Source organism: Eubalaena glacialis, chromosome 2, assembly GCF_028564815.1.
Source record: "Eubalaena glacialis isolate mEubGla1 chromosome 2, mEubGla1.1.hap2.+ XY, whole genome shotgun sequence".
NCBI classification, from domain to species: Eukaryota; Metazoa; Chordata; class Mammalia; order Artiodactyla; family Balaenidae; genus Eubalaena; species Eubalaena glacialis.
In genome coordinates this window covers 109329017-109594245 of record NC_083717.1, presented here as the reverse complement: position 1 = coordinate 109594245, position 265229 = coordinate 109329017, and the positions used below count along the sequence as shown (strand labels likewise).

At 42.8% G+C, this 265229-nt stretch overlaps 5 protein-coding genes, 1 non-coding gene and 2 pseudogenes across 20 annotated transcripts; 4 read left to right on the top strand and 4 right to left on the bottom strand.

The window, feature by feature from the left end:
* Nucleotides 1-7898: 7898 nt before the first annotated feature.
* ITPKA (inositol-trisphosphate 3-kinase A) lies at nucleotides 7899-16474 on the top strand. Its single transcript, XM_061182233.1, has 7 exons — nucleotides 7899-8455; nucleotides 14323-14419; nucleotides 14502-14718; nucleotides 14859-15063; nucleotides 15310-15411; nucleotides 15710-15781; nucleotides 15885-16474. The coding sequence occupies exons 1-7, from the start codon at nucleotides 7967-7969 to the stop codon at nucleotides 16086-16088; spliced, it is 1386 nt and encodes a 461-aa protein (XP_061038216.1). The 5' UTR covers nucleotides 7899-7966; the 3' UTR covers nucleotides 16089-16474.
* A 115-nt stretch (nucleotides 16475-16589) lies between these two features.
* LTK (leukocyte receptor tyrosine kinase) lies at nucleotides 16590-24818 on the bottom strand. Its single transcript, XM_061180473.1, is given in 26 exon segments — nucleotides 16590-17028; nucleotides 17030-17131; nucleotides 17133-17191; nucleotides 17293-17312; nucleotides 17315-17382; nucleotides 17458-17590; nucleotides 17689-17789; nucleotides 17892-17984; nucleotides 18123-18224; nucleotides 18320-18434; nucleotides 18612-18699; nucleotides 18836-18948; nucleotides 19461-19550; nucleotides 19553-19630; nucleotides 19892-19986; nucleotides 20407-20522; nucleotides 20524-20567; nucleotides 20961-21059; nucleotides 21983-22138; nucleotides 22216-22404; nucleotides 22626-22749; nucleotides 22896-23046; nucleotides 23656-23716; nucleotides 23719-23817; nucleotides 23915-24058; nucleotides 24633-24818. Coding segments are annotated over 26 exon segments (2589 nt in total). The 5' UTR covers nucleotides 24637-24818; the 3' UTR covers nucleotides 16590-16883.
* A 1728-nt stretch (nucleotides 24819-26546) lies between these two features.
* On the bottom strand, nucleotides 26547-42766 carry RPAP1 (RNA polymerase II associated protein 1). 4 transcript variants are annotated; one of them, XM_061180471.1, is made up of 25 exons: nucleotides 42710-42766; nucleotides 41667-41924; nucleotides 41220-41368; nucleotides 40848-40937; nucleotides 40273-40393; nucleotides 39442-39663; nucleotides 37979-38158; nucleotides 36845-36960; nucleotides 36461-36559; nucleotides 35255-35356; nucleotides 34868-35035; nucleotides 34431-34613; nucleotides 34170-34304; nucleotides 33900-34070; nucleotides 33251-33408; nucleotides 32659-32817; nucleotides 32305-32506; nucleotides 31768-31877; nucleotides 31290-31485; nucleotides 30942-31094; nucleotides 30574-30716; nucleotides 29229-29985; nucleotides 27361-27537; nucleotides 27165-27224; nucleotides 26547-27057 (listed from the first exon to the last, which is right to left on the bottom strand). In XM_061180471.1, the coding sequence occupies exons 2-25, from the start codon at nucleotides 41845-41847 to the stop codon at nucleotides 26908-26910; spliced, it is 4182 nt and encodes a 1393-aa protein (XP_061036454.1). In that variant the 5' UTR covers nucleotides 41848-41924; nucleotides 42710-42766; the 3' UTR covers nucleotides 26547-26907. The 4 variants fall into 4 exon arrangements, with proteins under 4 accessions (XP_061036454.1, XP_061036453.1, XP_061036455.1 ...); XM_061180470.1 differs by having other exon boundaries at nucleotides 42405-42737; XM_061180472.1 differs by having other exon boundaries at nucleotides 42580-42737.
* TRNAG-CCC (transfer RNA glycine (anticodon CCC)) lies at nucleotides 36152-36224 on the top strand. The gene has a single exon. It is a non-coding gene; the product is annotated as a tRNA-Gly (tRNA).
* A 7193-nt stretch (nucleotides 42767-49959) lies between the features above and the next one.
* TYRO3 (TYRO3 protein tyrosine kinase) lies at nucleotides 49960-68066 on the top strand. The gene is made up of 19 exons (XM_061180467.1): nucleotides 49960-50312; nucleotides 52034-52217; nucleotides 52446-52546; nucleotides 53321-53491; nucleotides 54950-55036; nucleotides 55808-55923; nucleotides 58701-58878; nucleotides 59585-59730; nucleotides 60256-60400; nucleotides 60793-60922; nucleotides 61002-61102; nucleotides 61386-61481; nucleotides 61823-61903; nucleotides 62315-62407; nucleotides 62835-62956; nucleotides 63358-63467; nucleotides 63658-63817; nucleotides 64015-64151; nucleotides 66564-68066. The coding sequence occupies exons 1-19, from the start codon at nucleotides 50165-50167 to the stop codon at nucleotides 66952-66954; spliced, it is 2697 nt and encodes an 898-aa protein (XP_061036450.1). The 5' UTR covers nucleotides 49960-50164; the 3' UTR covers nucleotides 66955-68066.
* A 37737-nt stretch (nucleotides 68067-105803) lies between these two features.
* Nucleotides 105804-264332, top strand: MGA (MAX dimerization protein MGA). Of its 12 annotated transcripts, none has more exons than XM_061180455.1 (24): nucleotides 105804-105853; nucleotides 177000-178130; nucleotides 204268-205216; nucleotides 206065-206143; nucleotides 206263-206358; nucleotides 213258-213389; nucleotides 213606-213710; nucleotides 215109-215767; nucleotides 216936-217284; nucleotides 233936-234162; nucleotides 235410-235586; nucleotides 236200-236272; nucleotides 237583-238100; nucleotides 240351-240648; nucleotides 242087-242713; nucleotides 245998-246288; nucleotides 246470-247980; nucleotides 250941-251071; nucleotides 253827-253878; nucleotides 256247-256453; nucleotides 257654-257765; nucleotides 258049-258282; nucleotides 259417-259593; nucleotides 260480-264332. In XM_061180455.1, exons 2-24 carry the CDS (start codon nucleotides 177067-177069, stop codon nucleotides 261754-261756), a joined length of 9345 nt encoding a protein of 3114 aa, XP_061036438.1. In that variant the 5' UTR covers nucleotides 105804-105853; nucleotides 177000-177066; the 3' UTR covers nucleotides 261757-264332. The 12 variants fall into 12 exon arrangements, with proteins under 12 accessions (XP_061036438.1, XP_061036439.1, XP_061036441.1 ...); XM_061180456.1 differs by lacking the exon at nucleotides 105804-105853 and adding an exon at nucleotides 106093-106145; XM_061180458.1 differs by lacking the exon at nucleotides 105804-105853 and adding an exon at nucleotides 170080-170179 and having other exon boundaries at nucleotides 240498-240648.
* Nucleotides 123431-124098, bottom strand: LOC133085264 (large ribosomal subunit protein uL1-like; annotated as a pseudogene).
* Nucleotides 129261-139348, bottom strand: LOC133084657 (N-terminal kinase-like protein; annotated as a pseudogene).
* Nucleotides 264333-265229: the final 897 nt, after the last annotated feature.

Here is a 265229-nt window from a genome sequence, read left to right as displayed (position 1 = left end):
TGTATAGGTCTGTTTGTCTTGCTTCTGACAGGTGCAGGGAAAGTCTACTGCCTGCAACTTCCCTTTGAAAAGAATGCTTTTTTCTTTGTTTCTGTGAAGTCCTGACCTGTCACTCAAACTGTACAGATACTTGTAAATAAACTTTATGCCCTGTTTTAACAAGGGAATCAGATTTAGTCCAAGGACTGCATCCTGAGTGGCAACTCTCAAAGTCATGCTTTAAAAGTCCAAGAGAGTCTCTCTTTGACTTGGTTTCTCTCCTTCCCCTACTCTTAGCCCTGCACCCCCAAAGTGAAAGTGGCTATTGTCAAGCCACCTGGTTCCCCAGAAGCCTCTCTGAGACAGTAGTTGTCTAGAGCCAAGGCAACCTCCAACTGGCCTGGTTTACTTCCTACTTTGGAAGATATAATATCACCAAGCTTTAACAGAACTAGGTGGGCCCCTGATACACTGCCTAACACTAGTGAGAGTCTGGTCCTTCCAGCTTTCAGTTGGCTAAGCCACAATTCCTTTGTTAACCTGTTTTCAGCCTGTCATGAGTGTGAAGGGGGAGCCCAGGGGCTGTGAGTGTGGCTATGGTGGAAATACTGATACCCTTTCCTCACGGCCCAAGCTGGGGAGATCTGTAAGGCTCACCGCCAACACTGCATGAGGCTGTGTCTCAAACCTTTCTGACCATGTGTTAGCTAGGAAGCAAGATCCTGGATCAACTCTCCTTTAGAGATGGGAAGGTGGAGGTGACAATCACAATGGTACAAGGCCAGTTCCAAGCCTGCCTTTGGTGTTGGGAGAGGTGGGTCCCTGGGGCTCACCCAGCAACTGCGTCTCATGAGGTTTTCTTAAACTCCCTATCACTCCAGCCGCCTGATTTTTGTTTATTTATTTATTTATTTAATTTATTTATTTTGGGCTGCGTTGGGTCTTCATTGCGGTGCGTGGGCTTCTCATTGTGGTGCCTTCTCTTGTCGCAGAGCACGGGCTCTAGGCGTGAGGGCTTCAATGGTTGTGGCTCGCGGGCTCTAGAGCGCAGGCTCAGTAGTTGTGGTGCACAGGCTTAGCTGCTCCGCGGCATGTGGGATCTTCCCGGACCAGGACTTGAACCCATGTCCCCTGCATTGGCAGGAGGATTCTTAACCACTGCACCAGCAGGGAAGTCCCCAGCCGCCTGATTTTTGGAAGAAGTGGGCTCCCTGGGAGCCTAGAGAGCAGGGATTCTGAGCAGAGGACAGCCTAGTCCAGTTATCTCCCAGGGTTCCCTGCTGTGAGGCAGCCACTTCCTGTGACTGCCTCAGGTGGAGGGGTGTAAAGGCAAGAGGGGTGCAGGGTCCATCGACTTTTTCTGGAGTTGGGGGAGCAAAGGAGCCGACTTTCCTTGGGTGTCCTGGGTAGTGGTGTCCAGGAATGGGGAAGCCATGGACCTCCAGCTCAGATTTTTTTTGCGTGACTTCCCTGACCAAAGGGGCAGCTGAACTGCCTTGGGGAGGAGAGTGTCAGAGGGTTGGAGGGAACAGCAGCACTAAGGCGGGGGGGTGGGGGGCAGAGGGGCAGCCTGCCTTCTCTGTAAGTTTCCCCAGGCCAGCCCCAGTGCCAGAGTTTCTTGGTCCTGAATAGGGGCTTAGCCAGTGGAGCACAGGCACGTCTAGGGCTTCCAGACTATGCCCTGGACCGGAGGGAGGGCCTAAAAGCCACAAGGCAAGCGGGCTCAGTGCAGGGTTCATATCCCAGCTCTGCCACTTAACTACCTAGGGCTGAGCTGGTTAACTCTTCTGAGCCCAAGTTCCCCATCTGTAATATAAGATCTGTCAGGAGCCTGTTAAAGTGTTCCTTTCCTCAATAAGGGTTCGATAAATGCTGTTGTCAGTGAGAGTAGAGGCCACTGGGCCTCGCAGGAGAGACTGTTGGGGCAGAGTGGCAGGGGTTGGGATGCAAGGGGCAGTGTGGTGAAATAGGGGTGGGAAGTCACAGGAGAACAGCCCGAGTGCTGGCAGAGGGCATGACTTGGCCCAGAGACTCCCGGCAGCCTCCACCTTGGGGGTCAAGAAACTCAGTCTCCACATCGAGGTTCCAGTGGGTGCTGGGGCTGGCCTGGAGAACCGTCCAGAGAAAGACAGCTGCCTTTTGGTCCAAACTTGCTGCTGCTATTCTCTCCAGCCCCCAACACACTCCCTCTTTACTGATGGTCAGTCTGAAAGCATCCTCCCACTCCCAGCCCTCAGTGGCTCTGAAGGCCTCCACCTCACCACTGCCCCAGCGGGCTCAGAAAGATTGAGGCCTGATCTCCCCACCACCACGGAGAGTAATCAAAACATTAAAAACAGTACCAAACCTGAAAATAAGTGTAAAGAAGTCCAACCAAGTTCTGATCTGTTTCATAATGACTGACTACCTTGATAACTGTCTTCAGAGTATCACTTTTTTTCTCTCTCTCTCTTTTAGCTGTCAATGACCCTGCTTTGCTAAGTTCATGTGGAGACCACATCTTGCTCAGCCATAAACACATTCACCTCTCCTGGAATGCACTGGTCTATCTCCACCGATTTTTCCCTGGAGAACTCCTCTTCACACTTCAGCGCTCAAAGGTCACCTCCTCCAGGAAGCCTTCCCTGATTGCCCCTTCCCACTCGGGTTTGGGAACGCCTAGGCTTCCCCTAGGGCGGCACCCACCACGCTGCACTGTTGTTATCTGTGAGTCTCCACCCCCATCCTGGAAGCTACTAGTGTCCTCCTCCGCCTGGCACTTAGTTAACGCCCAATAAACGTGGTGAAGGGAAGGGGGGCGGGGCAAGCCGACGTCCCTCCCGACCCTCTGCGTTCTGGGGCTTCTGATGCCACCTCTCCCCTCCATCGTGTTCCCAGACCGCAGCGCAAGCGGGAATGAGACCCGGCGGTGCGGACGCCGCTTGCAGTAGAAGCCCAAGCTGTTCGTCCTATGGGTTCGACCCGAGGCCTCGAGAATAGCAGCTGTGGCAGATGGGAGCTATCCCCTCACCCGGGGCCGGTGTGTCACGGCCCCGACCAGCCAACAGCCTCGGCCTCCGTTCGCCCACTGGAGTCCCAGCGACCTTGGAGTCCGGGTCCGAGCGCCGCGCGGGGCAGAGACCCCGCCGCCTGCACGTGCGCGCGCTCGCGGCTCTGCGTGTAGACCCCTGCCGGGCGCGCGTCCCAGCGGCTTCCCACAGTTGGGAGCAGCGGCCTCAGCTCGCAGGCGCGCTCCTGGCGCGTGGCGTGGGGCCCCCCTGCGGCCAGTGCCGAGGCGGAGTGGGCATCTGCTCCACGGACCCGGGGCGTGCGCGTAGCTTCCCGGTGGCTCCTGGATCCACCCAGCCACCGGAGGCTTTGTGGGCTCGGTCTCCGCTCACCCGGGGTGGAGGTCACGCTGGCAGGCAGAGATCACAAATGGAATTAGGGGATGCGCCCACCCCCCGCGGTTACAAGACTCCAGAGGTGCCCTGGTAGGGACGTGGGGGACGGAGGACGACTGCATCCCGAACGTTCTTAGAGCAATCGCCTCGACACTGGGGGCCGCGTCCCGCGTCCCTGACCTCAGACGCTACCAATCCCCTCTGCCTCCACTTGGCCACTGGGAGAGATTCTGCGGGTTCTGAGTTTTAGGGAGAGGGAGGAGGGAGAACCACAGGAACACAGGCTCCTGGGAGGGATGGGAAACCTTGTTTCTGAAGTGTGTCAGGAGAGAAAATGTTCTTATTGAACATACACAGGCGTGGTGACACATTTTGTTCGTTTTAGAGGAGAGTGATTCAGATGGTGGCGGGTCAGTGAACGCTGCTAGATCCCAAGTCCTGCTAAACTGTCAGAAGATATTCCCAGGATATTACCACAAATTCTATCAATTATGGAGTCAGAGATTGTGTGGGGAGGAGGAGAAACCCGGAGGCAAGGAAAAGGGTCTTGGGTTGTCAAATGAAGACAGCTGTTCACTTTTCTTTCCAGGAGGAAAGAGACCTCCAGTTCTTCCCCATCTGCAAGTTTTCATTGGGCCCTGGCTCTGGGAAGCCCTCCAGCATTCTCTCTACCGTGCCCTGGTCAGAGAAGGGCAACAGACTGACCAGGGTTGGGGAATGGTTTGCATGAAGCAGCTGAAAGACCAAGGTCTCACTGAAAGTCCCTTGGAAACAGTAAATACAGCCATTTATCATCCTGGGAGTTGTTTTCTGTTGGGTCCTTTCTCGCTTCCTTCCATCGGAAGACAATGTAAAATGATGTACCACCACTCCTGGTAAGGAGCTACTCATTGCTGTATCCCTTTCACCTAGCACAATGCCTGGTTCATAGCAGCTGCTCAGTGGAAGTTTGTTTGCTCTGTAAATGATGAATGAGTCATAGGTAGTGTCACAGAATATTGGAATCCTGGGGTCAGAAAGTCCCTTGGAGGACACTAAACTAAGCACCACAGAGCATGTCTGGGAGTTGTTGACTAGAATGAGACCCTGTACCACCTGGTCTAAAGGAGCATATGCCGCCCCTCTGCCTCCCTAACGTGCGCGCACACACACACACACACACACACGCACACACACACACACCCCATAGAGGCTCGGCTCTCTCTGGAGAGGCTTTCAAATCCCCTCAAAACAACAGGTGGGGAACTTCCCTGGTGGTCCAGTGGGTAAGACTCCACGCTCCCAATGCAGGGGGCCTGGGCTCGATCCCTGGTCAGGGAACTAGATACTGCATGCCGCAACTAAGAGTCCGCATGCCGCAACTAAGAAGCCCAAGCCTGCATGCTGCAACTAAAGACCCCACATGCTGCAACTAAGACACGGCACAGCCAAAATAAATAAATATTAAAAAAAAAAAAAACAACAAAAAACAGGTGGCCCATTCATCCTCTCTCCCCTAGGTGAGAGGCCCTGCCTCGGGGTCTTGGGAAGCAGAAACTGGCATAGAGATGGTGAATGGTGACCTTGCTCCTGCCCCTGGGGCCACTGGTGCTGCCCTGTGGGTTGCGTAGAGGAGGAACAAAGCTAAATGAGGCAGGCTAGGGAATAAAACCAGAAGCACCTCACCTCACACACCCCATTCTTTAGGCAGCCCCTTCCCCAGCTTTTGTGCCCCAGGGTTGTTACCCCCAGGAGGGATGTAGCCCTCATGCCTGATAAGTCCTGAAGGACATGGAGAGGGGTGAAGACTCAGACACCCCAGGATGCAGGCCTCTAGGGTTCAGGAGGATCCCTGAACTGAGAGGCCACAAGAAGAAGAAAGATCAGTTCTCTCCTCAGACACATAGCTGACCTTGCGGATAAGACACAGGGACTCCCATGGCCCATCTCAGATCAGCCACCTAATGACCATCAAAACTGTGAAACATTCTTCTTTGCCCTCATACCTCCATTTTTTGCAGCACACAAGAGGCCATTCCTCCACCTAGGTAGTAGTCAGCCTGATTTTTCCACCCCCCTCTAGTCACATCCATCTACTCAGCTTCAAGGACTGGGAAAACTGGGGCACAAAAACAGGATTTCAGGATTTGAAAGGTCATTCCTGGCTCACCTAAGAGGACATGAGAACCCTTTGACCTTGTCCCACAGCTATATTGGGACCCCTAAACCCTGCCCCCTTATGCTTTCTGCCTGTGGTAGGTGGAGGCAGACTCTGCCTTCACTGGATAAGGAACTAGGGACTGAACTACAGGTTGTTAATTTAAGAAACTGAGCATAGCACAGGAATAGAAGTTAGGATACACTCTGGCTTTTCCACCAACTAGCTGTGTGGCCTTGCACAAGTGCCTTAACCTCCTTGGTTGAGTCACTTAACCCCTTTGTTACTTCTGCTGTACTGTGAGGATGATAGAGGCATCTAAAAGTACTTCCCACTCTAAAATCTATGAAATTAACTCTCATTTCAATATGCAGTTCCCAGGTTTGCCCTTATCTTCCCAGTGAGGAACACCTGGGCAGGTGTGGCAAAGACCTCTTCTTTGGTTGCTGGCCTTGGACAAGGGCCTAATACAAGAAGAAAAAGGAATTGCCCTGAGTTTTCTTGTGGCGGCCAGATTGACACCAGCTCCCAGCCTGCTCATGCCTCCAACATTGCCCATCCATTGACTGGCACACAGGTGTGAAGTACATGTTCCCTCCTCTTGCTTCTCTTCCCACCTTTCCAGTTCTGACAGGTCCTTGCTGACTCTCTCCACCCTGGATTTGCCCCCAGTCTCCTCTCTGAGGGCAGTATCTTCCCAGCTCCCACCATTAAGCAGGGTAGCTCTGAAGGAGGGAGAGAAGTGAGAGCAAGAGACATGGGTGTTCCTGGGCCTTCAAACCCTTGAGTACACCCCTCACCCAAACACCCAGGCTCCTGCAGACCTCTGTGTCCCAGAGAAATAGCCATGTGTCTTCCCAGGTTCTCCACAGAGGACTTATGTATTAAGACTCCTGTATTTCCTTCTTTCTCTCACTCCTTCATTCCTTCAGTTTCTCCCCCTTCCTCCCCCTCCCACTTTTTCTTCCACACTTTTACCTTCTTCATCAATTCCCCCCCCAGGGATCTTCTCCTTTCTTCTTTGCTGAAGGCTCCCACTGTCTCTCTGAACCCTCCTTTTCTCTCCTCCTGGGCCATCCTTGAATTCTGGCTGAAGGGAGATAACGAAAGGAAAGCTCCTCCTTTTGGCCTTCATCAGCTTAGAGGCCATCCTTCTGAGGGCAGTCTCCCCAGAGGTCCCCCAATAACCCCTAGGCACCGGGCACCTGATGAGGGATTCTCACTCATGGCATTTGGGGGAAAACAGGACATGCTGTGAAATGCTGACTTCTACACAAAGCAGCCTTTGCAGCTCAGCTGACGGCTAACATGCGAAGTGACCAAAGACCCGCCACTATGATGCCACTGCTGAGAACGTTGCAGTGTATGAGATCCTTCACCACCATTAGCACCCTCTTCCCAGTTTCACAGCCACGACTCAGGTGAGGTCAGGTGAGGTTTTCCTACATTTACAAGTAAGAAAATGGAACTTAGAAAGGTGAAGAGACTGCCTATAATCACATCTGGGGTGTGGTGAACCTGAGGCTGGCTCTTTCTACCACTCACACTAAAATTATTCTAACGTTTTAGAGATATCGCATTTTTCATTTTATTCTCACAACAGTCCTGTGAGGTGAACAGCAACCCTGCCAAGGAGAATCAGCAGTTCGAAGGAGGTGAAATGACTTGCTTACATCCCCACAGCAGACTCCAAGCCCCGAACTCCAAAAGGAAAGGAGGAAGAAGGGCTCAGCCCTCGCCAGCCAGCAGCCAGGGATGCTGCCCAGGTCTCCGCCAGGAAAACCTGGAGAGATCCGGGTCCCGCCCCCTGACCTTGTACTCTGCCAGCCGGGAAGTGGGGAGCTGGAGGGGTAGGGAGGGGGAGAAGCCTCAGCTCGTTCCCAAGACAGAGTCCCCACTTGGGCACATGCCCTGGGGTGAGGCTTCTTTGGGAAGCCGAAGGCCTTGAACTCTGTGCCGAAGGGGCCCCGGGCGGAGAAAAGCCCCGGAGACCCGGAAGCCTTAGCCCAGGATGGGTGGAACGCGGAAAGGAGCCCGAGGGACTGGGTGCGAGAGCAAGAGCTGGATCAGCTCCTCCCCTGCGGGGTCGGGGCCCTTGGAGTTGCCAGGAGGAATCTCCCGGGGAGGCGGCACTGCATGGGGCGGAGCAGCCCCTCCGGTCTTCTCGAGAGTGGGCACTGAGAGGCCGCGAGGGCCAGGCCCGGGTTTTGTGTGTTTCCAGGAGGTCTGGGCTTCCCGGCCACCCGGAGGAGCGACAGGGAGCCTTCCCGTCCGGGCAGGAGCCCAAGGAGGCCCGCTCTTTCTCTGAAAGTGAAAGGAGTGGGCGGGGGGCGCGGCCGAGGCGGGGCCCAGGCGAGCGGCCGCGCAGGCTCCGCCTCGGGGCAGTCTCAAGCCTGGGGCGCCGAGCGGCTCCAGTACCCGCCGCGCCGCGGGCTGGTGGGCTCCCCGGCGGCTCTGTTGCTGGGAAATGACCCTGCCCGGGGGCCCGACGGGCATGGCGCGACCGGGAGGCGCGGGGCCCTGCAGCCCCGGGCTGGAGCGGGCCCCGCGCCGGAGTGTCGGGGAGCTGCGCCTGCTTTTCGAGGCGCGCTGCGCCGCGGTCGCTGCCGCCGCCGCCGCAGGGGAGCCCCGGGCCCGCGGGGCCAAGCGGCGGGGGGGACAGATCCCCAACGGGCTTCCGCGGGCTCCCCCTGCCCCGGTGATCCCGCAGCTGACTGTGACGGCCGAGGAGCCGGACGTGCCCCCGGCCAGCCCCGGGCCGCCCAAGCCGGAGGGTGGCTGGCTCCCGGCCGTGGGCTCGTCGCACCTGCAGCAGCCGCGCCGCCTCTCCACCTCGTCGCTCTCCTCCACTGGCTCCTCGTCGCTGCCCGAGGACTCGGAGGACGATCTTCTGAGCGACAGCGAGAGCCGGAGCCGCGGCAACGTGCAGCTGGAAACGAGCGAGGACGTGGGTCAGGTACTGGCCGCGGGGGCGGGGCCAGCGCGGGGCGCGGGGGCTGCGCGCGGGGACCTGCTTTGAGCTCTCTGCGGACCAACTCCTGCCCTAAGCTCCCTCCCCGGCGGGTCCGATTCTCACTCTTTAGGAGGGCATTGGGGGTCTAAGGGAGGCGCCGGGCCGACCCCTCACCTTTACAGTGGTCACCCCGGTTCCACAGGCGAGTCGCGGCCCGGGCCCTGGGGCGTCTAAGAGAGTAAGGAGGAGTCTGCGACCGGCCACGGGGAGCGGGGAGGGGGCGGGGGGGGAGCGTGACTTGCTGGCTGAGAGATGGTTGGAGGGATCGGAGGGGCTTAGCGTTGCCCCACGAACTCTCGGAGAGTGGGGTCAACGAGTCTCCCTCTCTGCCTCCCCCTTTCCCGCGCCGCGGCCCCACCCCCGCCGTTGCCACGGTTTCCCTCTCCTGAGTGGGAGTGGAGCCGCGCTCCAGGCTCTGCTCGCTAGCCGCCGCCGTCTGCTCCCGGCGCCCGCACCAGGCGTGGACGCAGGGAAGGGAGGGGCGCGGGACTGGGAGCTCTGGCAGGGGGCGGAACGCAGCCCTCCTCCGCTTTACTTCTCCTAATTCTGGCCCGGGAGAAGGTAAACTGAGGCCGAAAGGGTGGGACCAGCCTGCTGATCTCCGCCTTTGGTAGCCTGGATGTTCCGGGGCCAGGTTTGACCCTCGGATAACCCAGGCTAGGGTGCGGTGAAGTCATTCCCGGTGCCTGCCCCTCCCGCTTGTGCCGCGCCCAGGATAGCCGTCTTGTCCCCCTGGTTTTAACCAAGGCCAAATACTTCAAATAACTATCCGCGGTCAACGCGAAGGAGTTGCTCTAGATACACGTTATGCAAGTGTCCCTGGAGTGGAGGGAGAGGCGAAGGGCGCCCCGCAGGCTCTGGTGGCTCGGGGCCTGCCCAGAAGGGCGGTGAGAGCGGCGGACGCGCGCCGGGGTTGCCGGGGCCTGCTGAACCTGGGCTCCCCCCGCGCTCGGATTGGACGAGGCGCGGGAGTCACTGTAATGACTTGCCGTGGCTCCGTGACTCAGTTACCCCTGAGACTTACATTACCCAGAGGGCGGCGTGGTTTGTGACACAAGAGGAAGAAGGGAAAATTCTCATAGAGCAGGAACACAGTCCGCCACCAGGTGTAGGGTGCGGGGAGTCCCTCTCTCCTCCCCCGGCGTAAGGGTACGCCTGATCCCCGATCATTCCTGGTGCAACCCTGGCGCCTGAAAGGAGGCGGGTGCCGCCCAGTGGTTTCTAAGGCGGTGATGTGGGGCAGTGAGAGGACTCCTCCCTCCCCACCTCTGAAAACCCGGAGCAGTAGCTGTGGGCCCACCGCTCCCCCGCTCAAATCTCTGACAGCTGAGAGGCGGGCGCTGGAGGAAGGGAGCCACGAGGGAAGCCCCCAGCTTCGCTTTTCCTCGCAAAGGCGGAGGAGGTCCCGCGGCCCAGGACCGTGCACAACGTAGACAGGCCAGCCTGGGTCAAGACTCCGGGGACCAGTCGCAGCTATGCCTGGGCGTCTTCGGCCGGCCTCTCCCACTCTGGGCCTCGCTGTCACCCGGCGCGGCAGGAGCTGGAGCAGATGGCCGTTGAGAGCCCTTCCAGCTCCAAGGCGGCGAGTCCCAGGCCTTCCCAACCCCCAGCACGCCGGGGCCTCCCCGAAGGCAAACAGCCGAGGCAGCGGCAGATAAGCCAGGGGCTGTTGACAGAGGCCGCCTGCGTCTGCTTGGAGGGCCCGGCTCGGACTTTGCCTCGCGGCCAGGCCGGGAGGGGCACAGTGCGCCCGCCCAGGCTGCCTTTAGGGCTTCCCCAGGTAGGAAGCAGAGCCCATCGGCTGGCTGACCGTGAAGGATGCACCTGGAAGAAGGGTGCTGAGGCAGTGCTCGGCAGCTCCCAGCTCGCCAGCCTCTTACAACTCAGGCCTGGGTGGACAACGGGAAGAGAGGGGAGCCTCTGCCCGGCTTGTACATCCTTCACTTCTCTTCCTAGGAGCCACGCACAGTCTTCCCAGAGCCTGGAGCTGGGCTCCCCGCAAGGTAGTTGGGACTGGGCAGCCTGCCTCCCTCCTGGGTCCTTTCCTATGGTAGAGGGAAGAGTCATGGGCAGGGAAAACCATACAGGCCAGGAGAGGAGTTGGGGCCCTATCCCCAAGGGTGGCTGGCATGACTGTATTCTTAGGCCTTGTCTGCCTCTTAAAACAATTTTGGGGTGTTGCTCTAGCAGAAGAGAGGGTGTTTGACTCTTGTTCGTTTGGTTCTCTTCTCTCAGTGCTCCAGGATGGGTAAGGAGACCTGGATTCGATCCTGTCCTGGACCCAGAACTCCCACACTTCACTTATCACTAATTATAGAGCAGAATTTAGGTTAACAGCCTTCCTTTTTAAAAAGCAAATGCCCCTGGGAGGGTGAAGTCGTGGGTCACTTATACCTTAGTGCAAATCATCTTATAAATTTAAACGGATTGTTCTCATCACCACCGCCACCAGGAGTGCTTATTTGATAGAGTATTGGGAACATGGCGAGGGGGTTGGGTGGTAGAGAGCTTTAGCCAGAGTCTGGATGGCTGGAGGTAGGGAGTAGAAGTCAGGAAGGCTGGGGATGAATACCAAAGACGAAGCAAAGGATCTGTTCTGGCAGAAGATACACTGAATATCTGGTGTGATATGAGAAGGAGGAGTCCTCAGGGCTTCCAAATAGAGCTCAGACAAAGGAGGGTCTGAGGCTAGTATCCAGCTAAGCCCTGCCCAGAGAGAGATGCTCCCTGTCCAGCTCCATGAGTGAGGAATTATCAGAGGGTCCTCCTGTGACTTCATCAAAGACTCTTTCACATGGTCAGCTCTCCTGAGCTTTTTGTCCCAAGATGTCTGGGTAGCCTCTTGCTGTGAGTGGCTTTCCCAGACTTCTGTGGTGGAATAGACTGTGCCAAGAGGATGGAGTTTTAGCCCTCTTTTCAGCTAGATTTCACTCTGTAACATAATAAATCTGCTTTCTGATATTCATACAATAAAAGCCTTACCTGCTCAAAAATATATTCCCTGCTGTTGTTCATGTGCCCAAATCCCCGCCCACCCACCAAAGAACGATTCTCCAAGAACCTTTTTGGATACATGCATCTTTATATGCATTATGTTCCCTGGGGGAGGTAGCTCCCTAAGATGGAAGACGACAGAGTTCCATGATACTTGCATCAACTCCTTCCATGTTTGACCATATGCATTACTGGCAGAAGAACTAAATCCTGTCATTACCAACCAACCTCAAGAGGTGGCTGAGAGGGCTGAGATGGCATTACGGGTGTGAAAGCCCTTTGTAACCCACATGGCTGGGACCAGCCTTAGTCTCTGCTGCTCTTGGCTGATAATGATCCTCACAAAACTGGGGTGGAGAGAGTGGAGAGATGACCCCATGTTACCTCAGCTTGGGAGCAAATCAATGCTATGTTATCACACATCAATCAAGTGTCAGTAGCCCAGGACTGCAGCTACTAAATCCTCTTCTACCAGGCACACCTTCCACCTTCCAGCCTCACTCACTGCTCCCACATGATCCCAGAAGAAAGGATGATGCCGTTCTCCCATCTCACCTAACCCAAGGCTGGTTCCGTCTTCTACTATGGTGGCTACAGAACTAGATGTACCCTCTGATGAAGTCCATTCTGGTCCCACTGTCCCCCAAATTCTGCCAGTAAGTCCCTAAAGCTGCCCGAAGCCCCACCATTAAACCCGTCCCTTTGGATGAAGCAAAAGTGTCCAGCCAACAGAGAGGGGTCCCCAGACAGATCTCAGTGTTTCCTCAGTGATTAAAACATACCACCTTGTGGCTGCAAATTGCTTCATCTTGTACAAAACTCTTTCTCCTGCAGGGTCCCCTTTGACCCCTAAAGGGAGTCTGGGTGGTAGCATGGATTTTGGAACCTGCTGGGGCAATTGATGCATGAGGAGGGGGTTGAACTGGAGCTTAAGGCAGAGACTGGGGGCTGGGAGCAGGGATGGAGGGGATGTTAACTCGCTGAACTTTGATTGCCTTCTGTAAAATGGCAATAATTACCACCTCATGCGCTTGCTGTGCATGTGCAGCAGCATAATGAATCTCAAACTGAGTGTGGGGGAAGAGGGTATAGGATGGTGCCACTCAATACACACAGCACATACATCTTCCTGGAATTTTATTTGAGGATTCGGAGGTGGGAGAGTTTTATAATAAAACTTGGATTTATTATGCAGCATAATGCAAACCTTGTATGTATTAAAGAGTAAAAAAGGGAGTTTTGAAAGAGATGTCATGCTTCTAGTGGGCTGCTTCTGGCTACACCCCCAGATCCCTGGGGATTGGACAAGTGATCACACCCTAGTGTGCCATGTAGGGACTTCAGTAGAAAAACAGGAGCAACGCTGTCTGATGGAGATGAGAAGTGCCTGGCATGCAGTAGGCGGTCAGTAAATGGTGGCTCGTGTTATGGCAACAGCTAGGTCCAGAGGAAACAGGCTCACACAGATGAAACTCTCTCTTGGGTTCACTCAGCTAGAAAGTGACAGAGCCAGGACTGGAACCAACTCCGGACTCCCCATCCAGTGCTCTGTCACTAACTTCCATCTCCTCCCCATGGAAAGGGGTTTTATGGTCATCAGCCTCCCCTGCTTAGGCCAGCATGCCAGTTCTCCCTCTCCCTGTTAGAACACTCTCTGGTCAGGGAAGCTGGATTCCTGGGTTCCACCCTTGTGGAGGCACACATGTTTAACTCCTCTAAAAGGCAGGCACCCTGGGAGGAGGCAGCAGGCACACTGTTTGGATGAGCAAACCTCTGCACTTCAGTGGGTAGACACAGGACTGATGAGTTTGGGGTGGGAAGAGGAAAGGTCCAGAGTATGAGATACTCTCAGGACTGGGTGAAGGCTAGACACAATGGTCAAGAGGCAAAAGGTACACCAAAATCTACATTTCCCTCCCAATTTCATCTAAGATGACAGACCCTCAGCTCTGTATCCCATTTTCAAAGCCCAGGTTTCTGGGTCCAGATCAGGACTAAGGGTGCCCTGGGCCTTGTCAACTGGCTAGGAGTGAGATGCATCCAGGGATAGCAAGAGGGCCTTGGGGAGCCCCAAGCCACTCTTTCTCCAGGCCCTACCAGGCTGGCCTCCCTGCCCTGGGCCTATGTAATGGTTTGTTTCCATGTCTGTCTTTCTCCTTAAATGAGAGGAACCAATGGTCCCAAGTAAATGAAACAATAATCCAGATTTGTCCAGCTACTGCTTCATGCCAAGGAATGGGTTGGGGGTGGGGGCATCTGTCACACTCAAGCCTCATTTACTACTCACAACAACCCAGCAAGAGTGGTTATTTCCCCATTTTACAGATGAAGAAACTGAGCTCAGAGGCTTCTCAGGCCCCAGAATATCCGGAGGCATTGGTAGAAATGCAAATTTTTGGTCCCACCCCAGACTGCTCAGAATTTCCCTGTGGTAGACCTGAAAATCTGCATTTTTTAAACAAGAGTGACCATCATGTGATTCTCATGCTCACAAAAGTCCTAAAACCTCGACAGAGCAGTTTAGTAACCTGTCCATGCAGCTTTGGAGCAGCAGAACTGGGGTGCAAACGTGAGCTTTCTGACGCTGAGCCCAGGGCTCTTTTCAGCACACTGAAGAGCTGGATGTCTGTCACCTCCATGTGCTTGTCTCAGGGTCCGCCACACAGGCTCACAATAAACTTTCCCTGAGCGAATGAATGATTGACTCATCAGGCCCTAGCTGCTTATTGTAAGGTTGGGCGGGGCGAGACCATGTACCAGAGGAAAGAGGGCTTATGCAGACGCTAACTTACAGACCGGGACCGTGTCGCTTTCAGAAAAGCCACTGGCAGAAGATCCGGACCATGGTGAATCTGCCCGTCATGAGCCCTTTCAAGAAGCGCTACGCCTGGGTGCAGCTGGCGGGGCACACGGGTGAGCACGGGGCAGGCGCGGGGGAGGTGGGTGGAGGCGGGGAGGAAGGGACTAGGCAGCACTAACTAGCGCCTGCCCGCAGGGAGTTTCAAGGCGGCGGGCACCAGCGGGCTGATTCTGAAGCGTAGCTCAGAGCCCGAGCGCTACTGCCTGGCACGGCTCATGGCGGACGCGCTGCGCGGCTGCGTGCCCGCCTTCCACGGCGTGGTGGAGCGCGATGGCGAGAGCTACCTGCAGTTGCAGGACCTGCTCGACGGCTTCGATGGGCCCTGCGTACTTGACTGCAAGATGGGCGTCAGGTACGCGTGCCCTACCGGGCAGGTGGGAACCTGTAAAGGGCCCGGGGCGGGGACAAGCACTCTACGCGTGCCCAAGGCCGTGCTTTACAGGGTCCGGGTGTGCGCCCGCTCAAGCCCCGCCGCTGCCTGCGCCTCCGTAGGACTTACCTGGAAGAGGAGCTGACCAAAGCCCGCGAGCGGCCCAAGCTGCGGAAGGACATGTACAAGAAGATGCTGGCCGTAGACCCTGCAGCACCCACCGAGGAGGAGCACGCGCAGCGCGCGGTCACTAAGCCGCGCTACATGCAGTGGCGAGAAGGCATCAGCTCCAGTACCACGCTCGGCTTCCGCATCGAGGGCCTTAAGGTGAGCCACGCCCGCTTCGCTTTGCACCTCCCGGGCCCTTCCCCCACCCCACCCCCCCGGCCCCACTCTGCGATGTCTGTCCTCCATGTTGACCTCCCACCCCGACAGTCCCCGGAAGAGGCAACCTCTGGCGGCAGTCTCGCTGTCCCTGGCATTCAACGTCCCGGGAGGTACCGCTGCTCTGGCCTGATCCTCTCCTCTCGGGCGGGCACGGGGCCCCTGACAATTTCTGCCCACCTCTTACAGAAAGCCGACGGCTCCTGCAGCACAGACTTCAAGACCACGCGAAGCCGGGAGCAGGTGATTCGCGTCTTCGAGGAGTTTGTGCAAGGGGATGCCGAAGTGCTGGTGAGCGCGGGATCCCAGAACCCTGAGGTGTTGGGGAGCCTGATACCTAGGGGTGTCCCCAGGTCAGGTCAATTTATGTAGCACCCTACCCTATGTGACCCCCATCATAGCATTTATCGCATTGTGTTGTAATTGCTTTACATTCCTTCCCTTCTGGGCTGCGCGCCACGTGGGGGCCTGTGCCTTCCTCACCACGGTATTTGCCAAGCCAAGCACGCATCATGGCGCTCCTCATATTCGCAGAGGTTCAACTGGTATTTAGTTAATTTGTTCTCCTCTCCTACTCTACCCTCTCCAGAGGAGGTATCTGAACCGCCTGCAGCAGATCCGGGACACACTGGAGGTCTCTGAGTTCTTTAGGAAGCACGAGGTAAGAGGGGTGGGCTCAGGTACCGGGTCTGTGGTCTGTGAGGGAACAGGGTGGAGGGCTTCTCCGGATTAGAGCCGTAGCCTGACGGTGTGGGACTCGGCAGGTGATCGGCAGCTCGCTCCTCTTCGTGCATGATCACTGCCACCGCGCCGGCGTATGGCTCATCGACTTCGGCAAGACCACGCCCCTCCCCGACGGCCAGACCCTGGACCACCGGCGGCCCTGGGAGGAGGGCAACCGAGAGGACGGCTACTTGCTGGGGCTGGACAATCTCATTGGCATCCTTGCCAGCCTGGCTGAGAGATGAGGCTGGGCCCCTGTCTCCGCGGACCGGAGGGTCTGACAGAAGGACCTGCGCCTGCATCCCCGCCATGCATGCAGGCAGAGACTGAAACCCCGCGGTGCGGGGCGGTTCATACGGTCCTATAGGGCCAGGTGCCGACCACTACGGGACACACTGCACGCGCAGGGCCTGGGCCCCATAAAAGCCCCAGTGTTCCCAGAGCCGATGACACTAATTTACCGGGCGAGGGAGTAGAAGTGGGATGAGTGGCTTCTTCTTCAGCCCAGCTCTTCTGAGGGGGCTCCATACCTCTCCAGAGAAGCCAGATAATGAACTTTATTTCACAGGTACTAGATCTATTGGTCTGACCTCCCACACTACAATGGACTCCCTTTCCCAATAAAACTCAAAGACACCAGCTTTGACTCAGGCCTCATCCCCTCCCTCCTCTGGTCCCTTCTTTCTCAGTTCCCTGGCATCCCTCACATCCATTCAGATCACTGGAGGATATGAGAAGAGCTCTTTATTAGAGGTATCTGTAGTGTTGGGGGCTGCCCAGATGGAGGACGCTAGTGGGGTAAAGGCAATCTAGAGAAGGCTTCCTGCAGGAGGCAATTTCAATTCCCCACCTACACCTGGGAGTTGGGGGAGTATCCTCTGGTCCCAAATATCAAAGGCTGGGAGTGGCCAGACTCTTGCCCAGGAGGCCTGAGACTGGTTTCCAGGATGGAGGGTCCATGGTGCCAGGCCAGCCCTAAGACAGGCCCAGACATACAGCACAGACTGTGGGGGACAGAGGCTACTTGGAACATAAGCCACCTAGAAGCCTGGGGAGGAGTGCAGGGAGGAACTGCTACCCTCAGTGCCAGAGTCCTCACCCTCAGGGCCCTTTGGGACCCAGGAACCATAGGTGGGATTCCAAAGGTTCTGAGGTTGGAGACCCCTGGATTTGGAGGGCTTGAGGCCAGGGGCCAAGGAGGCTCCCTCCCCAGCTCTTCAAGCTCCCCGGACTTGGTTCTTGGGTCTGTGGACATCTTAGGCCCCCCAAAGATAGGCTCCCCAGCCCCTTCCTCCTCCAGGATGGGTCCCAGTTCCACCGGAAGGGGTGAATTCAGCACATCAGGGTTCTGTAATGGGAGGGTAGGGGAGCAGGGGGCCACAGTGTTGTTTTATGGCTTCCCTCCTGACCCCCAAGTCCAGGGTGGTCGGGACAGGTCAGGGGGCACACCTGAGTGCGGTATTGAAGACCTCCAAGATGCTGGCAAAACTAGGGTGAAGTTCAAGCTGATGCTGCCAGCACTGGGTAATGATATGGTACCTGGGGAGAGGCAGGAGTTCATGCCAACCCATGGCTGTGAAAGACCTCCCTCCTGAGGCAACACTCCATACTCACACAGGCCTTGGACAGCCCCTGAGAGGGTCCATCCATCCCCCTCAGATGACAAAGTCCAGCACCTCCTGATCGGTGGGCCAAGGGTAGGGCATGTAGTCCAGTGAGATCTCCCAGAGCAGCACTCCAAAAGACCTGCATCACAAGTGGGAGGAACTAAGTGAAGCCCATCAGGCACAGCTTCCCTTTCCCTCACATGAGGTGGCCCAAGGCAGGGGAGGGCGTGTTATCAACAGGAGTCTGTCTTGGATGTGAAGATGCCCTCCAGGAAGGCCTCTGGAGGCATCTACTTGACAGGCAGCCGAACTTGGCTCCCCTTGCGTTAATAGCTGGCCCTACATGAGGGAGGAGAGGAGTGATGAATCGTTTAAATGGCCCAAAGGTGCTGGTAAACTCTCTTGGAGCATCAGCCTTCTCCACATCCCCAGGTCCTACACCTGTAGACAGTGCTTGCCATCCCGAAGTCCCCAGTCTTGGCCATTTGGCTGGGTCTGGTGCAGCTCGTCAGGCAGTTCCTGGCAGCAATGTCCCTGCAGAGTCAGGTAAAAAATTCACTGCCAGAACTGAGAAACTCCAGCCTTGATCTTTTCCTTAAAAGTTATGTGGAAGTGCTATTCCTTGGGGTAGGAGTTGGGCTCGGGGTCCCCAGAGCCAGGATCACTTCCAACCTGTGGATGAAGTGATTTTCCTCCAGGTAGTGGCAACCCTGGGCTATGTCCCAAGCCAGCTGGAGAAGGTCTTGCATGGCCAAAGGTGATGGCTGGCCCTGGGTCAGGCAGAAGGCGCATCAGACCACGCAGGTTTGGGGACACATGAACAGGGTCTTCAGAGGGGCCTGGAGGGCTGGGAGAAGGGTCTCATCAGCTGTGGCCGCCTATGCCTCAGGAAACTCTTCATGTCCCCTCCAGACATCAACTCCAGCAGAATTAGGCCAGGGGCAGCCTGGATGCTAAGTCCCATGCAGCGCAGTGTTCTGATGGCTGACCTTGTTGAGCCAGTGGTGCACATATCCCATCACCAGCAGGGAGAGAAACCATGCCCTAGGCTCCACAGACTGGAGTGAACCTCTGTGTCTCTAGAATTGCTACCTCTCAGCCCCAGGGTGAAGAGAGGCTATTTGTGCAGGCAGTTCTGGGTGCCTTCCTCCCATCTTCCACGCCTGCCCCTGGCCCCAGGTGTACCTGATGATAGTGTCTCCATGAGGAAATCCAGCTGGTCCTGTTGAGAGCAGAGTTCTGGCAGAGTCTCGGGAGGAAGAGGGCAGAGCTCCTGAGCGCCCTGGACACTTCAGGAAGGCAGGTTGACCCTAGCTCCAGCTATTGTTCTTTCCTCCCTGGACCCTTCTTTCCTACTGTCAGCTGGAAGCCCCACCCCCTCTCACCTTGACAGTCACCTGCAGGGGGCTGGGGTCCCCAGGAAGGCCAATCACCAGTCCCTCATAGACCTCTCCAAAGGCACCATGGCCCAGGGCTCTGCAGGAAGACAGGTTGGAAGTGAGTGGGTGACTGGGTCTGGGGAGGGTCCTCGAGGGTCCCCCTTGTCCCCGATTGCCCTCCATACGCCCAGCTGGCCCTCTCTGAGGGTCTGAGCTCTCCGCATCACGGCATGTCCCCAAGTACAAACCCTGCAAGGGTGACGGTGACTAGGCCAGAGCCAGGGCAGAAGAGAGGGCAGGTGTGGGGTAAGGGGGTGGGGTGGGAGTCTGTGCTAAGGCTTCCCTTAGGTCCTTGCATACACCCTGGGGCGGAAGCAACCCTTGCTCCAAAGGAATCATATCCTAAGGTCCCTACCATCCCAGAACTGGGGATGACAGCTGACTTTGGAAAGGTTACTTTCCCTTTAGGAGCTTCTCTGACCTTCATCTTCTCTACACAAGGGGTTTGGATGAGACATTCTCTGGGATCCATAATTCACCACAACAGGGAGCAGGATGGAGGGTGGAGATTCAGAGTGCACAGGTTCTCAGAAGGAGGGGGAGGACGCAGCTGAGCAGAGTGACATTTACTGGGAAACCTCCGTAAGCCCTGGGGGCAGAGGCCAGGACTGGGCTGGGCCCAGCCCCACCTGGAAGTAGTAGGGGTTGGGGGTTGTCCGATGGTAGAGGTGAACTTGCTCAGCTGGAGCTCAGGGCCTGGCAGCCTCATCCACCACAGGCCCTGCCACTTCTTATGGTTCACTGAGGGTGAGAGGAAAAACAGCACACTCTCTACCTGGCCATCAGGCCCGCCCTGACTTGCCCCCTTCCCAGGACACCTCTCCAGATGCCCATGTTGTCCTCAGGCCTCCCCGGCTGCTTCTACTCTTAGAACCCCAGAGGAGTCCACCACAGCTCTGCTGGGAGTAGAGGTCTTGAAATCAGCCATGTCTGCCCCTGGTACCCCACAGAAGCCCATCAGTTCAGTGGAGAAATCAGCCATGCTTGCTGGATGCTCCGTACCCAGAATCAGGACCCCACACACCATAGGGAGTCTCAGTGTCAAGATCAACATCACAGCCACCATCAGAATCAAAGGGTCTGAGGGGTGGGCAGGTCTAGAGAGAAAGACACATCTCCAGTGGGAAACGCCTCTCTGTCCCTCTACCCCAAGTTTTACCCATGCCTCAAGACTCAGCTCAAGTGTTAACTTTTCCATGATGCTTTCCCCACTTATCCTAAATGAATGCAGCCTCTCCCTCCTGAGAACCCCTAAAATACTTTACACCTCCCATGGCAATTGTCACTATGAGATATATCTAGATATAAATGTAGATGTATATCTAGAGATAGTGATAGATATCTCCCCTCACACACTAGACCACTAGACTATGTGCTCCTTGAAGGCAAAGATGCACCTCCAATTCCCTGCCCAACACCCAACATGGTACCTGGCACACAGCAGGCATCCTTCCCGTGCCCTACTGCTCCCCCCAGCCCATGGCCCCAGGAGTCCAGACCTCGGACACAGGCAGGACATACCCATGCAGGTGATGTTATCTGCAGCCAGCTCCATGCCCTCTGCGCACATGCATCTGGCCAACTGGAGCTCTGCCTGCCATTAGCAGATTTTCAAAAGGCAATGACCGACCACGATTGAGGTATAATTGAATCTCCACCTCTCCATGGCTCTCCACGACTATGAGTAAAAGAACTCATATTGTGGGGTGAGCATGGGGGGCATACGTACTTTTTCCAGCCTCATGGTTAATTTTAGCCCTGGACTTCGGAGCAAGGAGCAGTGCCAGGCATCTAGGGTGGGTGGGAGAGCTTGGGGGACTTCTGTCAAGCCTGTATGCTTCCTCTTCTGGGATCCTTGAGCTTGCAGGTAGTTGAAGAGAATTCATAGCAAGAGATATTTGACAAGCAGACCAGAATGCCCCATACTGGCATTACAACTGACAGCCCAGTTCCCAAGTATTCCTGTGCTGTGCAAGAACAGGTAGTTCACAGTGCAGAGTTGGTGGCTCAGATGGGAGGGATTGAGGAAAAGGGCTAGGCTAGCTGAAAGGTGGGGGATAGGGGCCAACACCTGGCAGAGGCTGCAAGTAGAGCTCTCTGTTGGGGTGTATGAAGGATACCCCATCTTCCCCATCAGCCCAGAGGATGTCAGTCTCTGAGGTATCGCCCCCTGGAAATTGAAAGAGAGGGTTTGGCTGCAAAATGGGGGATTAAGGGGCACACAGCTGCCTCACAGCTGGGAAGCTGGCTTATGAACAGTGGGGAAGCTGGAGTCTCCCAGTGGAAACCCCAGTGTGGCCTTCTCTACACTCACATTACAGTACAGGTGCTGCCAGCTTGCATGTAGGAGCTGAGGGGCCAGAGAAGTGGGAAAGGAGTAATCAGCTGGAATCTGAAGGCCTGGTTCACGATGGTTGGGATGGCTCCTTGTCTGCCTGAACCTCTCTAATCTCATGTCCTCAGCTATCAAATGGAAGAGGCCCAACCCACATATTCCACTTCTGTGATAATGGAGATGATGCGTATAAAGTACTTATGAACAGTACAGCCCAGACAGACACAAAGGCTCTGTTTCTTTATAGCAGTGGTTTCCAAACTCTGGAGTGTATTAGAATCACCTAGAGGACTGACTAAAACACAGATAGTGGGACCCTCCCCTAAAGTCTCTGATTCAGTAGGTTGAAGGGGGCTGAGAATTTGCATTTCTAACAACTTCTTAGGTGGTGCTGATGCTACTGGCTCAGGGACCACACTTTGAGAACTGCTGACTTAAACTATCCCTGCCTTTCTGCCTCCCTGCTCAGCCTGCTAACTCAGCCAGCTGTAAGTTCCTGGGACTGCTGCAGATCGAGGACGGGACTTGTGATGACAAAGGTCCTGAATGTAAAAGAAAATCGAGGGAGTCCTATCTGCACGTGTGATTTGCAACTTATCTGACCTCCTTTTCTAACAGCTATTACCTACTCCGACCTGGAGCGTAGCTCAACACCTTTCCTAACTCAACTATCTCCCGAGGGACTAGGTCTGTTCTAAGGCTCTAACCTCACTTCACTCTCGGGGCTGCCAAGGTGCCCTCCCCAAAAGTTCACCTACCCGGGTGGCCGCCGCCGTCTCCCCTGAAGCCGCCGGCTGAGGCCCAGCCAAGCGTAGCCCAGGCCTCCCTGCAGCCCTGGCCACCCTTCGCCCCCTCCCGCGGTGAGCGGCCGGCCGGCGGAGAGGGGGCCCGCGACGTCCAGCCGTCCCCTCCATCTGCAGAGAGACCGCGGGACGGACGGCCGCGGGGAGGAGGAGCACGGCCTCCTCCCCGCCGCAGCCCGCGCCCTCACCCGCCGCCCCGCCTCTCCCGCTGCTTCCCGGCGCTGCCGAGCGGTTCTGCAGTTTTTCGGGGGTGGCGTGAGTCCGGCCTCGGTCCTGCCGCCTCAGGTACGCCCGACCGCCTCCTCCGGCTGCCACCAGCAGCGGCTCCAGCTCGCGGGCGCGCAGCTACGCGGCAGCAGCGTTCCGGGGCGCGCCCTCTAGCCGTCGAGCGACGACGACCCGGGCGCTGGGTGAGGGCCCCCGCCCCGGGGACTAGAGTAAGCGAAGGGGCTCCCAGCCAGGCCCAGGGCTCTGGGGACGCCAAGGAGCTCGTGTGCGTGCGCGCCCGCGGGAAGGTTTGCCACCTCAACGCTGAGCGCTGGAGGCGGGCGCGGCTCGCGCCGAGGCAAGCAAGTATCCGAAAGACGGCGGTGGCAACCCCCATCCGCTCCGACTCCTGCCCAGCTCCGCGACCCCGGAACCCCTCTGATCCCCTCCGTCGCCGCGTGCTCCTCAGCGGCCAGAGACTCTCCGAGGCAGAACGAGCTGGCTCTCCTGGCTCCCTGGCGGGCGCCCGGGACGGAATCAGCGGGGGTCCGGGACCCTCCCCTCTCAGTGCTGAGGTCTTAACCCCAGGTGCGCCCTCTCCTTCCACCCAGCCCTCGCCCTGGGGCGCTTGAGCCGTCCCCCTCTCACTGGCTCCGCTTACCCTCGGACAGGCGTCCTCTCCCTGCTGCCCTACGAGGATGTAAGGCAGCTCCCCGCGACCAAAGGGGAAAACGACGGAGAGGAAGACTCCAGGCGCCGGTGACAGGTGGTTCTTGGCACCTTTGCCGCCCGCGGCTCCATAGGCTGAGATCCTGCGGAAAGCAGGTGCTGAGTCCCCGGCCCTTGACCATCGGTCCTCGGGCCGCCCGCCCAGGGCAGAGATTACTGACAGAGGCAGCTTCAGAAGTTCTTATCTGAAGGACTTGGAGGACGTAGTCGATTTTGAAGGAATGGGGAGACTAGGTATGCACACCATAAAATTAGATTTTACATTTTTTTTTTTTTTGGCCGCATCGCGCGGCTTGTGGTTTCTTAGTTCCTCAATCTGGGATTGAACCCGGGCCCCCAGCAGTGGAAGCACAGAGTCCTAACCACTGGACCGGCAGGAAATTCCCTATATTTTACACTTACTTCGCAAGGCTTAATGGAGATGGAGGGAAGCTCAAGCCACCCTTGGTGGCAGCCGCTGGTTAGGGACACTCCACTTGGCAGGAACAGGCTCCTGGGTACGGCTAATTTGGTGGCGACTATTGCCACCTTTCCCTGGGTTCCGCTGGAAGAAGGGACAAAGCCACCCTGGCCGCTTGTCACTGCGGAATACCCCAAGACGCAAAATGGTGCGTACGTAGCCTTGGTTCCCCTGACCACAGAACCTCAGATTCGCAGGTCACCACCCTCGTCTATTCCTGCTCCGCACTTACAGATACTGGCCGGCGCCCCGCGCCCACAACTGCACGCCTTTCAGAGGCCCGGCGGCCCCACTGTCATCACCACACTGCTGCCGGTGTAGTCCCGGCCACACTGTGTGGGCCCGCGTCAGCTGCTGGCCCTGCAGGTGGAGAACAGCCAATGCCCCTCCAGGCCTGGGAACAGGGAGGGAGGAAAGGGTCAAGAGCACCTGCCCCGGCCTGAGGGTCTGCCATGGTGAGTGGAGAAGGGAGGAAGGAGCTAGGAGCTCACCTGGGGGAATTAGGGGAGAGGCTGGCTCAAAGCGGCTAGGCGGTGTGGTGATGTTCAGGTCCCAGGGGCTTGGAACTGGCAGGGGCAAGGGCGAGGATGGGGGAAAAGGTGCCTGGGACCCCAAGCTGGAGCAGAGAATGGCACCTGAAAGGTGACAGGGCAACAGCAGGGTTGGGAGAGGGCACAGAGGTTAACGGGATGGAAGATGAAGAGAAGGCTGCCCTAGCCTCTCACAGCCACACCCCTACTCCCACCCAGTCAGGGCACACCAGCACCTGGAAGCCGGCCCCAAGACAACTCAGGTCGACGAAGGCAGGGCTGGGGGAGTGGGGTGGAAAGGGTGGTGGTGCCCGCTTTTGTCTCTGCAAGTTTTTCCCCTGGAGAGCCCTTCCTAGTGGATGCCTTGGGCACCGAGCTGAGCTCGGTCCTGCAGGTCCCCCGTCTTTTCTCAACTTACCTTGGTGGTTCTGCCCTGAGGCGGTGCTGATGAGACCTTAGGGCCTGTCCCTCCTTCCCCAGCCGATATCTGGATCCTAAGATTCAGGCACCCCTGCAATTCTCTGCCTGCACTCCCCACACACTGACCCAGGAGCTTTGGCTGCAAGGGTTCAAGGCCTCTGCAGGAGCCACTTGGGACCCCTTCTGTCTCGACTGTGGTCCCCAAGCCTAGGAAGGTGCCTCTAACATGATGGTTCCCTGACTGCCAAAAGGCACTTACCCATGGCTCTGAGCCACAGCAGCAGCCGGCTGAGCAGACTGGCCCACTGCAGCCAGAGTTGCAGAGTCAGACCTTGCGACTTCAGCCCAGACTGCCGCTTATAGGAGTGTCCAGTCGCTCGCTGGAGACCGCTGGGTCCTAAAGCCGGCCTGGCCACTCCCACCTCAGACCCCAGGATGCGAAGGATCTCAGGGTTCACCTCGAACAATTCCGTTGCCTGCGTCAACTCTGTGCACAACTTCTTACTGTGATTTTGGTGATTTGATGTCAGAAGACCAGAGTGCTAGTATTAGCATCCCTAGTCAATTGGTTTTGGTGAAGAAATCACAACAGCTCTGAGACAGTTTCTCTATCACCTGCAGAACCATAGGAAGGGAAGTTTCTCTGTAAACCACAAAGCACCCGACAACTGAGAGGGCCACACAGCCGTCAGGTGGTTTTGTGTCTTCCTCATTCTTTTGCTCAAAATACCAATTTTAGTGGCTGAGGCCTGCTTAATATAAAACACTGAAAAAAAGAAGTTATAGTAGTTAGCTACTTGGTAAAGTCTCTGAGTGTAGAGTGCCGGGTGTAGACACAACAGCGATTTTTTTAGAAGTTTGGTACCCATGCCTTATTTAAGTCTCACTATGAGGTCACAGAATTTACTTTGCAAGGTCCCTGTAAATCAATAGTTCCCCAAGTGCGGTTGGTTCTGGACGGCAGCAGTACCTGGGGACTGGCTAAATGCAAATTCTTGGGTTTCACCCTAGACCTACTGAATCAGAAACACTGGTGGTAGGGCCCAGTGATCTGTTTTAACTCACTGTCCAGGTGATTTTTTGCACATACGTTTGAGAGCTATTGCTGTTTTGCAGATACAGGAGTTGCTGAGTGAAGCGTATTGTATGATTCTGTGTTCAGCAGCTCCGTTTATGGCGAGTGGTTTCTTTACCTACTGACAGCACACTGCACTCACCCTGACCTATAAACACAATGATGGTAAGTAATTCCACACAGCAAATGACACTGTAAGAAAGCTTAGTGTTGGAATTCAGGCAAAAGAACCTAGAAACTACCAAAAGAAAGAAAGAAACCAATGAATCAGAGTTTATGCTTTGATCCACTCCTCCCCAGCCTTTGCCTATCACCAATAAAGTCCACAGTGGAAGGGGTGTTATAGAACAGCACTATAGACAACGTTTTCACTCCACCTCTCCTCCCGGCCCCCGCCACAGTCCCACCACCAAATTCATACATTGAAACGGAATCCCCAAATTGAGGGTATTTGGAGGTGGGGCCTTTGGGAAGTGATTAAGTCATGAGGGTTCCACCTTCATGGGTGAAATGGGATTAGTGCCCGTATAAAAAGAGGCCCCAGAGAACTCCCTTGCCTCTTCTGCCATGGGAGAGCTGCCTATGAACCAGGAAGCAGGCCTTCACTAGATACCAAATCTGCCAGCACCTTGATCTTGGACTTCCCAGTCTCTAGAACTGTGAGAAATAAATGTCTGTTGTTCAAAAGCCACCCAGCCTGTGGTATTCTGTTATAGCAACCCAAACAGATTTAAGATAGACAGCTACTGCACCAGTCTGATTTTTGGCTTCTTGTCTCATGATTGCAGTTGATGGAAATAGGGGACCATAAGGAGACAAGATGCTAACCTCATTTAGCACACCTACACTCCAAGTGGACTGCTGAGAGAGTCCTTCTAGAAGCACCCCCCATTCCCAAGAGCACTGCCCTGGCCTGGCTTCACTCCAGAACTGGGACCCACATTTTTGTTGTCCCAGATGTGGACTCAGTTTTCACCTCCCATTCACGATTCCTCCCCCGATGTCTCTCACAGTAGTCCTGCTTCCCCCAGAGATAACCCATTCCTCGATACCAATCCTGAACTAGTACATCTGAAATCAGTCCAAATCAAATTCCCAGAAGATACAAAAATTCTTTATTTCAATGCTCAGCTCCAGTATTCATATACCCTGGCCTGGGGTGGGGAGAGGAAGAGGTGTAGTTAGTTTGTCTTGTCCCCAAGAAGGGGTATATAGCTAAGTCACCCCTCACTCCCAGCACAGACCCTCAGAAGCCCCAGATCCTGAGCTCCAGATATCAGGACATAAGGGTAGGCTCACCAATCTCCAAAAAAGCTCAAAGAGCTTGCTCCTAGGAAGGCAAGACTTCTGCTCTATTGTTTCCTGCACACTCTTAGGACACAAAGCCCTTCTCTCTGGCCAGGCATCTGTTGGTGAACCCCAGGAGAATGTATCCATCTCTTCCTCTGCAGCAGCTATACTAGGTCTCTGAAACCCCATTTTGGAGCACCCCTGAGATCAGTTTCTGGAGGTACTGCTGACGCAGAGAGGGCAACTGGGGATACAGCTCAAAACCCTCTGGAAGGGCAGAATTAGGAAGCTTATAGTGGAGAAGGTGCTGCCGAAGACCCTGCAGAGAAGGAAGAAACTTTATGAAGTGGGTAGTGAGATCCTGTTGAGATCTCTGTTCCCCAAGACCCTCCATTCTCCCACCCTCCAAGATGTACCCCGCCCTACCTCATCTGCCAGCAGCCAAGTTTTCTGCAACATGCTCCTGCGGGCAGCCTTTACCTCATCCTAGAGGCAGAAGAGGGAGAGGTGGCAGCAGGCCACGGGCCTATCACTCGCCTGGCCTGGCCCTCACCTCCTCCCCAGCTGGCTCAGTTCAACTGCAGGTTCCTTCCCTTCCTCTGGAGATGGGGACGTAACTTACCAAGCTCTTTGGGTCCTGGCAGAAGATGAAGCTGTTGACATGAGCCACGGCCACAGCATAGAGCACAGGGCACCAGCGTGATTGGAGCGCACCAGTAACCAGAGCCCGGAAGTAGAGCTGAAGGAGGGCCAGGTTGTCTTCAGGAGGCGCTGTGTAGTTTTCCAGGGACACAGGCAACTGTGACAGGGGAAATGAGACAAGCTGAGGGTCAGGGTGGAATGTGTATCACTGGACAACAGGGTGGATGGTTGATGGTCACATGAAACAAATCATGAGGGCAGAGATCCGGTCCTAGACAGACATCCATCCCTGTCTATCACAAGGATCAAGGTTAAAGACTAAAGAGCTCGAAAGCAGCGGAAACTGGGAAACTGAGAAGCAGCTGTGAATTTCTACTGCTACTACTACTTGCTTAATCTACTTAAAACTTTCAAAATGTCATGTTCAGCTGCTCAATTCTATTACCAAACCTTTCAAAAGTTTATGTTCTTTGGAATAGTAATTCTGTTTCTAAAAAAATTATTCTTAATTCCATGCAGAAATGATTATGAGTTTATGTCCAATGGTGTTTATCACAGTGTTACTTAAAATAGCAAAAAATCAGAAACAACTTTCATGCCCACTAAGGGGTTCTGATAAAATAAACTGGGACGCACCTGCACGATGGATTATGATATAATAATAAAAAAATTGATTTCTTAGATTATTTAATGATGTGAGAAATGCTTACTACCTAACATTCAATGAAGAAAACATTATGCAGTGATCCCAATTTTATAAAAATATATATGCACAGGGACTTCCCTGGCGATCCAGTGGTTAGGACTCGTGTTCCCAATGCAGTGGGCACGGGTTTGATCTCTGGTCAGGGAACTAAGATCCCACATGCTGCGAGGTGCAGCCAAAAAAAAAAAGACTAAAAAAAGGTAAATCAAAATAATTACTACTGGGCAGTGGGATTATGGATAACTGTAAAGTTCTTTTTTTTTCCTTAATCTATTCTTTTTTTGGCCACACCACGTGGCATGTGGGATCTTAGTTCCCTGACCAGGGATTGAACCCGGGCCCTTGGCAGTGATAGCGTGCAGTCCTAACCACTGGACCCCCCAGGGAATTCCCTGTAACGTTCTTTTTAATTCTTAAAAATATTTTATATTTTTTTTAGTTTTTTATACAAAATATACATTTATATCTTACATACGTATATTAAAATGTTTATATTTCAAGCTTACCAAAATAAGTTATAATGAAAATAAAAAAACAAATCTTAAAAAAATTAGTAACTCTTTACAGCTTACAAGTTTAACTCCTTAGCCTGATATCTGAGGCCCTCTAAGACTTTATTAGCTTTGTTTCCAACAAGTTCCCAAGCTGATATCTGTCATAGACTCCTTCCTCTTCCCATCCTGTCATATTCCTTCCTGCCTCTGAGCTTTATGCTGTTCCACTAGGTACATTCTTTCTCCTTAACAATCCAAATTCTACCCAATTTTCCATGCCCAGATCAATCCCCACTTCTTCCACAAAGGCTTCTCCTCGTGGGAAGCCCACTTTGATCTTTCCCTTCTCTGAATCCTGACTTAACACCTAGAATCTGAATACCTGAGGACTATGTTGGTTTTAGTACATCTCTCATCTAGACTATAGCACCTCATGAGCAAGGAGCTGTGCCTTTTTAATAATAATGAACACCTACTGTATGCCAGACACCACAGTAAACCCTTTTCACGTATTCTCTTAATCTCCTCAAAGCCTCCAAGAGGTAAGATAAGGAACCTGAGGCCCTCCAAAGCTCCCCGCGGCTCAGGACTGCCTCCAAGGCCCAGGACAGGATGCCCATGGTGGGCCCTGCTGGGCTGAGAAAGTACCTGGGTCAGAGGCAGGCCCAGAGCTCGCAAGGCTCCCACGTGCTCCCCAAAGAGGGCAAGGCGCAAGGTGACGCTGAACCGACGCTGCAGGGGGAGGAGAACCAGAGCCCCAAAGAGGTGGTCCCCAAAAGACACAGCCTCAAAATGCTCCAGGAAGTTGGCATAGAGATCCGGGAAAGACGTCAGGCCAGGAAGTGGGCAATCCAGGTTGAGGTTTGGTAGGACTTCAGGCTGGCAGAGCCGGGCCAGGAGGGCTGCCACCAGACGTTGTACTGGGGTCTCCCGGAACAATTCACTGTCCACCAAGAACACACACATGAGCCGTGCCAGGCGGGCAGCAGGAGGCACAGCCCGGAGGGCCTGGGGGCGCCAGCTCTCCAGGACTAGCACCCACTGCAGGGCCCGCATGGCTGTGCCCACAGTGTCAGCAGGAGGGAGCCCCGAGGGGCTGTCTGAGGCCCGGTGGTAGAGCTGAATCAATGGCAGGAAAGGCCAGTCAGTGGGCAGCAGGGGCTCCTTAGCCACAGGGAGCAGCAGGGCTGGGACTCGCTGGAGCTCCCCTCGGTGCAAGGCTTGAGAGGCTAGCAGGCTGGCCCGGGCCAGTGAGCAGTGGGTCAGGTAGCAGCTGCGGATGCTGGGGAGGTCCTGGCAGGCCTGAGCTAGCAGAGTCCCTCGCCCACACCCAAGGTCCCCGCCGCTCCCTAAGGACAGCCGGTCAGAGAAGTCGGCTGCCTCCGGACCCCCTGATGCTCTTTCCCTGTAACAGAACCCAAAAGCCAAAAATGAGGGCTAGAACCCACAAGGCCATGCCAGCTCTCCAGGGCTTCCCAGAGGCTCCTAGGTCCAATCCTGCTCCTCCCTGTTCCCCTAATAACCTTCCATGTAGTGTGTATAGCATTTAAGAGGACGGGCACTAGAGCCAGTTACCTAGGTGCAAGTTTACAGAACTTCTCTGTGCCTCACTTTCCTCAGAGTAAAGTGGAGATAATAATGATAATAATACACATCTCATGGTACAGGTAAAACAATTAAAATAGAGACAAACGGTTAAGGGAGTACCGGACAAGGAGTAAGCACTGGGTAACTGTTAGCTATTATAAGCGTACAGCTAGTTTATAACCATTTTTCAGCCATACAGTCACAGAAGTCTCATAATAATACTCTAGCATATTATCCTCATCCTCACTTTACTAATGAGGAAATGGAAACTCAGACAGGTTAAGCGTAATCCATGGAAGAAAGAGAATGAAACCCAGGTCTCCTGGCCCCAAATTCAGGGCTGCTCTGTCAACCACCACAGCAGCCTCTCAAAGGGCTCAGTTGATGCCGCCAACCCTGGACTTACGGGAGGAACTCCAGCCGGAACACACAGCTCAGCAGTAGCTCATGGGCGAGGTGCTCGCTTCCGGGCAGCAGCCGGCTCAGCAGGGCCAAGGCCATGCCGTGATAGAGGGCAGCACTGGTGGCTGACACTGGCTGGAGTGTCGCCTGTGGACATAAAAGGGGGAAGAGGGAGGAGCAGGCAGAGGGGGTGAGGGGGGACAAAGCAAAGAGAAGTGAGGAAGAGAATATATGCTGATGGGCACAGGACCTGGGCATGTCTGCAGGCAAGTAGAACCGCATGGCCTGCCAGAAGCAGCACAAGCTCCAGAGAAGCAGGATGGGGATAATGGGGGGGGAGTGGACAGAGGGATGGGGGTTGGGGGCACCCACCGCTCTCTGGGCCAGGGCGAGTGCCAGGTACTGCAGGTGATACTCATGGTGCAGGGCCCACGTGGAGAAGGGTGTGAGGTGTGGAGCAGCCACAGGAGCCACACATTGGAGGAAGTAGTTCTGCAGTCCTGGGGCAGCCAATACGGCAGCCAGCTGAGGAAAAGCAAGCTTCAGATTCACAAGGTGACTTTGATGCCCCCTAGGGCTCCCCAGCTGCCCCTTCCCCAGCTAAACTCAGAGAAATGGGTGCTGGCAGAAGAGGCCTCTCTTCCCCAAGGGGCGCCCTTCCCCTTTCTGACTCCTGCCATCTTGGTCCCCTGCCCCCCTAACCAGGCACCCAGCGCTCACCTGGCCACACAGCCCCTTGTGGATCAAGCCCAGGGTGTTGAAAAGAGAGAGGAGGGCTGTGAGGAATGGGAAGGGGGAGGCTGAGCCAGCCAGACTGAGAGGAGGGTGGCCTCCTGCGCAGCCCAGTGACACGAGGCTGGAGAGAGCTTCAGGGGCCGGAGCACAGGACTGTGGGTTGCAGAGAGGGGAGCAGCACCTGGAAACAGAATGGAGACACTGAGGGGGGCTCTAGCCTGACATGTGCCGGGCTGGAAACAGCTGCTTGGTCTGCGACCAAGGCTAGCAGAAACGTGGCCGTGCGGACAGTGCCCACGTTCCCTGGAGCCCCCAGTCGCTGCCTGCTAGGGATTTAGGTTTCCCTCAGGCTGGGGGGTTCCAGCTGGGATGGACCAGGGAGCCAGGCGCAGGAACCCCACAAGGAGCGAAACTGCCACCTCCCCGCCCCACCACCGGCTCCACAACCGCACGCAGTACACACCCCAGCGAACCCCACAGTCTGCCCAGAGCGGGCTGGCTCAGCAGGGGCAGCAGCAGCTCCTCCGACAGGCGCTCCGTGTCCTGAAGCCAATCCCCTGGGCACAAGCCTGGCTGGAAGACCAAGACACTCACTGAGCTGGTGGCCCAGGACCCCCCTTCTCCTGGACCCCGTGTACCCAGGCCAAGCCCATGACTCCAAGTGGCCAATAGTCAGTGTTTAGAGGCTTCTGCCTTCTGCCCCTTCTAGAGGCAGAGAAGACCCTGAGGTTGCTCTGGCACCCACTGTCTAGGGTCTTGAGAGAGCATAAAGGCTCCAGGGAGGCTGAGCGGCTGTTTGGGGTTCTATGGTCCCTATCAACACGACTCCTTGGAAGCTCCACTGGACGTGGAGGTGGAAAGAGGAAGAAAGGTAGGAGGGAAAAGGTGGAAATGGGGAGGGAGGTACGGAGAGGTGGAGACAGAGGGAGAACAAGGGTGGAATGCTAAGATGAAGGCAGGGCACCCAGGGCAGCGTGGAAGGCAGGCAGGCAACACTCACCTGCTGGCTCCAGGCCTGGTAGTAAGCGTCCAGGAAGAGCAGGCAGGCAGTGGGCACTGGGCCAAGGGCACTCCACATCTCAGGTCTGGGCAGCAACTTCAAGGTCTGTCTTAGACAAGGCTCCACGAGAGGCTGGAGCCCAGACACCTGCGTCCAAGTGACTGAGGAAGGAGTGGCCGACAGACTGGCCTCAGCAGAGTCACTACAGGAGAGCCACAACGGGCCACAGTGAGGATCTGGCTGCCTGGACCCCCCTCTAAGCTCTGGCCGCCCTCTCCCTGTGGAGGAGCACTCCCACCGGTCCCAGAGCTCCCGAAAGGACGTCACCGCCAGCAGCTCAGGGCTAGAGCCTACCTTCTGGGCTCAGGGGTGGTGCTACCGGCTGCTAGGGTCAGCTGGGTGAGGACGGTGAGCAGTGAGGCTGTCCTCTGCAGAGCCAGGGGCTGAGGGGAGGGGCTGCTGAGCTCCTTCGGCACAGCCTGCAGGGCTCGCGTCAGCACAGGGTACAGCTCCCTGGTAAGCGGGGAGAAGGACCGCCCTTCAGTGTGAGAAGGGAGATGGAAACAGAAGACACAAAGCAAGGCTCGGCCCCGGGCATCTGCAGTCTGGCTGAGGAGGAGCAGGAGGGAGGCCCAGGGCTGGGGACTCTGGGAAGGTTTCAAGAAGGAAGGCTGGGGGCTGAAGGGAAGGAGGTAGCCCCTCAAGGCTTCCACCACAAGAGGGAATTTAAATCTGATTTCACCAAGATACCAAGCTGGGGTGCACACAATGTGGTTAACCCAGCTTTGTTCCACTCTCCCCTGGCTACTGACTCCCAAGTTTTCTTCCTTTCTCCCAGAATCACCTCTTTCTCATACTCAGCCTCCCTCCGAGCTTGAACCTTGAGCAAGGCCAGAGTGCAGAGCTGGAGGGGTCTGTGAGGGAGCCTACCCTTGTCTCTCCTCACCTGTAAAGGTCACCGCCCTGGCCGTAGGAGGCTGCCACGGCCCACAGACGGAAGGCCTCAGTGCTCAGTGTCTCGGCTTCCTCTGGGGGCAAGGCCAGATCCTGGGGAGCCTCAGCTATAAAGCGGCACAGGCGACTCCGGAGATCAAAGCCACTCAGCTGGGGTTGGGCAGAGAGTCTGGGGATCAGGATCAGCTCGGAGTCCGAAGTTCCAAGCCTCAGGTTCTCTCACTACAGAGACTGGCTCAACTCATCCCTGCTGAGACCCCTCTGGTGCCAGAGGGTCATAGTTCTGGGCTAGGGCGAAACTATCTCATCCATCCCTCCCTTCCTCTCTCCTTCCCTCCTTCTTTTTAGCGAGCACTTGCTGGGCACCTTGGCTATGCCTATTTGTATGTGGCCCTTCTGGCCTGGGTCCAGGGAACAGGGAACCTTCCTTTCACATAATGAGAGCAGAGCAGGCCTACAGGATACACTAGGCTCCAGGTGACTAGGTTCCTGCCTGGGGGTTTCTGTTCCATTTCTAGGCAACTGGAACAGATACAAAGAGAAAGATGGCATGACTGGGCCACCCAGAGTGCAGGGGCTATGCTTAGCCCCCAACCCAGCCCTGTCTCAAGCCCCCATCCCTTGCCCTGTGTTCTGCTTACCAGCCGGGCAGCAATATTCCTACCAGCCGAGGCCAGGATACGAAGAAGTTTCATGGCAGGAGCACAGGGCACTCTGTGTAGACTGAGGGTAGGCCTCACCCCCATAGGGGACCAGCTGGTGGGCAGGAACTCTTGAATCACAGTCTCTATCAGCCGAGGGCACTCTAGGACCTGTGCAGGCCAGGAGGAAAAGGGAGGTCGGGAGGCTGAGGGTCAAGACCAGGCCTAGCTAGGCTCTTTGCCCAGTCCCTGCCTCCTTCTCTTTCTCACCCTTGTGGCTGACTCCAGGGAATGCCGGGCCAGGCGGATGAGCACAGCCAGGATGTCAAGGACCACAGAAGGTCCTGGGCAGGTCACCTCCAGCAAGTAGCGTAGCCGAGGCAGCAGGTTGGTGGCCAGGAGCCCCTGAGGATCAGAGACACAAACCCACTACCAAATGCAACTGGGCCCCAGGCCTTGATGACCCCTCCTGCCCAACATGTGCTGGCCCTGGAGGTCATGGGACCAGTGCAGCTGCCCCAGCACTTTTACCTTGATGACGTCGTGTCGGGCCAGGTCAGATGGAGGCCGGTTTCCTTCCTCCGGGCTCTTCCTTTTTGCCTTTTCTGCTGGGGGCTCTTCATCCTCATCCTCGTCCTCCTTGTCCTCCTGGCTGGGCATCAGAGGGAACACCAAAGCTCCATGGTACCAAGAGAAGGTGCTATCGAGGAGCTCCTGCCAGAGGAAAGAGTGTGAAGGTGGGAAGAGGAAGAAGGGATCAGGCCAGAAAGCGGGTCCAGAAGTAGAGGGCAAAAGCCACGCACAAAGGACAGAGAGGCAAGGCTCCTAGGTTTTGGGGCCTTTAGAAGGCGGTGACACAGCCACCCCATTCTGTGCCCTGCCTGGCAAAGCCTCATCAACGAGGGCAGGCCCAGCAGGAGGCGTAGGGACCCTAATGCCTTGAAGCCTCATTCCTATGCCTGTTGTACCTCATCTCCAGGAGCCACCAGCAGAGCCCGAAGAGCCCGGACGGCAGCTGCGATGACCCCATCCACTCTGTCATCCAGAGAGAAGCGCAGCAGGAAGAGGAAACCAGCATCCAAAAGGAGGCGCAAGACACTGCCCACTAGCCGGTCCCCAAACTCGCCAGCCTGGGCCTTGAGGGCAGGAGGATAAAACCTTGCTGAATACGCTGAAGTTACAGAGTCTCTGTCCTAAACCCTTCACTTGTCCAGCTAGGACCCTGGGTTTGTCCTGTTCTCAGTGTGACCCACAGGCAGCTGGTGTATGGGCCAGTGAGTCAGAGTGAAACAGGCAGGAGGTGGGAAAGTCTAAGGGGAGGGGGGCAGGCAGGACGAGGCCAACAGTCCACTCACCCTGCCGATGACCTGGGCCAACACATGCAGCGCTAGTGCTCTCTGCTGGGACACCTGGCTGCGCGTCAGGTGGAACAGCTCCTGAAGGGAGTACCCTGCTCTCTGGAACAGGGACAAGAAGTCGGAAGGAGCCAAGACACAGGGCAGCACCCACCAACAAATACGTGGCAACCCCTATCTGCCATGCACTGAGTCAGGTGTCAAGGTGAAGACAAAGAAAAGTAAGTGATGTCTCTTGCCTCTGCTCTCCGTGGAGCTTCAAACTGGTAAAGGAAGTAAGACTGGCGCACAAGTAACCATAGCATAAGGCAGTTTGGGAGGAATGTAGTAATCGGTGTTTAATTTGCAACCAGAGAACAGGAGAGAGAGAGAAGGGGCACCTGGAAAAGTGATGTGGTCTCAGTGGGTGGGTAGAGCTCTGATGGCCCGGCATGGAGCAGAGGGGAAAGGCGTTCCCTGGAGGGGGCCTCAGGAACTGAGCCCTGGACGTCCTTGAGCACAGCGGGTATGTGGGGAGGAGGCAACAGAATGTGCAGCAGAAATGAGGGACGCAGAGCTGTGAGGTCAGCAGGGGCAGATGGTGGAAGGCTGTTCTGTCGTGCTGAGGAGCCAAGACCTTATTCTGGGAGAATTCCCTGAGCGAGGAAACTTTCTGAGGCAAGGGACAGCCTGAGCTGGGCCAGGGGAAATCACTACGGCAGCCCCGTGGGGGAGCGAGCGAATGGCATGACGGAGTGAGTGGAACATGGCGACTGAACAGACCAGAGGGATCAAGGCTCTGATCGAGGAAGCACTGCGGGGAGGTGACAAACAGAATTGGCAAGTTCTGGCGGCTGACTGGAATGTGAGGGAACAAGGAGAAAGATTTCAAGCCTAACAACTGAAAGGACAGGGACTTCCCTGATGGTCCAGTGGTTAAGACTCTGCGCTCCCAATGCAGGGGGCCCAGGTTCGATCCCTGGTCAGGGAACTAGATCCCCCATGCGGCAATAAAGATCCCGCATGCCACAAGGAAGACCGGTGCAACCAAACAAATAAACTAATACATAAATATTAAAAAAAAACAAAACTGAAAAGACAGCAAGGCCGTGAACTGGAATAGGGCGCACAGAAGGGCCAAGGCAGCTGAGCAGCGGTCCTTCTCCACATGGTTGTTAAAAGCACTTGCTGAGAGCTGCCCAGTACTCCCTGGACCCCACGCCTCACCTCCGCCTCCTCTCCATGGTGGTGTAGGCCCAGATGGGTGGGAAGGTCCACGCTGGGGGCCAGCAGCTCTCCCTGAAGACTGAATCGGGCCTGCATCCTCTAATGGGTACAGAACGAGAACTATGGGCTGGGGGCACCAGCAACTTCCCCACACCCATTCCTCACCTGTAATCCCAGGCCTCTCAGGACGTAGGGCCTGACTCTACCTCTGACCGGAAGTGGGGCTCCTCTGGCCTTAGAGGCCAGGCAGGAGGAGGGGGTGAGCACTAGGAGAGATGTTTCTCCAGCTTGGGGGAAGAGAAAAGCCTAAGTTCTGGGTGCAAGACAGCAGCCCCACTCACTGTCACCCCACCTTGCCCTTGTAGGCCAGCTGGCCCTCCTCACCTCCTGAGTCTGCTGCCGTTGGAGTGGAGGCAGGTCTTGGGTCCAATGGAGCTTCTCCAGCTCCACAGTGTCCATGTGCAGCCATTCTTTCTGGGGAGTCACGGGCAGTGCCAGAGCTGGGGAGATGGAAGCAGAGTAGTATTCCCTAAGGGGCTCAGCTCACTGATCCACTGGGGTCCCAGCCATCATCCAGAAGCTGCCACATCCACCTCTGCCCAAGGGTCTGGCAGCCTCTGCCTTCAGCTATGACTAATGGCACGGCCCAGGGGCTGGAATGCCTGATATGGCAGAACACACCCCGTCCTGGGCTCTAGCCCCTTTCTGACCCCAAAGATTTGTTGGGAGAGGAAAGAGGAAGCGGAGGAGATAAGGAAGAGAAGAGAGAGGAAGCAGAGGAGGAAGGGAGGACCACACACAGCAGGGAAACCACAGTTCTCCACTCTCTAGTACCGACCTTCTAAAGGAGCAGGGGAGTGGGGACAATGAGGAGGGGGCAGCTATACCTCAGCAGAGCAAGATACAGAAACACACACCTGCAATATCCTCCTCCTTCCTCACCCCACCCAACCCCCATCCAACCTGCTCAACTAGCCTAGAGCTCATCCAGGGGCAGGAGGTTCCTGGCTCTTCTAATTCAATTCTTCTTTCGTTAATCACTAATAAAATCATCCAGCTCCTGGAAGATGAGTGCTCCCACTGGCCTCTCTGCTTCAGGTCTGGCATGTTCACAAGACCTGCGTCAGACCCTTCCTCTCCCACCACCCTGACATTATCCTCCCAACACTGAGAGCAGAGGCAGAAAGAACTGTGGGATGGATGGAGCCAGAGCTGGGGCAGCTACTGCAAAGGCAGGGGGCAGATGGTCTGGAGGGGGAGGGGTCCATTCAGCCATCACATTGTGCTGTCTCTTACCAGGGAAGGGGGAGAAGGAGCAGTAACAGGACAGGAAAACAGGAAGCACGTGCAGGAAGAAGATAAGCATCAGCAAATGAAGACTGATTTCAAGCCAATAATGAAGATTAACGTTAGACGTTCAAGGACAGGGGAGATTCTCTCTCTTCCCATCTGCCAGGCCTAGGAGAAGGAATACTTTCCTCTACTTTTGTTCCCCAGAAGTCCCCTCCTCCTCCAAACCTGGGGCTCCTGGCTCCAGCTCATCTTCCTGCCTGGGCTCACTGGCAGAAGTTGGCATGATGGGCTCCTCTCCAGTGACCTCAGCAGAGTGACCTCCTGGCCTCTGCTCCCCTGTGGCCTTCTCTTCTGCCTGCTCACAGGTGCAGCTGTGAGATCTCAAGAAGGCAACCAAGCTGGGATCTAGAAGAGAGCGTGTAGGGGAGAATGGGTGGGGGCAGATCCTCCCCAGCCTCTATACACCTGAAACCTGCTTAATACTGCCTGTCTGTGGGTGCCAAGGCCAAGACAAGCCACTTCCCAGCCCTGGCCTGAGCCCCCTGGGCTCTCTTGCAGCCTCGATGACCCATATCTGTCACTGGGACCTGCCTGCCCACCTATCCCTCCACTCTTCACAGTCCCCTGGTCCAGGCCAGTCTGCCCATCCCTGTGCTTGGCTTCAGGTCAGAGGCCCAAAGTAAGTGGCTGTGGAATAAATGAATCAATGTTGATGAGGGCCAAAAAGAAGGCATTTAGGGGAATAGTTTCTCACTTTCAACTATTTTATTTATTTATTTATGCACAAATATTCACTAAAAACCTAATATATGGGGACTTCCCTGGTGGCGCAGTGGTTAAAAATCTACCTGCCAACGCAGGGGACACAGGTTCAAGCCCTGGTCTGGGAAGATCCCACATGCCGCAGAGCAACTAAGCCCGTGTGCCACAACTACTGAGCCTGCGCTCTAGAGCCCGCGAGCCACAACTACTGAGCCCGTGTGCCACAACTACTGAAGCCTGTGCGCCTAGAGCCCATGCTCTGCAACAAGAGAAGCCTCTGCAATGAGAAGCCCGCGCACCACAACAAAGAGTGATGCACCCACTCGCTGCAACTAGAGAACGCCCGTGTGCAACAATGAAGACCCAGAGCAGCAAAAAAAACAAAAAAACAAACAAACAAAAAAAACCCCAAAACTAATATATTGTATGCTCTATATAAGTGCTAGATACATAGTTTGGAACAGATTGACTTGGCACTACTGTTTTGGTGAACAGAAACTAGGAGGGAGGTGTAGTATAGCACAGCATCACATAATAGAGTACCCTGTAGTTGTACTAGAGTACAGCCAAAATACAGTGTATACTACACTACAGTAGTACAGGATACATGGTATAATGGTTAAGAACACAGCCCATGAGACCAAGTAGACCTGGGTTTATATCTCATTGGTGTTCATTAACAGGATGTGGTACCAGGCTGTGTGACCTGAGGGAGAATTTCTTACAGTTTTGAGCCTCAGTTTTTTTTGTTTTTGTTTTTATCTTTTCATAAATAAATGAGGTTAGTACCACTGACCTCACAGGAACAGTTTGAGGACAAAATGAAATGTGTTAAAGTACTCTGCCTGGCACTCACAGTGAGCCTTCCTCAATAAATGACAGTCCCTTCCTAGCCCAGTCTTGGCAGGAAAGGCTGGTACCCGTACCAAGCTGAGCCAGTAACCGCTGCTGTTCCTGCAGGATCTCCTCCGGAGCCATGGCTTGCAGTCTCGCTACGTTCTCCTCATGGATGGTCTGGGCTTCCTGCTCAGCCTCCTGGCTCTTGAGCCCCTTCCCTGAAACCAGATGGGGTCCCTGGAAGCTGTAGCTGTTCCATGGAAGCTGGCTGCCCTGCTCCGTAGGTGTGAGTGCCTCACAGGCTGCAGCACCTGGAAGAAGGATACAATCAGTTTCATTGCCTCACCCCAACTGGGCCTTCTGTCCCTCTTCTCTAATCCCATTAGCTCTGGAGACAGATGGAAGCCTCCGAGTTTTCCCAGGCACAGAGTGGAGATGCCCCTGGGTTTGGCACAGGACTCCAGGGCATCCTGGGGCTGGGTTGGGGTGATGACCTCTCTACTCATTTTTCCCCTTGGACTTAGAAGTTTCCCTCAGAAACATCCCACTTTCTGACTCTTCTCTTGGATGTCTAGGCAGCCGTCTGCCTCCAGGGGCCTGCCCCCAGTTCTTCTGCTAGTAATTTGCATCATTAAAAGAATCTTGGCCTACATCTTTATTTTACAGTCTCTACCAGACACTTCTATCCCCTTCCTTTCTCCTACAGTCAAGTAATGACCTGCCTTCTCCCTGCACCTAAGACCCAGATATGGACCCAAGCTGCCCATACTCAATACTCTAAGTGGAGATATGGGATGGCTCCTCTTTAGATGGCTCAAATGCACTTCAGATTTGAGGCAGGGAAGATGTATATCCAAAGATGACTCTACAAATGTGTATTACAAAAAGGCTGAGCCCAAACCTCTTCAAACCCTGCTCACCCTCTGGTGGGTCCAAGGTAGATGCAACTTCTCCAACTGGTCGGACCTTGGCTTCAGATGCTCTCCTTGCTGCAATTTCCTGGGCAAAGATACTTCTCTTACCAGATGTTGCTGGCTTCCCCTATGGGGCAAAAAGAAAACCCAGGTGACTGATGCTCATTACCCCATTCTCTTCTCAACCTCTTTATACCAAGGTCACTGGAACAAAGAGATACAAGAGACTTGCTTAATCTCCAAGGGTCACAACCCTAGTCCTCAGAAAAAGCAGGGCTCTATAGAAGCATAGGTTTTGAAGTATGACAGACTTGGGTTGGATTTCTGGCTCTTCTATCTATTAGATGTGTGGTGTTGCAAAAGTTAACAGTTTCCTTATCTGAAAAATAGAGATAATGATACCTATATTACATGGCTGTTATAAGGATTAAATGAAGTAATGCATATAAAGTGCTTAGTGTGGTGCTGTTTTAACAATGGAATTGCTTATCATTATTAAGATTATCTACCTGGGGAATATGCACTATGATGCTCACATGACTGTCCTCCCCTAAACATCATCTGAGGTCACCTCTGCCTACCTGTCTCCCCTGTGAGCGATGGAATACAGGAGGGAAAGCAACGCCACAGGGCACAGGCAGATTCACAGCCACTGAACTTGTATCTCGTTCCTGCAGCAACAAAGTACAAAGCAGTGAAGATACAGAGATTTCCCCAGGCTGGACCCTATCCTACTAGCCTCAGTTCTATATGACTAGAACCTCACCCTACGGAGTCATGAACCCATCTTGCTTCTTAAGTCACAGTGATTCTAAACCAGCCCCCAACCTGACTGTAGGGGGATAAAGTCCCATCTTTCTGAATCACTCTCTGCTCAGTAAGGCTCCCCACCCACACTCAACATCCTTTCTACCCTTGGATGCCTTGCCCCACTCAACCAGGGTGAGACGCACAATAATCTTAGTCAAGACAGCAGTGATGTGCTTATCATGCCTGTTCAGCCTCTCTTCAGGGTCCTCATGTTCAGGCAGGGGATGGCCGGGGCTGGGCCTGGCTCTCTTTGGGGGAGCAGGAACCAAAGCTGGGGGCAAATCTGGGAGATCTGAGAAAGAAAAAAACCCAGATGTGAGGTTACTCATATCTTCCCAGGAAGAGACTGAGGGCTAGGGGAAAGCCAAAGAAAGAAAGGCAGCTGCTGTGCAGCACTGGCTCAAGCTGTGTCATCTTGGGCAAGGTATTTAACCTCTTTGAGCCTGTTTCTTCATATGTAAAATGGGGCTGCAGCAACAGAGGTTACACAGTTCTGAAATAATGACGGGGAACCCAGCCACATCAGGAAGAGGGAGAGACCCTGAAGTTGTACCGCTCTCCTTTTCAACCTCATACCCACAGCCACTCACTGTCCAGCATCACCACATCCCGATGATCCTGCAGTGGAGGCCGGTCCGGGTTAGCATCACCACCACTCCTACTTCCTTTCTTCACCAGTTGTACTGCTGGGGCTGCACCAGCTGCAAGAAACTGACTCTGGAAGTGCAGCAGGTCCACCTCAGACTCCCCTGGCTTTGGTCTCGACAGCATCTTGACACTCCAGCTGCCTCCCTAGTGGGACTCGTTCCAGCACTGCTTCAGTGTAGGGAATTCACTCTCATTCACCCCTAGAAGCAGTAAAGATGATGGGCCCTCTGCAACTGAACCCTGATTCTCTTTTTTGTGCATCAGAAAAGGCTCCTTTTCCCTGGGTTCGGTGGACTCATTCCTCCTCATTCATACCTTATTGCCATTCCCTCCTTACTTAGCGCTCCCTGATGTCACTAGCCCAGCAACAATATTTACTGCCACCTTAGATTGTTTACAATCTGTGGATGGTAAAAACTTTCAGGAACAACCATAGGGGACCTAAGGAAAATGTCATTAGGAGCCAGGCGGATAAATGTGTCATACCGGGGAGTGGTGATTCGGTATCAAACTGGTGGGAACATGCCTGGCCGAAAAGTATTCAAATTATTAAAAACCTTGGGCTATAAAAGATCAATATATTAAAATCATTTGTATTTCTATACACTATTAAACAACAATCAGAAAACGAAATTAAGAAAACAATTCTATTTACAATAGCATCGAAAAGAATAAAATACTTAGGAATAAATTTCACCAAAGCATTTCAAGACTTATATTCTGTCGGGCCCCACAACGGCCCCTAGGGCTCTACGGTCGCGGGCGCTCCTAGGCCACCCGCGTCAACGAAGAGAAATCACGGAGTCTCAGCCTATGCTGCCCGCGGATGGAGGGCCGTGCCCAGGATCTCCGCACCGACGAGGCCGCGGCCGCTCCTGGACAGATCAAAGACACTGGGGCAGACTCCGACAAAGAACTGGATACCCTGTACCAGAGCCCTCCGCCGGGATCTCCTGTAGTCCGTCCCGCTAGCCCAGCCACCTACTTGGCCTACGACCCCCTGGACACCGCCATCTTGCCCCGCTGGGGCCGGACTTCCGCCGCCACCAGTTCTGAGCTTCCGCCCCGCAGCCCGGCCCCGCCTCTTCAGGTCCTGGCTCCGCCCACTCTTGGGAGGGGTTTGCTCTTTCGGTGTTCAGGACTCGTGAGCTTGAAGGTATTACGCTTGCCGCGTCCCACCGCAGCGCGTAAGATCTGGGCGGACTCTCTGTACACATACAACACCCGTGACAGAGGCAAAGGGTTCCTCAGACGCCCTTCCGCACTCACCAGCCCGGATAACCACATCCTACACTCTCAAGCTCAAGGACAGCACATAGAAACCTGCATACACTCGACTGTGACCTCCCCAGTGTGATTATGGGCGAGCAAGAAAATGACCAGGAAAAAGGAAAGGTGAAGCCCAAGGAAAGAAACACTGCAGGAATGGTGATAGTGAGGAGAGGAGAAAACAGCCTCATTGCCTGCAAGGTGATTCACTTCATGAGCATCCTGCCTTTGTTCGTGCCAATGTCTCTTTTTCCTTCCATCCCACCCCAGTCTTTTTCTTCCTTTAAGGCCTGGTTGGAATCAGCTCTAAACTTTTGCCAACTGGGCCTACTCACCGAACTTTCCTTGGAATCTTCCATCTGCACCACTTGTGTGCCATGTTGGGAACATACTGCCCACTATCAACTGTCTCCAGTTACCTTTTCATAAGTACGTACCCTGTTCCCTTGTATAGACTGTGAGTTCCTTGGGGGCATCAGGCCTTCTTTTTTGCATCCGTAATGCTCAGCACCCAGCATATTGCCATGAACATAGGACCTTAGTAAATCATTGCTTGATTGAAGGCCGTCTTAGGGCAGCCAATGTTAGTCCAGGAGTTCTCAAACTTTAGCAGGCATCAGAAACACCTGGAGGGCTTGTTAAACCAGATTTCTGGGCCTCACCTGAGTTTCTGATTCAGTAGGTCTCCAATAGGACCCAAGAATTTGCATTTCTAACAACTTTCTAAGTATTCTACAGAATCCTTCTTTAGTTCTCTTGGTTTCAAGTGCAGCAGTAAATTTCAGCTACTAGGATTTAGTCAATCTTGGGAGTCCAAATTGTACTGGCTGTTCAGAAGTTATGGTGAATGAGGTAGGGAAATTGGATCCAAAAATGCAGGAAGAATGTAGAAAATCACTGTTTGCAACCACTAATCAAATAATCGCTCCAGACAATAATCATCAATAACTGATAAAGCTATTAGGTAAAAGGTTGATGAGAACTTTGTATGGATGGATCAGGTGGTCAACTTTTTAACCTACTGATGAATCTTAACATCACTAAAAGTGGGGCCACTGGACATAATGTGCCCCCTTATGTGATGCCACTGAAAGTACAAAACATGTCCTAGGAAGCCTTCATGCCAAAAAGTTGAAGCTGAATCTAGTCAGGCATCTAGATCTAACTATCATCTCTAACTACATTAAGAGATTATCAATTAAACATGTGGTCCTTGTTTGTATCCTGATTCAAACTCATAAAATGACGTTTTTTGAGACTGTTTGGGAAAACTGAACACAAACTGAGTTTTATATGATATTAAGTATTTTTAAAAGATTTTATTGTGTATGGGGAGTTCCCTGGTGGTCTAGTGGTTAGAATTCGGTGCTGTCACGGCCCAGGTTCAATCCCTGGTTGGGGAACTGAGATCCCGCAAGGCAAGTGGCACGGCCAAATAAATAAATAAATAAAATGTGTTTTAAAAAAAAAATGGGGCTTCCCTGGTGGTGCAGTGGTTAAGAATCCGCCTGCCAATGCAGGGAACACGGGTTCGAGCCCTGGTCTGGGAAGATCCCACATGCCACAGAGCAACAAAGCCCGTGCGCCACAACTACTGGGCCTGCGCTCTAGAGCCCGTGAGCCGCGACTACTGAAGCCCGCGTGCCTAGAGCCCATGCTCCGCAACAAGAGAAGCCACCGCAATGAGAAGCCGGCGCACCGCAATGAAGAGTAGCCCCCTCTCGCCCCAACTAGAGAAAAGCCCACGCGCAGCAACGAAGACCCAGCGCAGCCAAAAAAAAAAAAAAAAAAAATGTATTGGGTATGGATGTGGTTCTTTTTGAAAAATAAACTTTTTTAAAAAAATAATTAATTTATTTATTTTTGGCTGCATTGGGTCTTTGTTGCTGCGTGTGGGCTTTCTCTAGTTGCGGCGAGTGGGGCTCCTCTTCATTGGGGTGCGCGGGGGCTACTCTTCATTGGGGTGCGCGGGCTTCTCGTTGCGGTGGCTTCTCTTGTTGCAGAGCACGGGCTCTAGGCGCGCGGGCTTCAGTAGTAGTGGCTCACGGGCTCTAGAGTGCAGGCTCAGTAGTTGTGGTGCATGGGCTTACTTGCTCCATGGCATGTGGGATCTTCCCGGACCAGGGCTCGAACCAGTGTTCGCTGCATTGGCAGGAGGATTCTTAACCACTGCATCACTAGGGAAGTGCCAAATAAACTTTATTTTAGAATAGCTTTAGATTTACAGAAGAATTGCAAAGAAAGAAAGCTTCCATTTACCCCAAACACAGTTTCCCCTGTTACTAGCATCTAACATTAATATGGTACATTTGTTGGAATTGAAAAACCAATATTGACATACTATTACTACTAAACTCCATACTTTATTCAGATTTCCTCAGATTTTCCCTAAGGTCCTTTTCCTGTTCCATCCAGCATACCACATTACATTTAGTTATCATGACTCCCTAGGCGCCTTTGGCTGTGATAGCTTCGTAGACTTTTTTTATTTTGATGGCTTGGACAGTTTAGAGTAGTACTGGTAGGGTATTTTGAAGAATGTCCCTCCACTGGGATTTGTCTGATGAGTTTCTCATGATTAGACTGGGGTTATGGGTTTTAGGTCCTCCCCCTCCTTTTTTTTTTTAGTATTTATTTATTTGGCTGCACCGAGTCTTAGTTGCAGCACGTGGGATCTTTGTTGCAGCATGCGGGATCTAGTTCCCTGACCAGGGATTGAACCCGGGCCCCCTGCATTGGGAGTGTGGAGTCTTAACCACTGGACCACCAGGGAAGTTCCAGGTCCTCCCCCTCCTTGAGGCTGGAGTATCTACATAAATTATTTGTAATTCTGCATGGGAGATTTGTCTATGTTCTCCATGAATTAACTTACTAATTTATAATATACTTTTTAATTATTAATAAATTATAACTTATACACTCATATATATTTATATTTGACCCTTTGATAAACCCCATCATTTTCTGTGTGTGTGTGGGTTTTTTTGGCCACACCACGTGGCTTGTGGGATTTTGGTTCCCCCACCAGAGACTGAACCCAGGGCCTTGGCAGTGAGAGCGAGGAGTCCTAACCACTGGACCTCCGGTCCTAGAATCAGCCATTTCTCCAAGGACCCTTGGTTCTTTTTATTGGAAAATGGTATTAGAAACCAAGATTTGGGTGCTAGGTATACTCATTGCCACTGGGGTGTCTTGCTTTTTGGCCCTCCTCAACTGACAAAGGAAATACATGTGTATACTGTTATACATACACATATCTATAATTATTTCTGTATGTAAGCATCTGAATATATGGATGAGTTTTTTTTAAGTCTGTTACAGATACACAGTGTAATATTTACAGCTGAAATTAATTATATGGCTAAGATTTGCTTTTAAAAACTCCAGCAAAAGAACAAAAAAAAAAAATTGGGGATAATACAACACAACTGTCTAAGATAATCATTGAAGCAGAATGATGGGTACATTTGGGAGTCATTATACTCTTCTGTCTACTTGTGTGTATGTTTAAAATATTCCATAATAAAAAAGTTTTTAGAAAGTAGCCTAAATTGCCATGTTGCTATTAAAGTGGGTCAAAAAGAGCACTACAGACAGCCAGATATGTGGCATTCACACACAGATATATTTTTTCTCTCAGGGCCACCCCTAGGTGAAATTTTGAAGAGGACAACTGTTTTTCTTCCACACGTTTGGACCCATCTGCTGTTTCAGAAACCCCAAGCTTATTGCTCTCTTCCTACTTCCTAAATCTGCTTTTGGGGAAAAACCTGATCATTTGAAAATCCCCCTTTCAGAGTGTGGTCTTTCCTAGGAACTTACTTTCTGCTTCATCATCAACTGGGCAAGGAGTGACATTGTTTCTGGCTTAGGGATTTCAGGCAAGGGGTGTTTGGCAGGTACAGCAATAGTTCCCAGCACCCCTGACATCACACCTGTAACGTAGTTTTGCTCCAAGCCCCAAAGTCATAGATTCCCTGCATTCTCTAAGGTGATGAGGAACACAGTCTGTGGTCTGCCCCATTCCTTAAAGGGAACTTCCCAACTCTTACCTCTTTAACCAGTAGTTGGGAAAGAATATAGCCTTGGTCACAGGGCCGGTGAGACTGCCATGACCCCATAACTCACGTTGGTTCCCCACCACTCCCTGAGGTGGGGACAGGAGGTGGAGTCCTAACTCTGAGAAAGCTGAAGCAGCTACTTCCTGAGACTGCTGGAAGTTGCCATCAAGGTGTTCTGCTGCTATGGGCAGGTGGTTCTTATTTCCAGTTTTGTCTTTGTCTTCTCTGGCTCCTTGGCCTCCTTGGACAGTCGTGGATTATAAAAGGCAGAGAGTGGGCAAATACTTATTTCACACGAGTAGGGTGATGCCAAGGCCCAACCTAGCTCCACCCATAATAAGGGGCTGCTGCTGGCCCTTCCTCTCCCCTGGGAGAGATCATAACTGGCTCTGCTTCTGTTCTGAGGACAGGAACTCCTAGGACATCTGCTCATACGTTAGGTCAAATACATTTCCTGTTGATTTGATTAGTTTCCTTCCAAGCAATGCATTTACAAAAGGAAGGGAGATTTTTGCAGGCATGTATTTGCAAAGGCAGCCAACCTCCTCCAGTCACACACACACATCTTCTCCCCATCCACCCACAAAGCGTCAGTCACATTTAGAGTTTGCACAAATGCACACCCTCCCTCATACATCACAATGCACACCCTCTCACCCACCTACACACCTCTTCCACAAAATCACACCTGCTCTCATACCCTTAAAGTATGTTCCTTTACTGTGCCCAGAGAGAGAGAGAAAGACGGGGGAGATGGGTAAGAAGAGTGGGTTGTGAGGGCTCAGGAAGGCAAACACTCTGTGTAGGAGCTGGAAAGTCAGAAGACCAGGACCCCACAGTCCTCTCTACCCTGCAAGTAGAAATACTAAGAATCGCGAGGGGTTCAGAAGCAGGGGTAGAGGAGGCAGGCACTCAGGGTGCCAGGCCCCACATGGACAATATGCTGCCCCAGGGTGAGAGTGATGTGCCTCAGCCCTGCAGCTGAGGTAGGAAGTTTGTCAAGGCTGTGAGTGGAGAATGCAGAGGTATTCATGATATGTTCCAGAAGCCCATTTTGCCTGGTAGCAAAGGATGGTCCTTGGGCTGGGATTCTCATCAGAGTTCAGGAAATGGGTTTGGGGGGGAGGGTTGGGATAAGGGGTGAAAAGGAAGTGAAACGCTGGGTTTGGACTCTGGGTTCAACACCTTCTAGGAGGGGTCTTTCCAGTGTCAGCCAGAGTCAACAATTTCCTTTCACTGGAAACTTGAAGTCCCCTCCAGAGAGGAGAGGTGGGGGAGAGGACCTTGAGAAATGACAAGTGCTCAAGTTCAGGACTGCAGCAGCCGCACTGCCGCAGTAGCCATGGCCCCGGTGAGTCTGGCTTCAGCCCCAGACTGTTGTCTGCCTGCCCTGATCCGACTCAGCCTGAGCTCAGACGCTGTGGATTCTGGAATGGAGCAAGGCTTTTCCTTTAGGAAAGAGTCCTGAAGCTGACCCACAGTGCCTCAGAAAATTGCCTGAGCTCTCAGTGAAACGGAGGCTCAGGCCCCTGCCATCCAACTCTGACAGCGCTTCTCCCTGTGATGCCGCCTGGGGGCACCCCCAGCTGGGTCTGAGGCTGCCGCCCCGCACTTCTACTGTTGTTATCATTAGTATAATTAATAAACAAGCACTGATGGGGCCAAGAGGAAGAAGAGGCAGGCCCCTGCTGCTCAGAAGGAGAATCCCTGAAAAGATCCAATGAGGCTGCAGGGAAGTGGAAGGTGGGTTGGAGGGGGCACTGAGTGGCTTGTCCCTCCTCCCCAACCAGGACTTCTGGGAAGGGCCCTTTGGAGTAGGCTCCTGGGGACAGTAAAGGCAAGGGAAAGAGGAGGGGAACATTTGGTAGACTGGATTTGGAACTAGCTCTTTCTCTGCCTGACAGGATGTCTGTGGGCACGGCCATCCCCTTGATTACTGGTTGTGGGGCAGGCCAAGCGCTGAGGCAATTATTCATTCATTTAACAGGCATCTGTCTACTTACTTATGGCGTGCCTACTGTGTGCAAGGTGGTCTACTAATAATAGCTAATGTTTATTGGATATTGTGAAGACACAGCCAACTTTCACACCACATCCTGGGGCAAGGAGGCAAGAAGCAGAGGAAGCAACTAGGGAGGATGACAGCCCCAAAAGATATGGGCCATTGGGCTTTGACCTATGTAGTGTAGCAGTGGGGATAGCAGATAAAACCTGAGGATTACCAAGATCTCAGAAAACTCAAGACCCAAGGCCCAAGGTCTTGGAGACAAAGGGGTGGGAAATGGAGTATGAAGATGGGGAATTTGGGCAAAAGGCTCATGAAAGAGGCAGGAAGGTGTGCTAGTATATCCTGTGGCGGGAGCACTGAGTCACGACAATTTCAGGGGGCCTCATGGTTGGGAGTATCTAGGGAATACTTTCTGTGTTGAGAGGAGGGTGCTAGGTTCTCTGATCAGTCTGGACAAAAGTTGGGGTGTGGTAGAGGCTTCTAGCAAGGTTTGGAGGGAAGGATCTGGAGTGTTGGGTTTGAAAAGATGCTGGAGTCCTTAGGGAAAGGAGGGGCGCGGCTGGGGTGCCCGTGCAGGGGACCGAGCCAGATCCTCGGATCCGGCCTTGGGGTAGCTGGGGCAGGGGGTGCCGGCCGGGGCTGCGGAGGTCTGCGGGGCGAGGTCGGCCGGAGGCCGGGCCGGCAGCGGCCGGGCTGGCGCTCGGAGCGAGCCGCCCGGGGCTCCGCGGGGGGGCGGTACGAGCTCCGGCTGCCGGCGGGCGGGCCGGGGAGGAGGCGGCGGCTCCGAGAAGAACATGAATCAGCGGCGGCGGCGACGGCGGCGACGGCTATGGAAGGAGCGTGGTGGCCCAAGAGCGGCCCTGGGACCCCGCGCGGCTGACAGCCGCCGCGGCGACTCGCAGTGGGTGCGGGTCTCGGAGTGCGGGCCGCAGCGCCGCCCCCCGGGCCGGCCCCCGCCCCTCCCTCGGCCCTCCTCCCTCCTCCTCCTCCACTCCCTCCTCCTCCTCCACTCCCTCCTCCTCCTCCACTCCCTCCTCCTCCTCCACTCCCTCCTCCCTGGTCGCTCGCGGGCCGGGCCCGGCATGGTGCGGGGTCGCCGCCGATGGCGCTGAGGCGGAGCATGGGGCGGTCGGGGCTCCCGCCGCTGCCGCTGCCGCCGCTGCCGCCGCCGCCGCCGCCGCCGCCGTCGCCGCTGCTGCTGCTGCTGGCGGGTCTGACCGCTCTGCTGCTCCCCGAGCCCGCGGCCGCAGGTAGGGGCTGGCCCGGGGGGCGGCGGAAAGCAGGGGGCTGCGGAAGGGCGCGGCCGGGGTCGGAGCCCGGGGACGGCAGCCGAGCGAGCCCCGGGCCTGGGTGGGCCGGAGAATTGGGCGGGGGGCTCCAAGCTGGAAGGCCGAGGCTCGGGCGGGGGGAGGGGGCTCAGCGGTGCGTTCGCCGCGGGATCTCGGGTCGCGGCCCCCACCCCCAACTTTCTCGCGTCCGGGCTCATCTGGCGGGGTTGTAAGGGACGGGGCGGGGCTGCGGGCCGAGTGGTCAGCGGGGGGTGTTTGGGATTGGGGTTTCCCGCCTCGACGTTCCTAGCTGTTTGCTCTCCCCTCCCAGTCCTGGGGACCACATCTGCCCGCCCCACACACGAAGGTCCCACTCTGAAGCCACAGGAGCTGGGACTGAGCACCCACCGGCACCCCTACATTATGTAGGTACAGGGGCTTCGAGAGTGCCCAGTCACAGAAAACACCTGGGCGTACTCTAGTCCCGGTGCCTTCTCTGAGCTTCCTGAAACTAGCCGTGTTGGAGAGGATGGTCTGGGGCAGGGTTGTTGGTCTTTGCTCAGCCTTGTGTTCCCACATAGCCATAAGGCATTTGCCAATGGCAGGAGTGCTTCTTGCAGCACCGGTATCCCCAAGTTCACACTACACACCCCTGGGACTTCTGGGCATGTATGGGGTGTAAGGCTACCCCTCCTTGCCCTGTGACTGGTCCTGAGAGGGTGAAGGGAGTAGGAAGAGACACAGGGCAGAGCAGCAGCCACCCAGCAGGCACCTTCTTTTCAGACAGCACTCCCTGCCATATCAGCATCTCAGGGAAGGAAAGGGAAGGGAAAGAGTGACAAGTATTTCCAAGCGGAAGAGTGTATGTATCTTAGGATCAGAGCGATCAGGATTTGCCTAGCATCACACAGCAAAGGGCAGGAAGAAGCAGAACTGGATTTCAGCTATGTTGATAGTTCACCTGCCGCTCTCTGAGGGTGTGTGTGAGTGTGTGTGTGTATGTGTTCAGAGGGTAGTGCCCCTGTTGGTGTGAGAGTAGCTCAGGGGTTTCGGGCTCCCTGTTCAGGGCCTCTCCCCTCCCTTCTACCTCCTACCTTCCTAGCGCCTGCCCCTGCACCCATTCAGGTATTAATAGAGCGGCCGGCTGCCAGGAAGGCTGCCATGTGTTTTCTGACGTGGTTTTGCAGCCATATGTTCTCCACTTCAGGGAGCACCCCCTCCTTCCCTTCCTCAGCCTGCTTACATTTGCCGGGGTAGGGTGCAGGGGGATGCCAGCAGCAGTGCAGGGCCTGGGCTGACACCTAGGGTGGCTGTTGCACTGATTGGGTGCAGCAGTGATTCCCAGGGCAGTACCTACCCCAGGTGTATGAAAGCGCCCCACTGTTGCAGCCTGGCTTGCTTTCCTTTTGGTAGTTGGGCCTGACTTAACATTGCCCAGCAGGGAGGTACAGGGAAGAAGTCACTTCCTTATAGCTGGGAGGAACTTGGCAGTGGCAGAAATGGTGCCTGGAGAGCTTGTCATGCTCCTTCCCCCAGCCCGGGTCCAGGCTACCTTCCCTCCCACACTGTCCTGCCTCTGCTTCCTTGGCCATTGGCTGAGAGCCCCTTGACACAGAAGCTAGGTTCTGGAATAGGATGGGGGATATTTCTAGAGACAGGGTCCCTCTCAAGCAGAATGACACATTCTCCTTCCCACCTCTCAGGCCTGAAGCTCATGGGAGCCCCAGTGAAGCTGACGGTGTCTCAGGGGCAGCCGGTGAAGCTCAACTGCAGCGTGGAGGGGATGGAGGAGCCTGAGATACAGTGGGTGAAGGATGGGGCTGTGGTCCAGAGCGTCGATCAGGTGTACATCCCAGTCAGTGAGCAGCACTGGATTGGCTTCCTCAGGTGCAGGACTGTGGGGGAAGGTGTGGGATGCCAGCCTGGGGACACGTTGTGCTCTTTCCACACAACGTGTTTGGGAGCTGGGGGCAATGCTGATGCCCAGAGGTCTGTGGTTTTTTTATTCGGCAACCTGTGGAGACTTCCAGAAGTGGGGACAGGCTGAACCCATTGAATCTGCCCAGCAGAGCTGCCCCCCTTGACCCTGGGAGACCTGGTGTCCTGTTTCCACAGCCTGAAGTCAGTGGAGCGCTCTGATGCGGGCCGGTACTGGTGCCAGGTGGAGGATGGGGGCGAAACCGAGACCTCCCAGCCAGTGTGGCTCACGGTAGAAGGTGAGGAGGCAGAGCCACGTGGGCGTGTTGGCCTGGAGCAGATGCTGTCTGCTAGTGACCACCCTATGCCCAAGAAGTCTCAGTGGAAGCTGGGCTGCCCCACTGCCCTCTGGGACCTGATTGCGCCAGACTCCAGGCCCAGCACAGCCATGGAAGACCATACCCACTGGAGTCTGGGTATTTGAGAGCCAAAGGGGCAACTAAGACCCATAATCTATGGGGTGCAGTTAAGTTTCAGTTGTCTGACAAACAAGACTCAAGCACCCATCTGGGGCTGGACCGTGTTCTGCCAAGTGGCCAGGCCAGGAGGGGGAGGGATGGGGGAGGGGAGGAAGGATCCGCAGCTGCAGGAGCTCAAAGCTGTTCAACCCCGGAAAACAAAGTGACTAAGAAAGTAACAAAGGGCTCTGAACGGGATCTGGGGCCTGCCAGCAGAACTCTGCTAAAGCTCCCGCCCACTCCCCCTCCCTTACTGCCCCTCCTCCAGCTCCCCACTCTCTGCCTCTTCCCTTGCTGTGAGAAGGGCTGTTAGAGCAGGTCTGAAAAGGGAGAATCTGTCAGGCCCAAGGGTACAGCATAAAGGATATCCCTAAGGGGGCCAAAGCAGAGAAGCTTCCCCCCTCAAGCTAGATGCCTGTTCTGCAGTTGACCCAATCATAAGGGCCCGTGGGACCTTCCGCATAGAGGGCTTCAGATGGTAGCAGACTTGTGGCTTGGGCAGTCGGAAGCTGAGAGGTGGCAAGGCTCACTCCCCACCCGCCTTTTTCCCCCTAGGTGTGCCATTTTTCACTGTGGAGCCAAAAGATCTGGCAGTGCCACCCAATGCCCCTTTCCAACTGTTTTGTGAGGCCGTGGGTCCCCCAGAACCTGTTACCATTGTCTGGTGGAGAGGAGGCACGAAGGTTGGGGGACCTGCTCCCTCTCCTTCCGTTTTAAATGTAACAGGTGAGCAGCCTCAGGAGGGGCTTTGAGCAGGGGTGGTGAGGCTGGCAGAGTTCAAATCTGCTTAAATCACTGAGCCCGCGGTCATGAGTGTCCAGAGTGCCTGGGTACGTGAGCTGCACCCACCATTACTAAGCTCATTAGTCAGGTGTGCTGGGCTGGCCGGGTGGGCTGATTAGTGGTGATCCTGCTATGTGTGCCTAAGGAGATGCTGGAGCCTCTTTCCTTCGTTCACAGCAGTCTAGGCCGTGCACAGCTGGCCGTGGGAGATGAATGTGTGGGACCAGGGGCACCTATCCCCCCCACCCCTCCCAAGGGAAGAAGCCAGGAACCAGCCCATGCAGAGCTAAGAGGAGTGTCTGGCAGACTTGCCTAGAAGTAAAGAGTTTCAAGCTGCAGAGTGGGGGATGGCAGGGGGAAGGAAAATGGGGAGGGGGAAGCCAGCACAAAGATACAGGGGCCTCCTCTTCTAATGGCCTTTTCCAGAAATCTCCAAACCTTTCCCAAACAACTGTATCTGTCCATACCGCCACACAGTTAGACCAGAAGCAGCCACGCCTGCGCATCCACCTGGACCCCAAGATCCTCAGGCACATACCTTACACACTTGTGAGACTTGCTAATCTGTGAAACAAAGTTAATGTTTCTGGTCAAGGCTTGAACTGGCCGAAAAAGATGGGAGTCTGAGCTTAGTCTCATGTACTGTAAGGTGGGAGGGACGGACTCTGATCTGCCAAGTCCCTTAGGAATACGCATCTTCAAAGGAGGTGGACTGCAGGATCTGATGGAAGCGAGGGCAGGTCCTGTTCAGGAGGCGCTGGGTTGGAGCAGATGAGAAGGGAGGTTGGATTCAGTTCTCTCCAGTTGTGCGCGGTTGGGACCCTCAGGCAGCCAGCTTGAGAGTAAGCACTCACTGAACTCCCACTCCACACAGCACACTGTGTAGGCACCACGGGAGATCAAGGGAATACAAAGGAAATAGAAGCCATCAGTCCAGCCCCCCAGGAATTAGTATAACTGGGGAGACAAGACACATGCATAAGGAACAGAGAACTATTGAAAGGCAGCGACTCTGCAAATAGAACAATGATATGGCACAGAGCAAATAGAGAAGGGCCCTGGAATGTGCAATAAAGGAGCGACCAGAAAAGGGAGGCAGCTTTGTACTGTCCGAGGGAGATGGGATTGTGGTGGGAGGGGCAGTATAACATTTCTCAGGTGCTTTACTGTGTGCCGTGCACTTTACATATGTTGCATCAGTTGGTTCTCACAATTCTCCCATTTGGGAGATGAGAAAACAGAGCCCCAGCCCTGGGATTTATATCCAGGCCCACACTGTGGAACCTTTCCTTTGGCTGGATATTGTAGGATATTCAGACCCAGAGCCTGACTATCCCCAATCCCAGACTGAGTGGGACTTCATGCTGGGGGGTGGTGCTGACTGAGGTTTTCTGGCCCCAGGGGTGACCCAGAGCACTGTGTTCTCCTGTGAAGCCCACAACGTAAAAGGCCTGGCCTCTTCTCGCCCAGCCACTGTTCGTCTTCAAGGTAGGAGGACCCTGGGAGGTGAGGGGCGGTAAGGCAGGGGCGTTCTCAGCAGGCTGTGGGTGAAGTTAGAATCGTTTGGTGTTCCAGCTCGCCTGGGTCCTGCTGGGATCTGAGGGATGAGGGGTTAATTGGCATGGCTCCATTCCTAGTGGGAGCACCTGAGACCCTGCCATGGCTGAGATGAGAATAGAAACCTGACGTCACAGTAGATTTCCCATCACGAAGCAGAGTCCTTGGGAGGGAAGGAGGGAGGGAGCCAGCAGGAGATGGTCAAGGCTCAGGCCCAATCTTGCTTCTGCCAGCCCCTGTCGAGGGAATGGGGGTGGGGAAAACAGCCTAGCAGGATGATAGAGGAGACCCAAAGGGCTGCTGTGCACAGCGGGCAGGGTGGAAAGGGGGAGAGAGCCGGTGTGTGCGGGAATGGGCTGTGGCTGCAGAGTCAGCTGCCTCTCACTGGTATCTCCCAAGGCCGAGGTGCCGTGCTCCCCCCCCCCACACACACACATTATCTTACCCTATTCCTTGGTCAGACAGGGCCTCCGATTCAGGGAGCAGTAACCTCTCTCCACAGCCTAGGCACTGTCCCGGGTATGAGCAGCTGTTCGCTGCCAGTTGCTTGACTTGTGTATTACTGTGGTCCTGGGAGTGCTGAGTAGCCATCTTAAGTTTTTTTGGGGGGGAACCCTAGGGAGGAACTCAAGGCTCAACTCCCATGCTTTCTCCCTCTTTTTCTATCCTTCCTGGGCACTGACTCTAAGTCCCCATCCACAGCACTGCCTGCAGCCCCCTTCAACATCACAGTGACGAAGCTCTCCAGCAGCAATGCTAGTGTGGCCTGGACGCCAGGTGCCGATGGCCAAGCCCTGCTCCAATCCTGTACGGTCCAGGTAGGCTGAGAGGGCGGACAGGCTCTCCTGGCAGTGCTCCTTCTGGCTGCCTCGGTGGCACTTTGTTGACAGTGGTATCACGTTTACCTAGTCTTGCCCATGGGGCTTGGTCTCCAGCTCTATTCAGGTGACATTCCCTTACCAGGAACAGCCCTGGCCACTGCCCCTTATCATAGGGTGCTCTAGCAATCAAGTGACGGCAGATCGGCTCAACCCGTGCATTCTTCAGGCTGGAAAACAGATGACTAGAGCAGATTGGGGATACCTGGAAGAGTTTTTCTTATGTGGGTGAAAACCCAAACCTTTGACTTATCTGATACCTGCATTCTTGTGCCCCAACCTCTGACCCATGCCAAAGAGAACAGGGGGACCAGAAGAGATCCTAGGCCCCAGAGAGTGGGAAAGCTGGGTAAGATGATACTAAAAATGAGGCAATTCAGGCTTGTTCATTTTTGTCTGTTCACTCAAAAGTTATTTAATGAGCACCTTTGACATGGTTCTAGGCAGTTCTCTTGGGCAACAAAGGCCCCTGCTCTCGGCTCCACCCTTTAGAGGACCCCACTCTGGCCCTCCTTTGGTTGCACCCCTTGCCCCTGGGCAGGGAATCCATAGGGCCAAGGGAACACGCCCATCCAGCTCACCAGGACACACCCCTCTCCCCTTAACCTGAGTCTGCTTCTGGGGCCTATATGGGCCTCTCCCTGGTCCATCCTCCGAAGGATGGATCATGCTAAGGTATGTGCACCTCTAAGCTCAAAGGGCAGTGGGTATGCAGGCAGCACTGTCCACAGCCATGCACGTGATGTCCCTCATGTTGCAGACCTTTGGCTGGAGGCTGGCTCTTCTTGTGCCACCACATTCTGGCTTGGGACTCCAAGGATTTGGAGAATTATAAATGCAAACCCGATCTTCCAGGTTGTTTTGTAGCTTTGTTTGTCAGTACATTAAGATAGAAAATATTTTACTTAATAGTCTGTTCGCTGATTTTTAACGTTTAAATATTTAATCATATGGTACACTGGATCTCCATTTGTACTCTTGCCCTGGGTCCCCAAAATGTAAGGAGCAGGCCTGGTTCATGGTGCCCTTAGGCTCCCAGTTACTTTGCTCTGAGAGTTTGCATTGGCATGTAAACAGTTACAAAAAGTGGTATCCATTCTAACATAATTATGCATCAAACACAAAGGGGCATGGATTTTCTCGAGTATTTGAGAAAGGCTTTCACACAGAGAGTGGTATTTGCGTTGAATCTTAAAGGATGAGTTGGACTTTGCTAGGAAGGTTATTCTCAGCAAAGGGAACAGCGTTTGCAAAGACATGGAGGCGTGGAACCTGGTGTGGCGGCGGGTGGGAAGGGGTGGGTTGCAAGTGTCTGCTGATAGACTTTTTTAATTGAAGTATAGTTGATTTACAATGTTGTGTTAATTTCTGCTGTATAGCAAAGTGACTCAGTTATATATATTTTTTCATATTCTTTTCTATTATGATTTATCACAGGATGCTGAATATAGTTCTCTGTGCTATACAGTAGGATTTTGTTGTTTATCCATCCTATTTAATACAAGTTTGCATCTGCTAATCCCAAACTCCCAATCCTTCCCTCCTCCTCCGCCCTCCCCCCTTGGCAACCACAAGTCTGTTCACTGTCTGTGAATCTGTTTCTGTTTCGTAGGTATGTTCATTTGTGTCATATTTTAGATTCCACATATAAATGATATCATATGGTATTTGTCTTTCTCTTCCTGACTTACTTCGTTTAGTATGATAATCTCTAGGTCCATCCATGTTGCTGCAAATGGCATTATTTCATTCTTTTTTATGGCTGAGTAATATTCCATTGTGTATATATGTACCACATCTTTTTTATCCATTCATCTGTCAGTGGACACTTAGGTTGTTTCCATGTCTTGGCTATTCTGCTGATAGATTTGAAGAGGCATTAACTCAAGTCCCCCAACCATCCCCCTACCTGTCCCATCTTGCATCTCATCTCACATGCCTAAGAAACCTCCCTGCCTTACATCATTAATTTCCTTTATTTTTTTAAAAATTTATTTATTTATTTTTGGCTGCATTGGGTCTTCGTTGCTGCGCGGGGGTTTTCTCTAGTTGTGGCGAGCGGGGGCTACTCTTTGTTGTGGTGCGCGGGCTTCTCATTGTGGTGGCTTGTCTTGTTGCGGAGCACAGACTCTAGGTGCGTGGGCTTCAGTAGTTGTGGCACGCGGGCTCAGTAGTGTGGCACGCGGGCTCAGTAGTGTGGCACGCGGGCTCTAGGGCACAGGCTCAGTAGTTGTGGCTCATGGGCTTAGCTGCTCTGTGGCATGTGGGATCTTCCCGGAGCAGGGCTTGAACCCGTGTCCCCTGCATTGGCAGGCGGATTCTTAACCACTGTGCCACCAGGGAAGCCCTAATTTTCTTTTTTTTAAATAAATTTTATTTATTTATTTTTGGCTGTGTTGGGTCTTTGTTGCTGCACATGGGCTTTCTCCAGTTGTGGTGAGCAGGGGCTACTGTTCATTGCGGTGCGCAGGCTTCTCATTGTGGTGGCTTCTCTTGTTGTGGAGCATGGGCTCTAGGGCGTGCAGGCTCAGTAGTTGTGGCACGCGGGCTCTAGAGCACAGGCTCAGTAGTTGTGGCTCACGGGCTTAGTTGCTCTGCGGCATGTGGGATCTTCCGGGACCAGGGATCGAACCCATGTCCCCTGCATTGGCAGGCAGATTCTTAACCACTGCGCCACCAGAGAAGTCCCACATAATTAATTTTCTGTTTTTATGTAGGTGACTCAGGCCCCAGGAGGCTGGGAGGTCCTGGCTGTTGTGGTCCCTGTGCCACCTTTTACCTGCCTGCTCCGGGACCTGGCGCCTGCCACCAACTATAGCCTCAGGGTTCGCTGTGCCAATGCCTTGGGGCCTTCTCCATATGCTGACTGGGTGCCCTTTCGGACAAAGGGTCTAGGTAAGGGACTTACAGAGCAGAGTACCTGGGCATGGATGAATGGGGCCGGGGGCTGGGGTAGTAGGGGTAGTGTTGGCTCCAGTTCTGAATGGCATTGATTGAGAGAGGGCTACCTGAGAGGGAGGATCATGCATCAGTCAGCAAACACTTTACTGAGGGCCTGCTGCTACCTGGAGATAAATCCAGTCCCCCTCCCATTCAGCTCTAGTTCTAGTGGGTGGGGCAGACAAGCAAAGTGGGAAAGATCAGATAATATGGTGGTGAAGAGTGCCCCAGGGTGCTCCAGGAATACCCCCATACAGAGATCTGAGGTCTGAATGATAAGGAAAGAGCCATATTTGGGGGAAATCACTGCAGGAAGAGGGCACAAAGTACAATGACCCTATGGCACAAACTTGCTTGGAGTTCCTAGCAATTGCAAGGAGGCTGGCAGGGTTGTGAGAGGAGAGTGAAGGATGTTGCTGAGGCTGTAACCAAGATGATGAAGAGCAATACCCTGCCTAACTGGGATGGTACGGGTCCTGCCATTGCCCACCCGTACTCCCCAGGATGATGGGTGAGAGCAGTCAGAACTGGGAAGCAGACTCTTCCCCCACGTGTTGTTCTCTGAGCTATTTGGTTCTTTGGAGTTGGTTCCAAAGGCCTGCATGGGACAGTGGTGGTGGGTAGGGCAGGGCTCTTAGCAACCTTCTTTTTTTGGGAACAGCCCCAGCCAGTGCTCCCCAGAACCTCCATGCCATCCACACAGACTCAGGCCTCATCCTGGAGTGGGAAGAAGTGATCCCTGAAGGTCTTTTAGAAGGCCCTCTGGGACCCTATAAACTGTCCTGGGTTCAAGACAACGGAACCCAGGTAAGGAAAGCTTCTGCTTACTACTAGAGTTGGCCCTCAGGGCTCTGAGGCCTTCTGAGCTTCAGAATGGCTGTCCTTGGTGAGCCTGGGGGCCTTGGTGGGCCTGTTTCCATCCCAGGGAGTCTACCCCTCCCGCCCTCCCCTGCAGGCTGCACTCTCATTGGATTATGTCTCCTGTTAAGATTGCCTCCTCCAGTGTCCACTTTGAAAGGAAAGCAGGAAGAACATTCCCGCACAAACTGGGGGAGGACACAGATAAAGCCTTCTTATCCTCCCCCACCCCCCAGTTCCCGCCCATCCCCCACGTCTGCATTCTCAGACTGAGCCTTGTTTGTGTTCAGGAGAGGCCTCTGCAGCCTGTAGCAGGAATGTGATGACTCCCAGCAGGTTGTGTTCCTGCAGCCCCTGAACCCGCAGTGTCCCTAGCCTCCCATGTTCCTAGCGAGACCTTTTTCTGACTTCAGGCCCCAGCTGGAGGCCTTTTACTCAGGCTCAGTGTGCGATGGGGGTTTTTCCTGGCTGCAGGGTGAGCTGACAGTGGAGGGGACCAGGGCCAACCTGACGGGCTGGGATCCCCAGAAGGACCTGATTGTGCGTGTGTGTGTCTCCAGTGCAGTTGGCTGTGGGCCCTGGAGTCAGCCGCTGGTGGTCTCTTCTCATGACCATGCAGGTAAGACCTGCAAGACTTGTAAGGGGAAAGGGGCAGGGGATGGAGGCTTTCAAGGGCAACCTGCACTGATGGGAGGAGGCTGACAGTGCCTCCCCTCTTAATAGGCCCAAAGACTCAGAGTCAAGCACTTGAGGCCAGGGTTGTATCTCATTCTCCCCCTGCCCTACAACTAGCATAGAAATCCCTGGTCGTGCTGTAGGTCCCAACAGTCAGGGCCTGTCACTGACAGAGTAGGAACTCTTGGGTCTTCCTTTGGAGCCTCTTTCCACTCTGGACCCTTACTGAGTGAGAGGAGCCTCTTGACCAGGCCAGATGGCCATCACTGGAAAATTCTAAAGGGCCTCCTTGGAGTCAGGCTAGCTCGTGCTGCTTACTGCCCCTGTCTCCCACAGGCCAGCAGCGTGCTCCCCACAGCCGCACATCCTGGGTGCCTGTGGTCCTGGGTGTGCTGACAGCCCTGGTGACGGCTGCTGCCCTGGCCCTCATCCTGCTTCGAAAGAGACGGAAGGAGACACGGTTTGGGTAAGGGGGGACACAGAGGGAGAGGCAGGTGGTAACTGAAGACCTTGGAGCTGACTCCAAGTCCTGGGTTTCCCTTTAGGCAAGCCTTTGACAGTGTCATGGCCCGGGGGGAGCCGGCAGTTCATTTCCGGGCAGCACGATCCTTCAATCGGGAAAGGCCCGAGCGCATCGAGGCCACACGTGAGTGAGTGGTGGGGAGCCATAGGAGGAAAAAATGGGCTATCTTGGACCCCTATCTGCATTCCTCTTACTAATTTGACCAATAGGTCTGAACCTTGATGAGTCCTAAGCCGTGGAAAAGACACAGACCTATCCTCATGGAAATCGCCGGCCCAGCTGTGGGAGAGCTCATCTAAGCTCATCTCTGCTTTGAGGGTGGAGTCTGGGGTGCAGGAGGCAGGCTGGGTTTTGGATCTGGAACCAGAGAGGTCCCTCCCCTTTCTCACCACCCGCCTCCCCACAGTGGACAGCTTGGGCATCAGTGATGAGCTGAAGGACAAACTGGAGGATGTGCTCATCCCAGAGCAGCAGTTCACCCTGGGCCGGATGTTGGGCAAAGGTGTGTGAGGCTGTGCAGGGATTGGCATGAGTTGCCATGTCCCGGTGTGTTTGGTTGCTCCCGTCACTCTGAGGGTGTGGATTTAGGTCAGCTCCTATGAACAGCATATGCTTGTAGACTCCTGGGTTTGGGATGTTTGGGGGAATGGAGGCTGGGGACGAGGAGGGCTGAGGTGTCATCACACCCAGCCCAGCATACTTTGCTTTGCTATGAACGAGGGAGCCTCTTTCAATGGCCCCAGAGCCTAATGATTTTGTATCCCTATGAGGGGTCCCCTGGGAGGGCGCTGGGTTGGGGACAGGAGGCCAAGGGGACTTACCATCATTTGGATCGGTTCCTAGGAGAGTTTGGTTCAGTGAGGGAGGCCCAGTTGAAGCAGGAGGATGGCTCCTTTGTGAAAGTGGCTGTAAAGATGCTGAAAGGTGAGTGGAGAATATTACTATAGTGGAGTGAGGGCGTCACTTGGGAGGGTGAAAGGGGTGGCTGATCCTGAAGCAGGCTCTGCTAGGCCCCTAGACTTTGCAAGACAAGTTAGCACTAAGTGGGATGCTGTCTGTACCATGTCAATAATTCACAGGCATAAACCCACACTCATTGGTGCCCCAGCCTTTGTCCCCTGCTGGCAACAGTGTCTGTCCTCTGGTTTCACTGGGGGTGATTAAAGCTGTGGTTGGTTGAGCCGTTTGACTCTCCAAACCAAAGGGAAGGCATGAGCAAGTGGAGAAATTGTTGGATAGCACCAGCCCGTGGGAGTTTCTCCTGCTCATGGCCGGACTGTTTCCTGGGCCCACTGGGGGCACATTTTCCTCATTCCCTCCCTCCTTTCCTCCCAGCTGACATAATTGCCTCAAGCGACATTGAAGAGTTCCTCAGGGAAGCGGCTTGCATGAAGGAGTTTGACCACCCACATGTGGCCAAGCTTGTTGGTGAGCCCCTTCTTGGGGGAGGTAAATGTAAAATAGGGCTAAAACTATGCTCCCCCAAGGTGCGAGGGCAGTCTGTGGGAGAGAAGTTCGGACTTCGCCTGGTAAGTAAGCAGACACCAAAAGAGCAAGGAGCGGCCTGGCTGAAATCTGATCAGACTCTAGGTAAGGAGTTCAGTTTGCAGACCCTGTTCCATGAAGGCTGCTCATATAAACAGAGGAGGAGGAAGAGGGGACAGAGAAGATGCTCCAGAGATTGGGGGGGCAGCCAGAGTCCCTCCTGGGTAGTCACCAGGCCAGTGTGGAACTTAATGAGGAAAGAGGTAGCAGAACCAGGGCTAGAGGTAGAACCCAGCAGGTGGGGTCTCATACAGATGCCTGAATTGTCCCTTGACCTTTATGTGCCCCACTGACTCTCCCTTGTCCCCAGGGGTGAGCCTCCGGAGCAGGGCCAAAGGCCGTCTCCCCATCCCCATGGTCATCCTGCCTTTCATGAAGCACGGGGACCTGCACGCCTTCCTGCTCGCCTCCCGGATTGGGGAGAACCCCTTTGTGAGTGCCTGGGATGGGAGCAGCCAGGAGTTGGAAAGGGACAAAGACCCTGGGAGAGAGGTTGGCTTGGTGGATAGGGCCAATTGAGTTGGTTGGGAGAAGGTGGGCTCCAAGTTTGACTTTTTTTGCTAACAGGCTTCCTTCTTCACAAATCCCTGCTGGGAATTTAGGCTGGGCAAGGCCCCTTCCTGAGAGAAGAGTCCCGTGGAGCCCTAGACTGGGGGAGTCTTGACTTTTGGGTGCTCTCCCTCAGATTTGCCAAAGGTTCCTTGCACTGGGAAGCCCCTTCATCCCCTTCCTTTCAGTGATTCTGAGGACAGTCTTTAGGCTTTCTGGCCAGGGAATCCAATTCATCCTGCCCTGGCTGGGTCTAGCCTGAGCTCGCCCTGTCTGCCCACCAGAACCTGCCCCTGCAGACCCTGGTTCGGTTCATGGTGGACATTGCCTGTGGCATGGAGTACCTGAGCTCCCGGAACTTTATCCACCGAGACCTGGCTGCTCGGAACTGCATGTATGTGAATTCTGGAGGGCTCGGGATTGGGAGGCGGGAAGCAGTGCCAGGAAGAGCTAGCTAATGGTCAGCTCCCACCTGGGACAGTATCTGCTACGTGAGGGGACGGCTTGAGAACAAAGATGCCCTGGATTTAGTAAGGCTGCCAGCCTGGCGGAAGGCTGACCCCATCCTCCGACACCCCTCACAGGCTGGCAGAAGACATGACGGTGTGCGTGGCCGACTTTGGACTCTCCCGGAAGATCTATAGTGGGGACTACTATCGTCAGGGCTGTGCCTCCAAACTGCCCGTCAAGTGGCTGGCCCTGGAGAGCCTGGCTGACAACTTGTATACTGTGCACAGTGACGTGGTGAGCAGGGTGGCACAGTGAGATTTGACAGTAACACAGTAGTGTGGACTAGTGCGTGGGTGGACTTTTAGCGCTGCTCTCTGGGCTTTGGCTGCCCCATTATGAGGCCCTGGAGCCCCAAGATATGCTTGCCTCGGGACTCTGCCTGGCTCAGGAAGCCTAGTGACATCTCCCCTCCAACCTCGATTCTGTCCCAGTGGGCCTTCGGGGTGACCATGTGGGAGATCATGACTCGTGGGCAGACGCCGTATGCTGGCATTGAGAACGCTGAGATTTACAACTACCTCATCGGCGGGAACCGCCTGAAACAGCCTCCGGAGTGTATGGAGGACGTGTGAGTGCCCCAGGAAGGGGATTCTGGGAGGAAACAGGTATTTGGGGTTTCAGCTCATGGCTGCCACAACAGCTGCTGGCCCATTGGGAGCTCCGATCCGCAACTGAACTTTTCTTTTTTTTCTTTTTTTTGTGGAAATGTCCTCGTCATTAGAGGGAAGTCTGACCTCTACCCCAAACTCCCTCTTCATCTACTGCTCCTATTTTCTTTCTCTCCCCCTTTATACCATCCCATGTTTCTTGCTCCAGCCTTTTCCTATCACTCTGTTTTCTCCAGTTTCCAGGGAGAACCAGGAATCCCACCCAAGGGCAGAAGGTGCAGGGTTGAGCAACAGTGCAGGTTTCCCCGTCACCTCTTCCCCACCCCCACTCCTTCCCTGAGGCTGAGCTCTCCTTCCCCCTCAGGGAGTGCTGCACAGGGGCAGGAAAAAAACTGCAGCTCCATCACATTCCTTGCTCGACAGGGAGGGGGCGATGGGGGCGGGAGGTTGGGTTCCTTTCTTGTCTTGGCCTCCTCTCTGAGGGAGTGGAGAGACCTAAGATAACAAACTGAGATCCTAGGAGAAGGGTACTGCCTCCTCTCCTTTCTGGAAGCCTGGAGCCCTTGGGAGTGGGGCAGGGTAGTGATACACTCACTGCACAGGGGAGAGTCATGAGCCCCTTGTGACTAGAAGACAGTATCACTAACATTAGCTGGGTTCTTTACAGGCATTATTTCAGGTAATCCTCCTCTAACCCTATGAGGAAAAGACTATTATTATTCCCATTTTGTAGATGAGGAACTAGGATTAAAGAGGTTAAGTAACATGACCCAGGTCACACAGCGATTAAGTGAATGGGTTGGGACTTGAATCTAGATCGGTGTGATTTTAGAATGTGCCTATTAACCATGAACTCGACTATGATTTGTCTATTCTAGTATTATTCTCCCACCGCATGCAAGCCAGAGTTTCCCTGGGCCTCCGGAGGACCTTTTCACTAGGACAAGTCCTAGTGAGGGAGGGAGTCCACAAACCTATTTCCTGCTCTGGGGTTGGACCTCCAGAGGTCCAAGAATGGAGACAGGCAGAGGAAGGCTCAGCCTGAATGGGGGGGTCCTCTTTCTCTAGGGCAGTGGGTTTGAAGTGCCCTGAGGTTGGACTGTGGGAGAGAGGGCAATTTGAGTGCATGAACCAGGCCCGATGTCTCAGCAGAGCTTGGGGCATGTCGGGGGCAGGAAGGTCAGGTCTCCCGGTGGCTGCAGCCTGCCTGGGCCTCTGGAGCCACAGAGGTTCTGCTGGGCAGTGGGGACCAGGCCCTGGCTTAGTGTCATCTGGGGCTGGAGTTAGTGTTGTCAATAGAGGGTGGGCAGGCGCTGGCCTCCCACCAGGCAGCCTGGTGGACAGGCGCCAGTTGGCTCCCGGCACGGCCTTGACAGTGTATCCCAGCCTGGCCACATACCCATGGCCTGGACCATTCCCACGACCTATTCAGTGTCTGGCATGATTCCCCCCATCATTGGAGGCCCCTGTTAGGAGGGCTGGAGTGGGGGGAGTGTTTGGGGCTTTTATCGTGGGCACAGGCAAGAAAGTCAGGCATTTGCTATGACTAGATCTGGTCTCAACCCTTTCCTGTTATTTATTTACTTATTTTTCCTCAGCATGAGGCATTCCCTGGGAACAGGGATAAGACCTCAGGGAATCTGCAAAGCTCCTGAAATTGTACGTAAAAAGTGTCCCTGCCAGGGGAAGAGGGCTGGAAGCTTTTCTCAGATTCTCGAAGGTGAGAATCCTCATGAACAATGAGGATTTAAGACCCCCTGAACGGGTGAGGATTTAGGACAAAGGGTGGATTCCCAAATCCCCCCCGTAAAATAACCCTGACTCCAGGCTGTGTTCCACAAGACAAAAACACTCCTACTACCCCTTCCCAAAATAGCGTAAGAGGGACCCTGGACCCAACCCACCTAGCTTCATCACTTTCTACCTGTGTGACCTTAGTCAAGGTTCTTAACCTCTCTGTGCCTCAGTTTGAACATTGGTAAAATAGGGATCACTTATTTCACAGTATTGCGAGAATTAATAATAAATGTAAAATGCTTAGAAGAGTGCCAGATACATAGTAAGCCCTATACATTAGAGTGTTCAATTACATTTTATTTTCTTTTTCTTTCTTTTTTTTTTTTAAATTTTTTTTAATTTTTGGCTGCGCTGCTCGGATTGTGGGATCTCAATTCCCTGACCAGGGATTGAAGCGGGGCCACGGCAGCGAAAGCCCGGAATCCTAACCACTAGGCCACCAGAGAACTCCCTCAATCACATTTTTCTAAATCCTGGTTTCATATGATTAAAGGGCCTCTGCTTTTGAGAGAAGGACCCTCCTTCCCCTTTCTCTGGCTCCTCACGACCTCCCCTCACCCTTCTCTCTGCCCCAGGTATGAGCTCATGTACCAGTGCTGGAGCGCCGACCCCAAGCAGCGCCCGAGCTTCACATGTCTGCGAATGGAGCTGGAGAATGTCCTGGGCCGCCTGTCTGTGCTCTCCGCCAGCCAGGACCCCTTGTATATCAACCTTGAGGGAGCCCAGGAGTCTGCCGAGGGAGGCAACCTGGAGCTGCCTGGCGGGGACCCGGCCAGCAGCGGGGCTGGGGATGGCAGTGGCCCGGGGGCCGTGGGGGGCACCCCCAGTGACTGTCGGTACATCCTCAGCCCCGGGGGGCTGGCTGAGCGGCCTGGGCAGGAGGAGCAGCAGCCAGACAGCCCCGTCAGTGAGTCCCAGAGGCTGCTGCTGCTGCAGCAAGGGCTACTACCCCACAGTAGCTGTTAGGCCACAGGCAGAGGGCATCTGGGGCCATGCGGCTGGCTCTGCTGGCCACTGTGCTGGCTGACTAAGCCCTGTCTGACCCCAGCCCAGGCAGCGAGGTGTGGAGGCTCCTGTGGTAGTCCTCCCAAGCTGTGCTGGAAGGCGGGACTGACCAAATCACCCAATCCCAGTTCTTCCTGCAACCACTCTGTGGCCGACCTGGCATCAGTTCAGGCCTTGGCTGGGTGGAGGTGGGCCAGGCCTGGTTGTCTAAACCCAGGCAGCTGGCAGAGGGGGGGTGGTTATGTTTCCATGGTTACCATGGGTGCGGAGAGGAGTTGGGCGAGGGTAGATCCAACCTTGTGGGCCCCTACTCTCCCAGCTGAGCTGCCCCTGCTGCTTTAGTGCATGCATTGAGGCGTCTCTGGCCTGGGGGCCCATCTGTGCCTGTGCTTGGGGTTTAAATGCCCAGGTTTGCCCCTCCTCCCAAAGAGATGCCCTTGTATTATTCCCCTTTAGGTGAGAATTGGTAAGGGATTGGTACAGTCGGGTCCCAAGCCCTGTAGCCGGAGGCAATGGGACACTCAGGGCTGAATCTTCGTCACCTTCCTGGTTACCCACCCTGTCTAGGCCAGGAGTAAAGTGCAGCTGACCAGGTCACAGCAAGGCATGCTGAATTACACAGGCTACCATTTGCCTAGCTTCTAAAGGCAATGCACTGAGCCCAGCTAGAGGAAGGGGTGCTGTAAGGCTTGCCCAGGAAGGAGTGAGGCCAGAGAGGAGTCCAGGAGCCCCTCTTCGAGCCCTCCCGCAGTCTGTCTGACCATGCTACCAAATCCCAAAATATCCTAAGACTAACAAAGGCAGCTGTGTCTGAGCCCAATCCTTCCACGCAGTGTCCTTTAGTCCCATCTTTCCCTCTAACTGGAGACCCTCTTCTGTCCCAAGTCTCCAGAGATGGAGAGAAAGTAGGCCTGATGGCTGGTGTGGCTGAGGGGGAGTTACTGGAGCCTGGACCCCAGCCCTGGGTGGGGGAGCCTCTGGGAGTGCATGGGGCAGGCCCTTGCTGTTAGGGACTTTTCCAAGCCGTTAGATGCTGTTTAAAAACAGAAATAAATTGAAGACTAAAGACCCAAGGCTTTGTCTCTTAAATGTTTACTTTTTTCCCAGATCACAAAAATGAAGCATCTCTGCATAGAGAAAAGTTTGGAAAGACATATGCCAGAATATTCACAGCTGTTATCTACCTGATGTGATTAAGGGAACTTTTTTTCCTTTGTGTTTTCTAAGTTTTCTGCATTGAGCACAAAGTGCTTTTGTAATTACACAAGGTCCCAAAGAATCTTATAGTAAAATTAATACATAGTCATAGATGATTAGGAAAATGCAGAAAGTCATTTTAAAAATGCCAAATACCTGTAATCCTACCACCATTGACCTTTTGAAAATGCACGTGTTTTGAAAAAGTTCTTTATCTTGGAACAAAGTCAAAGAGACTACTTTGGCTGCCTCCTAACCCTCTATCAGACTATTGGGTGTGGAGACAGCTCTCACCTTCACAATGTTACCTGGAGCCAGGAAACTGGGAATAAGTGGGCAAAAAGAATGGTGAGCCTCTTGAGGATTTGAAATAAGAGTATGAAGTTAGCTTTCAAGTATTTCCATCTGAAAACTTTAGAAGCTTTTAGAGCAAGCTTATGGGAACAAGACGCAGGAGGCATGAGAAACCACCACTCTCTGTGTTGAGGAGTGTGGGAAGACTGGGAGGGACACAGGTATTGCCCTGCTGGCTGAGGGCAGTGGAATGGGGTGGGTTCTTCTGAAAGCAAATATCCTGAGAAACCTGTTGCTGGCACTCCAGATTCTCGTTCCCACGTGGATCATGAGACCTGAAGTAACTTCCAGGGAAGTGGCTTTCAGAATCTTTCCTGCTTGTGATTAGCTTTAACCGCAAGTAATCATTATTTGTGAGGTAGTGTTTGGGAATTATTGACTTGAAAGTCCTGTACTCTTAAATAATTGTCTGCTATTTTTTCTTTTTTCTTTTTTTAAATATTTATTTATTTATTTGGCTGCACCGGGTCTTAGTTGTGGCATGCAGGATCTTTGTTGCCACGTGCAGGATCTGCAGGATCTTCAGGATCTTTGTTGAGGCACGCGGGATCTTTTAGTCGTGGCATGTGGGATCTAGTTCCCTGGCCAGGGATTGAACCCGTGCCCCCTGCATTGGGAATGCAGAGTCTTAACCAGTGGACCACCAGGGAAGTCCCTAATTGTCTGCTCTTAATGGGCTCCTGCTATTATGTGCCAGGCATGGTGCCTAGTGCTTCAAGTATATTATCTCATTTAATACAGGGAATATTCCTATAAAGTGGGAATATAATTATCCTCCAAAAGGACAGAAATGCAGAGTAAGTAACTTGTCTAAGGTTATGTAGCTAATGAATTGTTGATCCAGGCTTGAAACCCACTAAGTAAGAGAGCAGAGCCTGTGCAACTCTCCTACCACTCCAGAGAGCACCTTAAAGTTTCATTGCGAACATGTCATCTTTTGGGTGAATGCTTGTCAATAGTAGGCACCTTTAAAAATGCACAGGAGTTCCAATAAGTGTGTGTGTGACAAAGTAATCTATTTAAATCGGAGATACCTATCAGTAATTAAATCGGTTTAAGTAATTTTTCAGCTCAGTCTCTTTTCCCCACGCACATTGAACCTTGGCACCTCCAACAGTCAAGGGGCTTGAGGTAGGTGATAATAGTGGAATTTTTAAAAACTTTCTTATGGAAGTATAAAACACATACAAAAAAGTATACCAATCAGAAGTGTACAGTTCTTAAGAATTTTCACAAACAGTTTCAAATAACCAGTAACCAGGTCAAGAAACAGAATATTACCAGCACTCCAGAAGCAACTCTTGGGCCCTGCCCCATCTCTGCCCCCTCTCTCCTCTCCAGAGGTAACCTCTATCCTGACTTCAAACACCATGGATTGGTGTAGTTTGTTTTGAAGTTCATATAAATAGAATCATATAGGTTGGATTATTTTGTGTTTGCCTTCTTTCACTCAGCAATGTTTTCCAGAATCATCAAGCTGTTGTGAGACCCAAGTTCACGTGCCCAATGCACAGTGAGGCCAAACAAACCCAAATGAAGTTTGGAGCAGAGAAAGGTTTACTGCAAGGACCCACCAAGGAGAACAGGCAGCTCATGCTCAAAAAGGCCGAACTCCCCAATAGTTTTGGGGGAAGAATTTTGTTTGTTTGTTGTTTGTTTCTGTTTGTTTGTTTGGCTGTGCCCGCAAGGCTTGTGGGATCTTAGCTCCCCAACCAGGGATCAAACCCGTGCCCCCTGCAGTGGAAGCATGGAGTCCTAACCACTGGATTGCCAGGGAATTCCCAAGGGAAGAGTTTTTATAGACAGAATTTGTGGGGGAGGGCTGCAGGGTGTGTGACCTTCCTTTGATTGGTTGGTGGTGAGGTAACAGGGTGGTGTTCTGATTCTAACCAGTCTGGGTCCACATGCTCTGCCTGAAGTTACCATCCTCCACATGGGTGGAGGCCTTAGTTCCTGTAGAAGGGCTCGGAGATTTGTATCAGTTATGTATATCCCTTGAGAAGGAGCCAGGTACCTGCCCCATTGTTTCTTGACTGCCTTTCTTTGTTTCTGCATTCCCTCATTCCCCTAATTAGTAACTGCTTGAATCTGCCCTTTGGAGTTCAGGGAAGGCCTAGGAGGCTGAAGCCTTTTTCCTGCAAACCAGAAATGGGGGACACAAAAAGGCTTTTGTACACAGGAGTGACCCCACAGGGTCCTGCTCGGTTTCAGAGCCACAACAATTTTGAGAGGTGGGGGTCAAAGAGAAGAGACGAGTAGAACAGTGTTTTTGTTTTGTTTTGTATTTCTTTGTTTTTTATTATGTCCGCTGGCTCAGTGCTCCTCGTTCCTCAAACAAGATGCCACAGTCAAATTACCTGAGAATCTTGTTGAAAATAAAGATTCTGATTCGGTAGGTGTGGGGTGGGACCTGAGATTCTGCGTTTCTAACAAGTTCCAAGGTGATGCTGATGTTGCTGGCCTGAGGACCACACTTTGAGGTGCAAGCACTATGCTGCATCAATAATTTGAAAGTGTGCAGCAGTGTTTGAAAAATCATTCAATGACTGCAATATATAATTTCAGCATAATAACACTAATGGAAAAGATTGGAACATAATTTAATTTCTATGTCTTATAAAATTTGATTTCTTTTTCTTTATGTGTTTCTGATTGATACTCTTCTACTTTAAAAAAATTAATTTATCTTTTCAAATAGATGTCAAATATACACGGTTAAAAAATTTAACAGGTATACAAAGGTAGACAGTGAAAATAAGTTGCCTTGCTGCTGGCCCCTCAGTTCCTCTCTCCAGAGGTAAGCAGAGTTACTGATTAATTGTGAAATTTTCAAGGGATATTTTACCCATATACTTATTTTTCTTTTACACAAATAGTAGGTAATTGTACATGCCGTTATGCCTCTTGTTCTTTTTATTAACAGTATGTGTGTAAGTAAACAGCTAATGGTATATATTCCGGATATTTTTCTAAGTTCTTTCGGTATTTTAATTCATTTAAACGTCACAACAACCCTGTGCAGTAGGTACAATTATTGTTTCAAGTTTATAGATGTAATTCAAATCTAATATACCCTACAAGCCTCTACATTTGAAGGTTTTTCCCTAGCTGTACATATGCATCTGTTTCCCATACTTTGTTATTACGAAGAGTGCTACAGTGAATTTTTGGGCCATATCGCTTCATACTTATGAATATAGCTATAGGAAAATTCCTAAAAGAGAAATTGCTGAGTCAAAGGAATGTGTGTTTAAAATTTTGGTCAGTATTGCCAAATTGCCTCCCATAGGCGAGTTTTGCATATCTGGTAAGTGAGAAAGGCATTTCATTGTAACTTTGGTTTGTATGTCTCTTATTATGAGTGAGGTATCTTTTCATATCTTTAAGAGCCATTTTGATTTTCTTTACTGTGAACTGTCATATAATTTTTTTTAATTAAAATTTTTTTACTGAAGTATAGTTGATTTACAATGCTGTGTTAGTTTCTGCTGTACAGCAAAGTGAGTCAGTTATGCATATACATATATCCACTCTTTTTTAGATTCTATTCCCATATAGGTCATTACAAAGTATTGAATTGAGTTCCCTGTGCTATACAGTAGCTTCTTATTAGTTATCTATTTTATATATAGTAGTGTGTATATGTCAATCTCAATCTCCCAATTTATCCCTCCCCCCGTCATGTACTTTTTTACCAAGTTGTTGGTCTCTTGTTACTAATTCATAAGTGCTCTTTTTTCTTTTTTGGCTGCACCGTACAGCTTGTGGGTTCTTAGTTCCCTGACCAGGGATTGAACCCGGGCCCTCCGCAATGAGAGCATGGAGTCCTAACCACTGGACTGCCAGGGAATTCCCCATAATTGCTCTTTTTTTTAATTGTAAATTTATTTATATTTTATTTATTTATTTTTGGCTGTGTTGGGTCTTCATTGCTGCACGTGGGCTTTCTCTAGTTGTGGTGAGCGGGCGCTACTCTTCATTGCGGTGCGCGGGCTTCTCATTGCAGTGGATTCTCTTGTTGCAGAGCACGAGCTCTAGGCGCGTGGGCTTCAGTAGTTGCGGCACGCGGGCTCAGTAGTTGTGGCACACAGGCTTAGTTGCTCCACGGCATGTGGGATCTTCCCGGACCAGGGATCGAACCCGTGTCCCCTGCATTGGCAGGAGGATTCTTAACCACTGTGCCACCAGGGAAGTCCCTGCTCATTTTATATTAAGAAAATTACTCTTTTGGGGCTTCCTGGTGGCGCAGTGGTTGAGAATCCGCCTGCCAATGCAGGGAACACGGGTTCGATCCCTCGTCCGGGAAGATCCCACATGCCGTGGAGCAACTAAGCCCGTGCGCCACAACTACTGAGCCTGTGCTCTAGAGCCTGTGAGCCACAACTACTGAGCCCGTGTGCCGCAACTACTGAAGCCCACGCGCCTAGAGCCCGTGCTCCGCAACAAGAGAAGCCACCGCAATGAGAAGCCCGTGCACTGCAACGAAGAGTAGCCCCGCTCGCCTCAACTAGAGAAAGCCCGTGCGCAGCAGCGAAGACCCAACACAGCCAAAAATAAATAAATAAAATAAATAAATTTTAAAAAAGAAAATTATTCTTTTGTCTGTGATACGTAGTGTATATGGTGTTTTTTATTGTTGTCGTTTGAATGTGTCTGTGTATGCATGTGTATGTGTGCGGCTTCTGGCTTTTGTGTTATACTACTTAGAAAGGACTTTCCTACTCCAAGATTATTTTTAAAAACGTATGTTTTCTTCTAGTGCTTTTTTTAAAAAATTTATTTATTTTATTTATTTATCTTTGGCTGCGTTGGGTCTTCGTTGCGGTGCGTGGGCTTCTCATTGCGGTGGCTTCTCTTGTTGCAGAGCACAGGCTCTAGGTGCACGGGATTCAGTAGTTGTGGCACACGGGCTTCAGTAGTTGTGGCACACGGGCTTCAGTAGTTGTGGCACACAGGCTTAGTTGCTCCACGGCATGTGGTATCTTCCCGGACCAGGGCTCGAACCCGTGTCCCCTGCACTGGCAGGTGGATTCTTAACCACTGCACCACCAGGGAAGTCCCGCTTCTAAAGTTTATTTTTCATTGTTTTGAGTCATCTAAAATATATTTTGGAATAGGAAGTGAGATATAGATCCAAATTAATTTTCTTCCAGATGGCTATTCATTGCCCCAAAATCACATATTGAACAATCTATGTTTGCTGAACATTTCTTCAATAATCTTCTCTGTATTTCTATGTATTACTTCCTTGGTCATATACTACATTCACAAATGTATTTGGGTTTATTTCTAGACTTTTTATCCCATTTTCCAGTACCACCACTACAGTATTTGAATTACTGTAAGTGAGGAATGTAGTTTTCCTACATGTTCCTCTTACATTTTTTGCAATGTCCCCCCCAGGGTTTAAGGAACACCATCATAGGGCATGGCATGCCTGCAGTCTAAGGAAGGAATGCCGGTCTCCCAAGGCTTTACAGAACAGTGATTTGTCCATGATGTCACCAAGCAAGGAAGAACTCAATCAGGATCAGAACCCAGGGATCTACCTAGTTTTTCCTTCTCTCCAGTGCCCCACTGTGGGAGGGGAGAGGTGGCAGAGAGGCTGGGTCAACTTTTCAGTCACCGTCCACAACTAACAAGTCTTTAAGTCCTGTTGATTTCAATCTCCTAGTTTCTTTTATTTATTTATTTATTTATTTATTTTTGGCCAGGCTGGGAGGCACGTGGGATCTTAGTTCCCCAACCAGGGATCAAACCCGTGCTCCATGCAGTGGAAATGCGGAGTCCTAACCACTGGACCACCAGGGAATTCCCCTCCTAGTTTCTTTATAATGGGTTCTTCCTGCCATCAGTATCCTCAAACCTCCCCTGTCCCCCAGACTAATACAACAGCTCTGAAAGCTCCCTGACCTCTCCCAACCCCGACCAGATTATAAAGCCTCCTCCTCCAGCACCTGGGGAATTCATCTTCAGGGCTCTAATTCCCCTTTTATATTATAATAATTAGCTGTGATTCCCCCCACCCTACCCCCAGTTTTGTGACCACAGGGACCTTGTCTGCTTTATTCATTACAGAACCTCCCCCCCAACACCACACACACATTTGTACACAGTAGGCACTCAATAAATATTCATTAAATGATGTGGGAATAAGGGGAATAAGGGGAAAGGGAAATGTATATGTAACTGGAGGATTTGGTGGATGATAAAGTTATTAACCAGTGCCTAGGGCAGACACAGAGGGGAAAATTCTAACCTCAGGTTTTTTCTTTTTGGGTCATGCCAAGCTGCTTGTGGGATCTTAGTTCCCCTGCCAGGGACCAAACCTGCGCCCCCTGCATTGGAAGCATGGAGACTTTTTTTTCTTTTAAATTTATTTATTTTATTTATTTATTTTTAGCTGCATTGGGTCTTTGTTGCCGAGCGTGGGCTTTCTCTAGTTGCGGCGAGCAGGGTTACTCTTTGCTGCCGTGCGTGGGCTTCTCATTGCTGTGGCTTCTCTTGTTGCAGAGCACGGCCTCTAGGCGCACAGGCTTCAGTAGTTGTGGCGCTCGGGCTTAGTTACTCCGCAGCATGTGGGATCTTCCCGGGCCAGGGCTCAAACCTGTGACCCCTGCATTGGCAGGCGGATTCTTAACCACTGCGCCACCAGGGAAGTCCTGGGAAGCGTGGAGCCTTAATCACTGGACCACCAGTTAAGTCCTAACCTCAGTTTTCTAAGAATGTAAAGACAGAATGTGAAAACAATATTTATTTCACAAGCCCTTTTGAGGAGTAACTAAAACAGTATCTAAGTGTCTAGAAAAGTACCTGGCAATTGGCTGAAGTTCAGTTACTTTTAGGCACGACTGCTCTCTTTTCCCCCACAATCCTTCAGTTTTTCCCTGGGATAAAGCAAAGGAGAGAAGCTGTTTGGGCTCTGCCTAAGACACAGAGGTGGAGGAGGCCCCTGTATCGTTAAAAGGGAAGTAGGAATTTTACATTTCTGTCCTTGAGAACCCAAAAGGCCCCCAGTCGGAGGGCTGTGCCTGAACTTTGAGCAAAGTTCACGCTATTGCCGCAGGCGCCTTTCTGCCCACCGGCTCCGACAAGGGGAGCGTCGGGAGGAGTAGGGGCCAGGGCCGGGCGGCTGTGCCCTTAGAGGCTCCAGCACGCGGGGCCGGGGCTAGAGCGGCCTAGCCGGCGGGCTCGGCTGGCCCACCAGGGAGCCGGGCCGCGCGCGGGGTCGCACGCAATTCGCTCTGCCCAAGCCCCGGCAGAGGCCTCTCGGCGGCCGGCAGGGAAAAGCTCCCGCAGAGCGGCGGGACACAAGCCCCTTTGTCCGCGGCCTGGAGGGGCCCCAGCTGCAGGCCCAGGAGCCGAGCGCGGCTGCGGTGGCCGGAGTGAGCGCTCCCCCGCCCGGAGGTCAACGGTTGGGTGCTCCCATCACGCAGAGAACATTCCACCGTCTCTGAAGGCCTGCGTCTGGGAATAACATTTTTTGTTAAAGCTGTCTTAAGTTTGTCCTCTCCGGCGGTAAAATTTAACTCAACAAGGATTGACTTGGCCGCAAAGAATATAAGAGAACTGTGAGCACAGTTCTTTTTCGCCCAAGGAGGTCGTGCTTTGGGAGACAAGGAAAGCGTTACGAAGCCGGTCGAGAACGAGCTAAGGAGAGCGGGGACGCTAGAGCAGGGCAGAGGAGGAGAGAGCTAGGTGGGCGGAGCCATCCCAGCAGAGTGGAGGCCCAGGGTGTCCCAACCGGGTGGCTGGAGGTGTGGGGATGCCACACGGAAACAAGGTCTGCAAATGCTTACTGGGAAAAATGTAACTGGAGACTCCCAGGAGATTGCTAGAGCCTGTGGACAAGAAATACTGGCTGCCACTTCAGTAAACTACAAAGGTTGCCCACTATCAAGCCATTAGCCACTGGAGCCTCTGCTCCTAACCCCCAGGGTGCACCTGGAGGGGAATTCAGGAGGGAGAAAAACAGGATGCTGGCCCTAGATAGTTAAGGTGCATATCAAAGGAATAATTTCAATGAGCCCAGATTCTTGCATCTTCCTGTACCTAGAAAAGTGCTAAAATCATTAACTTTAGAGGTCTGTTTTTTTGTGATTAGCAGTGATTTTTGATGTTCGGCTACTTGTAGTTTTTCAGCAAAGACTCCTATATATCGTGGCTGCTCCCTTACGTCTTTGGTAAGTTCCTCAGAGCTATATGAGAGGAGAGGCCGTCTCCCAGGCTATAGTCCACAGTAAAATCCCCGAATTCAACATAACTTGCACTCTTAGGTTGTGTGTTTTTTTTCTTTCGACAAGCCCCAAACCATAACCCAATTCAACAAACAATTTTTCAATATATTTTTAAAGATTGGTAGTAGTCTTTTATTAAAATGAAATGTTATATTATGTAAAACATAAACATACCATGTAAAATGGATGAAAATAACAAATGTCATCCTCAAAACATTTAAATCTTCATTTGTTAGGAAATGCTTTCTTGTTTGTGACCTAGAGGTACCTTGGTCCAACTACTGAAATTTACAAATGAGAAAAAAAGGAGAGCCAGAATCATTTGTTACTTGCTCAGACTTTTATGGTAAATTACAGCATGTATTTCTACCAGCACTATCTCTCATTACTCTCAGTTGCAAACTTGGGATGAGAAAAGTGTTAAACCTTATGGAAATAGGGGTTTGCAATGCATCAGTAGTGTCTTCTAGAAATACATTGAATTTTATTGGAACTGTGCTGCCTTCTTCTAATTCTATTATTTCTTTTAATCAGATCATGGGTCCTTTTTTGATAGCTGGAAACTATTTCAAACTATAATCATTGTTTCTAACACTCTGTTCAAGCATTTACTCCAGACTAGGCATTCTTCTTATACCTTTGTAAACTTTATTATTATTATTATTATTTTATAAAGAGCTCATGCAGCTCAATATTTATTTATTTATTTATTTATTTATTTATTTATTTATTTATTTATTTATTTATTTATTTATTTATTTATTTATTTATTTATTTATTTATTTATTTATTTATTTATTTATTTATTTATTTATTTATTTATTTATTTATTTATTTATTTATTTATTTATGGCTGTGTTGGGTCTTCGTTTCTGTGCGTGGGCTTTCTCCAGTTGCGACAAGCGGGGGCCACTCTTCATCGCGGTGCGCGGGCCTCTCACTATCGCGGCCTCTCTTGTTGCGGAGCACAGGCTCCAGACGCGCAGGCTCAGTAATTGTGGCTCACGGGCCTAGTTGCTCCGCGGCATGTGGGATCTTCCCAGACCAGGGCTCGAACCCGTGTCCCCTGCATTAGCAGGCAGATTCTCAACCACTGCGCCACCAGGGAAGTCCAACTGTATTATTTTTAATCCTCAAACTATAATATGTCCTAGCTTATTTAATAAACACAACAGTTTACTTTGGTTTTTAAAGAGCTTTACATTATTAACGTATTTAATATTCTTAACAATGGTTTGGGCTGGAGACTCTTATCCCCATTTTTCCCAATGAGGCACAGAAAAGTTAAGTAACTTTCACATGCCCTTGACCACAAATCTATGCTGTGAGAATTATCCCCATACTATCTATGAAGAAAATGAAGGCGAAAATAATCCCTCAATATTTTTTAAATTAGAAAATATTTCTAACACTCAGGAAAGTATTGAGACAAATACAAAGCTGGGTGTGTGTCCATCACCCAGCTCTAAAAGAAAATAAATCTCAAACTTTTTCCATATTTGACTTTTTTTTTTTTTTTTTTTGACTTTTTTTTTAAAGAAATAAAACATTACAGATACCGTTGAAGCCCTATCCCCACCCCCATGTACTACTTCCTGATCCCATTCCCCTTTCTCCTTCCTCTCCCCAGATATCCGTTATTTGAAATTGGTACTGTATTTATCCTCCCCCCTGCATGTTTTATACTTTCATTACATTTGCATATCCATTAACAAAATATAAGTACATAAGATTTATTTTTTTAAGACATCCATTTTGATGTGTAGGTCTAGTTCATTCATATAAACTGCTGTACCTTTTTCCATTGTATGAACACAACACAATTCTTCCGTTCTCTGTTGATGGACAATTAGTTTCTACTTTTTTGTTCAATAATTTGAATGTTGCAATGAACATTCTTTTCAAAAAAATTTTTTTTAATTTTTAATTTTTTAAAATTCATTTTTATTGGAGTATGGTTGCTTTACAACGTTGTGTTAGTTTCTGCTGTACAGCAAAGTGAGTCAGTTATACATATACATATTTCCCCTCTTTTTTAGACTTCCTTCCCATTTAGGTCACCACAGAGCACTGAGTAGAGTTCCCTGTACTATACAGTAGGTCCTCATTAGTTATCTATTTTATACATAGTAGTGTATATGTGTCAATCCTAATGTCCCAATTCATCCCACCCCCTCTTCCCCCCTTGGTATCCATAAGTTTGTTTTCTACATCTGTGTCTGTATTTCTGCTTTGCAAGTAAGTTCATCTGTACCATTTTTCTAGATTCCACATATAAGCGGTGTTATATGATATTTGTTTTCCTCTTTCTGAATTAACTTCACTCTGTATGACAGTCTCTAGGTCTATCCACATCTCTTCAAATGGTACTGTTTCGTTCCTTTTATGGCTGAGTAATATTCCATTGTATATATGTACCACATCTTCTTTATCCATTCCTCTGTTGATGGACACTTAGGTTGCTTCCATGTCCTGGCTATTGTAAATAGTGCTGTGATGAACATCGGGGTGCATGGATCATTTTTTTAATATTTATTTTATTTATTTATTTATTTTGGCTGCGCCAGGTCTTCGTTGCAGTGCGCAGGATCTTTGTTGCAGCTTGCGGAATCTTCAGTTGTGGCATGGGGCCCATAGTTGCAGCATGCGGGCTCCTTAGTTGTGGCATGCGGGCTCTAGTTCCCTGACCAGGGATTGAACCTGGGCGCCCTGCATTGGGAGTGTGGAGTCTTACCCACTGGACTACCAGGGAAGTCCCGTATCTTTCTGAATTATGGTTTTCTCTGCAATGAACATTCTTGCTTAGGTCTGTCTCTTACATGCACAGGAAAATTTCAAGCTGGGTCTTAGGAATCTCCAACTCTGCTAGATATTGCCAAGCTCTCTCTCAAAGTGGCTGTAAAACTAACATTTTTCCCAGCAGTGACTGAGAGTTCCCATTGCTCCACATTCCCAATAGTACTTAAAAAAATTTTTTTAACAATCTGATGGGTGTAAAATTATACCTCATTTTTAAAAAATAAATTTATTTATTTTATTTTTGGCTGCGTTGGGTCTTTGTTGCTGTGCGTGGGCTTTCTCTAGTTGTGGCGAGCGGGGGCCACTCTTCATTGCAGTGCGCGTGCTTCTCATTGCGGTGGCTTCTCTTGTTGCAGAGCACAGACTCTAGGCGCGCGGGCTTCAGTAGTTGTGGCACACGGGCTCAGTAGTTGTGGCTCACAGGCTCTAGAGTGCAGGCTCAGTAGTTGTGGTACACAGGCTTAGTTGCTCCACGGCATCTTCCCAGACCAGGGATCTTCCCAGACCAGGGCTCGAACCCGTGTCCCCTGCAATGGCAGGTGGATTCTTAATCACCACACCACCAGGGAAGCCCGATATCTCATTTTTGTTTTAATTTATATTTCATCAATTACTAGTGAGCATAATTTCAAATATTTATGGGACACTGTGTTTTTCTTTAATTGTCTACAGCAAACTGTCTTTTCCTGGTTGCAACTTATCTTTTGTACAGAAGTTTGTCTGTTTTTGCACAGAAGTTTAAAATTTTAATCTAGTCAAATGTATTAATATTTTACTTTATAGCTTTTTTTTAAGAGGATTTAAAAAATTATTTTATTTTATTATTTGGCTGCGTCAGGTCTCAGTTGTGGCACGTGGGATCTTCGTTGTGGCATGTGGGATCTTTTGTTGCAGCGTGCGGGCTCTTCATTGTGGCACGCAGGCTTCTCTAGTTGCTGCATGTGGGCTTCTCTATAGTTGTGGTGCACGGGCTCCAGAGTGCGTGGGCTCAGTAGTTGTGGTGTGTGGGCTCTCTAGTTGGGGCACACGGGCTCAGTAGTTACGGTGTGCTGGCTTAGTTGCCCCGCAGTATGTGGGATCTTAGTTCCCCGACCAGGGATTGAACCTGCATCCCCTGCTTTGGGAGGAGGATTCTTAACCACTGGACCACCAGGGAAGTCCCAACTTTATATCTTTTTGTGACTTGTTTAAGAAATGATTTCCTACCCCCAAAGTTGTATAGATATTCTCCTACATATTCTTTGTAAAGTTTTAAAGATATTCTTTTTAAATCAAGGTCTTTATCTGGAATTATATTTGTATATGGTATAAGGTAATTTATTTTTTCCTCCTATGCATATCTAATTATCTAGGCACCATTTATTGACCAGACAAGGACAGTTCAATTAAAAAAAAAAAAAAAAGGACAAACCATAACTATAGCCTGGGGATGGGTCAGTAAAGAGAGTTGGAGAGAGCCCAGAAAACGAGAAGTGGTTCCCAGGGCCCACTCAGGTCCAGTCTGGGCTCAGGTGCTCTGCCTAGATGGTGCTGCTGGCTGTGACCAATCCCAGGCATCAGAGGGGGATTTAGAAGAATCAGACTGGAGTTTCCCACCACTATGGCATTTCTGGCCCTTGCCAATCCCAGCCACTGGAGGAGGGCACATTACAGCATGGGACTCCCTGGCAGGTGCAGGGCCTGGGGCAGGGAGCTGCCTTGGCATGTCTAAGAGCAATACTAACATTATGGCTTTTTCCAACCATTTTCCCTAGAGCTGATAGCTTCATAGGACTGTCTTCCAAGTTTTCACAGGGAAGAGTTTTTCCAGAAATTCTGACATGTCACCAAATATCCAGCCCACAAAATCTGTTTCTTTTTCATAGGCTGCTTTACCAGTAAGCCGAAACCCTGTATTTTAGGTTCTTGTTATGGTAGCAACTCCACTTCCATGTAGCAATTTTTATAGTATTAGAATACAGGGTAAATTGATATAACAAAGAGAATACAGAACACAATGGCTCAAACAAAATAGTTTCTTTTGCTCTCATCCAACTATCTAGAGGTGAAAAGTCTAAGGCTAGTAGGTAGCTCTTTTCCAGAAGCTTATTTAGTGATCCCGGTTCCTTCCATCTCGTTGTCCCACATTTTCCTAAGGGGTTGTCCTCTTACGTAGAGTCAAAGCTGGGTTACTCACACACTACATTCTAGCTGCCAGTCTTTATGTCTGTGTCTCTCTGTTTCTTTTTTTTAGTTATCTGAAACTCTTTTTTTGGTTGATTTCTCAGAAATAACTCATAGAACTCTCAGGATGAACAGTAGTCTCTGAGTGTTTGCAATATTCCTAACAGTTTCTCTACAGCCTTTATACTTGAAGATCAGTTTGGCTGGATACAAAATCTGTGTTCACATTTTCTGTCTTTGACTGTCTTAAATGTTACTCCATTGCTTTCTGGATAAAGCAAAACGATATAACAATACAATTTTTTTCTCTTGGTCTTTTTTTGCCTGATCCCACACAAGTCTTATAGCTGATAGGATTTATTCTTGCCTGCCTGAATTGTGGGTTCAGAGGAATGCTTTGCCACCTAGGTTTGTGGAGATGTTACCCATGGGTCTTTGCTTTACTACCCCAGTGGCACTTTGCTGCTTTTGTAGTCTTCCTCTACTTCACTAATTTCACCATATATTGTTTTCATTATCATCCAACCCTAAATCTTTTATTATTTATATAAAATGTCCTTTATAACCCAAGTAAGCTATCTCTCTGGCAGCTGTCAGGGACTATGTTTGTCAGTCTCATTCCTCTAGTGGAGAAACTGTCCCAAGCCCTGGCTTCAAGCACTAAGCCTGACTCTAGCCCCTGACCCAGACTGGATCATTTTTTCCCCCAAGTGCCTGGCTGCCACCCCTGATTTCTACTAGGATTCTTGCAGCCTTGAGGCTTCAGTCCTGCTCTTGACTTTGTGTTTCTATTTAGTTCAGAGCCACAGAGATGATAATCTTATTTTTGAGCTCAGCACTATCGTTTTGGTGTTTTCTTTTAATGTTTTATCTATCCCTGCTGTGTATTTTGAGCAGAGGGAGTGCCTAAAGAGTGAACTCACAGAGCCATCTTGACTCAAAGTATCTCAAAAAACAGTTTTGAATGCACCGTGCACAATGAACTGACAAGGCACTATGAGGTTACAAAAATGAGTAAGAAGGACTCCCACTCTCAGAGAGATTAGAATCTAGTGAAAGAAGGTGATCTGTAACATACCACCATTAAGAAAGACTGAAAACCACTCTGTTGGAAGTGGTCAGTAGAGCTATGTCACCCACAAGAAGAGGCAAGGACTTGTGAGTGAAGGGGACAAGGAAGGCTTCTCAGAGGAAGTAGCTTTGAAATGAATCCTTTAGGGATGTTGTAATGGGAGTGTATATGTTGGTTCGGTGACCTCATCCTTAGAACTGGGGCACAGGGTGCGTTGGTGGACTGTGGCGGATGTGCTGAAAGAAGATCCTGGAGGTTAGTGCACAGGCCATGGAGTTCACACGGACTCAGCTCCAATCACGGTTTTGCTGTTGCCTAGAGGCATGAGCCTGGGCCATTCACTTTATCTCTCTGAGCTATAGAAAGGGAATAGAGTGTCCCCTGCCTCACAGGGCTGTTGTGAGGATAATTGGTGGTAATATATATATAAAGTCATAGTAAACTCTCAAAAAGCGGTAGCCACAACTATTAGGTTATGGGGGGCCTTAATGTCAAGCTTTAACTTTTTAAAAGCTTTGTTGAGGTATGATTTACAATAACAAACTGAGCATTTTGACTGCCACTCACTGGTCCTACTTCTGCTCTCTGGAGCAGCCTCTGAAATATTACTCAGACTGCGCTAGCCTCTGTGGTAGGCAGAGTAATGGCTCCTCAAAAATGTCTATTTCTTAATCCCAAGAACCTGTGAATATGCTAGCTTGCATGGCAAAGGGGAATTCAGGTTGCAGATGGGATTAAGTTTGCTAATCCACTGGCCTGGAGATGGGGATATTATCCTGGATTATCTGTCGGGCTCAGTGTGATCAAGAGAGTCCTTATGAGTGGAAGAGGGAGGCAGAAGGGGGAAAATCAGAGATGGTGTGAGAAGGACTCCTTGTCCATTGCTGGACATGGCTTTGAAGATGAAAGGGGCCATGAGCCAAGGAATGTGGGCAGCCTCTAGAAACTGGAAAAAACAGAAATTGGATTCCCTCCTGGAGCCTCCAGGAAAACAGCCCGGCCAACACCTTGATTTTAGCCCAGTGAGACCTACTTTGAACTTCTGACATCCAGAACCATAAGATAACAAATGTATGTTGTTTTAAACCACTAAATTTGCTCTAATTTGTTACAGCAGAAATAGAGAACTAATACAGTCTTGAATAAATACTTGTTGACTAACTGAATTAATAAATCAAGAACAAGTCTACTACCTTTTTCATATAATAATCCTTCTAATTTTGGAGGAGAGAAGATTTAGTTTGGATCATGTTTTCTCCCTGTAAGGTTCTTACATCTTAACATGAAATTCCTGGGGTGGCACTAAAGTGATTTTGAGGTTGACTGAAGAGTGCTATAGACTGAAGGTTTGTATCCCCCCAAAATTCATACGTTGAAATCCCCAATATGAGGTACTGGAAGGTGTGTCCTTTGGGAAGTGATTTGGTCATGAGAGTGGAACCGTTGTGAACGAGATTAGTGCCCTTATAAAAGAGACCCTAGAGAGCTCCCTTGATCCTTCTTCCATGTGAGGATGCAGCAAGAAGACAGCTGTCTGTGAACCAAGAAGTGAGCCCTCACCAGATACCAAATCTGCTGGCGCTTTGATCTTGGTCTCCCAGCCTCCAGAATTGCGAGAAATAAATTTCTGTTGTGTATAAGCCACCCAGTCTATGATACTCCGTTAGAGCAGCCCAAGTGGATTAAGACAAAGAGTTTGAGATCATTCCAGATTGGATGCACCATTGATATGGTAATTTTTTTAAACTACATTCCTTTTGCTACCACTCTAGGTGGACCAGCAGAAGGCATGCTGACCCCCACAAATCAGCAGCCTTTCTTTCTTTTCCCTCCAGGTGACTTCTAGAGCAGCGGTTCTCACAGAGGCAGAGAGAGGAACATACCAGAGTCAGTTGGGAAACTTTACAAACTATAAACGCCCACAACACCTTCCTTTCTTGCCTACCCAGGGGAATCTGCTATGCTTTTTCCCCACCCTCCAGCCCCTTGAGAATCACTGTCTGAAAGCAAATGCTATGTGAGCAGAAGGGAGAAGTATACACATGGGGGATACACAAAGGGGATTCTTCTGAATTAAAAGAGCTTGTTCTTAGAGCTTGTTCTCTTATCCTTTGACTATGTTCAAGCTGTTGACCTTTTTCCATGGACAGAGCTTTCCCAGAGCATGCAGAAGCCCCAGAAAGACTGAGTTTCTTCCCTTCTGTTTTTTCTGTGTCACCTCCAGTCCTGGGAAGACCAGGTTCTACTACTGGGGTTGCCAGGATCAGGACTTCCTTTCCTGGACCCTGTATGTAACTCCTCTGGCTTGAAATATTCTGTCTGCAACCCCTCCGGTAGATCCTAGTTCTGTTAAAACAAAAACAAAAACAGAGACCAAACAACCCCCAAACCTCTAGATGATCTTTAGGTTTCTTCTTAGCTCTGTGATTTTGGGTTTGTGCTGCCTCCACCATGTTCTCCAGCCAAATTCCTAGAGTAATTTCGTGGATGAAGAAGTCATTTCTCTACTGGATTGTTCTAACCCAGTCTGCAGCTTATTTTCTCCAGAAAGTCCTGCTGTCAGTATGGCTGCCGTTTTGCCCATGCCCTGACTATGTAATTTGCCTTTAGGGATCCCAGATTCTTCTACTCTCATTATCAGTTGGGTAAGAAAACTCTTCTTCCCATTTGTCTTTTAGATTCTCTTTCTCTCAAATGCTCTGGCACGTCTTTTTTTTTTTTAAATTTATTTATTTTTTTAAATTTATTTTTGGCTGCATTGGGTCTTCATTGCTGTGCGCAGGCTTTCTCTAGTTGTGCGGGCGGGGGCTACTCTTTGTTGCAGTGCGCGGGCTTCTCATTGTGGTGGCTTCTCGTTGCGGAGCACGGGCTCTAGGCACGCGGGCTTCAGTAGTTGTGGCACGTGGGCTCAGTAGTTGTGGCTTGCGGGCTCTAGAGCGCAGGCTCAGTAGTTGTGGTGCATGGGCTTAGTTGCTCCGCGGCATGTGGGATCTTCCCGGACTGGGGCTTGAACCCGTGTCCCCTGCATTGGCAGGCGGATTCTTAACCACTGCGCCACCAAGGAAGCCCAACTCTGGCACTTCTTCTGCTCCAACCCTAAGGCTGGAGACTCAGGGCTGGCTTATGGCTCCTGCTCCTGCTCCTGCTCGTTCACTGCTGCAACCCCTTTTCTTAGCTGCAAATGTCCACTCAGATTGCGGTGAGGAAGGGGAAAATGGGCTCCATAAAGGACACATTGTTACCTTTTATAATGCTATTTATTTGGCTGCGTCGGGTCTTAGTTGTGGCACACAGGATCTTTAGTTGCAGCATGCGGGATCTAGTTCCCTGACCAGGGATCGAACCCCAGCCCCCTGCATTGAGAGTGCGGAGTCTTAGCCACTGGACCACCAGGGAAGTCCCTATAATACTATTTTAAAACAAAAGTTAAAGCAGAATATAATCGGCTCCCAGCACCAGCAGGAGCACCTTTCTCCACAAGGAGAGGATGTCTGCATGTGCTCATGTCCGTTGTGCTAGACTCAGGACAGCATTTTGGCGCCATGCAGGATTACAAATGTGTGGATGATGTGTTCAGCCCCATGCTATCCCTCCCTGAGGTCCTGGGGTGTAGAGGAGCTTCTCCTGAAACTTATGTCTTTCCGGCAGGAAGCTTCTGGTCTGTCCCCTTCCCCACTCCAAGGAGTGGCTTATGTCTCTCCCAGTCTTCAGGCCCGCCCTCACGTTCCTTCCGTCAGCACCATCTGAGGCAGCTCCTGACTATGCCCAGGGTTTCACGACCCTTGGGTGAGACCACATGGGACTCCCTGTAGATTTAGGTCACATTCCACCTATCAGAGGTCCCAGATTCAACCTGATTCCAGAGTCCATAAACAGCAATTCAACATTTCTAGGGGCTTAAAATCAATTCTGCCACTTTATCGTTGGGCCAGAGATTTTTCTAGGACCATCTGGACTCCCTGGAGTTGCTGCCAATGGGACAGCAGGGAAACTCCAGAGCAGCCCTGGCTGACTGGCCCTAGGACATCAGCTTGGTTTCCTGTGATGTCTTCCACTCACCAGGTCAGTCAACTGTAGCCTGTTCCTTGTGTTTCACAGAGTCCTTACGGTGGAGCTGTTTGGTTTCTCCAGGAGCACAGGAGGAAAACAGTGAGGAGGAGGAGTGGGGAGGGAAAGACTCATGCGAAATAGGGAGAAGAAGTGAGTGATTCTGAGGAAGGAGAAAAAGGCAAACAGCAACAGCAGCAGCCGCAGGAACAGAAAAAATTGGGAGTGTGAGGGTGGGAGGGAAAGACAGAAAGGCAGGGTTCTGTTCAAGATAATATTAACCCGAACTCCTGGTTAACAGTTTTTAGTGACTCATTAAATATGCATAAGAAAGTAAAGAGGGAAGCTTGCAGTTTTAATTAAAGATAAAGCCAGTGTTTCCACAGCCCCCATCCCTGGGAAGAGCTGTGGGCTAACTTCCCAGGTTTCCTCTGCAGCATTGTCTGGGAGTTCACAGTCTGGGGACTAGTAGAGCTGAGTGGCTTTGCTGCGCTCCCCTGCCCCCAAACTGTCAGGGGGTCCCCTACATCATAGGGTTTGAGATGACTGAAGATCTTTGAAGGCAGTTCACTTTATCTCTTTCTTTCTTTCTTGAGTTTTCCCTCCTTTCATTCTGCTTTGTTTTCTCTTTTGTCCTGCTTGACCCTGGATGAGTCACTAAACCTTTCGGAATCTTCTGCATCTATAAAATGGAGATAAGAACACTTTCTCTGGCCTTTTCACTAGAATGCTGTGGAGATCAGCTGTCATTTATAAAAGGGCTTTGTATATTGCAAATGACAACACAAGTGTTAATTGTGATGGCTGTAACCTAGGATGAAATTGCTTTCCCCAACACACAAGCTTTCCATCCCTCAGTATGACTGTTAGAAAGGGTGCTATTAGTACGATTTCAGAACTTCCCTATACCCTAGGCCAGCAGGAAATGTTAATGAGAACTTGGAAAACAACTGCTGGATCACTGGGATCAACATGAAGTCTGTCTTTTCAGTGGGTCTTGTTTTCTGCTCTATGGGCAGTGATCCACCTCCAGTATTCAAAACTCACAATTTTGCTCTCCCTTCATTCAGTTACACCAGTATTCTAGGACCAAGTTCCCTAAGAGCTATGGATGCAGGCTCTGCATGTCCATTTAGAATAAGTCTACTTGGGCCCAGAACACCTGGACCCCATGTAAATACTGAGTGTGTGTGTGTGTGTGTGTGCGCACTGGTAGGGGGATGAACTTGAAAATGCTATAGGAATAAATAATGGATGGGACTTCCCTAGCCGTCCGGTGGTTAAGACTTCGCCTTCCAGTGTAGCGGGTGCAGGTTCTATCCTGGTCAGGGAGCTAAGATCCCATATGCCTCACAGCCAAAAAACCAAAACATAAAACGGAAGCAATATTGTAACAAATTCAATAAAGACTTTTAAAATGGTCCACATCAAAAAAATCTTTTTTTTAAAAAAATAATGGAGTAGCAAGGAGGGCCTTCTGTGTGATTATGGTGAGATAACTCTAAACCAATAGGAGAGGGGAACGGGAGAGATGACTAAGAGAAAATAAGAGCCGATCTCTGGTAGAGACATAAGGATCGGAATCTATGTAGCTAAGCAGTGACTAAGAGGGTATGAAATGCGACATAAAACTCAAGAGGGGGTTTTAGCCTGTCCAAGGAGCAAAAGGAATGGGGGAAAGACAGATTTTTAGAATCTGTGGGTATCTTCTTGTTCTGCTAGGAGAGGCAGGATCTTGGTGGGGCTTCAGGACTATATAAAATCTTCTCGAAAAGACTCGCAGATAGCTTAAGGTCAGGTGGCATGATCACAAATTATCCTCAATCTGTGACTTACTTGCACGTGTGGATGCATAACATCTAGCTCTAATTCGAAAGGGTAATTAGAAGACGATCTTCTGTTATAAGACACTACTTGCTTATGTGTGAGGAGCCCCAGGGACTGTGGCTGGATAACAATTGTTAGCTATTAATGCAATGGCTTTGACAGCCTAAACTCAAGTCAGCTGTAGTACAGGTGCGGCTGATCTTTCCTGAGCCTTTAAACAGTGCAGTTAGAAAACCTGTAGCCTTCTCTTCCAGGAAAGGACTAGATGTTGCCATTCATCACTCTGCTTATGTCTGTCCACAAAGAATGAAGAAGCAGGTCAGAGCTTACCCATCAGTCCTTCTGAACTGATCTCCACTGGAGGTCTCTCAATTGCCACAATTTAGCTCTCTTTACACCTCACTACAAGGAATCAGTCTTCCCTCCACATCCACCAGGAGGAAGCAGAGAGCATACCCGCCTGGGTGATGGCAGGGGCAGCCTTGCTTCACAGGGGATTGTAAAACTCCCCCCACTTCCTTCCTCAGACAGCAAAGGCAGAGGTTAGTGAGCATCAAGTTTGTTTCCCAGAGTGGGGAGGAGGGAAATGCGGGAAGGGAGACAGCATATCAAAATGCACTTCCAAAACGAAAATCATTACTGTGGCACATGGTGCTACCGAGGGAGAGGTGATGACAGCCTCCTCCCATTTCAGGAACAGTTCCCAGAGTTGTCTGTAGGCGGATTCACATGACACATTCTTAAACCCAGTTCCATTCTGCGCTGTGTTTGCTCCTTGTTCACATCTCAGGAACAATGGATCTCTCCATCTTTGCATCTGAGTTTGATTCCCAATTGGTTGTCTAGCTAAATATCCAGGCTGCCTTGCTTATATGCATTTGTGCCAGTATTTATCCTTTTGAGTCATGAAACCTCATCAGTCCAGCTCTACTTGTGCATGGGAGCTGGAATACTGACTTGTGTGAATGTCGATACTTCAAGAGAATTATAGTTAGGAAGTGGGGTGTTCTTCACAATGTGAAAAAATTCTAATACATATTGCTGGAGGAAATAATATCAGTGATGCAAATTTGCCTGGAAACTATTCTAAATCCAATTTGCCTTTCTGTGACATTTTTGACTGATGTCTCTATACAGAGGAGGTTTCTGGCTTTTTAGTGCTGCTGCTTTTCTGTTCTCACTCCTCTAAGAATCTTTGCCAACATACCACTGACATTTGAGGAAGAGAATAGAGACAATTTGGCTTCTTGTGAATTCTTCTGTTTCCTTGGTGACGTAAATAATTATGGAACATATAAAAAGTTTTTATCAAGTTCAAATTTGGTTTTGAAAAAGCAGGTTTGTTACCTGTGGTAAGGGCTACAGGAACAATCTCAGCAAGAAATTTTCTGTTCCTTTCTAACTCACTTTAAGTTAGAAAATCTTTCTTGAATCATAGGGCCTACTGAGATGCCAACTTAATGCCAATATAAAGTATGCACTTTATAGGTTCAGTAAAGCTGCCCAGGTGTGTGGGTGGCTTCGGGCCAAGTCTCTGACTGTCAGAATAATTCTCTGCCGTCTTCGGCTTTACCAGGAGAATCCTGTCCAGTGGGCAGACCCAGAGCCCAGGAACTTGAAAGGAGGGGCTGAATCACCTAAAACTGAGTGAAGAATTAATCATATCTCAATTGTGGAGTCTTCAAGTGGAGAGGTTGTCTCTGTGGGGGAGAGATGGGACTGCTGCTCTGGAAGAGGTCTAACTTTTTTTTTTCTTTTAGGAGAACATTTTTCTTTTTAAATTTAATTTAATTTATTTATTTTTGGCTGCGTTGGGTCTTTGTTGCTGTGCATGGGCTTTCTCTAGTTGCGGCGAGCGGGGGCTACTCTTTGTTGTGGTGCGTGGGCTTCTCACTGCAGTGGCTTCTCTTGTTGCAGAGCACAGGCTCTAGGTGCGCGGGCTTCAGTAGTTGTGGCACATGGGCTCAGTAGTTGTGGTTCTCAGGCGCTAGAGCACAGGCTCAGTAGTTGTGGTGCACGGGATTAGCTGCTCCGCGGCATGTGGTATCTTCCCGGACCAGGGCTCGACCCATGTGCCCTGCATTGGCAGGCGGATTCTTAACCACTGCGCCACCAGGGAAGTCCCCAAAGAAGTCTAACTTGAATCGCATTCTCAGCAGCATACTTTTCACTTTGACTCTTTTAAACTTTCCTAATGTACTTCAAGTCCCCAGTTTCCCTTTTTCCTTCCTTTTCTACCACTTCCTCCTTTAATCTTGGCAAATCACCTCACTCCCTTCCTACGTCACAGGTAGAAATATAAGTTCTATCGTCTATTACCTGCGGGAACTTATTGAAGTTATTTCACTCCTCAGTGACTCTGCTTCCTTCACTGCAAAATGGGAATAACCACAGTACCTATCTTATGAAGTGGTTGTGAGGATTAAATGAGTTAATATATAAGAGTTGTTTAGGCCACTACCATGGTGAATGCTTAGTAAATATTAGCTCTTAATATTACTGAGAACACAGAGGCCAATGACATGCTCCATTATCCAAACTCCTCTTCACCTAAAAAAAAATCTGTCACTATCCATCACTGCCTTCCTCAGAATAAAAGACTGTCTTATTTTCTTTTTTTTTTTCAATTAATTAATTAATTTATTTTTGGCTGCGTTGGGTCTTCGTTGCTGTGCGTGGGCTTTTCTCTAATTGTGGCAAGCAGGGGCTACTCTTTGTTGCGGTGTGAGGGCTTCTCATTGCGGTGGATTCTCTTGTTGCAGAGCACGGGTTCTAGGTGCACGGGCTTTAGTGGTTGTGGCTCACGGGCTCTAGAGCGCAGGCTCAGTAGTTGTGGCGCACGGGATTAGCTGCTCCACGGCATGTGGGATCTTCCCGGACCAGGGTTCGAACCCGTGTCCCCTGCATTGGCAGGCGGATTCTCAACCACTGCACCACCAGGGAAGCCCCTGTCTTATTTTCTAAGTCTGTGCTCTCCACCTGTGTCTTGATTCCATCCTCTCCCATCTCCTCAAGGGAACTTGTTGAATGAATTCTTTTCTCCCTCATAGTTTAAATTGATTCCTTTTTCCTGGCTCCCGTTTCTCATTCTCAAACACACTCAGGTCTCTCCTATTTTGAAAAAGGCCTCCATATGACCCCCGTCTCTTTAAGCTACTGTCCCATTTTCCTCCTCCTTTCACTGCCAAATACTGTGTGCTTCCATGTCTTTGTGACTCATTCTCTCATTATTCCTCTGCCATCTGGCTCTCTCCCCCACCCCCACTCTCACATGGCTGTGTCTGTGGTCATCCAGCTCCAAATTCAAAGGACTTTTCTTGATTTCTGTCCTTTTTAGCCTCTTGGCAATGGTCAGTATTGCTGACTGTCATCTGCTCTGTGGAATCTTCTCTTGTCTTGGCCTGAGTGCAAGTCTGTTGTGCTGCTGCTTCTCCTTCCCTGTGGCTTCTTTGTCCAACACCCGTACAGGTTCCATTTCTTTCTTTCTACTCCTCGGTTGTGGGCCTGGAGGGAGGTTCACTGTGCAAGCTCTTGATCTGTCTCTCTACTCTTACTCTTTGATCTCCTTTGGGTCTCGGACCTTACCATTATTTCTCTAAGTGTGGCTCCTGCATCGTTCTTTGTACTCATCTCTTCATCCTCACTCATGCATCATGCTTGCTCTCATTCTGTATTTTGGCTGGCCTTCTTTTAGTTTCTTGAGGGTGCTATGGCCTGTCTGACATAGGCTTTTTGTTACTGGTGTTGCTTAACTTGCATTCATCTTCATCCTTTTTTTCTTTTTTAAAATCCTCATCATTATTGTAATTTTTTCTATTTTAAAAATTGAGAGGGGACTTCCCTGGTGGCACAGTGGTTACAAATCTGCCTGCCAATGCAGGGGACACGGGTTCGAGCCCTGGTCCGGGAAGATCCCACATGCCGCGGAGCAACTAAGCCCGTGTGCCACAACTACTGAGCCTGCGCTCTAGAGCCCGCGAGCCACAACCACTGAGCCCACATGCCGCAACTACTGAAGCCCGTGCGCCTGGAGCCCGTGCTCCACAACAAGAGGAGCCAGCGCAATGAGAAGCCAGAGCACCACAATGAAGAGTAGCCCCTGCTCGCCGCAACTGGAGAAAGCCCACACACAGCAACAAAGACCCAATGCAGCCAAAAAAAAAAAAAAAAAAAAAAAAAAATTGAGGTATAACTCAGATACCACGAAATTCATCCTTTTAAAGTATACAGTTCAGTGGGCTTTAGTATATTCACAAAGTTGTGCAACAATTACCACTATCTCATTCCAGAACATTTTCATCAATCACCTCAAAAAGAAACTCTATACCCATTAGCAGGCACTCCCTTTCCCCCCTTACCCCCATTGGCCCCTGGCAACCACTAATCTACTTTCTGTCTCTATGTTGTAGGCTTTTGCACATGCTGGTCATTTTGCCTAGACCTTTCCCCCACCTCATCCCCTAGTCAGCTTCTATTCTTCCTCAGCTATCAGTGCCAATATCCTTGAGCTGGTCAATTCCTACTACATGCTTTCATAAGAATATGTACCTCTTTGGCAGCATTTATGATAAATTGCAATTTTATATTTATTTATGGAATTCTTTGATTTATGTTGTCACCTCAATAAGTCTCATGAGGGCAAAATATATATATATATATTTTTTTACACACACATATATATATACACATACACACATATATATTTACATGTATAGTATATATATACTATATATGTAAAAATTATATATATATATATATATATTTTTTTTTTGTGGGGAGGCATTTATAAATGCACAAAATTCTACATCTCCATTTATAGCAGTTTCACTTGAATATAATAGTATGACACCCAACTAAGACAAAATGCGTATTTTTCTCCCCAAACCAACTCCTCCTTCATACTTCCCCATTTGATGATGCTTCCTCATTCTCTTGGGCACACAAGCTCAGTTTCTTGAAGATATTTGATTCCTTTCTGTCTCTTGTCTTCAACGTTCAGTGCTCTTCAGATCCTCAAGTCCAGTGGATTCTTTTGAAAGTCCTTGCAGTCCAGCCTTTAGTACAGTGTCCTTAACGCTCAGTAAACATTTCCGGATAATGAAGAACATTTGGAGCTATCTGTAGTGAAGAAAATGGTTGCAGCCATGATGTTGGGTGAGCCTTTAGAGACTGCCAAAGAGGAGAGAGAGAGAGGAGAAGGAGGAGAGAGGGAGATGAAAGCAGATAGTGGAGGAAGCAGTGGATGGAGACTCTCCTATACCACACAGGGCTGGTGAAAAGCAGTAAGGTAATAAGAGAAGCAAAAGGAGACCCTGGCTAATGGACCATAATCCATTCACCATTTCTGAGTATCTGTTACCTGCCTGGCACTTAGATTATGGTGATACAAAGATGAATCAGAAGTTGTCTCTTTCCTGAAGGAAGTCAGGGTCTGGTGCAGGAGAGAAACATTTATGTAAACAAAAATTTACAATATAATGTGATAAGTTTTATAATAAGACTATTCACAAGGTGTTCTGCGAGCAAGAGGAGGTGGTGACTAAGACTGTCTCAGCACAGGGGTGGGTAAAGGTGGGTGGGCGTCACAGGATGACTGGGACTTCAGCAGCCTGAAATCAGAAAGAGTGACATGCCAGGAAAACAGAACGACTTCAAGAGGCCTGGGCTCATGTGGAACTGCGAATCACGTTGTTTAGCTTTAGTGTAAAGGGTGGGAAGGGAATATCCTGGGAATTCAGCCTGGGGCTACTTTGTGAGGAGTCTCCCAGCAAGCCGAGAATTTTATTTTCTAGTTAATAGAGAGTCTTCAAAGTTTTTTTTTTCCCTTTTCTTTTTTGGCTGCACTACGTGAGGCTTACGGGATCTTAGTGCTCTGACCAGGGATTGAACCCGTGCCCTCAGCAGTGAAAGTGCAGAATTCGCAGAATTACCCGAAGTTTTTATTCTTTTTAATAAATTTATTTATTTATTTTTATTTTTGGCTGCGTTGGGTCTTCATTGTTGCGTGCAGGCTTTTTCTAGTTGTGGCGAGAGGGTGCTACTCTTCGTTGCAGTGCGCAGGCTTCTCATTGTGGTGGCTTCTCTTGTTGCGGAGCACGAGCCCTAGGCTTGCGGGCTTCAGTAGTTGCAGCATGCGGGCTCAGTAGTTGTGGCTCACAGGCTCTAGAGCACAGGCTCAGTAGTTGTGGCACACAGGCTTAGTTGCTCCATGGCATGTGGGATCTTCCCGGACCAGGATCGAACCTGCATCCCCTGCATTGGCAGGCAGATTCTTAACCACTGTGCCACCAGGGAAGTTCCTTTCTTTCTTTCTTTCTTTTTTTTTTTTTAAAGCAACTTCATTTGGTATAGTTTACTTACATTCTAATATACAGATTTTAAGTCTATGGTTCAAAGAGTTTTTTTTATTTATTTATTTTTATTTTTTATTTTTGGTTGCATTGGATCTTTGTTGCTGTGTGCAGGCTTTCTCTAGTTGTGTCGAGTGGGGGCTACTCTTTGTTGAGGTGTGCAGGCTTCTCACTGTGGTGGCTTCTCTTGTTGCGGAGCACGTGCTCTAGGTGTGCGGGCTCAGTAGTTGCGGCACGTGGGCCCTAGAGCCCACGGGCTTCAGTAGTTGCAGTGCATGGGCTCAGTAGTTGCGGCTTGTGGGCTCTAGGGCACGTGGGCTTCAGTAGTTGTGGTGCATGGGCTTAGTTGCTCCCCAGCATGTGGGATCTTCCCGGACCAGGGATCGAAACCATGCCACGTGCACTAGCTAGCCGATTCTTTTTTTTTTTTAAATAAATTTATTTATTTATGGCTGCATTGAGTCTTTGTTGCTGCGCACGGGCTTTCTCTAGTTGCAGCAAGTAGGGGCTAACGGGCTTTCTCTAGTTGCAGCAAGCAGGGGCTACTCTTTGTTGAGGTGCGTGGGCTTTTCATCTCAGTGGCTTCTCTTTGTTGCAGAGCATGGGCTTCAGTAGTTGTGGCATGTGGGCTTCAGTAGCTGTGGCACATGGGCTCAGTAGTTGTGGCTCGAGGGCTCTAGAGCGCAGGCTCAATGGTTGTGGCTTAGTTGCTCCACTGCATGTGGGATCTTCCCGGGCCAGAGATCAAACCTGTGTCCCCTGCATTGGTAGGCAGATTCTTAACCACTGCACCACCAGGGAAGTCCCTCTTCTGCCCATTTTTGATTGGGTTGTTTGGTTTTTTGATATTGAGTTGTACAAGCTGTTTATATATTTTGGATATTGCCACTTGTCGGTCATATCATTTGTAAATATTTTCTCTCATTCCATAGGTTGTCTTTTCATTTTGCTGATGGTATCCTTTGCTGTGCAAAAGCATTTAAGTTTAATTAGGTCCCATTTTTTAAGATACAGAACATTTCCACCACCCCTGAAATCCCTCTTGTGCCCTTTGCAATTGGTCTCTCTTCCCCGAGGCAACTACTGATATGATTTTTATTACCACATGTTTTGGTTATTTCAATAAATAATCGCGCCCAAACCTAGTGACTTAAAACAACAAAAATCATTTATTTGCTCATGATATTGCAATTGGTCAGGGTTTAGTGGAATCATTTTGTCTCTGTTCTCTGTGGCATCAGCCAGCTGAGACAGCTTGACTGAAACTAGAGAATCCACTTCCAGGATGACTCACTTGCATGGCTGGCAATTTGGGATTGGCTTTTGGCTGTGATCTCAGCTAGGACTGCCAGTTATGGATCTCGTTTTTCTTCCACATGGCTGTTTGGGCTTCCTCACAGCATGGGTTCCAAGAAGGAGGAAGTGTAAGCTGCCAGTCCTTTTAAAGACTAAACTCTAAACTGGCACAGCATCACTTCTGCTCTATTCTATATGTCAAAGCAATCACAAGGCCAGCCTAAATTCAAAGGAGAAATAAAGCCCACCACTCAGTGTGGGTAGTGACAAAGAATTTGGGCCATCTTTATTCTACCACGTTGTACATTAGTTTTGTTAGTTCTAGAATGTCATATAAATGGAATCATATAGTGTGTATAATTATATGTATGGCTTCTTTTGCACATGTGTTTTGAGATTCATCTATGTTTTTACATATATCAGTGGTTCATTCCTTTTTATTGTTGAGTAATAGTCCAATGATAATCAATTTTTTAATCCATTTATCTGTTGATGGACATCTGTGTTGTTTCCAGTTTTTGATGATTATGAATAAAGCTGTTATAAAAATTCTTATACAACACTTTTTTTGTAGCTATATGTTTGCATTTCTCTTGAGTAAATGCCTAGAAATTTGAATTTCTGGGTCATAGGATAGATATATGTTACAATTTATAAGAAATTGTCAAACTACTTCCAAAGGATTGTACCATTTTTCACTTCCAGCAGAAATGTATGAGAGTTCTACTTGCCCCAAATCTAGCCAACGTTTTTTATTGTCAGTGTTTTTAATTTTAGATATTCTGGAAGGCATGAAGTATTATCTCATTGTGGTTTTAATTTGTATTTCCCTAATAATTAAGTATTGTGCATCTTTTCATATGCTTATTAGCCATTTGTAGCTGTTCTTTCTTAAGTGTCATTTCAAGTCTTTTGCCCATTTAAAAAATTTTGGGTTGCTGTCTCGTTATTATTGAATTATAGGAGTTCTTTATATATTCCAGATATTTGTCCTTTGTCAGATACACACATTATTACTACATATTAATAGATTGGAAGACAATATTATTAAGATATTAATTATTCACAAATTAATTTATATAGTTAATGTAATTCCAATTAAAATACCAGCAGGTTTTTCATAGAAACTGACAAGCTGATTCTAAAATTTATATGAAAATACAAAGGGCTTAGAATAGTCAAAACAATTTTGAAAGAGATATAGTTGAAGGACTTATACCACCTGACCTCAAGACTTGCTATAGAGCTACAGAAATCAAGGCAACATGGCATTAGTATATGGACAAATAAATAGGTCAGTTGAACAGAATAGAGCCTAGAAATAGACCCAAACATATACAGCAAATTGATTTTTGAAAAAGGATGTTGTAGCAGGCAGCCTCTAAGATGTCCCACAATGATTCCTCTCTCCTGGTATTCACACCCTTATGTATTCTCCTCCCCTCGAATGTGGACTGACAGAAATGATAGGATGTTACTTCTGGGGTGAGGCTTAAAGAATACTATGGCTTACATCTTGGGGGCACTCTTTCTTGGATGGCTTGCTATTGGTAAAGAGCTAGTTGTCATGTTGTAAGGCAGCCCTGTGGAGAGGCCCATGTGTCAAGGGACCAAGGTCAGCCAAGAACCACATGAGCGAGCTTGGAAGCAGACTCCCCTCCCCTCAAATCAAGCCTTTGGATGAGACTGAAGCCCTGGCCAACAGCATGACTGCAAACTCATGAGAAACCTTATTCCAGGGCATCCATATAAAATGTGCCCAGGTTCCTTAACCACAGAAACTATGAGGTAATAAATATTGCAGTTTAAAGCTGCAGCATGCTGGAGAGGGTGTGGAGAAAAGGGAACCCTCTTGCACTCTTGGTGGGAATGTAAACTGATACAGCCACTATGGAGAACAGTATGGAGGTTCCTTAAAAAACTAAAAATAGAACTACCATACGACCCAGCAATCCCACTACTGGGCATATACCCTAAGAAAACCATAATTCAAAAATAGTCATGTACCACAATGTTCATTGAAGCTCTATTTACAATAGCCAGGACATGGAAGCCACCTAAGTGTTCATCAACAGATGAATGGATAAAGAAGATGTGGTACATATATACAATGGAATATTATGCAGCCATAAAAAGAAATGAAATTGAGTTACTTGTAGTGAGGTGGATGGACCTAGAGACTGTCATACAGAGTGAAGTAAGTCAGAAAGAGAAAAACAAATACCATATGCTAACACATATATATGGAATCTAAAAAAAAAAAAAGTTTCTGAAGAACCTAGGGGCAGGACAGGAATAAAGATGCAGACGTAGAGAATGGACTTGAGGACATGCGGAAGGGTAAGGGTAAGCTGGGATGAAGTGAGAGAGTGGCATGGACATATATACACTACCAAATGTAAAATAGATAGCTAGTGGGAAGCAGCCACATAGCACAGGGAGATCAGCTTGGTGCTTTGTGACCTCCTAGAGGGGTGGGATAGGGAGGATGGGAGGGAGATGCAAGAGGGAGGAGATATGGGGATATATGTATATGTGTAGCTGATTCATTTTGTTATAAAGCAGAAACTAACACACCATTGTAAAGCAATTATACTCCAATAAAGATGTTAAAAAAAAATAATAAAGCTACACAGCCAAAAAAAAAAAAAAAAAGCAGCTAAGTTGTGAAGTTTGGGGGTAATTTGTTATACAGTGATAGATAACTAATGTAGGTGCCAAGGTAATTTGAAGGAGAAAAAATAGTCTTTAACAAATAGTGTTGGATAAATTTAATATCCTTATGGAAAAAAGTGAACCTCAACCCCTACCTCACACCATACACTGGTTTTTTTTTTTTTTAACTTTTATTTATTTATTTATTTGGCTGCACTGGGTCTTAGTTGCGGCATGCAGGATCTTTGTTGCTGCGTGCGGGATCTTTGTTGCCACATGCGGATTCTTTAGTTGTGGCATGCAAACTTTTAGTTCCAGCATGTGGGATCTAGTTCCCTGATAAGCATAAGTCCTTCAACTATATCTTTTTCAAAATTGTTTTGACTATTGTAAGTCCTTAGGACTATTCTAAGTCCTAAGCCTGGACTGAATCCCGGCCCCCTGTATTGGGAGCATGGTGTCTTAGCCACTGGACCACTAGGGAAGTCCCCATAAACTGGTATTAATTTGAGGTAGATATTAGACTAAAATGTAAAAGCTAAAACTGTAAAACTTCTTCCCAAAACACAGAAGACAATCTTAATAAATTGGGGTGGGCAAAGAGCATTTGGACAAGATACAATAGTGCTAACCATAAAAAAAAAGTTTGATAAGTTGGACTTTATCAATGGTTTTTAAGTGGAGGCATTGTATGATGAGATCTGTGCTTCAGAAAAGTAAGATAAATGTGAGAGCAGTGTGGAGAACTGTCTCTCTATCTGTTTCTCTCTCTCTCTCTCACAAAAATACTCAAAACTAGTAACCGTTAGAAGTAGCCAAGTCCAATAAAGTTGAAATGGTAAATAAATATCAGAAATGTTAGTCTTAACTTACATATTCATTCATTATTTCATCCAGTCAACAGATATCTGCTGTCTTTTAAAAAAAATTGTAGTAAAATATATATAACATAAAATTTACAATCTTAACCTTTTTTTTTTTAATTTTTGGCTGCGTTGGGTCTTGGCTGCTGCGTGTGGGCTTTCTCTAGTTGCGGCGAGTGGGGGCTACTCTTCGTTGCGGTGCGTGGGCTTCTCATTGCGGTGGCTTCTCTTGTTGCAGAGCACGGGCTCTAGGCGCGAGGGCTTCACGCAGGCTCAGTAGTTGTGGCTTGTGGGCTCTAGAGCGCAGGCTCAGTAGTTGTGGCACATGGGCTTAGTTGCTCTGTGGCACGTGGGATCTTCCCGGACCAGGGCTTGAACCCGTGTCCCCTGCATTGGCAGGTGGATTCTTAACCACTGCACCACCAGGGAAGTCCCAATCTTAACCATTTTTAAGTGTACAGTTCAGTAGTGTTAAGCACACTCATATTGTTGTGCAAGCTCCAGAGCTCTTCATCTTGCAAAACTGTAACACTATACCCTTTAAACAATATCCCATCTCCCCTTCCCTCCAACCCCTGGAAACCACCATTCTGCTTTCTGTCTCTATGAACTTGACTACTCTAGATACCTCATATAAGTGGAAACATAAAGTATCTGTCTTTTTGTGACTGGCTTTTTTTCATGTAGCATAATATCCTCAACATTCATCCATGTTGTAGCATGTGTCAGATTTTCCATCATTTTTTAAGGCTGAATAATATTCCACTGTATGTATATATCACATTTTGCTTGTCCATTCATCTGTCCATGGGCACTTGGGTTGTTTCGACCTCTTGGCTATTCTAAATAGTGCTGCTATGAACATGGGTGTATAAATATCTCTTCAAGACCCTACTTTCAATTCTTTTGAATTGCTGGATTACATGGTAATATATTTTTAGTTTTTTTAGGAACTGCCATACTAATTTCTATAGTGGCTGCACCATTTAAAACCACCAACAACACACGAGTTCCAATTTTTCCACATCCTTGCCAACACTTGTTATTTTCTGTTTTGTTTTTGTTTTTTAAGTAGTAGCCATCGTAAGAGGTGTGAAGTGGTACCTCACTGTGGGTTTTATTTATTTATTTAATTTATTTGGTTGCACTGGGTCTCAGTTGCAGCAGGCAGCCTCCTTCTAGTTACAGCTCGCAGGCTCCTTATTTGCGGCATGTATGTGGGATCTAGTTCTCTGGCCAGGGATTGAACCCAGGCCCCCTGCATTGGGAGCACAGAGTCTCAACCACTGCGCCACCAGGGAAGTCCCTCTCATTGTGGTTTTAACTTGCAGTTCTCTAAAGATTAGTGATGGTGAGCATATTTTCATGTGCTAATTGGTCATCTGTACATCTTTGGAGAAATATCTATTCAAATCCTTTACCTATTTTTAAATTGAGGTTTTTTTGGTTTTGTTTTGTTTTGTTGTTGTTGAGTTGTAGGAGTTCTTTATATATTCTGGATATTAAAAGATATACAGTTTGCAAATATTTTCTCCCTGTCTTTTATGTGCCAGATACTGTTCCAGACATTGAGAATAGAGAGGAGGGCTCTACTCTTATGAAGTTTACATTCTCTTGGGTAGAGGCAGGAGGGAAACAATAAATCAAATAAGTAAGGTAATGAGAAGCCCCATAAAGGAAATAAAACAGGGTGATAAAATACAGGTGACTGGTAGATGGAGGGAGTCTACTTTAGATAAGGTAGTCAGTTAAGACCTTTCTTTTAGAGAGTGACATTAGAGCTGATGAGAACCATTCAGAAGGATCCATCCACATGGATTTCATCCCAGGCTGAAGGCACAATCATCTTGAAGGACATAAAGTGGGTGTGATAATAATGATCAAGAGTGCATAAACCACAAAATCATAAGTAGGCAAGGGCCAGATCCGTTAGGGTTCATAGGCCAATGTAAAGAATGTGGATTTTACCTTAAGTGCAATATGAAACATTGGTCGGTTTCAAGCAGAGGATCATAATATCTCACTAATATTTTTAAAAGATCGCTTTGGCTGGTCTATGAAGAATGGATCATATAGTGAGGGGAGATGAAAAGCAAGGTTCTAATGAATGTTCTTTCTTCAGGCTCTTCTTTTACATCACCCTCAGGCAGTTGTCCCCTCATGCTGCTAGAGTCTTCTACTCTGTTTCTAAATTTGTATCACATGGTGGACATTGGCAATTGAAGTCTTCCTTAACAAAATGGAATTTGGTCACCTGTAGTAATTTCCTCCATCCATTTCTGTATAATTCAATATGGCTATATTATGTGTGGTAACTGATGATCCCAAATCTCAGTGTCTGAAAACTACATAAGTTATTTTTTGCTCATGCTACATATTCACTGCTAGTTGGTTAGGGGTCTCTGCTCTTGTCATCCCTATTATGGGATCAAGGCTGACAGAGTGACCACCAGTTGGAACATTGCTAGTAGCTGTGGCAGAAGGAAAGAGAAAATGGCTGAATTGCATACTGGCATTTAAAGCTTCTTCTGAGAAGTGATACATGTCACTTCCGCTCACATTTCATTGCCAAAGCAAGTCATGTAGTCATTCCTAACTTTATAGGAGCAAGGAAGAGCAATTATATTGATATCATGTTCCTGGAAGTTGGGAGAACCAGAAATATTTGAGAATAGTGTAAGTGTGAACAACTACTTCCAAGATCACTACTAATACTTTTTGGCACTCAGTAAAATATCTCTTCAAAACTTCTAGTAAATAGATATATTAAAAAATTATTTCACTCATCCTTACTAAGAGCATTCACTGTGTAGGACATTATAGATTTATTTTATTATTTATTTATTTATTTATTTATTTGTCTGCGTTGGGTCTTCATTGCTGTGCGCGGGCTTTCTCTAGTTGCGGTGAGCGGGGGCTACTCTTTGTTGTGGTGCGAGGGCTTCTCATTGCGGTGGCTTCTCTTGTTGTGGAGCACAGGCTCTAGGCGCGCAGGCTTCAGTAGTTGTGGCTGGCGGGCTCTAGAGTGCAGGCTTCAGTAGTTGTGGCTCGCGGGCTCTAGAGCGCAGGCTCAGTAGCTGTGGCGCACAGGCTTAGTTGCTCCGCGACATGTGGGATCTTCCCGGAACAGGGCTCGAAGCCGTGTCCCATGCACTGGCAGGCGGATTCTTAACCACTGCGCCACCAGGGAAGCCCTGTGTAGGGCATTATAAACCTTTTACTAGTCTATTGTAAAACAATACAGATGACAAGTTTTGTATTCTGAAATCAAATTTAACAGGCTATTATCATTATAATGAAATAGTCATATGCTTGTATTTGTAGGGTCTCTTAGAGATAAGGGTCGAACTAATGCAGTGGTTGAAGAAATGGAAAGTAGGGGGTGACCTTAAAAAAATGGTAAGGTGTTTGAAGCAATATAACTTTATGACTAAAAAAGTGGAAAACAGATGAGAAGGACCAGGGAGGATAGGGAGGTTTCCTACACTGGGAGGCTTATTGGAATGGTGGTGTCATTGCCCATTTAAGGGAATGCAGTAGTAGCTGGTGTGTGGCGTGAAGAGACAATTAGTTTGACTTTTGAAATGCTGAATTTCAGATGTCTACGGGAAGCTCTGCTCTAGGTAAACTGCCCTTTGCTAGGAATGGATAAAGGCAGGAGAGGAGACTGGGAAGGGAGAGTCTAAAACATTGTGTTACGTAAGTGAAGGGCGAGTGAGTTTTTTTTTTTTTCAAATCATTTTTTTCTTCTTTTTCAAATTTATTTATTTAATTTATTTATTTTTGGCTGCGTCGGGTCTTCGTTGCTGTGCATGGGCTTTCTCTAGTTGTGGCGAGCGGGGACTACTCTTCGTTGTGGTGCCGGCTTCTCATTGCGGTGGGTTCTCTTGCTACGGAGCAGAGGCTCTAGGTGTGCGGGCTTCAGTAGTTGCAGCGTGCGGGCTCAGTAGTTGTGGCTCGCGGGCTCTAGAGCACAGGCTCAGTAGTTGTGGCGCACGGGCTTAGTTGCTCCGCGACATGTGGGATCTTCCCGGAACAGGGATCAAACCCATGTCCCCTGCATTGGCAGGCGGATTCTTAACCACTGCACCACCAGGGAAGTCCAACTCTGAGGTATTTAAATGTAAACAATTTTTAACCTTCTTCAAGTGCAGGCACACGTGCCCCCTCCACCCTCTAAGCATCTCTGTATTATCATTATTTTACTTCAATAATGTCTACAGTTCAGCATTTTAACATGACATGTTAAGATGAAAAAAAACCCTTGAAATGAAGGTGAGAGATAATGTAACAATATGTACCAAGAGATGGGCAACAGAAACGAAGGAATCTAAAAAAGATCTGCAGTGTAAGAATCTGTTAGTGTGCCTCTAGCACTGTCTAGGGGAGAAACAGACTAGTGGAGAAAAAAGGATTCAAGAATATGTTGTATTGGACAGAATACAGGATGCTGGTTAAAATACAACCTTTACCACTAACTAGTAGTCACATCTATATAGTGCCTCCTATTCACCAGGGACTGTGACAGGTGTTCTAAGTACTTTTATCTTGGAATCATTATGAAAATCCAAAAGCTAGGTTTGTTGGCCCCAAACTGAAGTTAAAGGAACTGAGGATTAAAATGTTAAAAAACCTGTTCAAGGTCAAAGTACAGAAAGTGGAGAATTGCAAGTTCACCCGGATGGGTCTTATTTCAAGGCCAAGGCTCTTTCCACTATAGCCAATAGACCCCAACCTAGTTGTGCATCACAATTGCCTGGAGAACATCAAAACACGTTTTCCAGTTTCTCACTAAAGATTGTCTCAGAAGATAGTAATATTAGTATAGTACTTTTCTCTCAGGGTTGTTGTTAGGATTAAATGCAATAAAGTATATTGGACTGTTTGATAAACTTCAAGTTTAACATAGTCTTCTAATTTAATGATTTTATTATACGTGATTGTCTAATTCCCTTTCTTTTGATTTTATGGTCAGAAAATAATTTTCTGATAAGTAATTAGGCTTACCAAGTGCCTTGAAACCAGAAAAGGGTGCCCAGAACGATGTATTTTGGCTTGATAACCACATTATAAATTAACACATTTAATTTCTAGCTTATAAATCAGCATTCTTGTGAGTCTGACCAGCGCTAGTCAAATTCCCCCAGTTTAATCATCCCTTTGTTAACAGAAAAAAAGTTTTGAAATCAGCAAAGCTGAGGAATGGAGTTAGAGCAGAACAGATAGTTTTAATTGGGAGTAGAATATCAGGTTTTTGTCCTGGAGGTCGGTTTTGTGACTACGTTACAAAATTAACTCATTCTAATGCAAGACCACCTTTTCTCAGCGTTAGTAGATGATGTTTTTCTTGGTTCCAACACATCATTGCTAGATTACGTTGAACCAGAAATGTAGTAGGGCTACAACTCCTGTCCCTTTAAAACGCCTCCTCCTCTTCTCACCTCCACTTTCCCCAACAATAGCAGTATGTTTATCAAGAAAGGTCTGGTCTTCTATCACCAAACAAATTCTAAAGGATTATTTCTACTTGCGAGTAGGGTTTGTAGTAAGTTGTATTTAAATTAGCATTCTTTCCCCCGACCACGAACTTCTGATAGTTTGCTTGTAGGCAAAGACCGTCCCTTTTTTTTTTCTTTTTTGCAATATTCAAAAAGGCACTCAGCAGGCACTTACTAAATGCATGCTCTTTTAAGAAAAGTTAAGCGGTTTCCCTAAAACCACACAGATCAAAGGAGTGGGGGAAGGGGGACTCAAAGTGCCTGTTACACCCAGTCACACTCCCATAATTACCGGAACCGCCTCCATCCCAGCCGTAGGACAGGGCTTTCAACGGGACAAGAAAGGAACACCAGGGAGGTGAGAGCCAGGAAATCGGGAGAGGTGCCTCTCCCAGCATGCTCTGCAACACACTGAGGGGCGCCAGACATATCCCGGCGTGCATCGGGGAGCGCCCAAGGGCGATGGTTCCCGGCTCCTAGAGGGGCACGCGAAGTTAAAGCGGTAGGTGTGAGCTTACTTAGTTTTGAGACCCTGCTTCCTCGTTTCCCCTTTAGGAACGTAATCCCATAACGGGTGAAAAGGAGGTCCTCTAACTACCCTCCCTTTCCGCGTGCGAACGACTGTCGGCGCCGCTTCGAGCACGGTGCCAGGTGATTAGCGGTTAGGGGCGGGCCTGAGCCGATCACATGACCAAACCTGGCCTCCAATGACTAGGCGGGTGGTCCAGCAGCGCGAGGATTCCCGGACCCGTGAGCGGAGCGGCGCGTGGGCTCGCTCCGGTCGGCTCTGGCAGGTACGCGCAGGCGCCTTGGTTGCCACGCGCCCCGTCTGTCCCCACGCGCCCAGCGGCGCGTACTTGGAGCGAGGTGTTAAGAGTCTGTCTGGTTGTTTTTGTGGGTGGGGGGGGAAGGAGAGGGTTGGGGGGCGATGGCGTCACGTGGACGCCACAGCCAATCGCACTCCGAGGCGCACCCACAGCTTTCCCCGGCGCCCCGGGGTGCGACGTGTTCAGTGAGGTTCGGCTCTGCCCTGCAGGTCCCAGTACTCTTTCGAAGCGCGTGTGCGGCCTGTAAAGTCTGGCCGCGGGTTTTCGTGGCGTCCTGCTCCACTGTGAGCACGGACGACAAGCTCTCGGCAAAATGGCTGCTGGAAAGAGTCGCCTAGCAGGGGGAGCGCTGGGGCCGCGTGAAGGTCACATGACGAGGTTGGCAGCGCGTGCTGCTGGCGCGGGGAAGGGGGAAGGGGGGAGGGGAGAAGGGGGAGGGTGGAGGGTGGGAGGGGAGAGGAGTGGCCAGTCATGTGCTCTCGGCTGCGCCGTTCCTCGGTTTTCCAGCGCCTTTGCTTTGGCCGGACTGGCTGCTTTTACTCCTCCCACCTCGAAGCGTGGCAAGCGTCGGTGAGAAGCTGTGTGGTGTGGTGGAATGAGCAGGGTTCTGGGAACGAGGAGACCTCGGGTGTAGGCCTTTGGCTACTTACGCAATTAGCAAGTCATGTTGCCACGCTTGGCCTCTATTTTCTCGTTATTTTAGCTCTGTATAGGAGGTTTTTTTTTTTTTTTTGAAGCCCTTAAAAGGTGTATGACCTGTACTTCATCCCAATGTCATGCTGATAGCAAAATAATTAAAAACGAACAGGTCATTAACAATCATTATGAGACAAGCCGGTCTCCCCACAGGAGAAAACCCACAACAATCCCCCTTCCTCCATCATTACAGGAAACTTGATGGAGGTAACTTGTTATAATGTTCTGGGCATGTCTGTCCATATTTAGCAGTAGGATTTATACTCTGTACCTGCCCATTATCTCATTTGAAAAGTATTCTATCTTTTAGACGTCTAGTCCCTATGTGTTTTCCTGGAAAGAAATCAAGAGATAAGTAGTATTGTCATAACTGTGGAGATGGGGAAATAAAAGGAGTTAGAGGGCACATGCTCATGCCCCATAACGCTAACTAGAAAGAAGTCGTCTTCTGAACTTGGCGGGCCAATTTTTTGAGGCTTCCTGCTACCAGCCTTTGGTGTTTTTCATAGTTCTCAGCTTCCAGTTTCAGCTCTTCATTTTACCAAGGGTCAAGACCTTAGTGAAATGAAGCAGGCATAAATTATGTATTTTTCATATCATTGCTTATGCTTTATAGTACCCTTTGATGTATCTTAAGAGCCTTTGAATTTTGTGGGAGTACAATCCGGAAAACATTTATTGAGCAATCATGATAATAATAGTTATCACTTTTGAACAATTATAATAATAGTTAACATCTTTCTAGCATAGTACTTTATATGTCTTAATTCATTTAGTTCTTGTAACAAACCTGTGTTAAGTACTATTATCTCCATTTTACCAATGAAGGAAACAGCAACAGAGAGATTAAGTAACTTGCACAAGGTCATATGACTGATAATTTACATAATTCCAACCAGTATTCCTTTTGAATACTTGACATAATGATTCTAAATTTCATTTGGAAGAATGAACTTATAAAGTACAAAAATTTTTGAAAGATGAAAGTTAAGGGGGGGGGACTTGTACTAGTGAATATACAAATAAAGCTATGATAATACAATAAGTGGTAACTCTGGACTAGACAGAGCAGTGGGACAGAATAATAAATCTAGAAATATATGACTATTTAGTATTATACAGGTGGCATTTCATGTTGAGAAAGAATTTTGAAATTGTGTTGGAATAATTGGCTAACCATTTGAAAAAAATAAAATGGAATCCTACCTTAAAATGTAAATAAAATAAAATCTGGGTGAATTAAATATAAAATATGAAGTCAAAATTATGCTTCCAAAAAAAAAAAAATGGGTGAACAGTTTTCTAATCTTGGCATAGGATGAGCTGTTCTAAGCATGATTGCAAAGGCAGATTGATAGAATTATTACATAAAACAACCCTTAGTTGGCAACAACACCATCAAGTTAAAAGACAGATTTACTCATTTTGTATTCACTTTACATATTTATTGAGTGTGTACGATGTGACATGCAGTTTTTCAGGTGTAGGGGGTCCAATGATAAGTAAAGCCAGGCAAAATGTGGGAAAAAAAATTTGCACCATGCGTTGGACCCAGAAGGTTAATGACGTTAGTATCTAGTAGATCGTCAAAAGACCTGAATAGGTAGATCACACGCATAGAGAAATAAAAATAACTAATAAAGATAAAAATACATTATTTCCCACTTATAAGCAAATAACACAAAACAACCCCCCCAGCAGATGAGCATACATGTGTTAAAATATTAATATCTAGTATTGGCATAGGAGTGGGGAAATTGGCACATTCATACGCTGCTGTTGGTGGATATTTACATTTGAACATCCTTTCTGAAGAACATTTTGACTATACTTATTGAAAGTATTAATGACCTGTATGTCCTTTCACTCAGCTGCTCCTCTTTTTTTAAATTTTATTTATTATTTATTTTTGGCTGTGTTGGGTCTTCGTTTCTGTGCGAGGGCTTTCTCTAGTTGCGGCAAGCGGGGGCCACTCTTCATCGCGATGCGCCGGCCTCTCATTATCGCGGCCTCTCTTGTTGCGGAGCACAGGCTCCAGACGCGCAGGCTCAGTAGTTGTGGCTCACGGGCCTAGTTGCTCCGCGGCATGTGGGATCTTCCCAGACCAGGGCCCGAACCCGTGTCCCCTGCATTGGCAGGCAGACTCTCAACCACTGCGCCACCAGGGAAGCCCTCCTCTTCTTTATTAAGGCACTAATTGGTAAGTTTGCAAAAATGTTCATTAAGAGTTATCTTAATTCTTTTTTTTTGGCTGCGCCGTGTGGCATACGGGATCTTAGTTCCCTGACCAGGAATGGATCAATGCCCCCTGCATTGGGAGCGTGGAGTCTTAACCACTGGACCACCAGGGAAGTCCCTGTAGTATTTTTTTATAGTAGCAAAAAACTGGAAAAACTTAAATGTTAAATAATGGGGGATTGGTTAAATTAATAGGATGCCTTCATAGAGGGTAATACCTTGTAGCTAGTAGACAATGATAGAGATTTCTAGTAATGACTTGGAAAGCACATTATATATATTGTTAAGTGTAAAAAGCAGGTTATAAAATGATGTGCAGTGTGATCACATTTTTGTAGCAATATACCTCTATGTGTCCGTTTACATAGAAATCTAAAATGGTATATATCAAACATTAATGGTGATTTTACTTGAATGGTAGGATTTTTGGATGAATTTAATAAAAAAAAAAACTTGTTATTTTTTGGAACAGTTTTAGATTTATAGAAAAATTGCAAAGACAGTATAGAGAGTTTCCAAATACCCAGCACCTAGTTTTCCCTATTATTAACATATTATGTTAGTACGGTGTATGTGTTGTAATTAGTGAAGCAAGATACATGATTATGAACTAAAGCACATAATTTAATCAGATTTCTTTAGTTTTTATCTAATACCCTTTTTCTATTCCAGAATCCCATCTAGGATACCACAATACTTTTTTTAAAATGTACTAGTGCTTTGTTGGTGGGTGATATTACAGGGAAGAAGGTGTCAGGGGAAAAAGGAAGTGAGGTAGGGAAAGAGTGAAAACAAACATAAGGCATGTGTGACCCAGATGGCCATAGCTTCGCAAACAAAGCTGGCTGCCTGATCTTCCAAGGCATCTCCAGAGAGTTCATATGAAGCTCTTGCCTCTCAGAACCTTCCGTTACACAACCACAATACTTTTAGTAATCATGCCCTCTTAGGATCCTCTTGGCTATGATAGTTTCTTAGACTTTTGTTTTTGATGACCTTGATAATTTTGAGGAGTACTGGTCAGATGTCCCTGAGTTGGGATTTGATGTTTTTTTCATTATTAGACTGGCGTTAGAGTACATACTGTCAACATGACTTGTCACTCTTGATGTTGACCTTGATCACCTGCCTGTGAATTTGGTTTTTAAATGTTTGCTTTTCTGTAATTTCTATTTTTTAAAATAATCTGTTACTTGTTTTTGGTATAACAAAAAGTATTTGTTATAATACTCTGGGCATGTCTGTCCATCTTTATCAATAGCATTTATAGTAAACAGTACATTGATAAGCTAATAATATAGAAAGACAATAGTAGAAATTACAGTCAAAGAAAAAATAACTGGCCAAATTGCTGGAAGGGCTAATTATAGAAAGGAATTAAAGGCATTAGTACAGTATAGCTTGTTTTAACAGTCTTTAAACTGTTTTAGGAAGAACAGCCTGGTAACCATGAATTATGCATAACAGGATGAAAATATAAATAAGATAGATTAGGCCTATTAGGTAAATTCATTCATTCAACAACAAATAATTAATGAGCCCTACTGTATATTATACCAGGTGTAGGGATTGAGCAGTGAATAAGACAATGTCTTACTTATAATGGGAATTTATAGTCTAGTAGATAGACAATAAGGTAATAAATAATATGATTTCAGATATTGTCAAAGTGCTGTGAATAAAATAGTACTACCGGATAGAGAGTGGTGGTGGTAGGCTTGGTAGTTCTTTTACATAGGTCACGAGGTAAGGATTTTCTGAGGTAACATTTGAGGATAAAGAGACCTGAATGATAAGGAGCAAGCCATGCTAACATGTGGAGCATTTCAAGCAGCGGGAATACTAATGCAAAGATTCTGGGGCAAGAATCAGTTTGGGATTTTTCAAGGAAGTGCAGGAAGGCTAGTGTGCTAGAGTTTGGAGACTGCTGCAGTGTTAATTGGTGGTGGTGGCTGTGGTAGGGTAGGGTAGCAGGAAATGACACTGGGAAGCTGGTGGGTCTCAGATGGTATAGAGCCTTGTAGACCAGAAGGGCTTTGGATTTTATTCTAAGTGTGGTGGGATCCATTGGACAGTTTTATGAAGAAAAATTATACAATCTAATTTATGTTTTAAAAAGATTACTTTGACTACTGTAGAGGAAAGAGGGGCAGCAGGAGACCATTCAGGAAGTCATTGGAATGGTATGATGAAGTATGGTGGCTTTGGGTCAGGGAGGCAGTGATGGAGACAGTGAGAAGGGGTTGGATTCAGGGTATATGTGGAAGGTAGAACCAATAGAATTTGCTGATAGATTAGTTGTGAGAGGTGAAAGAAAGAGAGGGATCAAAGATTATTGCAAGGTTTTTAGCTAGAGCAACTAGTGCCAGGTAGAGAGATGGAAAACTGGAAGGAGCTAGTTTGGGGTTTAAAATGAACAGTTTAGTTGGATATGTTGAATTTGAGATGCTCACTGGTTATCCAGGAATAGATAGTTGATTGTTCAGTCTGGAGCCCGGAGTCAAAGTCATGGCTGTGAATATACATTTGGGATGTCATCAATACATAGATGGTGTTTAAAAACCTGGGTCTGGTGAGAAGAGGGCCAGTGACTGAGCCCTGAGACTAAGCTGAAAGCATGGACAGAGGAATAAGTCACACTTAGATTTCTTTTGTATCTGCATCAGCACAGTATTTACTGTGTCTATATGGTGTTATATTAAATAAAGCCTTTGAGATGGTTGTAATGTACCTTAGGCTCTTCCTGCTACATAAACTGACTCTTCAGGTTTTTGTGTCTGTCCTACTTGAAGATTTCTACTTTCTCTACATTACCTGGGGGCATAAACTCCAAATTTCATAGTTTAGCGTACCAGACCTATCATTGTTGAACTCTACCCTACCTTTCTCTCTTTATCCTCTTTCCTCTTTATCATTCCTGTCATGCCCAACATGTTCTGCATGTGTATAGCCCTCTATTTGCCTAGAATTCTCTTTTCTACCCCTCTTTCTGCTTGTTGCCTCAAACTCCCTCAGTCTTCAATGTCTAGCTTAAATTTGCTATATAATTTCCCAAGATTTCCACAGATAGAAGTTGGCTCTTCAGTGCACAGTACTTCCTCAGCTTTGTTGTTGGTACTTTAATTTATAGCAGAATATAAAGTTGGTTGATTTTTTTTTTTAAACTTTGAAAGACATTTATTTATTTTTTAAATTTATTTATTTTTGGCTGCGTTGGGTCTTCATTGCTGTGCGTGGGCTTTCTTTAGTTGTGGCGAGCGGGGGTTATTCTTCGTTGTGGTGCGCGGGCTTCTCATTGCGGTGGCTTCTCTTGTTGTGGAGCACGGGCTCTAGGTGCGCGGGCTTCAGTAGTTGTGGCTCGTGGGCTCAGTAGTTGTGGCTCGCGGGCTTTAGAGCTCAGTCTCAGTAGTTGTGGCGCACGGGCTTAGTCGCTCCACGGCATGTGGGATCTTCCCGGACCAGGGCTCGAACCCATGTCCCCTGCATTGGCACGTGGATTCTTAACCACTGCGCCACCAGGGAAGCCCCAAGTTGGTTGATTTTGATTCATTTGTTTCCCCAGTGCTTGGCATGCCCAATCTAATGCTTTGAAAAAGTTTAGAAGTTTTGTTTTGGCAAAAGAGAGTAAATAACTAAAACTAGATTTTATAATACTAGATGTTATAATACACAATCATATGGATCATTAGCTGAGATATTTAAATTTTTTTTTATGGTTTTATGAGTTGTTGGTTTTAATGATATTTATTGTGATGGAATTTAGCCAGTACAAAGTTTAATGAAATGATGTCAGTTAGGAGTGTTAGTTCAGAGACATTTTAGGAATGGTTTAATCTCTGGAGTTGAATAATGCTTATTCTTTGGAGGCAAGCTATTATAATAGATTTTTCCTCCACTTGCCCACTTTCCCACCCACCTTCTCAGTAGTCAGGAATTCTATTTTAACATTACACATGTTCTTTGAGCTCTTTGCTAGAGGAGAAGCCTAATGTAATAAATCCAGTAGAATCAGCAGTACTCACCCCAGAAATGTCCTTTTAACTGTTGCATAGAGAGAGGCTTAATGGTGTGTATTGTAGGTGTGAGGGTTTCAGTCTGTGAGCTCAAGTAGGGTTAATTATTTTGTCATTCAATTGTAAGCATGTATTGAGCACCCACCATATATGGGCACTGTATGAGGTGCTGTGGGGGACACACAAAAGAAGTAAAAGTCATGGTTCCCTGCACACGAATCCCTGACAGTTTAGTCAAGGAACTGAAACATAACATTAAAAAGGAATTTAATCTTAACAAGCAGTATATCAGTAAATGCAAAGTACTGTGGTGTAAATCAAAGACTTTGCATTTCTTAAGCCCATAATTATATTCTCAGAGCTATATGCAGTCTTATCTTGCATCAATTTTCAACATTTTGACCTGACTTGCAAGCTCTGCATTCTCTCTTGTCCTTTAATATTTTTAGTTTCAAAAAGATACTATTGATTTGACTCTTAAAAAATATATTTTTTTCAAGTTAGTAAATCTTTTTTTTTTTTAAATTTATTTATTGGGCTGTGCTGTGTCTTAGTTGCGGCACGCGGGATCTTTAGTTGCGGCATGTGGGATCTAGTTCCCTGACCAGGGATGGAACCTGGGCCCCCTGCATTGGGAACATGGAATCTTAGCCACTGGACCACCAGGGAATCCCTGATTTGACTCTTTGATGTGATGAAAGCCCTGTATAGGAAAAGAGTGCCCTGCCAGTACATTGCTTTCCAACATTTTACTCCTTCACGTCTGTAAAGCAAATAGGTAATTTGAAAAGGTGGAATGCCATTTAGTCTTTATAAGTGTGACAGAGGCATCCTTTTATAGTTTTGCTGTGTGTAGGTTTTCTTAGACATATTTTCTCCTACCTGAGGCTGCAGGGGTTGGGCGGTGGGGGGAGGGTAGAAGAGTAGAGAACCTAGAGAAGAAATTGTGTGTGTGTATGAATATGAGTTTAAAAGTACTTATTTTGGGATTTGGATTATAAAAGCAGTTTTCTTCTCATTTGAGAAGATATGAAAAACATAGATAAGCACAAAGAAGAAATAAAAATATGCTAACTCCCACTGTTAACCTTATTGGTATGCTTCTAGGCTTTTTTTTTTTTATTAGCAAGTTTTGTTTTTTAATAAATAAAATGAATAGTTCAGCTACCTTTAGAAATGAGTAGATAATTGTCTTTACATAAGGTGGATCAAATCAGATTACTCTCAATAAAATTCTTTGGTAGCTTCTCATAATAAATGGAATCAAGTTGAGACAAGTTCAGATTCTTTAGCCTAGTACATACAGCCCTCTACCTTACAGCTTATCTCATTTACCATGTGTCTCCCTCGTACACATCTTTGTTCTATCCATACTACATGTACTACTTGCAGGCCTCTAGACCAGGGGTTGGTAGACTTTTTCTGTAAAGGGCCAGATAATAAATATTTTAAGCTTTGTGGGCCTTACTGTTTTTGTCAACAACTACTCACCTGTGCTGTGGTAGCATGAAGGCAGCTATCGACAGTAGGTAAATGAATGATCATGGCTGTGTGCAGGGAAACTTTATGGACACTAAAATTTGAATTTCATGTAATTTTTGCATGTCATAAAATTTCATTAATTTTTTTTCAACCGTTAAAGAATGTAAAAAGCATTCTTAGTTTGTGGGCTATATAAAATAAGATGGCAGGACATGGCCTATGGGGTTGTAGTTTGCTGACCCCTGTTCTAGACTGCCACGATTTCTGTACCTCTGCCTTTATTCACTGTCCCTCCCCTCCATTTCTTTTCCTACTATGACTGTCTTGTTTAGAACTCATTTTAGATGTCATAGTCTCAGGGAAGTTAGAATTTTTTATATCTTTTTCTGGTGATAGAAGTGCTAGTCAAACCTGTATCACTGTATTTATTTGACTGTATTTTAAAAAATTATAGTAAAATACGTGTAATATAAAATGTACTGTTTTAACCATTTTTAAGTGTACAGTTCTTTGGCACTAAGTATGTTCACATTGTTGTGCAGTCATCACTACCATCCATCTCCAGAGTTTTCATCTCTCCAAGCTGAAACTCTGTACCTATAAAATGGTAATTTATCATTCTCCTCTTGCCCTAGTCCCTGGCACACCATTCTGTTTATGTCTCTGTGAATTTGACTACTGCAGATACCCCACATAAGTGAAATCATACAAAATATTTGTGTTTGTGGAACTGGCTTATTTCACTTAGCCTAATGTCTTCAGGTTCATCTCTGTTGTACCATGTGTTAGAATTTCCTTTCTTTTTAAGGCTGAAAAATATTCCATTATATGTATATACCACATTTTTTGTGTATCCATTCATCTGTTGATGGACATTTGGGTTGTTTCTACCTTTTGGCTATTGTGAATAATGCTGCTATCAAAATGGATGTACAAACATCTCTTCGAGTCTCTGCTTTCAGTTCTTTTGAGTACATATCTAGAAGTAGAATTGCTGGATCATATGGTAATTCTGTATTCAATTTTTTGAGGAACTGCAATGGCTGCATCATTATGACTAAGTTTTTAATTTTTTTCTGTTGTAGTTTTTTTTTTTTTAATTGGAGTATAATTGCTTTACAATGTTGTGTTAGTTTCTGCTATACAATGAAGTGGATCAGCTATATGTATACCTATATCCCCTCCCTCTTGGACCTCCCCCCCATCCCACCCATCTAGGTTGTCACAGAGCACGACCTGAGCTTCCTGTGCTTTATAGGATGTTCCCACTGGCTATCTGTTTTACCTATGGTAGTGTATATATGTCAATCCTAAGCTCCCAATTCGTCCCACCCTCCCCTTCCCACGCTGTGTCCACATGTCCGTTCTCTATTTCTTCGTCTCTATTCCTGCCCTGCAAATAGGTTCATCTGTACCATTTTTCTAGATTCCACATATATGCATTAATATATGATATATGTTTTTTCTTTCTGGCTTACTTCACTCTGTATGACACACTCTAGGTCCATCCATATCTCTACAAATGACCCAGTTTTATTCCTTTTTATGGCTGAGTAATATTCCATTGTATATATGTACCACATCTTCTTTATCCATTCATCTGTCGTTGGACATTTAGGTTGTTTCCATGTCCTGGCTATTGTAAATAGTGCTGCAATGAACATTGGGGTACATGTGTCCTTTTGAATTACGGTTTTTTCAGGGTATATACCCAGTAGTGGGATTGCTGGGTCATATGGTAGTTCTGTTTTTAGGTTTTTTTTTTTTTTTTTTTTTTTTAAACATCTTTATTGAAGTATAATTGCTTTACAATGGTGTGTTAGCTTCTGCTTTATAACAAAGTGAATCAGTTATACATATACATATGTTCCCATATCTCTTCCCTCTTGCATCTCCCTCCCTCCCACCCTCCCTATCCCACTCCTCTAGGTGGTCACAAAGCACCGAGCTGATCTCCCTGTGCTATGCGGCTACTTCCCACTAGCGATCTATTTTACATTTGGTAGTGTATATATGTCCATGACACTCTCTCACCCTGTCACATCTCACCCCTCCCCCTCCCCATATCCTCAAGTCCATTCTCTAGTAGGTCTGTGTCTTTTGTTTTTAGGTTTTTAAGGAACCTCCATACCGTTCTCCACAGTGGCTGTATCAATTTACATTCCAACCAACAGTGCAAGAGGGTTCCCTTTTCTCCACACCCTCTCCAGCATTTATTGTTTGTATATATATATATATTTTTTTAAGTTTATTTATTTATTTATTGGCTGCATTGGGTCTTGGTTGCTGTGCATGGGCTTTCCCTAGTTGCAGCGAGTGGGGGCTACTCTTTGTGATGTGCGGGCTTCTCATCGCAGTGGCTTCTCTTGTTGCGGAGCACGGGCTCTAGGCACGTGGGCTTCAATAGTTGTGGCATGTGGGATCAGTAGTCGTGGCTCGTGGGCTCTAGAGCACAGGCTCAGTAGTTGTGGCACACGGGCTTAGTTGCTCCACGGCATGTGGGATCTTCCCGGACTAGGGCTCAAACATGTGTCCCCTGCATTGACAGGTGGATTCTTAACCACTACTCCATCAGGGAAGCCCTGTTTGTATATTTTTTGATGATGGCCATTCTGACCAGTGTGAGGGGATATCTCATTGTAGTTTTGATTTGCATTTCCCTAATAATAAGTGATGTTGAGCATCTTTTCATGTGCCTGTTGGCCATCCGTATGTCTTCTTTGGTGAAATGTCTATTTAGGTCTTCTGCTCATTTTTTAATTGGGTTTTTTTTTTGATGTTGAGCTCCATGAGCCGTTTGTATATTTTGGAGATTAATCCTTTGTCTGTTGCTTCATTTGCAAATATTTTCTCCTATTCTGAGGGTTGTCTTTTTGTCTTTTTTATGGTTTCCTTTGCTGTGCAAGAGCTTTTAAGTTTAATTAGGTCCCATTTGTTTATTTTTGTTTTTATTTTCATTAGGAGGTGGGTCAAAAAAGATCTTTCTGTGGTTTATGTCAAAGAGTGTTCTTCCTATGTTGTCCTCTGAGAGTTTTATAGTGTCCGGTCTTACATTTAGGTCTTTAATCCATTTTGAGTTTATTTTTATGTATGGTGTTAGGGAGTGTTCTAATTTCATTCTTTTACATGTAGCTGTCCAGTTTTCCCAGCACCACTTATTGAAGAGGCTGTCTTTTCTCCATTGTAAGTTCTTGCCTCCTTTGTCATAAATTAGGTGCCCATGTGTGCGTGGGTTTATCTCTGGGCTTTCTATCCTGTACCATTGATCTATATTTCTGTTTCTGTGCCAGTACCATACTGTCTTGATTACTGTAGCTTTGTAGTATAGTTTGAAGTCGGGGAGCCTGATTCCTCCAGCTCTGTTTTTCTTTCTCAAGATTGCTTTGGCTATTCAGGGTCTTTAGTGTTTCCATACAAACTGTAAAATTTTTTGTTCTAATTCTGTGGAGAATGCTGCTGGTAATTTGGTGGGGATTGCATTGTATCTGTAGATTGCTTTGGGTAGTACAGTCATTTTCACAATATTGATTCTTCCAATCCAAGAACATGGTATATTTCTCCACCTGTTTGTGTCATCTTTGATTTCTTTCATCAGTGTTTATAGTTTTCTGAGTACAGGTCTTTTGTCTCCTTAGGTGGGTTTATTCCTAGATATTTTATTCTTTTTGTTGCAGTGGTAAATGGGATTGTTTCCTTAATTTCTCTTTCTGATCTTTTCGTTGTTAGTGTATAGGAATGCAAGAGATTTCTGTGCATCAATTTTGTATCCTGCAACCTTACCAAATTCATTGATTAGTTCTAGTAGTTTTCTGGTGGCGTCTTTAGAATTTTCTCTGTATAGTATCATGTCATCTGCAAACAGTGACAGTTTTACTTCTTTTCCAATTTGTATTCCTTTTATTTGTTTTTCTTCTCTGATTGCCATGGTTAGGACTTCCAAAACTATGTTGATTAAGAGTGGTGAGAGTGGACATCCTTGTCTTGTTCCTGATCTTAGTGGAAATGCTTTTAGTTTTTCACCATTGAGAATGATGTTTGCTGTGGGTTTGTCATGTATGACCTTTATTATGTTGAGGTGGGTTCCCTCTATGCCCATTTTCTGGAGAGTTTTTATCATAAATAGGTGTTGAATTTTGTCAAGAGTTTTTTCTGCATCTATTGAGATGATCATATGGTTTTTATTCATTAATTTGTTAATATGGTGTATCACATTGATTGATTTGTGTATATTGAAGAATCCTTGCATTCCTGGGATAAATCCCACTTGATCATGGTGTATGATCCTTTTAATGTGTTGTGGATTCTGTTTGCTAGTATTTTGTTGAGGATTTTTGCGTTTATGTTCATGAGTGACATTGGTCTGTAATTTTCTTTTTTTGTGATATCTTTGTCTAGTTTTGGTATCAGGGTGATGGTGGCCTTGTAGAATGAGTTTGGGAGTATTCCTCCCTCTGCAATTTTTTGGAAGAGTTTAAGAAGGACAGGTGTTAGCTCTTTTCTAAATGTTTGATATAATTCACATTGAATATGGTAATTCTATATTTAATTTTTTGAGGAAGTTCAATGCCTTCATCATTATGACTGAGTTTTTTAAAATAAACTTTTTTGGGGAATAATTTTAGATTTATAGAAAAGTAGCAAGGATTATACAGAGTTTCTCCCTACTCCTCACCCAGTTTTCTCTAATGTTAACATCTTACATTAGCAGGGTACGTTTGTCAAAACTGAGAAACCAACACTGGTACGTTACTATTAAGTAAACTGCAGACTTTATTTGGATTTTATTAGTTTTTCCACTAATGTCCTTATTTTGTTCCTGGATGCACTTGAGGATACTACATTGCATTTAGTCTATATTTTGTTTTGTTTTATTTATTTATTTTTAGTCTATATGTTTTTTGTTGTTTCCCTAGTACTTAGCACAGAGCATGGTACATAATAGAGCACAGTGTTTCTTGAATGAATTAATCATCTTTTAATTTTTCTCTCTTTTTTTGGGAAATGTTCATTAACTTTCCTTTAGATTTACTTAACTGATTTATTTACCCTTATATCTTTTCATTCCTTGACTGTTTCTAAGGTCTGTTGCAATTTTTTTTCACTAATTTGTTTTGAGGAAAAGTAATCATGGTGTATGTGGCAAAGACCGCTAACTGTCTGTTCACATCTGCTCTCTCCTTGGTGCGCATTGCTAGTCAGAATCCCCCAGTCTCCTTTGCAGTTTGATGAGACCACATGACTTTTCTCTAGTGGAATGTGACTGGAAATGGGCCTGACGTCCTTCATGTGTTCCTCTGTGTCCGCCTCTCCTGGCTATCTGGGATCCAACATCTGGGACAACCTTGGAAGCCTTGTACTCAAGATGGCAGAACTGCTGTCAGCCTGAGTCCTAGAATGACTCTGGAAGAGAACTGGTTTAACTAATGACCTGAATATTCACTCACCAGGCCAATATTTTGAGATCAGTTTGTTAGCCTGCCCTGCCCTTTCTAATAAGTGTGTTACGTGGTCAGCTCTGAATAGGATCTGTATGAACCTTGAGTATTTATCTAATTAGAATTATATAATTATATTGGAAAGACTGGGGGATGGGAAGTGTGCACATGTATGGAAATGTGAAGTGGAAAGAGAGCTAAATCTAATCTTCTATAATGGGAAGTTAATAGTGCCTAAAACTGGAGAAAAGAAATGGAAAAAGCATATTGTGATATGGAGGTATATGGCAGAAGATTCATTCACAAAAGTTGAAAATTTTTGCCCCTTGAAGTTGGGAAATTGTTGGGGTGGAGGACCATTGTTTTTTTTTAAAATAAATTTATTTATTTTATTTATTTTTGGCTGCGTTGGTCTTCGTTGCTGCACACGGGCTTTCTCTAGTTGCAGCGAGCGGGGGCTACTTTTCGTTGCGGTGCGCGGGCTTCTCATTGTGGTGGCTTCTCTTGTGGAGCATGGGCTCTAGGCGCGTGGGCTTCAGTAGTTGTGGCTCCCGGGCTCTAGAGTGCAGGCTCAGTAGTTGTGGCGCACGGGCTTCATTGCTCCGCGGCATGTGGGATCTTCCCGGGCCGGGGCTCGAACCTGTGTCCCCTGCATTGGCAGGTGGATTCTTAACCACTGCACCACCAGGGAAGCCCAAGGACCATTGTTTTTTGTAATAAGCCTTTATATTTATTCAACTCTTTATATTCATGGATAACTTTGATAAAAACAAAAATTCAATTAAAGATATTTGGTAAAGAACAACAACAAAAAACCCCAGTCAAATTCAGATTCTCCTTTACAGAAGCCACAAAGTTGATCAGTTTTTGCTAGATACATCTGGTAACAGGGAGCTTACCACTTTATGAGGAAACTTGTTTCATTGTTGGGTAGTTTTAGAGGTAAGAAGGTTATTCCTTATGCTGATGTGAAACCTTCTATAGAAACTTCCATTCCAGGACCCTCTAGAATATATGGAATAGTCTATTCCTGCTTTCATGACAACCTTCAAGTGATTCTTTAAATTATCTTCATAATCTATCCCATATCATTTTTAAAAAAATAAATTTATTTATTTATTTATTTATGGCTGTGTTGGGTCTTCGTTGCTGCGTGCGGGCCTTCTCTAGTTGCGGCGAGTGGGGGCTATTCTCTGTTGTGGTGCGCGTGCTTCTTATTGTGGTGGCTTCTCTTGTTGCAGAGCACAGGCTCTAGGGTGCGTGGGCTTCAGTAGCGGCGGCCTGTGGGCTCAGTAGTTGTGGCTCACGGGCTCCAGAACACAGGCTCAGTAGTTGTGGCTCACGGGCTTATTTGCTCTGCGACATGTGGGATCTTCCTGGACCAGGGGTCGAACCCATGTCCCCTGCATTGGCAGGTGGATTCTTTTTTTTTTTTTAACATCTTTATTGGAGTATAATTGCTTTACAATGGTGTGTTAGTTTCTGCTGTATAACAAAGTGAATCAGTTATACATATACACACATCCCCATATCTTCTCTCTCTTGCATCTCCCTCCCACCCTCCCTATCCCACCCCTCTAGGTGGACACAAAGCTGATCTCCCTGTGCTATGTGGCTGCTTCCCACTAGCTATCTATTTTACATTTGGTAGTGTATATATGTCCATGCCACTCTTTCACTTCGTCCCAGCTTACCCTTCCCCCTCCCCGGGTCCTCAAGTCCATTCTCTATGTCTGCGTCTTTATTCCTGTGGTAGGTGGATTCTTAACCACTGCGCCACCAGGGAAGTTCCTACCCTTACATCTTAAATTTTCTAGGCAATGATAATGAAAATCGTCTTTGATTTTGAGACTGATTATCACCACATCCTTCCAGATTCTGGTTCACTGGCTTGTGACTGTCCTGTAGATGTTGATTTGTTGGTTCTGCTGCAATTGGCTGTGCTGCACAAACCTTTACTGCCTGGTGGCCTTAATGTGCAGCCGGTGTTCCTGTGTGATCTTCTCAAGAGCTGACCTCAGTGGTGCCTTTGGGATTATCAGTGTTGACGTTATAACTGCCCTTATTGGCCTGTTCGCTTCTCCTGATACCACTAAAGTTCCTATTAAGTTTCCGAAAGGTTAGCCTCATGCTTTTAATTTCTTACCGAAGACTTACAAGGAATTTGAGAAAAGTTTCTCTGGGCTTGGTAGTGCGCTCTCACATAGTGCCAGAGGATTCCTTCCTTGCCAGTAGTCAGCCAGGGTTCCTGAATAGAGCCCATGTAGTTCTACTCTCTCTCACCTCAGTAAGAATTCTCTTTTCTACCTGAGATTTTGCCTGGAGTGATTGGATATGGCCTGTTTCCTTATTATTTAAGCATGTTAGTTCTAACGTTCTGGGCTCCTATTGTCAGTTTTAAAGTCCTCCTGCAGGGAATTTCCTGGCGGTCCAGTGGTTAGGGCTCCGCGCTCTCACTGCCAAGGGCACGGGTTCAATCCCTGGTCAGGGAACTAAGATCCTGCAAGCTGTGTGGTGCAGCCAAAAAAAAAAAAAGTCCTTCTGCAAACCTAACAGCTCACTGCCTACCCTGCCCAAATTCCTCTTGAGAGGGAAATCACTCCGACCCTAGTCCTTTGTTGCACTTATAGCAAAGGCTGGACATAACATGTGTTGAAGAGTAGAGAAATATTAAGTAAATTGTGGCATTAAAAGTGAAAAGCACATATTAAATACTATGTAGCAACTTGCAAAATATGTTTTCAAAATAATGTTAAATGAAGAGTAGAACCCAAATTGCAAAGACCTGCTTTAAATTATGAAAAAAACCCCAAAGCCTATAAAAATATATACACATGCATGTAGAAATTCAGAGGAATAAAAAGTCATGGTCAGTGGTAAGATTGTAGGTATCTGAAATTATGTTATGTATTGATTTTCTGTGTTCCCCATTAGAATGCAAGCTCTAAGAAGTCAGGGATTTTGGTCTGTCCTAGAACAGTGCCTGGCCTGTAGTAGTTTTTCAGCAAATCTTTGTTGATTATTTAATGAATTGAATGTGGAGATTTCTTTTTGATGGTTTTCATGTTTAATGCTATAGTAATGCTTGTTAAAATTAAATTAAAACAAAAACAAAAATTAAAAAGGAAATTCCCAATGATTTCAACCTTTTGAAAATACATTATAGTTTCTGCGTATTCTCAACACCCTTGTTGGCCTTTTCTGGTCCTCTTTTTTCTCTTTTTTTCTGGTCCTCTTAAAAGGTGGTGCCCCAGACAGGATATACTAGTCCAGATTTTGGCAAGCCAGTCCAGCATATAGAGGAATATTTTCTTCTCAGGCTCTGGATACCACATCTCTATTTTATTTTATTTTATTTATTTATTTTTAGTGGTGGGAATATGGTTTATTAAGCTGTGCCTTAGTATAGGCGCTGGGGCTTGCCCATGGTGCTCTTAATGTACAAAGCCCGGACGTTCTGCCAATTTTTCTTGAGCAGTGACACCAGGAAGTTGACAGCTAAGTGGATGTTGTACACAAGCTCATCATTTGCCATCTTCACATGGCCAACAGCCACTGCCAGACACAGCACCTTCTTCATCTGGAACTTGATCATGGACTTCACTTAATCAGCTTTGGCCACCATGTTCTCATTATGGGTCAGCAAGGAAGGGAACTTGCCAGCCTTATTCAGGCCAAGGCCCAGAATTCGTGGGATCTGCTTGATCAGAGGCTCTGAAGCCAAAAAGGCATCATACTTCTTGGGCAGCTTTCTGACCAGTTTCTTACTCTTGTTGAGTTTCTTTAGTGCCTCCATGTCCATATGGCGGATATCCACAGCCTTGGCCTCATCACACAGTGCTGCTGGTGCCCCAGAACACATATAGAGAACTTGGGGCGGGGAGTGGACTTAAGCCTGACGGTGCCTGAGAAGCGTTTGTCCTTCTGAGGGTTATAGTTCTTCAGGCTGACCTGAAGCTCCACCGTCTCCAAAAACTTCTGACACTTGCACTGGTTTCCATGCAGGACTTCCCGCACTGCCTTGTAGAGGGTGTCGCGGGAGACTTTGCTGCTCATGGTGCCTCGTGCTGAGATAAGCGGAAAAGAGCCACACCTCCATTTTAGAGTTTTTTGCAGATGTGACCCACTGTTGGCTTATACTGCACTTACTTTGTTGGTATTTAAAACTTTAGTTTTGCTAATACATTATAACAATTTCCAACTCTTTCCCAATAAGTATTTACCTGCTGATATAACAGAACTGGCCAGCTTGCCTTTCATGTATTTTTGTTTTCAGTGTCCACCTTCATTGGAGGTGCTAAGTAGCAGAACATTCAAAAGTTGGGCAGCCAGAGAATAAAAGAAGGAAAACCTCTGGAAAGTCTACACATTTTATAATTATCCTCCAAAGACTTTAATGATGACTATACGTTTTCTAGGTGCTTTCTTCAGAATTCCTGAAATGGTAGGAAGTTAAGTACTTAGATAAAAATCAGAAACTCATCTCTTAGCTCTGTCTTCAAATAGTGTTGAAAACCTGGTTTTTCCAGGAAAGTGAGCCATTGCAGTCTTACCATTATTTTCCAAATGCTTATCAACTGCCATCAGCCCTCCATTTTTCATGGCCATCATTGTCTCTTATATTCATAGACCAGAGGTTGGCAAATTTTTTCTGTAAAGGTCCAGATAGTAAATATTTTAGGCTTTGTGGGCCAGAGGGTCTCTGCCTTAACAACTCATCTGTGCTGTTGTATCTCAAAACCAGCTGCAGACAATACATAAATGAATGGATGTGACCGTGTTCCAGTAAAACTATTTACAAAAGTAGGCATCAGGCCTAGTAGTTTGATGATCCCTATCATCTACCCACCACCTTTACCATCTAAGAAGATAGAATAGGAGAACTCTATGGTGGAACTCATTTTCTTTTCGAATTTTTGAAGGACCTGCTTCTAGCTTCCAGTGTTCCTTTTGAAATGTCCCTTGCTCTTCTAATTTCGTGATCCTTTTAAATTTTTATTTATTTATTTATTTACTTCGTGTTCCTTTTTTTAAACCAGTCACTTTTTCCCCCTTCTCTCTGTGAAGGCTTCTTGTCCCCACCACTTTCTCATCACTTTTCCTCCTCAGTACAGTGGAGATAATAATGTCTACTTTAGGCTTGCTGTGAGAATTGATAAGATAAGAATGTAAAGTGCTGAAAACAATGCTTGGCATATAGTAAGCACTTAGTAAATATTTGTTGCTATTATCATCAACATCATCATCATTTTACAAACTGAAATGCCTTTTTCAGTGTTTTGACAGCCCATAACTACCTCCTGGAACTCTTCCTGAAACTGTGGAGTCTTGATTTCATAGACAAAGTGTGGGATAGCTAGAAGTGATACTCTAGGGCTCTAGGATTAAGGAGTGGGAATGGGATAGTCCGTAGCCCTGAGCCTAATATAGAGGTTGGAGAATCATAAGAATTTTGTCCCAAGTTGCATTCACTAAGTTTGGAAGGAGAGGTCAGAGTACACATGTACGTTTCTCCTCCTCCTCCCAGGATTATGCATGTTAGTGTCAATCAGACTGTTTTCCAAGCTGTTAACTGTATTTATATTTTCAAAATGAAAGCTTTTCAGCACTGCAGGTTACTTTCCAGTTCTTTTTTTTTTTTTTTTTTTTTTTTTTTAAAATTTTATTTATTTTTGGCTGTGTTGGGTCTTCGTTTCTGTGCGAGGGCTTTCTCTAGTTGCGGCGAGCGGGGGCCACTCTTCATCGCGGTGCGCAGGCCTCTTCACTATCGCGGCCTCTCTTGTTGTGGAGCACAGGCTCCAGACGCGCAGGCTCAGTAGTTGTGGCTCACGGGCCTAGCCGCTCCGCGGCATGTGGGATCTTCCCAGACCAGGGCTCGAACCCGTGTCCCCTGCATTGGCAGGCAGATTCTCAACCACTGCGCCACCAGGGAAGCCCTCCAGTTCTTTTTAAAGTGTTGTAACTGCCTTTTTATTTTAAATAGTTCTAGTTCTTGCAACCAGCATTTTATATTGCTAGTAAGAATTTAAGATAATTAGATCAATAGAGGTAACCACGGTGCCATTTTGAAATAGTAGATTTGAAAAAAGCAGATTTTTCCAGATTGAAATATTTTCATGCAGAAGCGTACTTTATTTTCTCAAGTTCTCCTTAATTCTGTTTCTTGAGTATCCTCTGCCTTCTGAGTGGCATGCTAGTAAAGATATGGATAGGAACAGACATTCTTGTGTCATCTTTATGGAAAATAGGGAATCATTATAAAAGTCATTAATTACTATTTGTTTAAACATTTTTATTTTTGATGAGCCTAAAATTACATGAGATACACTTGCCTTGCCCCCAAAGTTCAGCCTTAATTCAGCTGGTTATTTTACTAGTGTTTGGTCCAGCAAGATAGGAAATCAATCTTACTCTGGGAAAAATAGCCTCCTTTAAGGGATACTTATATGCCAGACATTGTGTTAAGCACTATTATCTAATTTAATCTCTTAAGTGGTCTCTTCCTCTTGACTTTGTTCTCTTATAGTATATTCTTAATATAGCAGCCAGAGAGATGCTGTTAAATCAGAGATGCGGTTAAAGTCAGGTCATGTCATGCTCAGAACCCTCCAATGGCTTCCTATTTCTGGCAAAATAAAAGCTAAAATCTTTACAGTGGCCTATAAGGTTCTAGATGATCTGATTCCCTCTTAGTTCTCTGACCTCATCTTTTACCACTTACCCCCACTCTCTGCTCCAGCTCCTTAGCTTCCTTGCTTTTCCTTAATCATGCCTTTTCATTTCTGATTTCCTCTGTCTGGAACACTGCATGGCTGTTTCCTCAATTCTTTCACGTCTTGACTTGAATTTTGCTTTTTTCCCTATCGCCCTTCTCTGCTTTATTTATTTATATTTTTCCTGTAGCACCTATCACTAGATAACATATCAAATCATATATTTATTTATTTTGCTTGTTTGATATTTCCCTTACTAACATTTAAGTACCACAGGGCAGAGATTTTGTCTGTCTTGTTCACTGTTGTCTCCGCATCACTTAGGACAGTTGCTGGTGCACAGAATAAGTGCTCAGGAAACATTTGCTGAGTGAATGACTAAATTGCCACAATACTGTGGCATGGCCACTGTTATTACCTTCATTCAACAGGTGAAGAAACTGAAGCCCAGAGAGGTTAAATAATTTGCATAGGGTCACATAGCTCTTAACCATCCCCTTGAATGGCTTTATTTCCTGTTACATCTCATGCATTCTGTGCTCAGTCATAGGACACTATTTTTTTGTGTGTGAATATCACATACACATTCAGGCTTTTGTGCTCGTGTTGTTTCCTCAGTGGGAGTGGAGTATTCTCCTTTCCTGCCTCCTACTGAGGTAGAACTTTATTTGCAGAAGAAATGGTGATTTAGAGAAGAGTCAAGGGTATGAAGGTTGTTTGGGGAGGTGGAAGGATGAATATTGTGAGCTAAGATCACATGGTGGGAAATGCACTATGTTCAGGGAGCAGTGTGGCTACAATGAGGTTTTGTTTAGGAGTATGATAGTAAGGTTAGAGAGGGAGAGAGTTACGCCCCTATTACTGGGAGCTTTGAGCTTCACGTTAAGGAGCTGATGTTTTTATCTTGTTGCCCTTTGAAGGTTTTTGAGCAGAAGAGTGATAATGTATAACACCACTTTAAAAAATACTTAATTTTGCTATGGTGATAAGAATGCTTTGGAGTGGGAAGAGGCTAAAATTAGGAACAATTATTAAAATGACATAGGCCTTACATGAGATGATAAAGGCTGAAGTTGAGAAGTGATAGTGGAAATAAAGCACAGAGATGAGATACTTAAAGTATAACTTTTAAAATCCAAACTCCTTACAGTGGCCTACAGCATGCTGCATGATCTGACCTTTGCCTACCTCTGCAGGCTTATCCCCTGCCACCTTTCCTCTCATTCTCTGCTGTAGCAACACTGGCTGTTCTTTGCTTTGAATGGACTGTTTGTCTTGACTCTAATGTCTTTGCACTTACCTTCTCTTTCCTTGGAATGTTTTTCTCCAAGTCTGGTTCATTCATTTCTCAGTTTAAATCACCTCTCAGGTCTTTCCTGACCACCAGTTTTAAAGTACCCTCCCTTATTGCTTCATTCTTTGTTGCTATCATCAGAGTATGTAATCATTATCTGACTTTAAAAATGTATTTGTCTGTCACTGCCCCTTAGAATGTCAATTTCATGAGAGAAGGGACTTTGTCGTTTTCACTGCTATATTCTCGTACCTGGAAACGTACCTGGCCCTTACTAGATTTGAAATAGGACTTAATAAATCACCTGGGTTGGAGGAGTCCTCCAAGTCCAGGGTTTTCAGCTTGAATATCTACCATTGATCGAAACAGAAAAATCTGGAGGGATTTTGGTTTTTGAAGGCAAGTTGGAGTCTGAGGTGGGGGCAGAACATCCAGATGGTGTTGTTCAGTAGGCAGTGGGAGATGTATAACTGCACCCTACGAAAATGGTTAGGACTGGAGCTATAATCCTTTTGTTTTTTTTTTAAAATAAACTACAGTGTAACATACATATAGAAAAGTGCAGATATCATAAATGTTCAGCTTGTTGAATTTTTACAAAATGAATATACCCTTGATGTAGTGCCTAAATCAAGAAAAAATTATTAGCAGCACTCTTGAGGCTCCCTGGTGATGAACTATAATGTTTTAATTGGTATTTATTCTGTATCCTCTTTGATTATAAACACTTTGAGACAAGGACCATACGTGTTTCACTTATCAAAGTAGTCTAGTAAGGTGATTTTTGTTGATGATTGCTCAGAGGAGTCTTACTTTCATTAATAGTCAACCCAGGGTGAGGAACTGTACTCTACAGGACTTTCTATTGCTTCCAATCAGTCTTTGTTGTTTTCCTTGTCTCTGAACTCCTATAGCATCAGTCTACTACACTTGATTTAATACTTCATCTATGTTATCTGTGGTTCTTTAGTTTTTTCCATGTGTTCAGTTCATATCTCTGTTAGAAAGTAAGTTCCTTGAGGTTGGGAACCTTGTCATATACTCCTTCCTCCCTCCCTCCCTCCCTTCGTTCCTTGAAATAGAATTTATTGTGGCTCTGATTATGTACACGTGAGATGTGCTTGCCAGGTGGGCCGGACTCACATGGCTTGTATAATACATACATCTGCGGGGCCTGCCCTCTGTGGCTGGGAAGCGCCCACACTGGCAGTTCAGTCCAGCTTCCAAGTTCTCAGCTTCATGGGGTCCTTGGCCACCTTTTTCTCAGCGCAGTTGGCCTCCATCTCCCGCTGATGCTCCTCTCACTTCTTCCAGCTTAGCTCGGTCTTCTCCTGTTGGCTCTCAGTCTCCAGGACCTCCCAGTTGTCATCAATCCCAAGAGTCCGGTCTCGGCTGGGCACCAGCCTCCTCTGATGTGCTGATAGGGTAGCGAAGGGGTCGCCTTTGTCATTAAGCTCCGGTCCATCCCAGTTATACTCGCTGGCCAGCTGTGTGTCCTCAGGGGGCAGCTCTGGGAGATTTGGCTCCCGCCAGCCCTGCTCCCACGAGCCCCTCAGCTTCCCAGCTGCTCCAGTCTGACTCCGGGGCTTTGTGGCCAGGGTTGCCACTCTGCCCAGCCCAGCTGTCTTGGCCCCCAGTACTCCAGAAGTCCTGGTGGGCTGACACAGATTTGGCCTCCTGCTCCAAGCTGCCCCAGTCTTTGTCCTCCCATCTGTTGGCAGCACTGTTGTCCTCTTCTGTGTCCTTGCCCTCTTGTGTCTCCCAGTGGCCTCAGGTCGTGGGTATGGCAGGGACAGGGGTGAGGGCTGGGGAAGGAAGTCCCTCGGGCATGGGTCTCTGGGGGACGTTGGTCTCGGCTGGAGCAGCTGTGGGGTGTGCATGGATCAGCATAGAGGTGAGGAAGGAGACCCCTGTCACGGCTCAGCCTGCCCAGCTGGCTGCATGAGAAGTCCACTTCGGCCAGCTGTGTAGGGCCCTCTGACACAGACTCCAGTTTGGACAGGCAGCTTCGAATGGCCTTGAAGGCCTCGTCTTGCACAGATGTCTCAGAATCCACAGTGAGGCTGTAAGAGCTCAGGCAGGATCTTGTGGGCTTAATCGTTCATCGAGTAGAGGTTGTGGGTGGCAGTGAAGCCCAAACACCCGTGACCTGGGATGGTGCAAAACGGTCCTTAGTGGCCCAGGTAAAGGCGGAGGTGAGGACCCTGTGTCTGGTGCTGGTACTGAAGTAGGAGCTGATTTTGCCCAGGCAAATGGTGGTATTGCACCGAATGGGGCCCTGTTCGTCCTTGGCCTGCAGCTGCGTGAAGAGCTTCATCAGCTCCACGGTGAGGTTGGCCTCGTTTAGCTTTGGGGCCAGGAGCAGCATGGACTTGACCATCTGCTCCTGGGGGTCATGGAGAGCCTACTCCTACAGGGTCACCACATATAAGTATTGTAACCAGGGACCAGCAAATGTGCTAGGTGTCTTATTTCAGGACTGTTCTTTTCAGTAAAAGTGATTTGTCAAATGTATAATTAAATGCAATTTAACTTTTATACTTTTATGAGATTTTTCACATTCACTTTTTTTTGGAAAGTCTTTATCAGGGAGTTCCCTGGTGACCTAGTGGTTAGGATTCCACGCTTTCACTGCCGTGGCCCGGGTTCAATCCCTGGTTAGGGAACTGAGATCCTGCAAGCTGTGTGGCATGGCCAAAAAAAGAAAAGCCTTCATCAGAAAGGGTTGATTTAGGAAATATGAACATTATATTACTTAATTCTACATACTTCCCCGTGCTGTCCTTGTTCTTGTTCAATATTGTGTAGTTATATTTGTATATCTGTTAATTTTTTCCTTTTTGGCTTTCTCCAGTGCATTTAAAGTGAAATAACTTAGATGTGACTTTTAAGGAATATATTCATTATATAAACCTAGTTGTGTTTATATAATAGCATTATTACATATATTTTATTAATAAAGTTACTAGACTTGCCTGCCTCCCAAGCACTTAAACTCTAAATGGAGAAAAAAAATAGACAAACATAGAATGCTTTATCAGTGGGATTTTGGGTCTCTACTTAATAGAAATTGGCTTTCATTATATACTTGATAACCTAAGGCAGCTCCTTTTACACAGTTAAAAGTCTGAAAACACTTGAATTTTACTAGGTGTGTCAGGAAGAAACTTTACATGGGCTTCTGCTTCTTAGAAATTTTCAGTATTTTAATTTATTGAGTACCTACTTTGTATAGAACCCTGTGTCAGTTGTTCTGAAGGATACTGAGACTGAATTTCTGCCCTCCAGGTGTTTACTAGCTATAGGATGGGCCATGACCCAAGGCACTGTATGATATGTCCAGTGAGTGCTGAGGAAACTTCACTGGAGAAAAAAAGAAATTACCAGCAGTTGAATAGTCTGGGTAAACTTGATGGAGAAGCTGTGATCTGAGCTGGACCTTGAAAGATGAATGGGATTTTTCTTTGTGCTAAGCACAGTGCACATAGCACTTTATGTGATTTTTTTTTTTTTTTCCATTTAGTCTTTCCAGCAACCCTATGAGACAGGTGTAGTTTCCATTCCAGTTACAGAAATGAAGAAACTGGAAATTAGAGTGTGTGTTTTCAATGATTCCATATATATGTATGAAAATCATTAAAAAAGAAAAGTCTGGAAGGATACACACCCAATTTAAATATTGGTTACCTCTGGGGAAGGGCACTAAGATTTTGGAGGTGGAGGTCAAAAGGAGGCTTTGGAATTTTGGGTTGTCATTTAAAGGAGATGTATTACAAAAGAAATAAGTATTAAAAAGAAAAATAAGAAACATTTTGGAATTAAGGTAACAGGAAAGGAAATCTCAGGAACTAAAGCTTTTAGAAAAGAATAGAGATCTACTTGCAAAATAGTGGGAGTCAGATTTTGACTGGCTCACTGAATCAAAAAATACAGGCATTTATTGGGACAAAACATGAGATCACCAAAGTTATTGAGTTTACATTAGTTTGTCATGGTGGAAAACAGCAGTTTTTTAACATGATTGTTATATCCTCGAAGGTCATGACATTTTTTTGGTGCCTTTTTAAAAAAATTTTTTTTATTGAAGCATAGTTGATTTACAATGCTGTGCCAATCTCTGCTGTACAGCAAAGTGACTCAGTTATACACATAGACATGCTTTTTTATATTATTTTCCATTATGGTTTATCACAGGATATTGAATATAGTTCCCTGTGTTATACATTAGGACCTTGTTGTTTATCCATTCTAAATGTAGTAGTTTGCATCTACCAACCCCAAACTCCCAGCCCACCCCTCCCCCCAACCTCGGCAACCACAAGTCTGTTCTCTATGTCTGTGAGTCTGTTTCTGTTTTGTAGATAGGTTCATTTGTGCCATATTTTAGATTCCACATATAAGTGATATCATGGTATTTGTCTTTCTCTTTCTGACTTACTTCACTTACTATGATAATCTCTAGTTGCATCCATGTTGCTGCAAATGGCATTATTTTGTTCTTTTTTATGGCTGAGTAGTATTCCAATGTATATATATGTACCACATCTTCTTTATGCATTCATCTGTTGATGGACATTTAGGTTGTTTCCATGTCTTGGCTATTGTGAACAGTACTGCTATGAACATCGGGCTACATGTATCTTTTTTTAAAATAAATTTATTTATTTATTTTAATTTTGGCTGCGTTGGGTCTTTGTTGCTGTGCACAGGCTTTCTCTAGTTGCAGCCAGCGGGAGCTACTCTTCATTGCGGTGCATGGACTTCTCATTGTGGTGGCTTCTCTTGTTGCAGAGCATGAACTCTAGGTGCACGGGCTTCAGTAGTTGTGGCTCACAGGCTCCATAGAGCGCAGGCTCAGTAGTTGTGGTACACAGGCTTAGTTGCTCCTCGGCATGTGGGATCTTCCCAGACCAGGGATCGAACCCATGTCCCCTGCATTGGCAGGCTGATTCTTAACCACTGTGCCACCAGGGAAGTCCCTATCTTTTTGAATTATAGTTTTGTCTGGGTACATTCCCAGGAGTGGGATTGCTGGATCATATGGTAATTCTATTTTTAGTTTTCTGAGGAACCTCCATACTGTTTTCCATAGTGGCTGTACCAACTTACGCTCCCACCAACAGTGTAAGAGGGTTCCCTTTTCTCTACACCCTCTCCAGCATTTGTTATTTGTAGACTTTTTAATGATGGCCACTCTGACTGGTGTGAGGTGGTACCTCACTGTAGTTTTGATTTGCATTTCTCTAATAATTAATGATGTTGAGCATCTTTTTCATGTGCTTACTGGCCATTTGTATGTCTTCTTTGGAGAAATGTCTATTATCTTCCGTCCATTTTTTGATTGGGTTGTTTTTTTGTTGCATAACATTTTTTTGGATACCAGTATTTTAAAAGTTAGGGAAAAAGTTTAGTTAGGGAGTCCAAGCTTACAGAAAATGCTCAAGATTTCATTTATTTTGGGGATCAGAATTACAGAGAGTGACTCATTTTTTAAAAAAATTTATATTTATTTATTTATTTATTTATTTTTGGCTGTGTTGGGTATTCATTGCTGTGTGCAGGCTTTCTCTAGTTGCGGCGAGTGGGGGCTACTCTTCCTTGCGGTGCGCGGGCTTCTCATTGTGGTGGCTTCTCTTGCTGTGGAGCACGGGCTTTAGGCACGCGGGCTTTAGTAGTTGTGGCACACGGGCTCAGTAATTGTGGCGCACGGGCTCAGTTGCTCCGTGGCATGTGGAATCTTCCTGGACCAAAGCTCGAACCCGTGTCCCCTGCATTGGCAGGCGGATTCTTAACCACTGTGCCACCAGGGAAGCCCTTATTTTTTAATTTATCTCAAGATACAAAGTATTTTCTTTCTCCCTATCTATGGGATGTGACATTTATTCATAATGGTGGCAAGGCAGTGTCAGTTTTGCTTTCCCAGTGCTTTGTTCAAAGTCACATGGCTAACAAGTGGTGCAGGCAGAATTTGAACCCAGATAATCTGGCTTCAAAGTTCTAGATCTCAGCTATCTTGCTACTAAAAATGGGGAGATAGGAATTCCAAAGGGAGAAGCAGAGTTTACAGAGGAAGATCAGTATAAATTATGTTCAGGTGTAGTAGTAAACCATTGTGATTGAAGGGCAGGATTTATGGCGGGCAATGATGGGAGCTAAAAGATTAAGGGACTCTTTGGGACCACAGTGTGGATTATCTTGAAAATCAGGGCAATTAATTGGCCCAAGGATGGATGGAAAGGATTCATTCATCTTACAAACATTGTATTAAAACAGAATTTCAGATACAGAAAGGATCATTCTTTGAGATAAGAATGAGTGAACTGGTAGCACTGTGATTTATCCATCCTTTACAAAGGTTATTTCGCATCAGCTGATCGTTATACCACATTCTTTTCTAAGGGGGGAATAAAGTTGTATCTTAGCAATTCTACTCAAATTTTACCTGGGATGCTTCCTTGAAAATGTTACCATCACTTTTTATTGTGGTAAATATACATAACATAAAATTTACCAATTTAACCATTTTTAATTGTACAGCTCAGTGGCATTAAGTACATTTACATTGTTGTGCATCACTACAATCTGTTTCCAGAACTTTTTCTTTCTTTTTTTTTTTATAAATTATTTAATTTAATTTATTTATTTTTGGCTGCATTGGGTCTTTGTTGCTGCGCTTGGGCTTTCTCTAGTTGCGGCGAGCGGGGGCTGCTCTGTTGCGGTGCGCGGGCTTCTCATTGTGGTGGCTTCTCTTGTTGTGGAGCATAGGCTCTACGCACGTGGGCTTCAGTAGTTGTGGCTCACGGGCTCTAGAGTGCAGGCTCAGTAGTTGTGGCGCACGGGCTTAGTTGTTCCGCGGCATGTGGTATCTTCCTGGACCAGGGATTGAACCCACGTCCCCTGCATTGGCAGGCGGATTCTTAACCACTGCGCCACCAGGGAAGCCCCAGAACTTTTTCTTTCTTTCTTTTTAAATTTTATTTATTTATTTTTGGCTGCGTTGGGTCTTTGTTGCTGTGCGCGGGCTTTCTCTAATTGCGGCAAGCGGGGGCTACTCTTCGTTGTGGTGTGCGTGCTCCTCATTGCGGTGGCTTCTCGTGTTGCGGAGCACGAGTCCTAGGTGCGCGGGCTTCAGTAGTTGTGACACACAGGCTCAGTTGTTGTGGCTCACGGGCTCTAGAGCGCAAGCTCAGTAGTCGTGACGCATGGGCTTAGTTGCTCCATGGCGTGTGGGATCTTCCCAGACCAGAGATTGAACCCGTGTCTCCTGCATTGGCAGGAGGATTCTTAACCACTGTGCCACCAGGGAAGTCCCAGAACTTTTTCTGCCCAAATTGAAACTTGTACCCATTAAACTCTAAGCACCCATTCCCTCCTCCTCTAGTCCCTGGCAATCACCATTCTGCTTTCTGTATTTACGAATTTGACTTCTCAAGGTACCTCATATAACTGGAATCATACAAAATATTTGTCCTTTTGTGTCTGGCTTGTTTCACTTAGCATGATGTTTTTATGATTTATTCATATTGTAACATTTTTGAATTTCCTTTTTTAGGGCTGAGTAGTATTCCATTGTTTCTATATACCACATTTTGTTTATCTGTTTGTCAATGGACATTTGGGTTGTTTCCACCTTTTGACTGTTGTGAATAAGGCTGTTATGAACATTGGAGTAGAAGTTCTATCTGAGCCCTTGCTTTAAATTCTTTTAGGTATATACCTAGAATTGGAATTGCTGGATCATTCGATAATTCTGTGTTTAACTTTTTGAGAATTCACCTGTTTTCCACAGTGCACCAATTTATATTCCTACCAGCAATGCCCAAGGGTTCTAATTTCTCCACTTTCTTCCTAACACTTGTTATTTTCTTTTTTTTAAATTATACCCATCCTAATGGACATGACTTGGTATCTCATTGCGGTTTTAGTTTGCATTATCCTAATGGCTAGTGACGTGGAGAACGTTTTCATGTGCTTGTTGGCAATCTGTATATGTTCTTTGGAGAAATGTCTCTTCAAGTCCTTCCTCTATTTTTTGAATTGGATTGTTTGTACCACCACTTTTTAAATCTAGTAAGTCTCTCAGTTGTCTTTTGGCTTGAACCAAAGGCTCTTGATAATCCATAGCTACCACTTACTTAATTTATAACATTTTGATGCAAATTGTGATAGGAAGGGTCTTGTTATTAGGAGATTGATATTAACTATTAAGTTATAATCTGAAAAACCACTTAGTTGGGGATGACTGGCTCAGATTGTTCACATAGATATATTTTTCCTATGATACGACCACCAATATAAATTATCCACATGTTGCATAATCTCCATGAGGAAGGTGGAAATCATCATTGTATTTCTGTTCCTTGGTTTTTCTGCAGCTAGGAACTATTCCTATTTTGATTTCTAGTTTTGGCTAGGGGTATTGTTAATAATGGTCACCTTGCATTTAACCTTTGGCCTCTATCCAGTTTCTCTAGCTCATTGATGCAAATGAATTTTAATGTTATGCTGTGAATTTTAATGTTAATGTTATGCTCACTTCAGCAATCCTGTAACCTCATGGTCACGCCAAACAAATATTTTCCAGTGTTGTTCACCTGATAAAAAGATGAGTAGATGGGAATTCCTTGGTGGTCCAGTGGTTAGGACTTGGCGCTTTCCCTGCCGGGTCTTGGGTTCAATCCCTGGTCAAGGAACTAAGATCCTGCAAGCTGTGTGTCACGGCCAAAAAAATAAAAAGATGAGTAGAGTCAGTAATGCTTTTGCATAGATAGAATATTGAAGTTTTAATTTTTCTCTAAAAGAAAGCTACCACAGATATCTTTAGATACGTGAAAACTCAAAGCAGTGAACACTACAAGGAAAGCACTAAATACTGTGTTAAGAGGTAATTTTAAAACCTAAGGACAGAGTTTTCTTAAGGGTTGCCAAAGAGGTCTGTTACTCTGAGTAATTATATGCCTCCTGAGAAAGTATGCAGTAACATTTGGTATCACTCTTTGGAATTAGCTAGAAAGAGTTTGTATGTTCAACATATCATTCCTGCTGGCTTCCTGAAAGTATTGGTTTAAGTGACAGGTAGAATCTATGTTAGCCTAGCTTACACGCTTCAAAATGGAAATCTAGATGACAAGGAGGTAAGCTCCTTAAAGGACTTTGTCTTTTTTACTTTTGTATGCTCTAGTAGGCACTTAGGAAACATTTGTGGAATGAAAGCATGTGAGTGGACAGTTGCTTTCAAACATTTACTCAATAAAGTGAAGTGACTTGTTCATTTTTGTACCCCCTTTGCTAGGCATTTAATTTGTCACTTCCTCTGTTCTCCTAAATCACTTAAAGATTTTTCTAAATTCCAAAAATTTGTTGACATCTTTTGTTTCGTGTCCTTTCCTAATCTCTTTGTCCTTTTTTTTTCATTTCTTTAGTCTTTTTTTTTCTTTTTCTCCTCTCTCGGCCACTGTTCTTCCTTTAGTCTTCATTGTCGTCTTTTTCTTTTAAAAAATGATTTTACTGTTGTTTTAGAGTTGGTTAGGGAGAGAATCACATATGACTAGTCCACTACCCACCTATTCACATTTATTGTTAATCTTATTTTATTTATTTATTTATTTAGGCTGTGTTGGGTCTTTGTTGCTGCGTGCGGGCTTTCTCTAGTTGCGGCGAGCCGGGGCTACTTTTCATTGCGGTGTGCGGGCTTCTCATTGCGGTGGCTTCTCTTGTTGTGGAGCACCAGCTCTAGGTGCGTGGGCTTCAGTAGTTGCAGCACATGGGCTCAGTAGTTGCAGCTCGTGGGCTCTAGAGCGCAGACTCATTAGTTGTGGCTAACGGGCCTAGTTGCTCCACAGCATGTGGGATCGTCCCAGACCAGGGCTCGAACCCATGTCTCCTACATTGGCAGGCGATTCTTAACTACTGCGCCACCAGGGAAGTCCCTATTCAGTTAATTTTATTTAAAAATTAAAAAAAAATTTTTATTTATTAATTTGGCTGAGCCAGGTCTTAGTTGCAGCATGCAGGACCTTCACTGCCACATGCAGGATCTTTAGTTGCTGCATGTGGGATCTGGTTCCCTGACCAGGGATCGAACCCAGGCCCCCTGCATTGGGAGCGTGGAGTCTTAACCACTGGGCCACCAGGGAAGTCCCTATTCAGTTAATTTTAATATAAGCATTTCCCCAGTTAACCAACATCCTTCTAAATGACTGCTTGATATTTCATTGAGAGAACATACCTTAAACTTTTTCTAGCCCCTGTTGTTGGAAACTTGGATGTTGCTATTACTGTTTAAATAAACCATGATAAAAATTTTGGTGCATGAAACTTTTTCTAAATTTCAGGTTATTTCCTTAGAAGCAATACTTAGATATATCTTCTGAGGCATAGGCTATGAACATTTAAAAAGCTATTGATTATAAAAGTTATACATGTTCATTGTAGAACATTTGAAGAATGTAGAAATATTATATAGAAGATAATTAAAGTTAGCTGTAATCTTACAATCTGTGATAACCAGTCCTTTAACATCTTGGTGAATTCCTTTCTAGAGGTATAATATTTATCTATCTATCCGTGTATCTTATGCATTTTAAAAACCAGTTGGGATGTGTATTAGGTCTCTTTCCAAAGAGATTGTACTGTTTTATATTTCCATGGGCAAAGTATGTGAATTCATTGCACAGTTGATAGGATTAGGGATGCATTCATTCATCATTCATTCAATAAATAAATATTAATTTAGAGTGAAACTCTTGTCTCCATACCTACAATTAACCTCCTTCCATTTTTTCTTGAATTCAGTTACGATATTGAACCCACTAGTCCTCTAGAATTATACCTTGTGACCATCTATCTCCACATTGCTAAATCTAGTGGTCATTCCTCATTTCACATGATCTGTCAGCAACTTTGCCACAGTTGATTACTTCCTTGTTCTTGAAACCATTTTTCCATTTGCTTCCAGGACATCACATTCTCCTAGTTCTTCTCCTATATCACGGTCTCCTAATCTCCCTTCCTCTCAATGTTAGAATGTTCCAGACTCACACCTTGGTCATCACCTTTTAAAAAAAAATCTTTGTGGGAGCTCCCTGGTGGCCCAGTAGTTAGGATTCTGGGCTTTCAGGGCTTTTACTATCGTGGCCCGGGTTCAATCCCTGGTTGGGGAACCAAGATCCTGCAAGCTGCGCAGTATGGCCAAAACAACAAAAAAACTTTTATTTCCTTGGCTCATTTAGTCTCTTACACTGTTGACTTCCAAATTTATACTTCTAGCTTTGGCCTTTTCTCTGAAATCTGGACTCATATTCGGTTATCTACACATTATCTCCAGTTGGATATCTAATAGGATTTCAAATTTGACCTGTCCAAAACTGAGCCGTGATCTCCTACTGCCCCTAAACCTCCAACTTCCCACCCACCCCCTGGGAGTGAGCAGTGGTATAGTGGTCATGTTGTGGTTGCCTTGCTTTGGCTTACTTAATTGCCTATGTGAGTAGCTATAGAAGTGGCTCAGAATCAGAGGACAGTTAAGGCCTTGTGTTTTGACATACTCAGTAGAGGTGTGTGGAGATACTTAGGGCCCATGGTGGATATTAAGTGATCTTCTTCCTCCTCCCCCATTACCTTTCTGATTTCATTTTCTATTATTGTTCCTCTCTATCACTTCTCTTTAGTCCTAATATCTTCTTGCTATTCCTCTATCCCTCAAACACCCTGGGAAAGCTCCCGTCTGAGGGCCTTTTCCTGGAGTATTCTTCTCCCAGATATGACTTATTCCCTCAACTCTTCTAAGTCTTACGTAAATGCCACCTTTTCAGTGAGCCCTTAACCACACTATTAAAACTTGTAACCCTTCCCAATTCTACTAGTCTCTTTCCTGCATTATTTCCATAGCACTTAGTCATCATATAGCATGTTATATGTTTTACTTATTTAATTTTTCTCTTCTCCCTACCCCCAGACTAGAATCCTATAAGCTTCAGGGAGACATAGATTTTTATCTGTTTTGTTCACTGCTGTATCCTCTAGCATCTAGAAGAGTGCCTGAAATGTGGTAGGGGTGACTTTGAGTGTTAAGAACATATTATAATGTTATTTAAAAAGCAAATGCAGCAGTACCTTGTGTTCTTCCTTTCTAACCTGGACCTGGCAGAATGGCTCCTGCAAAGAAGGGTGGCAAGAAGAAGGACCATTCTGCCATCAGCGACGTGGTGTCCAGAGAATAAATATGTCATCGCCATTCACAAGCGCATCCGTGGAGTGAGCTTCAAAAAGCTTCAAAAAATTCCCTGGGAATTCCCTGGAGTGGTTAAGACTCCGCTTCTACTGCAGGGGGCATGGGTTCGATCCCGGTTGGGGAAATAAGATCCCGCATACCACCCAGCACACCAAAAAAAAAAAAAAAAAAAAAAAAGAGTGCCCTGTAGGCACTCAGAGAGATCCAGAAATTTTCCATGAAAGAGATGGGAACTCTAGATGTGTGCATTGACACCAGGCTCACCACACTATGTGGGCCAAAGGAATAAGAACATTTGAAGAATATAGAAATATTCTATATTCTATAAATATAATATAATAGAATATGGAATATATTATAAATATAAATATTTATATAAATATAAATATTCTATATTCTATTCTATATTCCATATTCTATTCTATTTTGGGCCACTATGTGGGCCAAACACACATACTATATCCATGTGTGTTTGTCCAGAAAATGTAATGAGGGTGAAGATTCATCATACAAGCTTTATACATTGGTTACCTATGTACCTGTCACTACTTTAAAAAATCTACAGTCAATGTGGATGAGAACTAACTGCTGGTTGTCAAATAATGTTACGAAACAACAACAAAAAGTTAATGGCAATCTTAGAACATGAATATAAATATATCTAGAATGGTAATTCTTAATTTCGGGGGCCCAAGGACAGCTTTAAAAATTTTATGAAAGTTATATGGATTGCCTCATTATAAAAAAAATTAATAGGTCTGAATTGAACTTACTAAATTGCTAGTAATGTTGAACATTTTCAGTGGTTTTAAGTAATAGCTCACTTTTTTCTTTAGTAAATTTCCTGATTTTTCTATTTATTTATCAAGTTATATATTTATAGGTATGTGTGTAGTTAATATATGTACGTGTTATTTTCTATGTTGTTTGTCTTAGTTTACAGAACTTCAAAAATTTTATGCAGTCAAACCTGTGTTTTCATTGTATTTGTTTGTTTCTAAGCTTAGAAAATTATCCCATCTTCTTCTTCTCCTCCTTCCTGCCCAGAGATTTGATAAATATAACTTTTGTTTTGTTCTAGCTTCTTCCTAAAAGAATCAAAGGGTGTGTAGAGACCATAGAGTTTCGGAAATCATAGGCATATGGTTGGTAACTTAGGGCATGGGAGTGGAAGAGATTGTTCAGGAAGTGTGTTTAGCTGAATAGAGAAGAGGAGAAGGGGAGCTCTGCAGAGGATCAACATGTAGGTAATTTGCAAAAGACGAGAGTTAAGTAAAGGAGACTAAGAAGGAAGTCAGTGGTAGGAGAATGAGAGAGGGACATAGTAGAGCCCAGGGGTGAAGCCAGGTTTTAGGAAGGGTAAAATGGTCAGTGGTGTCAAATACCTTAGGACAAAGACCAAAAACTTAAGGATAAGAACTGAAGAGTGGTTATTGAGTTTGGCCACTAGGAATTCATTGGTGACCTTTAATAAGGAACGTTTTAGTGGAGAGGTGAAAGTGCGGTACAAGTGCCTACAGTTGTAGACCTTAAGAGTTTATCAGGGAGAGGATGGAGGGAGAGTGGGTCACAGCTTCTGGGACAGGTAGGGTTGAGGAATTTTTTTTTTTTTTCTTTTTTTTAGGAAGGGAAGACTTGAACATATTTATAGAATGAGGAGATGTAGTTAGAGGAAAGGCAGATATTGTGGGTGAGGAAAAGGAGTTAATTGAAGGTTCTTTTGGGGGTTCTAGGCTTAAGAGTTTCAGTGTGGATTAGTTTTAGAAAGGAGAGATACCTTTTCCTTTAAGATGGATAGGAAGGAGGTAAGAATGGTTGAGGACAAAGGAATAAGAGAGAGAGGAGAAAATTTGGAGGTGATGGGGCCTGATTGCCACATTTTAGCTTTGGGATTTATGATGAGTGAACGACCTAGGCTTTAGTTGTCTCACTGTAAAAGAACATTAATGCTTGCCTTGCCTGTTTTCATAGACTTGGTGTGAGTTATAAATGAAACAAGTATGTGTTAAAATGCTTTAGAAACTTAAAATGCTATGAAATCTGTAGCCTATTAGTAGTCGTGTTGGAGAAAGCCATTTGCTTTGTATAATTGACTATATCAAAATGCTCCAGATAGCAAGAAGGTGCAGAGGATTCTGGTGTGTTTGGACCATAATATTTGGTCTCTGAGTCTTCATCTTGTATCTGGAAAGGTTTCTTTACAAGTCAGGAATGCGTTTTGAGTAAGTACTGCTGCTGACATTAGCACCTGAAATCATTTAAAACGTTGATGGTGGGAATAATTAAGGGAAAATGTGTGGGAAGAAATCTGCTTAGAAACAAAGTAAAGTGAATCTTCTGTGGTTTAAATTTGTCATGAGATGGCAGTAATTCTACATTCTCATGTGAGTCTTCTGCTAGTTCACGTCTCATAACTTTTGATAAACTGAACTTCAGGTTTATTTGTGAACTCTTAATCATTTGGTGCCGCAGACTGATTTATGCTTAGCTCTTTTCCTTTATATGTGTCCTCATGACACACAGGTATAGTTTTTATCACATATGGTACTTAGTAAAAAATATAAAAAAGGTTTGTATTGTGCTTTTCTTTGCACTCTAGATTCCTTTAGAATTTTCATTACTGTGCCCTTGCTTATCATTAGTCCTGGTTTTCTGTTTATGATTTTTGGTGCTGAGGATGACTGGAGAAAATCATGTAATTGAACTGATTGTTCCATTACTGATACGTGCTGCTTAGTCTAATTTGGTTTGTGATGTTATAGTTAATTACCATGAATGTTTCATGGGCTGTTGACTCATACTCATTCTCCAGATAGAAAAATGCATGATGTTGTTTCATTTTGTACCCTTATTCATTTATTCAGATATATTTGAGTGTCTACTGTGTGCTGCCCAATGTGTTAATGAGTAGAAAAATTCAAGAGGGAGACAGTAACAGTGTCAAATACAGTACATTGGTATAAAAAAATAAAGACAGGAAAAATGTTCATTTGATTTGGCGATTAAGAAGTCATGGTGACCTTAAAAGCAGTTTCAGTAGGGGGTTAAGGGTAGAATCCTCCTCACAGTAGGTGGAAGAGTAAATGGCAGGTGATAAAGGAGGAGGGGAAGAAGAGGATAGAGAGAGGAAAAGGGGAAGGAGCAAGGGGATGAGAGGAGAAATAGAGAGAGGAGAAGTGAGGGGGGAAAGAGGGAGAAGGAAGAGAGGGAGAGTTGGGGGAAAAGAGGAATGGGAGAGGGAGGGGGGAGAGGGAAGGAGAGAGAATAACTTCTTTTTGAGAAGGTGTGCTGAGAAGAGGAAGAGACTGGATGGGAGCCAGGAAGGGCTTTCTTTTTAGGATAAGACCTGACCTTGTATCTGTGGTGAGGGGAAAGGTGCCATTGGGGAAGGAGAGGTTGAAGATTTAAAATATAGTATGGCTGGTAGGGCAGGGTGTTGAAGGAGGTATGAAGGGCATGGGAGTCACAGTGTGGGTCAAGGGTACAGGTAGATGGGCTGGCTTTGAACAGGAGGGACACCTCATTTCCTGTGACTGAAATAAAGATAGGTAAGGAGAAGTATGAATATAAATAAGGTTACAGGTAGGGATATGGGGTGGAGGGAGGGCATGCCTGATAACTTATGTATCTCTATAAGATCAGATTTCAGTCTCTCTGGTTGAGAGTGAAGGGTCTGGGCAGGGAGTGACTGGCGGGCTTGAGTTGAGAAAATGATTGAAAGAGTTGTTGAGGGGCATGGAAGAGGGAGTGTATGAAATTTATTTTAAAGGAATAAGGTTGGAGACTTTATAGTGGTATCAGTATATCTAGTGTGGTTTTTCTTTAGAGTAGCTCAGTTTTCCAGAAACAGTGTTGACCTGGAGCTGTGGTGTTGTGGTCAGCTTCAGAGAAAGGGGTACAAATCTGAAGTTGCTGCTAAGAGATTTAGATGTCCAACCATAGGATCTGGGTTGGGAGGAATCAGGATTTGAGGGACAAGAGGTTTCTGTAAAGTCACAGAGTAAGTAAAGTCAGAGTAAGATTTTGGTGAGCTACTGGAGTAATCAAGGGAGAACAGTTTTAAATGATGGCAAGATTCAGAGTAAAGAGCTGAAGAATAGATGCCTAAAATAGAGTTGAGCTAAGAATCTTTGGAACTAAAGAGGCCTATGAATTCTAATGTACAGTAATTGGATGGGTAATCTTCATGGACATTGAAATCTCCCAAGATTGTAATAGAAGATTTAATAGAGAAGAATACTCTGAATTGGGCTCCCCTGGTCTTCAGTGAAGGAGGAAGGTATGACTAAGGGATCAGAAGATGATAGTGATGAGGAGAAGATATATCTTGAAGGTGGGGCCATAAAGGAGGATGATCATGATCTGGAAGCTACTGTAGAAAGGCAAGTGAATGGCAACCACTTCTGGCTCTGTGGGGGGTATGGATTACAGTAAAAAGAGAGAACTGTAGAAAATCTTTAGGGGAAAGCCAGATTTAAGTCAGGGTAAACAAGTAGACGGATGCGTTAATTTTTCTATTATAAAATGTGCTAGAATTTTTGTAAAAATTAAAAGAGAAATGTGAACTGCCGATTTTTGGGGAGCTTCTATACGAATTAAAAGACTTGGTTGCAAGTGATAGAAAACCCAACCCAAACTGGCTTAAAAAGAGAATAATCTGTCTTATGTTATTGAAAAGTCCAGGGAAAGCACTGGCTTCAGGCATGGCTTTTGTAGTTTATATGATGTCACCGGAACCAATTCTGCTTCCTTCTCTGAACTCAGATCTGCTCTCCACTGTGTGTTGATTTGATATTTAGGTTTCATATGGCAGCAAGGTGGCTGAAATAACTCCATTTGCTGCCCTTCCAGTTCAAGTACAGTAAGAAGAACTTCTCTTCATCTAAAGTCCTGAGCTTGACTGTCATTGACCAGAAGAGCCATGTGTCCATCTTTGATTCAGTTATAGCCAGGGGAATGTAATGTCTTGATTTACTTGTGTCTAGGTCAGTAGTAGTTATGGGTTAGGATCAGTATCTCTTTCACTGCTTTGGACCTCTTTATGTACAGTGGAATAGTCTTATATCTCTGAATTTTCCTTTGTGTCTAGATTGCTTCTGTCTTAGAACAATCTGGATATCTGAGGCTTTGTTCATTTAGTATTTCTACAATAAATTCCATGAGTACTGAGTTTTGGAGAAGGCACAGTTCTAGGTATTTTTGGCAATTCTAAGTTGAATAAACCTAGTCTTTGCTTTCAAGGAGGTGACTGCTTATAGAAGGGTTATTAGTGTAAGTTAGGCTTCTTTCTATCACAAGTAATGAAGAGATATTTGGGTTTCTTTAAGAACTGGATGTTCATTGCACAGGTCCACGTGGCAAAAGGGAGCCTGGAATCCCACAGTAATCCAGGAAGGGCAGTGTCGATCCAGGTCTCAGGGAGACTGGGAAATAGCTAGGGAACTGGAAGGATCCACTGAAGCTGTAGAGTAGGTTTTCTTATAGCCTTTTCAGCATGAGAATTTGTCATCATTCTCCCCCTGCATTAGGGTTTCTTTTTTTTTTTTTTTTTTGATTAAAAAAATACTTTTTAAATTGAGGTATAGTTGATGTACAATATTATGTAAGTTTCAGGCGTACAAAATAGTGATTCACAATATTTAAAGGTTATATCCCATTTATAGTTATTATAAAATATTGGCTATATTCCTTGTGCTGTACAATATATCCTTGTAGCTTAGTTATTTTATACATAGTATTTTGTACCTCTTAATCCTCTACCCCTATTTTACTCCTCCCTGCTTCCCTCTCCGCACTGATAAGCACTAGTTTGTGCACTATATCTATGAGTCTGTTTCTTTTTTGTTATATTCACTAGTTTTATTTTTTAGATTCCACATGTAAGTGAGATCATACAGTATTTGGCTTTCTTTGTCTGACTTACTTCACTTAGCATAATCCCTTCCCAAGTCCATCAATATTGTTGCAAATGGTAAAGTTTCATTATTTTTTATGGCTGAGTAGTATTTTTTAAAAAATATTTATTTATTTGGTTGCGCCGGGTCTTAGTTGCAACAGGCGGCCTCCTTAGTTGCAGCAGGCAGGCTCCTTAGTTGCGGCACCGGGCTCCTTAGTTGTGGCATGCATGTGGGATCTAGTTCCCTGACCAGGGATCGAACCCGGGCCCCCTGCATTGGGAGCATGGAGTCTTATCCACTGTGCCACCAGGGAAGTCCCTTATATATATATATATATACATATATATATATATATGTATATATATATATGTATGTGTGTATATATATGTATATATACACACACACATGCATATATACACACACATGTATATGTGTGTGTGTATGTGTGTATATATATATATAGCCTTTTCAGCATGTGTTTGTGTGTGTGTGTATGTATATGTACACACACACATGCACACGCCACATCTTCTTTATCCACTCATTCCATATTTTGGCAATTGTAAATAATGCTGCTGTGAACATGGGGGTGCATGTATCTTTTTGAATTAGTGTTTTTGTTTTTTTTTGGATATATACCTGGGAGTGGAATTGCTTGTTCATATGGTAGTTCTTTTTTAGTTTTTTGACAAACTGCCATACTGTTTCCCTTTATGGGTCATATCATTTGTGAATATTTCCTCCCATTCAATAGGTTGTCTTTTTGTTTTGTTAATTGTTTCCTTTGCTGTGCAAACAGTTTTAAGTTTCATTAGGTCCCATTTGTTTATTTCTTCTCTTGTTTCCTTTGCTTTAGGAGACAGATCCAAAAAAATATTGCAGTGATTTATGTCAAAGAGTGTTCCACCTATGTTTTCTTCTAGGAGTTTTATGGTTTCTGGTCTTATATTTAGGTCTTTAGTCCATTTTGATTTTCTTTTTCTATATGGTGTCAGAAAATGTTCTGGGACTTCCCTGGTGGCACAGTGGTTAAGAATCTGCCTCAGGACTTACCTGGTGGCGCAGTGGTTATGAATCTGCCTGCCAATGCACAGGACACGGGTTCGATCCCTGGTCTGGGAAGATCCCACATGCCGCAGAGCAGCTAAGCCCATGCGCTACAACTACTGAGCCTGCGCTATAGAGCCTGTGAGCCACAACTGCTGAGCCCACGCACCGCAACTACTGAAGCCTGCACTCCTAGAGCCTGTGCTCCGCAACAAGAGAAGCCACCACAGTGAGAAGCCCGCGCACCGCAACGAAGAGTAGCCCCCCGCTCTCCACAGCTAGAGAAAGCCCACACGCAGCAACAAAGACCCAATACAGCCAAAAAAAAAAAAAAAAAATGTATCTGCTTGCCAATGCAGGGGATACAGGTTCAGTCCCTGGTCTGGGAAGATCCCACATGCCGCGGAGCAGCTAAGCCTGTGCACTACAACTACTGAGCCTGCACTCTAGAGCCCACAAGCCACAACTACTGAAGCCCCAGCGCCTAGAGCCCGTGCTCCACAACAAGAGAAGCCACCGCAGTGAGAAGCCTGTGCACTGCAACGAAGAGTAGCCCCTGCTTGCTGCAACTAGAGAAAGCCCATGAACAGCAACGAAGACCTAATGCAGCCAAAAAAAATAAAGAAAATGTTCTAATTTCATTCTTTTACATGTAGCTGTCCAGTTTTCTCCCCCTGCATTGGGGTTTCTTAATGCCTTTTTTGGGTCTCTGGTCATACCATTCCTATCATACAATTGCTGATTTCACCCTCCTCTTTGTATATGTTTTTTCTTACCTTACGGTTTCATCTCATGTATGGTCTCTGCTATCTTACGGCTTCTCCAGCAATATTTTAGTTTCTGTTCCGGCTTCCCAACTACATAAATATCTCCTACCACTTTCCATTTAGTTGAGAGTGAGAATGTATTTGTACATCTGAGAGAGAGAATCTGTCTTGTTATTTCTGTTGAGCTTAGCTCTTTAGCAAGCTCTTCCTTGTAGGCTGATGAAGAGACAGTAGGACTGGTGACCTTTGGGTCAGGTGCATCCACCCTATCTAAGTAGCTAGGCCCAAGGGCCAGGGTCATGTGGTACTTACATGGAGATTAGGGTCATGTGTTACTTACTTGGAGATTAAGGAGCTGTGAGGTGGTTAGAGGTTAGTAGCTCCTTAATATGCAAGGGGCTGTTGGTAGAGCTTTTACCTTGAGGGGGAATTCTGTTGAATTTGTCCAGCATGGTGAGAACTAGATTTCTATGCACCAAAAGAGAATGACAAACCAAATTCTTTGGCATTTAGAAGAAGAAGGCCAATGTTTACACAGCAAGGGCATCAAGACAGGCTCCATGAAAGCACTAGACTTTTAAGAAGGAAGAGGATTTCAGGAGGGAATTAGGGAGAATGATGTTGATCAATTTATGGACTACAGCAGCAGGAAGGAGATGCTAAGGCAGTGGCAGTTGTAAATGCAAAAGGTTCAGGTAAAAAAAAAAAAAAAGCGTGGGGCATATTTAGTCCAGCACACAGCAGAAGTGAAAAAGCCAAATTCAGAGTATTGAGGTCTTTTTATTCTAAGTTAAAGAATATAGGTACAACTTGGTGCTCATTGTTTAATTGTCTTGAAGTTCTCACTGATCTTAAAATCACTATGAGAATTTACAGATGAGTGAAGTTTAGTGCAGAGAAGTGAAATAATTTTTTTCTTGTAGTTGAGAAAGGATTACACATCATTTGCATCTTAATTTTGTGACATTAGTACTCTTGTTCAGCATTTATTTGTAAGACTTTACTCTGATTTTAAAAAAAGTTTTGAGACATAATTCACATACCATAAAATTCACCCAATTAAAGTATACAGTTCAGTGTTTTTTTTGTATAGTCACAGTTGTGCACCCATCACCACAGTCAATCTTAGAACATTTTCATCACCCTAACAAGAAACCTTGTACCTATTAGCAGACACTCCCCATTTCCCCCCAGCTTCCTCAGCTGTAGGCAACCAATCTACTTTGTGTATCTGTGGATTCATGCAATATGAGGTCCTTTATGACTGACTTCTTCCGCTTATAATGTTTTCAGGGTTCATCCATGATGTAGCATGTATTGATACTTCATTCCTTTTTGTGGTTGATGGATGTTTGGATTGTTTCCCCCTTTTGGCTACTATGAATAATGCTGGTATGAACATTCATGCACTTTTTTTTTTTTTTTTTTGGTGAACAGATTTTTTTCATTTTTCTTCGGTATATGTACATAGTAGTGGAATTACTGGGTCATAGGTTAACTCTGTTTAATCTTTTGAGAAACTGCCAAACTGTTTTCCAAAGCACCTGTACCATTTTACATTCCCACCAACAGAGTATGAGAGTTTGTTTCTTCACATCCTTGCCAACATTTGTTATTATCTGTCTTTTTTGATTATATTCAACTTAGTGTGAATGAAGTGGCATCTCATTGTGGTTTTGATTTGCATTTTCCTAATCACTAATGACTTTGAGCATCTTTCCATGTCCTTTTATTGGCCATTTATATATCTTCTTTGGTGAAATGTCTAGTCAAGTCCTTTGCCCATTTTTTGAGTTGGCATGTTTGTTTTTTTGTTGTTGAGCTGTAAGAGTTCTTTATATATTCTGGATCTATCTATCTATTTATCTGTCATGTCTTGTATCAGATATATGACTTGCAGATATCTTCTCCCATTCTGTGGGTTGTCTTTTCACTATCTTATTAATAAGCTCCGTTGATGTACAAAAGTTTCACATTTTAATGGAGTCGAGTTTATCTGTTTTTCTTTTGTTGCCTGTGCTTTTGGGTGTCATTGCCAAAATCCAGGGTTGTGAAGATTTTCCCACATGTTTTCTTCTAAAAGTTTTATGATTTTAGTGCTTACGTTTAGATCATTGATCTATTTTTTTTTTTTAACATCTTTATTGAAGTATAATTGCTTTACAATGGTGTGTTAGTTTCTGCTTTATAACAAAGTGAATCAGTTATACATATACATATGTTCCCATATCTCTTCCCTCTTGCATCTCCCTCCCTCCCACCCTCCCTATCCCACCCCTCTAGGTGGTCACAAAGCACTGAGCTGATCTCCCTGTGCTATGCGGCTGCTTCCCACTAGCTATCTATTTTACATTTGATAGTGTATATATGTCCATGACACTCCATTGATCTATTTTGAGTTAGTTTTGCATATGGTGTGAGGTAGGGGGTCCAACTTCATTCTTTCGCATGTGTAGATCTAGTTGTACCAGCGCCATTTGTTGTTCTTCTGTAGTATTAATAAAGTGTTTCTTCATTCTTTGTGTACTAGGACATTTCTTCATAATTTATAAATTGGTCAAAGCTCCCATTCAAAATATTTTCATATAAAGTGAATATAAAACTTATCATTATTGGAATATTAGAGTTGAAATGTCCCATAGGGATTTCCTTCAATCCCCCTCTTTTTATAAATGTGGAAGCAAAGACCTGGGGAAGCTAATTGATGTCCAAGGTTGTATAGCTAATCAGTTAGAGCTAATGCTTTAACATAGAGGTTGGCAAACTTTTTCTGTAAGGGCCAGATAGTAAATATTTTAGGCTTTGTGGGCCAAGGGGCAAAATAAGATATTATGTAGGTACTTAAATAACAGGAAAAAACCAATAATAATTGAGTATCTATTTTTTGGTAGTACCTATCTACTGAGGAGAAGAATGGATTTCTTTTTTTGGAGGACAACATTTTGTTTAGTTGAGATTAGTATTCAAAGTTAGTATTCCTTAGCATCAAAATTGATTGCAAATGTTCATCTGTTATTGGTAATATGTTTGAGGTTTTGTGTGTTTCATATTTGAAAATACATAGAAAGTTACTGCCAAATACTGATATCATTCCACAAATGTATGTTTCTAATTGAGCTTGTTCATTACTTGGAAGGCACTTACAGAATTCTGTTAGATTTTTCTCCTGATACTTGCCATTTAATATTAACTACAGATTAATTACTTCTGATTTAAAGCTACGTGGAAGCTCCTCAACTGCACAGGCAAATGGATTTCGTAATAGGGAAATATCCTTTCATTTGTATCAAGGTCTGAAAAACTCTACTGGAACAGTAGTTTGAACTTAGAAAATATATGTACTACAAATTTGTATAAGAACGGACATCTTTTCTTTTCCACTTTTTTTCTTTCAGTGTTATTGAGATATAATTGGCATACAGCACTGTATAAGTTTTAAGATGAGAGTATAATGACTTGATTTATGTATATGCGAAGTGATTATCACAAGTTTAGTTAACACTCATCATCTCATATAGATACCAAAAAAATTAGTTTTTTTTCCCTTGTGGTAAGAACTTTTAGGATTTACTCTCTTAGCAACTTTAAATATACCATACACCACAACTAGAGAGAACCCTGCACACCGCAACAAAGAGCCCGCACACTGCAATGAAAGATCCCGCATGCCGCAACAAAGATCCCGTGTGCTGCAACTAAGACCCGATGCAGCCAAATAAATAAATATTAAAAAAAAATATGTATATATATACCATACAACAGTGTTAACTATAGTCATCATGTTGTGCATTACATTCCCAGTATTTATTTATTTTATAACTGGAAGTTTGTACCTTTTGACCATCTTCCTCCAGTCCTCCCTCCCACCCTACCCCCTGGCCCCCTGCCTCTGGTAACCACAAATCTGATCTTTTTCTATGAGGGTTTTTTTCCCTTCAAGATTCCACATATAAGTGAGATCATACAGAATTTGTCTTTCTGTATGACTTATTTCATGTACCATAATGCCCTCAAGATCCATCCATATCGCAAATGTCAGAATTTCCTTCTTTTTTAAGGCCGAGTAGTATTCCATTGTGTGTGTATGTATATGTATCTCACATTTTCTTTATCCATTCATCTGTTGTTGGACAGTTAGGTTGTTTCCATGATGTCTTGGCTATTATAAGTAATGACATGGCGGGTGGTGGTGGTGGTGATGGTGGTGATGGTGGTGGTGCAGGTATCTTTTCAACATAATGATTTCATTTTCTTCAGATATATGCCCAGAAGTGGAATTGCTGGATCATATGGTAGTTCTGTTTTTAATTATTTGAAGAACCTGCATACTGATTCCATAGTGGCTGTGCCAATTTACAATCCCACCTATTGGTGCACAAGTTTTCCTTTTTCTCCACATCTTTGCCAACATTTGTTATCTCTTGTCTTTTTTTTAATATAAATTTATTTATTTATTTATTTATATTTTTTATTTTTGACTGTGTTGGGTCTTCGTTGCTGTGCGTGGGCTTTCTCTAGTTGTGGTGAGCGAGGCCTGCTCTTTATTGTGGTGCGTGGGCTTCTCATTGCGGTGGCTTCTCTTGTTGAGGAGCACGGGCTCTAGATGCACGGGCTTCAGTAGTTGTGGCTCGCGGGCTCTAGAGCGCAGGCTCAGTAGTTGCGGTGCACAGAATTAGTTGCTCTGTGGCATGTGGGATCTTCCCGGACCAGGGCTCGAACCCATGTCCCCTGCGTTGGCAGGCGGATTCTTAACCACTGTGCCACCAGGGAAGTCCATCTCTTGTATTTTCGATGTTAGATGATAGCCGTTCTAACAGGTGTGAGCTAATATCTCTGGGAGTGGACACGTTGCATATTCTTTCAACTCTTGATGGCATGGGATATGTATGCAGCGTGACATTATTTGTGATTCAAACTGTGTTAGTTTTTATTGAGACGACTTCGTTGCAATATAAGTTTTGCATGTAATCACTGTTTGCCTCTTGATTTTAGGTTGAATTCATTGAGAATCGTTATCAGGTCTGTAGGAAAAGCTAATTTACAAAGCTATTCGTTGTTCAATAATAGTTGTTTAGGGCAGTTCTTCTTATTCAGAAAAATTTCAGCTCAAAAAAATTGCAGTAAAACTTTACCACTGTTAAGCCTGCTAACTTCTTAGTGGTAGGGCAAATCAGGATATTCACTTCTGTTTCTGACAAAAAGTCATGAAATCAAGGATGGTTAAGTACATGAGAGGGAAGTTAACCACTGACACTACTAGTTGAATAAAATATGATAGATTCAGTTATTTTCTGCAAAGTATCTTCTGATGAATAATGCAGTGAATAACTGTAGGCTTTAAACTTCCTAAATTTTCATAAACTTTGTGAATTTGTCCAATTAAGCCCTTTCCTGTCCACACGTATTTTTACCACCATCACTTGTAATGCATCCTAGCAGATTTCACTTCAGGTTGCACTGAATTAGTGTTTTCCCAGTTGCTTTGAAAATATTCTTGCCTATTGTTTCATGCAGATTATTCATACAGGCTAATTATTATGATTCATCAAGAGCCAAGGAAAACACTCAAAATCATTTGCTTTGATGTTGTATGTGTTTATAAATTGATGAATAAAATAGCTTTTTATTGATATTGCTACCAGTGTCTTCAACTCCTTGCCAAAAAGCTTATATTCTCAAATAAATTTATTTTCTCTAGACACATTTCTTCGGCTGCTATAGTTAAACTTGATTTAATTACCTCACCATTGATAAAAGGCTTTCCTTGCTTGGCTAACAAATGAGCCACTCAGCAGCTTACTTTGGTTGCATCCTCATTTTTTTTTTTGTGAAGAAATGCAGCTGTGAAGGGATCTTCTCTTTAAGTTTTCTAATTTTTCTGATTGTGTTTTTCCATGAGTTGGAAATACTGTGATGAGTGCTTAGTCTGGTAATGTTGATGTGTATTGTATTCTTTCAGCACAGCTGTAGTGTCATTGCATAATAAACCTAATGCTTTGTCAATCTAATTTGATAACAAGATTATCTACACTCCATTATATCTTAAAAGTATGATATTTGAAGCTCACTTTTATCTTCTTGTTTTGACTTAAAGGGTATGCACTAGTAATATAAAATACAATGTATGGGGATAACTTAGTGCTTGAAAAGCTGTCATTACAATTGCATTACTGTAATTTGTAGTGCTCTGAGCAGCATTGCAAAACCATTAGAGTGCCATATGTGGTCTCTTATAAATACTGAAATCTGTCATTTTAAAAGCAGCCATAGACAATGTGTAAATAAGTTTTAATAAAGTTTTATTTATGGACACTTAAAATTGAATTGTATATAACCTTCACATCATGAAACATTCCTCTTTTGATTTTTTTTTCCAACCATTTAAAAGTATAAAACCCATTCTTAGCTCATGGGCTGTACAAAAACAGGCAGAGGGCCTAGTTGGCCTGTGGGCTGTAATAGTTTGCCAACTTCTCCCTTAACCTGAAAGAGTAAGTCTACTGGGAGGAAAATCGTGCTTGATGGAGGCAGGTCTGTGAGGGAAATCATTCTGGATGGTATTTTGACAACCCTTAAATCATACTACTGGTTTATGTCAGGATTAATACCATCGTAGAAAAAGAGAAAAAGTAAAAAAAAGAGAGATCGGGAGTTTATGTAGTTTGATTTTTATTTATTTAAGGAAAGATTTGTACAATTTTGTTTGGGTGTGTGTGTGTGTACTACCTGAAGAGCTCTTAGACTTTGGAGTTTCTAACCTAGATCTTTTATGTGAAAAATATATATGGATATGAACTTTCTTTCCCCTTAAGAAAAGTGCGTTTATTAAGACTTATGACCTAGGGGACTTCCTTGGTGGCGCAGTGGATAAGACTCTGTGCTCCCAGTACAGGGGGTCCGGGTTCAATCCCTGGTCAGGGAATTAGATCCCACATGCATGCAGCAACTAAGAGTTCACATGCCACAACTAAGACCTGGTGCAACCAAATAAATAAATAAATAAATAGATAAATAAATAAATAAATAATTTTTAAAAAAAGACTTATGACCTAGAAAATAGTAAATCTAGAATAATTTATTAAAAATGGCAGGTACTGCTCTTACTTTAATTTGAAATTTTAATCTTGGCTGACTTTGTATAGGATAGGAAATAGTAACAAAAAGTTTTTTACTTTTGTAATTTTTTGTTTCTACACGTCTCAGCAAATTACTAGGTTTGAGGAAGCTTTGACAGAGTGCTGTGAAATTGTCAGTAGGTGGAGTTTATCCTCAGACGATTCAGGAAAGCTAGGTATACTCTTACTATAAATATGGTATAAAAATCCTTTATTAGAGTTGAGGGAAAACCACGTAATCCTTTGTTCCTTCTTTTTGTGCATATATGTGTGGTTGTGATTGTTTATTCTTTATTGTTAATTTTTAAAAATGGATTTTTAAAATAATTTTTTAAATCGAAGTATAGCTCATGTACAATATTATATAAGTTATGTGTGTACAGTATAGGGATTCACAGTTTTTAAAGGTTATACGCCATTTATAGCTATTCCAAAATATTGGCTATATTCCCCCTGTTGTACAATATGTCCTTGTAGCTTATTTTATACATAATAGTTTGTACCTCTTAATCCCTTACCCCTATATTGCCCCTACGCCCTTCCTTCTTTCCACTGGTAACCCCTAGTTTGTTCTCTGTATCTGTGAGTCTGCTTCTTTTTTGTTATATTCACTAGTTTGTCTTATTTTTTAGATTCCACATATAAGTGATATCATATAATATTTGTCTTTCTCTGACATTTCACATAGCACAATTTCCTCCAAGTCCATCATGTTGTTGCAAATGGCAAAATTTCATTCTTTTTAAATAAATTTATTTATTTATTTATTTTTGGTTGCATTGGGTCTCCGTTGCTGTGCGCGGGCTTTCTCTAGTTGCGGCGAGCGGAGGCTACTCTTCATTGCGGTGCGCAGACTTCTCATTGTGGTGGCTTCTCTTGTGGAGCACGGGCTCTAGGCACACGGGCTTCAGTAATTGTGGCTCGCGGGCTCTAGAGCGCATGCTCAGTAGTTGTGGCACACGGGCTTAGTTGCTCTGTGGCATGTGGGATCTTCCTGGACCAGGGCTCGAACCTGTGTCCCCTGCATTGGCAGGCGGATTCTTAACCACTGCGCCACCAGGGAAGTCCCAAAATTTCGTTCTTTTTAATGGCTGAGTAGTAGTCCATTGTGTGTGTGTGTGTGTGTGTGTGTGTGTGTTTTGACAAAGAGGCTATTATAGCTTAACTGTTAGAGGTGGATTAAATTAAACAAACAAATTCTTAAAAAGATAAGAATCAATACAAATGTGAATTTATGTTTTTATGAATTTAGCTGTGTCAAAGTGATTTTTGATCACTTTATTGCTTTTTTTGGTAATAAACTTAGCATTTATATGGGATTTTCTATTTTTAGAGCACTTTAAGGTGATTCAAAAAAATTCTTGGTTTTCCTAAAAGACATTTTAAATTAAGTGGGAGAACATAGGCAAATAGAGGAAAACAGCCTTAATATTCAGAATGAATATAAAAGACTCAGAGGGCTCAGAGACAATGGTTATAAAGTACTAATTGTCTTGGTTATTGAAGAAAAACATTTAAGTACATGTACATCATTGATAAAAGTAAAAGACACAATTCCTGCTCCATAGATTAACTTAGAGTGATGATTTTTGAAGACTCTTAACTTTTTAAAATTTTTATTTATTTATTTACTTTTATTTGGCTGCACCACGAGGCATGCTGGATCTTAGTTCTCTGACCAGGGATCAAACCTGGGCCCTGGCAGTGGAAGCGCTGAGTCCTAACCACTGGACCGCCAGGGAATTCCCAAAGACTCTTTCAAATCCATTGTTCTAAGTTTTCTAAGAAAGTACAAAGTGTGCTTTTTGAGACTGATCTTTTTCAAAATTTTATTTATTTTAAGTAGTTGCTTTGAAAATAATATAATAAATAACAAATATTTTAATTTTAAGTTTGTTTATTTGGCTGCGTCTGGTCTTTGTTGCCACACGCGGGATCTTTGTTGTGGCATGTGGAATCTTTAGTTGTGGCATGCGGTATCTTTAGTTGCGGCATGCGGAATCTTTAGTTGTGGCATGCGGGATCTTTAGTTGCAGCATGCGGGATCTTTAGTTCTGGCATGCGAACTCTTAGCTGCAGCATGTGGTATCTAGTTCCCTGCCCAGGGATCGAACATGGGCCCCCTGCATTGGGAGCACGAAGTCTTAGCCACTGGAGCAGCAGGGAAGTCCCATTAATATTTTATTTTTAAAGTTATAAGTAACTTGTTAAGAATTAAACAGTGACTAACAGTTAATGAATGATTATACATGCACTGTTTTCTGGGACACATGTATCATTCTCTGTGCTTTACATTTATTTATATCTCATTTAATGCTCTTAACAGTTCATTGAAGTAGAAATTGTTATATTATTTCCATCTTCAAGATGAGGAAACTGAGGCACAAAGACATTAAGTAATTTGCCCAAGTCACATGATCAGTAGAGTTGGGATTCACTGTGACTTCAGAATTTTTCTTCTTAACCACTTTACGGAACTGTTTTGATCTATCTGCTGTTACTCTTCTTTCTCAAGCTTTAATCCCTTAAATTGTGCATTTTTAGGGCCTGCACTTCAGAAATACTACTCTCAGAGGAACCATTACTCTTTAGGGCTTATCTGTTTCATCTGTGTATGCTGAATCTTATCTGCCTACCCACCCCATCCCTTTCCCCCCCTTTTCTAGTAGTGAGACATGGTCTATAGATCAAGAGTAAATAAAACTAGTGAAATAGGGAAGCCAGGGGACATCTTAATGTTGGTTCTTGAAAGAAAAAATTAGTTTAAAAAGTTTTTTGTATATATAATAACTGAAAGAAATTAAGTTAAAGAGAAATATCTAAATATCAGAGTCATTGTAAAACAACTAAAAAGCATAAACAAAAGCCCAAGACCTTAAATAACCTACCTTTTATAAACTCCAGTCTCTTCCCCTCTGTTTTTAGAGATGAATGTTTTAGGGAATCATATTGTTGTCATTACAGGTTACTGGAAAATTACTTCAGTAACCTGTGTGTATACATTGATTAACAATGTATTTTTCACTGTGACTCATGGTTGGAAAAGTGTGAGAAATACTTACGTAGCATATGCGATACCAAACTTATTTTTATATTTTTTATTTTCTGGGTTTGGTGCAGACTGTCATTCTTTCTGTGTACATTAGTTCTTTAGATTTGCTACTTCCATTTGATAAGCTTCAGGTTTCCTTTATATGTTGATATTCTCCGGACTTACTTTCTAGCTAGACCCTCTTTTTTCATTCAGCTCCTATGGTTCTTAACCTTTTTTGGGGGCCATAGACACCTTTGAAAATCTAATAAAACTTATGAACTCTCCCTAGAAAATTGCACATATGTACATTATGCAAACTTCTGCTTACAATTTTAGGAGTTTCATAGGACATCCTCCCCCAAGATCATTCATGGATTCTAGATTAGAGCCCCACCTCTGCATGTGCTCCCTGAATAATTTCATTCATTTTAATTCTTTCAAATACATTTATGATTTCCCTGTCTATATCTTTAATATGATTCTCCTGAGCACTAGACCTTGATATCTCCTTACTTCCTGGCCATCTGGATGTCCTATTGCACTTCTCCACTTTGTATTTCAAACTCGTGAAACTACATGTAGTTCCTGGAACACATTTTTCTGTTCTTCAGTCCTTGACTCCTTGGTTATTAGACCCTGCTGACTGATTCCTTATTCTTTGACACATTCTCCCTTCCTAAGCTTCTGTGATGCTACTCTCACCTATTTTTCTCTTACCTCTGTGACTACGTCTTCTCTTCTCCTTCCTAGATTTCTTTTTACCACTTGTCCTCTAAATGTCCGTTTTCCCAGGATTCTGACCATAACCTTCTGAAGTCTTTTACTCTATACATTTTGGGGTAAACTTTCCCAAATCTCTGGCTTCAGTTACTTCCCCAAATTTTGTATTTAGCTAAAGCTCACACATTTATCTCCAAATGCCTGTTAGACACTTCCACTTAGATCAATGGTTCCTAAATACTAGGGGGATTACATACCTCTTTAAGAATCTGATTAAAGGTATTTCTCTCTTCCCAGAAAAGTACACAGGCACACTAAGTTTTGCATACTGTTTTAGGGTGTTCCTGGGCCTCCTAAAGCTCCTTCATGGACTCCTTAGAGATCTGTGGTCTTCTAATTAAGAATTTGAGACCTAAGATGTTCCTGAGCTGCCTTTAGTTCAGCATGTCCAAAATTGATGCTGTCATCATTGCCTCTATCCCACTTTATTCTTATCCCTCTCACGTATGCCTCTAAATCTAATCATTTGTCTCTTAATTATTTATTAATCCATTCATTCTGCAAATATGTGAATGCCTGCTTTATATTTAGCACCAGGCCTAATAAGTATATAGTGATATACAAAACAGACATAGTTACTCTGTTCTCTCAAAGCCTACTCAGTAGCATAGTGATTAAAAGTGTGAACTTTTGGTTCAAATTTTGACTCCTTACTACTTTATGACCTAGAGCAAATTTTTTAATCTCTCTATACCTCAGTTTCATCTTTGAAATGAGGTTGATAAGTAGTTCCTGCTTCATTGGTTATTCGGATTAAATGAGTTAATGTATGTAAAATGCTCAGTAAATGTTAGCTTTTATTATTTGTGGAGGAGGTAGACATATGATCACAAATAAGTAATTATACATTTTGATAAGTGTCATGAAGTAACAGAACAGGGTATTTTTTTTTTAAACTTTTTTTTAAAAAATTAATTAATTAATTAATTAATTTTTGGCTGTGTTGGGTCTTCGTTGCTGTGCGAGGGCTTTCTCCAGTTGCGGCGAGCGGGGGCCACTCTTCATCGCGGTGCGCGGGCCTCTCACTATCGCGGCCTCTCTCTTGTTGCGGAGCACAGGCTCCAGGCGCGAAGGCTCAGTAGTTGTGGCTCACGGGCCTAGTTGCTCCGCGGCATGTGGGATCTTCCCAGACCAGGGCTCGAACCCGTATCCCCTGCATTGGCAGGCAGATTCTCAACCACTGCGCCACCAGGGAAGCCCCAGAACAGGGTATTTTGAGAGAATTTAGAGTAGGGAGTAGGGATAGCATTGAGGTAGTGGCAATTACAGAGACTTGAAGGAGGAATAGATGTTAACTAAGCGAAGATTTGTGGCGACTGGAAGCATTTCAGGCAAAAAGAAAAGGTAGTACAAAGGCCCTGAGGTAGGAAAGGGTTTGGAGCATTTGACAAACAGAAGGTCATTGTGTCTGGAGTATGGTATGTTATGGGGAGAATGACATGAATGCAGAGATCTGTAGGCCATATTAAGGAGTTTGGATTTTGTTCTGAATGAAATGAGAAGCTAATGGAAGGTTATAAATGGCAGAGTTGGCATGAACTGATTTATGTTTAGAAAGTGTCACTTGCTGCTGTGTGGAAAATGGACTAGAGAAGAGCTAGAATGAGTACCTAGAGATAGAGTCTATTGAAAAAAAGAAAAAAAAAGTCTATTGTAGTAGCTCAGGTAAGAGCTGTGGGTATTTAGGACTAGGGTGGCAGTAGTGGAGGTGGAATGAAACGTATGGGTTTAAAGTGTTTTAAATTGAGTGCTTCTAAGTGCCAGGTACTATAATAGAAGCTGAGGGTACAACGGTAGAGGTTAAAAAAGAAACAGTTCCTAATTTATAGTCTAGTTTGTGGGGGTGGTGGGATAAGGGGGAGAAATAAGGCAATGAAAGAATTACACAAGTAAGTATAAATATTAGACCTGTGATAATTTCTAGTAAGGACAAATATGCAGTGCTTTGACATCATATCATGGTCAGGAAGTCAGGGTTGTTGAAACAACAGGAAAATTTGGTGATTGGCTAGACATTTGGGCAGGTAAGGAAGCGGAAAGTGTCAAGAATTACTTGGGTTTCTGATGTGAGCAAGTATGTAGGTGGATATGGAGAGAAGTCTGATTGGCTTCTAGTCTTGCACCTTCCACATGGTCTTAACCAGTGCCAGAAGTAATTTTCTTAAAACATGTGAGTTTGAGTATTTTATATATCTTCTTTTTTTTTTTTGGCCGAGCTGAGCGGCATGTGGGATTTTAGTTCCCCGACCAGGGATCGAACCCGCGCCCCCTGCATTGGAAGCGCGGAGTCTTAACCACTGGACTGCCAGGGAAGTCCCTCATGTATCTTCTTATAATCCCATGAATGGCATCTCTTCTTCTTGTAAGATGAATTTCCACCTCTTGCTTGCTAAGTACTATGAAATATGGCTCCCTTTGTCTTTTCTAGTCCTATAGTTATGCTTCTCCACAGATCATGGACATTTTTAATAGTAGCTATATTACAGTACTTGTGCTCCCTGAATGTGTTCCCTCTCTTGTTTCTCTCTCTTCACATAGGCTGCTTTCTGTCTGAAATGCTATTCTTCTGCACCCACTCTGCCCCTGCTCTTTCATACCTTGCTAATTTCTACTCATTCTTTACTTTCCCTGGGAATTCTTCTCTGACTTCCTCAGTCTGATTTAGCTGCCCTTTGTTTGTGCTTCCATTGCACCCTGGACAGAGAGCCATAAAAATAGCGTTCTTTATTTTTTGCTGTCATCATTGATTATTGGTTATGTGATAATTGGTTGTCTGATAATTGATTGCAAGCTCTTGAGAGCAGGAATCGTATCTTATTTTTGTGTTCCATGATCTGTATGTGGTAAATGCACAACAAATGTTTGAAGAAATTAATGAATACCCTGTTCTTTTATATCATGTGCCTTTGCACAGCTGTTTTCTGATTAGAAAACTTTTCCCACCTTTGCTTTGTCAACTTCTAGACATCCTTTTTTTAACATTAAGCCTTCCTTGATACTTCAGTGACAGTTCCTCTTTACGCTGTGCTTCTCTAGTTTTTCTTTTGTACACCTCTGATAAATGTTTGACAGTATAGAGTAGGGATCTAAATGTTTGAAAGAGTGAATGTATATATATCATGAGCATCATGGAGTTATAGATTGGGTAAATATCTCCCAAGTGTCCAATCCCATTTCGTAGGGTAGGTTACTTCTACATGGTACTAATTTTACCTATTGCATTGATCTTTTACTTCAGTGTTTTATAAAGGCAGCCCTATCTCCAAATTGTGGATAATTTATTATAGTTCTCTGTTTACTGATTATATAGCTACTGCCTGCAGTGTCCTACCTTTCTCTCTCATTAATTTTATTTCTCCTTCAGGACCCAGCTCAAAAGTCCCCTCTTCTTTGTAATCTTTGAGATTCCCTAGGCTGTGAGCATTCCTATGATGTTCCTAGAAGGCTTTTTCCAAACTGCCAACAATAGTTTTGCAATGTTATTATCCTGTCTCTTCATCTAGAACTCAAGGGGACTTATTTTTATTCATTCCTTTATCCCTGGTTCAGTGCCTTACACATAGTTGGTGCTTAACACATATTTACTTAACTGAATGAATGTATCCTTATTTCGAGAATGTTGGGTGGAATTAATCCTTGGATGAAAAATATCGGCTCTGTGTAATCTCTACAATTTATAATCTATATATAGATAATTTGGATAATGCACTATATTCAACTTGCTTGAATAATCTTTATATTCTATATTTCAATACACCTTTTTCCTTTCCTTTAACAGGTATTCCCTGCCCTCCAGTGGTTAGATCATAGCTAACATTTTTAGTAAAGGTAAAGGTTATAAAATCCTTTTTCAGTGTTTATTTTTAAGTCATTTAAAATCCTCTTAGGTTTACTTCTCAGATAAAACAAGTTTTTTTACACCCCTGTTTTTCCTTTATGTCTGATATGCCTGAAGCCCAGCTTGACCTGCTTCTTTCTTTGCCACCATGAGCCACCATGTGTCCCACAGTTTTTCTTAAGTATGCATTGATCCAGTGGGTGGTTCACCCAATCTGACCTTGTTTCTTGGTTTTACTACATTGTTCTCATATAGTTCTATCGAGGGTCTAGGATCTTGCCATAGTGCTAAAGCTATCATCTTGTTTTCAGTGACACTCCTTGCCCCCCACCAACACACACACTCAGAGTAGCTTGCTAATCATGTGGCTGTCCTTTAGTCTGGATTGGGGTATCTCCTGGCTAACATCCTCTTCTCTTCTACTGTTACTGATGAGGAGAGGCTGACTCTTGACTCCTTGGCAAAGTGATTTATTACCCCATCCTAGGCCTCTTGTATGTTATTTTTTCTCAGAAGACCAAATCTTAGCTATCCAGGGAGCCTACTATGTGGCTAGCAGTCATTTCTAAACACCTGCTGCAAATTTTCAGTGGTATATCACGAAATAAGGACAGTGGAGTACGTTTTTCATCTATCTAAATGTATTAAAAATAAATGACTATTATTCATTATGAGATATGTTCTCCTTGATTTTTGGTCTTAAAATACCCATTATTTTGGGAATTCCCTGGCGGTGCAGTGGTTAGGTCTCCGTGCTTCCACTGTAGGGGGCCTGGGTTCGATCCCTGGTTGGGGAACTAAGATATCCTGCAAGCCGTGTGGAGCAGCCCCCCAAAAAATAATTTTAAAAAGCCCCATTATTTTAAGAGAGACTGGTAATAGTAGTAGGTGGTATACTTTGTAAGTTAAAAATTTGGTCACCTTGTGATGGTCATTTAAATCTTTTTGGGGGAAATTTTACTGGTTTATGATGTCCCAGTAGTCTAGGAACCACTACGTTGATCACCATAGCTCATTTCCATGAGGCAGTGGTGCCCTTCATGTAAAGTAAGCATGCCTTCTTTCATACGCATTTGCAGACAGTTTTTCAGTGTATTTTTCTGCCATAGGCTTCTTGATTTTTGCCTGATTCCAGCCTTGCAGTTTACTCGCTGTCTCCCAGTCCTCTTCTTTGGCCAGTAGTTCTAGTTTCTGTTTTTATATGTTTTCATGAGTGTTTTAAATTCCTGCACAGCTCTAGGCTTAGTTAGATAAACTTCTTCCTGTTCTTCCTTTTATGCTTTCCTAGATAAGATGTTTCTTCTACGGGCTCAGTACTACATTGAAAATGTTTATTGTTTACTTTTCTTTTAGATCTATTCTTTCTTGTTTTGTAATCCTTCTGAAGCTAGCTTTCTGAACTTCATTTTAACTGATTTCTGACATTTTCCCCTTTAGATCTTACTAAAACAAATTCACTGTTACTAAAGTATCCTTTCATCTTGAAGATATTTACTAATTTTTTTTTTTTTTGTAGATCAAGTATATGCAGATGGCAATCTCTGTTACAACTTGTTGCTTTTGTTAGCAGTTGGTAAATTATGGGATCATAGAATTTCTCCCAGTGCAAAGAATCTGCTTGCCTTTGTTGATTTCCTAGGTAATATTGTCAAAAGTCACTCATGCAAAACGCAGTCAATAAGTAGTTAGAGTTTCCTAGAAAAATATTCTTATCTCTTGAAGCATCTGCCCTGTCAATAATATTTATCCATTCCTCTAAGGAGAAATAATTTGAGGTAAGAGTCAATGGTACAAGTTTTTTCTAACTACAACTGCACTCCTTTGGAAAATGTTGGCCACATCAGGATGCTTGTTTGCTAATATTAATGTGAGTATGGTTAAATGTATTATGACCCTGTTTTCCAAATCCCAAATTGTTGGACATTAAGCCAATATTTGATATTCGGACTTGCCTGGAAAACTGGGACCTATGGTTTCATATTCATTAATTCAACAGATACTATGTGTCTGCTCTGTTCCACTTATTGTGCTAGGCACTAGAATAGAGTAGAGCAAACAGTCTAGTGGGCAAGACATTCATTAATGCATAGTTTTAAAAATAATTACAGTTGTGGTAGGTGCTATAAGAAATACAGGGTACTATGAGAGCATATAACAGGGAGACATCTGTCATTGGGGGTTAAGGAAAGTTTCTTGAAGAAGTGACATTTAAGCTTAGGCATGAAGAGTAAATAAGTTAGGTTTGAGGCATCTGGGAAGATCTTAGTCAAAGGGAAAAGAATATGATTGTGCAGGTTTAAGATATGGGGCAGCAAGAGGGAATGGTGTTTCTCCATGAACATTGATAACATTCCATCACATTTCTATTCTCTTTTCCATCCTTACTTTTGTTAACAGATATTTTCTAAAACATGCTTTTAATCACATTACTATACTGATTAAGAAACTTTTAAAGCTATTCATTGGATAGATTAATAGCTCCTTCAGGGCAGGACTCTTGCCACTTTTAATACCTTAGTCCAAGTTTCAGATATCAGAGCCAGTTATACCTTGTCCCTCTGCATGAGTTGGTTTTAGTTGCAGTAATAAATAGTAGGCAAAGATGGAGTTATATATAAGCTGTTATGATTCCCTCTTTTCCCTCTGCCTAGCACACAAGTTTTTAGTGAAACCTGGCTAGTGACAGGTTTTTTTTTGTTACAAAAAACAAGCCTCTTTTGTAACCTAGTCTGTATGTAGCTCTTATTCTAAGAATGGTCTTTATTGTATTGAATTAAGATATTGTAAACAAGACAACCACCGAGGAGTTATATGAGGGGTGGTGATGGTCTCATCTGAAGAGTGGGATCACTTTCTCTTTTAGTCATTTGAGGAAGGTATGTCTTCAGTAGAAATTGGAATTGGGAAGGTGGGATCTGGATAGATTGGATAAGGAATATCGTGTCTTGCTGGTGGATTCTGTAAAGTTGTGCCAACTCTTTGGGGTTCTAGTGTAGACCTCTGAACAGTGCATGAGGTGCCTGTCTTTCCTCAGCATATACAAGGCACTCAGATATTTGTCGAATAGGAAAAATGTGTATGTAAATGGATAGGGCTTATGTGTTTATAGAGCAATCTTGATTCAAAACTGTGTTCTTTCTAGCCATATTGTTTATATTCCATGCATTCTCTACCCCACCCCCCTAATATCTAGTAAAATCTCTTTGAAGGTCCAACCAAAGAAATCCAAGGGAAAGATTTTTAAAAATTAATTAATTGATTTGTTTTTGGCTGCATTGGATCTTCGTTGCTGTGCATGGGCTTTCTCTAGTTACGACGAGCGGGGTCTACTCTTTGTTGTGGTGCACAGGCTTCTCATTGCGGTGGCTTCTCTTGTTGTGGAGCACAGGCTTTAGGCACGCAGGCTTCAGTAGTTGTGGCACACGGGCTCAGTAGTTGTGGCTCGCGGGCTCTAGAGCGCAGGCTCAGTAGTTGTGGCACATGGGCTTAGTTGCTCCGTGGCATGTGGGATCTTCCCGGACCAGGGCTCGAACCCATGTCCCCTGCATTGGCAGGCGGATTCTTAACCACTGTGCCACCAGGGAAGTCCTGGGAAAGATTAAAAAAAATTTTTTTTTTAATTTAATTATTTTGGCTGTGCTGGGTCTTAGTTGCGGCACGCGGGAACTTTTAGTCGCGGCATGCGGACTCTTAAGTTGTGGCATTCATGCGGGATCTAGTTCCCCCACCCAGGATTGAACCCGGGCCCCCTGCATTGGGAGCACGGAGTCTTACCCACTGGACCACCAGGGAAAGTCCCAGGGAAAGATTTTTGTATCAGGCTGGATGAACAAGGTGAGCTTTGATAACTGAAATGAGAGAATTCCAATTGAAAGGAGCAGGATCTCCTGGCACCTGAAGCTTGGCCCACACGATTCAACCACAGGCACCTGAAGTCACATGGAAACTCCTAGAACATTCCAGGACGGGGTGGTGACGCAGTCACCTAGGGCTCTTCAACTAGACCACTGAGGTTTACCTGTGAAACTCAAGAGCGTCAATTCTTGTAGTTAGTTTGGAATTTTAAAAACTTGGGTAATATACGGATGCCTTGTAAAGGAAGAAGTTCTAGGGACTTCCCTGGTGGTCCCGTGGTTAAGACTTCGCCTTCCAATGCAGGGGGTGCGGGTTTGATCCCTGGTCAGGGAGCTAAGATCCCACATGCCTCGCGGCCAAAAAATCAAAACATAAAACAGAAGCAATATAGTAACAAATTCAGTAAAAGACTTTTGAAATGGTCCACATCAAAAAAAATATTAAAAAAAAATATAAAGGAAGAAGTTCTTATATATCCAAAGAGCACACCCAAGGATCCCAGTCTGAGAAACACTGCATTAAACCCTGAATGCAAACACAGCGGTTGCTTGAAAAAGCAAACAAAAAAAGTGGTTACTTTGGTACTAGCATGATGTTAAATCAAAAATAGGCCACTGAAATGGTGTGGCAATATTATTTTTAGATTATATATATAAAAACAACATTTAGGGCTTCCCTGGTGGCGCAGTGGTTGAGAATCTGCCTGCCAATTCAGGGTACACGGGTTCGAGTCCTGGTCTGGGAGGATCCCACATGCCGCGGAGCAACTGGGCCCGTGAGCCACAACTACTGAGCCTGCGCGTCTGGAGCCTGTGCCCCGGCAACAAGAGAGGCCGCGATAGTGAGAGGCCCGCGCACTGCGATGAAGAGTGACCCCCACTTGCCGCAACTGGAGAGAGCCCTCGCACAGAAACGAAGACCTAACACAGCCATAAATAAATAAATAAATAAATATTAAAAAAAAAAAAAAAAACAACAACATTTATAAGTTCTCAGGTTCTTGATAGTACATCTCTAGATCTTTATAGGTAAGGTAGATCCCACTTTGAAAAAATACAGGTAGTTTACCTCTCCCACCAGGAGATCCAGTGCTAAATCTTGAAAAAAAATTTTTTTAAGTGTCTGGCATTTCATAATATGTTTGCCTGGTGTAGGGAGAGAGGAGCAAAAGAAAAACTCCATTCTCCCTCACCCCCAATTCTCCAATTAGGGATATCATTTGTGTTAACGTGTTCTTTTTGGGATGCAACTCTGACTAGCCATGGTTGTTAACTAATCATCATTCATTTACACCTTAGGATCAGATGCATTAATAACAAGTCAACACAAATTTTATTTCTGCTTCAGAAAATGGGAATTTTATATGAGGAAACCTTAGACCTTTGACAGGAAGGCATTCTTGGATGAGGTGGGAGATTCTGAAAAGGCAGCTTCCAGGAAAGAGGTGCATGGGATCAGGGAAGAAGATGAAGGTGTGAAAGAAACTGTTACTTTTCACTTTTGCCTAGTATCTTGGATATTATTCGCTTGTTGCACTGGTAATGCTGTGGTTGACAGTGCCTGAATGGGGGTTTCAGAGCAAGTTCAGAAGTCCGTCAACTTTAGCCTGCATATTTTCCATTCCATATTAATTCCAGCACAGTTTCTCCCCATGGTGTGGCATATCCTCTCAGGAAGAGCAGAAGGCAGAGAAAGAAGACCCTAATATGCCTGGAGTCCAGCTCAGATAAGTCTTGTTGGATAAGCCTCTTCTTTTTGGCTACTTTCTTGTAACCTCCTCATTCTCCTTCGCAGTGTTTTTTTCTTTAACATCTTTATTGGAGTATAATTGCTTTACAATGGTGTGTTAGTTTCTGCTGTATAACAAAGTGAGTCAGCTATACATATATCCCCATATCCCCTCCCTCTTGCATCTCCCTCCCACCCTCCCTATCCCACCCCTCTAGGTGGTCACAAAGCACCGAGCTGATCTCCCTCTGCTATGCAGCTGCTTCCCACTAGCTATCTATTTTACGTTTGGTAGTGTATATATGTCCATGCCACTCTCTCACTTCGTCCCAGCTTACCCTTCCCCCTCCCCGTGTCCTCAAGTCCATTCTCTACGTCTGCGTCTTTATTCCTGTCCTGCCCCTAGGTTCTTCAGTACCTTTTTTTTTTTTAAATTCCATATATATGTGCTAGCATATGGTATTTGTTTTTCTGTTTCTGACTTACTTCACTCTGTATGACAGTCTCTAGGTCCATCCACCTCACTACAAATAACTCAGTTTCGTTTCGTTTTATGGCTGAGTAATATTCCATTGTATATATGTGCTACATCTTCTTTATCCATTCATCTGTCGATGGACACTTAGGTTGCTTCCATGTTCTGGCTATTGTAAATAGAGCTGCAATGAACATTGTCCTTCACAGTGTTTTATGTCAAGTCACCTAGCAGGTAGTAGGTTCTCAGTACTTGCCAATTCTTCTAAGAGAGTGAAAGGAAAGTTTGGAAACATGGACCACAATTTCTGCTCTTACTACCAATTTCTGTTTTGTCTCTTTTCTACAACTTTAAACAACTCTCCCTTTTTACTGGCGTGTTCGCAGAGAAGAAAGAATGGCTGGTAAGGGGTGGGTAAGAAGAAAGATAATTTTTGATGTTTGACAACCGCCTGACACATCATAGATAACTTTTTGTTTGCACCTCATAGCTTAAATATCTTGAACAAACAAAAATTGAAAACGCAGGATCAGGGCATTAACGCTCGGATAACACTCTATCGTGCAAAATTCTCATTTCCACGTTTTACTGTTTTATCAGGACCTCTTTCATCTTTGTATCAGGCAAGCTAGTAGCAACTCTTCTTCCCTTCCCACTCGGCATTGAGGTTTTCGGATTCCTCCCTACTTTACTAGTGTTCTTCGGTTCTGGATGTTGCAAACTCCATCACCCGTCTCTCAGGGTCTTTTCCTCAAGGTTTCCCGACGTTCTGGCACTCTCTAAGCCCACAGCACATTGGGGAGGAAGATCGTGGATTCATTTGACGGGCCAATGAAGCCTTGCGGGCTGCGGAATCCCACGTGGGTGGGGCTGGGCTCAGCAGGGGCGGGGCCGGCGAGGAGCCCAAGGGAAAAGGTGGCAGGCTCAGTTGAGAAAGCCCGCGGGCAAAGGTTTCACAGTTTTCACGAAGGCTTCGTGTGCGAGGCTGAGGGAATTGGGGTACCTCCCTCCTGCCTCGTCACTCTTGATTCTGGAAGCTTCAGTAGGCTTTTCTCGGTTGCTGGTACCCGGAAAGGCAGCGGCTTCAGCTCCAGGGGCGGGTCCCAAGGGTCTTGTCGCAGCTCCGGGGCCGTTTGGCCTCCTGGTGTTGGGGGAGGGGCGAGGGAGGTGCTGCTCGCGCCTCCTTTTGCGCTTGCGCGACGGCCTCCGAGCGGGTAGGAGTGCGTGCGCGATGACGTGGACGTTTGATGCGCGCGCAGGCTCTTCAGCTGGAGCGGACACACGGTGTGCGAACCCGAACAGAATAACCCGCCCCCAGCGGGATGTGAAGGACTCCGGGTGAGGCCGGCCACGCCCCGCACGGTAACTCTCGGGCCTGGGTGGAGGACGTCTCTTTAGTACTGGCCCGATTGGAGTTTTCCGAGAGTTTGAAGCTCTTGTGTATTTTCTATGGTGTCAGAAGCGTTCTGCTGAGCGATCTTCGCACGCTCCGGCCAGGCCAGGCCTTGCGCGGAGCCGCCTTTGGCGCGCGCCTGTGGTCTTCTGAGCGAGGCTGCGCATGTCACCTCGCGCGCGTCCCGGGCCTCACTTCCGCGTCGCGCCGCGAACTAACTGGGAACATCGACGCCAGCAAGAGGCCACGAGGCGGGCGGGGTGAGAAGCGCCCATGGCGCTGGCCTGCCCTCGCGTGCGTGGGGTGTCGCACCGCATGGTACGATCCGCGTGACGCCTTCCAGCCAGGCGTGGAGCTTTAGGTCGAGAGCCGTGCTTGTGCGCTTTGCCTTTTAGAGCTCAGGTCTCGGGGTTCCAAAACTGCTGACCTCGCTTTTCTAAGGAGCTGTGTGCAGCGTTTTGACACCTGTATAAAGCTCTCGCCCAGCATGTAATTTCCTGGCAGGTTGTTTGAAGCAAGACCGCGAGTTTAATAAAGAAGGAGGGCGAGGAAGTGAGCTGTATAGGAGTGGGAACTTGGTAAACAAAGGACCGGTGGTTCGTAAGTGCAGAAATGAGGGCGGGGAAAACAGGTGGGAAGAGCAGGTGTTATTTTCTTTTTCCCTCTGTGGGGCAGCTTTTGGCTAGTTCTCTGTGTGCCTTCCCGCTTCTATTAATTTGTCAAGTAGGTCTTTGCCGTTAGCGGTAGGTGGGTCTGGGACAGAAATAAACCGCTCCGAGCACCAGTAACCAAAGTTGACGAATCTGCGTGCGAAGAGTATGGAGAAGTTAGGGATTATTTCACACTGGGTTGAGAGTAGGAAGTGGTAGTGTCATGATGTGAAGATTTTTGCTTTGCCTTCGGAACTCTGGAGATGCCTCCTCTGGCGAGGTTGGAAGCAGGGAGAGTGTAGGAGGTCTGAAAGGAAGGGTTACCAATGGCAGAACAACGTGAGTAACGAAAGTACTCTTCCTTCTGAGGGGAGACCACTCTCCCAGGGTTCGCATCGCCGGGGCAGACACGTGGATCAAGAGAACTCTCGAGCCCACCCGCGCGCTGCCAGTGTGTGTTGTGAAGCTCTCCGGGGTTCTGCGGCAGAGTCCCTGGCAAATACTGCCTGCTCTGCTTCTTTTTGGGCACGACGCCGCAGCTAGGTTGCAGGGAAAGTGCCTGGAGGTGGCGTGACGGCTGCTGGGAAGGGGGCTGGCCTGGGAGGGCCGGGCGGCTGGTTCTGTAGTCTCCACGGTAACAGAATGCGACTGGATCCCGCAGAGCGATCCGCGGGTTCCGGCCGGCAGCACGTGATCAGTCGGACTCCCCTTCCCCGGAAGAGCTTTCCTTGCGGCATTTTTTCACGTGGTTCTTGGCTAGCTGGCCTTTGCAGTTGGAAAGCGGTGATGTGGGCCCCGATAGTCGACGGCGACTGCAGTCCTCCGAGACTGGCAGGCGGCCTTTTCACTTCCAAGTGTATGGAGTGGGCGCTAGTGCTTCTTGCTGCTGTAGGGCTATGTTTCCAGCTGTTGTGTGAGTTGAGTGGGTTGGGTGCGCTTTCCAGAAAACATGCTTAGGATTTGAGAAAACTTAGTGCCCCAGGTACCTTGCCATACTTAATCCAAGGCAGGGTGGCCATTTGATTGCTGTCCGTTTCTGCCATAAACGTTAGTTCTTCAAATTCTACTTATGCAAATATTAGGGACCTGAGAGCTTTCTAACACCGAGTTGTAGTTAAGGGGTCATTCCTAGGAGTGGAAAATGCTCATGAAGCCAGCATTAACAAATGGTATTTGAGGAGAGAAGAGGAGGGGGGGCCTACTATCTTAGGTAAATGCAACTTTGTGCCTTAAAACCTAAAGCATTTCAGATAATATTTTGAAATTTACCTTTCAAATTTAGGGTTGTGGTGATGATAAAATGCCCAGGGTATATAGTCTGGTCCAAAGTAAGCGCTTATTAATAGATCGCGAGTGCCATTTATTTAACTATTAAAGTTAACTTAATGACGATTAAGAACGGATAGTTGGCTCTTTTACTCTTTGCATCACTTGCTATCATATTTTCTGATTATTTTTGTGTGCAAATTATAGTTTTAAAAAGATTTTTCAAATTTCTGGGCTCATTGTATATTGGTGAATACTGAAATTCGAGTGAACCTATTCTCTTACAAATTTGAGTTTCAGAAACGTAACCACACTCTTACAGTGAATGATTATGTTAAGGAACAAACTAACATCTTTGTGCCTACCATACAGTAATGCATTTGTTGTATGAAAAGTTATGGTTATTTTTAGCAACTTTGGAAACATTCGGTTTAGGTTCGCCATCATTTGAATATTTTGTGTTTTTAAAGTAATGGTATTGATTTGGAATTTTAAATTGGCGTACTTTGGGGCGGGGGCTAGTACCTGAATCATTGAATTAGGTAACTATCTAGTAAACCAGCTAGTGTATTTGGTAAGTTGTATGAGGGTTATGGCTTTAGTAGTTAAACATTTCCCAGAGAGGTCACTGGTGAAAAGATACTCAGAATAGGGACTCCGAAATTGTAGCAGTTTACTTATGGAACTTGCCATGTTACCTGAGAACATTCTCTGCGAAATGGCATTTGTGTGTTGGTGTGTGAGTGCTTGTACCTTCAAAACGTTGACATTTTCAGAATGTTAGAGTATTTCCCATCCACAACTAAACTTACCTCCTTGGGTCATTTTTATAGTTATTTTATTTAGATAACTGCTTCATCTTGAAAAGCTGAACTGAGATTTTTTTTTGAAGGTTAAGTTATATCTATGTACCAAAACTGTGGTCTTCCTTAATGCGTTCAGAGAGCCAAACACAGAGTATTTTTAGAATCTTGCTGGAAGGAGATTTACTGCTTCATGAGTAGCCTAGTTCTTCCTAAAGTAATTTGATTTTTGCAATTGGTTAAAGTTATCTTAGACTTTAGAGTGGTATTTGTGTGTCTGAAACAGCTAAATTTGGTGAATTGACTATCCTTTCTTTAGAAAATCCTATATATATAGTATTCCAAAAGCATAGGCATATTGCTTATAGTGAAGTGAAATCTGTGCTTAAAGATTGTTGTGGAATAAAATTTTATTACTTGTTTGTAAACCAGTAGCAATGTATGGCTCAAGATAGAGATTGTTTTGTTCGTAAATTAGGTTTTTGGTTTTATACATTTTGATCAACTCCTGGAATAACTTGACTGGAGGATTAAAAAAAGACCTTATACAAGTCAAAAGTCTGAAAGTTCTAACTTTTTTTTCCTCTTAATACAATTTTTACATTTATTAGTTACCTGTGTACAGAGTGCAGATAGGGCAGTCTGACTCTTCTGCACTTAATTTTTCTGTTTAGATGAAAGGAAAATTTTGAAATGTGTGTATATAACGTAAGTATAAAGTTTACTTCAGTACAGTCTCTAACAGTAAACTGGATTTCTGTCAGTAGAATCTTTGATATTTCATAGATTAATTTTTAAAAGCTAGTGATTGGTTAAAACTTCTTTGCCCCAGTTTTGCCTGTAAAAATGATCTGAAAATCAAGAATTTAATATTATAGAAGATAATGTTTAAGATATTCTGAACCCTATAATGTCTTCATAGGTTTGGGATAGCTAAAAAAATTTTTCAGATACTTCTTCGCTGCGTGCCATATTTAAATGCACTTCATGAGAGTGTTTTTGCATAATTGCTTACAAAAATACTTGATTTGTAACAAAATTTTGAGCTTTATGGACTAAATACAGGATTAGGAGTTTGTGTTATTTGATATATACATAATTTTAGAGGATTGGTTTTTGTGAATTTTCTGAACTTTACTATTTTTATAAAGTCAGTTTATTTGTGACTTCTCAGTCTGTTTAAATTTTGTTTTATTGGTCTCAGATAGGTGTTACTTAAACTTGGTAGTTTTAGGAAACCAATAAACCTAATTGCCTTAAGCCTGAGGAAGCTTTTGAAAAGAATCACTCTAAATTTTATCTATCTCTTTAACTCCAAATCGGAGGAGAGATTCTTTTTTCATCTTTCCTGGGTATTAGTACAGTGGTGTCAGAAAGTGCGTTTCTATTTTCACATTTAGCCATAATACAAAACAATAGCCAACCTTTTTTTAAGCCTTGATTTTTAAAATATTATCTTCAGGCTAATGAATATTTTAAGTTTTGGACTTAATGTGACCAGCCCTGTAAGAAGATGTGAAATTCAGATCAGATGCTTTTGCTGCTTGTTAGTAGTTCTGATGAAAAGTAAAATTAGACTTATAATGAGGAGCACCAATAAGTGGCTCAATTTGATTAGTCAAAATTACTGACCCACTTTAAACAAGTAGTGATGTAACATTTTCCTTTTTTGTATAAAAGCTAATTGGTGATAGCTTTACATCTTGTAGAATATTTAGGTAATTTATTTTAGCACATCAGTTTAGTTGAATGTAACAATCTGAGATTTCTTTAAAACATTTTATTGAGATAGAATTCACATAACATAAAATTCACCATTTTAAAGGATACATTTAAGTGGTTTTTAGTTCCTGAACATTTCCATCACCCCCAAAAGAAACCCCATGCCAATTAGCAATTGTCCCAATTATTCCTCTCCCTTTTCCCTGTCAACTATGGATCTACTTTCTGTAGATTTACCTATTCTGGACATTTCATGTAAATGGAATCATACGATATATGTGGCGTTTTTCTTGTAACTTTTATGAATTAACTAATTTAGTTTTTTTTTTTTTTAAATTGGTTGTATGTTTACAAGATACAAAATTTAGAAAGTGTCAGAATATGTATTCTTCCAGCCACCCTGTTTTCCCTTGATAAAGCCAATACTACCAGTTCCTTTTTTGTCTTTACAGATAGTCTGTGTCAAGCAAATACATACATACTGATTTTTTTCTTTGGCTTTTTCTTTGTTTAAACTTTATAGAAGTATGTAGCATAGTCTACAATTCTTTTGAACTTTATGCTCTTAATATATCTTGTAGATAATTTTGTATGAGTCCATAAAGTTTATAATTCTTTTCTAGCTGGAGAATATTCCACTCTGTCGTTGTACCACCATTTATCACTGGTGTGTATGCGGTATTTGCACACGTGTATATAAGATAAAGTCCTAGAAGAACTACTGTTTCATGGGATGTATGCATTTGTACTTTTGGTACTTTCATGTTATCCTCTTAGATTCTGTCATCTTACACTCTCAGCAGCTGGTTAGATGAGAATGCTGGTTGACGTACACCCTTCACAACACCTCTGCCAAACTTTGATTTTTGCCGTTCTGATAGGGTAAAAACCAGTATTTTAGGGCAACTTTAATTTCCTCTATTCCGAGACTATGTACGTTTTCATAACCATTTGCTTTTCCTATTCTTTGCCCATTTTTCTGTTAGATTTTTTGTCTTGTTGATTTGTATAAAAAGATACCTTTTGATATTAGGGAAATGAGTTCTTTATGATATAAGTTGCAAATATAGTTTTCCAGTTAGGCATTTGTTTTTTATTTTGCATGGATGGTTTTTGTCATGTTAAAAACAAATTTACATGATTTTGAATTTATCAAAAATTCTGTCGTCTTATTGACTTCTAGGTTTTGTGTCCTACTTATTATCAAAAAGCTTTTCTCAAAGACTTCTTTAAGAATTAAAAAAAAATTACACTGAGACGGGGTGGGGTGGGATTTAAATGTTTGGTCTGTCTGGAATTTTTTTCAGTGTAAGGTCTGAGGTGTGGAGCCAACTGTTTCTTTCCTAGTAAGTTCCAGTGATTTGTCATGGTTTCTTTAAATGTATGTACTAACAAGTTAAATAGCTTTTTACTTATGTATGAACTCATGCCAGTACCATAATAAGAGTTGATCCTATACAAAGATAACATGTAAATTTGTTAATTTTTACTCATCTCAGGAGAACTTGCTGTGTAATGGAATTCTCTGGCAAATTAATTCATTAAGTATCAGGATGCTTTTAAAATGAAAATAACTTTCCAATTTAATCTCTTTAAGTCTGTATACTTTTCTTTTCTAAAAACTAAGGCATTTATTTTATTTTTAAATTAATTAATTATTTTCTTTTGGCTGCGTTGGGTCTTTGTTGCTGCACGCAGCCTTTCTCTATTTGTGGTGAGCAGGGGCTGTTCTTCGTTTCGGTGCGCGGGCTGCTCATTGCAGTGGCTTCTCTCGTTGCAGAGCACGGGCTCTAGGTGCGCGGGCTTCAGTAGTTGCAGCATGCAGGCCCTGTAGTTGCAGCATGCGGGCCCTTAGAGCACACGGGCTTCAGTAGTTGTGGCGCTTGGGCTCAGTAGTTGTGGCGCTTGGGCTCAGTAGTTGTGGCACACGGGCTTGGTGGCTCTGTGGGAAGTGGGATCTTCCCCAACTAGGGATCTTCCCTTGCATTGGCAGGCAGATTCTTAACCACTGTGCCACCAGGGAAGTTCCAGATCTGTATACTTTTATACTTTCATGTAGTTTTTCTAAAATGAATGTACACTTTTTGTTTTTATGTGAGACTGTAGTATGTATAGTGAATTATTGGAGGATTGGGATATGAGTAATTTAACTAATTAGATTAAAATGAACTTTAAAAAGATAATCAAATATTCCAGAATTAGTATCTTCACAGTGATTGAGAGAAAGGTAGAAGCAAAGTCTTAGAAAAATTTAGGAATGTATTTTGGGGGTAATGTAATCATTCTTGTATTTTTGTTAACAAAATAAATGTTCAGTTGATTAAAGTGTTTTTTTGCTTGTTTTTTAGGCTGGGAAGGCCATTGTGATTATGTGGTAACTATAGTTATCTTACTACTGATTTTCCCACTGGAATCATGGAGGAGAAACAGCAGATTATATTGGCTAATCAAGATGGTGGGACAGTGGCAGGAGCAGCACCTACCTTCTTTGTCATCCTAAAACAGCCAGGAAATGGCAAAACTGATCAAGGAATTTTGGTTACTAATCGGGATGCCTGTGCTTTGGCTAGCAGTGTTTCATCACCAGGAAAATCTAAGGGAAAGATTTGCCTTCCAGCTGATTGTACTGTAGGAGGAATCACTGTCACCTTGGATAACAATAGTATGTGGAATGAATTCTATCATCGAAGCACAGAGATGATCCTGACCAAGCAGGGAAGACGCATGTTTCCTTACTGTCGTTATTGGATAACAGGTTTAGATTCAAATATGAAATATATCCTCGTCATGGATATATCTCCCGTGGATAACCATCGTTATAAATGGAATGGTCGCTGGTGGGAGCCCAGTGGGAAGGCTGAGCCCCATGTTTTGGGGAGGGTTTTTATTCATCCAGAATCTCCTTCCACAGGTCATTATTGGATGCATCAACCAGTATCCTTCTATAAACTCAAACTTACCAACAATACACTGGACCAAGAAGGGCATATTATCTTGCACTCTATGCATCGCTACCTGCCGAGGCTTCATTTGGTGCCTGCAGAGAAGGCTACCGAAGTGATACAATTAAATGGCCCTGGTGTCCACACTTTTACCTTCCCACAGACTGAATTCTTTGCAGTAACAGCTTATCAAAACATTCAGATTACCCAGTTGAAAATAGATTACAATCCATTTGCTAAAGGCTTCCGAGATGATGGGCTGAATAGTAAGCCCCAGAGAGATGGAAAGCAAAAGAACAGCTCTGACCAGGAAGGGAATAGTGTTCCCAGTTCTCCTGGTCAACGGGTCCATCTTACAGAAGGTGAGGGGTCAGAGATACAGCTAACTGATTCGGATCCTTTATTGAGGGGTCATGAAGCATCATGCAAGGGTTTGGAGAAGCCTTCCCTTAATGTAAAACGAGACTTTCTAGGTTTCATGGATATTGATTCAGCACTTGGTGAAGTTCCTCAGTTGAAGCAAGAGGTTTCTGAAAGGTAGGTAACAGATTTTCTGTTCTTAGAGATAAAAGGAAGGTTTGAATTTAAAATACTGATTGTGAGGACTGCTGACTTTAGACATTGATAAATGCAAGCCGCTATAAAATATACCACAGTTGCTTTTACATTCTGTGAATTGACAGTTCATTTTTCTGTAATGAATATTGATTGGGTTCACAATCCAGAATTGTAGGCAAATTAGATGACTTATCAGAATGGGGACCTTAGATTTAGATTTTAGGTTTAGACTTGTTAATCATGTGTGGCTGTTCCTTGCTAATATATATAGATGACTTTTAAAAAATTTTGAAATATAGTTGACGTACAGTATGTATAGACAACTCTTGATTGATTGGGGAAGGGGAAAGAATGACCCCCAAATCATAACTGAAACAGAACTTATCCAGTGAGGCACAGAAGAGATTTAAAGTAAAGTTGTTTATATGTAGTACATAAGAATTTTGTGCCCTGTGGACATCCTAATCCATAAATTGCCTGACTAAGAAATAAGCTGAAGGTTATTACATGTTAAAATAGCATGATATACTCTTATGTTTTCTAAATTTGAACTTGTGTTATTTATTTATTTTTATCAAAGTCTTTATGTTTTTAGAGCAATTTAGGTTTGCAGCAAAATTGAGAGGAAAGTACAGAGATTTCCCATACAGCCCCTGCCTCCACACATGCATTGCCGTTCCCATTAGCAACATTCCCCACCAGAGTGGTACATTTGTGTCAGTTGATGAACCTATATTGATGCATCATAATCACCCAAGCATCATGATCACCCAAAGTCCGTAGATTACATAAGGGTTCATTGTTGGTGATATACATTCTGTGGGTTTGGACAAATATGTAATGACATGTATCTACCCTCATAGTATCATACAGAGTATTTTCATTGCCCTAGAAATCCTCTGTTCTCCACCTGTTAATTCCCCTTCCCCTTCACATCTGGCAACCTTTTACCTTTTTATTACTCACTGCTTTGCCTTGTCCAGAATTTCATATAGTTGGAATTATACAGTATGTAACCTTCTCAAATTGGCTTTTTTCACTTAGTAGTATGTATATAAGGTTCCTTCATGTCTATTCATGGCTTGATAGCACATTTTTTTTCAGTGCTGAATAATATTTCCTTGTTTGGTTGTACCAGTTCATTTATTCATTCACCTCCTGAAGGACGTCTTGGGTGCTTCCCAGTTTTGGCAATTATGAATGAAGCTGCCACGAACATCCATGTCCAAGTCTTCAGTTCATTTGGGTATATACCAAAGAGCGTGGTTGCTAGATCGTATGGTAACAGTGATGTTTAGGTTTATAAGAAACTGCCAAACTCTTCCAAAGTGGCTGTACCATTTTGCAGAAATGAGAGTTCTTGTTGCTCTGCATCCTTGTCAGCACTTGGTGTCAGTTTTCTGGATTTTGGCCTTTCTAATAGGTGTGTAGTAGTAGTATCTTGTTTAAATTTGCCTTTTCCTGATGACACGATGTGGTGCATCTTTTCATATGCTTATTTGCCATCTGTATGTCATTTTTGGTGTCTGTTAAGGTCTTTGGCCCATTTTCTAATCAGATTGTTTTACTGTTGTCTTAAGAGTTCCTTATATATTTTGGTGTTTTTTGGGCTGCCTTGGGTCTTAGTTGTGGCACGCGGGATCGTCGTTGCAACGCGCGGGCTTCTCTCTACTTGTGGCACACGAGCTGCAGAGTGCGTGGGCTCAGTAGTTGCTGTGTGCAGGCTTAGTTGCCCCGTGGCGTGTGGGATCTTAGTTCCCCGACCAGGGATCGAACCCGTGTCCCCTGCATTGGAAGGTGGATTCTTAAGGACCACCAGGGAAGTCCCAGTTCCTTGTATATTTTGGATAACATGTGTTTTGCAAATATTTTCTCCTAGTCTGTGGTCTGTCTTCTCATTCTCTTGTTGTTGTCTTTCACAAAGCAGTTTATTATTTTAATGAAGTTTAGCCTATCAATGATTTCCTTCATGGATCATGCCTTTGATTTCATATCTAAAAAGTCATTGCCATATTTAAGATCATGTAGGTTTTCTCTTAGGTTATCTTTTAGGATCCTTATAGTTCTGTGTTTTACATTTTGGTTTATGATCCATTTTGTACTAATTTATGTGAAAGTTGGAAGGTCTGCGTCTAGGTTCATTTCTTTGCATGTGGATGTCCTGCTGTTCCAGCACCATTTGTTGAGAAGACTCTCTTTGCTCCATTGTACTGTCCTTGCTCCTTTGTCAAAGATCAGTTGACTCTATTTATGTGAGTCTATTTGTGGGCTCTCTAGTCTGTTCCATTGACCTATTTGTTCTTTCACCAGTACTACACTGATTTGATTACTGTAGCTTTTTAAGTAAGTCTTGAGCCTGGGTAGTGTTAGCCCTCCAACTTTGTTCTCCTTCCATATTGTGTTGGCTATTCTGGGTCTTTTTCTTTATATAGACTTGAGAATCAGTTCATCAGTATCTATAAAATGACTTGCTGGGATTTTGATTTTGGTTGCATTGAATCTATAGATCAAGTTGGGAAGAACTGACATCTTAACTGTATTGAGTCTTCCTATTCATGAACACTGACTATCTCTCCATTTATTTAGTTCTTTAATTTTTTTCATCAGAGTATTGTCATTTTCCCCATATTGAGCTTGCACATATTAGATTTATACCTCAGTATTTCACTATTTGGGGGTGATAATGTAAATGGTATTGTTTTTTTTAACTTCAAATTCCACTTGTTCTCTGTTGATATATAGGGAAGCAATTGACTTTGGTACTTTATCCTTGTATTCTGCAACCTTGCTATAATCACTTATTAGTTCCAGAAGTTTTTTGGAGATTCTTTTGGATTTTCTCCCTAGACGATCATGTCATTCATGAACAAGACAGTTTTCTTTCTCTCAAATCTGTATTCCTTTATTTCCTTTTCTTGTCCTATTGCATTCACTAGGACTTCCAGTATGATGCTGAAAAGGAGTGATGAGAGGCGACATCCTTGCCTTGTTTCTGATCTTAGTGGGAAAGTTTCTAGTTTCTCACAATTAAGTATGATGTTTGTTTTAGGTTTTTTGTAGATATTCTTTTTTTTGGCTGTGCCTTGCCGTGTGCGGGATCTTAGTTCCCTTTGTAGGTATTCTTGATTAAGTTGAGGAAGTTCCCTTCTATTGCTAATTTACTGAGAGTTTTTATCATGGATGGGTGTTGCATATTGTCAAATGCTTTTTCTGAATCTGTTGATATCATGTGACTTTTTTTTTTCTTTTCTGGTTTATTGATGTGATGGATTATGTTAATTGATTTTTGAATGAACCAGCCTCGTATACCTGGGATGAATCCCGCATGGTCGTGGTGTATAATTCTTTTTATATGTTTTATTTGATTTGCTCTTATTTTGTTGAGGATTTTTGCATTTATGTTTTTGAGGAATAATGGTCTGCAGTTGTCTTGTAATGTTTTTGTCTGGTTTTGGGATTGGGGTTATGCTGGCTTCATAGAAGGAGTCAGGAAGTATTGCCACTACTCCATCTTCTGAAAGAGATTGTAGAGAATTGGTATCATTTCTTTCTCATATGTTTGGGAAATTTTACCAGTGAACCCATCTGGGCCTGGTGCTTTCTGTTTTGGAACCTTATTGATTCAATTTCTTTAATAAATATAGGCCTATTTTGATTGTTTCTTGTGTGAGCTTTGGAAGATTGTGTTTTTCAAGGAATTGGCTCATTTTATCTAGGGTATCAAATTTGTTGGCATAAAATTGTTCATATATTCCTTTATTATCCTTTTGATGTCCATGGGATCCGTAGTGGTGTCCCTCTTTTTCTTTTTTTAAATTTAATTTATTTTATTATTTATTTTGGTTGCACCAGGTCTTAGTTGTGGCTGGTGGTCTCCTTAGTTGTGGCATGCAAACTCATAGTTGCGCTATGCATGTGGGATCTAGTTCCCTGACTAGGGATCGAACCCACGTCCCCTGCATTGGAAGGTGGATTTTTAACCACTGTGCCACCAGGGAAGTCCCCCCTCTTTTTATTTCTGATAATAGTAATTTGTGTCTTCTCTCTTTTTTCCTTAGCCTGGCTAGAGGCTTATTGATTTTTTTTATTGATCTTTGAAAAGATCAATTAAAAAAATCAATAAAAAGTTTAAAAAATCAGCTTTTGGTTTTATTGATTTTTATCTACTGATTTTTTCTGTTTTCAATTTCATTGATTTCTGCCCTGATTCTTATTTCTTTTCTGCTGCTCACTTTGGATTTAATTTGCTCTTCTTTTTCTAATTTCTTAAGGTGGAAACTTAGAGTATTGATTTTAGATCTTCCTTCTTTTCTAATATATGCGTTCAGTGCTATGTTTCTTTGTAAGCACTGCTTTCTCTGTGTCCCACAAATTTTGATAAATTGTATTTATATTTTCACTTAGTTCAGAATATTTAAAAATTTCTCTCGAGATTTTTTCTTTGACCCATGTGTTATTTAGAAGTGTGTTGTTTAATCAGTTACTTTGGGATTTTTGTTATTTTTCTGTCAGTGATTTCTAGTTTAATTCCATTATAGTCTTTTAAGTTTTTTAAGATGTGTTTTCTGGTCCAGAATGTGGTTTAGCTTGGTGAATGTTCCATGTTAACTTGAGAAGAACGTGTATTCTGCTGTTGTTGAAGTAGTCTATACATGTCAATTATATCTAGTTAATTGATGGCTTAACTGAATTCCATTATGTCCCTACTGACTTTCTTCCTGCTGGATCTGTCCATTTCTGATGTGTTTCAGTCTCTAATAGTAGATTCATCCGTTTCTCCTTGTATTTCTTTTAGTTTTTGCCTCATGTAGGTTGCTACTCTGTTTTGGGGCACATATATGTTAAGGATTGTTATGTCTTCTTGGAAGATTGACCCTTTATCATTATGTAACGTCCTTCGTTATCCCTGATAACTTTCATTACTTTTAAGTCTATTCTGTCTGAAATTAAAATAGCTACTCCTAAAAAAAAAAAAAAAAAAAATAGCTACTCCTGCTTTTTGTTGATTAGTGTTAGCATGATGTATTTTTCTCTATCCATTTACTTTGAATTTTTATGTGTCTTTATATTTAAAGTGGGTTTTACAGATAACATGTAATTGGGTCTTGTTTTTTTAAAAATTTATTTATTTTATTTATTTATTTTTGGCTGTGTTGGGTCTTCGTTGCTGTGCACGGGCTTTCTCTAGTTACGGCAAGCGGGGGCTACTCTTCGTTGCAGTGTGCGGGCTTCTTATTGCAGTGGCTTCTCTTTGCAGAGCACGGGCTCTAGGCGCTCGGGCTTCAGTAGTTGTGGCACACGGGCTCAGTAGTTGTGGCTTGTGGGCTCTAGAGCACAGGTTCAGTAGTTGTGGCGCACGGGCTTAGTTGCTCCGCGGCATGTGGTATCTTCCCGGACCAGGGATCGAACCCGTATCCCCTGCATTGGCAGGTGGATTCTTAACCACTGCGCCACCAGGGAAGCCCTGGGTCTTGTTTTTTGATCCATTCTGACTGGTGCATTTAGACTGTTGACATTCAAAGTGATTATTGAAATAGTTGGATTAATATCTACCATATTTGTTACAGTTTTTCTTTTGTCCTTGTTCTTTGTTTCTGTTTTTGTTTTCCACTCTTTATTTGCCTTTTGTGGTTTTAGTTGAGCGTTTTATATGATTGGTTTTCTTTCTCTTCTTAGCATATCAGTTATACTTTAGCTCTTTTTAGTGGTTACTGTATGGTTTGAATATACATTTACAACTTAACCCAAGTCCATTTTTAGATAACACTATATTGGTTCACAGGTAGTTTGTAAATCCTCTCTCCTGTTCTTTGTATCACTGCCATCATTCATTTCACTTATGTATAAATATGTATATGTGATATATACGTAAGTAATCAAACGTATTGTTGCTATTATTATTTTGAACAAATTGTTACCTATTAGACCAACTAAGAACAACAACAAAAGAAAGGTTTTATTTTGCATTCACTTATTTCTTCCTCGTTCTTTATGGAGATCTGAGTTTGACCTGTGTTATTTTACATTTGTTTGAAGAACTTCTTTTAATATTTCTTGCAAGTCAGATCAACTGGCAACAAATTCTGTTAATTTTTGTTTCTGAAAGTCTTTATTTCTCCTTTAATTTTGCAGGGTACAGAATTCTAGGTTGGTGTTTTACTCTCTGAATACTTATAATATTTCACTCTTTTTGATTCTGTGGTTTCTGAGGAGAAGTTGGATAGAATTCTTATCTTTGTTCTTCTGTAGGTAAGGTGTTTTTTCTTCTGGCTTCTTTTAGTACATTTTATTTATCTTTGATTTTCTGTAGTTTAAAAATGGCACCACTACATATAGTCTTTTGGTAGTTACCCTTCTTGGTGTCCTGTGAGCTTCTGGTTCTGTGGTTTGATGTCTGACATTAATTTGGGGAAATCTCAGTCATCATTGTTTTAAATATTTCTTCTGTTCCTCTCTTCTTCTGATACTCACATTATGCGTATGTTGCATCTTTTGTAGTTGTCCCACAGTCCTTGGATATTCTGTTCTTTTCAGCCTTTGTTTTCTTTCCTTTTCAGTTTTGGAGGTTTCTGTTGCTGTATCTTCAAGCTCAGAGATTGTTTCCTCAGCCGTGTCTAGTCTACTAATAAGCCCATCAAAGGCATTCTTCATTTCTTTTACCATGTTTTTGATCTTTAGCGTCTCTTTTTGTTTTTCTTAGGATTTTCATTTCTCTGCTTACATTGCATGTCTGTTCTTGCATGTTGTCTCTTTATTTATTAGAATCCTTAGTATGTTAATCATAGTTATAAATTCCCAGTCTGGTAATTTCAACATCCCAGTATGATAATTTTGATGATTGCTCTGTCTTCAAATTCTGTTTTTTTGCCTTTTAGTATGCTTTGTAATTTTTTCTTGACAGCTGGACATGATGTGTTAGGTAAAAGGAAGTGCTGTAAATAGGCCTTTAATAATGTTATGGTAAGGCATGGATGTGAGGGAAAGGGAGGTGTTCTTTAGTCCTATGGTTAGGTCTCAGTTTTTTAATGAGTCTGTGCCTCTGGACTGTGAACTTCACAAGTACTTCTCATATTCCTTCTTGCCCCCTTAAGTTGGACAGGATTGGCTAGAGTAGGCTGGAGTTGGATATCTCCTTTCCCCAGGTCAGTTAGGCTCTGATAAAACCCACCAAGTTAGACTCTGGTTAACTAATTTTTCCAGAGGTTAGGCTTTGTTGTTAAAAGTAACAGAGACTGACCCCCCCCCGGCCCAGGATTTTTCTCACGAGGGAATATTTACTGTGAGAACCTAGTCTAGCTCCTGGTGGAAAACTTACAGAAATGTGGGAGCACCCCTATAACTGGGTACCCCTGGAGTTTTAAACCCAGGCTTGTCTACATTGAGCCTCCAGCAACTCCAGTTACAGTTCAGGTTTTTATACCCTGGCACTGGTTCCCAAGGTGGTTTCCATTGTCAGTTACTGCTCCAACCATGATCCCCTGTATCCACCTGACTGTTTTCAGCAGTTTGCACTGTACTCTCACTGTCTCTCTTTCTCCTTTTTTTTTTTTTAAATGGAGAAGCCTGTGTGAAACCTGGCTTGTTTCTTTTCTTTCCTTTTCTTTGTTTCTTTTTAAAAAATATTTATTTATTTATTTGGCTGTGTTGGTTCTTAGTTGCAGCATGTGGGCTCTTTGTTGCAGTGCACAGGCTTAGTTTCCCTGCTGCACGTGGGATCTTAGTTCCCTGACCAGGGATGGAACCCGCGTCCCCTGCGTTGGAAGGTGGATTTTTAACCACTGGACCACCAGGGAAGTCTCCTCACCGTCTCTTGTGGATTCAAAAGAGTTGTTGATTTTTCAGTCCGTTTAACTTTTCACTTGTTAGGACATAGTGGCTATTTCTAAACTCCTTACGTGTGCAGCTGGAAACTTGCCTTATTTGAATGTTAAAACCCAAGTTCGGTAGAAGTATATCCCAGCCCAGTACTTTTCTTTTACCTTCCTTTTCTCACTTAATTCATATCCCATTAACAGCTACTATTCTTTGAGTTTGGAATCCCCACATTCATGAGTTCCCCAACTTGTTCATGGGAAAGTTAGTGCTTTGCTGTTTTCTAAGGGTTGTTGACAGGTAGAGTGGATGTTACTCAAGCAGTGAACAGGTTTTTCTTTTATTCTGTCAAGGGGGAAAGTGGTTTTCAGTTTATGCTTTTCACTGTGGTTTTGTTTTTGTTTTTTGGCAGTTGCAACTAGAGGATGCCACCCAGTGTGTAATCATCTTGATTACCCAGTATAATTTAAAAAAATTGAAACACTTCAACACCAGTATTTTTTTGAATTGATTTTATTGAAGGATAGTTGATTTAGTGTTTAATTTCTATTGTACAGCAAAGCGATTCAGTTATATATGTACATTCTTTTTCACATTCTTTTCTATTATGGTTTATCACAGGACATTGAATATACAGTGCTATCCAGTGGGACCTTGTTGTTTATCCATTCTGTACATAATAGTTTGCATGTGCTACTCCCAAACTCCCAATCCATCCCTCCCCTTCTTCTTTCCCCCTTGGCAACCACAAGTCTGTTTTCTATGTCTGTGAATCTGTTTCTGTTTTGTGGGTAAGTTCATTTGTGTTATATTTTAGATTCCACATATGTGATATCATATGGTGTTTGTCTTTCTCTTTCTGACTTACTTCACTTAGTATGATAATCTCTGGTTGCATCCATGTTGCTGCAAATGGCATTATTTCATTCCTTTTTTTATGGCTGAGTAGTATTCCATTATGTATTATATGTACCACATTTTCTTTGTCCAGTCATCTGTCGATGGACATTTAGGTTGTTTTCATGTCTTGGCTGTTGTGAATAGTGCTGCTGTGAACATGGGGTGCATGTATCTTTTTGAATTATAGTTTTGTCCAGATAGCTGCTCAGGAGTGGGCTTGCTGGATCCTATGACAACTCTATTTTTAGTTTATTGAGGAACCTCCATATTGTTTTCCATAGTGGCTGCACTAATTTACGTTCCCACTAACAGTGTAGGAGGGTTCCCTTTGCTCCACACCCTCTCCAGCGTTTGTTATTTGTAGACTTTTTAATGATGGCCTTTCTGACTGGTGTGAGTTGATACCTCATTGTGGTTTTGATTTGCATTTCTCTAATAATTAGTGGTGTTGAGCATCTTTTCATGTCCCTGTTGGCCATCTGTATGTCTTCTTCGGAGAAAGTTCTATTTAGGTCTTTTGTCCGTTTTTCAGTTGGGTTGTTTGTTTTTGTTATTGAGTTGTGTGAGCTGTTTGTATATTTTGGAAATTAAGTCCTTGTTGGTCACATCATTTGCAAATATTTTCTCCCAGTCCATAGGTTGTCTCTTTGTTTTGTTTATGGTTTCCTTTGCTGTACAAAAGCTTTTAAGTTTGATTAGGTCCCATTTGTTTATTTTTGCTTTTATTTCTATTGCCTTGGGAGACTGACCTAAGAAAACATTGGTATGATTTATGTCAGAGAATGTTTTGCCTGTGTTCTCTTCTAGGAATTTTTTGGCAACACCAGTATTTTTACCCTCATTATCCAAAAGCAGTTTAATCTATCCTTGGATGATGGAGGATTTACTTTTAAAATTACTTTGGAGGCCAGGGTGAGGAGTTTGTTAGCTGAAAGAGTCATGTGTATTTCTTTGTTATAGACAGTGGTTTTTGGTGCTACATGTGGTATTATAAGCTTCTGATCTTAATGAGTTAAGAAAATGGTTCAGATTTATGAGTGCATCAGTATCCTTGTTACTGAAGGGAAAAAAACAACTTGACATGCATGCTCCAGGAAATAGCATTATCATCATGTCTGAAAGTGGTATTTAGCTGTATGCAAACTTTGTCTTACATATGCAAGCTTGATTTGCGAGCTGAGATTATTTTGAGGCGGGCGTTGTGATGAGAACTCTTAGGATTTACTCTCAGAGTAACTTTAATGTATAACATACGGCAGTGTTATTAATCATGTTGTACATTATAAGTCTAGTGCTTATTTATTTTCTAACTGGAAGTTTATACCTTTTCACCACCATCATCCAATTTCCCATTCCCCCGCCTCCAGTAACCACAAATCTGATTTCTTTCTGAGTTTGTTTTGAAGTATAATAGACCTACAACAATATGTTCGTTCTGGCGTGTAGCTTAGGGTGATTTGATATTTCTATACGTTACAAAGTGATTATCATTATAAATCTACTTACCATCTGTCAGCATGCGAAGATATTACATTATTATTGGCTGTATTTCCTGCACTGTACATTACATCCCTGTGACTCATTTATTTTGTAACTGGAAGTTTGTACCTCTTTTAATTTCCCTCACTTATTTCATTCATTCCCCCCACCCTCCCCTCCTCTGGTAACCATCTGTTTCTTCTCTAGATCTGTGACTCTGTTTTTGTTTTGTTACATTTGTTCACTTGTTTTTTAGATTCCACATATAAGTGAAATCATGCAGTATTTGTCTTTTTAGTCTGACTTATTTCACTTAGCACAATATCCTCTAGGTCCATCCATGTTGTTGCAAATGGCAAGATTTCATTCTTGTTTTGTGGCTAATATTCATCTATCTGTCATCTTCTTTATCCATTTACCTATTTATAGACACTTAGGTTGCTTCCATATCTTGGTCATTGTGAGTAAGGCTGCTATGAACATAGGGGTGCATATGTCTTTTTAAATTAGTGTTTTTGTTTTCTTTGGAAAAATACCCAGAAGTGGAATTGCTTGACAATTGCTATGGCAGTTCTATCTTTAAATTCGTGAGGAACCTCCATACTGTTTTCCATAGCGGCTGCACCATTTTACATACTCACCAACAGTGCCTGAGGGTTTCCTTTTCTCCACATTCTCTCCAGCACTTGTTATCTATTGTCTTTTTGATAATATCCATTTTGACAGGTATGAGGTGATAGCTCATTGTGGATTTGACTTGCATTTCCTTGATGATGAGTGATGTTGAGCATCTTTTCATGTACCTGTTGCCCATTTGTATGTCTATTTAGGTCCTCTGTCCATTTTGTGATTGGATTGCTTGTTTTTTTTGATGTTGAGTTAAATGAATTTTTGTATATTTTGAATATTAGCCATTTGTTTAATTGTTTGCGAATATCTTCTTTCATTCATTAGGCAGCCTTTTCATTTGTTGATGGTGCAGAAGCTGTGCAAAAGCTTTTTAGTTTGATGTAGTCCGATTTGTCTGTTTTTGCTTTTGTTTCCCTTGCCCCAGGAGACATATCCAAAAAAATATTGCTAAGACTGGGGTAAAAAATATTGCTAACACTGCCTATGTTTTCTTCTAGGAGTTTTATGATTTCAGGTCTTATCTTTAAGTCTTTAATCCACTTTGAGTTTATTTTTGTATATTGTGTGAGAAAATAGTCCAGTTTGATTCTTTTGCATGTAGTTGTCTGGTTTTTTCAACACCATTTATTGAAAAGGCTGTCTTTTCCCCATTGTATATTCTTGCTTCCTGTGTTGTAGATTAAATGTCCCTGTAAGTGTGGGTTCATTTCTGGGCTCTCTATTCTGTTCCATTGATCTGTGTCTACTTTTGTGCAAGTACCTTACTGTTTTGATGACTATAGCTTTGTAGTATAGTTTGAAATCAGGGATCATGGTACCTCCAGTTTGTTCTTGTTTCTCAATATTGTTTTGGCTCTGTGGGGTCTTTCGGGTTTTCATACAAATTTAGAGTAATTTTTTCTGGTTCTATGAAAAATGCCATTGGTATTTTGATAGGGATTGCACTCAATCTGTAGATTGCCTTGGGTAGTACAGTCATTTTAACAATATTAATTCTTCCAGTCTATGAGCATGGTATATCTTGTCATCTGTTGGTGTTGTCTCAGTTCTTTTCATCACTGTCTTATAGTTTTCTGAGTACAGGTCTTTTACCTCCTTAGTTAGATATATTCCTAGGTATTTTATTTCTTTTTGATGCAGTTGTAAATGAGATTGAGTCCTTAGTTTTTCTTCCTGATAGGTTGTTGTTAGTGTAAAGAAACGCAACAGATTTCTGTGTTTTAATTTTGTATCCTGAAACTTTATGGAGTCATTCATTTGTTCTAATAGTTTTTTGGTGGCATCTTTAGAATTTTCTATATATGGCAATAGTATGTCACCTGAAAACAGTGACAGTTTTACTTCTTCCTTTCCAATTTGGATTCTTTTTATTTCTTTTTCTTGTCTGATTGCTTTGGTTAGGATTGCCAATATTATGTTGAATAAAAGGGGTGAGAGTGGTCATCTTGTCTTGTTCCTGATCTTAGAGGCAATGCTTTTAGCTTTTCTCTATTGAGTATGGTGTTGGCTATATGTTTGTTATATGACCTTTATTATGTTGAGGTATGTTCCCTCTGTACCTACTTTGTTGGTAGTTTTTATCATAAATGGATTCTGAATTTTGTCCAAAGCTTTTTCTGTATTTATTGAGATGACATGGTTTTTATTCTTCAACTTGTTAATGTGGTATTACCATTACCAGATTGATTTGCAGATATTGAACCATCTTTGCATCGCTGGGTTAAATCCCACTTTATCAAGGTTTGTGATCCTTTTGTATTTATTTATTTATTTGGCTGAGCTGGGTGTTAGTTTTGGCAGGAGGGATCTTTAGTTGCGGCATGCAGGATCCTTTAGTTGCGGCATGTGGGATCTTTTAGTTGTGTCATGTGGGTTCTTAGTTGCAGCATGCGGGATCCAGTTCCCTGACCAGGGATCGAACCTGGGCCTCCTGCATTGGGAGCACTGAGTCTTAACCACTGGGCTACCAGGGAAGTCCCTGTGATCCTTTTAATGCATTGTTGAATATGTTTTGCTTATATTTTGTTGAGGATTTTTACATTTATGTTTATCAGTGACATTGGCCTGTAATTGTTTTTGCAAGGAGGTGATGTCTTTGATTTTGGTATCAGGGTGATGCTGGCCTAATAGAAGTTCGGAAGCATTCTTTCCTTTTCCATGTTTTGGAATATTTTGAGAAGAATAGGTGTTAATTGTCTAAATGTTTGGTAGAATTCACCTTTGAAGCCGTCTGGTCCTGGACTTTTGTTTCTTGGGAGTCTTTTAAATTACTGTTTCAATTTTATTATTTGTATAGTACGTCCCCTACATACGAACGAGTTCTGTTCTGAGAGTGTGTTCGTACATTCAGTTTGTTCGTAAGTCCAACGAAGTTAGCCTAGGTACCCGACTAACACAATTGGCTATATAGTACTGTACTGTAATAGTTTTATAATACTTTTTACACAAATAATACATAAAGAACAAGCAAACACAAAAAATAAAGGTAACATTTTTAGTCTTACTGTCCCGTACCTTGAAAAGTACAGCAATATAGTACAATAGCTGGCGTACAGGGGCTGGCATCAAGTGAACAGGCAAGAAGAGTTACTGACTAGAGGAGGGAGGGGAGGTGGGATATAGTAGAGCTGAAGGATCTTCAGCAATAGGAGGTGGAGGGCAAGCTACAATTTCAGTCACGCCTGACGGTGATGGAATGCACGTTCGCATCTTTGGAAGTTCGAACCTTGAAGGTTCGTATGTAGGGAACTTAATGTAATCGGCCTGTTTATATTTTGTATTTCTTCCTGATTTAGTCTTGGGAGATTGTACTAGGTGATTATTTCTAGGAATTTATCCAGTTCCTCTAGGTTGCCCATTTTATTGGAGTATAATTCTGTGGTGTAATCTCTTTATAATTGTTTATGTTTCTGTGGTGTCGGTTGTTACTTCTCTTTTATTTTTGATTTTTTTGGGTCCTCTCTTTTTTTTCTTGATGAGTTTGGGTAAAGGGTTGTCAATTTTATCTTTTCAAAGAACCAGTTGTTTCATCTTTATTTTGTTTTTGAAAAGGAAATTGCTATTTCGTATTGTGTATTGCACAGTGTATGGAAATACAGCTGATCCTTTATATTGATTTTGTATCGTGCAGCTTTGCTGAATTTATTAACTGACTCTGTGTGTGTGTGTGTGTGTGTGTGTGTGTATTATTTAGAGTTTCCTACATATAAGATCATGTCATCTGTGACAGAGATACCTTTTTTTTTTCCTTTCCAATTTGAATTGATACTATTTTTTTCTTACCTAATTGCTTTAGTTACAATTTTCAGTACTGTGTTAAATAGAAATGGTGAAAGTGGGATCATTCTGGTTTTAATTTGCATTTTTCAAGTACATTTTCAGTAATTTCTTCAGAAAGCATGTATGGGACATAGAATTTTAGAGTGTTTAAATAAAATCACTTCTGAGGAAGGTAGTAGTCCCCTTCTTCACTCCTCTCAACAATTTTCTTCTTTCATGTTGAAAAATAGCTTTATTATACCCTCATACTTTCATAATTTTTTTGGTTGAGTGTAGAGTTCCATGCTGAAAATGTGTTGTCGGCTTCCAGTTTCCTGTTGAGAAGTTTGATTCCTGGTGGTTTGAAGGCTCTTAAGATTTTTTTGTTGATCTCTCTTATGAAATTTCACAATGATGAGCCGTGGTATGGTTGTTCTCATCATTGTGAGAAAACAAGTTTTTTCAAAACAAGAAGTTCATATTCTTTGGTCCTAGGAACATTTAAGTATTATTTCCCTGTTAGTTTTTTCACTTTCTTTTTTCTATTATTTTAAACATTTTTTTCTTTCTTTTTTTTTTTTTTTTAAGGCATGTGAGCTCGAGAGTGCGGGCTCAGTAGTTGTGGCACACGGATTTAGTTGCTCTGCAGCATGTGGGATCTTCCTGGACCAGGGCTTGAGCCCGTGTCCCCTGCACTGGCAGGCATATTCTTAACCACTGCGCCACCAGGGAAGTCTTGTTTTCTTTTTTCTAAAAAAACTCTGGATAGTTGAGTGTTCCATCTACTGGATTGGTTATCTTATATAGTCAGTCTTTTATTTCTTGTCATTGTCGTTTTGCCGTACATTATGTGAGATTTCCTTGATTTAGCTTCTAACTTACTGATGTATTTATTGCAGGTGTCCGATTTCAGTTTCCAAGAGCTCTTTTGTTTTCCACTCTACATTATCTTTCCCAGTGGATTTCTTTTTTCTGTTACTCTAATTACAAGTTTCATGGAAGGCATTACGTTATGGCTTTTTCTAATGTGCATCTGTACATATCTCTCTTTTTTAAATAGTTTATTTATTTTAATTTTATTTATTTTAATTTTATTTATTTTTTTGGCTGCATTGCATCTTCGTTGTTGTACATGGGCTTTCTCTAGTTGCGGCGAGCGGGGGCTACTCTTTGTTGCGGAGCACGGGCTCTAGGTGCGCGGGCTTCAGCAGTTGTGGGTCATGGGCTCTAGAGTGCAGGCTCGGTAGTTGTGGCACATGGGCTTAGTTACTCCGCGGCATGTGGGATCTTCCCGGACCAGGGATCAAACCCGTGTCCCCTGCATTGTCAGGCAGATTCTTAACCACTGCGCCACCAGGGAAGCCCCCTGGCAGGCGGATTCTTAACCACTGTGCCACCAGGGAAGTCCCTGTACGTATCTTTGTCTTAGTATCTATTAAATTAAGTAACATTATAGTGTCTACTTGTCTGTCTCCTGCATTGATCTGTGAATTCCTTGAATGTAGGGACTGTGCTTTATTTATTTTGGTAAATCCCTGTGCCCAAAAAAATGTGTCTGGCACACTGTCAGAGCTCAGTAAATGTTGCCTGAATGAGTTTGTTTATCCATAGCACTTAAGGCTTTTTTAGTGTGTTTCACAGTGACTCATGTCATATTTATTTGTTGTGTTGGTTGTGTATGCCAACAAAAATGTAATCCTTTAAATTAATTGATGTGTACAAATCAGTGGTTTTGCCCGTATTTTTGGTTAGATAATTTTGCACCTAAGTTTTTTGTATAGCGACTTCTTAGAAGTATAAAATTTCAGGATTGTTTGCAAAATCTTCCTGCCAAGGAAAAAAATTCATGCTTTGTGTATAAAGTTTTTATTGGATGATAAGGAGAGAGAGATTCTTTGGAAATAACTTTTGTAATTCAGCAAGTTTAATCTCAGGAAGATGTGAAAGCAGTTATTTTGGTAGCAGCCAAGATTTAGCTTCACAAGGTTCTTAGCTATATTGCAAGCATAATTCAAGTCATATGGTTAAATGAAAAAAAGGTAGAGATTATTTTCTGCATTTTAGAAGTTCACACCGTGAAATACGAAGATAACGAAAGAACTATCAGTAAGTGTGAATCCTAAATTACTTGATGGAGAATGACATTTATACATACATATACATAAAAATTGAGATAATAGGGAAAGGGAAATGAGAGGGCTTGGTTTGCCTAACCTTTAAAAACAGGTAAAGGAGGGAATTCCCTGGCGGTCCAGTGGTTAGGACTATGCTCTTTCATTGCTGAGGACCTGGGTTCAATGCCTGATCAGGGAACTAAGATTCCGCAAGCCACGCGTTTCGGCCAAACAAACAAAGAAACCAGGTAAAGGAAAACTGGATTGTGGTGATGGCAAAACTATAAATTTAGTAAAAATAATTGAGTTGTCACTTAAAACTGGTGGGATTTATGTTACGTAATTTACACAATAAAGCTGTTAAAAAGAAAGATAAGGAAATAGCTATTTTCTCCAGTTAAGTGACATTTTTGAAAGGGGGAAGCTGTTTTAGCTTTCACATTGAAATCTAGCCCATCTTGACTTACTCTTTGTGTATGGCATGAAGTTGGGGGTCAAGGCTCATATTTTTCCAGGCACATATTTATGTGGTCTAACATCACATTCAAAAGGCTTTACTTTCCCCATTAAAATGCACTGGTGTCTTGGAAAATGAGGTGATTATATATATATGGGTGGGTCTATTTTTGGACTATTTTTGTTCCATTTTTTTGTCTATTCTTTTGCCAATACCATACAGCCATTTATTTATTTATTTATTTAATTTATTGCTGCCTTGGGTCTTCGTTGCTGTGAGCGGGCTTTCTCTAGTTGTGGCGAGCGGGGGCTACTCTTCCTTGCGGTGCGCGGGCTTTTCATTGCAGTGGCTTCTCTTGTTGCAGAGCACGGACTCTAGGCACGCAGGCTCAGTAGTTGTAGCTTGTGGACTCTAGAGCGCAGGCTCAGTATTTGTGGTGCATGGGCTTAGTTGCTCCGCGGCATGTGGGATCTTCCTGGACCAGGGCTCGAACCCGTGTCCCCTGCATTGGTAGGTGGATTCTTAACCACTGCGGCAGCAGGGAAGCCCACCATACAGTCTTGATGACACTATAATCTTTGGTAGTGTAAGCTTCCAACTTCCCATAGTACATAGAAATACAGTTGATTTTTGTATCTTGATCTTGTATTTGATGACCTTGCTTAATTCACTTATTAGTTTGTAGTGTTTAGGATTTTCTACATACACAATTATGGTGTCTGTGAACAAAGTTAGTTTTACTTCTCCCTTTACAGTCTTTATTATTATTCTCTCTCTTTCTTACCTTACTGCACTGTTTGGACTTGCAGTTCTGTGTTGAAACTAAATTTTGAGAATGGTCATTCATGTCTCCTGACCTTACAGAAAATCTTTCAATATTTCTTAATGGGTATTATGCTTTTGGCTTTAGGTCACACTGAGAACTTTACTTCCAGTCCTAATTTTCTAAGTGTGGTTAAGAATGAGTATTGAATTGTATCAAATGTTGTTCTTGTATCTGCTGAGATGTTGTTTTTCTCCCTTTATTTTGTTAATATGGTTAGTTGAATTTTTTCTTTTTCTTCTTTTTTTTTTTTTTTACCGTGGGTGGGGGCTATGTGGGAGTGAGCTGGAAATGCAGTAACAGTTTTGCATTCCTGGGATAAATACTACTTGGTTGTAATAACATTTTTAATATTGGATTCAGTTTACTGATACTTCGTTGAGTTTTTTTACATCTGAATTCATGAAGGATATTTTTATTTCTGATACTTTGGTTTCAGGGTTTTGCTTTCTTCATAAAACAAATTGTAAAGTGTTGGATTATCCTGTATATTCTGAGTTTGTGCAAGATTGGTTTTTTTTCATTATGTCTTTGCTAGACTTGAGGGAAGCCATGTAGTTTTCTTTGCTGGCAGGTTTCAAATCATAAATTCAGTTTCTCTGTTGTTCTCTATTTCATTAAATTTTTTCCTCTTAGCATTGTTTCCTTCTTTTTGCTTGCTTTTGTTTTTTCTTTTATTTCTCTTTTTTATTGAGGTGTAATTGATATACAGCTCTGTATAAGTTTGTTACACGACGTAATGACCTGACATACATGTAGTGTGAAATGATTGCCACAATAAATTTAGTTAACATTCATCTTTTCATATAGATAATCCCCCCATTTTTTTTCCTTTTGGTGAGAACTTTTAGGAATTACTCCCTTAGCAGCTTTCAGATATACCATGCTGTAGTGTTAGCTAGAGTCATCATCTTGTATATCCCCAGCACTTATTTATCTTATAACTGAAAGTTTGTACCTTTTGATCCCCTTCATTCACTTCCCCTGCCCTTCATCCCCTGTCTCCCTGACACTGGTAACCACTGATCTGATCTCCTTTCATGATTTTCTTTTTTTGAATTTTATTTTATTTTATTTTTTTGTATAGCAGGTTCTTATCTATTTTATACATATTAGTATGTATATGTCAATCCCAATCTCCCAATTCATCCCCCCACCCCGCTTTCCCCCCTTGGTGTCCATATGTTTGTTCTCTGCATCTGTGTCTCTATTTCTGCCTTGCAAACTAGTTCATCTGAACCATTTTTCTAGATTCCACATATATGCATTAATATACAGTATTTGTTTTTCTTTTCCTGACTTACTTTACTCTGTATGACAGTCTCTAGGTCCATCCACGTCTCTACAAATGACCCAAGTTCATTCTTTTTTATGGCTGAGTAATATTCCATTGTATGTATGTACCACATCTTCTTTATCCATTGGTCTGTCAGTGGGCATTTAGGTTGCTTTTGTGACCTGGCTATTGTAAATAGTGCTGCAGTGAACATTGGGGTGCATGTGTCTTTTTGAATTATGGTTTTCTCTGGGTATATGCCCAATAGTGGGATTGCTGGGTCATATGGTAATTCTATTTTTAGTTTTTTAAGGAACTTCCATACTGTTCTCCATAGTGGCTGTATCAATTTAGATTCCCACCAACAGTGCAAGAGGGTTCCCTTTTCTCCACACCCTCTCCAGCATTTGCTGTTTGTAGATTTTCTGATGATGCCCATTCTGACTGGTGTGAGGTGATACCTCATTGTAGTTTTGATTTGCATTTCTCTAATGATTAGTGATGTTGGGCATCCTTTCATGTGTTTGTTGGCAATCTGTATATCTTCTTTGGAGAAATGTCTATTTAGGTCTTCTGCCCATTTTTGGATTGGGTTGTTTGTTTTTTTGATATTGAGCTGCATGAGCTGCTTGTATATTTTGGAGATTAATCCTTTGTCAGTTGCTTTGTATGCAAATATTTTCTCCCATTCTGAGGTTGTCCTTTTGTCTTGTTTATGGTTTTCTTTGCTATGCAAAAGCTTTGAAGTTTCATTAGGTCCCATTTGTTTATTTTTGTTTTTATTTCCCTTTTTCTAGGAGGTGGGTCAAAAAGGATCTTGCTGTAATTTATGTCATAGAGTGTTCTACCTATGTTTTCCTCTAAGAGGTTTATAGTGTCTGGCTTTACATTTAGGTCTTTAATCCATTTTGAGTTTATTATTGTGTATGGTGTTAAGGAGTGTTCTAATTTCATTCTTTTACATGTAGCTGTCCAGTTTTCCCAGCACCGCTTATTGAAGAGACTGTTTTTTCTCCATTGTATATTCTTGCCTCCTTTGTCATAGATTAGTTGACCATAGGTGTGTGGGTTTATATCTGGGCTTTCTATTCTGTTCCATTGATCTGAATTTCTGTTTTTGTGCCAGTACCGTATTGTCTTGATTACTGTAGCTTTGTAGTATAGTCTGAAGCCAGGAAGTCTGATTCCTCCAGCTCTTGTTTTTTTCCCTCAAGATTGCTTTGGCATTTGCTTTTGTTTTAATTTGCCTGTTTCAGTTCAGGGCTTGGCAGATTAAGACCTGTGGACCATACCTAGCCTGTCTTTTTTGTTGTTGTTGTTATGGCCTGCAAACTAAGTATGGTTTTTATATTTTTAAGTGTTTGGGGGGGAAACAAAAGAAAAGTAATATTTTGTCATATGTGAAAATTATATAAAATTCAAATTTCAGTGTCCATTTGTAAGAACACAGCTATGCTCACTTGTTTATGTATTGTCTTGTGGCTTCTTTTACGCTACAGTGGTAGAGTTGAGTAAAGATTGTCCAGACTTTAAAGCCTAAAATTTTTGCTACCTAGCCCTTTACAAAAAGTTTATCAATCCCTAAGATAATTTATTTTAGACCTTTTATTTCAAGCTATAAAATCCCACTTAGCACTGCTTTAGGTGCATTCTACAAATTGTGATATGTTGTGTTGAAATTGTTATTAATTTGTGGTTTGGTTCTGTTTTTGTCAGAGAACATGTGACTTAAAATCTTAGAAATAGAAATTTATCATGACTTTGCTGTATTGTCTAGCATATGGTCTGTTTTGATTAATACTTTAAGTATACTTATGCAGTTGTTGGATGTAGTGTTCTATAAGATCTTATCAGGTAAGTTTAATTCATTGTTCAATTCTTCTATCTCCTTACTGATTTTTTTTTGAGGGGGGGCGGTGTCTCTCTTATCAGTTACTGAGAAAGGTGTTTTAAAATCTCCCTCTATAGTTGTGGATTTTTCTGTCTTTCTTTTTAGTACTATAAATTTTTGCTTCAGATATTTTCAAGCTTTATGATAAGATGCATATACATTTAGGATTGTTATGTCCTTTTGGTGAATTGAGCTCATAAAATTTTTATAATGACCCTCATTATCTCTGATGGTACTAAAAGTCTACTTTGAGTCATATTATTAAGCCACAATGGCGTTCATCTGATTTTCTATTTGCATGGTTTTATCTTTTTCCCTCCTTTTATTTTCAGTCTGTCTGTGTCTTTATATTGAAATTGTGGTTCTTTTAAATAGCTTATAGTTGGGACCTTTTTCTTTGTCCGTCCTAGACTTTTAATTGGACTGTTTTGCTCACGTACATTTAATATTATTACTGATGTGGCTGTGCTTTAAGCATTTCGTCTTGGTATTTTCTGTTTCTATCATCTATTCTTTCATTATCCTTCGCTGTTTTCATTTGGATTACGTTTTTAAAAAAATTAATTTATTTTATTTATTTATTTTTGGCTGCATTGGGTCTTTGTTGCTGCGCATGGGCTTTCTCTAGTTGCGGCGAGCAGGGGCTACTCTTTGTTGCGGTGCGCGGGCTTCTCATTGCGGTGGCTTCTCTTGTTGCGGAGCATGGACTCTAGGTGCGTGGGCTTCAGTAGTTGTGGCACGTGGGCTTAGTTGCTCCACGGCATGTGGGATCTTCCCAGACCAGGGATCGAACACGTGTCCCCTGCATTGGCAGGCGAATTCTTAACCATTGCGCCACCAGGGAAGTCCTGGACTACGTTTTTAAAATTCCATCCTTGTGGCGTATTGGTTTTTTAGCTGTGCCTCTGTAAATTTTTTTTTAAGCGTTTGTATTAGTCTGCTCAGGTCGCCATAGCAAAATACCATAGACTGGGTGACTTAATAAAAATTTATTTTCTCACGTTTCTGGAGGCTGGAAAGTCCAAGTAATGTTTTTGGTAGGGTTCAGTTTTGTTGGGAGGTCTTACCCTGGGTTGTAGATAGCTGCCTTCTAGCTGTGTCCTCACGTAGAGAAGAGAGAGACTGCCCACCTTTATGACCTCATTTAACCTTAATTACTTTTTCGAGACCCTATCTCCATGTACAGTCACAAGGGGGTTAGGGCTTCAGCGTATGAATTTGGGAGGGGGCACAATTCATTCTGTACCAGTGGTTGTAGAGATAATTATGTGCATTCTTAATTTATCAAGTAGAATTAAATTAATATTATAGCATTTCATGACCAGCTAATGTCCTTGTTGTTCATGTCCTTAGATATGTTATAAACCCCGCCAAATGTTATTATTTTATTTGCTTTAATCAGTCAGTAGTCATTTAAATAAACTTAAGCAAAAGCCTTTTATATTTATTCACGTTTGTTTTTCATGGGTCTTCTCATTCATTCCTGGATCCATTTTCTTTTCTTATTTTTAAACTTAGCTTGCTACTTTTAAAAAAAAATATTTATTTAATTAATTTATTTTTTTTGGCTGTGTCGAGTCTTAGTTGTGGCATGTGGGGTCTTCGTTGAGGCCTGTGGGATCTTTCGTTGTGCTGCACGGGCTCTTCGTTGTGGCTCACGGGCTTCTCTCTAGTTGTGGTGTGTGGGTTTTCTCTTCTCTAGTTGTGGCATGTGGGTTCTCTAGTTGAGGCGTGTGAGCTTAGTAGTTGTGGCACGCGGGCTTAGTTGCCCCAAGGCATGTGGGATATTAGTTCTCAGACCAGGGATCAAACCTACATCTCCTGCATTAGAAGACAGATTCTTTACCACTGGACTACTAGGGAAGTCCCCTGGATCCATTTTCGTAGTAGTTCATTTCCTATTAGTCTGAAGAACTTCCTTTAGTATTTTTTTAGAACTTTAAAAAAATGAGATGTAATTCACTGCTATATAATTCACTCTTGAAAAGTGTTCAGTTTAGTGATTTTTAATATATTCACCGAATTGTATAGCCATGACCACAGTCATTTTAAGGACGTTTCAGCACTCCAAAAAGAAACCCTGTGTCCTCTACTAGTCACTTGCCATTTTCCTCTAGCCAGTATTCAACCCCACCCACCCATATGCAACCACCAGTCTCTTTTTTGTCTCTGTGGATTTGCCTATTCTGGACATTAAATGGGATCATACAGTATGTGGTCTTTTGTGCTTTACTTAGCATAATGTTTTCAAGGTTCGTGTTGTAGCATATATGTGTACTTAATTCCTTTTAGTACTGAATAATATTCTGTTGTTTAGATATACTACATTTTATTTATCCATCTATTACTTGGTAAACATTAAGGTTGTTTCTGCTTTTTGATTATTACAAATAATGTTGCTATGAACATTTGTGTGCAAGTGTTTGTATTGAATAAGTTGTGGGTGTTCATAAGCTCATTCTTTCCCCACTGAATTTATTGTCTTGGCACCCTTGAATTGAATTCAATTGAAAATCAATTGAGGGACTTCCCTGGTGGTCCATTGGTTAATACTCCTTGCTCCCAATGCAGGGGGCACAGGTTTGATCCTTGGTCGGGGAACTAGGATCCCAAATGCCGCATGGCACTGCCTAAAAAAAAAAAAAAAAAAAAGAAAAGAGAAAAAATCAATTGATATAAAAGTGGGCAGGTATTACTGAACCTTGAATTCTGTTCAGTTGATTGGTATGTTTAGCTTTATGCTGATTACTGTAGCTTTGTAGTAAGTTTTGAAATTGGGAAGTATGAGTCCCCATTTGTTTCTATTTTTCACGATACTTTGAGTAATTTTAGGGTCCCTTGCATTTCTATATGAATTGTAAGATCAGCTTGTCAATTTTTACAAAAATCCCAGGTGGGGCATTGATAGGGATTGTGTTGACTCTGCAGATCACTTTTGGGGAGTATTGCTGTCTCACCTATATTAAGTCTTCTAGTATGAAACTGTGGAATATTTATCCTTTTTTCTCTATTTTTTTAGGTTGGCTTTAATTGTTTTCCAACAGTTGTATAATTTTCTGTGTAAAAGCCTTACAGTTTTTTGGTTCAGTTTATTAAGTGTTTTATTCTTGTTGATGCTGTTGTAAATAGAGTTGTCTTCTGAATTTCATTTTTGACGTTTGTTCCTAGTGTGCAGAATTACAATTATTTTGCTGTGTGTTGATCTTGGATCCTGCAATCTTGCCAAACTCATTTATTCCAATAGTTTTTTTAGTGGATTTCTTAGCATTTTCAGTTCTGTATCCACAGAGTTTAGTTTCTCTGTGGATCAATCTCCCTCAGATACTGGAGGCCAACTGTATGCAAGATCATGTCATCTACAAATGGAGATTTTTTTTTATACTTCTTTTCAATCTGGATGTCTTTTATTTCTTTTTATTGCCTGATCACCTTGGCAAATCCTCTAGTATAATTACTGTAAGTAAAAGTGGTGAGAACTAATATCCTTGTCTTGTTTCAGTCTAAGGAAGTAGTATTTTTTGTGAAGTATGAATTCTTTCAGATGTCTGAAAATGTCTTTAGCTTTGAAGGCTTCTTTTGGTAGATCTAGAACATTACATTGACTCTTTAAATGCTTTATGATGGGTGTCATTCCATTGTCTTCTGTTTTACAGTGTTTGCAATGAGTAGTTAGTCTGTTCTCATAGTTTTTCCTGTAGTCTAATGTGTCTTTTTTTCTTCCTTGCTTATAAGGTTTTTCTCTTGATATTTTTTTCAGCTGTCTGATCTTTATGTGCCTAGGTATGATTTTCTCCTTGGTGTTTGCTGAGCTTCTTGGATCTATGGATTAAAATCTTTCATTTTTGGAATATTTTTGTTCAATTTCTCTTCAAATATTTCTCCTTTCTTTCTCCTACCTTTTTGGAGGTGCAATTGCTAGTATGTTAAATCATCTGATGTGTGCCATAGGTCTCTGACACTTCTTTTGCTTTTCCTTTTTCTCTGTCCTTCAGTCTAGATGATTTGTAAGTTTTAGCTCACCTCAGTTTTAAGGGTAGGATTGAACTCCTTTCAGACAGGGCCTTGGGATCTAAGTGCTGTGAGAATGTAAGTTTCTGATTTCAGGCCAAGTTTCTGCATCACTAGAAATTCTGCAAAAGTCCCCTGGAGGATAATTGGTGGGAGCAAGGACTTGTCTTCTCTTTGAGGTCCTCCAGATCTAGTCTGCCCATACTCAGGCATTAATAGTTTGGTTTCTCTGTGTTTCCGCAAAGATTCTTTGCCTATAGCAGGTTTTTTCTCTCTTCACTAGTGCTTCAAGCAATGTAAATGCCACTGAGGGTTGAAAGCAGTAGCAATCTGTGGTCACTTAGAGAAGGCTGGTCACTCTCTGGAATTCAGTTCATTTAAGCTTACTTGTACCCAGAGGTCTTCAGTGGCTTTAAAGAAAGAATAGGATTTTAAGTTTATCTAGTGTTTTGTCATTGTTACGGCAGAAGTTTTGGTCTTTGTGAACTTCTATATTCTAACTGGAAGTGGAAGTCCTCCACTGAAGAATTTTTGAGTAAGGTCAGGATCTTAAGTCAGTTTTGCAAGGAACAAGTAGCTACAGATTGATTTAATGGTTACTTTTGCATATTTGAGGTAAATGAAAGTTTTACAGATGAAGTGACTTTAATTGGGTTAGTGAGTAGTTCTAACCTGTCCTCAAGATACATTGGTATAGTTTATGTGCTTTCAGTGATGAATTGGGAGAAATGAGAAACTAAAAAGTTTGTTTTGTTTTTTGATGAATTACAAACACTTAAATCTAGACAGGTTATATGTCCTTGCCTTCATCCACCCTGTCCTTTTATTTTGGAAGAACTAATGCTGGATTCTTTACATGGAAAGTGGGTTTTGCAATTTTAAATTTGAAAAATCACCTGGCAACAACATTGGGACTACAGTGAAAAAACTACTGGCTCGTACATTTTAAAATGGTTAAAATGTTATGTTTTATGTTACATGAATTTTATCTCAATTAAAAAAATCAGTGGGCTGTTTGAAAGGCCCTTCCTGATGTTTAATTTTTAATTGTAATGGATATTTGTTTGTTTTTATTGGCAGTTGTTGATAAGTGTATACATTGCTAGAGTCTGATTTTGGATCAGTGCAAGCTGACTTTCGAAATTGAGTTCATTTGAAGAATACCATTAGGAGAAAACATATTATATCTTGCTTTTTGATTTAGTGATGAGAGTTACTTGTTAAAACTTTACCCTTTAGTTTATATATTTTTCAAGAGAAATTGACAGAATATGTAAAAGTTTGATGTTGACAGACTGTTTTTGAGAACCTTGTTATATATACAGAGTGTTTTTTTTATGAATGGCTCTTGAAATCTGATGTGATTTTACTTGGTTTCCAACAGTCTTTTTTTTTTTTTCTTTCCCCTCCTGAGTGTTATTTATGGATAGTTCTGTCCTTTTTAACTCTCCCTCCCCTGTCTCTCCAGTCTTGTTGGCAGCAATTTTGAAGATGGCTCCCATGTAACATCACCATTAAACCCAAATGAAAACTTCAATGTTGTCATTAAAGAAGAGCCTCTAGATGATTATGAATATGAACTTGGTGAGTGCCCAGAAGGGGTCACTGTGAAACAGGAAGAGACAGATGAGGAAACAGATGTGTACTCAAACAGTGATGATGATCCTATACTAGAGAAACAGTTAAAGAGGCACAATAAAGCTGATAAACTAGAAGCTGACCATCCTTCTTCTAAATGGCTACTACCAAATAGCCCATCAGGTGTTGCTAAAGCTAAAATGTTCAAATTAGATGTTGGAAAGATGCCAGTAGTCTATCTGGAGCCCTGTGCTGTCACAAAAAGCACAGTGAAGATTTCTGAGCTCCCTGATAACATGCTTTCCACATCTCGGAAGGATAGAACTTCTGTGTTGACAGAATTAGACTATTTGCCTACGTACATTGAAAATTCTAATGAGACTGGCTTCTGCTTAGGCAAGGAATCAGAAAATGGTCTTAGAAGACATTCACCAGATCTCAGAGTGGTACAGAAATATCCCTCACTTAAAGATCCTCAGTGGAAATATCCTGATATATCTGACAGCATTAACACAGAAAAAATACTTGATGGTTCAAAGAGTTCAGTTGGGGACTCATTTTTAGGAAAAGAAGACTTGGGCAGAAAGAAAGCTATGCTTAAGATTTCAACGGCCTCCAAGACTGTGAATGCTAATCAGAATGCCCCTCCAAATGTCCCTGGAAAAAGAGGAAGGCCACGAAAACTGAAACTCTCTAAGGCAGGGCGGCCACCTAAAAACACAGGAAAATCTTTAACTTCTACAAAGAACACTCCTACGGGCCCTGGGAGTACCTTTCCAGATGTGAAACCTGATCTGGAAGACGTAGATGGTGTTCTCTTTGTTTCCTTTGAATCGAAGGTAAGATTGTCATTTTCAGCATTCTTTCCAAGGTCAAATAATCATCATTGAATTGTATACTGGCTGATAACTAACTTAGAATATAGTTACTGTGAATGCATCTATTATGCGAGGTTGTGTGCACCCGGAGGGGAGTATCTCCAAAATATTGGGTTAACAGGCATCACTTAAGGTATTTTGTTTGAATGGACTTAAAAAATTATGTCTGTTTTGATTATGACTTTTGCATTGTGTTTAGTTGGAATTTTTAAAATCTTTGGCTCTTAGTGGAATTTTCATTATTATATTACGGACTTTGAAAAGGCATAAATACATGAAAAGTTTACTAACTCTTTTGGGATACTCCATACACTGATTTTCATCAGCAATAGCAGAGTACCATTGGAGAACAAAAAATTAATAGTCTTATTAATTCTGCTGTCACAATGATAGTTTCCTTGTTTATTTTACTCCAGCTCTTCAACTAGATTATTTTTCTTAGATTGTTGTAGAAGCCTAATCTTTCTAAATTGGCTACACAGAGGTTGAATTCTCTCTGCCTGTTCTTTTCCTTCCTCCTTGTTAATTGCTGAGTAAGCTGTCTTTAAACAGGCTCTAAGAAATCAGTATACAAGTTATGATAAATTGGCATAAATACGGTTTTAAGTCAGTTAGCTGAGTATATTATATTTAAATTTTTTGCCCCCCCATTATTAAAGTGAAAAGTATCAAAATGAAAAAACATTTAGAAAATAGTGAAAAGTATCAAAATGAAAAAAAATCTTCCTAGTTTACTTTTAAACCTTTAGAAGTGATATGAACTACTTTTTTTCTTTCCTTTTCTTTTTTCTTTCTTTTTTTTAATGTAGGAAGCTCTAGATATTCATGCAGTTGATGGAACAACAGAAGAATCCGCTAGTCTTCAGGCATCAGCCACAAATGACCCAGGTATTATATAATAGTAAAAAAGAAGAAGATTTTGGGAGTTTGGCTCTAGAAGTGAAAGATGCAATGTGTATTCGTCAGTAGTTATATAGTAGCTTATTTTATCATTGCTTTCTGAATAGGTTGCAGAGCAAGAATTTCCCAGTTGGAAAAGGAATTGATAGAAGATTTGAAGGCCTTGCGGCACAAGCAGGTCATACATCCTGGTCTTCAGGAAGGTATAATTTTCTAAAAAATATACAAGCCAATTTTTAATTTTGTTCTATTCTCTCCTTCCCCTGTCTTTCTCTTCTCCCCTCTTCCCTTTGCTCCTTCCCCTCTTTTTTCTGTTTTTCCTCCTTTCCTCCATCCTTGATTTCATTTCTTTCAGCCCCTCTCTCAGCTTGCATTTTTCTCTTTTCACTGTCCATGATTCTTTCCCTTAACTTAAAAACACATCTCTAGGTCTTTTTTATCCTAAGAGAAACCTTTCAAACTCTGAAGATACTGTCTTATCGTTGTGAAGCTAATATATTATGCATTAAAAAACGTATCATGATAAGAAAGTGGTGTTTTCTCTTTTCTTTCTTATAACCCAATTTTATTTACTTTAAATTTTGGTTGCTTTTGTTTCTGTGGAGTTTTTGAAGGTTTTTTGTTTTGCTTTTGGAGGGGAAGAGCCTACTTTTTGTGGTATACTTAGTAGTATATTTAACTGTGTAAAGAGAAGAATACTTATTTGTCTCATTGTGTGGCTGTAAAAATTTTATATATTTCATATTTTGCTGGGGATTTAATTTAAAATTTTCATTATTACCTATTTTGTTGCTATAGTTTATCTTGGCCTTGATCATATCATTTAATCCTTTTTTTTAAAATAGCAAAATTTAGTATCCTTATTGCCATCATAGTTAACTACTGACTTCCCGATTTGCACTGTAAATGAATGACTGTAAGCCATGCCCCAATTTTTATTTTCCTTATACCTTTGATTTTAGATGTGCTTCTTGGAGTAGTTTATTGAGTTTTTGACTGTTAGTCAATTTTCATGAGAGTCTAAGCATTGTATGCCAACAAATAAAACATTGATTTATAAAACAACCATTCAGTTTCTAAATTAAATGGTAATATTTGAACTTTTGCTTTAATGAGGGACTGTGTGACAGTGTGATCTTAAAGTATGCAAATTTCAATCCAAGTGGTAAGGACTGGGTACTGTGGATTGTAATGGAAAATCACAAGTCACATCATAGTAGTCTTGCTGGTAATGTTTGCTGTCATTTATCGTAAGCTTTCACTTCTGCTATTTTATTTAAGTAATATTCTCTTTTCTCTATCAGTTAAGTTGTCCTTTCTCCCCCCACTCCTCCATTTTTTTCTTAGGTACTGTGATAATATATAAATATTATAACATTTGTATTGCATTCTTTCAACCTAATCCCACATTTGTTTTATAGTCTTAGTTCTAGAGTTAAATATATTCAGTGCTCCCTGCTGGTCTTTTTGCTCTGGTTTGTTTGCTTATTTTTTCCTGTTTGGGTAAGGTTTGAGTTTTTTCCTTCCCTTATAGACATTTTAGTCAAATCTGTAATTTTTTCTTTTTGTGTATTGGGTGTTCAAAGTCAAATGCTTATGGAAACTAAGCAGGTAACATAAAGTGAAATTAGCCTGAATTTGGGGATGGTGTTGGACTCTGGTGGGCTGGAGCATAGGTTCCTGTTCTAAAAGGGCAGTCACATCAGTGGATTGTCAAATGGGAATGTAGGCTCAGTATTTTCAGAAATTCCCATTGTTCTGTAAAAGGTAAAGTCAGTATTTTTATGTAACGTGTTTCAGTTTTAAGTGGTGTCAGCTGATACAGTTTTTTGGGCAAAAAAGTGTGTGAGGCATCAGTTTTCACCTGCCATACAGATTATGCATTTGGTGTTCAAGTTTGTATTAATCCTCACATTGTTAAACTTAATTCAACTACATTCTTATATAGTTTTACTTTTTTAAACAGTTAAATCTGTAATCCATGTGTCACTGTCCATAATATATGATGTAGAGTTCTAGTTTGGATTTTTTTCTTTATTTTACTTTGGCAGATGTCTCTCCCATCCCCCAACCTTTGCTTCTTAAGACTTAAAATATTAAAAGAATTAAGTTTTAGTTTGGCTAAATATTTGTAGTAACTGATGGTTACCACATCAGTTGATGGTGCCAACTCCAAGTATCTGAAGATAATGAAAATATTCTTCCAGGTCCCTTTCTAAAAACTGATGCTTGAAGTAATTTATTAAGTTTCAATTCAGTAATGTCGTATTTCTTTGCTTTTCCATCAACTGTAGAGTTTCATTATTCTTTATAAAATAAGCACCTACAAATCCAAAACGTTTTTGAGATGAAAAAAGCTTGAAAAACTTGAAAAGCTTTTTCAGCTTGCTTTGAAATTGTGGAAGAAATGTTGATTAAGCCTGAGAAAATGTTCTTATTGTTGTTGTTGATAGTTTTGTTGCTAAAATAAAATAAGATTCTTAATTTTGTTTTCCACAGTATATTTTTTCTCCTATACTTTTCTTTGCTACATCCAAATTGGTTTCTTTTCTAAGTCCATCAACCTGAAATTGTCATGTTTTTGATCTTTAAAGGTATTTTTGTAAAAGCTTTTCTGTTTCATTGCTACCAAGTCAATTCTATGTTAAGTGAATTTTTTGTTTTAGATAAGTTTTAGATTTGCAGAAAAATTGGGACCATAGTACAGAGAGTTCCCATATACTCAGCCTCCAGTTTCTCCTGTTACTAACGTCTAACATTAGGGCAGTACATTTGTTACAATTAGTGAACTAATATTGATATATTATTATTAACTAAAGTCCTTAGTTTATTCAGATTTCCTTAGTTAATTTTTTTTGTTCCAAGTTCTCATCTAGGAAATCACATTACATTTAGTAGTTGTATTTCCTTAGGATCTTGTTGGCTTGGACAGTTTCCCAGACTGTTTTGTTTTTAATTAACTTGACAATTTTGAGGAGTACTGGTCAGGTATTTTGTAGAATGTCCCTCAGTTGGGATTTGTTTGATGTTTTTCTCATGGTTAGACTGGGATTATATGTTTATAGGAGGAAGACCACAGAGGTAAAGTGCCATTCTCACCTCACCTTATCAAGGGTACATATTATCAACATGATTTGTCACTGACTTTTTATGTTGCACTCTTTGGAAGTCACTGTGTAGTCCACACTTAATGAGTGGGAAGTTATGCTCCACTTTCTTGAGGATGGAGTATCTGCATAAATTACTTGGCATTCTTCTGCAACCAGAGATTTCTCTTTTCTCCCTCATTTTTATCCAATCATTTATTTATATCAGTGTGGACTCCTGTCAGTTTTAATGTTAAATTCCTTTATGATAATATTCCCAGAGCACTCTGCCTCTTTAGTTACTTAAAAAATACTCTGGACTGTTAAATCAGTGGTTAGCTGGAGTTTTTCTTACATAAATGTCGACTTTTCTGTTCTTTGTTGGCTAGTTATATAGGTATTCATTCCTCTGAGTGTATTTTTGTGGATACTTCCTATTTAAGTGGGTTTAGCTAGAAGCAGGCATTTTTGGCTACAGTTTATTGTCTTAGGTGACTCTGCTTTGAACCTAGAGGGTGTCTGTTTTCGTTTCTATCTTTATGGGTCTTTTTTTTAATGGTGTGATAATATTTCTTTAAGAAGTTGCTCCTAATATGGTGAAAAGGCAAAAGAATTCAGGAGTATGATTTAGTTTAAACTATCATGTGGAAAGGGTTTTATGCTTTTTGAGGGATGTGCTAAGAATTATTTAACTATCTTATTTTTGCAAGATAAAGTTATTATCATTCATATGAAACCGACTGAGTCTGAGTCTTAAATATCTATTACTCAGGGAAGGATTTTCTTGAAGGGCAAACATTTCAAGATGTGCAGGTAAGCTAAATTGGGAATTACTTTGAGCAGTGTCCATGTGCCATTGACCTCTCAACTTTTAGGGCTTTAAAAAAATTGTAAGTATATTTAAAATAAATTTGGTCTTTTTGTTGATGTTTTTAGGATCACTTGGTATCACTTTTGGGGGAAGGTGGCAGTTCAAAGTATAAGTAAATGCAGACAAGAAGATATGTAGGGAAAACAGTCTCTAAATTTGATTGTCTACCTATTTGGCTGTATGGGTACATTTTTAACGACTTAATTCCTTTCTTCTTTCTCTGTAGGCAGCTGTTCTGGCAGTTTTTGTCTATAATAATAATAGAGTACTTTTCTCTTTTCAAGGCACTACAGTATCTCATTTTATCCTTTGTTTAGGATTCTCTTTCACTTGCATTTCTGCAATATTTTGCTTTCTGGTTCCACTCTGCTCTCCCTCTCTGCCTTTCCTAGTTAATTCCTACTTATTCTAATTTAAGAATTACACTCTCTGTAAAGTTTTACCAGATTGCCTTGGGCTTTTCAAGTATCATTTGTTTTACCTCTTACAGTATTTTATCCTATTGTAACTACTAATGAATCAGTTGGGAAAACATAACACAAAAGCTCCTTGAGGTCTGGGAAATGTCTTTTATCTCTATCATCATCTATATTACAGAGCATTTCAAAGAGAAGGCACAGTTACTTCTTAAAACATGAAACTCAGTGTGGTGGATTGATATTATTATTTTTTGGATTGGTATTATTTCACTGATGAGAAAGCAGAAGCTAAGAGAAGTTTAGCCCAAAGACAAGATTAGAAACCACTTCTTTTGACTCATATTATTTTCTCCCCAGTTGATTGAAACATGAGGAAATAATATTTTATTGATGTTAATTTTAATCACATGTGATTAAAATAAACATGATAAAATGATATTTATTTTAAAGAACTAGAATTACAAACTAATTTATGTGGAGGATATACAAATTAGCCTTAAGAACTTGTTGTGGCTTGTAACCTGCCTAGTGTCTTCACCTTTTAGGAAACCAGTAGTATGTAAGCTTTTTATTGGAAACCTGTACCTATGACTTTAGTAGTTATTACTACGGTAGTTGATGCTTTGAATTCCTTTTGGTTTCAGTTTTGTTAAAATTTAAGTTAAATACTTTCTTGCTCAATAATATGAAGCCAGTAATTCACAAACAAGGAAATCCAAATTAGAAGATTGTCACTGGTAACAGAAAAAATGCAAATTTAAGAACAATAGGATATAGATTTATACCAGTAAGATTGGGACAGTTTTAAAAGTCCAATGATATAAAATGTTGGAGAGGATGTGGATCAACAAGAACTCTTACACTATTGAAGGGAGTATAAATGGAGAGTAATTTGGCAATCTAGTGAACAGCTTCCCAACTAGAGCAGTGTTGCATGTGGTTATCCATGATTGTGTCACAGGTATGCTCTTGAGACACTGATCTCCTCAGAGTGGCCAGGCAAGACCAAGGGAAATTAATAACCATAGAACTGGTTGCCTCCAGCCATAAGCAGCCTCATGTTTATCCCAGTTTGTTATGTAATCATTGTTTTCTTATATGCCATTACATAAGAAGGATTCAGAATAACTAGGTGTGTCAGTTAGAATTCTTAATCGCAAACATGAGAATACACTCTATAGGTGAAATAGAATACGAATTTATTAAAGAATATCAGATGACTTACAGAGAGACAGAGAAAAGGAAAAATGCCCAAATTACATTCTCCAAGAGCTCATACCAGCAATCTCACAGCATTGGTCAATTGCCACCATTTTCAATATGGACACTGAACACATTATACTACAGCTAGGATGTTGGTTACTCTTACCTCTAAAAGTTCTTAGCTTGGCCAAACACTGTCACTCTCATTAACACAATTCTGCACAGTATTCCTTTCCTCATGGTGCTCTCTTCTAAATTGAAGCCTTTTATGGCTGCATCTGTGTTTTAACACCCCTTCCTTGAAGAGGTGGGGGTTATAATGTGGAAAAGTAATAGTTATAGGAAAGGTTCTCAGAATATTTTGGGCAGCCACATATATGTCAAACACAATATCCAGTAAATTGAAGATGAACATATCCCATTACATAGCAATTCCACTCTTGGGTAAATGTAAGGAAAAGCTAAATGCACTAGAGAAGCTTTCATACATGTTCATGTGTGTGATGTACATTCTTGTACAAGATGTACAGTTATACTGCAGCATTGTTTGTAATAGTTTAAAATAGGAAACAATTCTCATTAAGAGGAGAATAGTTAATAAATTGGAGTAATTCATAATCTGGAATAGTGTACAACAGTGAAAATAAATCATGCAGAGATAAATGTGTCAACATAGACAAATCTTAGTTGTAAAATGTTAAGCAAAAAAAAAAAAAAAGATACGTAAAGTAAATGTTTTCCCAAAAGATTGCCTCTTAATCTACAAATAAGCCATAGTATTTATAAGCTCCATTAACCATAAATATCAGTAATAATAACTAAAGAATTAGTAGCCTTAATTAGGCTAGAACCACAGACTATGGCAAGTTTGTATTAGAGGTCCTAGAAAATCTCTGGGCTACAAAGCATTAAAGTACAAAAGATCTGAATTCTGCTTTGTTTATGTATTAGTTATCTATTGTTGCTTAACAAATTACCACAAACTTAGTACCTTAAAACAACACATTTACTATCTCAAAGTTCTATGGGTCAGGTGTTTGGGCATGGCTTAACTGGGTCCTCTTCTTAGGGTCTCACAAGGCTGCAATCAAGATGTCAGACCTGGTTCCTCATCAAAGGCTTGACTGGGGAGGGATCTGCTTCCAGTTTCCCTCAGATTGTTGGCAGAATTTATATCCTTGTAGCTCTAGCAGGATGGGTGATATACTTACTCTTATATTATGACATACACATAATCATGTATGTACATCCTGCCCCTTTTGCCACATTCCATCAGTTACAAACAAATCACAGGCCTCACCCACACTCAAGAAGGGAAGGGGAGGAATATGCAAATATGTAATACCCAGGAGGTGAGGATCATGAGGCCACCTTAAAGTCTGTCTGTCACTTTCAATTTTTATTTCATCATTTCTGTTGTCCACTTTTTCTTGATCTCTATTATCCCCCTACCTCACCCCACCCCACCCCCCAACCAAAGATTAAAAAAAACCATAATGATTTGTGGTCCTTTTTTCTTGTAGTTGGCTTAAAATTGAATTCAGTGGATCCAGCAATGAGTATTGATCTTAAATACTTGGGAGTACAGCTACCTTTGGCTCCAGCCACTAGCTTTCCTTTCTGGAACCTTACAGGAACCAACCCTGCCTCACCTGGTGAGTGCGTAGCATTTGTAAAGTCAAACAAATTTGTGATAAAAATAAAATGCTACCATTGTTACAGACATACAGGGTACTCTAATGTAGATCTTTTATCTAGTGATGAGTCTTAATGATGATTTATACATTTTAGATGAAATTTTAGTAGCTAATTAGATATTAAATATTGGCTTGCTAGAATTTTGATCATCTTTTTTACTTTTTCTTTTATAGATGCTGGATTTCCCTTTGTTTCTAGGACAGGGAAGACTAATGACTTCACCAAGATCAAGGGATGGAGGGGAAAGTTTCATAGTGCTTCTGCATCTAGGAATGAAGGTAATCAGCGTTTTAAAAACTTATAAATACATTCTGAAACATGTGGCCAAAGACTTTTGTTAAAAGTAAGCCTTGGTTGTTTTTCTTTATCTCCTTTCCATGCTTTAAAATAAACTGAAAATAATTGTCTTGGCTGTTTTTGTTCATTTTCTGTGTCCCATAGTCCCCATCCTGGGGTTCAGTCGCTAACCATATCAAGCTTAAATAATCCTTGCAGCCTTTTCAAAGTGCACTTCCTTTTGGTTCCTACAGTTATAAAAAGCATCATTCTCAAGCATTATTTCAGAACTGTGTGCTTCAGAGCTGTATGGTGATTCCCAATAGCATTGTAGTACTTCAAAATAAACTTCTAAATCCAATCTAAAATCTAAATTTCGACTGTATGCTTATTGGTCTCCTTTCTCAGTGCTTTTCCTTTCCCATTACATTTGTTTGCAGTTACACTCTAGCCAGATAAATTTACCATTTGTCCAATATAGTTTTTCTCATCTTTGAATCTTTGTAGTGTTATAATAGTGTAATGCTCGTCTTTCTACTAAACTTGCTTTTTCTTGTTCCGTAAAAGCTAAATTTTATACTCCTCTTTTTGTGCCCTTATCCTCTTCCCTTGTGTTTTGTGTCAGAATCCAGGTATTGCAATCCCTTAAGTAACCTCTTGGTATTCTGTTGAGGTCAAATTTAAGTATATTTTTTGCGTTTATGTTTTTACTTATGTCTCATCTCTATACTAAGGTCATAAGAGGTTGTCGACTCTTAGTGTTAATTATTACTATTGTTAGCATTTTGCAAAATGTTAAATATATGTAATAAGATAATTTTAGATAATGGACTTTAATGTAATTGGTATATGACATTCAGTGTCTTTACTTGGCTTTATATTTTATATTTTTCCTTACTTCTGAGGAGGGATAGTTTGGAAGATTTAGTAGCTTATAAATTAATGCTCCTGGCCTTTTTTTTTTTTTAATTTATTTAATTAATTTATTTATTTTTGGCTGCGTTGGGTCTTCGTTCCTGCGCGCGGGCTTTCTCTAGTAGCAGGGAGCGGGGGCTGCTCTTCGTCCCGGTGCGCGGGCTTCTCATTGCGGTGGCTGCTCTTGTTGCAGAGCATGGGGTCTAGGCGCGCAGGCTTCAGTAGCTGTGGCACGTGGGCTCAGTAGTTGTGGCTCGCGGGCTTTAGAGCATAGGCTCAGTAATTGTGGCGCACGGGCTTAGTTGCTCCATGACATGTGGAATCTTCCCGGACCAGGGCTCAAACCCGTGTCCCCTGCATTGGCAGGCGGATTCTTAACCACTGCGCCACCAGGGAAGCCCCTGCTCCTGGCCTTTTTAAGTATATTTTTCTATAGATCTAAAGATCTGTCCTAGATTTAAGTATCTGTGTCTCTTTATTTCTAGGTGGAAATTCAGAAGGTTCATTGAAAAACCGTTCTGCTTTCTGCAGTGATAAGCTGGATGAGTACTTGGAAAATGAAGGCAAGCTGATGGAAACAAGCATGGGTTTCTCTTCTAATGCTCCCACATCTCCTGTGGTATACCAGCTTCCCACCAAGAGTACCAGCTATGTTCGAACACTTGATAGTGTACTGAAGAAGCAATCTACCATTTCCCCTTCTACCTCTTACTCTTTGAAGCCTCATTCTGTACCCTCTGTCTCTCGAAAGGCAAAGTCTCAAAACAAACAGGCACCTTTCAGTGGCCGAACTAAATCATCTTATAAATCCATTTTACCATACCCTGTTTCACCAAAGCAGAAACATAGTCATATTATTCCAGGAGATAAGGTTACCAAGAATTCTTCAACCACCGTCTCAGAAAATCGGGCGAATAACTTGGTTGTGCCAACTTTAGATGAAAATACATTTCCAAAGCAGATAAGTTTGCGGCAGGCACACCAACAGCAGCAGCAGCAACAGGGAACTCGCCCTCCAGGATTGTCTAAATCTCAAGTGAAGCTAATGGATCTGGAAGACTGTGCACTTTGGGAAGGAAAACCAAGGACCTATATCACTGAAGAGCGAGCAGATGTATCCTTAACAACTCTGCTTACGGCTCAAGTAAGTATCTGTTGTTTTCCAGAAGCATATTAGTCTTGGCTAGAGAGAATTAGGTAGTCAGGAGAAATGGGAATGGGGCTTTTTGGCAGGAGGATGGGGCTTTTAGTTACCTTAGTGACAACTAAGGAAATGTCTTCCATGTTTGTTCTTCTTTATCAACTAGACACCATGTGTAGATTCCTCCTGCCAGCAGAGGGAGACTGTACAATTGTGCTTTTGAATTGTCCCTCTCCTGTGTAAAGGCAGCTGGCCATTCTGAACTTTTCTAATTTCATTCTCCAGCATGTGGTCAAGTGCGTTTACTGATCTTGTTAAAACAGCTTTAAAAACTCCGCTTAGATGGTATTAAATCCCAGAAAAATCCCCCAAATTATAAACCTACAGAGAAAAAGTTTTTGTCTTTCTTAAAATTTTATATTAAGAAATTTTCATTAATTGTTGATTCACCTGTGTTAGCAGCCTCAGTGCATGTGAAATGATACAGCAGCACGTGGGTAATTTTTTTGTCATGAAATTTCTGTACTTTACTTTCCATTTTTTAAATTCTGTGACTAAATTCTAGAGCTGAAGATCATCAGATGTTGGGACAAAATACAGATTGTGTCCTTTATAATCAATCATTCCTAAAGACTTTTATGCATGTATTATAATGTTCTCTTTTTATTGATTATCATAGAGCAGGGGTCAGTAAACTATTTATGTAAAGGGGCAGATAGTAAATATTTTAGGCTTTGCAGGCCATACAGTCTCTGTTGCAGTTACTCAGCTCTGCTACTGTAATGCCGTAGATGTTATGTAAATGAGTGAACCTGGCTGTGTTCCAATGAAACTTTAGTTAGGAAGTAGGCTGGATTTGGCCCATGGGCCTTAAGTTTGTCAACCCCTGCTATAGAACATTATGCATGATTTCTATTGAGAATACGTTCATCCTTGTTGATATTTTGGCTCATAATTAATTAAACTATTTATTCTCTTTCTTGTCTGTGCTATGCATTAGAATGGGAGATTGCTTAGAGTTCTGTTTATATTCATGTTTTGTCCTTTGAATCTGCACTAATCTCGTACTGTTAGTACTGAGTGCTCAGAGTTGGAGAAGGCAGACCAGTATATGACTGTAAGTTGTTAGGGGATGATTTAGTAGATTTATAATATTCTACTTTAACTTTAGGCATCTCTCAAAACTAAACCCATCCACACGATCATAAGGAAACGAGCCCCTCCATGCAACAATGACTTCTGTCGATTGGGTTGTGTATGTTCAAGTCTAGCTTTGGAGAAGCGCCAGCCTGCTCACTGCCGCCGACCAGACTGCATGTTTGGCTGCACTTGTTTGAAAAGAAAAGTTGTACTTGTTAAAGGGGGATCCAAAACGAAGCATTTCCAGAGGAAGACTGCTCATCGTGATCCAGTATTTTACGATAATTTGGGAGAGGAGCAAAGAGAAGAAGGAGAAGAGGGAGTCAGGGAGGAGGAAGAACAATTGAAAGAGAAAAAGAAGAGAAAGAAGCTAGAATACAGTGAGTATTAATTGAGAGTTAAAACAGTATAGTTTTTTTTTTTTTTTTTAAAGAAAAGTATGGTTATTTCGGGACTTCCCTGGTGGTTCAGTGGTTAAGACTCTGTGCTCCCAAGGCAGGGGGCACGGGTTCAATCCCTGGTTGGAGAACTAAGATCCTGCATGCCAGACGGTGTGGCCAAAAAAAAAAAAGAGAAAAGAGGAAAAGTGTGGTTATTTGAAAACGTATTTCAAATATTACTTACTTTAATCCTAATCAGTGATCTCATAAAAATTTCTTATTATCCTTAAAATGCTCTTTCTATATGGCATGTGCGACATACACACAACTGCGCACGCATGCCTTTTTTTAAATTGAAATTTTCTCTTGAAGATAGCTTTTTTGTGCTAAATTTGAATCATTCTCTTATTTGGATTTTCAGAATGCCTTTGAGGCTTCATCTTTTTTCCGTGTGTCTTGCCCCCACTCCCTCACTTCACGGCCCCCATGTTCTTTGAATATACAGATGATCATGGTAGTCCATCATTTTCTTTTTTTCCCCCAAGCTGAATTTAGGTATAATTGACAAATTGCACATAAAATGTACAACATGATGATATGGCATATGTATACTTTGTGAAATAATTACCACAATCAAGTCAGCCAGCACACGTCATTTTATTTTCTAAAGGAAGAAGTTTACAGAAAGACCTTCTGGTCATGGTTTGAGCCATTCATCAGTTGGTTGGAGATTTGGGGACAGAATAAGGGCATAACTGAGTTGAGCATTACGTACTCTTTTGAAAAGCTTATTTTTCCTTTTTAGTATAATGTTATGTAGATTCAAGTTACATATTTCATTTTTGACTTTTTTTCCTTCCTATTATATCTTTTTATTTTGTTTAAATAGACTGACTATAATTTTACCATGTAATTGAAGAGTTCCTTGCTTCTTAGTTTATTAGAGGATTAATATTCCATTTTTGGCAGTTTATATTTACATTTGTTAATTGCTTGCCATGTACTTACTTCAGTTAGATTGGATGATTAATATTTTTACATATATTCTTCCAAGATTTTCTATTAATCCACTTGTGTGCATATGTATATATATTTTTATAGAAATGGAACTACTGTGTATGTGGTAACTTTTAGAAATTTCATATCATAAAGTCATGTTCTGCTTTCCATATTAACAAGTGCAGCTCTATATTACAATTTTAGTTTTAATACCTTCATATTATTACAGTCCTTTTGGCTGGACATTTAACCTTTTTGGGTTTTCAAACAGTACAGTGATGAACATCCATGTTCAGTATAGGCTATTAAAAGTGGAATTGCTGTGACAATGAGTGCTTTTTAAACATTTATAAATGTTGCTAGAATTATACCGACTACACATTTACCAGTAGTTGGATAGTGCCACTTCTATATTCCTTCTTTCTTTCTTTCTTTATTTCTGGCTGTGTTGGGTCATCGTTGCTACGTGCGGGCTTTCTTCTAGTTGCAGTGAGTGGGGGCTACTCTTTGTTGCAGTGCACGGGCTCCTCATTGCGGTGGCTTCTCTTGTTGCGGAGCACGGGCTCTAGAGCATGTGGGTTTTAGTGGATGTGCCTGGGCTCAGTAGTTGTGGCTCGTGGGCTCTAGAGCACAGGCTCAGTAGTTGCGGTGCACGGGCTTAGTTGCTCCGTGGCACGTGGGATCTTCCTGGACCAGGGCTCAAATCTGTGTCCCCTGCATTGGCAGGCAGATTCTTAACCACTGCGCCACCAGGGAAGCCCACTTCTATATTCTTAACATTGGATATTCAAACTAATAGGCAGAAATTGATGTCTTAAATTTATATTTCTTCAGTGATAGGTTTATTATTTGTCATAAACTTTCTTCTGTAAATTGCTTTTTAAAACTCTTTGCTAACTTTTATTGGAGTGGCTTTGTTTTTTTCCCCATATGTTTCCAAGAGTTTTATTTTTTTCCAGGTTGTAATTTTGTAATTTATATTTTAATTTTGTTCAAAGGTCTTCCCACCTCCCCTGACAAAGGAAAATCAGAGATGGTTAAGTCTGGTGGTCTCTTCTTTTTAAGGTTTTGGTTCTTTGGAATCTTACTTAGAAAGTCTTTCTCTATCCTCAAGATTTAAAAATATTTAGATTAATAAATGGGCTTAAAAAATTAAATTGTTAATATATCTGGAATTTATTTGATGTGAGATTTGTCGTAGGGCTTCATTTTTCCCCCAAATGGCTAGCTGGTTGTACCATCACTTGTTGAGAATCAATACTTTCCCTACTGGTTTAAAATGTCACCTATGATACAGGAAATTAAAATATACCAATGTTTGGGTCTGTTTTTGGTTTCTGCTCTCCATTTTGTGACCAGTGCCAGGCTGTTTTAATCGGTATTTCAGTGTTTAAATAAGGTACTACCTTCATATACCTAAATGATCTTTCTGTAAATATGATTTAAAAGGTTTAAAATGAAATATAATACAAAATTATTAATTTAGTTTTATCCATATCTCCTTATTGAGTTTATTCCCATCCTGCGCTTACAGCAACACTTTTCCATTTCAAAGCAACAGAAATAAGTTACAAAAGCCACAGCAGTAGGAATACTGTGTATCTGTTAGGTTTATTACTTTGCTTTCTTGGTAGAGTCTTTACCCTGTGTCTTAATCAGAGTTAAACTCCAGAAGGCAGCCAATTATCATAGTATATTTGGGTTTTCTCACTGGTATAGTCCTTACTGAAAGACATAGTCTACGATGCTCTAGGAGCCATTAATTTTCTTGTACTGTTAGGGGACAGTGAGGAAAGGAGGGAAGATATTTGTGTTATGATTGCTCTGTAAAAGGAGTAGAAATAGTGAAGAGTTCTTGGAGACAGAAATGTTGCTGAGACCGAAAACAAACAAAAATAAATACAAAAACTGGAAGAAGTTGAAGAAATCTATCAGTATGTTTTGCAAAAAGATAGGAGGAAAATGAGAAAAAAAATTGCTGTGATTTAAAGGAGTTGGAGAAAGTGAGGAGAGAAATGGAAGAGAGAAATTACTCAAGGAAATGATGGTGGAGGCACTTCCCTGGCGGTCCAGTGGTTAAGACTCCGTGCTTCCACCTCGGGGGGCGAGGGTTTGATCCCTGGTCAGGGAACTAAGATCCTGCATGCTGTGCCGCATGGCCCAAAAAAAAAAAAAAGAAATGATCGTAGAAAATGTCTTGGAGCTGAAAGACATGACACTTCTGATTTTAAGGGCCCACTGAATACCAGGCAGAAATAATTTTAAGGTGACTCTTATCTAGACACATTCTTCTGACGTTTCAGAGCATTGAGGGTGAAGAAGATATCCTGAACTCTTTTAAAGAGAAGGCACTTTTCCTAGGAAGGATTTAGAATCAGTTTGATATCAAAGTAACACAGGACGTTTGAATCATTGTTTCTAAAATCAGAGTCTAGGGACTTCCCTGGTGGTCCAGTGGTTGAGAATTCGCCTTCCAATGCAGGGGATGCAGGTTCGATCCCTCGTCGGGGAGGATCCCGTATGCCGTGGGGCAGCTGGAAGCCCGTGCGCCACAACTACAGAGCCCACTCGCTCTGGAGCTCACGCACCACAACTAGAGAGAAGCCCACGTGCCGCAGCGAGGAGCCTGCGCACTGCAATGAAAGATCCTGTGTGATGCAACTAAGACTCGACTAAGCCCCCCCCCAAAAAAAAAAAAAATTAGAGTCAAGTGGGGATTGGATGAATTTTTAACCTAGCACTCTTGGCCAAATTATAAACCATAATTTATAATTATGCATGAGATAGAGATATATTAAAACATACAATCAGGATGCAGGAAGTTGATCTCTTACAGACTCCTGGTGAATTTCTTGAGGTTGTACTCCAGAAAATGGAAAACAAAAAATTCAAGAAGCATGAGGTAACATCTAGTGAATTGTGGACCCGGCCCAAGAGGGGGAGAAAACAATCTTAGGATGACAACTACAAAGCAAGACTAGAAAGCAAGTAGTCTAATTTAAAGTAGAAAATCAAAAGATGCTAAGAAGACTATCTTTAAGAGAATATTAGGTTTATTTTAAGAAATGACATGGTTAAGAACCTGGATGATTAATGTTTAGGTGAAGATTCACGCCACCTTCATCAATTAAAAAAACAATTAAGAACACTGGAAGGAAAAAATTTGTACAGGAAAATTATGGTCCAACTATGAACCAATACAATTTTTGGTAAAATTTTGAGCAATTAAGAGTATAAGAAAAGAGAATCTGTTGGACAGTTTCAACAAATTTAGTGGTATAGAATTACATTTTCTTCCTCTAAGGGGTCAGTCACATTAGTTGATTCTACAAGGATTGATCACATAAGCATAATTTTGTAAGCAAATGTATTGGTATTTTGAGTTTTAGAATTGGCATATACAAATTGCTAAAGTTCCAAATAGAATTTTAGAACAGAAATCAGTACTATAAACTATGACAATGTGAAAGTAGCGCTATAGCCGACAGAAGATGAAAGGTGGAGCAAGTTTAGGATGCTAATTTCCTTCTCTTTCATCACACTTGAGTCCTTAGCCACTGCTAAATCATGGAGTTGAGGGGAAGTGTTTGATTTAGGATTATTGAGGTAACCACCCAAACTAAACACAAATGGTTGAAAGTAGTCAGTCGTGGGGACTGTGACACTGGGTAGGGTGGAAGACTTGCCTTTCATTTTTGTGTCATTTTGTACAGCTTGAATTTTTTCGTGTTTGTGTATTTATTCTGTAGTTAATGTATAAATTAAAAATTAGTGTTTTTAATGCATGAAGTCTAGGCATTTGATGATAGCTTTTTTTGTCATTGTAATAGACTTAAAAATTGTTCTGCCATTAGTGGCCTATTAATCCATTGATGTGAACAGAGGGATACTAACGTTATTAGACAGTCTTTGTGAAGAGCACTGTATAAGGGTATGTCATTTAAATCTTGCAACCTTTTGTGATAAGGAGGTTTCTCCATTTTACAAATACACTAACCCGAGTGCTTAGAGTGTTTAAGTGACTTCTTCCTCAAGGTCACATTGCTGTTAGGTGAGCGGTAGGGATTTGAACCCAAGTTTTCCAAGTCTTTGTGTTTTTTCTACTGTGTAAGATACAATTTCTGAAATTTGGCCTTCACTCTTATCACCTATTTACTCTTGCATTTGTCTAAAAATACTGCAGGTGGTATTGATATAAAAGCACTGTGCTTAGCTGCTGCGGGTTGTACCATGACAAAGGATTAAAAATCTGGTGTTCCTCCTTTCTCAGACCACTTAGAATTTTGTTGGAGATGTATACCTACGAGTCATCAATAAAATTGATATCTGTAGGAAACTGATTAGGAAAAAAGAACACAAAAATTACCAATATCAGGAATGAGAAGTAACATTACTGCAGACTTTAAAAGGATAATAAGGAAATATTACGAACAATTTTATGCCAATAAATTGGACAACTTAAATGAAATGAACAAATTTTTTGAAAGACACAAAGCTACCAGACTCACTTAAGAAGAAATAAGTAATTGCTTAGCCCTGTACCTGTGAACTTGTAGTGAAAACTCCCACAATAATGACACCAGTTCCAGATGTCTTCACGGTTAATTCTACAAAACTGTTTAAGGAAGAAATAATATCCAGTCTACACAAACACTTACGTAAAATGGTTTTATTCTATGAGACCAGCATTACCCTGATACTCAAACCAGAAAAAGACATTACAATAGAACTGTAGAGTAATATCCCTGAGGGATGAATATATATATATATATATATATATATATAAAATTTATAAATGAAAATTTAGCAAATCAAATCCAAGAGTATATTTGAAGGATAAGTACATCATGGCCTAGTGGGATTTATTCCAGGTCCACAGGGTTAATTTAACACCTGAAAATAATCGCTGTAGTTCACCATTACCGTAACAGACTTATTTTTATTTTAATTTTTATTTATTATTTATTTATTATTTATTTTTGGCTGTGTTGGGTCTTCGTTTCTGTGCGAGGGCTTTCTCTAGTTGCGGCAAGTGGGGGCCACTCTTAATCGCGATGCGCGGGCCTCTCACTATCGCGGCCTCTCTTGTTGCAGAGCACAGGCTCCAGACGTGCAGGCTCAGTAGTTGTGGCTCACGGGCCTAGTTGCTCCGCGGCATGTGGGATCCTCCCAGACCTGGGCTCAAACCCGCGTCCCCCGCATTGGCAGGCAGACCCTCAACCACTGCGCCACCAGGGAAGCCCCGTAACAGACTTTTAAAAAAATGCCATATGATGATTTCAATAGATATTTTGAAAAATTGACAAAGTCCATTTCTGGTAAAAGTTCTTAAGCACACTAGGAATAGAAGAAGACTTCCTCAACCTGATAAGGAGCATCTATAAAAAACTCTACAGGGACATCGCTGGTGGCGCAGTGGATAAGACTTTGCACTCCCAATGTAAGGGTCCTGGTTTCGATCCCTGGTCAGGGAACTAGATCCCACATGCATGCTGCAAGTAAGAGTTCGCATGCCACAACTAAGGAACCCAAGTGCCGCAACTAAGGAGCCCGTGAGCCACAACTAAGACCTGGCACAACCAAATAAATAAATAAATATTATAACACAAACAAAAACAAAAAACAAAAACTCTACAGCCAACATACTAATGGTGCTGAGTGCTTTTCCCCAGAGATTAGGAGTGAGGAATGTTGTCCTCTTTCATCATGTCTATTTAACATCATACGTTCTAGCCAGTGCAGTAAGGCATGAAAAAGAAAATGCATCCAGGTTGGAAAGGAAGAAATAAAATTGGCTTTTTCATAGATAGGGAAATTCTAGGGAATCTACAAAAAAGCTACTAGAACTGTAAGTTAGCTTAGTGAGGTAACAGCATACAATATCAGTATACAGTGTATTTGTATATATACCAATGAACAACTGGAAATTGGAGTTAAAAATACCATTTAAAGAACATACAAAGAAATGAAATGCTTAAGGATAAATCTGACAAAAGTTGCAAAAAAAAAAACCACTTTATACTAAAAAGTGCTGAGAGCACTTTAAAAGATCTAAGTAAATGGAGAGGTACACAGTTTTCATGCATCAGAGGACTCTTTTGGTAAGATACAGTTTTCCTCAGATTGATTTATAAATTTGATGCTGTTCCAATCAAAACCTCAACAGACTTCTTCTGGTAGAAATTGGCGAGTTGTTTCTAAAATTTATATGGAAAACAAAGGACTTAGAATAGTCCTTTAATAAACAACTTTGATAAAGAACATAGTTGATAGACTTACACTACCTGATTTTAAGACTTACTATAAAGCTGATGTAGTTGGGATAAAGAAAAAGACATTCACATACCTCATTTTATTGCACTTGGCTTTATTGTGCTTTGCAGATACTGCAGTTTTTATAAATTGAAGGTTTGTGGCAATCTGGCGTCCAGCAAGTCTGTTGGCACCATTTTTTCCAGCAACATATGCTCCCTTCATGTCTTTGTGTCATAGTTCGGTAATTCTCACAATATTTCAAACTTTTTCATTATAATTACACTTGTTTTGGTGATCCTTGATCAGTGATCTCTGATGTTACTAATGTAATTGTTTTGGGGCTCTATGAATTGCACCGATATAAGATGGCAAATTTAATAAATGTTGTGTGTGTTCTGACTACTCTAGCTACTGGCTCTTTCCCATCTCTCTCCCTCTCCTTGACCTCCCTATTTCCTGAGACACAACAATATTGAAATTAGGCCGATTAATAACCCTACAATGGCCTCTAAGTTTTCAAGTGAAAGGAAGAGTCTTACATCTCTCATTTTAAATCAAAGTTGGAAATGATTAAGCTTAGTGAGGAGGGCATGTCAAAAGCTGAGATGGGGTGAAAGCTAGGCCTCTTGCACCAAACAGTTAGCCAAGTTGTGAATGCAAAGGAAAAGTTATTGAAGGAAATTAAAAATGCTACTTCAGTGAACACATGAATAATAAGAAAGCGAAACAGTCTTATTGCTGACATTCAGAAAGTTTAAGTGGTTTGAATAGAATATCAAACCAGTCACAACATTCCCTTAAGCCAAAGCCTAATCCAGAGCAAGGCCCTAACTCTCTTCAATTCTATGAAGGCTGCTGAGGGAGGTGAAGAAGCTGCAGAAGAAAAGTTTGAAGCTAGCTGTGGTTGGTTCTTCAAGTTTATGGAAAGAAGCTGTCTTCAGTAACATAAAAGTGCAAGGAGAAGCAGCAAGTGCTGATATAGAAGCTGCAGCAAGTTATCCAGAAGATCTATCTCACATAATTAATGAAGGTTGCTACAATAAACTACAGATTTTCAATGTAGGCGAAACAGCATTATGAAGGAAGAAGATGCCATCTAATACAATTTGTATCTTTGGCTCTCAAGTGAGTCTCTTGTACACAGGGTGTAGTTGGATCATGCATTTTTTAAATCAATTCTGCCGATCTTTTGATGGGAGAATTTAATCTATTTACATTTAAAATAATTGTTGATAAGGAGGGACTTCTGTCATTGTGCTGTTTGTTTTCTATATGCCTTAAAACTCTTTAGTTCCTCATTTCCTACATTACTATATTATTTTGTGTTTAGTTGATATTTTGTTGTGAAATGTTTAAATTTTTTCCTCATTTCCTTTACGGGTATTACCATAGGGGTTACATTTACCATCCTGAAGTTATAACATTCTAATTTGAATTTATACCAACTTAAGTTAAATAACATAGAAAAACTCTTCTCCTTTATAGCTACGTTTCCATATCTTTTGGTTGTTGATGTCACAGTATTACATGTTTATACATTGTGTCTTCAAAAACATAAATAATTTTTTAAAGTGCCTTAATTCTTAAATTATGTAGAAAACAAGATTTGGAGTTATAAACTAAAAATACAGTAATGCTAACTTTCATAGTAATGATTTTTTCCCTTTAAATGTATTACTCTCTCAAGTCCTGTAGAAAATGGAAAGTGCAGTTACAAACCATTGTTATAATAATACTGGTTTTTATAATTGCCCATGTATTTACCTATAGTGAGATCTTTATTTTTCCATATAAGTTTGAATTATTGTCTAGTGTCCTTTCATTTCACCTTGCAGAACTCCCTTGAATATTTTTTGCAGGCAGGTTTAATGGTCATGAACTACCTCAGCTTTTGTTTATCTGAGAATTTAATTTCTCCCTCGCTATTGAAGGACAGTTTTGCCACATATAGGATTTTAGCACTTTGAATAGATCAGCTCACTCTCTGGTGGCTTCCAAAGTTTCAGATGAGTAATCTCCTCATATTTCTATTGAGGATCCCTTGTGATGATTCGTTTCTTGCTGCTTGTCTTTCTCTTTTGAAAGTTTGGTTATAATGTGTCTCATTGTGGGTCTCTGTGAGTTCATCTTGGAATTTGTTGGGCTTTCTGGATGTTTATATTCATGTCTTTCCTTGAAGTTTGAAAGTTTTCAGCTGTTATTTCTTCAGATGTTCTCTCTGCCCATTTCTTTTTCTCTTCTCTCTCTGGAATGCCTGTGATGCCTATATTGGTCCACTTGATGGTATCACACAGGTCCTTAGGCTCTATTCACTTGTCTTTAATCTCTTTTATTCCTCAGACTCCATGATTTCCATTGTCTGATCTTCAAGTTCACTGATTCTTTCTTTTGCCTGTTCAAATCTGTCTTTGAATCCCTCTAGCTAATTTTTCATTTTAGTTACTGTACTTTCCAGCTCCAGGATTGCTTTTTGGTTTCTTTCAGGTTTCATGTCTCTTTATCAGTATTTTCATTTTACTCACACATTGTTTTCTTGACTTTCTCCACATCTTCCTTTATTTTTTTGAGTATCTTTAAGACAGTTGTTTTAAAGTCTTTGGTATATCTGTCATTAGGTCCTTTTCAGGGACAGTTTGTTGATTTATTTTTTTCCTTTGAATTGGCCATACTTTCTTGTTTCTTTGTATGCCTTGTGATGTTTTGTGGAACACTGGACATTTGAGTTTAATAATGTGGTAACTCTGGAAATCAGATTCTCCTTCCTCAGGGTTTTCTGTTTGTTCGTTTTGTTACTGTTTTTGTTTTTTTGATTGTTGTAGGCTGTCTTTGTGCCAAGGATCAGCCTGAGGTGTAAACTTAAGGTATTCTCAGGTCTTTTCTGAGCCTTTCATTGGGCATACTTTCTAATTTTCCTCATATATGCAGGGTTTTGGTTTTTTTGTTCTGTTTTGTTTTTTGGGTTTTTTTAGCATTCTAGTCTTTAGTGTCTGGCTCCCAAAAAGGGGAAAAAGTGAAAAATGAAGAGGAGAAAAGGGTGCTGTCCATTTAAATCCCCTAGAAGTTACTTAAGACAAAGGGGTAACGCCTTGCAATAGTGTGGGGAGCTTCAGCAGCAATGGCTTCCTGCCTCTTTTTCTGCACCTCTGTTGCCAGAAGCAGCAGTCAGAGTAGAGATCCCTGACATTTGGAAGACAAGGTCCTTTCTGCTCACCCTGGCTCCCACTGTGTGTAAGCTGCTCCAGGAACACATGCCCAGCTGCCTGCCAGGTGACAAGAGGGATAAAGAATGGGTAACTGCTATTGTGCCAAGAGCTGAAATTGAACACAAAGTTTACTGTCCAAGTCTTCCCCTGGAAGTTGTAAGCCTTCAGCAGACTCCAGAGTTTCAAAATACATCAGACAGATTCTGTCAGTACAGTTGTTCAGATCTGGAGTTATATATGCGGTGCTGCCTACTCCACCATCTCCCCAGAAACCTCTCAATATCCATTCTTAAATTAAAAAACAAAAAACCAAAAAAACCAAAAAACTGTTAGCAAGCAAAACTGGATATTGTAATGGTATTCCTTCTCTTTTTCATCTGTAATTTCATTGCAATCCTAATCAAAATCTTGACAGCTTTTTATGTGAAGCTTGAAAAGCTGATTCCAAAATTTATATGAAAATGCAAGGACCTAGAAATAGCCAGGAGGGATGTTGAACATCTCATTTATAATTGGAAATGCAAACTACATCCACAGCAAGATTCCACTACATGCCTGCCAGAATAGTTATAACAAAAATCCTCTGATAATATCAACTCTTGATAAATGGGAACTCTCATGCACTTCTAATGGGAATGTAAATTGGTATAACCACTTTGGAAAGTAGTTTGACAGTACCTACTGAAATTGGTGATTCACATGCCCTTGATCTAGCAGTTTGACTCCTAAGTAACCAGCAGAACTGCGGTCTACAACAATGTTTATGGCACCATGACTCAGAGTAACTAAAATCTGAAAACAAACCCAGATACCTAATAGCAGTAGAATGAATAAATAATAGTATGAATAATCAATGGAGTAGTATACCACAGTAAAAATAAATGAATTATGTGCAACAGCATATAGATGCATTTTACAGATGTTGCGTGAGAAGAAAAAAAGCTACGCAAAGAACACATCTCTGTAATTATGCTTTAAAGATTTCAAAAGTAGGCAAAATTATTATTATATTTTTTAACATCTTTATTGGAGTATAATTGCTTTACAATGGTGCATTAGTTTCTGCTTTATAACAAAGTGAATCAGCTACACATATACATATATCCCCATATCTCCTCCCTCTTGCGTCTCCCTCCCACCCTCCCTATCCCACCCCTCTAGGTGGTCACAAAGCACCAAGCTGATCTCCCTGTGCTATGCGGCTGCTTCCCACTAGCTATCTGTTTTACATTTGGTAGTGTATTTATGTCCATGCCACTCTCTCACTTCGTCCCAGCTTACCCTTCCCCCTCCCCATGTCCTCAAGTCCATTCGCTACGTCTGCATCTTTATTCCTGTCCTGCTCCTAGGTTCTTCAGAGCCACTTTTTTTTTTTTAGATTCATATATATGAATAACATATATATGTGTTAGCATACAGTATTTTTCGCTTTCTGACTTACTTTACTCTGTATGACAGACTCTAGGTCCATCCACCTCACTACAAATTACTCAGTTTCGTTTCTTTTATGACTGAGCAATATTCCACTGTATATATGTGCCACATCTTCTTTATCCATTCACCTGTTGATGGACACTTAGGTTGCTTCCATGTCCTGGCTATTGTAAATAGAGCTGCAGTGAACATTGTGGTACATGACTCTTTTTGAATTATGGTTTTCTCAGGGTATATGCTCAGTAGTGGGATTGCTGGGTCGTATGGTAGTTCTTTTAGTTTTTTAAGGAACCTCCATACTGTTCTCCATAGTGGCTGTATCAATTTACATTCCCACCAACAGTGCAAGAGGGTTCCCTTTTCTCCACACCCTCTCCAGCATTTATTGTTTGTAGATTTTTTGATGATGGCCGTTCTGACTGGTATGAGGGGATACCTCATTGTAGTTTTGATTTGCATTCCTCTAGTGATTAGTGATGTTAAGCATCCTTTTCATGTGTTTGTTGGCAATCTGTATATCTTCTTTGGAGAATTGTCTGTTTAGGTCTTCTGCCCATTTTTGGATTGGGTTGTTTGGTTTTTTGATATTGAGCTGCATGAGCTGCTTGTAAATTTTGGAGATTAATCCTTAGTCAGTTGCTTCATTTGCAAACATTTTCTCCCATTCTGAGGGTTGTCTTTTCGTCTTGTTTATGTTTTCCTTTGCTGTGCAAAAGCTTTTAAGTTTCATTAGGTCCCATTTGTTTATTTTTGTTTTTATTTCCGTTTCTCTAGGAGGTGGGTCAAAAAGGATCTTGCTGTGATTTATGTCATAGAGTGTTCTACCTATGTTTTCCTCTAAGAGTTTTATAGTGTCTGGCCTTACATTTTGGTCTTTAATCCATTTTGAGTTTATTTTTGTGTATGGTGTTAGGGAGTGTTCTAATTTCATTCTTTTACATGTAGCTGTCCAGTTTTCCCAGCACCACTTACTGAAGAGACTGTCTTTTCTCCATTGTATATTCTTGCCTCCTTTATCAAAAATAAAGTGACCATATGTGTGTGGATTTATCTCTGGGCTTTCTATCGTGTTCCATTGATCTATATTTCTGTTTTTGTGCCAGTACCATACTGTCTTGATTACTGTAGCTTTGTAGTATGGTCCAAAAGCAGGCAAAATTAAGCTATGATGTTTAGGTGTGATGTTTGGTGTTAAAAAAGGAAAGCAGGGAGGTGGCTGTCATTTAAGTGAGTCCCTTGTGGGAAGGATTATGACTGAGAAAAGCATGCAAAGGCTTCCGGGGTTTATGGCAGTATTTCATTTCTTAATCTGTAGAGTGTTTACATGGTTGTACAATGTATTTGTTAATATGTATTAAGGTGTATATACATTGTTTCTGCACTTTGTGGGTATTATATGTCACAATAAAAAGGTTGAAAATGTCTTCAAAATAGGAGGGAGATGAATATAGTATGCTGATTATTAGCACAGCAGTTTTCTGGGACTTGCATGTCTGACACTTCATTTATGGAGCAAGTACGCTGGGCACTGCTAGGAGTGAGAGGAGTTAAGATACAGATAATTAGTTTCTAAGTCCGTCTGTAAGAGGTTACTGTCAGTTTGATGAAACAGGTATATGGTAAACATGTAGATATATATTTATGGTAATTTTAAGTGCCACAATAACAAAAGTGCCATATGTTTTAAGTGTCATGAACAAAAGACTTATCGAGAACTCAGAAGACAGAGTGATAACGCTAGGGAACCTTGGGAAGATAGTGTATTTTAGAAGGCATTTGAGTAGAAATGAGGGGATATTAATTCTTTCTTGAAACAGGTTTCTGTTCTTGGTTTCTGTGAATATATGCTACTCTGGTTCTCCCCTTATCCTGCCTTTGCTAACTCCCTTTATCTGGGTTTCAGATGAAGGGGTACGAGGATCTCTAGTGTATTGTGAGGGGAGCAGAGAAGTGCTCTATCTTGTATTCCAGGCTGTGTAAAGGAATCAGATGGACAGCGGGCTAATGGAGTGTGAGGAAGCGGACTGTTGTTTTGGCCCTTGTGTGGAGTCTGTCCATTTTCATGGCTTCAGGTGTAGTCTCTGCCAATGACAGTCCTAATTTTTATTGCTTACCCTACTTGGTTATGTTGCTGTCACTCCAGTCTTACATGTCCTAAACAGAACTCAATTCAATAGGTTTTGTGAACTCTCCTATTTATTGGAACCACCATTTTCCCTCTTATCCACAATTGAAACTTTAGAGTTGTCTTTGATTCCCTATGAGGAATTAGGATGTTTCCAGACATTTTAAGAGGGTTTCTTCTGAAGTATTGTATATTTAGGAGCTATTATTTTCAAAAGAAAAAAAGGTGAGAAGGGTTCTTTACTTATTATAATCATTAGTTTATGGAGGCTTAGAAAATCGTTGAAAGATGATTAAGAGAGGTAAGACAATAGTACTTGACCTGCCTGAAGGCTTTTATTTTTGTAGTAGAATTAATATGTGTGTGAAATAATTCGTAAAACTAGACAATAAAGCTTTAACCAAATGAGTGGCAGAGGCTCTATATACACCACCTTCATTGTAAGGTCATCCCTGGTTGCACTTTTATTACTATTATTATTACTTTTAAGAGTTTTTTTTTGATGTGGACCTTTTTTTTTAAGTCTTTATTTGTTACAATATTGCTTCTGTTTTATGTTTTTTATAAATTTATTTATTTATTTTTGGCTGCATTGGGTCTTCGTTGCTGCGCGCAGCTTTCTCCAGTTGAGGCGAGCGGAGGCTACTCTTTGTTGCGGTGCGCGGGCTTCTCACTGCGGTGGCTTCTCTTGTTGCAGACCTCGGGCTCTAGGCACATGGGCTTCAGTAGTTGTGGCACACGGGCTCAGTAGTTGTGGTTGGCGGGCTCTAGAGCACAGGCTCAGTAGTTGTGGCGCACAGGCTCAGCCGCTTCACGGCATGTGGGATCTTCCCGGACCAGGGCTCGAACCTGTGTCCCCTGCATTGGCAGGCGGACCCCCAACCACTGCGCCACCAGGGAAGCTCTATGTTTTGGGGATTTTTTGGCCATGAGGCATGTGGGATCATAGTTCCCTGACCAGGGATTGAACCCGCACCCCCTGCATTGGAAGGCAAAGTCTTAACTACTGGACTGCCAGGGAAGTCCCCCTGGTTACCCTTTTAAAAATTGCAACACTCCCCCTCAAAATACATACTCACTAAACATACTATTTACTTCTCTCTGCTTTGTTTTTTCTCGTAAGCACTTACCAAAATCCAACATATTTTCATTATTTGTCTTGTTTATTGCCTGTCTTACCCTCTTCCCTCCAATTTAAATGTAAGCTCCATAAAGGCAGGGGGTTTTGTCAGTTTTGTTCATTACTGTATCTACAAAGTCTGATACATAGTGAACATTTAAATATTTGAATACATGAATGAATACTGGGGTCTTAACCAGCCTTTGTGAATTTTGTGATAAATAAGCTAAGTTATAAAAGTTGGATAACAGAGACTGCTAAGTAGCTAATTAATTGGCCCAATCACATTCTAGCTCTGAAGGTTTTTTCCTCCCTATTTTAAGCCTTTATTCAGTATTTTGTGGTTATGCTCTGAATGATGTTAGCCTTAGGAGACTTTTGGGCAAAATTGTTCTTTACTAGTTGGGTCTTAATGTTCAGAGCAGATGTACTTCTTATGGAATCAGGTAGCGGTTTGGATACTGCTTTGTTATAAAAGATTAAGTGTCTGATTAAGTGTCAGTTGCTGCGTAGTCACATTTTATGTGACTTTAGGCATAGATTTTGGGTCTTTGGTTCAGAGTCAGCTACATCCTCTCAGAGCACTGACCTTTGAAATTCAAAAAACAAGGTTTGCTTCTGTGTCTTCTTGATGGGATTGGGCAGTTTGCTTTAAGAATAAAGCCAGCAGCCTATTAACCTAGATCCTCCATTTAATTTGGTTAAATAATCAATGCACGTTTTCCTTTGTGTAGAACTTGTTGATAGTATGATTTCGTCTCAGTCAGGTTTCATTGCTTTTGTATTAAATGTATTTTTGCTCCTGTGCCGAGTTCAGGCTAACTTTTGAATAGAATTTGTCTTCAGAAGGCAACAGAAACAGCTCTGGAGCCAGATTGACTGGGTTTGATCCTGCTTTTGCCTCTTACTGATGGACTTCCCTGAACCTCAGCTTCTGCAAAATGGGAATAATAATACCTCAAGGATTATTGTTACAGTTACATGATTTAAAACATATTAAGTGCTTAGAGTCTGTACATAGTAAGGTTCAATAAATATTTGTTATTTGTAAAATTAAAAAGCGTAGTATAGAATGATTACCTTTCCAAGATACTAGAGAAAGTCTCTTCTGACCATGTTAAATATAATAGCATCTCCTGTTAGCTCTTCATCCTTTATTTACCCAGCTATATTGTTCAACGATGCTCTTTTTACTTGATACTATATGTTTATTAGTTTGTTTTCTCCTATGGATTATAAACTCTGTGAAGGCAAGAACTTTGTTTTAGTCATAGCTGTTTTCACTCTAGTGTCTAAAACAGTATCTGATTTATAATAGGTATTCAACAAATATTTGGTTAATAGATGAATGAATTAAGGTGCATGAGGGCAACTAAAGGTTTTCTTAGGGGGCATCTGTTTGATTATTTTAATGAGTTGGTGCTTTTTATGAGGGAACATAATTTGTTTTGGCAATGCCTCAGTGAACTTTTGTTGCCAAAGGCATCTAACAATCTTACCCTTCTTTTTGTTAAGCTATATGTGAAACAGAGCCTGAACAGCCTGTTCGACATTACCCATTATGGGTGAAAGTAGAAGGTGAAGTAGATCCAGAGCCAGTTTATATCCCAACGCCTTCTGTCATTGAGCCTATGAAACCATTGTTGTTGCCTCAGCCAGAAGTTTTATCTACTACTGTAAAGGGCAAACTGCTCACTGGAATTAAACCTGCAAGGGCATATACTCCCAAACCCAATCCTGTGGTAAGCTTGGTGTTAACATCTTTTATTGAAAGTTACAAAAATCATTTGTAAAGATGATGGGTTTCAACCAGATTTTTGGTTTGTATTCTGTGAATCATGGTGCTTTCAGGTAATACGTCTGCAAGCCATCTCCCTTTCTGATTTAGTCAGTTTAATTGATGGCACTTAAAAAAATGTCGTTAAAAGTAGAGTGAATAGTAGTATGGTTGACCCTTGAACAACACAGGGGTTAAGAGTGTGGACCCTCTGTGCAGTCAAAAGTCCGCATATAATGTTACAGTTAACCCTCTGTGTCCATAATTCTGCATGTGTGGATTCAGCCAACCGAGGATCATGTAGTACTGTAGTATTTACTGTTGACGAAAAGCTGTGTGTAAGTGGACCTGTGCAGGATTACTGTAATTCTTAAAGATAGCCAAATCTCTCTTTAGAAGGATCATATAAAGATGGGCCTTTTTTTTTTTTTAAACATGACTTGCAAAAGGTATTCTTATTCCTGTAGTATAGAATATTGAGTGATTAAGATGTATGTAGTACACGTTATTAGAAAAGCATTAGGAAGAAGCTTTAAAAAATAACTGTGATCTTTTTAAAGCAAATTTCTTAATATACAATAAAGTTCAAGATTTAAAATAACATTTGCATGACCAGGTGAAGATGATAGGTAAAAGAGCTGATGCTTCTCTTGTGTTAATAGCTTAAGCATTTCTGATTATTAATAAATCCATTTCAGTCTTTACAGTCCATTAAATTGAAGAAGATCTTTTAGTGCAGTGCTATTCAGTGTGGTCTCATACAGTGCTGATCCATAACTGTTTATTAGTCTGTGATGAAATAAGTATAGAAAATGAGAGTAGATGTTTAGAAACTTTCGCTACAAGTTGATAGAGAAATTTTTATCTATTAAATCTAATACTGAAAAACCTGGCCTTTGTTTTTCTAGTAATTTATTTTACAAAAGTATCAGTCTGTGTGTGACAGGTAATTAAGAAATTTATCCTTCACTGCAGATAATTTGAGAAACACTGCTCTGGTGTGCTGAATTTTCTTGAAAGAGAACCAGATCCTTTCTAACTCCCCCAAGATTCAGCACATACAAACTGTAATTGTACTATTTAACTTTAAAGTTTGCATTAAAATTTTTTAAGTGTTGTAATAGAAGCAAAGATTAAACATCCTTTTCCTTTGGGAGTTTCAGAGACTTTTTTCCCCAGTGTTTGGAATGTTTTGTTGTATGAAACTTACAGATTCGGGAAGAAGACAAGGATCCAGTCTACTTGTACTTTGAAAGTATGATGACTTGTGCCCGAGTTCGAGTGTATGAACGAAAACAAGAGGAACAGAGACAACCGTCACCATCACCATCCCCATCGTTTCAGCAGCAGGGCTCATGTCATTCTAGTCCTGAGAACTGTAGTGTAAAGGTGAATTACTTATTGCATAGATTTTTCTTTTTGACTTCCGATTCCCTGTTGCTGGTATTAGAATTTGCATTACTATCGGAATAATTTGAAATAATTCTGAACGGGCAGAGAAGGTTTACATAATGTGTATATCAATTTATATGTTTCTCTGCATGCCTGTTCTAGAGAATATTCCCTTAAAGTCATTAAAAGTATTATTCTTTCTGATGTTGGAGTAACTTTTAAAAGTTTAAACATTTTTGGTTTTAATTAATGTGATATTAGTATTTGCATCTTTCCACATCGGTGAATTTTCTAAATAACTGAAACTTGTTTCATTAAACATCAAATATTTTTCCTTCTTTACTAGAATTACACTATAAAGTGCAATGTTAATTCTTTCTTGGTAACTCAGTCACTGTCAAGGACATTAAACAGCAAGACTACTTGTTTTTACGGTTGTATAATATGGTAGTAATGCAGCTGTGCACGTGGATGTGAAGATGTTCTTTGAGCACTTTAATCTTTCTACCATTTTAGGCTTCCTTGAGAAATTTAATTCTCATGTCCTAGTCTCTATTGATATTAAATATGTGTTGAATTGAAGTATTTTCTGTGTTACTCTCTTTGTCAGGAGCCGGATTCTGAACAGCAGCCCTTGAAACCAATCACCTGTGACCTGGAGGACGATTCTGATAAATCACAAGGTCAGAATGAAAACTAGGTCTTATCATTTGATAGTATTTATATTACATAGGTGTGGATTATACTAATAATGGGGGGAAATCAAAGCTACCAATCCAGAGCATGTCTGCCTACCCTGTTTCTAGTTTTTGCTAAAAATACAGATGATAGATAAGTTTTTTTCCAATTATTTGCTGTGTTTATCACTCCTGTTCTAAGAAATACAGTTTGTTGGTGTTGATAAGGTATGTTGTCGCAAGAAACATTTAGGATGAGGTGATTTTTTTTTAAACTTCTTTATATAAAAACCTCAGCAATATTGGCATCGTTAGCTACTGAAATTTTCCCTGGGGTTCTCAATAGTTGCCACAGTTGGAGAAATACAGAGGGAAAAAGGAAGGAGTATCGCTGATTTATCTAGTAAAGGCTACTGCCAGAATTACTATGATGAAGGGTAGTGTCTAGGGAGTTAACTGTTTGTTTTTGGTTTTGCTCTTTAAAACTTCAGATGTTTAAGCAGCAGTGCCTCCTAACTTTTTTTTAATGGCATGACAAACACAAAAAATGGTAATGTTGCTAGCACACTGGGGCAAGTGGAGGAAGCTACCTATTAGCATGACCACCCTGAAGGCTGAGGGGATCTGTATCCTGACATATCTGTAACTATAGCACATTGGTTGGGAGATTCTGCTATAGAAATCTAGCTAGTGAATATACATTTAGTTAATATGTTGCCATGAATATAAACACACTTGAGTGGTTTTGCCTAAAATGTAGAAGTGGAGCAATCATATCTAGAGGTACAGAAGTAATTCAGAAGTATTTGCAGTGGAAACTAGAGATAGAGCACACTTTTTTTTTTTTTTTTAAACCAAACACCATCTCTCTTGCTGCTGTCCTTTAGGGTTGACTCTACCCATCACATATTACAAAGCATCTTGCAAGTATCTTTGCTTTGCCTATATGGATAGCAAGTACACTATGCCAAATAAGCCTAACCTTGGTTATATACTTTGTTTGCAAGGTAATACTTTCTTATGTAATAGTTAATGGCTTTTTAGAGCAGTCTTAAGAGGGACTCCCTTTTATTAAGAGAGCCCAGTGAGCAGAATAGTGAAGATTTTATAGTCTGATTCTCTGGAATCTTTTTTTCATGGAAAATTCCCAAATTATGAGTGTCAAATTACCACTGAAAGTACATGGGAATGGGACACTGGGCAGCTGTTGAATTTCTATGCCCCTGGCACTTTCTGAGAACTCAGGAAAAATAAAAATTTTTCAAAGTTCAGTGCAAAATTCTGTGATACAGAAATATCTTTCAATTCTTTATCAGAAAAAAGCTGGAAGTCTTCCTGCAATGAAGGGGAATCCTCTTCTACCTCCTATGTGCATCAGAGGTCACCTGGTGGTCCCACCAAACTGATAGAAATCATCTCAGACTGCAACTGGGAGGAGGATCGGAACAAGATTTTGAGCATCTTATCGCAGCACATTAATAGCAACATGCCACAGTCACTTAAGGTGGGCAGCTTCATCATTGAGTTGGCTTCTCAGCGAAAGAGCCGGGGTGAAAAGAATCCTCCTGTTTATTCTTCTCGTGTGAAAATCTCTATGCCATCATGTCAAGACCAAGATGATATGGCTGAGAAATCTGGATCAGAGACTCCTGACGGTCCATTATCCCCTGGGAAAATGGATGATATCTCTCCTGTGCAGACAGATGCCCTGGATTCAGTGAGGGAGAGATTACATGGAGGCAAAGGTCTGCCCTTTTATGCAGGGCTTTCTCCTGCAGGGAAGCTTGTGGCCTATAAACGTAAACCCAGTTCAAGCACATCTGGGCTTATCCAGGTGAGAATTATCTTTAATCTGGATGTAGCACCTTTTTATACTTAGGTAACACCTTGATTTTTCAGAACCCTTTGTGGGCCTTATATTACTTATCTTCACATTTCCTGGGAACTGGGTGACAAAATCATTATCTGTTTTTGTAATAGGCCTAGGTTAGATGCATACCTAGGGTGAATTTTTTGCACATTCACAAACAGAAAGGTAAAGTGCTGTATTGGCTTATAGTTTTCTTTCTAGTCTTCCAAGAAAGTTGCTCTTAAACTGTATTACCTGGGCTGCAGTGATATTTTGACGGTCAAGCAAGGATAGTAAGGGATGCAGTCTAGTTCTTGGGATTATTATTAGCAGACAGCTTTTAAAATAAAACAAGGTAAAATAAAACTGACTTTTAAGATAGGCAGTATATGTTTGGAAACTTGGGAGAAAATTTTAATTTACGATGGTGTTATTCAAATACATAAATATAAAAAAAATTGAGCCACAATTTACTTATTTTTTCTTTATTTGATTCATAGAGTTTTTGCAGTCTAATCATTGTTGTAGGGCAAATATCTATATCCTTGCTGTTAAGTAATTCAGGCAGGTATATTAGTAAAATTATACTGGCATTAGAAAATCCTTTGGAAAGAAAAGTTCTGAGGTAAAATGTAGTCACAGTCAAAAAGCTTTTCTCTTTTTGTTCAGTGACATATTAAATGCACTTTTATATCATAGTACCAAATGTAGGGTAGTGTCTGACTTTATTGCTAAGGTTACTTGACTTTACTAGCTCAACTGCTTCTCTGGGCTAAGGACTGTTCCATTGTTACGACTGATCTACTTAATTAAAAACTTTCTGTTGGAGTTGCTATGTAACTGCTTCTGTTGGTATTTCTTAAACTCTTAATGATGAGAAGAGTGTTTTCTCCTTGTTTCATTTATTGATTGATACTTTGAGAACAGAGACTTAACTGAGATCATTTCTAGTGAGACTAGACACCCCTCAGATATAGTCATAGAAATTTTGTGTTCTCCTGTCTAGGACTCAGAAAGCCACCGTAAAATATGAACCTGCATAAGCAGTCAGGCCACTGTAGTAAGGTACGCTTTGGGGAAGCTGCTGAGTAGTGTTCAGAGCAAGTCCCAAAGGAGCAGATAGGGGTATCTGATCCAGACTCCACAGAGCCTGGAAAACTATATAGTAAAGTTTACTTTAGGATGGAAAGATCGTATTCTTTGTATCAAACATGGGGCAAAGATATTCCTGATCTTTCTGGAAATAATAACAATTTTACTTAAGTAGCAAAGAGTAATTTTGTGTCTTAGAAGAGAGAGGAGCTTGGTGTAGCTATTCTCCTCACCAGTTCCCTATTAATTTAGAGAGTAGGATTTTCCCCACCTCACTCCACTCCCTCACCCCTTTAAATGATGGAGAAGAGAGACAGGAAAGGATATCTCCTCTAGTCACTTAGCAATATGACATAGAGAACTTGGGTAAGAAACTTGGGAGGTTTTTGTTTTCTTTTTTTTAAAATGATTCTCATGCCTAAGATGGGGTGGTCTGTCAACTCAGGCAGTAGAGAAAAATCTTTACCTCATTCATTGATTCACTTTCTTCTGACAATTTATTGATAATTTAAAAAATTACTATGAGTTTCAACTAGCATTTATCTTAAGTCCAAGTTTTGTCCAAAAGATGAAGACAATTATCTTCAAAGTTGAGTTTTTTTGAAAATTGAAAACTAAGGTGACTTTGTGGCTTAGGTATTTGTAACAGTGGCTTTCTCATAAGTTAAATAAAGTAGACTCACCATATATTTTTCAAATATGAAGGATGCTTATGAGAAGGGTTCATCATGCCACTGGTCTCGTCAGAGAGATTTCATGGAACACAGTTACTCATTTTTTTTGCTGATGATTGTTAATAGCTTAACCAAAGTTGCATGTTGACAAGTAAAACAATTGGATGGTTCCTTAGATTTGACTGTATCTTCCACATATCTAGGATGCAGGTATGATGAGTTTCTAAGATTCTCTGTTTCCAAACTGCCAAAATGAAGGAGATAAGATTAGTTCAGAGTATCAGATGACAACATTTTTTTCATCTCCTAAATACTCAGCTTATACCAAATGGAAAAAGTCCATTTCTTTTTCCCTTTAAATCTGAAAAACAGACTTTTAAAACCTTGTAAAAATGAAACCCTTGTCAAGGGAGATGAGTTAGCAAGAGAATTTTATCTTTACAGAATTTCTCTTTGCCACTTGTTTCAGGTTAATGGTAAGAGTTACCCGCAGGCTAAGTTGCTATTGGGACAGATGGGGGCATTGCATCCAGCCAATAGGCTAGCTGCTTATATCACAGGCAGGTTGCGACCCTCAGTCCTGGACCTCTCAACCCTCAGTACTGTCATCTCCAAGGTAGCATCCAATGCCAAGGTGGCTGCATCCAGGAAACCACGTACCCTGTTGCCTTCAACATCCACTTCCAAAACGGCATCCTCCTCCAGCACTACCACAAATCGCCCTGGGAAGAATCTGAAGGCATTTGTCCCGGCGAAAAGACCAATTGGTAAGTTGGACTGTACATATGTTTTCCAAAGGGTTGTGACCTGGTGCTGGGCCAGTGGATACAGATACAGGGGTTGTAAAACTTAGAGAAATATAGAAGTTGGCATTATTTTTTTTCTTGATGTCTATCTTGCCTGAATTTTTTAATTTTTTAGTAACTCTTCTGATGACCTACAATACTAGATGAACTGAATTCGAGTTAGTTTTACAGTTATTTCCAGACTTTTAGACTGGTTTTATTAATGTAGAAAAGACTTAGGTTTTTAATTTTGTTTTTCAAAAGGGAAGATGTATTCTTAAATACTTCCCCTAATTTACTATTTTTCCTATGAGGACTGGTGTTTTTGGTACCAGTCATATGTATGTTTCTTGAACTTAATGAAACCAAGGAGCTAGCAAAATCAAAGTGGGTTGAGTTATAGGCTTAGAGTAGAAGGCTCTTGTAAAATATAATTTTGGAAACAGTGCTTTATTATATTCATCCCTGTTCTGTGAGTAAAAACCTCATTTGTTTAACATTGCAGTGCTAGAGTCTGTAAAAAATTACCTTCTTGAAATCATTTGTGTTTTAGCATTGAGAGTATATGCAGTTGGTTTATTGGATTCCTCTTTTTGTTGTTTCAGATCTATTTAGGAATGTTAAGTAAAAATGTTGTTTGCTCTATTTTTATTCCTCTAATAGGAAATTGAAATCTGGCTAAATGCTGGAGTTGTATGAAGATGGAGGATAGGCCTTGCCTTAAAAAGAACCCATTTTACCTCTTTCTTTAAAAGTAGCTTTAATTGGTGATTTTAAAAAAAGATAGTCTTATCCTGCCCTCTTTTAAAGAATGTCTTTATACATTTTAGAAAAATGCAAAACTTTACTGTCTTGTAAAAGGACAACAATAAAGAGGTGGAGGTGCTGGGACAGGAGGAAGTGGTGGAAAAAAGTTTTAAAATTAGAATTAGGAATACAATTTCAGCTTCTTACTTTCTTCATCTGTTTTTATTCATTCATTCAGAGAGCACACAGAGAAAGAGTTTATTAAGTTGGAAGCTAGGCAGAAATACACACCCAGAGAGAAAGGGTATGGGCGTCATTTCTAATGAGGAGGAGTGCAGTCTCTTCATCTGTTTTAGATGATGAAGTTGTGTGCTGCTGTACTGTCTTTTTAGTGTCCTGGCAATTTGATTATATTGCATAACCAGAAGAATTTCAGAAGGAACACCCAATTTTAATCCCTTTGTTAAAGTTAGAATTTTAAAGGTTTGGTTTGGGTGGAGGGGTGTGTTTGATTTCTGTGGGTGGAAATTGGCATGTGTAATGCAGGTAAGAAATTTCTTAATACCTGTAAGAAATTGACCCAGTGGTGCCCAATAAATGTTGATAAACACAATCACTACAAGGATAAAATATGAGAACTGAAGATTTTTGACCAGCAAATTTTTATTTGCAGCGGCTCGACCCTCTCCTGGTGGTGTGTTCACACAGTTTGTGATGAGTAAAGTTGGAGCCCTGCAGCAGAAGATACCTGGAGTTAGCACACCCCAACCCCTAACAGGGCCACAGAAGTTCAGTATCAGACCTTCTCCAGTAATGGTCGTCACACCTGTGGTTTCTTCTGAGCCAGTTCAGGTGTGCAGTCCTGTGACTGCTGCTGTCACTACTACCACCCCTCAAGTGTTTTTAGAGAATGTTACTGCTGTGACACCTATGACTGCTATTTCTGACGTGGGAACTAAGGAAACTACTTATTCTTCTGGTGCCACCACTGCAGGGGTTGTTGAGGTCTCTGAAACTAATACCAGCACCCTTGTAACACCTACCCAGTCTACAGCCACTGTGAACCTTATCAAAACGACTGGGATAACTACCCCTGTGGCTTCAGTTGCTTTTCCTAAGTCTTTGGTAGCATCTCCTCCAACCATAACTCTTCCTGTTGCTTCCACTGCCTCCACCTCCATAGTCGTGGTGACCACAGCTGCATCTTCCTCCATGGTGACCACACCAACTTCATCTCTGAGCTCTGTTCCCATTATACTCTCGGGAATTGATGGGAGTCCACCAGTGAGCCAGAGACCAGGTAAGGCCTAGATGTTACAAGCTGGTTTACTGACAGCTGTTTATGTAACTTTGTGGTTTTGATAGGATTATAGATATATCAGGTGTTTCTGCTATAACATGATACATAATATTCCTAAAAATCATTACATTCTGCAAAACTGAACACTGAAAATAATAGAGCTTGTGGTAAATATAGGGTTAGGACAATCACTGAAAATTCATGCAATTTTGTAACCAGAGCGCTAATAAAACCTGTAACTGGTACTTTAGAGATAAACAGCCTTGACAGATGGTTTAATGGGGCTAGAGATTTCCTCAGGAGATTAACGATATTCAAAAACATTAGAATGGAAATGCTGGCTGAAGGATACTGCATATGGGAGTGGAACTCTGAGCCAGTAGAGCAGCGTTAAGGTGGGCACAGGAGGAAGTGCAACCTGTTGTGTGCTGAGAGCTGGGAGCGCATATCTGAGGAGGGAACCATATGTAGTTGTTCCCTGTTTTGGGGGTGGGAGGGCTGCTGCTTTATATTTAAAAAAGATTGGAGGGCTTCTTCTGCTGCAGCCAAGCTGAGGGCCCTTTCTCTCTCCTCCTTGCTTAAGATTAAAATTCTAGGTCCTCTTTCTTAGTAAAAATCATTTATGAATCAGCCCAACTCCTATATACTACTGACATTATTCTCCTGCTTAATTGCTATACGTAAACTGATTGAAATAGAAGTAAGGAGGCATATTTCTTTGTTCAGGACTCTGGTATTTTATATGTTAAGTTTATAGTTAAAATGAAATTTTTTCTCTTGTTGGCTTAGTTTTAAGTGAATTTGAAATAGGAATAGTTCAACACTTTGGTAATTTTTCTATCTTAATTCAACCAGCTAAAGCAAGTTGTTCTCTTAGTAGAGTCTAAGAGGAATTACTGTGGAAAAGAGTGTGAAAGACTTTGCAGGATTTAAGGGGGAATAAAATAGCCAACAGCAGTTCTGTCTTGGTAACTGATAGTTTTCCTACTAAATATTTTTTTCTTTAGGGGCATGGTCCAAATCCCTCTTGATATTTTAGGAAAGAAGTGATTTATAAATTGAAGTGCTGTTGAAAGGAAAAGTGGATGACAGTATCAAATTTGTTGTCTTTTGCTACTTCCTGTAAACAAACATACCAAAAATGGCTAATATATAATTTCAAAAGTAAGATTGTTGTTGATGAAGCTGTTTTGATTTCCTTTTGAATCTCAAGGTTCATATCTTGTCATATTTTAACTGGTCATGTCTTCTAAATCATGGATTCTAACCTTTCTTTATATTTTTAATTCTGTCATGAAACTGTAAAACAGTTTACCTTTTGTAGTTCATTGTCTCTCAGATTTCAATCACTTGGAACATACATTCAGGTATTTTGCTCTGATTCCCATTTGTACTATCATACAATTGACATAATATTTTTATTTAAATCCAGTCATTTGTTCACTTAAATGTACTTTTAAAAGGAGCAGTATTACTGTTACTGGAAACCAACATTACTTGCCAAAATAGAGGGTAGCCTCATAAATAAATATGCTGAAACAATAATAAAAAGTATCAAATACTAGCCAGCTACTGTAAGTTCTTAACATGTGGCTTGCTCTCTCTGTTAATGAAGAAAGTTAGAAAATGCTGGCATAATATTAAAGACATAATATCAAAGACTGGTAATTTCTTCTGTATTTTAATCAAAAGATTAAAATGCTGACAGTGTGATATGGTGTTAGTCTATATCCACCTACCACCTAAAAGTGTCTTCTGTAATACTACTTGAGGAAATACTAATGTTAACAGATTTTCTTACCTGCTCTTTTATAAATGGAGCTGACTCAAATCACTGCCAACTTCTAAGGAAGTGTATAATTTTGTTATAGGTTCATAAAGTAGATCCCAACTTGGGGATTTAGACAACTCTGACTTTTTCATTTGACTTTCCTTCTATTTGTCTTTCCCTTCTTCCCCTCTCACACATATTAATAAATAATCACATATTTAGTGTATGTATTAAAGGCTGCTTTTGGAGTAATTTGGTTTTGAATCACTCTCTAAAACTTAATGTGAATAGAAATGTTCAGGAAATTAAGAATGCTTTTAACATGTTTCTTAATTCACATAAGATAGATGAATTTTTTTTAAGTTGCACACTATTTTTTTCATAAACAGTTTGGTCTTTGTGTTTTATTTCATTTTCAAAAGTAGTCATGGATCTTCTATATATAACTTGTCATGTAAATCTTAGGAGCTTCACTTTGTTTTAGAAATTTGGTATGTTTTTTGGGCAGAGTACCTATCTGATAGAATATCACATATTAAAATCTTTGTTTTGTTTGGCTTGTTGATTTTTATATTTAGTGACAAACTGATGAAAAATTTTATTTAATAATGTTTAAAAAAAAGGAGTAATTGGAAATAATAATGTTAAAGAAGTTCAGTAACTTGAATGGTAATGTTAGACCACTTTCATTTATGCTTACTATTACGTTATTCCTACCTCTTTATTCCTGTAACCAAAAACCTATCTGTAGATTACTCATATTATTTTTTTCCATGTCCTTAGTATTTTCTTCCAAACATTAAAGTGAATCTTTAGGTACTATTAATATTTTGAAATCTCTTTTAATTCACATCTTCTGCATTAAATTTCTGCTTTTTCTGTTTGTTTTAAAACTATCTTTTGCCTCTTCCTAACCAGGCTTTATTTCCCTGCTTCTTTGATGTCTCTTAATTTCATTCCATTTTTTGGGGGTATGTATTTTTTTTTCTTTCTGAAAAATAATTTCCACAAATCTTTATGCTTTGCTTATTTATCAGTGAATTTTACAAGCCAAGAAGTTTTTAGTACCTTGTGATTTTTAGTCCTTGACTTTTTCTTACTTGAGTAAGACCTGTGAAACTAAGTCATAAGTCTATTAAGTGTTAACAGCCTGAATTTTTAAGTTGAACAAGAGAATTTTATTTTGAACTTTAATGAGAACCAGGTTAAAAGGCCATGTTTTTCATTAGGCAGAAGTGTTCTCTCTTTAAATGCACCTCTTGACAATTGATACTTTCTTTTTTACCAATCTAAATGTAAGGCCCTGCAATGTCTGCTTAATACTTAGGTTTAAAGTAAATCGTTCTCAGCTGTAAGACTAGTAAGTAGTGTATCATGGACGTACAGGATTTTACCAACTCTGTAGTTTCAAGTAGAAGTTATTTGTAGCATGGTTAGATCCTATGTCATAATTATTTTTTCCCAAGTAGTAAAGGGAAATTCTGATACTATGTTTCCATTTCCTGTTTTTCAGAAAATGCTCCTCAGATTCCAGTGGCTACTCCACAGGTCTCTCCTAACACAGTGAAACGTGCTGGACCTCGATTGTTGTTGATTCCAGTGCAGCAGGGTTCTCCTACTCTTAGACCTGTCCCAAACACACAACTTCAGGGACATCGGATGGTCTTGCAGCCTGTTAGGAGCCCAAGTGGAATGAACCTGTTCAGGCACCCTAATGGGCAGATTGTCCAGCTCCTCCCTTTGCATCAGCTTCGAGGCTCTAATACCCAGCCCAACTTACAGCCTGTCATGTTTCGGAACCCAGGTATAAAATTAGAGATACTTCTGATAAGTTTCTCTTTTCTTGAATCATTTGGTCATATGGTATGTTAATACACCAGGATTGGTCTTCTTAGTGTCTTGGAATCACCTGTTAGAAAGGAAATGCATACTTTGGAAGTCTTGATTTGGGCAGTGGTGATTTAAAATGTTCTTTTTCTTACCAGGGTCTGTGATGGGAATCCGGTTACCCACTCCTTCCAAACCTTCAGAGACTCCACCATCTTCTGCTTCGTCCTCCTCTTTCTCTGTTATGAATCCTGTAATTCAGGCTGTTGGGTCTTCTCCAGCAATGAATGTTATCACTCAGGCACCATCATTGCTTTCTTCTGGACCTAGTTTTGTGTCTCAGTCTGGTACATTGACTCTGAGGATTTCCCCTCCTGAACCACAAAGCTTTGCCAGTAAAACAGGCTCTGAAACCAAAATAACCTATAGTTCAGGAGGGCAGCCTGTTGGTACAGCCAGTCTTATTCCTCTCCAGTCTGGTAGTTTTGCCTTGTTGCAGCTCCCAGGACAAAAGCCTGTTCCCAGCTCCATTCTTCAGCATGTTGCTTCACTTCAGATGAAAAGAGAATCTCAGAATGCAGACCAGAAAGATGAAACAAGCTTTTTAAAAAGAGAACAGGAAACTAAGAAGACCCTACAGTCAGGAGGAGAAGCTATAGACCCTGAGGCTAATATAATAAAGCAAAACTCAGGAGCTACTGTCTCAGAAGAAACTCTGAATGATTCCTTGGAAGATGGGGGTGATCATTTAGATGAAGAATCCCTTACAGAAGAAGGTCCTGCAACTGTTAAACCTTCTCAGCATGCCTATATCACTGGCTCACACACAGGTGAAGACTATAAAAATGTTGATGAAGAGTATGGGATTAGGAATCATAACAGTTCCAAAGAAAAACTGACTGTTCTGGAAGTTAAGACCATTTCTGGAAGAGCCAGTAATATGACAGTCCAAAGTGTGAGTAATGTGCAGCTTAAAAAACTTGATGTGAAAGTGGAACAGCAGAAAGGCTTAGACAATCCAGGGGAAAAATCAAATGAATTTCCAATTATCTCTAAAGAAGAAAGTAAACTTGAATTTTCAGGGAGCAGAGTTGTGGAGCAGCAATCTAATCCAAAGCCAGAGGCCAAGGAGAAGGGATGTGGAGATTCTCTGGAGAAGGACAGCATTAGGGAGAGGTGGAGAAAACACCTAAAGGGCCCTTTGACCCAGAAATGTGTTAGAACTTCACAAGAATGCAAGAAAGAGACAGATGAGCAGTTAATTAAAGAAACAGAAACTTGTCAGGAAAATTCAGATGTGTTTCAACAAGAACACGGCATCTCTGATTTACTTGGAAAAAGTGGAACTACTGAGAATGCCAGAATTTTAAAAACTGAATGTGATTCTTGGAGTAGGATTTCTAGTCCTGCAGCCTTCTCCATTGTTCCTAGGAGAGCTACCAAAGGGAGCAGAGGGGAAGGACATTTTCAAGGTCACTTACTGCTATCAGGAGAACAGATAAAACCAAAGCAAGAGAAGAAGGGTGGGAGAAGCAGTGCTGACTTCACTGTTTTGGATTTGGAAGAGGATGATGAGGAAGATGAGAATGAGAAAACCGATGATTCTATTGATGAGATTGTGGATGTTGTTTCTGACTACCAGAGTGAGGAGGTTGATGATGTAGAAAAGGTGGTGAGCCCATTTTTGTTGTGACTGAAACTTCAAGAATTTAAATGATTCATTAGAGACAGTAGTTTTTCCAGAAGATCACTAAGACCTGATACATTGATTTGGATGCCTAGGTTTAGATCATGATTAAATGACTTTGTAGTTTTTGGGCTGTGTCAGTCAGGTAACATTTATTGAGCTTTTATTGAGCTTTGAGACTTGTCTGATATTATAGGAAGGCTGGCTTAAGCCTTAGGGGGATAGATGCTTGAGAGTCCCTATCAAATTAGGTTTTTTTTAAGAAAAAGTCTGAAACCACTACTCCCATTCAGTCTCAGTTTCTTTGACATTTTGTATGTGAAGTGATTGTACCTTATCTGGTATATATATATAAGAAACAGGGAATAGGCAGCCTTAGAACTGGAAGATAATTTATCTATCTGCATTTATAGAGATGTTTTTCTTTTTGGAGAGAAATGAAAAATACTATTTAATATTTTAATATAACCCTGCCTAAAGTTGTTTTTAATCATCTCCTAAAATTAAATAGTGTCTAGAATTTGTATTCTAAACTTTGGTCATCTTCCTTTGTAATTTGACCTTTCTAATTTATTTTTTTATTTTTCTGAAGCCATTTTTTAGACTTCTATTTAGGGTTGTATTTGCTGAACTAAGTAACTGAGAGTCAGATATGATATAGGGCAGGAGTTGGGCAAACTTTTTTTGTAAAGAGCCAGATTGTAAATATTTTAGACTTTGCAGGCTAGATGACTTGCTCTTGCAACTACTCAATTGCTGTTGTAGAGTGAAAGCAGCCATAAACAATAGTAAGTGAATGAGTGTGGCTGTGTTCCAATAAAACTTTATTTACAAAAACAGATGGCAGGCTGTGGTTTGCTGACCCCTGACCTGGGGTCTGATGTAAAACATAAGGAGGTGATAGCCAGCTGCCTGTGGGGTGCCTTGAAATCTAAATTGTGTCCCTCTCTTCAGGAGCAGATAATACAATGATTGTCACGCATGGCAGTTTTAGAATCTCACTTCCTTGAGATTCATTCATTCTCTGTGTTACCTGGTCCTTCTCTGTTAATGCCTAACTGCCTTACGGAGATAAAATATAGCAAAAAGATTCATATTTTAAACCTCTAAAATGTTTAAATATTCTAACGTTCCTATGTTGGTTATTTCTGAACCTCACCTGTCTCATTTATAAAATGAGGATCTAGCTCTACAGTTGGATGATTCTATATGCATTTGCCTCACATTCTATCTATAACCTAATCCATTTTGAGGACTTATATCTGTAGGTAGTTTAGGAGTTAGATTGCAGATCTTCTTGCACTTTTTGCAGGCTCTTTCATTGTAAGTCAGCCTAGGTAAGCATCAGACCAAAAACAGTCCAACTTTATTTTAATTTTAATTAAAAAAATTTTTCCATTATGGTTTATTACAGGATATTGAATATAGTTCCCTGTGCTATACAGTAGGACCTTGTTGTTTATCCATTCTATATATAATAATTTGCATCTGCTAATCCCAAACTCCCAATCCATCCCTTCCCCACACCTCCTCCCCCTTGGCAACCACAGGTCAAAAACAGTCCAGCTTTAAAATCAGTGAAAACTATTGCTATCAGTAGAACTGACTTAATGGAACCTTTAGTGTGTCTTAGTCATATAGCGTGGCATTGCTTGAATTTCCTAATAGGGAATCTGACAGGTACACTGGCCTTTTAAAAGTAAGGGCATTCAAATCTAAATTCTACATTGTATTTATGTGTATGTCTGACACCTATGATAGCTTTATACCTGTGATTAGCATTATATTGGAATAGTGTAAGGAGAGTTGTGAGTAGCCTTTTTAAGTCTTCCCTGATGAAATTTATTGGATATTATTTATAAAGCCTGCAATTAAAGCCACGCAGTACACATTCTTCAGTTTAAATATGGTAAGGCATCTACCTACATTACTATTCAAACCCTTGGGGTTCTGTTGATTTAGCTTCCTAAAGTTAATTTTAATATCCATTGTTTACATTTAATACAGATTATTTAGATGATGCTTAATTTGGGGATCATAAATGATGGCTTGCATCATTTATGTCCTTTAGCCTTAGGGAGCCTGTAATTTGGGGGTAAGTAGTTTTTCCAGCAAGTTTAAACATAGAATTAATAAGGTGATTGGGATGCTTCATTTTGAGTTGTGCCTCTCTGGTACAGTACAATTGTAGATAACGTATTCTCTGTTTGGTTTCTGGCATAGTAAACACTACTTTTAAAGGTGGACTTAAAAGTATCGGCATATCCCATAATCCATATAGTCTACTGTTATAAATATACAGTGAGTTTCTGTGGTGGGTGCTCAATAAATGCTTACTGATTGACTCATATTTTGGTATAATAAGTACAGCAAGCCTGGGCTTCTTTTGGTATCTGAAATTCTTCAAAAGCTCTCATTCTGTAGGGTTGAGAGACTTAGAAAACTGTCTGGGCTATAATCTGTTTCCATATCTGCCTTGAATATGTTTCTGTGGGTGTTTAATATGGGATTAACCATGAAGCACTCTTAAACTAGAATCTGAATTTTTCTTCTTTCTACCTTCTGCCTCACCAAATTCTGTTTTACTTCTATTTAATATTAAGATTTTTGCAGCTTTAATATATCTGTACCTGAATTTTGTCCACTAGAAATAACACTGAAGCATCAGTACAGCCCTTTGGGGACTTTGTCTCTTCAGTCTAATGATGTCTTTTTAATATATATCTGTGATTTATAATGTAGTTCTTGGTAGTTAGCTCTAACCATATGTTGCCTTTATGACTTAATTCCATTTTATGATTAACAAGTTTAGGATTATCAGTACTCATGGTTTAAGATCAGTGTTTGGCACCGGTTGGCTTTATAAGGGGAGCATTCAGTTGAAAAGTTTAGGTGTGCTTGCTTCCCAATACTTTATTTACTGTTGAAATGCTGTATTTCAGAATAACTGTGTAGAATACATTGAGGATGATGAAGAGCAGGTGGACATTGAGACCGTAGAAGAGCTCCCAGAGGAAGTTAATGTTGTCCACATGAAGGCCACAGCTGCCCATACACAGACTTTCAAACAGCTGTAAGTCTTACTTCTCTTTGGATTGTTGTTTTTTGTTGTTGTAGTTTTATGACCATAAGCAAAACTAAATGTTCTATTCAGGAGTTCTGGGGAACTGACATGGTTCCTTCATTTCTCTAGCTTTTTTCTTAGTAGTAGATGAGGAGAGGAGCTGGAATTCAGAGGTAGTTAACTTGCCTTGTTATTGCTAGGAGGCAGCATATAAATGTGAATAACATATGCTTTTGGAGCCTGATACATTGGTATTAAAATACTGGTTTTGCTAGTTTGTGGCTGTTTAACCTTGGGCAAGTCTGTAATCTCTCTGAATCTTAGATTCTTTACCTATGAAATGAGGAAAATGCCCCCATTTAAAGTATTAAATGAGATAATGTATGAGATAACGAACATAACTGATACAAGTGGACTATTCAACAAAGGTTAGTTCTTTTTCTTTTAAGAATATGGCATTAAATTCTAAATTTGGTTACTTTGCTAGTTGAATAGGTCAATACAGTTAGAAAAATTTTCATACCTGTTCAGCTGATGAGATGAAAATACAGAGAGCATGATGCCTTAGAAAAAAATGTTCTAAGTAAGCCTTGTATTGATTAGGAACTGGGGTGTGAGAGAAAGAAGGGAAAGAAGGTAAGAGTTGTTAATTTGTGCCAGACATTGTGCTTTTCAACCTGTGATGTCATCAGCTACCTAAAGTAGCAATGAGTTAAGAAAGAGTAATTCTTCATTCCTAGTGAGAAAGTCTAAGGAGGGCTGTAGGGTAGTATTTTTCTTCACTCCAGGGCTATTTGGAAGGTACTTCAATTGCATACTGGTTAAGACTGAAAGAATTTAAATCTCTTAAAAACTTAGACTTAAGTTCAGCAGTATTGCAGGATGTAAGTTCAGTATACTAAAATCGAGTTCCTAAACAATAGCAACAAACAAAAAAATGTAATTAAAAATGCGAAAAAGCTATTTGGGATTATTAACACAAGTTGTGCAAGACTTTTATAAAATGTTATTGAAAGACATTGAAGAAGAATTCAATAGGGACTTCCCTGGTGGCGCAGTGGTTAAGAATCCACCTGCCAATGCAGTGGACACAGGTTCAATCCCTCGTCCGGGAAGATCCCACATGCTGCGGGGCAACTAAGCCCCTGCGCCGCAACTACTGAAGCCCGTGCGCCTAGAGCCTGTGCTCCACAGCAAGAGAAGCCACCGCAACGAAGAGTAGCCCCCACTCACTGCAACTAGAGAAAGCCTGCGTGCAGCAACGAAGACCCAACACAGCAATCAATCAACCAGTAAAGAAATAAAATTTATTAAAAAAAAAAAAAAAAGAAGAAGAATTCAGTAAACAGAGATATACCATCTTAATGGACTGGAATAATAAAGGGCCAAGAATAACCAACACATAAAGGAGCAGATTGTTAAAATTTTAAAAATTTCTGTCAGTGAAAAGGCAATTTCAGACTGTAAGGAAAATATTTGCAATATGTGTTTGACAGAGGATTAGTATCAAGCATATAAAATAATTCTTACAAGTCAGTAAGAAAAAGATGATCCAGTAGAAAAGTAAGTAATGGATATCATGGGCAATTCACAAAAGACTGCCAGTAAACATGCAAATTTGTTCTACCTCACAAGTAATTAGAGAAATGCAAAAAAAATTTTTTTTAAGATTTTTTTTTTTTTTTTTTGATGTGGATCATTTTTAAAGTCTTCATTGAGTTTGTTACAATATTGCTTCTGTTTTATGTTTTGGTTTTCTGGCCCCGAGGCATGTGGGATCTTAGCTCCCCAACCAGGGATCGAACCTCCACCCCTGGCATTGGAAGGCGAAGTGCGAAATGCAGATTAAACCACGGTGACTTTACCAATTTATACCCATAAGATTGGTATAAATCGAGATTTCTGATAGTACTGTTGTCTAGGTGTGGAGCAATGGGAACATACTGCAGGTGGGAGTATAAGTTATAACCACTTTGGAGAGCAGTATGACATGACTACAGTTGAAGATGTGCGTGCATTTCTTCCATCCAGCAGTTCCACTCCTAGGTATACGTCCTAGAAAGGCTCACACATGTGTACAAGGGGTCATGTGTGGGATTGTCCATTGCAGCCATTGTGAAAATTTGCCATTGTGAAAATTTGGATACAACCTAAATAACTACTAACATTCTAAAACAAATTTTGGAAAATTCAACAGTTTGGAATACTATATAGCAGTTAAAATGATTGAACTAGATGTATCAACATATCTCACATGCAGTGCTGAATGAGACAAATCAGTTGAAGAAAGATGCACTACATATAAGTTTAAAATGCTACATAATATCTTCTGTTTAGGGATGAATCAGTACATTCCTAGGAGAGTAAAACTGTAAAGATGTGCATGGTAAACTCAGTTTGCGAGCATTTACTTATGAGAAGGGAGGAAGGTGATGAATGTGCCCATATTTTGGTGATGTTTTATTTCTCAAGCTTAGTGACAGATACCTGGATGTTGATTATGTATTTTGTTTGTACAGTTTTATATGTTTGAAATATTTCACAATTGAAAAAACGTAATTTGCAGTTTTAGGGTCTACTTGGACACTTTTATTTGAGAAAAAAGCATATTGTTGAATAAATCATATTGCCACATATCGGACCATGGGGAAAAGAAGCTGCTTACAATTTAGACAATTTGGGATGGTTTGGTTTAATATAGCTATGAAATAGGTATTAGATTACTGAATTTCAATAAGAATTGGAAAATACTGTCTTCATCTAGGTGCCGTACACATATCACTGCAGATGAGAAAGCTGCTGAAAAGAGTCGAAAGGTATTTACAGTATGTTTAATGATAATTACTCATTTAATAAAATTGATAACATTTGTCCTTAGGGTTAAAACAACATTAGCTGTATTAGCTATGACTTTTTTCAGGGCCATTTTTACCAGTGAGTTAATATAATCAGCTTTTTTCCCCTTAATGAAATTATACTAGTAATGCTTTTTTTTTTTCCTTCTCAGTTGTCTACTGCCCCCCACCCCCAGTTGATAGAATAATTTAGAGGAATTAAAATGGGTATGGAATTTATGAAAACTGATGTGCTTATTTGAAAACTAATCCTATAATGTAATGATATGATGTGAAACAGGCTAGCATTCTTTCTTATTTAGGCTCCTGATTTTGCTGGTGATCTAAAAAATTAGTTATTATCTGAAGTCATGGCTAGCAATTCAGGGAGCCATGAAATTATAAACCTTCTTTGATTTTCTTAATGTACTCAGTGTAGGATATCATAGTACCATAATTAAGGAAGGTTTTCTCTTTATCCTAACCAACACTAAGAATGGAAGAGAGTGCAGTTGTTTAACCATTTTCCACTTGTTATTCTGTCTTCTTAATTTAAGAGATAAAAATGATGAGATTCTGTTGAGATGGAGGGTGGTATTCAGGTCCTTTGAAAAACTACTGGGTGATTAGTTTGAGTTTGGTTTGATTTGGGGGAGCATATGATACATATTTGCAGGGCCATAATTATTTTGCATATATCACAATTTTTATTTTTTCATTGGACATCCTAAAACATTTTTGAGATATAAGAATTTTCACAATAGCTATTTACACAGTCCATTGTTTTGTACCATTATTATTACATGCAAATTATTTTTAGTGTATTGGTGTATTTAAACTTAGTATTAATTTTATTTCTATCTGGTTGTATCTTTGATTCTCCCACACTGTACTAATGTACAATGAGTTTTTAACTTCAGAAAGACAATGATTTTGTAGAAGAGTTTGGGGGTACTTTCATACCCCATGATATGGTACCACTGTTACTATGATAAAGGTAAACAGTGTCAAAAAAATGAAGGCAATTAAAAACATCAAGGTTGGGGGGGACACACATACACAAAACCAAGAAACTGTAAAAGACAGGAAATGTAATTATTACTCACTAGGTATGATTAATATTCATATTGTCATAATAGGTTGGTCACTGTTAATCATTTTTTAAAACTTTTATAATCCATGAATAAAGTATGTAAGACTTAATTTTCAGTCTTGAAAAATGAGTAAGTACAAATGACAAGTTGGGAGGTAAAAGAGGGAAGAAGAAATGAAGGGAAGGATATGAGTACTGATACCTCATTTTACAAAGAGACACTATTGTTGATGAAATGAGAAACGGAGATAGAATTATATTCAAGTTGCAAAGGGATCAATAGAAGAACTAAAATTAATGATATATCTGTATTAGGAAGATGGATGGTGAGATGCAAGAGAGTGGTGAGCTAAATCCTTTTCTGCATAGCAGGAAGTAAATAGGTTGTATTGAAAAATGAAAAGAATAAGCATATGTTACTATTTTTAACTTAGGATATAGACTTAAGAACCAGAAAAAGCCACTAAAAGAATCAAAACGTGGTTGTTTCTGAGGATCCAGTTGTAGGTGCAAGATACAGTTGCTTTTCATTATAAGATCTTTACATATTTATATTTTAAATCCTGTATGCATCTTTTACTTCTTTATAGTAAATAACTTTAAAAATGGAAGTAGAATAAATAAGAGAGAAAGGAAGCCTAAGGCATCCTGAGGTCAAGAAAGACTTTCCTAAAAAATGCAAAGTCTGAGTTTTAAACGTTAAGTTATGAAGGTGGGGTGGGAGGGGTTAGGTGCAGGCAACAGCCTGTGTAATGGCATGGAGGTGTGGGATTGTAGTGTGTTTAGGAAACTTCTAGCACTTTGGAATGGTTGGAAAGAACAGTGATTTAGGAAGAGAGGCAGTTGACCCTTTCCCAAATTGTAAAGGGTCTTACAGTATTTACGAAAAAAAATTTTCAACTCGTTTTCCATTAATCAAGATTTTGTTAAAGTTTTCCATATAATTTGTGTCATGAAAACAAGTTTTAATAATAAATTATACAGATGAGCTTTTTTATAGATCCCCTCTCTCAAATTCTCCCTCATTTGAGAACTGTAATTTGAGCTGAGAACTGATATCACATTCGCATGTATTAGAATTTACACTGTTGATTTGGAGGAAGGATAGACTGGTAATAAGTTGACCCATTGAGAGGCTGTTAAGATACTCCAGGCAGAAGGTGGCGGGTGTCTGATATAGAGCAGTGCCATTTGGGGTGGAGGAAGAGGGCGGGTACATGTGAACGATACTTAGGTGGCGATCTTTTGTTTGGACAGGCTACACCAGTTCCTCTAAAACTAAAACCTGATTACTGGAGTGAAAAACTACAGAAAGAAGCAGAGGCTTTTGCTTATTATCGCCGGACACACACTGCCAATGAGCGGCGCCGCCGTGGTGAAATGAGGGATCTCTTTGAGAAATTGAAGATCACGTTGGGGTTACTTCATTCTTCCAAGGTTTCCAAAAGTCTCATTCTTACTAGGGTAAGTGTTATGTGTAAATGACAGACAAGTAAGAGCTTGACTGAAAGAATCTTCTAGAGATATTTATGAGAAAGAGAATGAAGAAGATTGAAATAGAGCTTGTGTTTAACATTTGAAGGTGGACTAATGAATGCCCAATAAATCCCTTAGGAAGAAAAGTCCTTATGTTGAGTCAAAGTAGCTTTTCATTGAAAGTCAGATTCTTAACCAGCGGAGTTATTATCCTTCCTTCAAAAAAAGTTAGAAACTCTGGTAAACTCTGTTTACTATGACTTCTTTACACTGGTGTTTTCCGTAGCACTTAGAAAAGTTTATCACTGTGAAAGGCACAACACAACTGCTATTTTGATATACTTCTTAACAGTTGACAGTCACTTCAAAGGAAACTCTGTAGTATTCAAGCTAGCGGAAGTTTTAATTTTGCATGTAGAATATCTAAGGTAATTTTGTTTAAATTGCTTATAAGTAGAAGTTGGAAGAGTAAAAGGCAAGCAGTCATATCCCTCTAGAACAAGGTTATTTCAGCCAGATTTTGCTTAGATTAGGAGTTGATTTTAAAGTTGATTATTAAGATCTAAGCAGAGTAAAATGTTTTGTTTCTCCTTGCAGTAGTGGAAATACCTGTTAACCACTCAGTGGTGCTCTTTGTAAATAATCACTTTCCCTAGAAGTGTAAGCCAGAAAAATCTCCTGAAGTTTAACAAAAAATAAATTCTGAAACATTAAAAATTGTTTTGGGGTGTTTTTTTTTTACTTGTATACTTTATCTATTTATTTATTATTTTAAAAATTTTTATTGGAGTTTAGTTGATTTACAATGTTGTGTTAGTTTCAAGTGTACAGCAAAGTGAATCTGTTATACAGATACATATATCCACTCTTTTTCAGATTCTTTTCCCATAGAGGCCATTACAGAGTATTGAGTAGAGTTCCCTGTGCTATATATAGTACGTCCTTATTAGTTATCTATTTTATATATAGTAGTATGTTTATGTCAATCTCAGTCTCGCAGTTCATCCCTCCTCCTATTTCCCCCCGGTAATCGTAAGTTTGTAAAACGTTAACAATTGTTTTAAATGGCATTATAAAGTTCTCTAAAATATTAGGTAAAAATTTTTTTATTTAAGAAATTGTGTAGGCCCCACCTGTTTTTCGGAAAAAGCAAACTGATGGACGTGATATTACTATTTCTTGTCGTAGGCATTCAGCGAAATTCAAGGACTAACAGATCAGGCAGACAAGTTGATAGGACAGAAAAATCTCCTGACTCGCAAACGGAATATTTTGATACGGAAAGTATCATCTCTTTCAGGTGAGATAAGTGAATGATCTCTGATAAAGAGTATAAATATAGCTTTAGTGAGGAAAATCCTTAGTAGATCTTTCAGATACTACTTAGTTTGAGGCTTGGTTCCCAGAGTTAACATCAGAATTATCGTTTGACTGGGTGGGACATTTCTTCTGGATTATAATTACTCTTGCCTTCCATAGTTTAGGGGAATATAGTTAAATCAACTGGATTTCAGTTGACTCTATTTCTCATTATTACGTGGGGTCTTATAGAGAGTAACAGTTTATTCCCTATCGACCTATAGGTAAGACAGAAGAAGTGGTCCTGAAGAAGCTAGAGTATATTTATGCAAAACAACAAGCATTAGAGGCACAAAAAAGAAAAAAGAAGATGGGATCAGATGAGTTTGATGTGTCTCCCAGAACTAGCAAACAGCAGGAAGGATCTTCTGCATCATCTGTAGATCTCGGACAGATGTTTATAAATAACAGGAAGGGGAAACCTTTGATTCTTTCCAGAAAAAAAGACCAGGCCACAGGTAGGAGAGACATTCTTTGCTTTCTTTAATGTAGATGAACATTAGTTTAGTTTAGTTTAGAGAACTGAATGTCTTCTCTTGGCCATAATTTTAGTTTTAATTAAATGAAAGATGGGTTGTATTAAAAGTAGAATATTAACTACATTAGATTTCAGTTTCTAGCTTTACACACTCAAGCAAATCCTAGTAAGTTATCAGTCATGGTAACATATAAGACCTACTTCCAATAGCAGTCTCCAGACAATATTTTTCTTCTAGTGTTTCAGTATTTTTTTTTTAAGCTGCCATCTTTTCAGACTTTATAAATGAATTCTTGATTTCCCTGCAGTTCTGCTCATGAGTTGAGGAAGTTTGGATCTAGCTGAGACGAATAAATTGGAAATTTTTTTTAAAGTTTATTTTTGTTAATCAGGCTCTACTTTTCATCAGATTGCAGTCTGTCGATGAATTGCTATTAAGGAACAAAGTAAATTGGTTTTGATTTTTTTATTCTCTCCTATCTTGATTTTGGAAGTGAGGCTATATTGATTTTACATTACTTGTTTATATCCTTTGAGAATGGTATATATCCTTTTTTACTCTTTGGATAGCACAGTGTATGAACCAAGGAAATCTGGTTTATTATATCAACTAAGAAAGTAGTGATAGATACTAAAATATGAGTTAGTTTTAACATTGCACATTTAAATGATGTTATTGCTAAGAAAGGATTTTAATGATGATTTAGTCCAGTCACCTCATTTTACAGGTGGAAAAACTGAGGTCTAAAAACTTGAAGTAATTTCTTAGAGGTATATAGGAAAGCAAACCTAGGGATAAAATTGTGTGTGCCTTCATCCCGATTCACCATCAAGACCATCAGAAGCATTCCATTGAAAAAGTGGTTCCATGGCTCTGTTCTTCAACAATAAGAAATTCTGTCCCTTAAGAGAATCACTGGACAGGTAACCATTACAGTGAAAAATGGTTCAAAAAGTAAATTGCAAGTTGAGGTTCCCTAACTAAATTTGAATTTTATTTCTTGCTTTTTAAGACAAGGTGTGGTTTTTAGTGATGTCTCCTACACTCTTAGGCTATTCACTAGCATTAATTGAAGATCTTTTATCCTTAACTAATTTCTGCTCTTCCTTACAGAAAATACCTCACCCTCTAACACTCCACACACCTCTGCCAACATTGTGATGACTCCACAAGGGCAGTTGCTCACTTTAAAAGGTCCCTTATTCTCAGGACCAGTGGTTACTGTTTCTCCTGCTCTCCTAGAAGCAGATCTGAAACCTCAAGTTGCCAGCAGTGCTGTGGCTCAGTCAGGTATGTCATAAGTGTTGTCTTTCATGGGTGGTGAAAAAGAGTTATCCCTGGTATCTCAAAGTGACAGAGAAAGCCTTTGAATGTGTTCTGTAGTGATAAAGAGCTATTGTATTCGAGTTTGCCTTTGTAAGAGAAGATTCTCTTTTTAGAACATGTTTCGCCCTATCTGTGGTATTGAATGGTCTTTTTTACCTGGGAATGGGAACTATTTTGCTATCTCTTCTAATTTCTGAGTAGGAAAAGAATTGAAAAGATGTGAAAGTAAAAGGAGGTTGAGGAGTCACTGTTTTAGTTTTTGGTGTTAATAAATATTTATCAATTTTGTGTTGTACTCAGAGATGGTACACTCCTACATTACCAGCCTGATACAGTTTCAGCACCCTCCCTTTTGGGGATAAGGAGTTGAGGTGAAAAGGAAATTTCACTTTGACGAAATTTTAGGTTTTAGGCACCTGAATTTCTATTAAGGTAAAAGGGTATCCTTACCAGTACTAATACTGCTAAACCCAGTCTGGGGGAGTCATCCTTTCTTACAGTGCTGCCTCTAGGGCTTTATCTTTCCCTCAGAGTAGCAGTTAATTGGACGAACAGAATCAAGGTGCATGTCTGCCTCAGGATAAAAAAATAAACTTGGGGAGCATTTCTATAAAATAATTAAACAGAACTTTTATTAATGATGGAATATCAAAGTGTCTTTTGGTTAGATTTTACCTATTTTCTTGTTAGGCTAAGTCTGTAATTTGAAAAACTGGTATTTCCTTTCATCTTCTTGATAAAAGTAGACTGGTGAAATTTTAACTACAACTCCCATGAGATGGTCATTGGGTATGAATGAGAGAGAGTACTTACCACTGTAGATATAAATGAGTTTTTTTTTTCCCCCCAGAAAACGACGACTTATTTATGATGCCAAGAATTGTTAATGTGACATCATTGGCCACGGAGGGAGGTTTGGTAGATATGGGTGGCAGCAAATACCCTCATGAAGTTCCTGATGGCAAGCCGCCTGACCACCTGAAAAACACTGTCAGGAATGAAGATAACTCCTGTGAAGATTTGGGTAGAATCTCTTCCAGAGGCAACCACAGAGATGTCAGAATGGCATTGGGTACAACACAGGTTTATCTGTCAAGTAAAGATTCTGGTTTTCCACAAATAGTTGATGTTTCCAGTATGCAAGAAGCACAGGAGTTCTTACCCAAAAAGATTTCCAGTGATATGAGAGGAATTCAGCATAAATGGAAAGAGAGTGAATCAAGACGGGAGAGACTGAAGACAAAGGAGTCTCCATTTCATAAATTGAAGATGAAAGATCTCAAAGACTCAAGCATAGAGATGGAATTGAGAAAGGTAGCATCAGCTATAGAGGAAGCAGCACTGGATCCCAGCGAACTGCTAACTAATATGGAAGATGAGGATGATACTGATGAGACACTGACATCTCTGCTCAATGAGATTGCCTTTCTTAATCAGCAGTTAAATGATGACTCTGTTAGCCTGGCTGAACTGCCCAGCTCTATGGATACAGAGTTCCCAGGGGATGCTCGACGGGCTTTTATCAGTAAGCTTCCTCCTGGGAACAGAGCAACTTTCCAGGTTGGCCACTTGGGAACTGGTTTGAAAGAATTGCCTGATGTTCAAGGGGAGAGTGACTCTGTCAGCCCGCTCCTCTTGCACTTGGAAGATGATGACTTTTCTGAGAATGAAAAACAACTTGCAGAACCAGCCTCTGAGCCAGATGTCCTTAAGATTGTTATTGACTCTGAGATAAAGGATTCCCTCATTTCCCGCAGGAAAGCCGGTGATGAAGGGAAGAGTACTTCTGGCATCCCTGCAGAGCCTGAAAGCGTGTCTTCACCCCCCATCCTACACATGAAGGCTGGCCTAGAAAACAGCAGCACAGATACTTTGTGGAGGCCGATGCCAAAATTGGCACCTCTAGGTTTAAAAGTAGCTAATCCTTCCAGTGATGCAGATGGTCAGAGTCTCAAGGTGATGCCTTGTTTGGCACCTGTAGCTGCCAAAGCTGGGTCAGTTGGACACAAAATGAACTTAACAGGGAATGACCAGGAATGCCGGGACAGCAAGATGATGCCTACATTGGCACCTGTTGTGGCCAAACTGGGCAACTCTGGGGCCTCACCAAGTTCTGCAGGGAAATGAACTTATTTGTCCTCAGGCAGAAGCCAGGCTGTGAGGGGAAACCTCCTTTCTCTGCAGGCACCTGTTTGTGTCATGGAACTGTGATCCTTGACTTTGATGCAGTGGATAATGGTAGAGAAAGGGGGTAGGGTGCTGACCTCGGTATAAGAAATTACTACTATGAAATTCTGATCATGTTAAAATGTGTTACCTCACTTGTGGTGCTGGGTCTCCTCATCCTCTCTAAGAAGATGCGATCCATTACTGAACACGAGGTGCCCCTCTTACCCAAGGAATTCATAACAAGACTGTAGGTCCATAGTGGTTCCTAGTTCTTCCCTCCCAGAGTAAAAGCTGCTTGAGACTTTGGAGTTGCTATGAACTGAACCTTAGTTGATAGCTGTTGTTTAAGTTGTTTAAATCTGAAGTCCAAGGAATGTGATGCACTTGTGCAGAGGGATCCAGAAGAGAGAGTTTTTAGTTGGTGTTTCAAGAGTAGGGGGAGAGAGGATGGGTACCATGGAATACCAAAGTGAAGGACTTAGTGTCATTCAACAAAATTTTCTCTTCTTTTATATCCGAAGTAGCTTCCATTCCCTCACCTTTTCAATCAGAATTATAAATCCAAGCCTTCTGGTAAAGTAGGAATGCTTTAAAACAAAAAGAAAAACTTTTTATTACTAAGGTAATCATTTTGAGATGTTAAAATTACTAGTTCTCCCTTATTGTCTTTGGGTGTTGAGAAGACCATTTCATAGTACCAAGGATTTCTACCTGGATTACATATTTTGGAGGTAGGCATAGAGGGAGTCCTCCCCCTTTCACAAATCACATCACTCAAGAGACAGCTAAAATGAAAAGCATTTCCTCTCCATACCAGAGACAGTGGCCAAAATAAAAATCTGTGAGGCTGGATGTTCCCCAAATCAAGCCAGCCTCCTGGTGCTTGAAGGTTTCATTCACTATTACCTGCACAGGATGTAAAGAAAAGAAAAGTCACAGTAGGCATTCTTTACCAGGGAAATAAGGCAGTATTTGAATCACAAGATATATTTTTTATTATCTGCTACCATGGATTCAGTGATCTGTAGAGCTTTTTCACTCATTAGCTGTCAGGGTATGAAGGACTGACAGCCTGTAAAGATAAAGATATTTATATTTTTGTATAGTTGTTTTCATAGATTTCTCAAAGGCTGAAGTTTTCAACCTAGGAGATGAGATTTGTATTGAGTATAGAAATGATGTTTCCTATCTAGTTTGTAAATAATCATGGTGCACTTGAGGGGTCTCTTGGAAACTCCTGGGGGCAAGAATCACTATTCTGAAAATGTATAGACTGGGATTTAGCTGCTGCATTTTGCCTTTCTTAAATAATTATATTTTGGAATGTAACCCCTGTTCTGTCTTCATTGACAGGATTTGCTTGTGTTGTGAAACACTAACACAAGATCTTCCAGTGCCTGGGCTGTGCCTAGGTAATGCTGTTTCTTCTACATCCCCTGCCTTCTTTATCCCAAATCCCACTCAGCATATCTTCAAAACTAGGTTGTGAAACCAACTTTGGAATGGTCCTAGCTAGTGAATTATTACCTCCGTGGTTGGTTCCCTTTCTAGTAACTCTGGTAATAAACAGATTGAAAAGGGTGGGAAATTTTCTTCTGCAAATTGCAGTGGGAACAAATTCTTTGTTGGTTTTGTGTTACTTGCCTTTCTAGACCTCCTCATCAGCATTCAACCTTCCCACCTCTAAAGGTTACTGAAGAAGCTTGAAGTAGGTAATGAGCACCCCTCAGCTTCTCATTATCCCTCCCACTTCTCTTTACCCAGGAGATTTCATTCAATGCCTTAGCCAAGGAGTCCAGCACCTGTCTTCCCTGCTAATAATTGTCCTTGGAGATGCTAGTAGTTTAATCCAGGTATAGCAGTTTCCCATTATTTCTTTGCTTGTCTTGTCCTTGCATTTCCTCCTGACTTCCCAAGGCTCTTGTAGCTTCTGAGGGTCAGCCAAGGAGCAGGCAAGTGAGCGAGTAATCCTCAGGAAAAGAAGGACCATTCTGCTTCTGAACACTGTTCTTTTTTTTTTTTTAGAAGAAAATAGACAAGTAATATTCATTACTTGATGGGAAGATATTTAACTCTGTTTATGAGAGGTGTACAAAGATAGAAATGAGAGATGATCCCAGGTGTTCAAGGAAGGCTGCAGATACCATTACAAAACCCCCAAGATAATGGTGTTTTCAAGACCTTCTTAGAACTAGAAAGTTGTTAGGGCTAATTTTAGGAGGGCTCAATCTTCAGAACAATCCTGCAGTCTTGATAGAAATCTAAAATCTCCAAAAACTCCTACCTTTTAACCTTACCCCAGGAGAAACTGATCTATGAAAATTACATGTGTGATTATGAAAGATGTAGTTGAGTGAGGAGTTGAGGAATTGGGAGGATAGTGAGCTCTCACCCTAACTCTATAAGAAGCATGATCTCAGTAGGCCAATAATTTGCCTTTTTATACATCTGTAAATAAATGGAATGTTTTTAAGAATATAATTATGTCAGATTTAGCTTTTTCTTTTATATATTAAATATATATATCTTTCTTTTTCTGCTTTTGAAAAATGACTATTTTTTTAGAAACCTAAGAACAGAAGAAATTTGGCAAGTGGAAGGAAGAATGTATAAACTTGAAATAAATCAGTTACAATAATTAAAGCAGGACTTGGTGTTGGGAGGTTTGTGCTGAGTTGGAGTAGAGAATTCTAATGCCCTGAGACATATTTGGGAGAAGTGCCACTGAAGGAGATAATAATAGGTATTCCTTACTGTTTTCAAAGTTTTGGACATGCCATTTGGAGGAGGTTTTTGGTGTTCTCATCTTCACAGCGTGTTTTACATGGAGACTTCGAAATTTTGTACAACTTGATGGCAAGTATTTGGCTTAAGGAGTCATTCTACAGTGAAGAATGGCTAGCCTCATAGTACCAGGGTGTTCAGGGTGTAACATACCTGTTCCCCTGGTGAATAACAGGACATAAACATAGTCTTAGTGGCTAAGGACAATAGATATTCTTAAAGCAAGCTATATGTTAACTAGTATAACAGTTTACAAAAATTCTTTATTAAAGGAGTCCTTTTAGACATTGAACTACTCTAGAGTCACTAACAGATCAAGTCCAGTTATATAAACTTCATACAAATTACTGTGTGTAATTTTTTCCCCCAGAATTATGATGAAATACTTAACAACAGGCCTTTCTATAACAAGTTGAAAAATGTTTTGAACATGGAAGTAAGGCAGACAATCCATATATTATTTGGAGCAGGGTTTAGTAGTATAGTTTTTTCCCCCTAATTATACTAGTTGAGATATTGAAATGGAATGATATCAGGTGAATTGAGAGGTAAATGCACTTTGAAGATGGGTCTGAAAAATGATGACCCTTATTCCTCACTCCCAGGAGATTAAAAAAAAAATGCACAGAGGCACAGAGTAGGAACAT

Bases quoted from the DNA above. Each gene is read 5' to 3' on its own strand.
- ITPKA (XM_061182233.1), top strand. From the start codon at position 7,967: ATGACCCTGCCCGGGGGCCCGACGGGCATGGCGCGACCGGGAGGCGCG. The intron at 14,420-14,501 runs GTGAGCACGGGG...GCCTGCCCGCAG, and splicing joins GCAGCTGGCGGGGCACACGG to GGAGTTTCAAGGCGGCGGGC. The intron at 15,782-15,884 runs GTAAGAGGGGTG...GGGACTCGGCAG, and splicing joins AGTTCTTTAGGAAGCACGAG to GTGATCGGCAGCTCGCTCCT.
- RPAP1 (XM_061180471.1), bottom strand. From the start codon at position 41,847: ATGCTGTCGAGACCAAAGCCAGGGGAGTCTGAGGTGGACCTGCTGCAC. The intron at 39,664-40,272 runs GTGAGCAGGGTT...TCCTTCTTCCAG, and splicing joins TACCTTGGACCCACCAGAGG to GTGCTGCAGCCTGTGAGGCA. The intron at 35,357-36,460 runs GTGAGGCGTGGG...TCCCTGTTCCAG, and splicing joins ACCATGGAGAGGAGGCGGAG to AGAGCAGGGTACTCCCTTCA.
- TYRO3 (XM_061180467.1), top strand. From the start codon at position 50,165: ATGGCGCTGAGGCGGAGCATGGGGCGGTCGGGGCTCCCGCCGCTGCCG. The intron at 50,313-52,033 runs GTAGGGGCTGGC...CCCACCTCTCAG, and splicing joins CCCCGAGCCCGCGGCCGCAG to GCCTGAAGCTCATGGGAGCC. The intron at 62,408-62,834 runs GTGAGCCCCTTC...CCTTGTCCCCAG, and splicing joins ACATGTGGCCAAGCTTGTTG to GGGTGAGCCTCCGGAGCAGG.
- MGA (XM_061180455.1), top strand. From the start codon at position 177,067: ATGGAGGAGAAACAGCAGATTATATTGGCTAATCAAGATGGTGGGACA. The intron at 215,768-216,935 runs GTAAGTATCTGT...CTTTAACTTTAG, and splicing joins CAACTCTGCTTACGGCTCAA to GCATCTCTCAAAACTAAACC. The intron at 238,101-240,350 runs GTGAGAATTATC...CACTTGTTTCAG, and splicing joins GCACATCTGGGCTTATCCAG to GTTAATGGTAAGAGTTACCC.